Genomic DNA, 288,358 nt, shown 5'->3' on the forward strand with positions numbered 1-288,358 from the left:
ACAGAAAACTTTAGCTTGAAACTATAATAAAACGAGGTTGCAGTAGTAAATATCAAGATTCATACACCTTTTCCATCAATAAAAGAATACACAAATAAAATATAGGAATTTTGACTTACCTGTAAATTCCATATCTTTCAGTACAGGGCACAGGATTGGCAAGCATAGACCATGAGTTCAAGCCTAAGTGTAGCTAGATTTAAAAATAAATAGAATACAAATGAAAAATCTGCATATATGACATACAGTCAGTAGGATGTGTCCCTTGTATTGATTTCTCTATCATTGGAAAACTTTCTCCGTCCATGTCCCCACTTCTGCAATTTCCCAGTGCAGCAGGGGCTAATACAAACAATAAACTGTCACAGGCTCTCATCAGGAGATTCCAACTTTGCCCCAGCCCCCCTTCACCCATGTATAGAAGCCATACTACAGATTTTAAGAGATTCTAAGAATTGAGGATGATCGATATCTCCACCCCTTCCATTCAGAAATCCCATTTCACTATAAATCCTGCTTTCAACGCCGCTACCCAGTGTGCCCTCAAACTCACACTCCGTAAAACTCCAGTTTTGTAGAACAGAATAAGGAAAAAAAAGAACAGATTGGAGGGATGTGTCCAAGATATACAAATTTACAGGTAAAATAAAAAAGTTCTCATTATCCTAAATCATACAGTACAGGACAAAGGATCTGTAGTCAAACTATAGGATGTCCCTAAGCAATAATCCGAGAGGTGAGTAATATAGGAAAGTGAGGAAAACAGGGCCACAAAGAGCAAGGGTGTACACTAGACATGTGCATTCGTTTTCGTCCGAATGCATTTTCGTCTGAATTTCAGATATTTTCGTTATCGTTTTAACAAACGATAACAAAAGTGCAGAATCCGAAAAACTAAAGATCCGACATAAACAAATGCTTTATTTTCGTTGCTACAACAGTTCGATATAGATAGGAGATTTGACATGATGATGACAATAACAATCTGTGTCCATCAAACCTGTGATCGAATGTGCCTAACCTTAACTCTATTAGTCAAATTAGTCTATTAGTCCAAGATGATTCGACGTAGGGGAGAAAAGATTCGACGTAGGGGAGAAAAGATTCGACGTAGGGGAGAAAAGATTCGACGTAGGGGAGAAAAGATTCGACGTAGGGGAGAAAAGATTCGACGTAGGGGAGAAAAGATTCGACGTAGGGGAGAAAAGATTCGACGTAGGGGAGAAAAGATTCGACGTAGGGGAGAAAAGATTCGACGTAGGGGAGAAAAGATTCGACGTAGGGGAGAAAAGATTCGACGTAGGGGAGAAAAGATTCGACGTAGGGGAGAAAAGATTCGACGTAGGGGAGAAAAGATTCGACGTAGGGGAGAAAAGATTCGACGTAGGGGAGAAAAGATTCGACGTAGGGGAGAAAAGATTCGACGTAGGGGAGAAAAGATTCGACGTAGGGGAGAAAAGATAAATAAAAATAATGATGATGATGAATGTTATTGGCTGATTGTAACCAAAGAGGAGGAGGAGCAGTAAAATAGCTAGAACTAAGTACACACATACTTTTGCTTATGGTGTCTGTTGAAAGTTCTAAGAAGATTCGACGGAGCAGGTAAACTATACGGCGTCGTACAGTGTAGCTGCTCCGTCGAATCTTCTTTGAACATTCGACAGACACCATAAGCCTTCAATGACAGATTCGACCTTAATTTGGATTTTCGGATTAATGCAATTTTTAACGAAAAACAAAATAAATAAAAAATGAATTTCGGGAGTAACTAAATAAATTTATTTTTCGGACGAAAACGAAATTCCGAAACGAAATATTTCAGTGTGCACATGTCTAGTGTACACACTCAGATGACAGCTTGAAGCACATTGTGGCTTAAGCATACATCAGGCATGGAAGTCTAGACGGTAAAACTAAGAGAAGGTAAAAACAGAAGATCAGGTGGTGGCTTGGCATGCATGCTAAACAGATGCTTGATGTTGAAAGGCCCAAAATTCATCAAAAGAATTGGTGGAATGTGCCCATTACTTGACAGCATAAGTCCTGGAAATGAGCTGCCTGAGCCATTGAGCAATGGTGAAAGAGGAAGCAGGATGTCCCTTCTTGGAACCCTCAGGAGGAGATCCTTTTTTTTTTTTTTTTTTTTTTTAAATTAAATTTATTTTTTAATAAAGATGTGGGTAGCTAAGCAGACCCCAACTGCTCTGACCACATCCAGACAATAGAGTGTAATCTCCTTATCTTCATTGATAGTGATGGGTCAAACACCCCCTGGATCGGTTCGCACCAAAACTCCTGAACATGCAAAAAGTTTGGCCGCGAACCCCATTAACGTCGATAAGGCCCGAACTTGAAAACTCAAAAGTCCCCATTTTGAAGGCTTATTTGCAAGTTATTGGCCATAAAAAGGCTATGTGGGCCAGGAACTGCTCTGGGGGACATGCATCAATGCAATATATATATTTTTTTTAAAGGAGCAGTGATTTTAATCATGCTTAAAGTGAAATAATTTGTGAGACGATTTTGCATAACACAGCCATGAATAAGGAATGGTACAAAAACATCCTCAGCAACTTCTCCCAACCATCCAAGAACAGTTTGGTGACAAACAATGCCTTTTCCAGCATGATGGAGCACCTTTCCAAAAGGAAAAAGTGATAACCAAGTGGCTTGGGGAACAAAATATTGAAATTTTTGGTCCATGGCCAGGAAACTCCCCAGATCCTAATCCCATTGAGAATTTGTGGTCAATCCTCAAGAGGCGGGTGAACATAAACACAAATTCTGACAAACTCCAAGGATTGATTATGCAGGAATTGGCCGCAATCAGTCAGGATGTGGCCCAGAAGTTGATTAACAGCATGCCAGGGCAAATTGCAGGTCTTGAAAAATAAGGGTCAACACTGCAAATATTGACTCTTTGCATAAACTTAAAGTGGTTAAGCCACTCCAAACTGTACACACCATCAGCACTGCCTCCTATTGTAGTATCCCCCTCTGTGTGTGATTTACAAAAATCAATGCTGCAAATACCTAATTTCACTGCCGAGATTGCGATCACATGACTGGCCAGCTTTCTCCTTTCCTTCTCTGAGAGATGCAGCGGTCAGGGCTGAGATTCCCCTGCTGATATCAGTCTGAAGGGGAGGAGAGAGTTGGCTGGTCATGTGATCGCCATCTCTGCTCTTAAATGAGCTATTTTCAGCATTTATATATATAAATCATTCACAGAGGGGGTCAATGCAAAAGGAGGAAGTGTTGATGGTGTATACAGGTTAGCGTTATGAGAGCAGGAGGGGGAGGGGCGGCTCACACACAGAGGGGAGGGGGACACAGGAGCAGAGAGGAGAGCAGATAGCAGGCTGCTGTTGACTAAAGCACCTAAACTGACCATGGTGTCAGGGCTCAGCAGCCATGATACACCGTGGTCAGTTTACAGAGGGGTGGGGAGAAACTGGCAGGATCAACCAGGTTTTTTAGGTGTTACAGGGGGCCAAATGACACAAGACAAGCACTGTGTCATATAACTTATGCTTTAAAGGAGCAGGATCCATTTTTTTGGGGTTAATGCTTTATTGTAATTGTCAATAAAGGCCTTTGACACTTATAAAATGCTTGTAATTATACTTAACTAAACCGTATGAACATCTGACAAAAAGGTCTAACACTGAAGAGAAGCCGACTGTGAAAAATTAATATTTTTATCACTCAAAACTTTTGGCCAAACAGACACAAAAAAAAAAGGAGGAAGAAGAAAGAAGAATTAAACAGATTTTCCCAGCGGCAAGCCATTGCCGGCACCCCCATCGATACCAGGCCCTTTGGGTCTGGTATGGATTTTAATGGAGAACTCCATATCAAAATTAAAAAAAACAGCATGGGGTCCCCCCCGATATTCAACATGGGGACAAGGGCCTCTTCCCCACAACCCTGGGCGGTGGTTGTGGGGGTCTGTAGATCCAGATTGTAATCTGGAAGCTCCCTTTAACAAGGGGGTCCCCAGATCCTGCCTCCCCTATGTGTATAGGGTACTTTGTACCTTTAATCATTAAAAAAAAAAAGAAAAAAAAAAAAAGGTTACTTTTTATTTTTAATAAAGGAATTCTCAAAAAGAAAGAAAGAAAGAAAGAAAGAAAGAAAGAAAGAAAGAAAGAAAGAAAGAAAGAAAGAAAGAAAGAAAGAAAGAAAGAAAGAAAGAAAGAAAGAAAGAAAGAAAGAAAGAAAGAAAGAAAGAAAGAAAAGAATCCACCCACGCTGAAGGCTTTTTTTTTCCCCCCGGGTCCAGCGGTGCGGCAGGCGTCCACATCGGGGGGCATTTTTTATTTTTAACAAAGGCATTGTCAAAAACTATGTGCGTTTATTACTTTGACACGTTTTTGGTGAATGAATAGGTTCTTTGACAGAGCTCCCCCACCCCAGGTTCAGGGCATGTGGCCTGCTATGGTTCGGGGGGGGGGGGTTGCTCGCTCATCACCCCCCCCATCCTGGGCTGAAAGGCCGCTTACTGGGATTATGAATTGGGGGGAACCCCACGGCGTTTTTACAGCTGATGTCTCATCCGTTAAGGACACCGCGGCCCGCTTCTCAACTGGCCGCTATTCACAGTGCGCTCATTGGTGAGCTCATCGGGTGAATGTCTGAACCAATGCTTGGCCTGAACAGTTCGCTCATCTCTATTCCATGAGGTGGAAGGAAAAGTTTACCTTGAGATGGAAATAGAGTCTGGGTCTCAGGACCAATCAGGATCTAATCTTTGTAAGAAGGTGAAGGAGGAGGATAGTCCAGTGCAGCGTTTCTCAACCTTTTTTCTGTCTGGGCACCCTTTAAAATCATGCAGTCTAGAGGCACCCCATTCTAAAATGTTAAAAACAAATAGTTTTACACAAGGCAGCAACATCCACACATGTAGGGCACCCAACGTTAGAGGTGATTTATTCATTCTTTATTTATTCATTCTTCCAAAGCAAATACACTTTTGCCCTCTGGTACTGACTAGTGTCCAATGTTTCTCTTCTCCCTCACTCAGCTAATGTGATCTCAGTGCTGACAGAGGGGAAAACAAGAATGTTGTTCAGGTGCCCCAACTTCCCCCCTTAACTGATGACATCATTGGTTGTTAGGACACTGGTGGCTGGGAGATTGTAATGGTGCACAATGAAAACCTGTGGCTTTGTGTAACTAAAAAGGCAGACTTGATCCATCCACTGGCTTGTATACAAATGTTTGGCAAATTTTAGGCATTTTGCCAAGGCACCCCTGAAGAAATCTGAAGGCACCCTGCAGTGGCAGCTGGTGTTTTTTTTTTTTTTTCAAATGGAAGCTTCACTGGAGAGAATGTATACACCGGACTGAACAGGATCCAAGGAATCATAAGGACATCCACTGTGAAAGCCAAAGGTCCCCTGGGTCTGGTCATAAACTTGTCCAGTTTCTTGCTAAATCTGGAGGTCATGGTGTTCACACCCGGCGTACCAAATTTATAACATCAGGAAGATGGGTTGACGGGACCACTCGCGAGTACACCTTCCAATTTTTAATCCCTGGTATGTGGATATGCAAGAGTGTTGGAACACAGTTTCCGCTCCCCCCCCCCTTGAGAGAATCAGGCTTGCCTTCTTCAGAGCTGCCCGATATTCTGGTTCTCATTTGGTGGTTTATGAAAGCCGCATCTGTGGCTTGATACAATTGCATCCTAACTGGTTGACTCGTAAGGGGGGGGGGGGGGGGGGGGTGTAGGAGAGTCAGTCTTATGGCTCTCTATTTGCAGAATATTGATGGGGAGCACCAAACTCTGGGGATCAGGTGCCCTGGACAGTTGGGCAATTGTAGATCTTGTCCTACCGACAGGCTGGCATCTTTCATTACCACCTTCCCAGCCATTTCCCTGATTCTAGGCCAGAGTTGGAAATCAGGGAGATTTGTGTGTCTGGGAAGAAGTAGTGGGCGATCCAGAGAAGGGACTTGTTTGTGCCGTATCATGAGAATGTAGAGCTGCAAAGGTCTAGTGTGAACTGTTCAAAGAATTGTCTGGAAGGAGGTCACCATGGTGTCAAGATCCCTTATGCAGAAGAAAGTCAAGGAATGCCTGGCTGACCAGAGAGTCTGACAGATAAACCTCAGAAAAGCAATCTTTTCCTGGGAAAGTAAAATCTGTCTCAGATACTCTAGGCCAGCGTTTAACACCTGGGGTGCCACAGCAAAAGAGATTATAAAAAAAAAAACTGTCCTGACATTAAGCATTTTTTACTGCTGGCTCAGTTTTTTTTTTCTTTAACAGCAGTGTCAGTCTGGTGGTTTTTAAACTGGTTTGAGAGGGTAGGATGACTGTGTGCTGTGTGGGTCACTCACCCACATCCTAACAACCAATGTCATCGATTGCCAAGAACAAGTGGGGGTATGAATGGCTTCTTGGTTTGAAAACAGGATTAGTGACAGGGGAAGAGAGTCAGGAGGAGGTGTTGGGTGTGTTCTACTCCCTCCAGCTCCTCCATGCTGTGTGTTTACAGGACGTGACCCCGAAAGGCACTTCGATTGGAAACACGCAGACACGGAACATAGAGCACCAAGTGGTGAAAAGCCTTTGCACACAGTGCTAGCCACTTAAGCGGACTATGCTGCGGCAATGTAATAACTCTCCAGCTAGCAGTAAACATTCCGGGAGTCCGCCTCTTTCCCCCCGCACCAAAGTGTAAACACAGGTTGAAGGTTTCAGCAGCTGCCTGTGACCAGGTTTCCACAAAACCTCTGAGGCTTCACTGTCCTGCAGCAGCTTCCTACTTCCAGCTGTAAGCAAAGCCAGCCTGCTGCAGACCCTTGATCACATCGATCAGGGGGTGAGCATATGGCCCTGCAGAGACAGTCATCCTGCCCTACAGCTGGAAATAAGCGGATGTGCTGAAAAAAAATGTAAGCGGTAATATGAATGCAATTTAAAGTTCCACTTCATATATCCTTTTTATTGCATTGTTACATTGGTCCAGCTAGGACCAAAGAAAGTATGGATCTCTCAGAACTGCTGTTACTGACTATAGTAAATCAACCCTACTAGTACCATATGTTTTGGTGTGGCGCAGTTTTAAAAATGATGCTGGCACCTTTTGTTTTTTCATGAGCATAGAGCAGCCCATTAAAAATGAAACGTGCGAGAACTCACAAACAAGCACGCAAGCTCAGACACACCTCCTGGTGTGAACGAGTCCTCAGATTGATTTGCCCCAAGATTGTGCACAATTCTAAAGGGTAGCTTGACAAAAAAAAAAAAAAGTTAAGAAACACTGCTCTAGTCAATGGGAAGGCTAGAGGGCAAACGTCTTGAAGTTGATCAGTCATCTGAACTGAACGTTTGAAGGAACTCAATTGTCCTTTGACTGTTGGACTACAAGACAAAAGGTTGTGGAGTCCTTCAGCAGCAGGTCCACTAGATATCCCATGTGATGGATGCTCTGAGATCTCAGTACAGCGTGGAAGCAAAGCAACCAACCTTCTGAGAACTCTTGGTGTAAAACAGAGCCAAAAAAAAAAAGGAGGGGCAAATTGAAAGCGTTGGTCTCCCAAAGCAAAGCATAGAAATCAATAGAGTGTGAGAAAGATGGGAACGTGAACATAGGTTTCTGGGATGTTCACCGATGCCAGAAATTCCCCTGATCAAGGAGAAGAAAACTACAGAGCTTGCGGTGTCCATACAAAATTTGGGGACAAACATCTATTTCAGGGGTTTTAAGTCTAAAATTGGGTGAATGCCTCTGTTCGATTTTCAGACAGTAAAATAAAGGTTTGACTAAAATCCTCCTTGTACCTGAAGCAGATTCAAGACAGCTCATAACTCTGCCTGTCTGAGTTGAAGCAAGAAGATTGGTGGGTAGGAATCGAGGAGGGGCTAGGATAGAAACTCTAGTTTGCAGGCCTGGGAAAAAAAAGATTGGACCCAGAGGTCAGAGACATATCTGACCTAGAGGGGTGGGAGGACTAACAGACATCTCCCAACTCCAGAGAGTGGGGGCACCCCTTCATTGTGAAGAAAGCTTCTGGGTAGGCATGGAGGATTAGGGGTCCAAGGCTTGCGAAGAAAGCATGGACTCACCTTTTGAGTAGTAGTAGTAGTAGTAGACTTAAGCTGTTTTATGTGGGATAGAAATACTTTACCCCCCGTAACATCCCTGATAAATTCACTAAACAGGCAAGGTGTTAAAATGCCTTTTACAAGCAAACCAAGCCTTTAATCAAACCTTTATGCATGTGCACAGAAAGTATTTACTTGAATACTAGAAAATTCCTAAGGTTTGGCATTTTTTAAAACCTGCATCATACTACATCTATGCAGCCTACTAGTATCCAAACGTAACCACTATTACCTAAAAGCATCAAATATTTTATTTTAGCTTCAAGCTACTGTATTCAGAGCAGCAACTGTCTGAAGAATCCAGCCAGCCCAACAAACCCTGTTAGCCAAGGATATCTACTAAGGTTTGAGGTTATCCTCAATCATTCTAACAGTGGACACTCTGTTGTCTCCAACTATCATACAGATCATTTTTAACAGATGAGGTAAAATGTGCACAGAAACGGGTTTCATAAAAAAAAAAAAAAAAAAAAAAAAAAGAAAAAAAAGGACATGCCAAAAGGGCTCAAAACATCAAACAAAACTATGAAGCCTGATAGGTAAAATTTCTAATAAATACATGATTTGTGCCTAAAATATTACTTTATGCAAATTGCTCATTGCATAGATCTTATACCAAACGTTTTTCCAACTTATAAGGATGTGCCCGTTTTGCACTTTCAAAGGAACAGCCACTCCGACTTACCACCATATTGGACAGGAAGGCTTTTTTAGTGCAGCATTGCAGAATAAAATGTATACACATAATTGTACCTGGGTGTGCAATAGTAAAAAAGCAGAAAGGAAAAAAATAAACACAAACATATGCTTATAACATTTCCACTTTCACAGTCAAATTTGAGAAAACCCAGTTATGTGTTCCCAGTCGCACATCATGCTTTTTTTTTTTTTTTGAAAGGTTTCTTACCTTATTTAGGAGAAGGTGTCATGGCTGACTGCAGGGTTTTTTTTTTCTCCCATCAATGTCAGAGTGAGTTTGTCTTCATTAAACATACAATGCAATAATTCTAGCCTCAAAACTTTTGTTAGGACAGTGTCTAAATCTAGATGATGAAGATCTGTCTGCACGGTACAATAAGGCTTAATTAAAAGTACAGTTAGCCTTTAGGCCTCCTTCAGACCTATGCTTTGCATAAATTCCATTTTACTGCAACAGGCACTCTATGCCATGTATTGCCATTTAGAAAAAGGCACCCTATTACACAAGCATGGTGGGTGCCAACAGACTTGCACTGAAACCCATCACACATGTGGTGCATTTGTATTGGATGCCTTGCAAAGTGTTGGGTTGCATCATCATGCAATATACTAAAAACATATGTAATTACATTAGGATATGAACGTAAAAGAAAAAAACACATTTTTAAACATTTTCTCAACATTTCCCCCACCCTTAAACCCCCCCACTGTGCTGATCTAACCCACCCTTACCCCTCCTCCATTGTATCACACAATTCTGTAACCTCGTTCATCAGCATTCTGTAGCAATGTTTACCTGTGGCCAGTGGATCTTCTACTTCATGCGGTCTGCTTGTTTGTAGTAGAATAATAATTCTATTGGGTTCTCCTGCATATGGGTGGATAGCAGGACTTGGACCTAGCATTTAGTGAGATATTACTACTGATCTCTGAACCTTTAGCATAACCCTGCACATACAGCAAGCAGCTCCCAACTCAAAAAAAAGTCTCCCATCCCTGATAACTTACTTTCAATCGACATGTGGGGTGTAGGGGCCACAAAATAAGTTTAGCGATTGGAGACTTCCTGTGATGGGAGCCAGTATATGCAATGGTCACTGCAGATTAGACGAGATTAGCAACACTATCACTAAATACGAGGTCCATTCTGGGGGTAGTGTAAAGTCTTTGGGATAGGCCAAAAGAGTACCAATTTGCAGCAACAGGAGGCTTATAAGACTGTTAGTACTATGCATCATTTAAATGTAAACCATCCACAACAGCCACACCCAGCAGGAAGCACATTCACAGTAATCCCTGGAGCAGATGAGTGTGTTGCAAAAAAAAACATGACATTCTGGCCCCTTCAGATCACACCGTTAAAACAAATCTCTACTGCTGGCTGGGCGGACGACATCTGAAGTTATAGCTGACAGCTGATTGTAGGGGCACTATAGACCACTTCACCTCCACTGTGCTTGCATATTCCTTCTCACCACTATGACTGAAATCTTCCCATCACTGCCCCTTTATGTCCCCCTACGTTTCTGGCCACCACAGCTCTCTATCTCCTTATCCTCATCCCCCCCCCCCAAACCAACTACTATTCTGACCACTGCACCCAAAGCCTTCCTCTCTCCCTGCTCTTACAATTGCTCCAATGCCCCCTTCCTTGTGCACGCACTGCCACTGCATTAAGGTTCCCTTCCATATTCAGCCCGTCCAACAAACAGGCAAGTTTTTGCTTGTACACTTTAAAATAAAACCAATCACTAAGCTAAAATAGCTTCCGGAAGTTGCACCTTAGTGACACTGATGGTGAACATGAGCCCTGTCCTTGTGAGTCAGATAATGGTGGCATTCATCAGAAAAAGGTATTTAGCCTGTATACAGCAGTGGCAAGGGCAAAAAAAAAAAAAAAAAAAAATCTATATAGCCGGTATATAACATTGATTCTGCATAATCCAGTTTTAAATTTGAATGAAAAGCTGTAGAAAGGCAAAATGACTACATTTGCAGACCCAGTCTGTTAAGTCTGCAGGCCTAAAATGGTAACGGCTGAGGTTCCTGCCTTCTAAGAATGGATATTTTCGGTTATACCATAATTTTCTGCTCCGAAATGTCAGAGCTTTGCTTCCTAGACCGTTGCTCAACATGTTGTCATAGAGGAATGGTATACTGACCGACAGGTTCTAATCCAACAAATGTTTCCTACTCAATATGTCAGCCACCTGAGCTATTTATTTTCACCCTGATTAGGTGACTATTTTATGCCTTGTGTGGCCCCTGAGCCTTATAAAATTTGTCAGTGGTACTCTTTGCTGTGCTACCTTCCACTTCACCCTCCATAACAAATTTGCCAGCTTGTCATTTGAATAGTGCTGTGCATCACTAATATGGTTAGATCATACATGCATTCAGCTGGAGATAGCAAGTATTATCCAAACCTGTTAAAGCCACGTTTCAGATATCATGCAGACAGAATTATTCAGCCATATCAAGTCGCTGATCATACCAATGTCACCAGGTTCTTAAAAGCACTGATTCCATTTACAGTACTTAATCGTTTCAGGGTCGCTGACCTTGTTTATATGCATGTACATGAGAAGATTTGACATCGCTTGCAGCATTCCTGTTCCAGGTCTGGAATGACAGCCTCATATCTCTCTCAGTAGAGATCCTGCCTGCATGTTTATCTCATGTTACTAGATAGCTAAGCCATGATCAGAACAACCGCTCTAAAGCGTGCACCTTTAAGTCAGCAGCGCCAGCTCCCAAATTTTTATCCCCATGGGCTCACTTTAAAGTGGAGTCTGTCTGCACTCCTCTAGAGCAGTGGTCGCCAACCTTTCAGACCTCACAAACCACTAGACTTACAATTTCAAATCCCGCAGACCACGAACATGAATTTTACATGCCTTATGCACACACAATGCTGCGGCGCACACAGACTCTTTATTGAATCTCACCTCTCTATCCAGCCATGTGCTAAAGCTCCAGGCTCCCTCCCACAGTCTGATTAGCACTGCCATTGAACCCTCCCTCCACCTCCCACTCTCAGCACTACTCCCAGCACCTCCCTCTGAGTTCACAGGAGCCAGATTTGTGGCAGAACCCTAGGGATCACCAAAACTTTCTCGTGGACCATCAGTGGTCCACAGACTACTGGTTGGTGACCGCTGCTCGAGTGTACTTTTGGGAAAGTACATTTTAAAACATCTATATTTGCAGAACAAATGCTCTGCAATAATTCTGCAAATTATTTTTTTTAATGAAGGCAGAAGCGAGACAACTAATTTTTAATGAAACCTGGCAACTGTCATCGTATAATCTTACTTAACTGGACTAACAGGTAAAGTCAGTCATTCTGTTAAAAAAAGAAAAACATTTAAACAGAAAACACAATGCAGCATAAAATGAAATTCTAAATACAATTTATGGTTAGCGATTGGGAGACCTGATAGTTCTTCGCTTAATTATGGACACAGGAGTCACCGATAACAGTAGCTCTTTCCAGCCAAATACCTATACTTACCATTTTCTCTACTTACAGCATTTATTATTTCATAATAAAGGAAACCTTGGTCATGATCGCACAAATGATTTCATGTTCTCAAAACAAAGCCAACACTACAGTGAGGAGAGCTTTTCTACTTTATTACAAAGAGAAGAAGCCTTTATGTGGTCAGAAAATACAAGATTGATCTTTTTCTTCCTATGAAACGCTGCTGTTCAAACAGCCAGAGTGAATTGTCTCAGTTCACTTCTTTAAGTCCCATCATGTTCACTTGGGTATGGATGTCCTTGGCTGCTGAAAATCTGGCCCTTTAGTGCACAGGGCGACAATGGAGTCCCCTGACCAGCAGTTCCAGAATGTCCCATTTTCATATATTGCATCCATGCACACCTCCTAAAAATGAGGTACAGCAGGGCAAACATTTCCAAAATAGGTGTCATATATATAATATATACACATTCGTACATACATACCTTTATTCATGTGATGTCCAAAAATTTAAAAAAAATGTACACATTTATTACAAAATAGTAACAAAGACTGGACAGTGTTTTGCTCATTCTGGAAAGATGAAGCTCAGTAATACACAACTCTGGAAATTGTCCAAAGGTTGCGGCAATCTCTTTTTCTTCTAAATAGTGAGTTCTTGTTTGCCCATTCCCTGTCACAGGGGCCTGTAGATCTTTGCACTGCAATGAGATACAAACCCCATTGGCTGAGAAGGGGCTGAACAAGGCCTAAAATCGCCTTTCAAAACAGAATGGGAGTAAAATGAAGGAAGGTGACCTTGCCCATCTTTCCAAATGAAATACGAGAAGGATCTTCACATAAAAATGCACAAACATGTGTTTCTTTTATTACCAAAGGTGCTACAATGAACAATGCAAACTTTGCTGTCTATTTTGTTTTTTTCCCTCTCTCACTCTCTCTCGCTCTTCCTTTTTACATTTTGAAAAAGTGGTAAACTTTGTCAGTGTACTGTACTGGTATGTGGTGAACAGACCTAGGTCTGTCTGCTGGCATAAAATGGAAACCAAAACAAAAAGAGGAAAAAAATACAGACCCTGCTCAAACTAAAAAAAACAAATGACAATTCTAGTTGTTGGGCAGCACATAATTAGTAAGGCAGGACCTCAAGTGATGATCCCTTTGCATGAGACAATTGCCAGATCCTCAAGGAATTAAAACCAGGATGCCTGAGCCACATCAGTTCTGCAGTTGAGTATTGTGCTGAGACAGCCATACCCCATGAACAGGGAAGTCTTTAGAAGGCTTGCTGAGCAGGATTGTAATTGAAGGTGGATGGCAGATGAGGCCTTTCTTCTAGCTTGTCATATTCCAAATGGAACTCCTGAAAGGGGAAGAAAAATAAAAAGGGTAAATTTCAGTTAAAATGAAATACTTGAAATTATGGAAGTGTTACTTTGTTTTTTAAAAGACTAAAGGTCAGGACATCCAATGTCTTGTTCATGGTGGGCCAGATGCGTTTCTGTATCTATTGAAGGGCCAGAAGTTGTAACTAAACTTAGAGAAATTAAAAGGGACTTAAATCTGAACTCCAGGCAGATTCAAATACTTTAATAATTTAAGCAGGTATATGTTCAGGCTGTTTAATTATTTTTTTTTTAAGAAAAAGCAATTTGTGTTAAAGTGAGAATAACACAGTTTCATTTATAATGTCCCTACTATTTCTGTATGTGGATGGCACTGTAGATATTGTAAAAAGATTGAAGTACCGCTTTTCTAATTGATATACAGCTGTCACATGACCCAGATCTTTTCCAGCCTGTCTGCAGGGAAAAACATAAGCAGGAGGAGCTTCTAGTCCTCTGCTACTGGTCACATGTTCAAAATAAAAAAAACAGCCTTTGGAATACAGAGTAAAAATATCAATATACCGTTTTAAATAGTTATATAAAATATATTTGAAACGAAACCTATTTTGTGGAAAAAACATGGTGTGGGTGGATTTCTGCCACTCACAAGCTGTGTCGCACCCCTCCAGCCTGTGTCTTAGAATAAGAGGGAGGTGAAGCCTCCATTAAAGCGGACCTTCAGTCATTTTTTTCAACTTTTCATCAATTAAATCTTCTGCCGCTGTTTTAAATTTGGATCGTAAAAAAAAAAAATTTCTGCCATTAAATACCTTATACAGCCCCACTTCCTGTTTCTGGTCTGGTAGTTAGCCTAGGCTTATGACATCATGCACAGCTCACTCTCTAACTCTTGTGAGAGTTTGCAAGGAAGGGAGGGGGAGGAGTCATAAGAGGGCCAATGAGAGCTGCATAGCTGGTGGTGGTTGTGTGTGCGCGTCTGAATATCCAGGAAGTGAATAGGCAGCAGCTTCAGCTGCCCACAGTTAAAAAGGTTGCAGCCAGACTAAGTGGAGGGAGAGGAGGGAGGAGGGAGGAGGGAGGAGGGAGGAGGGAGGAGGGAGGAGGGAGGAGGGAGGAGAGAGGAGGGAGGGAGGAGAGAGGAGGGAGGGAGGGAGGGAGGGACTGTCATTTACTACTGTGTAAATGCCCACATGTGTGACCCTATAGTCACATGGGCTGCTCAGATGTGATAGGGAGGAAATGCTCAGCATAGAAACTGACTAAAAACTGAGCATGGGCAGACTTGCCACTAAAGCTGCAAAATCCCTAGCTGAATTGGGGACATAAACTGAAGGTGGAGATAGAGAGCAGCAGGCTCAACCAGTTTTTTTGCAGAATACAGAAAACAAATCTCGGTGACCGAGTATGAACAGCATGTAATACAGCATTTATTGATAGTTTTTTTATGATGTGGGTTTAGAAACACTTTAAGTACCTGAATTTGACTTGGTATCAGCCTCTTGTAATCCCCTGTACAGCAGAGCTCAGACTGGAGGAGAGGGAGAAGCAGGACAAGGAACCAGTCAGTTTTGCTGCATTGAGCATGTGCTAAGGTGGCACATGCTGATAGGAGGAGAGAACAGAACAAGAGGAGGATGAACTCTTCAATCTGTTGCTGCTCTAACTGTAAAGTCACAGGCTGGGGAAGGGACAAGGCCTAGTTGTATTACTTAACTGCAATAGAACAGTTCTCCAGGCTGGCTGTGCCGTTTGGGTAAGTCTCAGAACTTGGTGGACACACAAATCCTTTGACCGGTAAAACATTTCCCATATATCCAATTTGAGTATTTAGCAGTTTGCCTGGAGCTCAGCTTTAAATAGCAGTCAGTCATACCTGAATGCAATAATGCCTTAATCCTTAAAATTGTTAGACGCTACCTCACCCAATCAAGATAAGAACACACATGCAGGAATTATGTTCCCAAAGTAATATTAGTGTGCACCAATATTTAACTACCCAATGTCTGTTACATATGTAAGCTCAAACTGATATGCTGATTATTGGGAACCAAAAACTACACGATACCCTGTGTTGAGCACCAGGATGATTCCTAGTACCGAAAAAATATCAGAGGGACTTAAGGTAAGGAATTCAAAGTGGTAGCCAGGCCAAGTAACAATTTCAGGAGGATGTCAGCAATGGCAACCCTCGTATTTGTCAGTGCAGGTTTCCTTAATCCAGCTGCTCAGGACACCCCAGAGCAGCAGTCTGGGTACTACAGTCATTTCTTATTGCCAACTATTTTTCAGAATGAAAGTAAAAGTAAAATGTTTAGCTTATTAAATATTATATTTTCTATTTCTATTCAATTACACAGAATCAGGCTTCTTCATAATTAAGCTTATTTGATTTGTAGAACTAACTGAGGAAGCTGTAGCAAGGTAATTTGAATTACTGTATCTTTGAGTTAAAGCATTTGGGTATTTGCAGCATAAATGATTGCTTAAAACTAACAATTCAAAATAGTAAATAAAAGCAATAATCATTTCATTGGGCCAACATTGTCCTTCAAATAAATAACACATGTAACAGTAATGGTCTAACAACCTGGATAAAAAGCCCTCGAATTTCCAATAGAATAATTTTTTTTATAAAGCTTACTAACAAATGTGTATTACAGAGCACATTTCATCAATATGTTTAAAGTGTTTTTCCACCTTTAACCCTCAACTGGGCTCTTGTACCAAAAAAGGCTCAGTTGTGCAAAGTACTGCTCTAAAGCAGTTTCAACAGTGGGGGTGTCTCTGCTTTTCTTTTATGGAAGTACCATCCAGCATAATTGTACCTTATGTATACTTCCAAAAATACTAATTTACTGGCTATGTTTGGCCTCAACGCAATCAGATTTGCTATCCCTGAACATGCAGTTGGTGAACTGCTAATCACTTAGCAGCTAATTTCTGAAGTATTACAAATTATAAAACTATAATGCATTGCCTTCAAATAAGATGATACTAAATTTCACAATAAAAACATACTTATAAAAAGGGGTATCTATTTTGTGCTTTAGGCCAGTTTCACACGGGGCGGATTCTGTCCCAATGAGCAGGGGACTTGTGAGCCGATCCCCTGCTGATCGTAGTAGAGCAGGCAGATGCTGTGTCCGTTCGGTTTCTGCAGAGTGAACACGGACAGAGCCTACTCTGCTCTATAGGGGGCCAAAGAGGACAACGCCTAAAGAGAACGACATCCTCCCTTGTTTTTAGCAAACCCGGTTGAATGCAGGATGTAAACACAGACACCTATCCGGAGGACTAATAGGATTTTTTCATCATACTTACCTGTAAAATCCTTTTCTTTGAGTACATAATGGGACACAGAGTCAGGCTAATATTCATTACCTACTGGGTTATACTCCATCTCCAGGTGAATGGACATTGGTAGATCAAAGGTCTTCAGACAGGAAGTGATCCCCTATATAACCCTTTCCATACAAGAAGCACTTCAGTTTTGTAGCAAGTACCGAATCCTCAAAAAAAGAGGGGAGGGATCTCTGTGTCCCATGATGTACTCAAAAGAAAAGGATTTTAAAGGTAAGTCTTTTTCATACATCATGGGACACAGAGTCAGGCTAATATTCATTACCTACTGAGACCTCCCAGAGCAATGCCATTTTCTGGCTTCACACCAAGCAATACAAGTCTTCCAGACCTTATTATAAATTCTCCTAGTGACAGTTTTTCTAGCATTCACTAGGGTAGACACTACTGGTCCTGAGATGCCAAAAGTCCTTCAGCACCCTGGCTTCAATAGCCAGCACCCTGGCTTCAATGCCATCAAATTTAGAGACTGTAAATTGGGGTGGAATATAGGACCATGAGACAGTAGATCAGGGCGACGTGGAAGCGTCCATGGCCCGTCTATCGTCAGTCTCACAATCTCCGGGAGCCAGGGCCTTCTGGGCCAGGCTGTGCCACCAGAATGACTGAAACCCCCTCTTTCCGAATCCTGCGCAACAAATGTGGAAGGAGAGGGATCGGAGGGAAAGCATAAACCAGGGAGTACTGGCTCCATGGAACTATCAGAGCATTTGCTCCGATTGCCAGAGGATGCCTTGTTCGGGGACACAAATTGCTGTAGCTTGTTGTTGAACCTGGATGCCAATAGGTTGACCTCTGGCCATCCCCAACGCTGGCAAATTTCCTGGAACACCCCTGGGTGTAGGGACCATTCCCCCGGGCAGATCTGCCTTCCAGTTCTCTACTCCCAGGATATGGACTGCCGATATAAAATCAGCACATGTCCCTCTGCCCAGGCAACTATGTAGTTCACCTCCTTCAGAGTTGAACGACTCCTGGTACCGCCTTGGTGGTTTATATAGGCCACTGCAGTGGCACTGTCGGACTGAACCCCAATAAGGCAGTCCTGAAGCTCCACAGTCCATGACCGCAGGGCCAGACATACTGCCCATAATGCCAGGACGTTGATGGGCAGGATCTGTTCTGTCCCTGACCATTTTCCCTGAGCTATAAGCCCTTCTAGGGTCGCTACCCAGCCTGAGACTGGCATTTGTAGTCAGTACTCTCCAAGTTACTGGGAAAAAGGATTTTCCTCTTCGCAGGTTATGATCCTGCAACCACCAGTTTAGGCTTAAGCGTGCCCAAGGAGATAAGCACATTGGATAATCCAGGGCTTGCCCTCTTCTGTTCCAGGCCAACACGATGTCTTGTTGTAAAGGCCTGGAATGGAACTGGGCATAGGGCACTGCCTCGAAGGTGGGTACCATCGTCCCTAGAAGAGCCGAATGGAGTATTGTCTGGTGCCCTCAACCTTCAGGGCACAGATCCTTACAGGTGGCTAGAATATTCTTGCTTGAACCAAATCTAGGATCAGACCTAAATACTTTAGACTTTAGGCTGGTTTCAAGGCTGACGTTTCGGTATTTGTGATCCAGCCTAAGCTTTTCAAATACCATACTGTGCATATTATGCTCTGTTCTAGAGCCTGTAATGAGTGATCTGAACAGGGGGTCATCCAGATATCTGAGCACTAGGATCCCTTGGGCCCTTAAAAAGACACAGTACTGGTGCTAGGACCTTTGTGAACACCCAGGGAGCTGTACCACGCCCCGAAGGGTAGAGCTACAAACTGAAAATGTTGTTCCTCTACTGCAAAACATAGGAACCTCTGAGGAGGATGAAAGATAGGTATGTGTAAATACTCGTCTTTTATAAATCAATGGAGGCTAGAAAGTCTCCCCTCTGGATATTACTTTGGGAACATAATTCCTGAGTGAAACCTGCTGTATTGAATCCTTTAAAGGCGTCAATAGCAAAACACAGCGTTCGAGAAATATCTGTCTTACTTTCAGGCAGATCATCCTCCTGGTTAGGCCTATCAGGCCGTTTGACCTGATCCTTTATGGACTGGCAGATACCAATTGCTGCAACAGCTGGCTGAATAGCTGAACTGGCCAAAGGAAAGGAAGCATTTAATGAGTCCAATTTCTTTCAAGCCCTGTGCGTTATTAGACAAGTTCTTGTTTAACCACTTGCCGACCGGGCCATTGCCGAAAGACGGCAACAGCGCGGTCGGCTAGTTCTGGGTGGACGTCATTCCAGAATGTTGCTCCCGCGCGCCCCTGGGGCGCGCACTCGAGAACATCCGTGACCCCGGCGCATCACGGTAAATAGCCACTGATCGTGGCCGTTTACCATGTGATCGTTCCGTCAAATGACGGAGCGATCACATGTAAACAAACCGGCGTCACGTCATGACGCCGGTTCCTCCCTCCCCTCTCTGTACCGATCAGTACAGTGTGGAGGGAGAGGGGGAGAGATGGCAGCGCTGTGGGCTGGATGTTTAGTGCCCACAGCGCTGCTCAACATACATAATGGCCAACACTCTGCCAACACTCTGCCATAAATTAACAGAAACAAAGAATTTTTTTTTTATCGAATTTTCAGTCTTTGATTTATAGCGCAAAAAATAAAAAACCCAGCAGTGATTAAATACCACCAAAAGAAAGCTCTATTTGTGTGAAAAAAAGGACATAAATTTCATATAGGTACAGTGTCGCATGACTGAGTAATTGTCATTCAAAGTGTGAGCACAGAAAGCTGAAAATTAAATTGGTCTGGTTAGGAAGGGGGTTTAAGTGCCCAGTTGTCAAGTGGTTAAAGAAGAAACTGCTGCATATACTGCTGGCATGCTCCATTTTTTAACTTTTCACCCATAAGGTATAAGAGGGAAAACCTCTTAGGAGGAGCGAAAATCCTGTCAGGATGTTCCCAATCAGCATACACCGCCTGTTCCAACAGGGGGTGTAGGGGCAAAGCCTGTGCGGCCCGATGTGCCCTTCCCTATAGTGTTAGTCCTGCTCCTCTCTTTTTTTTTAAGACATTTACCAGCCACAAAAAGAGTAATTGGGTGTAGTATTAAAACACCTCAGAAGGGAGACCCTTTAATAGGGCTTGCCAAGCCCCTACGTAACAATCCTGCTAAGCACCTTTAGCCTGCCAAGCAACACTTGGTGACTCGCGTGACCTGGGTAAGAAAAATGAACCGCGGAAAGTGTCTGTTCAGAGCCTGCTCTGTGTTCCACATCTTGCCTTCTGAAAGCACTGCATGCTTGGCCTACACAGCTTAAATAAGCTGGGTGTGCGCCAGAACGTTCTGTGCATGGGCACGTGGTCCCGGCGAATGGGTGTGGCTGTATTCGCGTATGACGCAAATCCTCGTGCGCCCAGATAAAGGCTACTGCGCATGTGAGGTGAAGCCACATGCGCCATGGCCGCCAAACAAACTGCTAAGTCCATCGGCGCTTTTGCCAATGCACGTGGGCCCTGGCTGACAAAACTGCTGAGCACAGCGGCAGTCTTGCAAACGCACGTGTGCCATGGTGAACAAAGGCAAAATGGTGCACCGTCTTGCACCATTATACAGGTAAAGAACAGCCAGACAAGAAAAAAAAGATACACTTTGCAAACACTCACTGCTAGCCCAAAACTCCTCCGTCTGGTCACCGCACACAGGTGTCCAGCCTTTAGCTAGCTTGACTGATTGAAATATATAGGTAATAACAGCGCTAGCGGAATAGAGTGCTACCATATGGCACAATGTGCGAATATATTTATAAGGTGCTAGGTGCTTCCAATATGTAAATATAATATCAGCGCTAGCAGAACAAAGTGCTACTATATGACACAATGTAACACACTAAACAATGTGAGAAAATATTCAAAAAGTACTGGGTGCTTCCAATAGTAGTCAATATTACTGGATAAGTGCTTCCAATTAGATGATCTCTCCTCTCGTGACCCCACTCACCAGAGTTAGTGGACCTTCAGCTTTGCAGTCCAGGAGTCAAGCAGGCTTAGGGGTTTGAGGAGGTGTAACATAAATATCCAGGTTTCCAAAAGTGATAGATCTCAGAGGAATCCAGGGTACTGATATACAACGAGGTAAAAAAGAGAAACAAACATGTGAAGTACTGCCGGTAAAAAACACACTGCGCTGCACCGGCAGTACTTCACATGTAGGTTTCTCTTTTTTACCTCATTATATTTCAATACCCTGGATTCCTGTGAGACCTATCACCTTTGGAAACTTGGATATTTACATTACACCGCCTCAAACCTCTAAGCCTGTTTGACCCCTGGACTGCAAAGCTGAGGGTCCACTAACTCTGGTGAGTGGGGAGATCATCTAATTGGAAGCACTTATCCAGTAATATTGATCACTATTGGAAGCACCCAGCACTTTTTGAAGATTTTCTCACATTGTTTAGTGTTATATTGTGTCATATAGTAGCTAGCGCTGATATTATCTTTACATATTGGAAGCACCTAGCACCTTATGAATATTTTCTCACATTGTCCAGTGTGTTACATGGTAGCACTTTATTCCACTAGCGTTATCTATATATTTCATCCATTAAGGTTCTAGTACCTTTGCAACAGCAGCTGCGGTCTCTCGTCATTTTAATTTTTTACTTTACATTTTTCCACTAAACGCGAGTTATATAGTTTGTTTTTGATAGCTTGACTGATTGTTACAATCACTGGGACACTCCACAATAATAAGAAAAGGGGTTTCGCTTATCCGTCCTGGTGCAAGGCAGCTTAGAAACTAAGAGCCCAATCTTTACCCCTCACAGGGGGTTCCTGTCACTTGAGGACCTTCAAGGACTGGGTACCCTTTTCATGTTTAGGGTACACTCCCTTGGACCTGTACAGCACCCTGCAGGAATACCTTAGCGCTGTAGTGTCAAGGATTCCACTTCGCAGGGTCCAGCACCCAGAGGCCGCATTACAGGCAAAACCTTGCAGGATCTTGAGTCTTCTTTGCAAGGCTCGGGTACCATTTATCTAAGCATATAAAGCCAGTGTCAAATGGATCTGATCGGTCAATCCCTTGATTCATTTAAGAACCGTTTGTGGGACTAGAGACCTGGAGCTTAGAGAGCTTAAACAAACCGTGCCATCCACCTTGCAGACACTGGTAAAAAACTGAAGTGCTTCCTGTGTGGGAGGGGTTATATAGGGGATCACTTCTTGTCTGAAGACCTTTGGTCTACCAGTGTCCATTCACCTGGAGATGGAGTATAACCCAGTAAGTAATATTAGACTGTGTCCCATGGTGTACGAAAAAGAAACATGGACCGTCCGATCAGGTTCACATAAAAAAAAAAAAAAAAAAAAAAAAGAAGAAGGACAGGTGGACCTCATCGGAACTCAAAAGCAGGCACATCCCTCACATTAAAATTAAATATATATGTAAAGATAAATAAAGTTCTTCACCACAAAAATTGTTAAATCTTTTCAGGTGTGCTGTGAAATTTTTTTTTAGATCTTTTTGGTGCGCCGCAAGACAAAAAAAGCTTGAGAAACACTGAATTTAGGTGCTACTTCATTTCAATGTTAAGAATGATTTATTCTAGCCATTGAAATGCTAAAAGCGGCTAGTGTTAACACGCGCCAAGCAATATTTCTCTCAAAACGCTGCTGCTCCTGGACCTGCTGGCTGTGTACTTTTTTTTCTGCCTCTAAACTCGTGTGTGCACATGGAGGCCAACATGCAGTGGCGTTTAGAGGCAGGACAGCCAAGTTACTGGATTTACAGTTTTAGGAAAGTTGGATAAACTTAGTTTATTCCACAGAGAAGCGTGTGATGTGTGTATATAGCAGCTAGCAATAATAGCGCTGTTCTCCTGGCAGGGACGGCTCCCCGTTAAACATTCTCTCCCCCACCCCACGCCAAATCCCTCTGTGGGAGGGATTCCCCCATCAACACTGTTGGAGGAGTCAAGAAATTTTCTTTCCTGCACACCGTGGTTGCAGGAAAGAAAAATTGCATCATGTATGGCCTGCCTTAAAATTTTCTTTCTGCAGAGATCCAAAATGTCATGTTTGTGCAAGGACTCAGATCCTTCACATGACCGTCCTCTCCTCCTATATCACATCCCCCCCCCCCCTTACATCACAGTCCTCCTTCACACCATCCTCCAAAGTAGTGTCCATGCGAAACACGTACAGTAGTTAATGAGTAGTTGCTTGGTTGCCAGGATGATCTTTGCAACCAATCATCTGCTGGTTAACTTCATAAGTTAACTCCAGCAGCTCCTGTCCTCCCATCTCAAAGGGTTCTGCTTCCCGCTCTGCTGTAAGGATTACAGTAGTGGCAGAGGAAAAACTGGCTCCTAAATGGCGGTCTGGATCTGACCATGACTCAGTCTTTATCCAGACCATGGTCTGCCATTTAGTGATGCCTGCCTTAAATTATAGCTAAAATACAAATTTTTTTTTGTAGAATAGAAATGGATTAAATACAACTGTCAGGTTGTTATTACTGTCTGTACCCGTTACAGAAATTCAGCTTCTCTATTTGTTCTGTTTACCAGTAGCACTGAAAAGTAAAAAAAAAATCCCACAGTTTGAACTAGACACTTGATCTGAGGTTAATTGCCAACCCCGGCAGGTGCTTCTCAACGAGAACAATAAATCCTCCATCTTCGTGTACAGCAGGGGCATCAAGGTGCACGGGCTCAAATATGGGTGCACCCACCATGTACCCCCTTAGAGGATGTCCAAGTTATGATCCACGGATGACTCTTCTGTAGGGCTTTAAATTCAGGGTGAAAGCCCATTGTTGGATAAGGACCCTGAAGGATCGTGTCTGCATAGAAATAGTCGCGATAAGTTCCAGTTTATTTTGACAGGGACACAGAGTGAAGAAAGGTGTCAAAACTATGCAAAGTAAAGAAACATAACTTGCCCAAGACGCAAACCTGTCATTCACCACTGCAGGGGAACCAAAAGCGTTTTTGCAGCCATCATGTACAATTTTGAGCTTTATAGGATAAAGCATACTGTAAGGCATTTGACTTGTAAAGGATCTTTAGAGAAAATCAGGAAGGGGCACAATTGTATACAGGTGCATCTCAAAATTAGAATATCAAAAAATGAATTTCAGTAATTCAATTCAAAAACTGAAACACTCATTTTAAATAGATGTATCACACACATACAGTGATTTATTTCAAGCATTTCTTTCTTTTAAATTTAATGGTGAGGGCTGTGCTGACTTTGGACTTGAGAAAACACAGTGGACCAACACCAGCAGATGACATGGCTCCCCAAATCATCACGGACTGTGGAAACTTTACACTTGACCACATGCAACTTGGATTCTGTGCCTCGCCACACTTCCTCCAGACTCTGGGACCTCCATTACCAAATGAAATGCAAAATTTCCCAGTCAGTGATGATTTGGGGAGCCATGTCATCCACTGGTATTGGTCCACTGTGTTTTATCAAGTCCAAAATCAGCGCAGCAATCTATCAGGAAATTCTAGAGCACTTCATGCTTTCCTCTGCTGACCAGCTTTATGGAGATGCAGATTTCATTTTCCAGCAGGACTTGGCACCTGCCCAAACCGCCAAAAGCACCAATACCTGGTTTAATGATCATGGTATCACTGCTGGATTGGCCAGCAAACTTGCCTGACCTAAACCCCATAGAACATTTGTGGGGTATTTTATCAAGAGGAAGATCAGAGGCATTAGACCCAACAATGCATATGAGCTGAAAGCAATTATTCAAAGAAACCTGGACTTCCATAGCACCTCCTCAGCAGTGCCACAGTCTGATCGCCTCCATGTGACGCCGCACTGATGCAGTCATTCATGCAAAAGGAGCCCCGACCAAGTATTGAGTGCACACTATACTGTACATGGACATTTTTCTGTAAGCCATTCCGTATTAAAAATCTTTTTTCATTGGTCTTATGCAATATTCTAATTTTCTGAGATACTGAATTTTGAGTTTTCACTAGCTGTAAGCAATAATCATCAAAATTAAAAGAAAGAAATGCTTGAAATATATCACTGTATGTAACACATCTCTATGAAATATACGAGTTTCACTTTTTGAATTGAATTACTGAAATAAATTAACTTTTGATATTCAAAATTTTATGCGATGCATCTGTTTTTATATTTTAGCTACGGCATTTTCTGGGCTTTTTGTAGAACAAGGTCATGATCCTTATACAAAATACATGATTAGGAACCAAGCCAAGAAAGGTTTTTCCAGTGCTCTAAGTATTTGCCTGCTCACTATGCCCTCCCAAACCCATATGTGGAAGGTAGCAGGGTCAGCAACGCAAGCTCTCCATAAAGTCAGTGGTTCAGGGTCCTCTGAACCCTCTGGGGGCCCATGACATATTGTTTTGTTGGAGCCTATTATTCGCATCCTTGGCTCGATCTCAGAACAACTTCCTCCACCACGGATATCCTGCTCCATGTCTGTCAGCAGCCTCCCACCCTCCCCAAATTTTGTCAATATGCTGGCGTATGAGGGTACACTTGAGCACCAAGGAGTCTATATTGGTCATGACAATAGACTTACAGATTGCAATAACTTTAAGGATAATCTGTGCTCTGGGTTACATCTGCAGACACTGGTAAACTAGATCTTGGGCTCTGAAAGGATTCTGCCATAGCGTAGTAGGTCTGCGTAACACCAAAAGTTGTGTGGAGAGCTACAGGTAAGGTGGTGCCTTAGCAAGTGGACAGGCTACGAGGCCCGCTTTTTGGTCTCATTAAAGAGTTTCTGCTTTTTTCTGGGTGGCATATTTTGTGGTTAGGCAGACCTTCTATATGATTTTTAGATCAGCCTTCGCTAATTATCCAGGTGACCACGGTCAACTGAATAGACAAGTAGGGGTAATTTTCCAAGGGTTGTATTTATTCCATTAAAAAATGTGAAATGTGAAATATCCACTCACTTGAGATTTTCCTCACTTCCTGTCATATCTTAGAGACAGAAAGTAAAATAAAATGTTGTCACAGACCGTAATAACAAAAAAAAAATATCTTTGCACGGATTGTGTTGCACAGGTAAAGCAGAACTAACTTTTGTAATACTTCTCTCTGTTTCAACAGTTCGACGCCCATGAGCTCCCTCGCTGGCTTTTCCTCTGGGTGCTGGTCCTCAGACATCTTAATTGCAGGAGTGATGTCATCCCACGCTGCCCAAACAAGCTGAGTCATACTGGCACACAAGTACTGTGCCGGGATGTAACTGGAGCTCCACATGCACAGTTCAGTGCACAATCTACAGAAAGGTAGATTTTATTGCCTGCAATTAGGAGTCTGCTCGCTTTTTTTTTTTTTTACATTTTAGACTTTAGGTCTGCTTTAAGCATGTTCTTTTTGAAGGAAAGGAAACTGGAAGCGCAGTTCATCCAGGCACATATTTTCTCCTAAATGCAAAATGTTATCCATACTCTCGTAGATTTCAATGGGCAATAATATTTTTTGGTCCATCTTTATTGTTTTTATATAAATGAGCTCCTCTGGTTCTTTTCTCTACATTTGCCAGCAGCATAACAGGTTTTGAATCACAGAAAAGCACAGGGAAAGAATTGATGCGAGTGTGGGCTGTTCAGAGTACTAAACTGCATTGCAGCACAGTAAGAAGAAAAAAAAAGAAAAAAACACCCTTCCTGCACAATATTCTCTGCATTAGCACTCATTAAGGAAGGCCACAAGACTGGATGGTAGCAGATAACGCACATTACCTTGCGCAACTGTATGCCTTTACTTCATGGCATGTCTTTTTAAAGTCGATGCAACCTTTCGCAATTGTACAAAGAAAATGCAGGTTACCATGCTTTACATGGAAGAATCATGTGTAAGCATACGAAAATATGTGGGGTGGGGGGTTGACCTGTATAAAACTATATACCGTATTTATCGGCGTATAACACGCACCGGCGTATAACATGCACCTCAATTTAGGAGGGAAGTTGAAGGGAAAAAAACTTACATTTAAATGCCCATCAGTGCAGCCTTGCCCCAGTCCAGCCATGTCAGTGCAGCCTTGCTAGTCCAGCCTTGCCCCAGTCCAGCCTTGCCCCAGTCCAGCCTTGCCCCAGTCCAGCCTTGCCCCAGTCCAGCCTTGCCCCAGTCCAGCCTTGCTGAAGCCTGTGAGCTTCAAAATCGCCGACCGCGATTTGAAAATGGCGCCGCCGGGGCCGAAATACACAGAGCCGGTCCTCGGCTCTTCTCGGCGGCTCTCGTTTACTTTCGGTTCCACTCGGACGGTGAGCGGAGCTATCCGAAACTAGCCGAGTATACTCGGCTAGGTTCGGGCAGCGCTCGAGTGAAACCGAAAGCCGCCGAGAAGAGCCGAGGACCGGCACTGTGTATTTCGGCGCCGGCGGCGCCATTTTCAAATCGAGGTCAGCGATTTTTTCATTCTGACAGCTCCGGATCGCAGGGGATCGGCGTATAACACGCACCCGCGATTTTCCCCTGATTTTAAGGGGAAAAAAGTGCATGTTATACGCCGATAAATACGGTACTTTGAACCACTGCCCAAGTCCATTGTTAATTAGCTGTTTGGGTAGCTGTCTGTACTTCTACAGGCTCTATAAAGTATGTTATTTAAGTAGTAAGAATGAAAATTGCACAATGTAGCAAAATTTTTTTATATGTGGCAATAAAAAAAAAAAAAAAAAAAAACACACCCCACCACAAGCAAAAAACTGCGCTGTCATCCCCACCTGCCTTGGTGGACTGATATTGACCAGTTTCACCATTTCAATGCATGGGGTGGGGTAAAAAACAAAACAAAACAAAAAAAAAAACAAAAACACAGAAATACCTGATCACACACTTAATGACAGGAAGTAAAAAGGTCTAGATAATATTTTTTTTTATAAAACCGATATATAAATACTCTATGGACAGTAGCTTATTTTGTCATAATGTAGTTTTAGTATAGAAAAAATATAAAATTACATTTTTTTTTTTTTTTTTTTTTTTTTTTTTTTTTTTAGAAAATCTGCACTTACAAAAATATAGAGGCCACCATTTCTAACCTTCCAAAAATGTTAACTGAAGTTATCATGCTGATCCAATGCATTTAACACTTTTAGGCTGGGTTCACACTATAGCACGGAGCGGCTCACAGCAGGGGTCCGGTGCATCTCCATTCAGCGCTTCAGGTCCGATTTCAGACCGAATTTTTGGCCGAATTCGGACCTGAAATGGACCAAAAGACGAACAGGACTCCAGTGCAATTCGCACCGGAGCCGTTTCGGAGCGTGAACCGGCTCCATAGAGAGGCGGTCACAATCTCCTGCTATGCGAATTGGATGTGGGGAATCCGCATCCAATTCGCAATAATGTGAACCCAGCCTTAAAGTAATAAATCCATTAGATCAGTAAAGTCAATGATCTGCAACATATCAGGAGTTCAGACTTTACATGCTATATGCTTGTGCAGGGTCCTCGACTGCACTGAATTAATTGGATTGGCAAACAACCCGCAGTGAAATGCAGTCATTGTTTGGTAATGCTTTTATTGCAAATAAAAAAATAAAAAAGTCAAGCGAGGTCATTGGACATATGGTCTTATGTAGCTTATTCTATTTTTTTTTTTTCCTTAAGAGCCCTTGCACACTGGGGCGGTTTGCAGGCGCTATTGCGCTAACAATAGCACCTGCAAACCGCCCCGAAAGTGCCGCTGCTGTGTATCCAGTGTGCAAGCTCAGAGGGCTTGCACACTGGAGCGATGCGCTGGCAGGACGGTAAAAAAAGTCCTGCCAGCAGCATCTTCGGAGCGGTGAAGGAGCGGTGTGTATACCGCTCCTGCCCATTGAAATCAATGGGACGGCGCAGCTATACCGCCGGCAATGCGCCTCTGCAGAGGCGCTTTGCGGTGGTATTTAACCCTTTCTCGGCCGCTAGCGGGGGGTAAAACCGCCCCGCTAGCGGCCGCATACCGACGGTAAAACGCCGCTAATAATAGCGGCGTTTTACCGCCGACGCCGCCCCCCGCCCCAGTGTGCAAGAGCCCTTGCACACTGGGGCGGCGTCGGCGGTAAAACGCCGCTATTATTAGCGGCGTTTTACCGTCGGTATGCGGCCGCTAGCGGGGCGGTTTTACCCCCCGCTAGCGGCCGAGAAAGGGTTAAATACCACCGCAAAGCGCCTCTGCAGAGGCGCATTGCCGGCGGTATAGCCGCGCCGTCCCATTGATTTCAATGGGCAGGAGCGGTAAAGGAGCGGTATACACACCTCTCCTTCACCACTCCGAAGATGCTGCTGGCAGGACTTTTTTTACCGTCCTGCCAGCGCATCGCCCCAGTGTGCAAGCCCTTGGGGCTTTCACACTGGGATGACAGCAGCGGCACTTTCGGGGCGGTTTGCAGGCGCTATTATTAGCGCAATAGCGCCTGCAAACCGCCCCAGTGTGCAAGGGCTCTAACACTCAAAGCAAAGTTCCCACATGAATTGCTTGCCTTATCATGAACAACATAACAAAAATAGCGTTCAAGTAAACTTTGCAATTTAACAACACTCTGTCCCAGCCACAGGTCTTACTATATGCAGCGGACAGTAACTTTACATGAGTACTTCAGTTGTATCTTGCAACATCAGTGGGTGTTTATCAAAGAAGCACAGCCAAAACATTAACCACTTGACCACCGGAAGGTTTTACCCTTCATGACCAGGCCAATTTTTGCTATTCAGCATTGTGCTAATTTAACTGTACGCAAAATAAATTTATATATTTTTTCCATATAAATAGAGCTTTCTTTTGGAGGTATTTGACCACCAATTTCTTTTTTTTTTATTGTAAATGAAAAACACAAACATTTTGAAAAACATGATCTCTTCAGCATTCTGTTGTAAAACATAAAATAAAAGTAAATTTTTTCATAAATTTCACCCAAAACATATTCTTCTAAATGTCTTTGGTAAAAACCAAACTGCGTTTTTTGGGGACACTACTATTGGGGCCACTAGTCTAGTTCTGATCGCGATCAAGATACTGATCTGTACAGATACTATACTAGTAATGGTGGTGATCAGCGACTAATAGGGTGACTGATAGTGTAGAGGGCAATCTGGCCCTACTTGATACTGGCTGGTAGTGACAACACAGTGATTAGTGAAAATACTGTACACAGACACTGTACTAATGGCGTTGGCTGGGTGACCAAGATCAGGAGGGCAATCAAGGGGTTAACTGTGCCCAACAAGTGTATGGGTGCTGCTTTAACTTACAGATCTGGCTGGAGTCTCTTCTTGCTTTGGCCTCATGCACACTGGGCGTTCTTACAGCTGCTTTTTGTGGCTTCAGGCGGTTTTTTATGCAGCCAATAAACGCCCCAGCATGTTATCCTTTGTGGCCATGCACACATAGGCCGTTATCAGCATTTTTTGGCAGGGAAGTTTTCTGGCTGGAAAAACCCCCAGAACTATTGGGTTAAAGAGGAGCTTTAAAAGCTTAAATTGCAAAAAAATGCACCAATTCTGCTTTTATCAGCATTTTGAGCCATAAGCTTTTATAGGAGTAAAGTTTTGCTAAAAAAAAAAAACAAAACCAAAAAAAAAAAAAAAAAAACGCACCACTGAAAAACTAATTTTACAGCGACAGCTTTCTACAGCTAAAGCTACTGGCATTTTTATAATGTCCAGTGTGCATGAGGCCTTTCAGTGCTAAAAAGGTAACCAAGCTGGGAGAAATCCAGCCAGATATGTGTGCTGTGTTAATCAACACACAAATCTCTGTGCTGTGATTGGCCACAACCGTTCAGCAGGTATACAGCCAAAATGATTGGTTGTAACCTGCTGACAAACTCGTGTTGTGTACAATCACAGCACAGGACGCACACATACACTCCTGTAAACCAGTAGTGCACCGAGATGTACAGGTAAGTCTCGGTGCTGCCTGCAAGCAGTAAATGTACTGTTAGCGAATGGCAAGTGGTTAAGCATCGCATTAACGTCTTGACTCCTTTCCCACCTATGAATAGGCACTAAAAGGTGTGAAACGTGTCAAGGCATTTGTGCTTCTAGATATACTGACAGTTCACATGAGAAAAAGATAACATATACCGTACCTTTGCAACTTTCCTCCAGTTAAGACAGTCAAAGAAGTAATATGTTCCCCTCTCGTAGGTGTTTGTTTTCATTGTTGGTTCCATTCCAGGTGCCCTGGTTATCCATACCCGCTCTTCTTTATGATATCTCCAGTCTCTATTGAAACTAAAATGAGAAACACTTTCAGGGATATATTTTGCATCTCACTTTGTACCAATATCACCAGCGTAGTAAAAAAAAAAAAAAAAAAAGTGTTCCATTTCAGCAGTAATACATCATTATTTACAGAAGGACCAGAAAACCTTATAGGCATCCTAAAAATAGTGCACAACCTTCCAAGGCGGGGTTCGGGTATGTGCCATGTCACTGTTAGTGGCAGTGTCCCCAGGGAAATACAGGATTGTTACCTTTGATAGGTTTACTCTGTGATGATAGATTGTGTGCATTATTTAATATGCGCCAACAAATGCGAGTTTTTAGAGTTGGGTTAATAAAAAAAAAAAAAAAAAAAAAAAAAATCGGCATGTGCTTTTATTAACTAAAAAAGCACTATGAATGTCTATGTAAAAAATAAGAGAGATAGAGATGCATATACACACACACATATATATACACACACACATACATCTCAACTTCAATATGGGGTCAATATTGAGTATATGTTCAATTTGGAAAATGTATGAATTGTATGAATTTGCAGCCGCACTGGAGAAGTGTGCTCACTTTCCACACGTTTCATACTTTTTTATAAAAATGTTAGACGTTGAATGTGCATTTATATTTATGTTTTGCATGGCTATTTTGTTGTTGTTTATGCACTTGTGTACATAGACATAAGTGATCAGCAAATGCAGAAAAATAAAAGCATCATCCTTAAAAGTTTTCAGCATTTCAACAAGACATTCTTCAGTCATTATATTTCCACCTGCAATTAGCACGGAACATTCTTGCAAAAGGGGATTAAATCATAATCTATACATGTTAAAAGCATGCGCTAATGGGCAGAAGCACACACAAAATGCATGCAAGCATCAAATATGCAGGTTACCACATACTCATGGGGACAGAGGACTCTAAAATAACATTCCAATCTTGGAATGTTCACAGTACAGTAGAAATAAAGCTGTGGTTAACCTCTTTTGCCATGATAGGTAAATGTCAGTTTGTGGAATTAAACAGTATTGTAAGGCCTCATGAACACACATCGCATGTCTTTACATAGGATTTTGAAAGACTGAAATAGGGTCATTCTGTGCATACACCGGCGACACAAGAATGACTTATTCAGAGCTGACATGTAGACTCTAATACTGTGTAATCTGTGGTGGCACCCCTGGCTAAACATTTAACATATAGACTGAGCAGCAGTGACCAATAGAGCCCCATGTGCGCTGGATGTAAGTTAGCACAAACTATTATATGTGTACAGCGGCAAATATGGTCTTTATGTCAGAAATGTAATGCAGACTTTTCTAGCTTTGGTCTACGCAGGTATATGCTGTGGAGCAAAATAAACCTGTGTGCATGGGTCCATAGGATAGAATAGTGCTGCATTCAGTTCTGTATAAAATTACAGATCTGAGTGCAGATGCCTCAAGTTAAATGAGCTGAGATTTGAGGTTGTGGTGGCATCATTACAATTTTCTATGAATTCAATACTTTGATATCAAGCCCCTTACTAAATTCTTCCAGACTCTGGCCTCCCTCAGCTTCTTCCACATGGAAGCCATAAGAGGAGATTCTAGAAGAAAATTCTAATATATTTATATACACATACATGTTTTTTGCTGTGATCAAAATAAGGAAATGATGTAACAAACCAATATACATTTTCCTATTGTCTGTCTGAAAACTGCTTAATACTTATACATACAGCTCGACTGCGGCTAAAAGCTGTAAAACATCCCCTCCATTCATGTAATAGAGATAGAAAAGAAGATCTTCTCCGTATCGGCCAAGTTTTATTGCAGCCAACTACAAAAAAAGAGAAGTACATTATATTAGTACAATCGTAAGTATATGCTTTTTTTGCATTTACTCTAAAATATTTTTCTTGGAGTCTACTGAGGGGCACAGGAAGTCAATAACTATCGGATTGTACATTACTCAGGATTAACACTAACCAAGTAAAAAAAAAAAAAAAAAAAACCTAATAATTGTAATCAAACCAGGGATATATACACCCCCCCCCCGATCTTAAAACAGAGTGGTAGAACCCGAGTCCCTCAATAGACTCCAAGAAAAGAACAAAAATCCTATCTTCCTTTTTGTCCATTGAGGAATACAGGAAGCCTACCTGTTAGTAGTCCGAGGGGATAGGCAAACCAGCAAATAAACACCGTAAGGTTCACTATAAACAAAAGAAACTGGGGGCTACCTTAAAGGACCTTATATGCTCAAAGTTGGAATCAGATGAAGTCTGGACATCCACCTGGTAGAACTTGAAAAACATGTGACCAGAAGACCAGGTGACAGCCTTGCAAATCGTGGAAACATTAGCCGGATGCCAAAAAACCCAACATTCACCGAGTGAAAGCCCTTCTATGGGACCAGAAGATTGGTTAAATGCGGTAGTAAAGTCTGCTGTCTTTTCTCTTTTTTGGGGTGCCCCCAGGTGGGTTATACCATAATGTACTAGTATTCACAGACAAACTTGCCTGTCAAACCAAGCTCTGCGCTGTAAAGGAACCAGCGGGTCCTGGGCGCTTCCATCTTCATCCGGTCTTCCTTCAGGGTTCAATACCTATGGCTGCTAGATTGGCCGGGCTGTGATGAAGTCACTCCCACACATGTGCACGAGAGTCACATTGCAGTGCCACAGATTGGAGCTGTAAATGTTCACTGAGCAGTGACAGTCGACAGGCAGAAGGAAGCATTTATGACAGAAATGACCGATAAAGTCTCTTCTGTCAAAAATATCCTGTCTATAGGCAATTTTTTTTATTTTAACAAAGTTTTCTACCACTTTAATGGTCCGTCTAAGCCACAAAGCAATGGTGGAATGAGAAGCTAGTTCACCTTTATTGGGACCACCCAGAATGACAGTCATTCTTTCTAAAGAAAGCAGTGGCTGAGGGATAAACCCACACAGCCCAAACTACATCGAGGCAATGGAGAAAATCTCCTAACGAACTGGAGCCAGACAGAAGTATGCAAAAAAACAATGTCCTGGTAGAGGTTAAAGGTTAAAAATGACCTTATGCAAGAAGGAAGTTCTTGCCTCAACACCATCTTGTCCAAGAACAGAAAGGGTTCTTAAATTTTGCAGAGGTGATGGCTTCAGAAACAGTACCTCATCAGTAACAGTGGCAAGAGTTCTGGTTCTCTAATGATTAATGTATCCCTGCCAAGAAAAAAGTTAATCTGGAAGGGACTGGAGAGACTCAGATTGTGTGGAGTGATCAAATCTGTTTAAAGCCCATCTCCGACCAACATTTACACACCTCTCCAGAACCCTAACTCAATCCCCTGCCTCCCATGGCTACCAAAATACCTGGTGTCAGAGTTCAGTGACGTGTTACAGTGCTCTGGTTGCTAGGCCTAAGCACTGCATTATGGAAAGTTACATGCTCATCCATACCCAAAAGCTCCAGGTAGTTGCACTGCAAGCCACAGAAAAAGGAGTGATGGAGGAGTACTAATAGTGGTGAGTAAAAAAAGTGGTCTGAGGTGGACTTCACACAGGGACTGTCACTTTAACCTAAAGTGGAAAGCTGACAATGTTGCTTTAAACCAATCTTTGTCCAACTTTGCGTTAACGTGACAGCACTGGTGCTCAATTGGCCCGGCACTATCACAGAGGAGCAAGGAGGAATCCTCTCGGCTCTGCGTAAATTCTGTTTAGAGTGACTGCACGTTTAAACAAGGCTATCTTTTCCTTGCTTCCGTGACTGAACAAACCAGCAGGAGATCCAAGAAACTGATGTGCCGCTGCTGGGGGAGAGGGCATTAACGCAACTTTGACATCTCGTCTTGCATGAGCAACGCACAGCTTTGCTTTAAGATTCAAACCTAAAAATATCACTTGCTCCAGGCATTGTAGGGGCTTGCTAATACAATTTAACAATTAACTAACCCAACAATTTGTTTATTCATATAACACATTGCACAGGAATGGTTAGGTGCTGATGCAAGTGATCAACATTTTTTGGGGGGGGGGGGTTGGCAAAGTTTACAAAATGAAAAATCACTTCAGAAGGTCTGCCCTCAAATACATGCAAATCATTTTAAGATAAAGGAACATTTGTTTGCACTTACAATTTCCCAAATGACTGCCCACAGCATGCACAGAATTACTGCTTTGCAATAACTTATTAAATCCCACAGTTTGAAGAAACACTCACCTTATCCCTAATGTGTATGTTCGTTAAGTACTCAGAAGGGACGTGGAAATCTAGAGGAAAAGTAAAAAGAATAAAAACTGAACAAAAAAAAATCATTTAGCTCTGCCATCCGGGAGAAGTCTTGCTACATGTAAAAGTAAAAAAAACAAAAATGAAAATCCGAGACCATCAATAAAAAAATAAAAATAAAAGGATCTGGCTTTTTTAGAATAGAAAAATTTTCTTTTATCAAACCATCACACAAAGTAGCCAAGAAAAACATACCGATATCTTGTGGTCGACATGGTGAGGATGCCCATGGCGATGCAAACTTCGGATAAAGATTTCTAGGTTTAAAAACAAAACCAAGATATAAGCACAAAAAAAAACAAAAAACAAAAAAAAAAACAGAACTGCGTCAAATAAAATTTGTGTTATTAGAAGATGAAAAAAAAAAAAAAAAAAAATAGAAAAAGGAGTTGTTTTTGGTGCCAGCGTCTGGGAGCAGGCTGCATTTACCAAAAGGACCAGGGGTCTTAAGTGCCAATCTATGCTTAAGACATACGCAAAGCAAATGCAGATCTGATAGGCACTGACCCACATCAAGCTTGCAGCAAATTTAAATTGGAGAACTGTTGGAAATCCTCATCACTATAAATTGTGCTGGGGTTACTGACTGGGGAAAGATATAAGCCAAAGCATTCATAAGTGCCAGAAGGAGAGGTCAACAATAGCAGCCTACTTGTTTTATGACAGGTTTTCTTTAATCACTTGAGCTCCGGAAGGTTTTACCCCCTTCATAATCACAGCATTTATTGCTATTCAGGACTGCTCTACTTTAACCACTTGCCGTCCGACTTATGTACATATACGTCGACACTTTAAAGATAGATATCTCGGTAACGTCAGCAGCTGCTGCCACAACCAATGTATCCATCTCTCCAGGAGCCAGTAGTGTTTACGATAATGATGGTCTCTGCAGCGGATTCGCCGCAAGATAACCGTTATCGGCGGCGGGAGAGGTGCCACTCCCCTCCCGCCACTCACCGGAGCAGTCGGTGGAGGCGATCGGAACCTGTCCGTGGCCGGGTATTGAGACGAGTGAGGGGAAGATGGCCCCCACCCGTCTCCATATCATAGCAAGGCGGAAGCGACGTCATAACGTCACTTCCGCTCATATGTCTTAAAGGGACATTTTTTTCTATTGCATTTCAGTCCAAATATGAGATCTGAGGACTTTTTGACCCCTGATCTCATATTTAAGAGGACCCGTCATGCTTTTTTCTATTACAAGGGATGTTTACATTCCTTGTAATAGGAATAAAAGTGACCCAATTAAAAATAAATAAATTCAAGTAAAATAAGGAAAAAAAACTCTTTAAAGCGCCCCGTCCCGACGAGCTCGTGCACAGAAGCGAACGCATATGTGAGGAGTGCCCGCATATGAAAATGGTGGTCAAACCGCAATCGTTAGAGCGAGAGTAATAATTCTAGCCCTAGACCTCCTCTAACTCAAAACATGCAACCTGTAGAATTTTTTAAACGTCGCCTATGGAGATTTTTAAGGGTAAAAGTTGGACGCCATTCCACAAGCAAGCGCAATTTTGAAGCGTGACATGTTGGGTATCAATTTACTTGGCGTAACATTATCTTTCACAATATAAAAAAAAAAAAATGGGCTAACTTTACTGGTGTCTTATTTTTTTATTCAAAAAAGTGATTTTCTTCCAAAAAAAATTTGCTTGTAAGACTGCTGCGCAAATACGGTGGGAAAAAAAGTACTGCAATGACCTCCATTTTATTCTCTAGGGTGTTAGAAAAAAAAAATATATATAAGGTTTGGGGGTTCCAAGTAATTTTCTAGCAAAAAAAAAAAAAAAAAAACTGTTTTAAACTTGTAAACACCAAAATCTCAAAACGAGGCTAGTCCTTAAGTGGTTAACTGGCAATTGGACGGTCATGCAATGCTGTACGCAAATGAAATGTATATATCTTTTTCACATAGAGCTTTCTTTTGGTGGTATTTGAGGACCACTGGGTTTTTGACTTTTTTTACATACATGAAAATAGACAAAAAAAAAAAAAAAACCACCACACAAGATTTTCTACTTTCAGTTATAAAAAATCTCCAATAAAATCAACTTTTCTATGAAATTTAGGGCAAAATGCATTCTGCTACGTGTCTGATAAAAAAAAATAAATAAAAATAAATAAAAACCCCTGTCAGATTGGATGGAGAGCATCTGAATAGCAATTTTCAAGTCTTGCCACAGATTCTCAATTGGATTTAGGTCTGGACTTTGACTGGGCCATTCTAACATGTGAATATGCTTTGTCATGTGGACAGATTCTTCCACCTGAGCTGTGAATCTCTGCAGCTCCTTCAGAGTTACCATGGGGCTCTTGGCTGCTTCTCTGATCAATGCTCTCCTTGCCCAGCCTGTCAGTTTAAGTGGACGGCCAGGTCTTGGTAGGTTTGCAGGTGTGCAATACGCTTTCTATTTTCGGATGATAGATTGAACGGTGCTCTGAGAGATGTTCAAAGCTTAAGATTTTTTTTTTTTTTTTTTTTATATAACTGAACCCTGCTTTAAACTTCTCCACAACTTTATTCCTAACCTGTCTGGTGTGTTCCTTGGTCTTCATGATGCGGTATGTTCACCAAGGTTCTCTAACAAACCTCTGAGGGCTTCACAGAACAGCTGTATTTATACTGAGATAAAATTACACACAGGTGGACTATATTAATTAGGTCACTTCTGAAGGCAATTGGTTCCACTAGATTTTAGTTAGGGGTATCACAGTAAGACCCCATTCACACAGGGACGACTTGTCAGGCGACCTAGTCGCCTGACAAGTCGCCTCCCGTTCTGTACTATGGAGCCGTTCTAAGGGGAGCGACGCAAGTCGCTCCGACTTAGAAAAAGGTTCCTGTACGACTTCGGGGGCGACTTGGGGCGACTTGCATAGACTTCTATGCAGAAGTCGTTTTGCAAGTCGCCCGGCCATTCGTTTGCAGGTCGCCTCGCTGAGGCGACCGGCAAGTCGTGTTGCCCCTGTGTGAATGGGGTCTAAACGGGGCTGATAACAAATGCACACCACTAGGGCTGCAACGAACAATTCTTTTTTGAATGATTGATTAGTTGGCCGATTGTTTCGAATAATTGGATAATAACCTTAAAAAAAATGTGGTGTATAATTCAGGTAATATGTCAAATCTAACCATTTGCCGACCAGCCGCTGTCGTTATACGGCGGCAGGTTGGCTCTCTTGCGCGAATCACTGTAGCTGTGCGGAACTCGCACAGTTGCGGAGGGGCTCGCTTCTGCTGTGGGAGCGTGCCTATGTAAACAACAGACAGATCTATTGTTCCCAGTCAGTCATCGGGAACATGTCCCTGGCAGCCCATCTCCCCTACAGTTAGAACACACCTAGGGAACAATGTTAACCCCTTGATCACCCCATAGTGTTAACCCCTTCCCTGCCAGTATCCTTGTTACATTGATCAGTGAATTTTTATAGCACTGATGTAATAATGTCACTGGTCCCCAAAAAGTGTCATTTCGGGTCAGATTTGTCTGCCGCAATGTCGCACTCCCACTAAAAATCGCAGCTCGCCATTACTAGTAAATAAATAAAAAAAAAATTAAAAAAAAAAAAAAAAAAAGCCCTTAAATCTATCCCATATAGTTTGTAGACGCGATAACTTTTGCGCAAACTAATCAATATACGCCTATTGCAAGTTTTTTTTTTTACCAAAAATAATGAAGAAAATATATCGGCCTAAACTGATGAATAAATATGATTTTTTTTTGGGATATGTATTATAGCAAAAAAAATTCTCAAAATTGTTGCTCTTTGTTTATAGCTCAAAAATAAATAAATAAAAAATAGGTGATCAAATGCCACCAAAAGAAAGCTGTTTACGAAACGACACATCAATTTTGTTTGGGTACAGTGTGCAATTGTCAAAGCGAAAAAAATGGCCTGGTCATTAAGGGGGCAAATCCTTCCAGGACTGAAGTTGTTAAAAAAAAAGGCAATTTATTCTTGAATATCTATATGCAGTGGTAAAAATAACCAACTATATGGTTAGAGAGAAAAATCTCTAATCCACTCTGAGAATAACAGACAGAAGAGATATACTGTATGTACTATTAGAGGATGAATCTGGTAAAGATCGACATACTCAGAGATTAAATTTTTTATCTAAAGAAAAAAAAATTAAAGACTGATTTTCAGACAGAACTGTAATATTAAGTATGACAGACTCCCTTTTCATAGGCTGGTGATAAAAACTACCTGCGCCTGCTGTCACTTATGCTGGCCATACAAAAACAAGGTCTTCTGTCCCAAACATTTTTTTAATTTTAAGAACGTTTGTTTGATTTTCAAATCGTTAGTGGGGTCAAATCAACGTTAATTTGCGACCACAGTGACGGGAACATTGAAAGGAGCAGAATAGAAAACTTTCAGACAGTGTATGTGGTTTTCGTTCAGAAATTACATTCATTTTAAAACTGAACGTTAAAAGCAAGAGACATTCTTTCATTCAGCGAATCGATACGTGTATGGCCAGCATGAGGCTCAGTTCACACCTATGCAGTTTGCTTTTGATCTGTTTCTGCAGTGCATTTTGCTATGAGTGTTGCATTTTTTTGGCCAATTTGTTCTTTGGCAGATTAAAAATGCAAATCGCGGCAAAAAAAAAAAAAAAACACAAACATACTACATGCTTTTCTGTATCTCCTCAATTGGAATCTATTGAACCAAAAAAAAAAAAAGTCCTTGATCCTTTCCAAATACACAGCGGCTGAAAAAAAGAATAGATGTAAACGTGTCCCATAGGAAACCATGTAAAATTAACTGTAGTGCGCTTTTGCAAAAAGTACCAAAAAAAAAAAAAAAAACACATAGGTGTGAACCAGGTCTAAGACATTTAGTAGCAGCAGCATGCTTTTTTTTCTGTATCACCTGCCATAATGGGGTTAAAGAAAAAAAAAAAAAAAAAAAAAAAAAAACCTCAAAGTAGCCCTTTATAGTACAAAAAGAGCAGATAATCGCTACTATAAGGGGTTCACTTATACTGTGTATATATAGAGAGATATAGATATAGAGAGATATAGATATAGAGAGATATAGATATAGAGAGATATAGAGAGCTATAGAGAGATATAGAGAGATATAAAATAATAAATACACCCAGAAGTAGGATATATGGGCAGACAGACATGAAGCTATATGGAAGGGAGATATAAATCTTTTATATTAAAGTACTACTAAACATAGTTAGGTTGAAAAAAAATAAAAATAAAATAATAAAAAAAAAAGGTCAAAAAGCTAAAAAAAAGCTGAGACTTTTTCATGGATATGATAATTTTACACATAATGCACAATACTAGTAAACGTTTACTTTAAATGTAATGCTTCAGTCTATCAGCCTCCACCTTCTCTGGGTTCAGATGCTGATCCTGCCTGCACAGAGTCTTTTAAAGTGTTTTTTTTTTTTTTTTTTTCTTTAAGCAACAAACCAGTCATACTTACCTGCTCTATGTAATGGTTTTGCACAGAGCAGCCTTAATTCTCTTCTGGGGTCCCCCGCTGACACTTCTGGCTCCTCCTGCCTTCAGAGAGCCCCAATGGCAAGCTGTTAAGTATGGAGTATCCACCCCTATAGCACGGTAAAAAAAACTTCTGCCTTTAGAACCACTCACTACCTGCCCAGGACTACATGGTCCGATGAGGCATTGCTTCTCAAACATTTACAAGTTCTCAGGCTCTTACTGACATGTATGGACAGTGTACTGAGCTGTATGTGTGCTGCACCGAGTATATGGACATGTATGGAGGTTTACTGAGCTGTATGTGTGCTTCATTGTATTTCCTAATGTGTAAACAAAAAAGGCATTCTGTATGCAGGCCAACTAATCGGCTGACCAATTATGAAAAAAGTTGACAACATCGATTAAGCGATTAGTTGTCTCGGCCCTACACACTTTTCAGATATTTGTAAAAAAAAAAAAAAAAAATAAAACCATTTATCACTTTCCTTCCACTTCACAATTATGTGCCACTTTGTGTTTTTCTATCAATAACATCCCAATAAAATACATTTACGCTTCTGGCTGTAACATGACAAAATGTGGAAAATTTCAAGGGGTATGAATACTTTTTCAAGTGTGTTTTTCTATGTACCCCCTTCACATCACAACGGTGTGATGGTGCAGGGCTGAAAACGTAGCGTGTATCTTTCCACGGCAAACTGGATGTCACCACATGTTACTGCACAGCAGCGCAACGTACTGCCCTACTGTGTACAGGCCTTAAGAGAAGTGTCACAATGTAAGGCTTTGCAAAAAAAAAAAAAAAAAAAAAAAAAAAAATGTAAGCAGTGCAATGCACTAAAATGTGAATTGCACCGCTCGCTACCAAAGACACCAAATGCTGCATTTTACCATGCAGGCTAGGATGAACCTTACCTAAGGGTCATGCAAGTTTTCGGCTTTCTAGTTAAGGCATTTGATGGATGTTAACTGTATATTGTAGGGTTTTGCATAAGGAAAGCGTTAGTGGAGCTTAAGACTTGTTTTTTAAGTCCATAACGTTATAAACAGGGACATGTGCCCTGAGCTGAAACCAACGCACTGCAAAGAAATCAGGTTCTAAACTTGAAGTGAGAGCAACATTTTTGTCGAGCCGATACAGGTAAAGTATACCTATGTCTCTACATTTATGAAAGAGTCAGGAGTCCCAGTTTCCCTTTAAAGGTGACACCAACACAAAAAAAAGGGACAAGCAAGTAAACAAACATGGGCAACAAGAAATACAGGGGGTTTAAAGAACCCGAAAAATATTCTCCAACAGCAGCTTGAAGCATATTTCGACCAGAGCTCACATTAGCTAAGCCTGGAACATCCACCTGTTAGAACTTGGAAAATATGTGAACGGAGGGCCAGGACAACAGACTTGCAAAACTGGGTAACAGATGCTGGATGCTGAAAAGCCCAGGCAACATCTACATCCCTGGTGCAATGGGTTCTGATGGGAAAGGGAGAAACCTTAAATTAGTGCCTGACCAACCTGGAAAGGAAGGCTCTTCATAGGAAAGAGCTGCTTACTCAGAAACATGCCTAACCAATATGATGGAAACCAAGAAAGGAATTCTCTTATGAAAAAGAAGGTCTCTGAAGAGCATAGAGCACCAAGTTGAGATCCTAAAGTGACACAATAGGTCAAATTTGAGGAATTAATGGAGCAATTCCTTGGAGAAAAGCTTGGCTAAGGTATTGCAAGCAGTTTCTGGAAAAAAAAAAAAATAAGAGATAAAAACCATAAACCTGTCCCTTGAGGGTATTCAGGGCCAGACGCTGGTGAAGGCCAGGCTGAAGAATGGCCAAAACACAAATATCAGAGTATTCCCTTTTATTGAACCAGGCAAAGCAAGACTCCCAGGTGCAAAGGTAAATCTTGCAGGAGTTGGATTTTCTTGATCTGAGCAGGGTGAAAATAACTCAGACACCCTTATCGTTTATAACTTGGGATTCAAATGCCCATTAAATCATTGACTGAGAAGCAAGATGGAACAGGCCCTGCACAGCAAGTCTGGTCTGTCTGAAGAAGGCGAGACCGAATATGTCTGTATACCACAGCGCATTCTTTTGGACCAATTTGATTTGAGGAAAATCACCAGGACCCTTTCCTACCTCTATCCTGCAGAGCAGGTGAGGGAGAATCTTCATCGGAAAGAGGGCATAAACCAGCTCAAATGGCACGCAACGAACCACCAGAGCATTTACTGCGAAGGCTAGGGGATTTCTGGTTTTAGCCACAAAATTTGTCCAGCTTGAGAAGGGAGGTTCAATGAGCTTGTAGAAGGCAGGTTCAATGTTGTAGAGACAGTATGATGGCTCTCAGTTCTAGAATATTGATGGGTAGCTTTGTTTTCTGCAGGGATAATTTCCCTTGAACAGTCTGGGAGTTGTAAACTCTGCCCTGCTTTCACATTCCAAGACCTGTGGAGGAATGACATTTCCAGTTGGTCGATCCAATAATTATACTAGCTTGTTTCCATCTTGATGTTGGATTGAAGGGGGTCTGAAGTGAAATTGAGCAAAGGGATCTGCCTCGAAGGTTGCCACCATGAGGCCTAGAACCCTCATACAAAAGCAAATTAAGGGGTGTGCTCGTAATCTGAGTGTCTGAGAGCTGAACCTTGAGAAGGAAGATTCTGGCTTGCTTTTTGTACACTCGGGATATAGAGGAAAGTGAATAGTGCAGGTCTCCCTCAACAAAATGCAGAAAGCCATGATTGGAAATTAGGGAGAGACTTTTTGTATGTCTGGTACATGTGGTACATCTATCACAACTCCTTGAAGTTAGTGCAAGGTGGTCATCAAATCTGCCTTTGTTTGAAACTAGCAGATTGGAAGGCAAAAAGCGATCAATGTGCAGGGATAAAAACTATTTTTTAACCCTTTAAAGTGACAGACTAGACCCAAAGGTCTGGGATGTCCAAGATCAAAACTAGCACAAAGGCCAACATCCACCGCCCCCCCACTCCTAGGAGCAGGGGCTCCCCTTCATTGTCTGGAGTGCTTCTGGAAAGGTTTGGTAGGCCAAGGCTTGTATTGAAAGAAAGTATTAAAAGGGCATTCTATGCATCGAGGTGAAAAACCTCTTGTAGTGCGCTAGCCCCCCGGAGCCCCCCCCCCCTTTACTTACCTGAGCCCAATCGTTCCTGCCCCGGGCACAAGCACACGCGCTCCAGCTGGTGTCTCAGGTCCTGATTGGATAGATTGATAGCAGTGCAGCCATTGGAACGCGCTGCTGTCAATCAAATCCAATGATGTGGGAGCCGGGGCAGAGCATAGTCCTGCTGTTTGTGTCAATGGATGCAGCAGCAGGACACAGGAGCGCGCTTCTCCGAAGGGGCACACGAGAAGAGGAGGAGCCAAGAGCGCCACTGAGGGACCCCAGACGAGGCAGATCGGGGCCACTCTGTCCGAAACCAACTGCTTTAATAAAAAGGAACCTTTAGTTATACTTTAAGGATTGGTTTAGAGGTTGAAATCTATGGAGAACATAAGAATCCATTTCTTTGACTAGAGGTACAAGCCATAGGAGTGAGAGACTTTGTGGGGTAGCCCTCATCTTCCATTTCTCCTACATCCCTTGACCATCTGGTTTTAAGTTGATATGCCAACACGGTAGCAGAAGGGGTAAGGAGGTCGTTGTAAAATATGGAGGAGATCAACTTTTGCGGGTCTGGACCTAAAATCAAGTCTAGAATTAAATGTGAAGGGAGCTGGAATTTGTGGAAAAGAAAGTGAAGGGAGCTGGGAAAAAAAAAAAAATAAATAAAAAAAAGAGTCAGGAAATTGTGTGTGTAGGGCATGCCGCAATTGTAAATATCTGAAAAGCATAAAGTTGGTCAGGGAGAATTCGGTCTTAAGCTCTTAGGTTTTTAGTCCAAGTTCAGAAATAACACGGTGCAAATACACAATGCTCTAGAAATCCAGCATTGCATCAAATGCATGTGTGCATGGAAAGCAGGAGCCCCGATCTTACGAATCGCTAGATCCCAAATTCTCAAATGAGTGCTGGCCAAATTAGATCAATGCATCAATGCTGGGGGAGGGAGCACAAGAAAGGAGGGGGGGAATCCAGAAGCAAGTGGAGCAGTGAGGGGGAGAGGAAGATGCCGGGAGGTATCGGGCGGCAATTACAGGTGGCCAAGGGTGAATGACAAGACTGTCAGCTGAAAGAGGTGGAGGGGAGGGAGAGTAGAGTTTTTTTGACAGTGGCTGGGCAGATTGTATGTAGGACTCCACCCCCTTGGGTGGTACAGACTGGGGGGGGTCTGAGTCCTGTCCACTACAGCAAGCAGGGATGGAAGTACAAGTCCCTACTTGCTGAAGAGAACTACAAATGGGCTGTGCCAAGATGGCTGGGGGAATAGGAGGAATAGCAGTCACCGGTCTTACAAATAGGAAACTACTGGGGATTAATGGTTTAATTTCAAAATCAAGAGGCTATTGAGCAACTAGTGAGGTAACAAGAAGATAAAGGACATTCAGTAAAAGGTGGGCTCTCAGCTGACCCTGGTTGGAGGCAGTGAGGCCTAAAGTGGCAAGCGGGCTACAAAAATCAATATCCTCAATACTTTCCTCCAGATCTTCAAGTAGAGGAGTTTCTGCTGATTCCTGAACAGGGTCGGGGGAAACAGGGATGTGTATGGAAAGCGAAGATTCTAGAAGTTCTAAAAGTTTTCCAAAGCTTTCAAACAAAGTGGTAGAGAAATCCGCTTTTGTCAGACAAGCCGCATGGCTGAGTGGGAAGAGTGTCAATACAGAACATTGCTTTAGAGTAAGGAAACTGCTATCACCCGGAGCAGTGTTCTGGATTTCCTGTAGGACATCTGTGAAATTCATGCTATTAGGTCCTTTAGTCCCAGTTGCCTTGCGCTTGTGATCTGCCATTAAAAAGGGAGGGGATTCCCAAGTGGGGTACGCATGGTTCAAGAGTGCGGAATGGATGGGGTTTTACTTGTCTGGAGAAGGAGCAGCAATAACCCAGGAACTGACCCAATTTCCAGTGACTATGTCTCTGCAGAAGACTGCACCAACAAGCTGTTTGAGATCTCGTCAAAACAGGTGGATTGAAACATGTCATCTGGGAGGCATGAAGCAGTTACCTTATTATTCTGAGACCAAGTCCAAATAGGAAGGAAAAAACATTTTTAAAACTACTCTATGAAAACTTAGAGACAAAATTTGATTGACAGCAGTGGGAGCCAATGGCTGCGCTGCCATCAATCTAACCAATCAGGACCCGAAACAGAGGCTGGAACTGGTGTGCTTGTCCCTGTTGCTGGAAAGACCGGGTTCAGGCAAGTAATAGTGGGACTCTGGGGGGGGGGGGGGGATTGCTGCATCACAGGTGGTTTTGCACCTTAATGCATAGAATGCATTAAAGGTGAAAAAACGTGAGGGTTTACAACCCCTTGAACACAGGATCCAGTGCCCAAAGCAAACATTATGGGCCAGTGGGGTCTGAGTATAGTACCAGGAGGTACATAATCAAGGGCAAACAATCCAGAATCTGCTAGATAGCAAAAGGTAATAAGCAGTCAAATGTTGATAAAAAATGAAGATGAAAAAAACCCAATAGTTAAAAAAAACAAAAAAACAAAAAACAAACACACACACCTATCCGGGGGAAGAACAGATCTAACTAAACCAAAAGACACTAGTAAAAAATGCACTAGGGGTGGCCCTAACAAACATTTTTGCCACAGTTAAAATCATCCAAAAGTGAAAAAGTAACAAAATATAACCCTTGGTCCAGGAACACCAGTCCAGTACGATTAGGATATAAAAGCTTTTACAAAACAAACTTTATATTGGCCCCCACTTCTGACACTTCAGGGAAGGCACAACATCCCAGCAGTGCATTCTCCCTGTGTTTTGAGCACCCAGAATGGATGAGGCATGGGGACATCACCTATACCTCCTGGGCACGTCTGAAGTCGGAACTGGGTATTTCGCAATGGCCTTTTTGTTTTAAGGTGAACAGGATCCTGATATTCCAGTTTGCTGACAGCTATTCCTTACTAGAAAGCTTTCAGCAGATTTTAACACTAGCTTGTAGAAACTCCTAAAATACACACAAGAAGGTTTCAGATCATTTTAGTTCTATTAGAAACCATTATCGTGCTTTTGTATAAAGGCAAAGAAAAAAAAATCAACTAAAAAATACTTTTTACACTATAAATCTGAAGGTCTCTTGATTCAAAGTGATTTGGTGTCAAGTACAAATAGTATGTAGTCATTGTGCTTTTAAACAATCAAACTTCAAAGTATTGAAGTAAAATAAAAGGTCATCCGTTCATATAAAGCTATGCAACGAGTCGTGCCCAATGCCACACCAGCAAAAAAGATGTAATTTTAAAGAAACTAAGAGCTTTACTTCAAAGCTCCTTTATAACTAGAGGCAGTTCATACTAGTACTTAAAGAATACCGGTCTTGATATATCTTATATGTCTTGAAAATACAGGCTGCCATTGATGCCCTGTATCTGAAAATGCAATTTACCTGGGAGGCCAGAAATGATAGGTGTACTTTCAAATTTTTGGCAATGATAAAAGTTTCCAACTTATATACAATACATTACAAAGTCAGGCACTACTAAATGCAACCCATTCAGGGCAAAGTTACAACTAATACTTACCTCTCCTGCACTTCTCTGCGGGCACAGAGTAACACAGTCCGGTATAAGCTCAGTGCTAGAGCTCAAACAGGACTAAGGACAATCCCCTGCCCTGGTACACAGGCCTGATCATTGATTGCTTTAGTGCTGAGCACTGCATTGTGGGATGAATGGGAAAGGATAATTTGCTTCCCCACACCCAGAAGTACAGTGTATGTCACAATGTGCTGGAGAGTGTCGGAAAGGTAAGTATCTGTAAAGGGGAGGGTAGACTAGTTGGCCTTGACGAAGCAACATGGTAGATTTAACTTCAGGAAGAAAAGAAGAAAAAAAAATACTGAAACTCACAATTCATGAAAAAGCCTACTTTCTAAGCTTCTCCCTTCCAGTCTGTCATACGTCCTAGAAACCTGACATAGAGAACCAATAGGGTGCTAGGGGGCAACACAGATAGTTCTTTGAGAAACAGTCTATTTAAATTAGGAATAGCTATTTGTTTACAGCAAGAAGGGAGGAAAAAAAAAAAAACTGGGTGTTGAGCATCATGATCAATAAAAATACACTTTGATAAATTCTATTGCAATCAATCCAGTTAAAATATTCTCAAAAAGCATGTATACAGAAAACATTTATAAAAACTGCTAATTTCTTTTGGATTTTAAATATATACTTCAAAGAGAATGCCTATAAACACGGTTTAATGAACATTTTATTTTCCAGACTTGGCACAGACTGACAAACATTTTTTTTTTTTTTTTTATGCAAACCAAAATATATAGATACACAGACATCATTAGCAAAAAGCACAAAAACGAAAAGAAAAAAAAAAAAACAAAAAAAAAAAAAAAAAACTGACTTACTCTGGAGAGTTGAGATTGAGGCCTAGTGTTGTCAAGTCACTTCCTAACGCAAGATGTACCATCCCTGGGTCTGTTTCAGCTGCCCTGATGAATGTTAACAAGCCAATCATGCCAAACTGATCTGTCACCATACCTTGAGGAATGTTGGTAACGCGGCCTGGACAAGACATACCAGCAATCACAATTAGAAACATCTAACAAAATATTTTTCTCAAGAGCTTGAGGTCCTGGTAATTAAAACAGGACAATAAGACATGACTGTGTAGATAATTAAAGGGGTAATAAACTCCCAAATCAAAAATGTAATAATATTACAGCTTACCAATCATTGGAGCTGTTGGCTGCATTAGTTTTCTTTTTTAGGCTTCCCCCCCCCCCCCTCTGTTTTCACCGGCCAATAACACACCTTCTGTATTAGAGTGCCTACACTCTGGATGAAACAGACACCTCTGGACAGCAGCATTGTCAGTCTGGGGGAAGGGGAGGGTTAGATCTAGCAGGTTTTAAGTGCACTTACAATTTAAAAACTCCAGTTAACACTTTTTAGGCAGTTACAGCAACAATTTTTTCCTCCTTATGGGATAAAGGTTTTATATAAAAGTTGATAACCCCCATCAGTGGAAAATGTTCTGTCTCAGCCACAACTGCAGGACAGCTTGCTCTGTTGAAAAATAAAACAGACTTACTGGCTGGATGACCAGGTGAAAATAAATTAAAGCCTAAAAAAGAAAACAAATGCAGCCACCACATCTAGAAAGTGGTAATCTACAACATATTAAAAAGGTTTGCTTTGGGGTTCAATACAGTTTTAAATAATTTAACAAAAAGGAAAGCCTCAGTTTAAATGCTGGTACCAATGTGTTCTGTAAGGGCCTTTTAAACTATGTTCAGGGTGGTCTCAGTGTTCTGGCATTTAAAGAGAACCAGTCACCACTTTTTTTGCAAGACTATGAATATTCAGGTCTTAAAATTAAAATATCTATACAAGCTTTCTAATAAGAAATTTACATTGGTCACCTTATTCAGCTTTATGTATTTGGACTCTACCTCCAGAATCAAGAGTGAGAGGTCACCAGAAGCCTAACAGTTGCTATGCTCATCAACTGCTTGACCTTCCACACTTTTTCCAAGCTCCTGAAAATGAGTAATAGTGCCACATAACACGGCCCTAAACAGCATTTGTTACTGTCACAGTTCTACACATGCATGCTTTGGTTGGTTGATGTAGAAGATCAATGCAGCAACAGCACCTAAGACATTCATAAATCTGCCAAAAGTATTTAAAGAACAGCCCTATTGTAAGGCACCAAAGAATACACTAGCAAAAAAAAAAAAAATACATTTGATTTAATTGTGCTTTAAAGTAAAGGGTTACAAGACCCCTCATCAATGGATTTAAAGTATGCATCAACAAAAATAATTCCTTTCAGGAATTCTGAACTCTGGTACAAACCAGGAAGACACACACACACAGTAACTTAAAAACAAAATCACCACAGCGAGCACAGTGACTCACAGCAAAGAACTTTATTACATCCTCTGCATGTGACCAAAGTTTTCTTCTCTCCAAATGTGCTAGATTGGAAGAACAGATGCACACAATGTGCAAGTTTGAACGCTCTTCTGAAGAGTATGGTTACAGGTAGGATGAACAAATCCGCCTGGGTTCCATTTGCAGTTTACAGCTAACCCCATTGAAATCCCGTTAAATTGTGGCCATTTGTAGGGCTACTATACAAGCTAGTGACAGCAACAGGCATGAGAGACCAGACCCTGCCATGGGGAACATGTACCAATGCCAAAACTGAAAAAAAAAAAAAAAAAATACATAACTGCATGGCTGCTGTGAGAGCAACCCTATAGGGCTAGGTTATACATTTTTTCAGTTGATTGGCACCTGTGACAAAGCTAACCAGGGGCAAAGGTTATGCATTGCATACTGGGTAATTCTTTATTTCTGGTAAAGGTTTTTGGCCTAAAGCTCCTGGGGATTCGCTGTGATGCATCATAAGCCAACGAGTATGAACACAATGGTGGAATGTGGCATTCCAGGCAGAAAGCTGAATGTTTAAATACATAAACTGAATAATGTGAACCAATAATTCAGGGTACGGTCTATAATGGAAATACTTTAAAAAACAGAAAATCTCCAACTCTTTGCTGTGAACTTGTGAAACTGGATTTTTGATTTGCCTGTAAAATACTGCACAGTACAGGACGTAAGTCTTCGCATTCATAACAAACAGATGGCCTATTGTCTTTTATTCAACCTTACCAACTATGTAATTGGGTTATATGCCACACCTTCAGATGACTGGACACTGGCCAAGCCAATCAAAACGTTAACATTCACACAATGCAAGCCTCAGTTTTGTAATAAGCAATGTTAGGACCAAGTCACAAAGAAGAGGGTCCTGTATTCTATACTGTACTCCAGAAAAAGGATTTTACAAGCAAGTCAAAAACACAATTTTTTTTATCCTACAGCACAAGTCTTCATATTCATAAAAGATGGGTCACCCCAGAGCAGTAAAATAAGTGGACAGTAACATGGCAGCCAAGATCTTCAACATACAGACCAACAATGGCCTTAAAGTGAATGTAAACCTTTACGTATACCCACTGAAGTGAATGGCCTCAGGCGATACACAGATGAAACAAATCCTCCTACATAAGCTGTACATGCATCGGTAGGTTTCCCCTACATCCAAAGTGCAAAATTTACACGTGATCTCTCAGCTCTGAGAAGCAGGGGCTGGAGAGCTGAAGTTACATCAGTGAGGAGAGTTCTGACAGCTGATTGGAGAAAAGAGACACACCCCCTTCAAACAGCACACAGGAACAGAACTGAGACTGTCAATCACAGACTGTGCCCTCCTGGCACCATTTCTCTTAGCCTCAGGAAAATTCAGAAGTGGCTTAGGCTTATAACAGAGGAACAAGGTAGCAGAGAGAAATTACACTTAGTGCTCTGGATTGAGACAAGCACAAACTATAGAAGGATAGGTTAACAGATTCCAGAAGGCGCTAGAACAACTCTAGAAATTCAAAGCATGAAGTGTAAAAGTTCTGTAAAAAAAAAAAGTCAGTTCAAAAGTCCCACACATGATATAACTGCAAATAGCAGTGTTCCAATCATGCAGGAAAGAGGATGTGATTATCCAACTCCACAAACAATCACCTCAAGTGCTCACCCTATGTAAATCTCTCTCTACAAATGGTTATGCCTCACAGAAAAAATGCTTGGCATAAAGTGCTCAGAATGCACCATTCCTTCTGAAGAGTCTTCCCATACACTGATAGGAATGATAATTTGGTGGTTTCTCAGATACTGGGCAAAGAAAGAGGAACTTGCACAGTGTATTACCATAAAAACCATTACACTTTCATAAACATCCAATAACTACTCACAAACTAAACAAAATAAAGATGTCAAAAGAAATATCACATATCCCAGCTAATCACTTGGCATTGCAAAGGACTGTCCCACACATCTTCAGCAACCTTCCCTACAGGATAAGGAGTAGTGTCAATACAGATTGCCGTGCAGCTGCACCTCGACGCAGCGTTTCATCCACTGGGTCGGCCAAAGGGTTGCAGCCAAAACTGATCAGCAGGAGGCCTGAACATCTACCTGGTAGAAATTTGTAAATGTGCGAACCAATGACCAGGTAGCAGCCTTACACAGCTAAGCAACAAAAGCCTGATGCTGAAACACCCAGGATGTGCCTTAACTGGAAACAGAAGCACCTTACCATTCAGAAAATTCATTAAAAAAAAAAAAAAAAAAAAAGGAGGAGGAGATGATGCCCAGAGCTTGACTGAGACTCCATGTTTTACTCGTTTATGTGTACAACTTCTATGGTATTTTTGAGGTGATCTATACTGGAGATCACAAATTAGAGAACAATTTATGAACACTTGATTTTTTTCAGAAATAATGTAATCTTCATTGCTCAACATTTGATGGAATTTTTGTTGTGGCTATACCATGCTAATACAACAGTGGTTTTTCAAAATAACCAAGGCACTTCAACAAAAAATACTTTATTTTATAGAAAACAATGATCAAAATTAGGGAACAGCAATGACTGTAGCACGGAAAAAGATTACAACTAATTTAAACAAATTTCTAAATGTTACAACAATCAACAATTAGTAGGAAGTGTACAGGCCCTTGCTTTGAATGACTTAAGCACATCTGCGGCCACAGGACATCACTAGTCTTTCACACTGCTCTGGTGGGATTTTGTTCCACTCTTCTTCCAGTCTCTTCCACAGTTCAGTGACTTTAGTGGGTTTCTTTGCCATAACTTTTCCAGAGGTTTTCTATTGGGTTTAGATCAGGACTCAGGGCTGGCCACTTCATTATTTCAATGTTTTCAGCTTCAAGGAAGAGGTTTTCCAGTTTTGCTGTGCGACATGGGGCATTGCCGTGCATGAAAATTGCTGGCTGATTGGGTGATGAATGCAGGGAAGGAACAGCATGTTAAAAAGAAGGTTCTGATAAACATTTGCATTCACTCTGCCATGTAGCTGTAAGAGAGGCTGCACACCAACATCCCCCAAACCATGGCGCTTCCTCCCTCCACCTTTCAATGACTTCTTTACACACTTTGGGTTCAGTCTTCCCCCTGTTTGATGACGAACATAATGGTTTCCCATAGTACTCAAAGTAAACTTGCTTTCATCACTAGAGTGAACTTTGGACCAGTTCTCTGTCCACACAACATGCTTCTCAGCAAAAAGGTTAGTCTAGTCTTTTGATGCTTTCTGCTAATGAGAGGTTTGGTCACTGCAGAGTTTGATTTCAGTCCAAATTCTCTTAAACAGCGAGACACTTTATGACAAGGCAGATCTTTACTCTGATCAACACTGAACTGGCAAGCAATTGCAGCTGCAGCGTTGAACCAATTGCCCATTGAGATTCTCCACATTATCCTGTCCTCTCTTGCGCTTGTCTTTCATGGACGACCAGCCTTCTTGGGGGACTTGAATGAGTTTGTGACGTTGTAAAGATGCAATATTCTACAAATTACACATTTGGAATGACAAACTTCTTTTGCTATGGCTGAAAGGGTCATCCCTTTGGCCTTCATTTGGATAACCTGCTGCCAGAGGGCTTCAGTCACTTAACAGCTCACCATCTTGCAAAGTCAGTGAAAACTGGAAAGTTAGGCTGCCAGTTAAATAGGGTTTGTCAGATAATTAAAGAAATTAGCACAAGGTGCCAGATTAACACCAATAACTGAGAGGTATCTGAAAGTGTTCTCTAATTTTGATCAATGTTCTTTTTCAAATCTCATTACATTTTTTTATTCTGTGCTTCAAAATATATGCAACTCTTTTACTCCTGTTAGATAATTTCATATTTTCATTTTGGGACCAAGCAGTGACCTTGAAATTTAGGAAATTGTAGGTTCTCCAATTTTGATCTCCAGTGTAGATTTGTTAGAAGGAGAAGTACATCCAAAGCTTGTTTGGCTGTCCTCCTGTGGATCACTGGAGCGCAGTTTGTTCTGCATTCCTGTGACCTGTTTTCAGCAGACAGCAGACTGAAGCCCACTGTTGGCTTACGTCAAAGAGCTGATCCAGGCTTGGGAAAGATTGCGACCATATGGTCGGGATCCGCCCACATGCTTGGACTGGCAGCCGGCTCAGCCTCTCAGCGAGCCTGAGCTGGTTGCTCCCACCCTCTCCACAGCCCAGCTCTCCAGTCTCCAGTGCTCTCTGTATCAATGGCGTTTATTAAAAGAACAAATAAATTGCACTTCAACAGTGCTAACTATCATTGCGTAAAAAACACATTTCAATATGCTGCCATGCAGAGAGAGATGGCCGCAGGCGACGTCACGCTCCAGGCTCCCACGGTCATCTCTCTGCATTTCAGCATATCAACGTATGTGTGTTACATGATGACAGTTAGCACTGCTGAAGTGCCATCTACACCATTAATCAACACCATTGATACAGAGTGCACTAGATTGTGTGTTCTGTTCCCTTACATATTCTGACCATGAGTTTTCAGGCTGGTATGGTGATGTAGGAGATATTGAAGCTGATTCATCAAATCCACATCCCCATTTCCCTTAAAGGGGAACACAGCGTGTTTTGACCTGCTGGTGACACAGGGGTCAAAGCAGTAAGGTGAGCAGCTAGAGTGCAATATACGCTGGTGGCCCACACTACTTTACTGCAGGCCTTACGAGGTGGAGGAGCACAGATATATGTGGAGAACATTTGCAGATTTACATAATTTATATATGGACACTGATCCATTTGTAATTGTATACTGATTTTTTTATATCCATTTGATTGTTTTAACTTTACTATAGATGATATAGAGGAATTGTGCTACACTATGTTAGATATTTTGGCTTTATTATATACAGCAATACCTCGGATTTCGAGTAACATGGTTAATGAGCATTTTGCAATATGAGCCATTATTTTTTTTAAATCCTGACTCAGTTCGCGAGCATTGTCTCGCAAAACAAGCAGGATTCAAGCCTTTGCGGTGTGCAGTATCGCATTTGGCCAGAGGTGCGAGGGCGCCGGTAACACTCAGAGCCGCTTGGTTCCGCCTCTCCGAGCGGTTTCCAAGTGTCTCTGGCCACATGTGGTACTGCATACACTAAAAGTCACTGTGGAACAAATTATCTGAGTTTCCATCAACTTCTATTGGGAAACTCACTTTGATATACGAGTGCTTCGGATTACAAGCATTCTTCTGCAACGAATTATGCACATAATCCAAGGCACCGCTTGCATTTTATTAAATAAAAAAATCTCTCCCTTTCTTGTTCCTTGTTTTCCTGTGAGGATGTACTTCTATGTACTTTGTTTTTATTTTGGTATAATATATTATTATATTTTCTTTACTGCGGTTTTAAATGTTCAGTTTTCTACATGGCACTGTAATGATATGGGAATATTCAAGGGGTGTTTGAGGTCCTGAGGAAGCAAGGGTCCCTGTAAAATGAGTTGACCCCATTGCAGCTACTACCTTGACACTCCATCTGGGTTTTTCAGTGATTGGCTGCTGATGTGATTATGACCTCAAATATGATTTTAATATTTGTGAGAACGTTTTTAATGTATACAATAAAATTTTATGTTCTCTTTTAATTGAGTTACTATTGGAGGTATAGGTTAAGTCCCACCATTATGATTTTGTGGTTTCTGATTGGGGACAGTGAAAGGAAGACAACCTCCTCATTTAAGTTAAATCCAGATACCACTTTAGGCAAGAAAGAAGCGTTTGGTCACAGGTCCACCTTATATCTGTGCAATACCAAAAATGTCTCTTTACAAGATAAAGCAGCCAGTTCCAGAACCCATCTGACCGCAGTAACTGCTACTAGGAAAGCCACTTTACGTTTAAGATCCACCAAGGGAAGCTCCTAGATCAGTATAAAAAAGGCAGCCACTAGAGCCCAAAAGCACAAGAAGATCCAGTGTCTCACAGGAGACCGTTGAGGCGGAACAATGAGCAAACCCCTAAACGTAGGCATTCACCAAAGAGTGAGGCGAAGGATCTGTAGAACAAAATATCTAAGGCCCGATCGTTCAAAGTTCTCAATGCAAGTTTCTGGTCCAGGCCAGACTGCAGATCAGTGGTGGCCCGTCCATAGGGGGCGCATTGGCGCCGCCCCCCCAAGCTTTTCACAAAAATAAATAAAATTAAAAATAGTCACTTTAAGACTTCCCAAGCGCCGGACACACTGCGGTCTATGGGAAGCTTCCCAGCTTGCAATCAGCTGATTGGAAGCTGATTTGCCTGTGTTTAGGGCATGTTCGGGGAGCAAGCGATGCGCCCGCAAACATCCCCACTCTACACTGATTTGTCTCTGGCTCCTGTGCTTTTTTTAATTTATTGGTCGGGACCGGAGGTTGACTAGGCGGCGTTTTTTCGGCACTCCAGCGTCACATCCAGTTCACCAGCCGCCACTGCTGCAGATAAGCCAGAAGGCATTCCGCAGAATATTAGCAAGGGTGGAATTTTCTCTCACACCAATGAAAGTATACGTTCCAAATAGAAATCCTCTCTGCCAGGACCTGGGCTTCAACATCCACAACATTGAAGCCAGCGAACATGAAGCAGGATGGAAGAAGGGACCTCAAGACAGATGATCTGGTTGGTCCAGAAGTAGCCAAGAGGCTCCACTAGCAGGCAAATCATATCTGAGAACCAAGCTCTCCTTGACCAGTTTGGACCTACCAAAAATTACCAGCATCGTTTCCATCTCAAACCTGTAAAAAAAAGATGAAGTAGCAGCTACAGGAGGAAAGGCATAGATCAGCTGGGATCGATCTTACAGTCAGAGCAGCCACTGGGATCACTTGTGGATCCCGCATTCTGGTCACAAATCTGTCCAACTTCTTAGAGTATATGGATGCCAGACATCTGGTGTCCAAGTAGCTGCTCAATAGATAGCAGCCATTGGGCCTTTCCATTGAGGTGGGAAATGCCCAAATGGGGTGGTCCAGAGATTTTGGTACTATGAAGACATGGTAGGGGAACACAATGTTTAACGGGTCAGCAACCGACTCACTTCAGTCATAGGTCCAAAACTTTTCCCACTTCGGTTGGGCACCACGACCCCCTAAGGGACCACGGCCTTGAGCCTGTAGAGCATGCAGCAGTGATGCGCGCACACACACAATGCACCATATTCCTAGGTGTGTCATCCTCCTGCCAGGTCCAGTGTAGTTGCAGCACTACAGGTCATCCCCACTCCCATCTTTACGTGGGGTCAGGGTACAGTCCCTGCAGCACTAAACCAGGGGAAAACTATCAGGAATGGTTACATTGTTGCAATGGTTTGGTATAGTCAAGGTCTTTTGATAGAAAATTTCTAACATTAAAAACACCCTTGGATATATCTCTATGAGGGGAGAATGCACGCATCACCTAAGGACACTAGTAAAATAATTGCACGGTGGAAGCGTTCAAGCTCTGATTGGCTATGCCAGGGTCCAATCATCTGGTGTGGCAAAGAACCCATCCAATCCACTCATGAATATGAAGACCTTTACTGTCCTGTAGGATTAAGAAACACAAATCTAATATTTTTAAGGAACATAAATCAATGCTGACAGTGCACAGAGAAGCAATAAAAACGTACCAAACTTATACCTTCACAGCGAGTAAGACCCTCTAACCCTGAAAAGCCCAAACTTCCATAAATGAGTTATGGATCTACCCTCCCACAATACAATACCTGAAGCCACAGCAAATGTATTAGCATAGGTCCACTCCTCTACCTACTTTCCCACTAACAGTGCTTGTACCTGGAGAGGCGTCACTCTAGCACCAAGTAATGCATTATGGGAGGCAGAGGGAAGTGTACATCTGCACCAAATGCCAAGATTTTCATGGCTCCAGGGTATATGGAGGCAGAGAGTGTTATACACAATCAGTTTGCTTGACAAGAAATTACTGCCTCTCTTTAAACAAAAGTTCTAACTGGACACAAAAACTCCCAATATCATTCAATGTCTTTCACCAAGCTGCAAACAAATACAGAAAAGAAACCATGATTTCAAATACATTACCATCAGGTAAAACCTGAATCCCTTTTTTCTGCTGGTTATTATTTTGCGTCGTGGAGCTTTTATCTCCTGGAAATTTGGGTCCATCTGTAGTTGAAACAGTCTTTCCCGGTGTATTTAAATTCTGCATGCAAACAAACAACAGATTTGACTTTTGCAAAATGATATACAATATTGTGGAATCTATACACACACATATGGAAGAGACTTTGTGGTCTAGGAACCTTGGCTCAGTTCTCTTCAATCAACCAAGGGTTCATTAACCTCCCTGGCGGTATGATTATTTCGGATTTTAGGTGCTGAAAGCGGTACAATTATTTTGCATGGAAATTTGGCGTTTTATATTGTAGGTCTGTAATTCTTAACAATAACACACTTAAATCTGTCCAAACAAGAGTCTAGTAGATATCCCGGGTATGATAAAGTTTGAAACACAAAAACATAAAATTATAATAAATAAAAATAATTAAAAAAAAAAAAAAAAAATTAATAAAATAAATTTCCCCACGATTCACTATCGCTCAATTCTGCAAGTGTTCTAATTTACTATCGCTGTTTTCTAGCTGGTCTAAAGCCACTTTTGATGTAAAGGGACACTTTTTGGTTGCTATGGACAATCTCCAGTTTCCAAGCAGAAAGAACAGTATACATAACAAAAAACTGCATGCAGGGCATAGGACAAAGCACTGGGGACAAAAGGGATGTGAAATAATTTCATACAGTACTGTAATCTGTAAGATTACAGTACTGTATGTGTTATGATTTTACACTTTTTTGAATTTGCCGCCAGGCTCCGCCCCCGTGCGTCGCGCCGCTCGCAGGGAACGGAGCCTGGCACGGAGAGGCTTCGGAGGAGGACAGAGCCCGCAGACACAGCGGGGGACATCGCAGGATCCCGGGGACAAGGTAAGTAAAGCCCCACCAGGATCCTGCGATGTAATCCCGAGTGTGGCTCGGGATTACCGCTAATGGTCCTGAATTTTAACCCCGAGCCACACTCGGGAAAACCGCCAGGGAGGTTAACACAGGCGTGGAGACCAGTAGAGCTCGAAGAGCCATTTGTTTATCTTCTTGTTCTAACGTGTTGCTGCATGCAGGCAACCTATACAAAAGTGGATGGATATGCATTGGCTGTACGCATTCACACATAGCCCAGTTTTACAGGTATGCACAGATAGGTGCATGACTCCGGATGCACGGGCTCTGCGTACCTGTCAAACAAAACTGTGCATGTAAGTTTAAACAGGTGATGAGCATCCATTTACTTCTCAACAGATAAAGGACTCTTCACGTTGTATGGGGCTGTGCATTGTGTGAATGAATCCTTAGTAAACTTGTAATATGCCCTTCCTGCCAGTAAGCTTAAAGAATATGTAAACCCAACATGTCATATTCCTGATATGTGCCTGCTGTATCATGTACTTGCATGAAAAAGAATCCTGTACTTTTTGTATTGTTTCCTTTGTGTGAAATCCCTGGTGTTCCTACCCAATGTGGTTCCTCCGCTTTCCTATTAAAAACTGGCCACATTAGGCACCAGAGCACCGCATGATCAGTTCTCTAGCTATGCTGGGAAGTCCGGCTGCTCTCCTCCAATGATCAGACTTCTCCTGACACACCTCCCCTGCATAGCCTTTCAATTAGAAGATCAGTGTGCTGCTGTTTCTTCTCCCCCAGCTCTTATGCAGCTGAGAACAGAGGGAATGTCATCAGATATAGGTATAAATCTAGTGACAAGTGATGGTGCCAGAAAATATTAAATAACCATAAGTGCACCTGCCCCTTTTAAAAAGTGGAATACACCAATTTATAATCAAATATTAGTGCGAAAAAGGTGTGGCGCCAACTCCCATAACAGATAGTGACCATCAACATAAATCACAAAAGCATATTCATTAGCATAAATTTAAGTCCATAGGGTACAAATCCCATATTATAACAATTGTAAAAAAAAAATGATCCGGTCACCGTGATCAAAAGAAAAGTGCAGAAATAGGTTAATCCGTTAAACAGTGCTCCACCGCAAACCGCGTGTGAGAAATTCAAACTCACCAGAAATTCATAATGAATATACCTTGCAGAAATTGTAACCTATCAAACAGCAGCATGCATTGAGGCGATGACTCCAAACCACAGAAGTGTCTCCTTACAGTGATCATTAAGGCTCAGGAGAAGAATGTTGAGAATCATAGCGCAAAGTTTATTAAAAGTCGGTTGAAGCAGATGAGTAAATAATGTACACTTACATTTAGGGGTGCTATCAGCACCATGTTCAGCTTTAGTGAATGCACTCGCCGTCTCTCCAGGTCGTGGTGTGCGTTCCAAAGCACAGGAGGTATAAACCAGGAAGCCGGATGTGACGTCGATAGACGCGGTCTCGCAGCCTTAATGCATTTCGTGATCAATACGTCATCAGGAAGCTTACCCGCCACCATTTTCTTGAAGCCACAACTTATTGTCATTGGCTAAGGAGATATTACATGAAAACTATTCCAAAACTTCCGAGAGTCAGTGCGTTTTAGTTAAATGTATTAGACCCTTTTCACACTAAGGAGCTTTTTTTAGCGCTAAAAAATAGCGCCTGTAAAGCCCGAGTGCTTTCACATTGAGGCGGTGCACTTGCATGATGGGGAAAAAAAAGCCCTGCAAGCAGCATCTTTGGGGCGCACCGCCCCTGCCCACTGAAATTGGCAGCACTTCGGCAGCACTTCGGCAGCACAGGTGCCATTAACCCTTTCTTTGGCCGGTTAAAAGTGTCCCGCTGGTGGCCAAAAAGCACCGCTATAACTAGCAGGGTTTTACTGCCAACGCCCGCACTGCCCCAGAGTGAAAGGGGTCTTAGAGGGTCTGCTGTACATATTGTTGTGTTCCTTTCACACAAAAACTTACATAAAAACCATACTATAAATTAATATGCAATTAAAAAATATAGGAGATCAAATAAGGATCATGATCTATACGGCCTCATGGGCTAGTGACAATTATGCAAATAGCCCATATTTACTCCGTCAGTAAAGAGGAGTCAACCCAAAAAAGGACCATATTTTCACTATTTGATATGACATAATATTAATAACCCTTTATTACACAAAGTCTTACTCATAAGTATTACACCTAGTGCCATCTAGTGGCTCCATAAGCAAATTACAACCATAAATAATTCCAACCAACAGTATACTATTATCCGACAATATAATCTTAAAATTTAAAGGTTAAAAAACATTTTTCATCTTAAGAAGTCAACCATTATGCTATATCAGTGATTCGTAACTGGAGGAGGGTGGGGTTTTAACTTTTGGTTACCATTAAGGTTGAATAACCCTACAACACTGAATAAAATGGGCCAGAAAAACTAGTAATTGGAGATATAACAATTTAAATAGATATCTACATTGAGGCCTGATGGACACAAAGATCCAATGGGTCTCATTTTGATTTGTCTACGAAAATCACTACCTCTCCAATGTTTATAAACCCTATCAATACCAATAAATTTTAATCACAATGGGTCTCTATTGTGTGACAACAATGCTTAGAACATCCCTTCTATGTTACCAACATGTTCATTTAGCCTTTTAAATAAAAGGTCTAGTAATTCTCCCCACATTTCAATCCACAAGGGCAAGTAGGAAGATAAATTTATAACATGTCATACAAGATTTTGTAATGTATCGTATCTCTCTCCTATAACTTTATGGAAATTATCTACCTTTCTCCTTTTATCACTAGTGGTTCTGCAGGAGGTACACCTACCACATCTGTAGAACCCTTTTCTTTCCAGTAAAGTAGTAACTCTTTTTGGAGGATCTAACACGTTTTTGGCTATTGTATTTCTTATGCCAGGGGCTTTCTTCAATATAAAAATGGGCTTTTTATGGAGTATTTTATTCAGGCTATTATCTTTCAATAAAATTGGCCAAAATTTGTGCATAATCTTTTCGAAACACCTGTATTAGGTCTTGAACCATGTAATGAAGGCATCTCATTGGGGGTTGTTTTTTTGGTTTTTGTATCAAAATCTCATTTCGCTCTATCCTACAAACCCCTTCTCTAATTTTTAATAGATCTTTCCTTTTTAACCTTTTTCACCGAATCCGTCTATAAGCTTATCTGAAGTAGTCCGTATTTTCATACGTTTCTTTTTACTCTTATAAACTGTCCCTTAGGAATAGCCCCAGTCCACTTAGGGTGGTGGCAGCTCCTAGCGGAAACATAGCCATTTCTGTCCACGTCTTTGAAGTATGTGCATGTTCGTACTTGAATTCTCCTCTTGTATAACTCAAGAGCTGGAAACTGAATGGTGTCTAAATTCCAATTAATTGTCAATTTAATATATGCATTGTTGTTCAGTAAAGACAAAAAAAAATAAAAAAGCTATACTTAACCTTTCCTCAGATCCTTTCCGTGTCACCAAGATGTCATCTATATATCTTCAATAACATCTTAGCCCTGGCCAGGATCCTGGGAAAACCTCTTCCTCCCATTTATTAAAAAAAAAGTTTGCTATGCTGGGTGCTTATCTTGCCCACATAGCCACACCTTTAATCTAAATAAAATACTCCCCCTGATGCTAAAAATAATTGGACATGGCCATGTCTAATGCTTCTAGTAGTCAAATTTGTTCCTGTTTAATATCTGAATACTTATGAAAAAAAAAAAAAAAAGAGACCTGGTGGATACATGAAATTGGATCTGTATGTCCATCAGGCCCCAATATAGATATTAATTTAAATTGTTATATCTGCAATTAGTAGTTTTTCTGGCCCTTTTTATTCTGTGTTGTGGGGTTATTCAACCTTAATGGTAACCAAAAGTTAACCCCCCCACCCTTCCATTTAATGGGATTTTATTATTTTTTGCTAAATACATGGGGAAAAAAAAAAAAAAAAAGTCTTTATTTCTGTTTTTGCAAATAAGTAATTTTTCTGCAACACCAATGTGTAGCACTGATGGGACACTGGTAACAGGCTGCACTGGTTAGACACAGACGTGTGATGTGCAGACCTGACTCAGAGCCCGTCCAGGGGGGGTTGTTGGGTTGATGGGGAATCCTCTGCAAGGTGGTAAACTGCTCTCTGCTGAGTCCATTCAGAGCCGCCAATTCCTGCTGCGGGGAGTCTCCCCGGACAGCTCAATAGACCTGCACCCAGCGGGAGGGAGGAGAGAGCCGCACAGGGGACACTTCCTGCCAGCAGCTCCGCTCGTCCTATTACACTACAGACCCGTCCGTATCTGGCATAACCCACCATTCACAGCGCCACCCTCACAGTGCTGCAACTTCGCACCCCCCCATGCTAGCCACTGGAGCCAACAACCCAGGCGCCAGGCAGCACTTTCTAGTCACAATTATGACCTGGCGCCTGGGATTTGTCGACCCCTCAAATAGTGGAAATAAAATATGGTCCTTTTTGGGTTGACTCCCCTCTGCTGATGGAGTAATTATGGTCCATTTGCAGAATTGTCACCAGTCCATGAGGCCGTATAGATAGTCATCCTTATTTGATCCGAGCGGATTTTAAATTACATATTCATTTTATTTTATAGTATGTTTTTTATGTAAAAGTTTGTGAAAGTAAGACCCCAAATTGTACAGCAGCCCCTCTAATGCATTTAACTAAAATACACTGATTCCTGGAAGTTTTGGACTAGTTTTCATGCAATATCTTCTTAGCCAATGACAATAAGTCGTGCGGTATATAAGGCTTCAAGAAAATGGTTGCGGGTAAGCTTCCTGATAAAGTGTTGATCACGAAACGCATTAAGGCTGCGTGTCCGCCCCTATAGACGTCACATCCAGCTTCCTGGTTCCCACCTCCTGTGCTTTGGAACGCACACTGCATCTTGGAGAGACGGTGAGTGGATTCACTAAAGCTGTACATGTTGGTGCTGACCTACAGCACCCCTAAATATAGGTGCGCATTTTTTATTTATCAGCTTGAACCAATTTTTAATAAGCATTGTGCTACGATTATCAATATGCTTCTCCCAACCTTTTTTTTTTGAACTGTTACTGGGTTTACAATTACTTTAAAGTGGTTGTAAGGCCACTTGTAATGTTACTACAATCTACTCATAGGCAAATATATGTGCCCTACAGTATGTCATCGATTAAAAAAAAAAAAACACATATATCTACCTTATTTCAGAGCGTCTCCCAGCTCTCATGTGACCAGCTCTCCCCACTCAGTCTGACAGTTGCAGGGGCTGAAAACTCCCGCTGACGTCAGCCGGGAGGAGATAAGGAGAGAGAAAGAGGTGGCCGATCACATGAGCGCCGGGAGGCGCTCTGAAATAAAGGAGACTTTGGCTTTTTTTTTTTTTTTTTTTAATAAAAAGGACATACTGTGGGGCACATAATGTTACCTAACAGAGCTGATTGTAGTAGCATTAAATTGGTATGAAAGCAGTAAGAGGGGAGGTTCAGGGAGGAAACAGCCAACAGGCAGGGAGGGGGGAGAGGACAGAGGAAAGGACACAGTCTGAAATTTTTAAAAATGTGCACCCTTACATATAGTGACATTTACAGCTTTACTGAATAGGAGGATGGCTATAAAAAGCAAAAACAGTCAAAAGGTAATAGGCCTCCTGAAGTTTGACAAGTTGGTACAAATACCAGACTAAGGGGTCAATTCACCAAGAGTTAAATAATGGCAAATAAAAATGCGGTAAAATAGCTCTTGCATTAAATCCGTTTTGAAAGTACAATTCACTAAGAATTGTGCGATAAATAATTACTGCGGTAAAGTTTCGATAATGCAGCAATATTTTCATGTGGTAATTTATCGGATTGAAAAGGTTGCTAAGGAGCTGTCCGGGAAGCCGGACGCTGCGTCCTTAACAGACGGCTCCTCCACTGTCAGAGGGTTCACTGCTGACAACTGAATGTAAAGAATACATGCTGGCAATTAAAAGTGTGTGTGTGTGTGGGGTGGGGGACTTTGTTTTGCGTGCGATTCCCCTTAAGCTTCATACCAGAGTGCCCGATATGTATTGGGGGGACCCCACGCTGTTTTGTTTTTCTTTTTATTTAATTTTTCTTTTATTGCTGGCAGGTTCTCTTTACATTCAGCAGTCAGCTTCCAAGCCCACTCCTTAGCAACCAGCTATTGGTTTCCGACAAATACTGCATGCTATACCACCAGAAAAACCCTGGTCATAAATATCACACTTTTTTACTCTGTTCCGTTTGTGAATTTGACTTTGGTAAAAAGTTTACCACATGGTATTTGGTGAGATTTACCGGCACATTCTTCATTTTGCGGTAAACACCGAATAATTTTTTTTTTTTGTCAATTGACTTTACCGCATGCAATAATGTATGTAAATGGGTCACGTGACTTGTATCCGGTAAACGTTAGTGTATTGACCCCTAGGTATGAAGATTTTTGCATGAGCCCAATTACAACTGCTTCCAGTGGCAATTGTTTTTAGACCATGTTTCCCGGGGCAAGATTTTCCAAAAAGATAAGAGAAATGCTAAGCAAATTATTAATTCTCTCTCTAAAGCCAGCAGCTTCCTGCACCAACCAATGCACAGCCAAAACATCAAACACACACTCAACACACTCTGGAAACAGACAAAAAAAAAAAAGAGAGAGGAAAGTGCACCAAAAATGAGCCACGTCCATAAATCATTGAGGATACAAAATAATGTAGTACTGAGTATTACCAGGGAGGTGGACTTTTTAGGCTAAGAAACAGTGGAGAACATATAGCAGTATAACAAATATAAATTTATTGAAAAAATATAAAATATCTAAAACACAATGACAACTGTAACATATAGCATCTATGATTATTGTGCAGTGAGCCCTTGTATGTCTACGCGTTTCACCGTTAGGCTTCCTCAGGACACGGCCAAGGTTCACAGATGAGACAGAAGGGAATAAGTATCTCCATCTTAAATTGGAATGCAAAATCATGCAAGTCACGGTAGCATGAGAAAGTTCAATCAGCAGTAAGAAAGTATATTAGATATAGCTAAATATCTCAGCAGGGGCATGTAAACAATATTCCTAATTAAGGGAGCAGCCATTAGAGGGAGGAGGGCCAACACCGGATGCACCACTTAGATCCTGTATTTAGTATCAGCAATGCTGAAGGCTCAATACAATCCCATCGCTGCATATTCAGGATACAAATAATCCAGCGTGCCCCTGGGAGACAGCAATACACTGCACCATCCTGAATACGCAGAATATGCAGCGATGGGATTGTATTGAGGGATTGAGATTGAATGGTTATTCGGGAACATGTTACATGTCCCACCACTTGTTAAAAAAAAAAAAAAATGAAGGAGGAAAGAAAGACACTCCACAATATCCCCTGATGTAAATCCAATGCCGATCACGTTAACCAGCAATGTAGACCTAAATCAACCTGTCCAAGGGTCAACCACTGCTAGTCCATGTTACTTCTTTACAGTAAGGGTCTGGGCATGCTGGGTGATATTCCTTACGATATATGATCATGACCATATTTGGAAAAGGCCAGAAATAAAAATAAAAGGCATAGCTTTAACAGACTTCAAATTGAGTAAGGTGCTATGTTTGGGTTTAGGGAACTTTTCCTGGGTTAGCCGAACCTTCTGTGAACTGAACTTTGCTTGGTTTGCTCATCCTTATGGATTTATATCCTTTGCCCTCTAAGGATAAAGCCTCAGTATCTCCAAAGTCTAGCTTTAAGCTTCCCCTTTCTGTGCCAATCTGATTTTCTAAAATCCTAGGAAACAGGATTTCTGTTAGGCAACATGAATGTTCCAATTAGCCGATTCTGAAATTTTTCACAGCACAAGCGACCAAAGGCCTAAGGCTCCCGTTGACATAACCAGCACTGTAGGTAGCCTGCAGCAGCATTTCTCTCCAGGAAAGGTAGAAACTCAATTCTGTTATTCTTTATGTATGCATCTCAGCAAGATTTCAAAAGATTTTAACCTAACATGAGTGTGGGCTAACCTTAAACTTATAAGACATAGGTGGGTCCCTTGACACCTGTGCTTTCTGATGTGTCATTTGGATGGGCTGCCAATGCAGCACAAAAAGGACCTGGAATAGAACCTGTGCTATTTTTGTCAATGCAGCGAAACACAAACAGCAGTGTGTTACCAAGCATTGCACTGCAATAGCATCATGTGTGCACTGGTTTAGTGCTTTAGTGTGCCTTTCAAAAATTTAAAAAACACTGTAGGCTATCCCAAGAAAATAAAATATAAATATGAGGACCCCATCAAAAGGATACAACTAGAGTTCAAGTGGTCAATAACTCAAAAAATTCACGTGTCATTGTTAAAATCAAAATCACAAATAAAAATGTTCAGTGCAAAAAGAAGTGCGGAAACATTACAAAAATAAGGTTTGAAGAATCCGTGTATCAATATTAAGTATTAGAAACACCGATATGTTATTAAGCGATTGTGACATACATGTGGAAAATATAACATCCTAATAGACAAATTAACTCACTTAGCTGGAAATATGATTAAATACCCAATATGAATTATGCAATCCATCAAAAAAAGTTTGTGAAGAAGTCCAGACTGGTAATGAAGCAGAGACACAAAACACCTGTACGTTCTATTGATGAAAAACCCTGATCTGCTCTATGCAGTTTGCACAGAGCAGATCGGGATTTCCTATCAATAGAACGTACAGGTGTTTTTTTCTTTTTTCTGGATATATACACTGATCGAGTGTTATAGAGAAGTAGTTATCCATGCCTGAATCCGAAGTTGATGGTCCTGCATAGTCGCATCCTACAAGGCTGTTGGACAGTGGAAGTTGAGTGTCCCCCAAATCGTTTAAGGAGAGCGTTGGACCCCTGCCTGTTTAGACCCATTAGGCATATGCTGACTGGGTCCACGTTCCGGTAAAACTTATTGCTTGGTGTTGGTGGAACCCTTTACAGTGGTGACCCCTAGTTGTGGTTCAAGGATTAATATACCATCCTCGGATCACTATTCTGACAACTTGTTTCATTACACCAGTCTTGACTTCATCACAAACGATACCGATGAGGCAGGGGAGGGCGGGGTGCCATTTACTAGCCTATTTGCCCAAGCACCACCTGTGAAAATGCAGAGAACACAGGGGGGGGCCACCGACTGAGACCTCAGCCACCTTAGGCCCCACACAGGGGGCATCACCAAGGTCCCACATGGGGGACGTCAACCGAGGCCCCGCACAGGGCGGCGCTGACCCCAGCTCCTCACAAGGAGCACCGGCCGAGACCCCGCACAGGGGGCACCGGCTGGGCCCTTCACGAGGAGGAGGGTACAACAGCTGGGTACGTCACGGGGGGGTGGGGGGGAGGGGGGTGGTGTACAGTGGCTGGGGGGGGCGACAATGGCTGGGCCCTTCACGAGGAGGAGGGTACAACAGCTGGGTACGTCACAGGGAAGGAAAGGAGGGGGCCCCTTACATCCCGCTCCAGCGAGGGCATGGGTAATGCTCCCAGACAGGTCCTCAGATCCTCCTCGACACCGAAGTAGGGGGGCTGTCAGCCATGAGGAACGCTGCGACACAGTCCGAGATCCAGTAATATGCGACACACACACATACATTCACATTCTGTACTTTCCAAATATGCTGCAGAAATCTCCCTCCACCTGGCTGCAACCATTTTAACTGTGGGCATTTGAAGCTGCTGCCTTTTCACTTCCTGTATTTACAGACACACACCTCCAGCTCTGCAGCTCTCATTGGCCCTCTTATCACTCATTCTCCCTTCCCTGCAAACTCTCATGAGAAAGCGGTGCATGAGGTTATAAGCCTAGGCTGTTTACCAGACAAGAAACAGGAAGAGGGCTGTATAAAAATATATATAAAAATATATAACATAACATATTATATATATTTTACTATTCAAAAAAGTTGAAACCACAAGGGCAAAAGATTTATTAGATGGAAAGTTGAAAAAAAAATTACCGAAGGCCCGCTTTAAAAAAGGAAAAAAAAATAATCTTGTAGAGTAAAGAAAGAAAAAGTGCCAGAAAAAAAAAAAAAAAAAAAAAAAAATAGTTTAGTCTTTCACACAGGAGAGCTGAAGAGAGATCATCCATCCTCCTAGGACACCAGTAACAAAATGAGGCATGCTGATAGTGTAATGGATTATGCTCAGCTTGGTCTGCAGATTTTTTTTTTTGTTTTTTGTTTGCCAGTGTCCATTCCTCCTGTAGGTGTAATATAAACCTAAAAAAACATCATCTCTCAATAGATGAAAAATAGTGAATTAAAGAAGGCATATACATAAGAGGTCTTGTTAAAACTACTCACAGATTTGTTGTCATCATTGCTCGATGTAGGATCTTTATAGCTGGAGCCTGGTAATGCAGGGAAATCCTCGTTGTGTATTGAGAAGTCCTGGGACTGTTCATTTGCTGGTTTTGTTACCATGCCAACTACAGGAGGAGAGAATCCCAAAGTTAAAAAATATTCACTCCTAACATACTCCTATAAATTTATAATCTTCTCCAATTCTGTCGTTCAACTGTGAAAGCAAATGCATCTATGAATTCTGATTATTAAATAAATATGGTGAAGGGGACGGGGGGGGGGGGGGGGGGGATACTAATGGACCTCACAGCAACAATTTTTGGACCATGACCCAGTCACATCTGGCAACTGGGTGACAATGGCTACAGCATATCCTTTATGTCCAGACAAGCTATTACAAGACATGGCATCAGGCACAAGAGAAGGACCACATGAGGTTACTCTATGACAGGGTTTCTCAACTCCAGTCCACAAGGCACCCCAACAGGTCATGTTTTCAGGATATCCCTCAGAGGAAACAGCTGTGGTAATTACTGAGGCAGTGAAACTGATCAAATCACCTGTGCAAAATAATGGAAAGCCTGAAAATGTGACCTGTTGGGGCTCCTTGAGGACTGGAGTTGAGAACCACTGCTCTTTGACATTGGTCAAGAATATTAACCACTTGCCTACTAAGGCAATTCTGATGCTTCTCTCATATGTAAATATCAGTGTTTTTTGGCTAGAAAATGACTTCGAACCTCCAAACAAAATTTATATAATCTTTAAACAGAGGCTTTAGAGTAGGGGTCTCAAACTGGTGGCCCCCCCAGCTGATGCGCAACTACAAGTCCCATCATGCCTCTGCCTGAGGGAGTCATGCTTGTAACTGTCAGCCTTGCAATGCCTCATGGGACTTGTAGTTTTGCAACAACTGGAGGGCCAGTTTGAGACCCCTGCCCTAGAGCATAAAAGGGGAGATCATTGCAACATTTTATATCATTGCGTTTGCGCAGCAGGTTTTCAAATGCAATTTTTCTGGGGGGAAATATAAGTTAATACATTTAACCCTTCTTTGTAAAATATGAAAGATGTTGCGCCAAGTAAATAGATACCCAACATGTCATGCTTTAAAATTGCGCACACTCATGGCTGGCCGTCATAGGACGCCTTGGTCTTTAAGTGGTGAGATCTGAATGATGCCTGCAGCTGCAGGTATCTTTCAGATATTGTTTTTTCCCGCCGGCGATTCCCTTCACCGTAAGAACAATCATAGCGGCTGTTCAGGCGGTGGAAGGAGACACCCCCCCCACCCTGGCTGCCCTCCGGGCCACCCATACGGGCGACCTGGAGAAAGAATCCGCCATCAGCGGAAGTTAGCCATAGAGATTTCCGAGGAGCAAATGGTCCCCGGCAATCTCTATGGCTCTCAAAGGCCCGGGCGCAACGTTATGTCGTCACGTCCGGGCCGGCGCAAGTAAACAATGCTGAGGACACGGCAGGTAAGCATCAGATCGTTCATTTTTTTTTTGATCTGATGCCTTCCAACCTGGAGGTGAGATGAGGGGGTCTTATAGACCCCACATCTCTCCAGAAAGAGAACCATTCACGCACCAATCCTATCACAAGGGATGTTTACATTCCTTGTAATAGGAATAAAAGTGATCAAAAATAGTTTTTTTCAGGCGCTTTTGGGCTAAAAATAGCGCCTGAAAAACAACTCCACTGCAGTCCCAGTGTGAAAGCCCGAGGGTTTTCACTCTGAGACGATGCACTGGCAGAACGTAAAAAAAAAAAAAAAAAAAAAACACTCCTGCAAGCAGCATCTTTGGAGTGGTGAAGGAGCGGTATATATACACCACTCCTGCCCATTGAAATGAATGGGCGGCGCTTTGCGGGTCGTTTTAACCCTTTTTCGGCAGCTAGTGGGGGGTTAAAAGCATTCCACTAGCGGCCAAAAACCTCCGCAAAAACTACAGTTTGGCGGCGCTTTACCGTCAACGCCCCAGTGTGAAAGCAGCCTAATACATCACATGCATGGTTTGAACACAGTTTACATATCTGGGCGTGACCTACATATGTGTTCATCACTGCACTGCACGGGGGCGCTTTAAAAAATTGTTATTACTTTTTTTTATTTTTACACTGTCCCTATAAGCAGTAACCGACCAGGTTTTTTTCTGGCACTTGTTGAGTTTAAATCAGTATTTTTTGCTAGGAAATTACTTATAATCCCCAAACATTATACAATTGTTCTTTAGTAAAGACCATAGGGAATAAAATGGCGATCGTTGCAACTTTTTATGTCACACAGTATTTGTGCAGCGGTTTTTGCTATTTTGGGGGGGGGGGGGGGGGGGGTATAAATAAATATAAACACACACACAATTTACCTTAATTTTTTTGTATAATGTGAAAGATGACTTTACGCTGAGTAAATAGATACCCAACATGCCATGCTTGAAAATTGAGCACGCTTGTGGAATGGCGGCAAACTACGCTACATAAAAATCTCAATAGGCGACACTTTAAATGCCTTTACAAGTTACCAGTTTAGAGTTAGAGGTCTAGCACTAGAATTATTGCCCTCTAATGTTTGCAGCAATACCTCACGTGTGGTTCGAATACTGTTTACATATGCATGCGCGACTTGCGTCTGTTTGCTTCAGGACGCAAGCATGAAGGGCGCTTTACTTTTATCATTTTACTCTTTTTACATGCTTTTTAAAAATTACATTTTTCTTTTTATCATCACTTTTATTCCTATTACAAGGAACTTAAACATCACTTGTGATAGAAAGGATGACAGGTCCTCTTTATGGAGAGATCTGGGGTCAGTAAGACCTCACATCTCTCCTCTACAATGTAAAGCATTCGATAAAAAAAATAAAAATTTACATTGGGCCGGAAGTGGCGTTATGTTACTCCAGTCCTCCTAGACCATAGAGATGAGTGGAGGCAATGGCAGTAGAGAGTCCACATACTTTTTAAAATTTCAAACCTTCTAAATTCTATGGCATTCAAACAGTACAAGGCATATAATAAAAACGAGATATGGCTTACCATAGGGAGCCCTTCCAGCCAAAGGATTTATTAAAGGAGTTGGGTTACCACTTCCTTCCCTTCTATTTCTATCCGCTAATGCTGGAAAATCTGAAAGGTCCAAACCCGTCACATTTTCACTTCCATCTGAAAATCGTTAAATGCATGGTTAGCAAAGACAACTATGACATATACAAGGAGGACAAAAAAGTATGAAAGTAGTGAACTGACATTGCCAACTTGCTTTTGAAAATGGCAAGTTCTGTGGTTGTCATTATCCCTGCTAGACTATTTAGCTTTTCACTAACAAGCAACAAGTGTAAGCAGTGTCATTTAGAACTTAGGTTTCAATATTCCTGTCATTAAAGCTAGTGATTGAGAAGCAGAATGTAACACAGGGCCTTCTGACATGCGCGCTGGCCTATTTGAAAGAGGCTCATCCGCCAAGAGTCTGTGGGGGAGATTTACAAAAACTGGAGCACTCAGCAGCAAATTGGCTACCATACACAGTTGTTACAGAGTCTAACTTCAGCTTGTTCAATAAAGCTTTGACAAAGCCAATTGATATCTTTGCAGCGCTGCACCAGATTTTGCACTCTAGTTTTAGTAAATCTCCCCCTGCGTATATCTGTGTACCAAATTCCCCTGGGGCAATGAGGATCACCAGAATCTGAACTTCCTCTATCTTGAGTAGTAGTAAAGAATCCTCATGGGGGGGGGGTTATGCATCAGTCTAAACTGACTTAAGCCTCATACACACAATTGGATTTTCCGATGGGAAATGTGTGATGACAGGCTGTTAGTGGAAAATCCGACCGTGCGTATGCTCCATCAGACAACTGTTGGCCAACTTTCCGTGGACAAAATGTTGGATGGCAGGTTTATAAAATTTTCAGGACAAATGCCTTCTGTTGGATTTTCCGAGCGTGTGTACACAAGTCCATCGGACAAAAGTCCAAAATACAAACACGCATGCTCGAAAGCAAGGACGAGCTGGAATCGGTCAAGCTTGTAAATTAGCGTTCGTAATGGAGAATTAACATTCATCATCAAATGGCAAATTGTGAAATCTCAAAATGCAGCGCTCATTTTCTTCTTTAATGGAATAATAATGAAGCTGCTTTGCTGGTGATACTGATGGAGTTATTGCAAACAAATTTTCAAAAGTTTTTTTTTTTTTCTAGTGATATCAAGATTATTATTAGGATTTTTTTAAGCATCTTTTGCAGCTTTTTTTTTTTTACAAGCTTTCAAAGCGTTTTTGAAGTGCATTAGACCCCTTTCTCGCTAGGGCAGTTTTCAGGCTCTTTAGCTCTGAAAATGGCCTCTGCTAAGCGCCTGAAATCCACCTCCCATTCATTCCAGTGTGACTTTTTCCATTCAGGCGGTGCTCTTGCAGAACGTTGGGAGTGATGTATTTAGCACCCCCAAAATGCCCTGTCCATTGCAAAGAAATGGGCAGCGCTTTCAAATCGCCTGAAAACGCAGCAAAACGGGAGTTTTGTGGGGTTAAAAGCACCTCTGCTATCGGCCAAAAAGCGTTGCAAAAGTGCCGCTTAAACCGCGCTAAAACGAGCATGTGAAAGCAGTCTAACAAGTGTTTTGATAGCTTCAGCCATTTTTGTTTAGCCAATTTAAGCACTAGGGGGAGGAGAGTGAGAGTAAATTAGGGGTGGAGTGATGCTATTTGAGCGTTTTTCTGCTCAAGTCAGGCATTTCTATTGGAGTCTATGGGGCCAAAAAAGCTAGTAATTTGCCCAAAAAGAAGCTCATGTACTTCAGGCGACAAAATGCTCATATGTGAACAGATGCCATTGAAATGAATGGGGATTTTGCTTGTTGGACATTTTGGAACTTTTGAGATGAGCGTTTTACGAGCTGAAACTGCTCAGGTGTGAATGCAGCCTACAGAAAGAGGATGGTCCAAGTATACAAGCTTGTAAATATTTACACATACGGCTTGAGTACACCAGATGCAGTTGAATGAGCCTTTAGGGCTCCGTTCACATCTTGGGGTTCTGAATCGCAGCGATGCGAAATAGCGGCAAATCGCAGTGACGCCCATGCAATCTCCGTCACTTTCAATGGCAACCCGATTGTGGCATGATTTTGGCGCGATTCAGACAACCGCGGGACACCTGTCGCGCAAAAGAAGTACAAGAACCTTTTAGGCGACAGGCGTCCAGCGATTCTGTTTGCGCGACTTTAGCGCAATTGTCGCCCGTCAAATTGCGCCAAAATCGCCCCGCGGCCGGTTGCCATTGGAAGTGACGGGGATCACATTGGCATCCTGCGATTTGCTGCTATTTCAAATCACAGGGATTCCCCTGCGATTCGGAACACCAAGATGTGAACGGAGCCTAAATGCAGCACGAAAACATGTGCAAGAAAAATTGCAGGTATTTCAAGAGTCTAGTTTACACTGTTGCAGTGTTTTCACATGCGTTTAAAAAAAGTACAGCATGCTGTATTTTTTTTTGCACATGAATGCACTTTAGAAAAAAAACAAAACCAAAGACCATAACACAAATGCACCACATGCTCAAGTAAACTTGCATATAGAAAACGCACACTGAGAGGACAGCAGTATAAATGATTCCTAACCCTCCCTGGCACCACAAAACCTGTAGCATAACCCAAACAAGGACACATACTGCAATTCCAAAGCACACAGTGCTGTAATTGTTGAAATGCATGTTTAACAGCAACCTTAGTGTCTAGAGCAGGGGTCTCAAACTGGTGGCCCTCCAGCTGTTACAGAACTACAGGTCCCATCATTCCTCTGCCTGAGGAAGTCATGCTTGTACCTGTCAGCCTCATTCGACTTGTAGTTTCGCAACAGCTGGAGGGCCGCCAGTTTGATATCCCTGGTCTAGAGGTTACACTTTGTGCCTCCTCCACCCTACCATCAACCCTTAGGAACATTCCAAGAATATCAACTCTAGAACCACCCAGGGAGCTTTTCTCCAGCTCCTGGTGACGTTTTGTTTTCTGCACTGTGCAATGTAAAGCCAAAACTCTACACTTGGCATGCCAAGAATAGAGCCAAGTACCAGAGACAACTTATCTCCTGCACACGTGACCAAAAAGCCAAAGAGGAGCGTCGCAAATTCACACAGCCATGACAGGATCTTGGATCCATACAGTACACGTGGAGGCAAGTGTGTGCCATAAACTGCAAGTATGTTGTGCAGATTATAGCAAAATCTGGCATTATCTTCCTTGCTGCGTCCAAGATTACTAAATTAATGTTTTCTCGACAGCATGATGAACACTAAATCTTTGAAATAGTTGAATAGCAGGCTTGTTTGGACACAAATCGTGAAGCCCTTTAATAATCAATAATGCAATTATCACACAATCCCATAGAGATTGATTTTATTTAGCGTCTCATATTTTCAATTACAAACTTAGACAAAATTATGCCTATAATTAAATCATTTGCTACCAAAGATGGAAGATACATGTGAACTCATCAGAAATTATTTCTGGCTTAATCTACAGATGGGAACATTTCACGTTTCAATGATATATTTTAATCATCACTGTGTGCAACTGATATTCAGTTTGGACTTTCACAATGATCATAAGGAAAAAAAAAAAAAAAAAAGTCTAAAAAAGGAACAATCACAGATTTCAGCTAAATATACAAAACTCTTACCTGTTCCATTAAAAATGTTACTCGATAAAGAATTGTTCAGACCAAACGCCTGATTTCTGTTCATGCCAAACCCAGACATACTGTGTGATCAGAGAAAGAAGGGTCAGTGTTCAGTGCATAAGAACATCTTCAAAAGAAAAAACAAAAAGGATATTTACAATCACTTTAACAAAAATGTTATACTTGCCTGCTCTGTGTAATGGTGTTGCACAGAGCAGCCCCTGATCCGACTCTTCTTGGCCCCACCCCCCACCCCACCATGGCAAGCTGGGGGCACTCATGCATGCTCGTTACCAAGTTGGCTCTGTGTGTCTAAGGACTCCCACCGCAGTGTCTGAGCCAATGAGAAGGGAGATCCTCTGTTCCTGTGCACATCACTGTATCGAGATCGGGTATTTGGGGGGGAGGGAGCTGGACAAAAGGCTTTTTCACCTTAATGCAGATAATGCATTACATTACAAAAAAATACCTTAAGGCTGCGTTTACACTATTGCGAATTGGATGTGGGTTCTCCACATCCAATAGCAGGAGATTTTGACCAGCTCTCTATGGAGCCGGTTCACATATCTCCGCTGCGGCTACAGTGCAAATTTGCACAGGAGCCCTGTGCGTCTTTTGGTGCATTTCAGGCCCGAATTCAGCCAAAAATTCAGGCTGAAATTGGACCTAAAAGCAGTGAACCAGGATGCACCGGACCTCTGCTGTGAGCCAGATGCGAAGATAGCGTGAACCAAGCCTCAAGCTTTGGAACCACTTTAAAGCTGAACCGCAGGCATAAAAATAGGATTTTTATAACAGCTTACCCGTAAAATCCTTTTCATTTGAAGCACATTACAGAACACAGAGTCATAGTAATCACTATGTGGGTTATAGGCCACCTTCAGGTGCTGGACACTGACACACCCTAAACAGGAAGTTGCCTCCCTATATAACCCCTCCCATACCGGGAGTACCTCAGTTTTGTAGCAAAGCAATATACGTGTATACTAGAAAGAGGTGGGGGGCGGGACCTCTGTGTCCCGTGATGTACTTCAAAAGAAAAGGATTTTACAGGTAAGCTGTTATAAAAATCCTGTTTTCTTTAAATCGTACATCACGAGACACAGAGCCATAGTAAATCACTATGTGGGATGTCCCATAGCAATGCCAACCAAGGGGTGGGAGACAACAGAATTAGGGCAACATGAGACTAGAGGAGTTATACAGCTGCTTGCAGCACACTACGCCCAAAAGGCGAGCCTCATGCCTTTTTACATCCACCTGATAGAATCTGGTAAATGTATGGATTGAAGATCAAGTTGCGGCCTTGCAGATTTGAGCCATGGAGGCTTGGTGATGCACTGCCCACGGAGCACTAACAGCCCTACAGGAGTGCGTTTCGATTTGAGAGGGTGGAATCTACCTGCTTGAACGATTACTTGTCGAACCCATCTAGAAATGGTAGATTTCGATACTGCCCGTCCTGTTTTAGGACCTTCAGGCAATATGAACAAAACATCCGTTTTCCGAATCTGATCAGTCGCCTTTAAGTAGACTGACTGCTCTCACCACATCAAGAGAATGTGGTGATTTTTCTTCCATAGAACAGGGTTCTAGAAAAAAGGAAGGTAAAAAGTTAGGATGAGGATGCAATACTACCTTATCCTTGTGAACAATAATAATATGGCTCTTTACAAAAAAGAACAGCAAATTCTGATACCCTTTATGAAGCAGATATGGTTACCAGAAAAAATAGTTTCCCTGTCAAAAAGGACCAAGGGAATATGTCGTATCGGCTCAAAAAAAAAAAAAAAAGGCTGTTTTTTAATGCCGACAAAACTAAAGTCCCAAGGGTTCAGGGGTGACCTAACTGGAGATTAAGCCGCATTACCCCCTGAATAAAGTTACGAATCAAAGAATGCAAAGCAAGTGGTCGTTGAAATAATACCGAAAAGGCCGAGACCTGTCCTTAGAAAGTACTCAAGGCCAGCTTTATATCTCACCCCATCTGCAGAAAGTCAAGGATTCTACCTATGACCCATTTCCTGGGGTGCCAACCCCTGGTTTCACACCAGGAGACATATGCTTCTCAGACTCCACAATACATAAATTATGGAGGCCGGTTTCCTTGCATTAACCAAGGTAGACACCACTGAACCTGACAGCCCACGCTTCTTCAGAGTGTGGGCCTCAATAGCCAAACCGTAAAATTTAGTGTTTGTAAGGCAAGATGGAATACCGGACCTTTGCGAGAGAAGGACTGGATGTAGTGGTAGGAATAACATATAATAATATCAGCGCTTTACTCCTTATAACAATCAATAATAGTTACTTGGTATCAGAACAGTCTCTAAAAAGTCCATATTGGTGGATAGGTATATTGGCAGATAAAATCTTTTGTCTTTAATGATCACCAGCGCTGAGGGCAGCTATCATGGAGAGCGAAGCCAGCTCTTGAAACGACCATATAAAACAAAACGGAGAAAGCGCCTCTGAGTGCAAGCATTTAATTAGACATATTAATCGCATAAGTACACTTACAGTAAAGGTAGACAGGGTTGAGTTGCAGTAAAAAAAGTCATCTGGGATCAGTAGAACGTCCAAATAGCGTGTTCCTATGATGTAACTCCAGAGGGACGGCCGCGGACCTCCACTCGGGGTGACAGATAGTAAAGCGGCTTGATTAGGGCTTCCTTGTTCCGGCCGCTCGCTATGAGCGTGTGACGTCACCGAGAGACTGTAGTAGACGAGGGCACACAACGCGTTTCAGAGCATGCGCGAAGCTCACAGTGGGCATGCGCGCTCCTTTTTCAAGTGTGGAGAAGGCGGAAGGGATCGAATCTGAAATAATCCTATGTTGATGACCGCTAGCATGCTCATTGGTTAAAAAACGAGCTATGGGTGTGCTGGACAAAGGACTGGTATACAGATAATGTCTAAAAGGAACAAACTTATAATATATCTCATGGAACATTAAACAGATATATTAGATATAGAATAATAAATAAATTAAAAACTAGTTCATTAACAATCAATTAAAAAATAAAAAATAGATAATAGATTGAATTAAAATTAACAACCTCGGATAATAGTATTAATAAAATAATTTTGAAGGTAAAAAAAACTTTAAAAATGGAGAATGTAGAGTTAAGATAAAGATGGCTGCACAAATATTTTTCACATTGAGTTATAGTTACTTGGAAGATGTAAGCTGGTCTTCATTTCAGATCATCCCGCGTGTCAACGGCTGTCATATAGACGCTCAGTGACACGCCGAATGCTATAAAAAGAATTCCTAATAATAGTGGTTATTACTCGGATGCCATATATGGGGGGAGAGGAGAAGGGGAAAAAAAAAAAAAAAAAAAAAAAAAAAAAGGGGGGGGGGGGGGGGGGGGGGGGAGGGGGAGAGAAAAAAAAATAATATAATAAGAAACGGACAAATAAAACGTATGTGATTCCGGAAAACTATATAATAGTATTAATCTCTAATTCTTCATTTAACCCATTGGGTGCCAGGGTGTCTAAGGTATAAATCCAGAATGTTTCGCATTCGCATAACTTGGAGAAACGTTTGGCTTCAGATAATTTACGTGGTATAGACTATCACCCACACTTGTAAACCTACAGTTGATTGATTATGGTGCTCTAGAAAGTGACGAGGAACACTATGCTCATCAGCCTTTTTCTATGAATCGGCGATGTTTGCCAAAGCGTTGTCGCAAAGGGCAAATTGTACGGCCTACATATAGTAATTTGCATGGGCACATTAGACAATACACTACATAATCAGTGGAACAGTTCTAGAATCTCTCCAGCTGATATATCTTATTTCTATGTTGAAAATTGCGTTGGCCATGATTCACAAAAGGACATGTCTTACATAAAGCTTTATTACATCTATACATCCCTACAAGGGGAATAAGACACAAAGATTTTTCAACTTTGCTAGTCTTCAATTTACTGGGCGCTATCTTATTTTGCAGAGTTGGTGCTCTTCTGTATGTTACCTTGGGTTTATTTCCAAGACTATTCTGGAGGAGGGGATCCCGTTTCAAAATATTCCAATGTTTATGGAATACACGTTCCATTTTTTTTATGTTCGCTATGGTATCTCGTAATGAACCGTACAGTATCATTGTTGGATGGTTTTGTTGTTTTAGGTTTTTTACCCGGGAGAAAAGGGGCGTAGGCTTGATCTATTATTTTCTCTGGGAACCCTTTATCCAAGAATTTTTTCTTTAGATGAACACTTTGGGAAATGTAGTCGGAGTCTCTAGTACAATTTTGTCGTAGTCTGCAATACTGGCCTTTAGGGATATTATTAACCCACTGTGGGTGATGACAACTATTAAAATGTAAATAAGAATTCCCAGCAGTGGGTTTGGTGTAGTTGCGCGATAAAATTGCATTATGATCATGAAAGTGCTCAAGATCAAGAAAAGAGAGACTATCTGTATTATGTACGAATGTAAATGAAAGACCTAAATCGTTAGCATTACAGTGGGAAACGAAATCATCAACAGAAGAAGGCGGACCATCCCAGATGACAATAATGTCGTCTATATACCTGCCGAAGAAGACCAAATGTTGGGCACAGGGATTGTTGTTCCATATAAACCTATCTTCCCACAGACCCATGGTCAGGTTGGCATAGGAGGGGGCAAAGTTTGTTCCCATAGCTGTACCATGGGTCTGTAGGTAGGATTCCTCATCGAAATGAAAATAATTATGATGCAGACAGAATGAAGTAGCTTCTGAGATAAATACAGCTTGTTTTGCATTAATGAGAGGATCTAGAGACAAGAAATGTTGAACTGCCATTAAACCTATATGGTGGGGAATTGATGTATATAGAGAGTTATCGTCTAGGGACAGCCAAGAATAACTCTTGCCATCTGTAAGGTTCCAGGAGCTCCATCAGATGTATCGAGTCCCGTACATAAGAGGGGAGGTTCTGGGCAAGAGGCTGTAGAAAAAAGTCAACATATTGGGAAAAGCCACTAGATACACTATTCATGGAAGCCATGATAGGTCTACCAGGGGGATGGGATGAATTTTTGTGCACCTTAGGTAAATGGTAGAAATAAGGTGTACTATAAAATTTTTTACATAAAAACTGGGCTTCATTTTTGTTGATTATTTCATCTAAAAGGGCCTGACTGACTAGTGTCTCAGCCTCTAATCTAAATTGAGGCAAGGGATCTGAGGGCAATTTTCTATATGTTTGTGGATCTGATAATAATCTTAATGCTTCTGTGATGTAAGAGATACGATCTAATATGACGATCCCGCCACCCTTATCTGCCGGTTTAATGACAATATCAAGGTTGTTAGTGAGGGAGTGGAGTGCAGCCTTTTCTCTAGGGTTAAGATTGTGGGAACAATATTTTTGTGTTTCCCATATGGTCACACAATTGTTGAAGTTCAGCAAAAACCGCTCTAAAAAAAGTTTCTAAATAAGGGCCCTTTGATCTGGTAGGATAGAACACCGATTTAGGTTTAAGATTCGTGTGTTTAACTGGAGGTGAGCTCTGTAGATGTTGAGTTAATAGCTCAAGATTAGATTCAAGATCTAGGATGCCCAAATCTCCTTCTCGTTGCTCAGAAAAGCCTTTACCACAGAGATCTAACATGAGACACGTCAAGAAAAATATATCATTACCAGTGAGAGTAAAGGCCAGTATTGCAGACTACGACAAAATTGTACTAGAGACTCCGACTACATTTCTCAAAGTGTTCATCTAAAGAAAAAATTCTTGGATAAAGGGTTCCCAGAGAAAATAATAGATCAAGCCTACGCCACTTTTCTCCCGGGTAAAAAACCTAAAACAACAAAACCATCCAACAATGATACTGTACGGTTCAGTACGAGATACCATAGCGAACATAAAAAAAAAAAATGGAACGTATATTCCATAAACATTGGAATATTTTGAAACAGGATCCCCTCCTCCAGAATAGTCTTGGAAATAAACCCAAGGTAATATACAGAAGAGCACCAACTCTGAAAAATAAGATAGCGCCCAGTAAATTGAAGACTAGCAAAGTTGAAAAATCTTTGTGTCTTATTCCCCTTGTAGGGATGTATAGATGTAATAAAGCTTTATGTAAGACATGTCCTTTTGTGAATCATGGCCAACGCAATTTTCAACATAGAAATAAGATATCAGCTGGAGAGATTCTATAACTGTTCCACCGATTATGTAGTGTATTGTCTAATGTGCCCATGCAAATTACTATATGTAGGCCGTACAATTTGCCCTTTGCGACAACGCTTTGGCAAACATCGCCGATTCATAGAAAAAGGCTGTGATGAGCATAGTGTTCCTCGTCACTTTCTAGAGCACCATAATCAATCAACTGTAGGTTTACAGGTGTGGGTGATAGAGTCTATACCACGTAAATTATCTGAAGCCGAACGTTTCTCCAAGTTATGCGAACGCGAAACGTTCTGGATTCATGCCTTAGACACCCAGACACCCAATGGGTTAAATGAAGTATTAATCTCTAATTCTATTATATAGTTTTCCGGAATCATATACGTTTTATTTGTCCGTTTCTTCCCCCCCCCCCTTTCCCTCTCCCCCTTTTTTTTTTTCCCCCTTCTCCTCTCCCCCCATATATGGCATCCGAGTAATAACAACTATTATTAAGAATTCTTTTTATAGCATTCGGCGTGTCACTGAGCGTCTATATGACAGCCGTTGACACGCGGGATGATCTGAAATGAAGACCGGCTTACATCTTCCAAGTAACTATAACTAAATGTGAAAAATATATTTGTGCAGCTATCTTTACTCTACAGTCTCCATTTTTAAAAAGTTTTTTACCTTCAAAATAATTTTATTAATACTATTATCCGAGGTTAATTTTAATTCTATTTATTATTTTTTATTTTTTAATTGATTGTTAATGAACTAGTTTTTAATTTATTATTCTATATCTAATATATCTGTTTAATGTTCCATGAGATATATTATAAGTTTGTTCCTTTTAGACATTATCTGTATACCAGTCCTTTGTCCAGCACACCCATAGCTCGTTTTTTAACCAATGAGAATGCTAGCGGTCATCAACATAGGATTATTTAAGATTCGATCCCTTCCGCCTTCTCCACACTTGAAAAAGGAGCACGCATGCCCACTGTGAGCTTCGCGCATGCTCTGAAACGCGTTGTGTGCCCTCGTCTACTACAGTCTCTCAGTGATGTCACACGCTCATAGCGAGCGGCCGGAACATGGAAGCCCTAATCAAGCCGCTTTACTATCTGTCACCCCGAGTGGAGGTCTGCCGCCGTCCCTCTGGAGTTACATCAAAGGAACACGCTGTTTGGACGTTCTACTGATCCCAGATGACTTTTTTACTGCAACTCAACCCTGTCTACCTTTACTGTAAGTGTACTTATGTGATTAATATGTCTAATTAAATGCTTGCACTCAGAGGCGCTTTCTCCGTTTTGTTTTATATGGACATGGAGGTAGGGTCCATGGGACGCCTACCGCCATCCTTATGATCTCTGCATACCAAGATCTTCTGGACCACGTCGGGGCCACAAGAATCACCAACTTCCCTTCCTGCTTGATCCTGCGAAGAAGTCGTGGATGCACGCAGAAAAAGGAGGGAATGCATAAAATCAGTAAAACTGATACTATGGGAATGCCAAGGCACCTGTTTCCGCATGCTAGCGAATCCTTTGTTTTTAACATAAAGATGTCGATCTCTCTGTTGAACCTGGATTCAAACAGATCTACGTCTGCATTCCCCCATCTTTGACCGATTGTCAGAAAGATATCGGGGTGAAGGAACCATTCTCCCGGGAATAATTGCTGGCGACTCAAAATAGACTGCCTACCAAATTTCTATCCCTAGAATGAAAAACTGCCGATAGGCAAGGTACATTGTTTTCTGCCCAATATAGGAAATGATTCACCTTTCTCTGGGCCGCACAACTTCTTGTGCCCCCTTGGTGATTGATATAGGCCACTGCTGTGGCATTGTTGGATTGGATCCTGACAGGATAGCTCCGTAAATTAAACGTCCAGGCCGTCAGGACCAAGCGCTCTGCCCAAATCTGTAGAATGTTAAACGGGCAAGGTCATTTCTGATCTGGACCACTTCTCTTGGACAGTTGCCTCTTCCAGGACTGCTTCCCAACCTAAAAAAGGTTGGCGTATGTTGTTACCACTTCCCAGGTAACTGTAGGAAGGATTTTTACCCTTTGCAGATTTTTGGTTATTAACCATAAACTGAGGCTCCGGCGCACCTTTGAAGTCAGACACATTGGAAAATCTAGAGCTTGAACCCTATTGTTCCAAGCCAATAAAAGATACTGTTTTGCAGCAGTCTCAAATGAAACTGAGCATAAGGAATGGCCTCGAATGAAGCCATCTTTTCCTCATGCAAGCTGAATAGAAGAATTCATCTTGCTCCGACCACCTTAATCAGTTCCTTTATGGCGCTGATCTTTGCCTGGGGCAAGAATACACTTTTCTGGGTGTATCTATGAACAGACCCATTACCTCCTTAATGGTTTTAAGGAAGATTTCTCTAGGTTGAGAATCCAACCTAGGTATTCCAGGTAGTTGAATGTGGTGACCATACTTTGGTCTAAGCGGGCTACCGACTGGTCTATCAAGAGCCAATTGTCTAGGTAAACTATAATAGTTATACCTTGGACCCTTAATCAGGCTAGAGGAGGAGGGGCCAGAACCTCCGTAAACACTCAAGGTGCAGTAGCTAGACCAAAAAGCAGAGCTACAAACTGAAAATGAAGATTTTCTACCTTGAAGTAGATATTACTGGAGAGCAGGGAAATATGCCCATGGAGGTATGCACCCTTGACTTCGATTGACGTCAAAAGTTCTCCTTGTAGGATGGAGACAACTGATTGGATTGACTCCATGCGGAAAAGAACGGATATCCAGGAACCGGTTTAGATTCTTGAGATCCAGAATGGGTTTGACATCTTCATTACATGTTGCTGTGAAAAAAAGTTTGAATAAAACCTCAACCCCAGCTCTTTCATGGGGACCAGCATGACCACTCTTTACCAAAGGATGGTCCAATGCTAGAAAGAGACTTTTTTCTCTGGATCTTTAGGAACGTTTGATCTGAGAAAGCGAGGAGATGGGAACTCTTGAAACCCCAGATTTTACTCTAGAGCTATTGAAGAAGCCACCCATCGGTCTTGACATTCTTTCTGCCAGACCCTTGAGAACTGCAGAAGTCTTCTCCTCCCCCAGCGAGCGGGGGCACCCCCTCATAAGATTTTGTATCTTGTTTGTAGGTTTCTTTTGTCCCTGGGCTTGACCCCTGAGGATTACCTCTTGAACTTGATGACGGAAGCCATCGTGACTGCCTGGAGGCTGATGCCCCTGGCACTGGAGAAGGAGCTTGTTTAAAATGAAATACATTTACTCCTTTTCTTACATGGCAAAGACACTCAACCTGTCAAAAAAAAAAAAAATATATTGTTTTCCTAATAGGAATTCCAACTCTTTATCCATTGTATCCCTAAGTATTTGAGCATTGTCTGCCGAACAAGTCAAACTTTTAATCAGAAGATATAGCAGCGTCAATTGCTGGTGTCTTCCACCTTTAATACGTTTTTTCCTCCATAGGATAAAAAGTGTGAAAAACTTTTTTTAGGAGGGAAAAAATGCTTATATGGGTGATCCCAGATTGAATGGACAGGAAAGGCATGCATAGCTTTGAGAAGGCTTTAGCGAACCCAAAACAAAAAGTGGACACTCAGTTAAGGGTAGCATAAAATGTGGAGCGGACCAATTCAGTAAGAAATTGCACCCACCATGTGAAGCTGATCCTTCCGCATATGACCCCTCAGAAGGGGAGTCATCAGCCTGTTCACAAAGAGAAAACATCTTCTCCCGCCCCCAGATCCTCAGTTTGAGGGTCCTTGGGTAATGGAATTGAAACGGTCGCATTTTATCCCAATCTGGGACGCGATTAAAGCCACTAACCTTTTTCCCATCCTATCATGGCTGAGGAAAAAACCTTTTTAGAAATATAGGCAGGGGCTGCAGTGTTGTAAACAGTTGCAAACATTCTATGGCCCCTGAAGGCTCACTCTGACAAGCCACCCCCTCTCAGGGGAGGATGCCATTGTAGAGATGAGTTTTAGGCTTTCAGAGCTTGAGGGAGATCCCTTTAGCCCTCTTTTGGGGTGTTTCTACCTCCCCTTCCGACCATAGCCGGATGCATAAATGCAGAGGTACTACCAGAAGAAACACATCCACTGCTTTGAGCAATAGTCCAGCCACTGCCGCTGCAATTAATGCTCAGCCTAATGTGAATAGTTAATGTGTCAATAGGAATGCCTGTGTCACCAAACCTCTTAAAAGCCCCTCTTTGCTCTCGTGTCCCTCCGACAAATTGCAGCAGGAAAAAAATTGAGCTTTTTAAACACACTCCTGCGCCAGATGTTGGGAGGACGCCAACGCCGCACTAAGCCCCGCCCCTCCATTGCATCACGTGCTCCCTCTCTTTATAAAATAGTTTTCCCGCGTGAGCGCGGGCCTCCAATCCAATGGGATCGGCTTGTGTGGGAGGGATGGCGAGGAGGAGACCTAGACAAGCCATCGTGCAGGGGCGGTAGGAAAACGGAGCGGCATGCCGATTGTTTTTAGCTTTCCCCTTTCCAGGCAGAGGGGGAGAGCCTTGTCCAGGTGAGGGGTGTCTGGTGGAAGAAAAAAATCCCCTCAAACTTACCGGAGGTCTGCCTGTTGGCCGGAGGAAAAAGCCTGCTGCTTCCTGGCACAGCACGATCTCTCAGGAAAGCACGAGAAGGTACGTGCTCTATACAATCCCCAGTGGCGACTCTTAGGCATGATAACATTTACTTTTTTTTTTTTTTTTTTTTTTTTTAAAGGAGACATTTCATAAGAAAAATTTAAAATTCCTTAGAGAACTCCACTTACCTTTCCCGCCGCAGGGTTTTCTGTGGTAAAACAGACCCAATCTTCACCCTTCACGGTGGATTCCGTTAACAAATCTTCAGGAACCAAGGGACCCTCGGGGAACCCACACTCCTGGAACCGTAATAGCACCCCCGCCAGTAAAACTTTATGGCTGAAAATACCAAAGTACTCTCTAAAAAGAGAAGCATTACAGGCAACACCTCGTTTCTTCGGACACGAGGCCCAGGTACCATACCATTTGGCCTAAAAGACACTTTGAATGGATCAGACTGCATAGCTAGCCCCAGCAAGGATTGCTCCAGTGGAGCTCAGAACAGCACAGCACATCTTTACTCGTGACCAACACCTTAGACACTGGCGAAAAAAACTGGAGGTACTCCCGGTATGGGAGAGGTTATATAGGGAGGCATCTTCCGGTTTAGGGTGTGCCAGTGTCCAGCACCTGAAGGTGGCCTATAACCCACATAGTGATTACTATGGCTCTGTGTCCCGTGATGTACGATTAAAGAAAATACATTTAAACATTACTCAACAGCCATAAAAGGAAAAATCTATTTTGTGTGTACCACGTCTTTGAAAATCCAGTTATTACCCTGTAAAAATTAGAAGTTACATCACTGTGCTATGCACAGCACGTGAAAAGAGCAGAAGTGTGGGAAGAACCACCCACAATCAGCAGCCTGCAGAAAACTACAGGAGAGGTGGGTACAAGACTGGTCTGCAATTACTGTAAAATCTGATATAGAAGCAAAGTGCAGCCTTTGCTTTTCTCAGTCCCCCCCATAACGTAGTTTGTCTGGTGAACTAGCCAGTAAGTCTGCTGTCTTTCAACTTCCTTTACCAGAGCAAGATGTCCAGAAATACTTGCAGTTAGGGGGTTGAGACAAACCATTTATAGCTGAATTAAAGTCCCACTTTCAAAATATGCAGACAGGCAGGCTCTTTATTGCAGAAGAGACATAGAAGGTATTCAATAAAAGAAACCTATCTTGCCTGCTCAGTCTTCTTTAGAATGTAAACCTGAGTTGCGCAAGCACAGCTCAGTTTACATTCAGGTACAGATCCAGTGTGCCGGGATTACTTTGCATGTGCAGGAGTGATGTCATCGCGGGCCAGCCAATGAAGAAGGGAGCAGCCTAGCACTCAGAAGAAGCCAAGTTGAAGAGGACGGTTGCATCGTTGAAAGAAAGGCAAGTGTTTGGTTTCACTTTAACAGTGACAAGTGCTCTTATAGTGGTCCGCTTTTATTTATACATGCAATTCCTTTATCTAAAAAAAAAAAAAAAGGGAAAAAAAACCCACACTATTGCTGTAACTGCTTACAAAAGCTGACCATACATGGATAGAAAAGGATTTGAAAAGAAAAAAAACAAACTTTGGTTTTTGATAAAGATCTGTCCAACTACTGTGTTAACGCCATTATTGTATTGAATTGTTTTCCACACTTGTTGACATATCAATCGTTAACTACATAAATAGTAAATTTATTGTCAGACAATGCTCATTCGCTATACTTTTTTTCAAACTATACGATTATGCAACAAAATTCCAACAGGACAGATCTTTTTGGCATAAAACTTTAGAGAATCGAAATGCACTCACTAACGTTCCTATAGTCGAACGATCAGGCTTTTCGTACACTTTTCTATTCTTGAGGTATGGCCAGTGTTAAGTGTTACCTGGAGTTGGGCTTTAAATTGTTAGTCACTAATGTAAAGTCTATTTAGGGCTGGCCATACAGATTGGAGATTTCCCTGCTGTTAGAATACAATGATCACTGCTGTCAGCTATAGCCAGCTGATGGAATGGTACAAAAAAAAAATAAAGAAAAAAACACCACACCAAGGCTGGTTGTACTGAAGTCAAATCGACTGATTGAAATTTGCCCAGTTCCTGCTGAACCAGCCGACTTTCAATCTGTTTATTGCTCTTAGTCCATCCAACGCCAACCGCTCCACAGAATAAACAATGCTGCTATCCACTTATGTTGCTCCTCCAGAGAAACTGTGGAGAAGGAACCTGGCAACTCTAGGACAGATCCGTTTTACTGGCCAATTGCCACACGAAAAAAGGAATAAAAAGAGAGAAAAAAAATAAAATCTAAAAATTTAGCCACCATAACCAATGATTGTTCAGCTGCAATACAAAAAAAAAAAAAAAAAGTGTTTTTGGGTTTAAGAATGCTATACTTAAAAGTAGAACTATAGGCAAAACTTTTCTTTGCCCATTTTGGATCGAGCTAGGGTTATAACCAGTGTCAGATACATTTCACCATCTGTGTCCCTTTACTTCCTGTCCAAATTAAGGACATTCCTTGGGGACCCCCAGGTCACCAGAACTAGTATCCCCACTGGAAGATTTTCCCTCTATTACTTTACTGGGAACAGGCCAAAATCTGGGATTTTCTTTTACTTTCAATGATAATGGTAAATGTGAGCGAGAGCCTCCATATTGGGGGCACAGATGGCAAAAAAAAAAAAAAAAAAAAAACAACAACACACACACACACACACACTGACAGGGGTTTTAGTCCATCTCCGCTATCAAGTTTTGCCTTTAGTTATATTTTAATGCCCTGTACACACGGTCGGACATTGATCAGACATCCGACAACAAAATCCATGGATTTTTTTCCCGACGGATGTTGGCTCAAACTTGTCTTGCATACACACGATCACACAAAATTGTAGGAAAAGCCGATAGTTCTGAACACCGTGACGTAAAACACGTACGTCAGGACTATAAACGGGGCAGTAGCCAATAGCTTTTGTTTCTTAAATTTATTCTGAGCATGCATGGCACTTTGTGTGTCGGATTTGTGTACACACGATCGAAATTTTCGCCAACGGATTTTGTTGTCGGAAAATATTATAGCAAGCTCTCAAACTTTGTGTGTCAGAAATTCCTATAGAAAATGTGTGATGGAGCCTACACACGGTCGGAATTTCCGACAACAATGTCCTATCATACATTTTCCATCGGATAATGTGGATATAAAAAGTTTACACACCCCTGTTAAAGGAGTTGTAAACCCTGAGGCTGTAGTCACACCTGAGCCTTTTAAAGTCACATGTTTTTACCACAATTTTGTTCAGGTCACCAATGTAAAAAAGGCAGAAAAATGCCTGTAATCTGCCCCAAAGAAGCTCATGTTCTTTTTTGAGCGAGACAAAACACTCAGATGTGAACAGGTGCCATTGAAATGAATGGGATTTTGCTTGTTGGGCGTTTTATGAGCTGAAAACACTCAGGTGTGAATGCAGCCTCAAGGTTTACCTTAATGTATTGTATGCATTAAGGTGAAAAACCTCCTGTGCTGCAGTTGCCCGCCCCCCCCCCCCCCTTTCTTACCTGAGCCCGATGGTTCCAGCGACGGGATGAGCACAGCAGCTCCTAGGTGGATGCAGCATCAGAATGAGCATCAGCTGGCAGATCCAGACTTCCTAAGTCAGGATGACACGCTGCCTGGACTGATCCTGGTGACGTCAGCGGAGAGCTGACCTCGGACCGTTCTCCGCTGAAAATGGGACACAGGAGTGAAAAACTAACTGCACTCCTGTGACCCACTGGAGAAGCCCAGCCTAAAAAGCTCAGGCTGGACTTCTCTAATGTGACCTAAAAACTGTACAACTTAGTTGAACTGAAATCTTTTAGGTGGAGGGAAGTAAAAATAAAAAAATAAAATATGGTTGCATAAGTGTGCACACCCTTAAAACTAATACTTTGTTGAAGTGCCTTTTGATTTTATTACAGCACTCAGGCTTTTTGGGTATGAGTCTATCACCATGGCACATCTTGACTCGGCAATATTTGCCCATTCTTTGCAAAAACACTCCAAAACTGTCAGATTGTGAGGGCATCTCCTGTGCACAGCCCTCTTCAGATCACCCCACAGATTTTTAATCGGATCAAGGTCTGGGCCATTCCAAAAGTTCAATCCTCTGCTGAAGCCATTCCTTTGTTGATTTGGATGTATGCTTTGGGTCATTGTCATGCTGAAAAATGAAGTTCCTCTTCAGCGCTTCTAGCAGAAGCCTTAAGGTTGTGTGCCAATATTTACTGGTATTTGGAACTGTTCATAATTTCCTCTACCTTGTCTAAAGCCCCTGTTCCAGCTGAAGAAAAACAGCCCCAAAGCATAATGCTGTCCCCACCATGCTTCACTTGTGGGTATGGCTTTTTTTTTTGAGATGTGCAGTGTTTTTTGCGCCAAAAATCTTTTGGAATTTTGGACAAAAAGTTCAACCTTGGTTTCATCAGATAACAGTTTCCCACATGCTTTTGGGAGACTTCAGATGTGTTTTTGCAAAAAACTTAGCCGGGCTTGGATGTTTTTCTTTGTAAGAAAAGGCTTCCGTCACGCTACCCCATAGCTCAGACATGATGAATACGGTAGATTGTTGTCACATGTACCACACATCTGGCAAGTACTGGCTATTCCTGCAGCTCCTTTAATTTTGCTGTAATCCTTTGGCAGCCTCCCTCACCAGTTTTCTTCTCGTCTTTTCAGCAATTTTGGAGGGGGTCCAGTTGTTGGTAATGTCACTGTTGTGCAATATTTTTTCCACTTGATGACGGTCTTCACTGTGTTCCATGGTATATCTAATGCCTTGGTAATTCTTTTGTACCCTTCTCCTGACTTAAACCTTTAAACAATGAGATCCCTCTGATGCTTTGGAAGCTCTGTGGACCATGGCTTTTGCTGTAGGATGCGACTAAGAAAAATGTCAAGACCGACCTACTAGAACAGCACAACTAAAATGGAACCTGCCTGCTTCCGAGATCAGTAAGTAATTTTTAAAGAAAGTAAAAGCGCAAAAAATATGTTGTTAGAAAATGTTCATTTACAGGTTGAGACAGTTACAAAGCAGTCTGCGCTATAGCCGAATGACGGCCACAGCGCGGACCTGAATTTCCGCTCCCTGCAGAGCGCGCTGTGATCACCGTGTCACTGACACTCGGGTGATCACCGATCCGAGTAAGAGGCCGGTCCCAGCCCCTTACCATGTGATCAGCTGTCAGACAGCTGATCACATGATGTAAACAAAAGCGCGGTAATCATTTATTTTTCTCCTCACGCTGTGAAAAAAAAAAAAGCCGATCACTGGCTCATCTGCAAGGGACATCGGTCCCAAATAGGCAATTATGCCTCATCTGTGCACATCTTTACCCCCTGCCAATCCCCACAGTGCCACCTATCAATGCCCACCAGTGGTGCCAATCAGTGCCACCTAGCAGTGCTGCCTATCAGTGTAACCCAGGGGTCTTCAAACTGCGGCCCTCCAGGTGTTCAGGAACTACAATTCCCATCATGCCTAGTTATGTCTGTGAACGTCAGAGTTTTACAATGCCTCAGGGATGTGTAGTTCTGCAACAGCTGAAGGGCCGTAGTTTGAGGATCCCTGGTGTAACCGATCAGTGCCCATTATTGCCACCCATCAGTGTACATCAATGAAGGAGAAAAGAAAAAAAAAAAATTACCTGTTTTAAAATTTTAAAACAAAAATATAAAAAAAAATAAATAAAATTAAAAAAAATTTGGTCTTTTTACATTTTTTTTTAATCAAAAAAATAAAAACCACAGAGGTGATCAAATACCACCAAAAGAAAGCTTTTTATTATGTTCGGGGGACTGGAACTCCGCTTTAAAAACAAAAAAAGACGAAAAAAAATCTCATGTACACAAGTATTCACAGCCTTTGTTAAATACTTTGTTGAAGCACCTTTGGCACCAATTACAGCCTCAAGTCATTTTGAGTATGATGCTACTAGCTTGGCACACCTATTTTTGGGTACTTTCTCCCATTCTTCTTTGCAGGACCTCTCAAGCTCCATCGGGTCGGATAGGGAGCATCAGCACACAGCCATTTTCAGATCTCTCCAGAGATGTTCAATCAGGTTTAAGCCTGGGGTCTGGCTGGGCCACTCAAGGACATTCAGAGTTTTCCCGTAGCCACTCCTTTGTTATCTTGGCTGTGTGCTTAGGGTAGTCATCCTGTTGGAAGATGAACCTTCACCCCAGTCTGAGGTCCAGAGCCCTTTACAGCAGGTTTTCATCAAATATGTCTCTGTACCTTGCTGCATTCATATTTCCCTCGATCCTGACTAGTCTCCCAGTTCCTGCCACTGAAAAACATCCCCACAGCATGATGCTGCCACCACCATGCTTCACTGTAGGGATGGTATTGGCCAGGTGATGAGCGGTGCCTTGTTTCCTCTAGACATGACCTTGCCATTCAAGCAGAGTTCAACCTTTGTTTCATCAGACCAGAGAATTGCGTTTCTCATGGTCCGAGTCCTTCAAGTGCCTTTTGGCAAACTCCAGGCAGGCTGTCATATGCCTTTTACTGGAGGAGTGGCTTCAGACTGGCCACTCTACTATACAGGGCTGATTGGTGGAGTGCTGCAGAGATGGTTGTTCTTCTGGAAGGGTCTCCTCTCCACAGAGAAACGCTAAAACTCTGTCAGAGTGACCATTGGGTTTTTGGTCACCTCCCTGACTAAGGCCCTTCTCCCCCAATCGCTCAGTTTGGCTGGGCGACCTGCTCTAGCAAGAGTCCTGGTGGTTCCTAACTTCTGCCATTTATGGATGATGGAGACCACTGTAATCATTGGGAACTTCAATGCTGCAGACATCTTTCTGTAACCTTCCCCAGATCTGTGCCTCTATACAATCCTGTCTCGGAGGTCTACAGACAATTCTTTGGACTGCATGGCTTGGTTTGTGCTCTGACATGCACGGTTAACTGTGGGACCTTATATAAACAGTTGCGTGCCTTTCCAAATCATGTACAACCAACTGAATTTACCTAAGGTGGACTCCAATCAAGTTATACAAACATCTCAAGGATGATCAGTGGGAAAAAAAAGGATGCACCTGAGCCCAATTTTGAGTGTCATGGCAAAGGCTGTGAATACATAAGTACACATGTTTTTTTAATTTTCTTTATTTTTAATAAATGTGCAAAGATTTCAAATAAACTTCTTCCCTCCCTGAGACAACGAGCGATCTTCTCCCCACACCCATTCGCATTATTTGAAAACAGCATGGCCATGCAGGGCTCTCCTGTCAAAACGCTCCAGTGTGAACCAGGGCTTACTCTTAGTTTCTGTACATGTGACAAGTTTCCCAAACTGGAAAAAGAAAATCTTCAGCAGGGTTCTATGCTCTGGGACTGGTCATGAAGCTAGTACGTTAGAGCAGTGATGTAGCGTGGGTTGTCAGCACCCGGGGCAAGGCAAGTAATTTGCGCCCCCTAACCTGCAGACTTTTAGCACTACCCGAGTCCCTTCAAATAGTATTGATCTACCCGATTCCTATACTGACCACTACACTAACCTACTCGATTTCAACACTGACCAACCTGATTCCTTTACTGACCATTACACACTACACTGACCACTATACTATACTATACTGTCCACTACACTGAGAACAACACTGACCACTATACTGTGATTGGGTGTATGGGGGTCATGTGTGGAGGTGGGACTTCAGGAGCAACCATGATCGCAGATAGGCCAGCCACACATGACCCCCATACGCCCAATCACTGAACATGGCGGCCGGAGCGCGGGTGATACAGGAAAGTAAATTAGGAGGAGGCAGCCAGTAGTGACACTACTGGCATGAAATTGCGCCCCCCAAAATGTCACGTCTGGGGCCACGGTACCGCCCACGTTATGCCACTGCATTAGAGAGCCTCTCTTCAATTTTATTTTAAAGGTCAAGGGTCAGATTCATTAAATGCTTGTAATCAGACAGAAAATAAAGCCAGGAAGAGGAAGAGGAGGAAGAGGAAGAGGAGGAAGAGGAAGAGGAGGAAGAGGAAGAGGAGGAAGAGGAAGAGGAGGAAGAGGAAGAGGAGGAAGAGGAAGAGGAGGAAGAGGAAGAGGAAGAGGAGGAAGAGGAAGAGGAGGAAGAGGAAGAGGAGGAAGAGGAGGAAGAGGAAGAGGAAGAGGAGGAAGAGGAAGAGGAAGAGGAAGAAGAGGAAGAGGAAGAGGAGGAAGAGGAGGAGGAAAGACATTTAAGGAATTTATATATTCTTCCCAAGTGTATGCTTGCTCCATAGGCACAGTTAAAGAAATGCTTACCTGTTCACAGTAAAAGGTTGTCGGGATGGCGGTTGCTTTGGCATACATATTATGCTGGGTGAGCTTCTGTTTGGACTGCCTAACCCTGAACTGCTCATATTATTTGTCCTGCTTGGCATTCCAATGCCCTGTCCAACCTGGGAGTGGTTCATCATATTCCTGGGATTCATCGGTAAAATGCCCCTGAAAGAAAAAACAGTTTATGTTTACATATCCTGTTCTGAAATGCTGACATATATAACAGCATCTATTTTAAAGCCACATACTGTGTATAGAAGTTACCAGCTAAGTACAATATTCAGAAGCCAATGGAAATCCACTGATTTTATTACACATTTGCCAAGTATTAAAGTGAAATGTAGCTTCAACCTAAGCAAGGTTTCCTCCCCAGTGCTAACACCTATGCTGACTAACCTCTGTAAAAGTAGGATTTTTTTCGTCATACTTACCTGTAAAATCTTTGAGTACATCACAGGACACAGAGCAACCATAATAATGACTATATGGGTTATACGCCACCTACAGGTGAATGGACACTGGCAAATAGTCAAAAAGGAAGTCCTCCCCTATAAAACCCCTCCTACAAAAAGGAAGGACCTCAGGTTTTGTAGAAAAGCAATGATTATCCCAAAAAAGATGGTAGGAACCTGTGAGTCCTGTGATGTAATCAAAGAAAAAGGATTTTACAGGTAAGTATGACGAGATCAAAAAAAAAAAAAAAAAAAAAAAAAAAAAAAAAAAAAAAATCCTACTTTATCATGCAACACGGGACACAGAGCAACCATAATGACTATATGGGATGTCCTAAAACAATGCACTTCAGGGGAGGGAAACACATTTACAGAGACTGCCACCTGAGAAGGACTTCTTCTGCCGCCCAAAACATACTGTGGCCAAAGCAGTATCCTCCGTGGCTTGGATATACATCTGGTAAAATTCTGAGAATGCATGAACAAAAGACCATGTATTGGCCTTAAAATCCTGAGCCAGTGACACCTGATTGCAGATGGCCCAAGATGCCCCCACACACCTGGTAGTGAGCGCTTTTACAAAAAAATAAAAATATTAAAAAAAAGGGGGTGAGGGGCCTTGCCCTTTCAAGCCATAGGCTTGAATAATTAACTGAAAAATACAATGAAAATATATAGTTACCTTGGATGCCTCCTGCCCATCCTAGGCTCTTTCAGCAGCATAAACCAGGATTCCTAATCTGCGCTGACAATTCAAGTAATTCTGACTGCATGAAAAACATCCAGAGCATGCAGTGAATTTACTCCTGCCAACTAAGGATCAGAAAATAAGACAAGACAGTGTCTTGATTCAAGTGAAAACTAGACACCACTCTAGGCAAAAAATGGATGAGGAAGCAACATCACCCTATGATGCGAGACCAAGAACGTCTCCTTGCATGAAAGTCGCCAACTCTGACACTCCACCTAGTGAAGTGATAGCCACCAAAGAAGCAACCTTCCAAGATAAAGGACCAACAGAATCTCCCGATTGGTTCAAAAGTGGTCTCTGCAAGGACAGACCAGATCAAGTTCAAGTCCCAAGTCTACGTTACCTGCTGTATGAAGTATGAATAAAAGAAGTGAGAAACAATGGCCTCTGGAAAAAAAATTGATAGGCCTTAAGTACCATAAAAGGGTCAGAGTTCGTCCCCATCTCCTTTCCCCTACCGATTGGGGAAAAAAAAATTTAAAAAAAATCTCCCACTCACATATTTCTATGGGTGCCACTTCCTGGTTTCACCCCAGGCAAAACAATATTTCCAAGTTCTGTAACTGAGGTTCCCCGAAGCTGGCTTCCAGGGGCTCAACAGTGCTGAGTTACAGAACTCAAGACCATTAGGTCCCGCTGGATTGGGAGTGTCCAAGAAGCAACCCCTGCAAGACTTGCTATGTTAGTTAGTGTACCAAGCCCTCCTGGGCTAATTCGGCTAACATTATGATCCATTTTAGCCCCTTCCGGATTCTTCGCAAAAGATGTGGCAGAAGTCAAAATAGAGGGAAATCATCAAATAAGGGAGAATTGGTCCCCAAGGAGTTACCAGTGCATCTACCCCTATTGCCAGTGGGATCCTCATCCCGGACATAACCTGTTCCAACTTGATGTAGAACTTGGAATCTAGTAGATTCACCTGCAGGGGTCCCCCTGCCACTGTTGCACTGTTCTAAACCTGGAATATGCACAGATGATAGAGACAGCATGTGCTGTCCCCGACAGAATGTGGTTCACCTTCCTGAGCTGCACGACTCCTGGTTCCGTCCTGGTGGTTGATATATATGCCCCTGCAGAGGCTTTTCCGGGTAGAACCTACAACAGGTTTGTACCATAATCCAGAGCACGGAGTACTGTCCAAAAGCTCCAATATATTTATTGGCCGTATACTCTCCTGTGGAGACCAAGTCCACTGAACTGTAGCCACCCTCAAACCAAATGGAGAAACTGGCATTAGTGGTTATCTTCCAATAACCGAAAGGAAGAATTCAACCTTTCTAGATTCCAAACAATCAACCACCAATCAAATTTTTTTATTTTTATAATGCTTATTCCATACAAAAAAAATGTTAAAAAATATTTCTTATACAAACAAACAGCGTGAGGACCTTATTTCATATTATACACATTCACAAAGAGAAACAAACAGATTAAAAAAAAAAACTTCAAAAACTCATAAAACTAGCCACACATACCAACAGTAAACATACACCTCGCATTAATTTTCAATTGGTTTTGCTTTGTTCAACTCCCATCATCTTAATATGTTATAGATCAATCTCCTCCTTTAGATGTCAACCAAACTGGAGAATTATGTAGTAGGAATAGCAATTGGGGGAGCCACACCATTTTCACCAGATTTGCTCTCCCTATCATAGTTAATGGGAATTTGCTCCAATTTTTACTTTGTTGTCTGAATTTACCTAAGATGGAATACATTTTTATCGATATAATCCTTAACATTTGAAGTGATTATTACCCCCAAGTACTTAAATGATGCAACATACGTCATCTGGTGATTCTGGCGTGGAGACCCCGGGTCCCTTTGGCATTATTACCGATTTGTCCCAGTTAATATTGAATCCTGAGAGTGTACCAAAATGATCAATAAGTGAGATAACTTTAGACAGAGTAATGTGTATCCCCCAGAAAAACTAGAGCATCATTGGCAAAGAGTGCTATTTTTTTCTTCGCCCGCACCTCTCTGGAATCCCACAATGTCTGGATTTTCCCGAATAGCCTCCGCCAGGGGTTCCACAGCCAGTGCAAAGAGGAGAGGAGACAGGGGGCAACCCTGTCTTGTTCCTCGCTTTAAAAAAAAAAAAAAAGTAATGACGTTGATCCATTAATCTGTACTCTTGCACTCGGAGAATTATATAGCAATTGTATCCACTTAGTGAATTTTGGTCCTATTCCAAAATATTTTAGGGAAGCCCATAGATAATTCCACTCAATACTATCAAATGCCTTGGAGGCATCCAACGACACGATAGCTTTATTTCCAGTATTATCTATGGGTACCTGTAGGTTTAAAAATAAACGTCTAATATTATTGGCTACTGATCTATTTGAGATAAAACCTGATTGGTCACGGTGTATTAATTTATCAATATACTTTGAAAGTCTAGTTGCCATTATCTTTGCCAAAAGTTTAACGTCCGATGTTAACAGGGAGGTAGGGCGGTATGCATCAGGCTTTGTTTGATCTTTGCCTGGTTTCAGAATAGAGATGATCACAGCCTCTTTCATCGAGGTGGGCAAAGATCCCACCTCGTAGGCATGATTAAAGACCATTAGGAGATCAGGTAGTAATACCTCTCCATATGTTTTATAAAATTTCTCCTGGAAGGCCATCTGACCCAGGAGATTTATTATTGGCTAAATTGGTCGCTGCAACCCTCAAGTCATCTAGTGTTAATGGTTCCTCCAATATCTCCTATCATCTGTCAACCTTGGCAATTCAATGGACTCAAAGAACTTTCTCATATCCTCCTTGTGATCTCTTGTCCTACTTGTATATAGCTTCTGATAAAAAGTCCGGAACACTTCTAGGATCTCTAGGGTATTGCTGGTCTTCCCGTATTCAGAAGTATGAATTTCTGTAATAAGGGATGTTGGTCGCTGTGCCTTTACAATAGAGGCCAATATACGTCCTGTTCCTTCTCCCTCCTCATAGTAAGGTTGCTGCAAAAAAAAAAACCTTCTTTAGCTGTGCAACACCCTGGGAACAGAGCCCTCCGGAAATCCAACGCCTGGATCTTCAAATTCCAGACAGATAATGATCCTCTACCAAGACCTGGAGTAGGACTGTACATAAGGAATGTGCGTCAACCTAGATAAAGCTTCTTACTGCAAAAAGTATCGAAGGAAAATCTGGACCAACTGCTTCCTCAGCAAAGGTTATTGAGGTATACTTAGATTGACACCCCCCCCCCCCCCCCCGAGTCTTTAGCAAGTCCAGCACCGGAGCTAAGAGCTTTGTGAACCTCAAGCTATGGCCAGCCCGAAGGATGATCACAAAAAAAAACAAAACAAAAAAACTTTCCACTGCAATTACAGAAATCTTTGATGAGGCGGGAAACAACCTGGCACATGAAGCGGTGTGCTTACTGATTATTACGCAATCTACCTCTGGCAGAGAGGACACCACTGAACAGACTGTGCCTATCTGAAACAGAAGGATGCCCAGCGGACTGAGATCTTAAGACAGACCTCATGTTCCTATTCAGTTTTGAAGCTGCTACTAATTTAATTGTTTTACAATAATGAGCCCATAACTTCTGCTCCAAGACCCAACACAAGGCAAAGACTGACCCGACTAAGGAAGGAGTGAACCACCTCAGGAGACTGCACTAAAATCTTATGGTCTGAGATACTCTCAAAACACAGCAATCTCAGATGCCTCTCTCACTTAGGAGGGAAACCTAGGCAGTCTCCCATCCAAGTACTAACCAGGCTTGATCCGAGATCAGGAGCCAGTGGCTCAGATCGCTCTGATGCCATTGGTCCAACAGGAGACGTGAACATTGCCAGACCACTGAACCTGAGGGCGGTGTACCTGCCTCACCCTTCTAATAGGGCGTACACACGGTCTGACTTTGTTCGGACATTCCGACAACAAAATCCTAGGATTTTTTTCCGACGGATGTTGGCTCAAACTTGTCTTGCATACACACGGTCACACAAAGTTGTCAGAAAATCCGATCGTTCTGAACGCGGTGACGTAAAACACGTACGTCGGGACTATAAACGGGGCAGTGGCCAATAGCTTTCATCTCTTTATTTATTCTGAGCATGCGTGGCACTTTGTCCGTCGGATTTGTGTACACACGATCGGAATTTCCGACAACGGATTTTGTTGTCGGAAAATTTTATCTCCTGCTCTCCAACTTTGTGTGTCGGAAAATCCGATGGAAAATGTCCGATGGAGCCCACACACGGTTGGAATTTCCGACAACACGCTTCGATCGGACATTTTCCATCGGAAAATCCGACCGTGTGTACGGGCCATTAGTCATTTTGCTAGTCTAACAGATACATAGTAACGTGACTGTATTAGACAAACTAATATGTAGTTTCACAAGGATGCAGGCCTAGACAACCCTGTAGGTATGTAGGTATGCAGGTATACAAGTATTCTTGCCATTCATACATCTATGTATGCAGCTCAAGGCAAAAAGCACATACAGTTGTGCTCATAAGTTTACATACCAAGGCAGAATTTATGATTTCTTGGCCATTTTTCAGAGAATATGTATGAGAACACGAACACATTTCTTTCACTCATGGTTAGTGTTTGGCTGAAGCCATTTATTATCAACTGTGTTTACTCTTTAAATCATAATGGCAACGGAAACTAACCAAATGACCCTGATCGAAAGTTTACATACCCTGGTGATTTTGGTCGGATAACATGCACACAAGTTGACACACAGGGGTTTGAATGGCTATAAAAAAGGTAACCATCCTCATCCGTGATCAGTTTGCTTGTAAATTAGTGTGTGAGTGAAAAAGGTCAGTGAGTTTCTGGACTCCTGACAGACCCTTGCATCTTTCATCCAGTGCTGCACTGACAATTCTGGATCCCGAGTCATGGGGAAAGCAAAAGAATTGTCAAAGGATCTGTGGGAAAAGGTAGTTGAACTGTATAAAACATGAAAAGGGATATAAAAAGATATCCAAGGAATTGAGAATGCCAATCAGCAGTGTTCAAACCCCAATCAAGAAGTGGAAAATGAGGGGTTCTGTTGAAACCAAACCACGGCCAGGTAGACCAACTAAAATTTTAGCCACAACTGCCAGCAAAAATTGTTCGGGAGGCAAAGAAAAACCCACAAATAACTTCAGGCGAAATACAGGACCCTCTGAAAACATATGGTGTGGCTGTTTCAAGATGCACAATAAGGAGGCACTTGAATATTGGGCTGCATGGTCGAGTCGCCAGAAGAAAGCCATTACTACACACATGCCACAAAGTATCCCGCTTACAATATGCCAAACAGCACAGAAACAAGCCTCAAACCTTATGGCACAAAGTCATCTTGGAGTGATGAGACCAAAATTTAGCTTTTTGGCCACAACCATAAACGCTACATTTGGAGAGGAGTCAACAAGGCGTATGATGAAAGGTACACCATTCCTACTGTGAAACAGGGAGATGGATCGCTGATGTTTTGGGGATGTGTGAGCTACAAAAAGGCACAGGAAATTTGGTCAAAATTGATGGCAAGATAAATGCAGTATGTTATCATAAAATACTGGAGGAACATTTGCATTCATCAGCCAGGAAGCTGCGCATGAGACGTAATTGGACATTCCAACATGACAATGATCCAAAACACAAGGCCAAGTTGACCTGTCATTGGCTACAGCAGAATAAAGTGAAGGCTCTGGAGTGGCCATAATCAAGTCTCCTGACCTCAATATCATTGAGCCACTCTGGGGTCATCTCAAAAACGTGCAGTTCATGCAAGACAGCCCAACAATTTACAGGAACTGGAGGCTTTTTCCCAAGAGGATTGGGAAGCTTCACCATCTGGGAAGATAAAGAGCCGCATTCACAAATACCACAAGACTTCAAGCTGTCTGATGTTAAAAGGGGGCAATACACGGTATTAGGAACTGGGGTCATTTGGGTAGTTTCTGTTGCAATAAAAAAAAAAAAAAAAAAAAAAAAAAGTGTAAAACACAGTTTATTAAGAAATGGCTTCAGCCAAATACTAACTATGAGTGAAAGAAATGTTTGCGTTATTCATAGTCTCTGAAAAATGACCAAGAAATCATAAATTCTGCCAGGGTATGTAAACTTATGAGCACAACTGTATGTATCCCTAGACAAATAAGCACATATGTATCTAGTCCTAGGCAAATAAGCACGTATTTATGCAAACATGTGTCTATGCACCATGTGTTTATGCAAACACGTATATCTATGCAACATGCATACAAGCATGTATACTATGCTGCACCTTGCTGCACTTTGCCCCATACTAATATTTACTAGTTTAGCACATATGCATGTCATGCAGCCTTTTTCTGCTTCAGATCAGCCTAAAAGTAAGCTCCTGCAGACCAAATGCACATTATTCTGAAGTTTGCATGTATGCACCTGTTCAACTGCACCAGACTCCATACTATTTTTGTGCCAAATGCACAGTATTCTGGAGACACAACACTTTAAAATGCTAGGGGTGCATTGACTTACAGTTGTACAGGTCCCCCGAATTAAGCAGTAAGTATGCAGCATATAATCATGACTTGTCTGGCCACACATTTCTCCCATAGTAAGTACTCACACGTCATTAGTATCCATGGGCTGCTGTTATGTCTCAAGAGGCCCTGCCGTCCACATGACAAACATGGTCGCCCCTCCACTTCCTGCCTATATAGAAATAGGCCCCTGCACCCTCTAGTGGCTGGAGGGTTTTTTGTTTTAAAAGAAGAGAAACTGAAAAATAAAAAATGCAGACTTATCATTCCTGCTGCAAGACTCTGAGCATTAACAAGAGTCCAATCTTCACCCATCACAGTGGGCTGTCATAAAAAAGACCTTCAGGGACTGGGTCCCCCTTAATGTGGGGTCCACTCCCCTGGACCTGTATAGCACCCTGCAGGAAAGCACCTTGGTCAGAACAAACAATGCACAGGGTTCCATTACGCAGGGTCCAGCGCCGTAAGGCTGCATTACAGGCAAACCTCGAGGAATCTCAATCCATTTTGGCTGACAGCTTTTTCGAATAGATCTGGTTGAAGTCCTTGATTCTCATTAGAACCGTTCCAGACCTCCAAGAGCACATGTATCACATCAGTGACCACCACCTTACAAAAAAAAAAAAAAAAAAAAACACTGGAGATCCTTCCTGTGTGGGAGGAGTTACATAGGGGAGGACTTCTTGTTTGACTATCTGCCAGTGTCCATTCACCTATAGGTGGCGTATAACCCATATAGTCGTTATTATGGTTGCTCTGTGTCCCATGATGTATGAAGAAAAAAAAAATAGGATTTTTTTTACTTACCGTAAAATCTATTTCTCTGAGTTAATTGACAGACACAGCCTTCATAACGATACAGTTATATCGCCTCTATTAGGAGTAGGACTAGGCAGAACAAAAAAAAGCAAACGAGCACCTGGCTACGCCCATGGGCCGTCATTCAGTATATAACCCCCTCCCTGCTCTAGGTATTCAGTTTAGTAGCAAGCAGTAATAGAAATATCAAAAGAACTCCATAGAGGGATGGGTGCTGTGTGTCAACGAACACAGACCCGGGGGCCCCTCACAGGAGACACAGACCCGGGGGCCCCTCACAGGAGACACAGACCCGGGGGCCCCCCCCCCTCCACAGGAGACACAGACCCGGGGCCCCCCCCCTCCACAGGAGACACAGACCCGGGGGCCCCCCCCCCCCCTCACAGGAGACACAGACCCGGGGGCCCCCCCCCCCCCTCACAGGAGACAGACCCGGGGGCCCCCCCCCCCCCACAGGAGACACAGACCCGGGGGCCCCCCCCCTCACAGGAGACACAGACCCGGGGGCCCCCCCCTCACAGGAGACACAGACCCGGGGGCCCCCCCCTCACAGGAGACACAGACCCGGGGGCCCCCCCCCCTCACAGGAGACACAGACCCGGGGGCCCCCCCCCCTCACAGGAGACACAGACCCGGGGGCCCCCCCCCCTCACAGGAGACACAGACCCGGGGGCCCCCCCCCCCTCACAGGAGACACAGACCCGGGGGCCCCCCCCCTCACAGGAGACACAGACCCGGGGGCCCCCCCCCTCACAGGAGACACAGACCCGGGGGCCCCCCCTCTCACAGGAGACACAGACCCGGGGGCCCCCCCCTCTCACAGGAGACACAGACCCGGGGGCCCCCCCTCTCACAGGAGACACAGACCCGGGGGCCCCCTCACAGGAGGCATTGACCGGGCCCCTCACGCGGGGCACAGACCATCACAGCGCAACCCCTCAGCAAAGGGGGGCCGCCGCGAGGCCTAGCAGGCCGCGGCCTAAATTTTTGTCCGCCAACTGCTAGCACGCGGCCGGGAACCGCAGTAGGCTTTAAAAGCCGCGGACTAAATTTTTGGACGACCGCGGTAGGCCGAGAGAGAACCCCGGGAGGGACCGACCACCCCCCACCCCTCCAGGGAAGGTCGCTGCCAACCTAGCGCGTAGCTGAGGTCTGCATGCGCACGCTGGCCAGACTGCGGTGGACCCTCTGGATCTAAGTATACAGTCCGTCGCCCAGCCCGGCAGCTGGCACTTGATTGTAGATCTCGCTGGAAAAAAAATCCAGAAAAAAAAAAAAAAAAAAAAAAAACAAAAAAAAAAAATTCCCAGGACCAGCGATCCCAGCAGGATCCAGGTCCTTACTCCTGACTAGGCAGAAAAAAAACTGAATACCTAGAGCAGGGAGGGGGTTATATACTGACTAAGGACGGCGTAACCAGGTGCTCATTTGCTTTTTTGTTCTGCCTAGTCCTACTCCAAATAGAGGCGATATAACCCTATCGTTATGAAGGCTGTGTCTATCAATGAATGAATGAGAAATTATGTTTATACATACCTATCCTCAGCCTGCTCCAGTCTGGTTACATGATCCCCGTGTTAGTCAGCGGTGGCTGCAGGGGAGTGAATGCTTGACAACTGGCACCCATAGGCTCCCATGTCTCAGCCATTGTTGGCGCTCCCCCGGCAGCTGCTGCCGATTGGCACATGACTGGACCAGAGCAGGCTAAAAATAGGCAAGTATATACACAGGTTAGTCAGCAAAGGTGATAGGAAGGGCGATAGGACTGGTTAGCTTTAGGCTGGAATTCTACTATGGTATAATTTCCACATATAAAAATGGTGTGCAATCTTATGGTCATGTTTATGCAATTAAAGCATGAAGCGCTCCTCCTCCACTGCCACATTTGACACTTTTGAGGGGGGGGGGGGGGTTAGAGAGCAGGAACCAGATTTTGACAGGTATCCGCTCCCATGGCGATCTTCAACATTTCCAGCCCCTCCTTAATAACCCCCCCCCCCACCCCCCCCCGCTGCCTCCTGGGACACACAGAGGTCCCAGAAGACAGTGGGACCATTCAGAAAGCGCATCGTTAGAAACAGAGTTGTAGGAAAAATGTGTATCAGTATTGATTTTAGTAGATTTGAATGCGTCTTCAAAGAACACCACAGCCCCTACTCAGTTATCAGTCTGCATAGAAACTGAATAGGAGCAGCAGCAGGCAAGTTCACATTATAAAATTGAACTATTTTTCACAATACTATAACTATTTTTATTATGAACTATTACTAAGATTTATAAGCTTTTATCTTTGCTTTATAAATGCATTCCTTGACAGTTTACACCCTTTCCTAGTTGGATATTGTGGCATGACTGCTTTTTGCACCCACTATGATATATGAGAAGAAAAAAGGTGCAAAGCTTAATTGGAAAGTGCAACATTTGTGGAATTGAGACGTGTGCATAAAATTGTAAATTACAGTAACTCATATTTTCATCCAATTACTGCCTTTTTATTACATTTTAAATAAATATTTTGCATTTTCACACACCATGGAAGCTTTTTGAAAGCAATTGCTGGGCCCTGCTTTCACAAAAGGTTGAGTACCACTGCCTTAAAGCGGAGTTCCACCCTAAAGTGGAACTTCCGCTCATCGGATTCCTCCCCCCCTCCGGTGTCACAATTGGCACCTTTCGGGGGGAGGGGGGTGCAGATACCTGTATAATACAGGTATCTGCACCCACTTCCGTGTATAGCTAGCCGCAGACTCCCCGCCCACCCCTGTTGTGTTGTGGGAAATACACAGTTCCCACAACACAACGGGGACCAGTGTAGACGCGCAGCGCGGCTCGCGCATGCGCAGTAGGGAACCGGGCAGTGAAGCCGCAACGCTTCACGATTCCCTCAGTGAGAATGGCGGCGGCAGCACCCGAGGATCGAGGGACGGTTCGGCTTCGGGTGCCGACATCACTGGACCCCGGGACAGGCAAGTGTCCTTATTTTAAAAGTCAACAGCTGCAGTATTTGCAGCTGCTGACATCTAAAAAAAATTTTTTAGCAAAACTCCGCTTTAATTTACCAGAAATGACCGAATTTGGATTGCATGGTTCTATAATGCATTACTAACTTCATCAATGGAAATTTTAAATCTTTAAGTGGACAAACAGGAAGTGAAAAATAGGAATAAAAAAAAAAAAAAAAAAAAAAAAAAAACACACAACACTACAACAATTTAATCTGCAGTACCTGCTCGGAGATGGCGGCGTATGAAGTGACATTGTTGGTACCCCTGTGGTTGGCGTTACATGGTTTGGTAACTGAGTGCCTTGTGATAAGCTGCGATTTAGTTGAGGAGTATTGTTGCTCATCCCCCTCATTGGAAGGCCTAGTGCACCTGTAGAAACAAATAGAATTCAAATATATTATTTGGCAGCACACAAATACAACGGTCACATGGTTTCTGCAGTGTAAAGCTGATGCATACATGCATTCAGCTATTCATAAAGACGATCACATTCAGTAATATGGAAGATAAACAACAAGATGGTTGGAGGAATATGTATCCTTCACATCAACATATTCGTAGACCAAATAAAAAAAAAAAAAAAAAAAAAAAAAGTACCCTGGGGACTCTAACACAGGCCATACACATCGATGCAAGTGTTTGATGAAATAACCATGTTACTGTTATGACCGAATGTAGAGAATATCTCACTGGTATTACAACGTATTTTAAAAAGGACTGAACTGATGATAAATGCAGTCTGATGGATTGAAAAATTCTTATGATTTCCAAGGTGATTGCGAGACTTATTTGAGGCATTTTTTTCACTTTGTCAATTTTTTTTTTTTTTTTAAGAACTTAACTGGGCTGATGCAGGCAAGGTTTTTAATAAAACAAATGTACTGAAGAGTTGATCACTTGAGTGTTAGAAATTCTAATTACTGGTAACCAATAGAACAATGACCGATGCAGAGTGATGTTAAGCAGCTATATCGCACATTTTGCAGAGCTATCTAAAATCTATAAATTTATAAAGCACCCTTGGTAAATACAAAACTATAAAAAGAACACGGGGAAGGGGCTAGTACAGATAATAAAATACATTAGAGGTTCCAAAAAGAGCAGTACATAGGAGTTGTTTAGTACAATGTAACAGTAACAAGGCCCTACCTATAACAGCTTGAAAGAAAAGCGAGTACGCTGTATATGATGATCATTTGTGACTTGCCAGATGAGAAGTAAACCAATGAGAACAAAGAAACTCAGATTCTATGTGTGTCTAAAGAGGTGGGTTTGCAGAGTGAACCTAAAAACGCACTGTCGCTTTGTGCGTCTAAAAGTTTGAATGAGCGGAATGGCAAGTTGGCAGTGTCTCTCTAAAGGTTTCAAGAGTTGGAGACTTCTCAAATACATGTGGGAGAAGATCATCTCATGATCTAAACCAAGTTAGTCTTACCGGTAACTTGTTTTCCAGAAGTCTTTCAGGACAGCACCTGAGAGATAGTGACTCCTCCCACCGGACCATAGGAAACACCTTCTTCCTCCAGATTTTTAAAGGGAGGCACCTCCCTACCATACCTCAGTTGTAGAAGAGAACCTCTGGCCCCGGCTGGAACACATACGTTAGGTCACAGCATAGTAAATAAAATACAATAGGGCGGGATGTTGCTGTCCTGAAAGACTTCTGGAAAACTTACGAGTAAGTCTAACTTGGTTTTTCCCAAGGAGTCTTTCAGGACAGCACCTGAGAGGATAACAGAGACTTACCCCCTTAGGGCAGGACAACAGCTTGCAGGACCTTTCTGCCAAATGCCTGATCGTTAGCAGATGTGAGGTCCAGCCTGTAATATTCCACAAATGTGTGAAAACTTGACCATGTTGCCGCCTTGCAAATTTGTTCAGGGGTGGCACCAGCTCTCTCTGCCAAAGTGGCTGTCAGTGCTCTGGTTGAGTGTGCACAAATTCCTGCTGGTGGAGACAGACTTGCATGCGAATAAGCCTCTGAAATGGATAATTTCAGCCATCTTGCTAAAGAAACTTTAGAAGCCTGGCAACCTTTTCTGTTGCCCAAAAATAGCACAAATAGTGAATGTGAACGTCTAAAGAGCTTTGTCCTTGCCAAGTAACACAACAAAGTCCTCTTGACATCCAACATGTGGAAAAAAGTCTCCTTCTCCCCTGCTGGGTTAGGGCAGCAGGTTGGAAGTACAATGTCTTGAGCACGATTCTGCACTGAAGCTACCTCCGGTAAGAATTTTGGGTCTGTCCGAAGTATAACTATCTGGAAAAATAGACAAATAAAAGGTTCTTTAATTGATAGAGCGTTTAGCTCACTGATCCTGTGTGCAGAGACAATGGCAATCAGAAACACGGTCTTAAAAGTAAGATATCGGAGAGGCTCTTCTTCCAAAGGCTCAAAGGGACCCTTTGTTAGAGACTTCAGGACTACCGACAGATCCCATTTAGGGAAAGACTTAAGTGGTGCTGGTCTAGACCTCGTAATAGCCAAAAAAAAAAAAAAATTATATTATATATAATCCGATTACCATCGGATTCGAGACCACAGTTTTTTTTTTTAAGAACACTGCTAGAGCAGCAACCTGCACCTTCAGGGTACTAAACGCTAGCTTGTCAGCTCCATTTTGTAAAAATTCTAGAATGGAAACAAGACTCCCTGGGTCCTGGGCAGATGAATTACACCATGTATTGTAATCCTTCCAGACCTTGGAATAAATGTCCCTCGTCACCTTTTCCCTACTTGGCATTAGTGTTGTAATCAACCGGTCAGAAAACCCCTTGCTTCTTAGGAGCTGCTCCTTGGATACCAAGCTGTGAGCGCCAGATGCCAATAAGGTCTGACTGCCATTCTCAGAACTGTTGAAAACCATGCCCTTCTTGGCCAAAAGGGCACGATTAGGATGACTGGTATCATCTCCTTCTGAATGTTCCTTAATATTAAAACGGAATTAACTGGAATGGGGGGGGGAAGCGTAGCAAAGATGGAATTTCCATGGATACACCAAAGCATCTGTCCCCCAGTGATCCGACCTGATTGTTTAGGGAAAAGAATTGTGGAACCTGAGCATTCTCCTTTGGAGGCGAACAGGTCCACCTCTGGCTTCCCCCATTTTTCGGCAATCATAGTGAAAACATCTGGGTTCAGTGACCATTCTGCTTCTTGAATGGGGTTCCTGCTCAGGAAATCCGCTACCCTGTTCAGGGTCCCTTTTAGGTCGACTGCTGATAGAGACAGCAAGTGTCCCTCTGCCCACTGGCTAGTACTTGCAGTAACCTGTACCCCCCTACCTGTTTATATAAGCCACTGCCGTGGCAATGTCCGTTAGTATCTGAACATGCTGAGAGTGAAGATCCTGAGCAAATGCCTTTAGAGATAAGGTGAACGCTTTCAGCTCTCTCCAGTTTGAGGACCTTGTTGCCTCCTTCTTGGACCAGCTTCCCTGAGTGAAACCCTTTCCTAGGTGGGCCCCCTCCCCCAGCCCCAGGAACTGGCAGTTTTGTTGTCAGTCTTTTTTTCGACCGGAAAAGCTCAGACTAAACCCTCCAATAGGGTATCCTGCCTCTTCCACCACCATAGTGATCTCTTCACCTGAGTTGGAATTTTTACCTCTGTTTCTAGGGATTCCAATTTATAATCCATGATCTCAGGAGAAAAATTTGCAGACACCTAAAGTGTAGCCTTGCCCACTGAACGGCCGGCATTGATGAAGTCAGAACACCCAAAGTTGACATGACTTGTCTTATCGTCAGACGCTAGTTGGTCTGCAGTATCGACACTGTATTGTGAATTTTGTCCTCTAAAGGAAGAAAGATCTTTTGAAACACAGAATGGATTACATACCCTAGAAACCAAATCTCCTGAGATGGGTCTAAAGAAGACTTTTGGAAGTTTAGAATCCATCCCAGAGACTCCAAATGGCTGCGTGCTCTGACTAAAATGCTCTGCAATTCCTCCCTCGAGGGGGCGAAAAATAGCATTCCCTGAAGACGAAGCGGAGCTAAGGCTTCTGCCATCACTTTGGTGAAAATTCGGGGCGAGGATGACAGATCGAAGGGTAAGGCCCTGAACTGTAGATGATGAATCACACCTTCCATCCTTACCTCCAACCGGAGATACATCTGGGACTAGGGTGAGATCAGAATATGCAGATATGTATCCTTTAAATCTATAGACGCCATGAAGCAACATGGCGTCAGTAGGTTTCTGACTGAGAAAATTGAGTCCATCTTGAACTTTCTGTATATGATGGATTCGTTTAGAGGTTTTAGATTGAGAATCAAACGAAATTTTCCTGTCGGTTTCTTTACCAGGAAGACATAAGGAATAGAACCCCTCCTGCAGTTCTTTTAGTGGCACGTGGATTACTACACCCTGTTGCATCAGTTTCAAGGCCAGGGCCCTTACTGGATCTCGTGGGGGATTTGTTATCAAAAACTTTTGGGGGGGGGGGGGGGGGGGGAGTGTGTAGCCCTGCGAGAGAGTGGTCAGAATAAACTGATTTGAAGTTATGCCTGACCACTGCGGAAGAGACTCTTTTAGTCTTCTGCCCACCTGCAGGGACGAGTCATTGTGATTTCTCGGCCTGTGTAGGACGACTGAAGAGAATTCCACCTTCACCCTTCGATTTCTGTGCGAACCAATTTTTCCTTCTTCCCTGAAACTTGCAGTCTTGCTCCTGAGCTTTTTGAGGTTGAAAAATTTGTTTTGGGACCTGCTTTTTCTTTTTGACCGGGAAGGACCTCTTTTTAAAAAAAAAAAAAAAAAAAAAAAAAAAAAAAAAATCGGCAGTTCTGTTCAGATTATTATCTAGGTCAGGGCCAATGAGGTGGTCACCGAAAAGGGAATCCCACAAAGTTTGCTTTTTGACGCTGTATCACCTGGCCAGGTCTTTAGCCATAAAGTTCATCTTGCAGGATTTGTCAAAGCTGCGGATCTAGCTGACATTTTAATTGCTTCAGCCGAAGCATCTGCAATATAAGCAACTGCAGAGATCAGGGTAGGAAAAGAATCTAAAATCTCCTGCTTGGGGGAAGTCTGCCCCTATATGCGATTTTAGCTGGTTAATCCAGTGTTCTAGATTCCTGGCTACAAAATTGCTCATGACTAATTGTCACGATCTCTTGAGCAAAAAATCCATGCGTTTGTCAATTGGATCCTTCAGAACCCCCATGTCTTCAAAAGACAGGTCTGTGGATCTTGAGACCTGGGGAAAGGCAGCATCCAACTTGGGCACCTTATTCCACACTGCAGAAGGGTCCTCCTCAAAAGGAAAAAAAAAAAAAAAAAAAAAAAAAAAGGATTTTTAAAACAGCTTACCTGTAAAATTCTTTTCTTGGAGTACATCACAGGACACAGAGCACCATAATAATGACTGACTATCTGGGTTTATATATTACCTTCAGGTGATTGGACACTGGCAACCAATAGTAAGAAGGTTCCTCCCATATAACCCCTCCCACACGGGAAGTACCATAGTTTTGTAGCAAGCAATGAAGATCCCAGAAAAGAAGGGAGGGACCTCTGTGTCCCATGATGTACTCCAAGAAGAGGATTTTACAGGCAAGACGTTTTAAAAATCCAATTTTCTTTATCGTACATCATGGGACACAGAGCACCATAATAATGACTATCTGGGATGTCATAAAGCAATGCATTTGAGGGGAGGGAACATAGTATTCCTAGACCCCATCCAGGCCCAGGACTTATAAAGCTGCTTGCAGCACGCTACGCCCAAAAACCGTCTCCTTTTGAGATCTAACATCCACCTGGTAAAACCTGGTGAATGTATGAACTGAAGACCAAGCGACCGCTTTGCAAACCTGAGCCACAGACACCTGTTGGTGCACTGCCCATGATGCACCAACTACCCTAGTGGAGTGAGCTTTTAGATACCGAGGTGGAACCTTGTGTTTTAATCCATAAGCCTGGATAATGACCTGGCGAATTCACCTATAGACAGTAGAACTGGTCGCTGCCTGTCCCCTTTTAGGACCCTCCGGCAGGACAAAAAGGGAGTCAGTTTTCCGAAATGGAGCCGACATCTTTAAGTAAACCTTGATCGATCTCACCACATCCAGTGAATGAAGCGACCTTTCTTCCCTAGACTTAGGGTTTGGAAAAAAGTAAGGCAAAATGATATCTTGATTCAAATGAAAATTGGAAACCACCTTAGGCAAAAAATCCAGACTGGGGCACATGACCAGCTTATCCTGATGTATCAATAAAAAAGGTTCTTTACAAGAAAGGGCGGCCAACTCCGACGTCCTTCTAGCTGAGGTTATGGCCACCAAAAAGACCAATTTCCTAGTTAATAGGATAAAAGGAATATGCTCAATAGGCTCAAAAGGTTGACCCTGTAAGGCTGATAGCACCAAGTTCAGGTCCCAGGGACATAAGGGTGGTTTAACCGGTGGCCTCAAGTGCGTTACCACTTTGACAAAGGTTTGCACTAAAGAATGGAATGCAATCGGTCTTTGGAAGAAAACTGATAAGGCTGAGATTTGACCTTTAATGGTCCCTAAAGCTAGGTTAAACTCAACTCCTGCTTGAAGGAAGGCAAGGATCCTCCCAATCGTATACCTGTGAGGGTACCATCTTTTCCCCTTGCACCAGGAAATATAGGACTTCCAGATACTATAAGTAAATACCTCTAGAAACTGGTTTCCTAGCGTTTATCAGAGTAGACAAGACTGAACCTCTAATACCACGGTCTTTCAGTATTCTGGTCTCAATAGCTATGCTATCAAATTTAGCGACCGTAAAGACGGATGAATATGGGACCTTGGGATAACAGGTCTAGACTGCATGGGAGACACAATGGGTCTCCCACTGCCATCTTCACAATCTCTGTGTACCACGACCTCCTGGGCCAACCTGGGGCCACCGGTTTCTGTTCTTCCTGAATTCTGCGTAGCAGGTGCGACAAGATCTGGATTGGAGGGGAAGCATAGATTAGGGAATACTGATCCCAGGGAACCACCAATGCATGCGTCCCGACAGCAAGTGGGTCCTTGGTCCTGGACACAAACCTGTCCAGCTTGGCATTGAATCTGGATGCCAGAAGATCCACATCTGGGATCCCCCAGTGCTGGCAGATTTGAAGAAAAACTTTCGGTATGAAGGGGCCACTCTCCCGGCAACAATCGCTGGCGACTTAGATAGTCTGCCTGCCAATTGTGCACACCCGGTATAAAGACCGCTGAAAGAAACGGCACATGCCTCTCTGCCCAGGTTAATATATGATTCACCTCCTTTTGGGCTGCCTAGCTCTGGGTGCCTCCTTGGTGGTTGATATATACCACCACCGTGGAGTTGTTGGACTGGACTCGGACAGGAAGACCCTGCAATATGGATGTCCAGAATAGGAGAGCCAAGCGGGCTGCCCGAATCTCCAACAGATTGATGGGCAAGGTCTTTTCCGCTTGGGACCATATTCCCTGGATGGATGCCTCCTCCAGGACTGCTCCCCAGCCGAGACGACTGGCGTCCGTAGTTACCACCCTCCAGGCAGAAAGGATTTCCCGCTCCTCAAGTTGCTGGTTTTTGACCACCAAGAGAGGTCCCCCTAAATACATCGTAAAAAAAATTAATATATTTTTTCCTACTTAATAAATGCATATTTACTATGTGGGTGCATGTGTCGCTATCAGGCATATTGTTGCTAACAATATTATGCTTTACTACTATTCTTATTTATATTAGATCATGTGCTGCTATGTGTACATAATTTTTATTATGCCTATGCTATTTGTACATCTCCTATACATTTATACAATTAATGTTTTACTGCATATGAAATGAATACCCCTTTTATTGTCTGTCACTTTGTACAATCAATAAACATTTTATATTGCATTTCAAATATGGTTTATTTTACCTCCACTACCCAAATGCTTCATCTAAAGTCCCAACTTCCCTTCTCAATTGTACCAAATACCGGGATGGAGGCACTTAATTGTACCTCATATAAAGTCCCAATTCCCCCCCTATATTTTCTAAAGAGAGGTCCCGTTGTACCTGTGGGGATAGAGACATGGGACGATCCAAGATCTGAACAGTCTTGTCTCAGGCCTTCAGGATATTGTTCTGGAACGACCTGGAGTGAAAACTGCGCATAGGGCAGTGATGGCGAACATTGGCACCCCAGATGTTTTGGAACTACATTTCCCATGATGCTCAAATACACTGCAGAGTGCACGAGAATCATGGGAAATGTAGTTCCAAAACATCTGGGGTGCCAAGGCTCGCCATCACTGGCATAGGGGATTGTGTTTGAAAGATGACACCATCTTGTCCAGCAATCTCATGCACAGTCGAATTGAAGGTCTCTCTTCTCTTTATTTTTCGAACAAGTTCCACTATGAAGTTGACCTTTAAGGCAGGTAAAAACACCTTCTCTTGAGTGGTGTCCAGGATCAGTCCAGATGTAGCAAGACCTGAGCCGGACGGTGTGCCCGATTTGTCCACATTCAGAATCCAGCCTAGGAACCGCAGAAAACGTTGTTGTAACGTTTTTGACTAGGATGGGGCAAGATCAGTCCTTGAACAGAAGATCGTCCAGATATCCTACCACTGAGATCTTCTGGGACCTTAGAAATGCCAAAACCAGGGCTAAAATCTTTGTGAAAACCCAAGGGGCCATAGCTAGGCCAAATGGCAATGCCAAACTGGAAATGACGCCCGTCTACTGCAAAACGCAGAAATCTCTGATATGGACCGAAGATCGGTACATGTAGGTACGTGTCCTTGATGTCTATGGATGCTAAGTAATCCCCTTTTTTCAGGGAAGCGATTACTGAACGGGCATACTCCATACGGAAAGACCGGACGTTTAGAAAGCAGTTGAGGGATTTGAGGTCCAGAATGGGCCTTACCTCCCCGTTCGGCTTCGGCGCTGTGAAAAGGTTTCAGTAAAACCCCTTGAATCTCTCTCTGTGCGGAACCTTGACAATTACTCCCTGCTTTTCCAGTTACTCTAAAGCCAGGAACAGGCATTTCTTTTTCTCTGGATCTGACAGAATTCTGGACTCCAGAAACCAAGTTGGTGGAAATTCCCAGAACTCTATTTTGTAACCCTGTGTTACAGCAGAAATGACCCACCTGTCCTGAACCAGTTTTTTTCCCAAGCGCCTGAAAACGGCCAAAGTCTGCCCCCCCCCCCCCACTCGTAAGAGCGGGGGCGCCCCTTCACAAGGTAGACTTGGAATTGGACTTGGCTGGTTTTTGGGTCCATGGTCTTCTTTGACCCTGGAGGTTTTTTAAAACTAGGCGGCTGAGGCCGTCGATACCGCTTGGGAGAAGAAGCACTTGGCCCTGGAGCATTGGTAATTTTAAAGGAAAGCTGCTTATTCTTCCTTTTAACAGGAAGCAAGGAACTCTTTCCTCCTGAGATCTTTTGGATAGATCTATCCAGATCCACTCCAAATAGGCGTTACCCATGAAAAGGAAAGGCAGCGAGCAGCCTTTTGCATGGCGTCTCGGCAGACCAGTTCTTTAACCACAAGACTCTGCGCATATGTACTGAAAGTAGCGCAAAACGCGACATCTGCTAGATCGAGTCCTTCAATGAGTCTACTGAGAAACAAAGCGCAAGGAAGCTCCGACAATTCGTCAGTAGATTCCTCCTGAAAAGATAGGTTCCTAACCAACCTTTTAAAAACGGTTCTTCAGGGACTGGCAAATACCGATAGCCGCAACCACCGGCTGTACTGCTGAACCAGCTACTGCAAAGGCAGCTTTTAGCAAGGAATCCAGTTTTTGTAATCTGCCGGATCCTTAAATAACTGGGCATTATCCACTGGACAGGTTAGGCTTTTATTCACTGAAGAAATGGCAGCATCAACCAAAGGTGTATCCCACTTCTTCCAGAATTTTTTCTCCCTAGGATAGAAAAGGGAGAACCTTTTTGCAGGCAAGTATATCCGGTCAGGATGATCTCAGTCAGCGTAAATCACAAGCTCTAATAATGGATGCAAAGGGAATGCCTGGAAACCTTGCTGAGGTCGCAATGATCCCAAAGTAGAACAGAAGAGTCCAGGCTCCTGAACCGGGGGCAACTTAAACCCAGCTCTTACCATTCCAGACTGGATAAACAATTTTTTGGGATTGAGAGGCTGAAATTGGTTCTTTAGAACCTGAATCCTCAGCCAAGGAATCTTCAGCCTCTCCTTCCTCTTTATCCCTAATGGCCACATCCTCCAAATCCTCTGCCCACTCTGGTTCCAGATCACCTGGACACATCTGGCTAAGAGAGTCCTGGTGCTCAAGTGACTCTCCACTGGGGCCAGGCTCAGGAGAGGGAGACCTATGACGCTTCTTCCCTCCCTGTGTTACTGTGGCAATCATACCTGCTATTTTGCCCTCAAGGACAGCTAGGGCTGATGCCAAGTCATCCTTAGTAACATAAGCTGAGGCAGGAACATTAGTAGTGGCCACTACTCCTGACAGATGCAATGGCTCAGCCAGGCCAGATGCCGCAGCAACCTGAGGTTGGTCTCCTGTTTTCAAAGTAGGTACTTTAACCCCTGGACTAGCCCTGCTCCCCGTACCCCTTCTTCTGGAAGACATTGCTTACAAGAGATGGAGGGACAAAGTGTACTCCCTCTGAGCTATAGGCTGTAATCGAGCGTATAGCAGTTATCACAGCCCTATACAACAAATACCCGTTCAAACTTGTTGCAACTGTCCACTCATGTGCACCAGACCTCTGTGTCCCAACCACGCACTTCTAGGGGTCTCGGCCCCCTTTAGAGCCCGTTCAACGATGCTAAGAACCGGCACTGCCATGCGTCCCCCACGTGACCCGGCGGCCTGCACGCCACACGGTAACCCCCACGGTGCATGTGCACGCCCGCCCGCCGTGCCCATGCGGGACACATACAGCATACAGGTATACTGCCGGCCGTCATCTGTAACAGCAGCACAGTGGGACACAAGGCACGCACACATACATAGACATATGATATAGAGGGAAAACAGTTATTAGGCATCCCAGAGGGAGTACTCACCATCCACACTGCAGGGCCTGAGACAGGTCCAAGCTTCCCCCATCACGGCGGGAAGTGCCTCTGGAGGACCTTCAAGGACAGGGTCCCCCTTTTTTTTGGGGTCCACACCCTTGGACCTGTAGGGCACCCCTCTAGTTCCCTTGGGTAATAAATAGACCAGGGATACCATTTAACAAGGGTCCAGCGCCATATAGGACACAAAACCTTGTTCTTGTTTTTTGTTCTTTACGCAAGCCAAGCGTAACATGAATAGCTTTAAAGGAGCCCATCTACCTCTTCTAGGGATAGCTTAAATTTAGAGGGGGCCACCTCAGTCTCATCACCCTCCTCCTCTGAGTCTAACGGAAGGAGCAGGGGACTGCTCTTCCCTGCTTGAAGGGTCTTCAGGTAGAAACCGGGATAGAAAGGGAACCCTGGGAAGACTCTGAAGTAGATGGCTGACTAGCAGCTGGATTAACTAAAGAATCACGAAAAGTTTGAATCGTGGCATATAGTTCCTTATTTACAGAGGCAACCAGGTCATCACAAACAGAAGCCGATTCGTCCTTGACTAAAGTAGTGATGCAAGCCCTGCATAAGATGAATAAAGCAGTGCAGCGCTATACCCAGAAGTTCAAATATTACTAATAAAAAAGTCCCTTTAAATTTAAATCCAAAAGTTGATAGAGAAAAGGTCTCCTCTGTAGTGGTCTAAGTGCTCATGACAGTCCATGCAGTGCTATACATCCGTGATTCCACCACCAGCTAGCCAAACCGCTCACCTCAGCATATGGACCCCTGAGCTAACAGACGGGTCAAAACAGCATTTACCACTCTCAGTGGATAAAGATGGAGACTTGCATGGGCAGATCGTCACACGATATAAAGGCAGCACTCAGTAATTGATGATCATGTTCACATGCAATAAAATTAAGAGTACATAGCGCACACTGTGTGGCTAAGAATATCACATTTATTAAAAGTCAAGTACTCATATACACAGCACTACACCCTAGTGCTGGGATAAAGGTATAATGGCATCAAAGGATAACGTCAAGTAGTAATGGTGGCTGCAGTAATGTCCAAGGAACTCCCGCACGCGTATCGTCCACATCCGGACTTCATCAGCGGTCAGTGTATAGCACTGCATGGACTGTCATGAGCACTTAGACCACTACAGAGGAGACCTTTTCTCTATCAACTTTTGGATTTAAATTTAAAAGGGACTTTTATTAGTAATATTTGAACTTCTGGGTATAGCGCTGCACTGCTTTATTCATCCTATGTACTTTGAGGTTTTTTTATGTTTACCTTCAGTGTTCAGCTGCTTGTATTTTTAAATATTGGATTTTTTGCGCTGACTTTATTTTATTTATAATTAAGCCCTGCATAAGGCTTTTTTCCCCAATTCTGTCCCAATTTGGCCTTGCAAGAAGGACATTTCTTTTTGGGTCAGAGCTTTTAGCCTGAAAAGACAAAAAGGGGAAAAAAACCAGGGGACCTTTTAGTGAGACCCAGTCTCTGCTTTAAAAAGGACCAACATAGGTGCATGAAGAAGAAACCAGTCAGCCTCTAGTGCCCAGACAGGCCCATTGCCACTAGGGGGAAGAAAAAAAAAAAAAAAAAAAAAAAAAAAAAGGAAGAAGGAGAGAGAGACCAAAACCACAGGTAAAAAAGCAGACTTTGACCGCTGCCTCCTACTTGAGCCTTGCTGGTGCCTGTGACTGTCCCCACTGCTGCAGACGCCGACTCTTCCATAGCAGGTATGTAACTTTCCACTCGTGGCTTTACACGCCGCTTCCGGACTCCCATAATGCCTCTGCACCAGGCCGGAAGCAGACATAGGCGCCAGCTCCAGTCCCCCCTTCCACCCCTACGGCCACACCGGAAATTACGTTTTCGCCGACCCAGTGACCCACTCTGTCACTTCCGGCGCGACCACCGGAAAACATCGCAGTGACGCACGCACGCTGCCGCTTCCTGAGACTGTGCAGGCCACCGAATCTACAGCTCTCACCGAGCACCAGGAGGGGAAGAGAAGCCCAATTACTACCGCTGCAGATGCCTGGGTAGGATGGGAGGACAGTGGTGGGTCTCTAGTGGAGGAAAAAGAGGTTCCCTCAGGGCCGGAGGAAACACAAAAGCTGAGGTATGGTAGAGAGGTGCCTCCCTTTAAAGTTCTGGAGGAAGAAGGAGTTTCCTATGGCCTGGAGGGAGGAGTCACTATCTCAGGTGCTGTCCTGAAAGATGCCTTGGGAAATAAGGTTGTATTCAGAGCGGAGGCAGAGTTTGGTATGGTATCTGAAACTATCTAATAAAATATTTGGATGGGCAAGATGTAGAGATATTTGTAGGTTAGCTTTAGAAGTTTGAACAGAACTTTGAGAAGTTGGCAGGTAGTGCAGGTCCTTACTGAAAGGAGCAGCAAAGGAGGAGTAAGAAAGGCAAACGAGTCACAGAGAGTTGTGCTGCATCTTGTGTAAGGAAGGTATGGCTATGAAATATTCTTTTAAGATTTAGATGGCAGGAGATGTTTGTGAGCGATGTGAAGTTGACAAGACAGCCCAGAACCAATTAATACCCCAGGCAATAACTGAGGAAATGGAGTCATGAAGGAGTTATCAAGATTGTATCTTAATGTTGGAGTATAGCAGATTGCAACAAAATTGCAAACGTTTGGTTTTATCCATTTAGGGAAGTGAAACGAAATTAAAGCAGAAACAAATACACAAACAGAATACAGTAGAGAAGGGAGAGTGGAAGCAGAAAAAGATTTAAGTTTACTACATACTAAAAAAATTATATTGGAAGTGATAATTACTAATCAGCTAATTAAAAAGGAGGAAATAAACTTCCCTGGATTGTTTGTACCTATAGGTAAGGCCTCATGTACAATGCTGCTGCGGATGTTTAGGAGGAGTTGGGCATTTTTTTCAACTGCTCCTGAACTCTTCTCTATGTTATGTTATCAGTACATGTACACAGGTTCGTTTATAGTCGTTTCTAGGCAGTTGAGTTTGGAGGCTTTTTTTGGAACGCAAAAAAAAATGGGTTCAAAAGTTGAGCATTTCAAGCGCCAAACACAGCTAAAACGTTTACAGGAGTTTGTCATTTTTGGGTATTTTTTTTAAATGCTTCTAAAAACGCAAATGTGGCAAAACGCCACTAAACGCAGCATATAAACGCAGCAAAACGGACGTTGTAAATGTGGGTTACTATCTGTCAAGTTAAATCGCTCAGGAGAGGTTGTAAAAATGTCCAGTGTACATGAAGCCTAATAAATCTTCTGCCCTTGTTTTAACTTTGGATAGTAAAACATTTTTTTTCTGACAGTAAATACCTTATACAGCCCACTTTCTGTTTGTCTGGTAAAAAGCCTAGGCTTATGACATCATGCACAGCTCTCTCTCACTCTGTTAGAGTTTGCCGGGGGCCTGCATGAGTCATACGATGGCCAATGAAAGCTGCAGAGCTGGAGGAGTGCCTCTGGGTAAATCCAGGAAGCGAACAGGCAGCAGCTTCAGCTGCCCACAGTTAAAATGAATGCACTTAGTGGAGGGAGATTTCTGCAGCATATTTGGAAAGTACAGAATCACAGTATATACTAGAGCTGCATGCCAATTTGTTAAAAAAAAAAATAATTGTTATCTCGATTCAACCAACCCCCCCCCCCCCCCCTCACGATCTCTATGCAGAATTTCCCGATTCATTCATGTAACAAGCGTATAGAGTTCTCTGCTCACTCAGCTGTCAAAAGGGAAAAAAAAAACTGCCAAGTTTTCCACAACATTGTCTGCACTGTTAGATAACTATAAACATTGGAACCTTTTGTTCTTAGTGCAAAAGGAATGAACTTTGGTCTGTAAATGAAGCAAGTTTAACAACTTTAAGCAGAGTTCCACCCATTTAAAAGTCAGCAGCTACAAAAAAAAAAAAAAAAAAAAAAAAAAAAAAAAAGCGTAGCTGCTGACTTTTAACAGACACTCACCTGTCCCACAGTCCAGTGGTGCAAACACACCAAGCCCCGCTCCTCTCCACATCACTGGCATTGTAACTGTGGGCGTCCAGCTGTGGCTTCACAGCCAGGCGCGAGCTGTACACTGAATGGCCAGGCAATCTTTTGGGACCTGTGACATGTCCCAGAAGATTGCAGGGAGGGGGGAGGTGAACTTCCTTCCGGCACCAGGAGAGGAAGTGGGAGCTGGGTGCCAGTCAAAACTGGGTTGGTCGGGAGTAGCTGCGAACCTTTCCTCTTTACAGACAATAGTGCACACAGTACAACAATGCCCCGGCACTGGTGATGTCACCGACATGTTCTAATTGGAAGCCTTTCTATGAGAAAGATTATGGCAAGAACATGTCGGTATAGGCGGGAGGCGATGCCACCATCACAGGGGCACCGTTTTACACTGTGCACGGTCATCTGTTTAGTGACTTTTTTTCCCCTACTATCAGACACAGACTGGATGTCAGCGGCCAGGACCCAGACTCGATTGTTGCACCTATTCCTTGTGCCCTGCTGCTACTGAACCCGTTATTAGGCACACACATGCTTGCACTGCATTAGCAACATTGAAGCAACAGTTACAACTCAGAAACATGCAGCCAGCATTATAGAGTGAGCGCCTGGTCTTATTGTCACAAATGTTATTTATTCCTCCTTAGATTTTCTTTGCACTAAGGATTTGTGAGTGCTGCAGGAATTGTTTATAGATTTTAGGAATTTAGCATCAATAGGTGTACTGTAAGGCATACACCAATTAGAAGAAATTATCCAGTCAGTCAATGAATGCAGAGAAAACGGGCATTAATAAACTAAATAAAAGAAAAACTTACTTTGTTGCCCGTATAAACTAGCCCCAAATTGGGACAGCTGACCCGACGCGGATGGTGATGGAGATGCCAGCATCTAAACAGAGGGGGAGAAAAAAATAAATAATGAGGGATAGAATGAGAACACAAAATCACTTGTCAGTATTTTTTATAAAACGCGCAATAGGAAAAAGTTTGAAATACTATTAACTTAATATATTTTATAAAAAAAAAAAAAAAAAAAAAAAAAAATGCACAAAACGTACATCTTTTTCCGACCGATGCGGAAACATCGATGACTGGCTATAATACATATTCTCGTCATGGTAGTCACTTTCGACTCCTTCTACAAACTTCTTTCTTGAAGCACCAAACATGCTGTATGTCACCTAAAAAATAAAAAAAAATAAAAAGACATTGAAGTGTTAAACCTTCAAAAAAAGCTTACATAATGAAGAACACAAAACATAATTAAAAGAAAACACTGCAAGGTGACAAGAGGAAGCACATGAAAATTTTACTGTAAAAATGCAATGGGTACTATACAGAATGGAATTTAGGTGCAGTGCAATTTCAGCCCATTCATTTGAATGGGCTGAAGTCGCCCCAGACTGCAGCAAAAGCAATGCATACCCTACTTTACAAAACAGAGCAACTGGATAGCATGGTACTTCTGTACCTGCATTGCATTTGTGGTGTCCAAGTCCAATAGTGTCTGCTACCCCTCTCTGCCAATCCCTCCATTGGCTGCCACTCGCCCAACGAATTAAATTCAAAATACTAACAATAAGTTACAAAGCCATCCACAACTCTGCCCCCAGCTACATCACTAGCCTAGTCTCAAAATACCAACCTAATCGCCCTCTCCGTTCCTCCAAAGACCTCCTGCTCTCTAGCTCCCTCATCACCTCCTCCCATATCCGCCTCCAGGACTTCTCTCAAGCCTCACCCATCCTCTGGAATTCCCTACCCCAATCTGTCAGACTGTCTCCAAATTTATCCACTTTTAGGCGATCCCTGAAAACTTTCCTCTTCAGAGAAGCCTATCCTGCCTCCATCTAATAACTGCACTATTTTCTCCATTAGCTCATCACCCACAGCTACTACCCTTTTGTAGAACTTGACCCTCCCTCCTAGACTAAGCTCCAACGAGCAGGGCCCTCCGATTCCTCCTGTATTGAATTGTATTGTACTTGTACTGTCTGCCCTAATGTTGCAAAGCGCTGCGTAAACTGTATAAATCCTGTATAATAATAATAATAATAATAATAATAAATAGAAAGATACCGCTGCTCACAGGTGAATCACACAGGCCATAATCCACAAAGCATGATGCAAACGATGGGGTGCATGCCCTGCCACTGCTAGCAGAGATCAAGCGGAAACAAAAAGGACGAATGGCTGCACACCCATAAGGCGCAATGTCGACTTTGACATCAAAAATAGATCAAGTTTGGGGCTTGTTTCCTTAAGAATCCCTGAATATGGATATGTCTCCAGACAGACATACGTATGCATGAGATGTTTTGAGGATATGAATTTCCACAATGAGGTGCAGCTGTGTCTCTCGTGTTTTTAATTCTGTAGTGTATTGTGTGGTATTCTCACAGTTTTTTTAATTTTTATACAAATTTTTCCTTTTCTGCTAAACTTTTTATCATGTTTATATTATGTGTATTGGTTTAGTGTTGCTATGAAAAAATACTAGGAATGAATTTGACAGGACTTGAAACAAGAAATGTAATTATGATTGAATCGTTGCGTATATATTGATTCTGGAGATCGCATTTCCATACGGTTTTAACAAAGCAAGAAATTCTTGTGAAACGCGTCAACCTTACCATCCCCTGCCTGTTTGTGTCTGGGATGTTTTTATCCATTTTTGATAGCAATAAAGTCGACATTGCACTGTATGGGTGTGCAGCCATTTGTCCTGTTTCCGCTGCATTTGGGGTGTCATTAGCATTGTACTGACACCCGCTGCAGATTGCAAGTGCAGTGCATATTGAACATGGTGTGGGAAACGCACATGGAATGTGGGTTTCTCTCACCCCTTTCTGGTGTGAACCAACCCTAAGGGAAGTCACATTAAAAACCATATAGGTAAATCTTCCTGGTGATGGGCAGCATAATAACCTAAGCGTATCATAACCCAAGAACAGTAATTGAATACACTGTAGCTTACCAGTCCTTTGATGAGGTGCCTGCAATGGTTTTCTTTTTCCCCCTCCTTTATGCTCATTTTTTGATTCTGCTAATAACAGTTTCTGTCCTTGGAGGATAACCCTCCCTCACTGTCCTGCATCTACAGAGAAACCGAGTGGTCACTCTAGGAGAGAACTACAGAAACCTCCTCCCATCCTCTTCTCCCTAACACATGGAAGGGTTGTGAAGTCCTCAGAGATAGGTGGGAACAATGTAATTTATAAGACAGGCAGAGAGCACAGAAAAGTATTAGCCAACATTGGTGGCAAGTGTTTTCACTTATTTAATAGATATAAGAAAATTATTTTAAATGGTATTTTTAACAAACCAAAAGGCACCAAACAAGTTCAGTTTCAGAGTTTAATAAATCTTCTCGGATGCCCTGAAATAGTAATGAAATTAAAAAAAAAAAAAAAAAAAAAAAAAACGCCCCCACACACACACACACACACACACACGTCAGTGTCCCCAATCACTGCCACACCTGTTATATGATAACCCTATACTGCCCTAGCGATCTGGGAAAAAATAAAACCCCACCACCACAACTTGCCTACCTTGCACTCTCCAATAAGGGTCTTTTGGGGGATATTTGTACTGTCCTGGTGTTTTTAGGCCTCAAGAAATAGGCCGCCAGTACATCAGGATTGATTAATTTTCATTAAAAAAAAAAAAAATTAAGATAGAGATTATATAAATATATATATTTATTCCCAGAGATCTATCAAAATTAAAAAAACACAGACTGTCCTACAGGCTAAATAAACATTGATTTTGGGCAAATTACATTTTGGCCTAAATTTATGAAGGTTTATCTGCTAAATTTTATAACAGAAACTATGAAAAGTTTGTTTTCAAAATTTTAATTAAAAAAAAAAAAAAAAACCCAGTGGTGATTAAATACCACCAAAATAAAAGTTCTGTGTGAACAAAATGCTAAAAATGTCATAGTATAGTGCAGCACAACCGCGCAATTGTTATTCAAAGTGCGACAACACCAAAAGATGAAAATGGGCTTGGGCAGGGAGGGGTGAAAGTTCCCTATACTGAAGTGGTTAAGGCTAACCATACACATTGGATTTCTAATAAATCCTTCAACCATGTTAAATAGTGTGAATGCAGGAATCTCCCCTGCCATTGTCTTCTGACAGCTGGCACCTGCAGTCATCAGAATTTCCAAGCTTTGACAGCATCTGAATGGAAATGGAAAATTGTCAGACAATTACTACCTGGACTAGGTGGTTGTGCTGAAGGATCACTCATGGCTTGAGCTGTGCCTGATTCAGCAGCATTTGAAAAAAAAGGTATCAAGTTTTTTTGATGTGTTGCCGTCTCACAATTTTTAATTTTTTAAACACTTCTAGCTGCTAAACGCAGCACGTAAACGCAGCAAAATGGATGTTTTAAACGTGGGTTACTATCTGTCAAGTTAAATCGTTCAGGAGAGGTTGTAAAAACATCCCGTGTACATGAAGCCTTAAGCCTCGTACACACGATCGGATTTTCCACAGACAAAACCTCGGACTTTTGTCCGAAGGCATGTGCCTGGATTTTATGGCAAGGAATTGTCAGCCAACAAACACGAACGTAGGGACGTACTACATGGTTTTTCAGCTCTTTAGCGCCACCTTTTGGGCTCCTTCTGCTAGTTTTGTTTTAGTAGAAGTGTGGTGAGTGTTGATTCGTGCTTTTCAGTTCGTTTAACGGCTGTTCGTCAACCAGACATGTTGTGGAATCGGAGGAGATAACATGTTATTCATTATTGGCCTTGGAGTTATTGCTTTGACCCAAGTCCAGTCCAGGAACAGGAGGAGGAGGATTTCTTGGACCAAAAATTGGTTGCTTTGTTAATCGAGACCAATTATGTCATATGCTTTTGCTGCGGGAGCTCGAGGAGAACAATGAGGATGATTTTCTGAATCATCTCCGGATGACGGACCCCTGCTTTCACCAACTCTTGGCATTGTTGACCCCCTATATTAAGAAGCAGGACACATGCATGAGGCTTTTATTTTATTTTTTGGGTGATTAATGATTTGATATGGTATATTTTCTATATTTTTGGATGCATAGAATGCACTTTTTGGTTAAGTTCTATTGGCAGATAGCATGTCTAAATTTTGTTTTCTTTTTTTAATGCACAATAAAAAAAAAAAATATATATATATTTGTGTAGAATAATACTTGGCTGTGTTTTACTTCAAATGACAGTTTGGGAGTAGGCAGTTACATTTGAAAAAATACAATGTAAAATTGACAAGAAACAGAAACATAGTTCTATCTTTGATCTTAAAACTACGGGATAATGGTGCTGTGGTAACTTGCCCAAAAAAATAAAAAAATAAAAAAAACAAGCAAAAAATATTATTCTTGATATCACTAGAAAATAAAAGCCTTTTAAAATACGTTTGCCATAACTCCATAAGTATCAAGAGCAAAGCAGCTTCATTATTATCCCATTAAATAAAGGAGAATGTGCGCTGCATTTCGAGATTTCATAATTTGCCAAGTCACGAATGTTAATTCTTCTCCATTACGAACACTAGTTTACAAGACTGACCGCTTCCAGCTCGTCCTGGCTTCCGAGCATGCGCGTTGTACTTTGGACTTTTGTCTGACGGACTTGTGTACACACGCTCAGAAAATCCGACAGACATTTGTCCGAAAATTTTAAAGCCTGCCATCCAACATTCGTCCGCGAAAAATCCGACAATTGTTCGATGGAGCGTACAAACAATCCGATTTTCCGCCAACAGCCTATCATCACACATTTCCCGTCGGAAAATCCGATCGTGTGTACGAGGCTTTAGAGAGTGAAAGCAGATTTTGAAATAACACCCCGTTAAAAGACTGAGATTGTATTGATTGTTTTTAGATCCACTTTAATGCAAGCCCGAAGCAAGCGGTATTTAGTGATAATCAGTAATCTTTATAGCCTTTGCATGTAAAATTACACCAAAAGAGTATAAAAAAAAAAACAAAAAAAAAAAACAAACGACAAATATGCCATCGACACGCATTTAAAGTTAAAGCTGTAGTAAACTATTTACAATGTGTACCCACAGGCAAGCTTTTAGGAAGTCCTAACTGTAGATATGGTGAATATTTTCTACACTTTGGGAGAGATTTACATCAGCACTAGCTGATGCCATGGCACATGTGCAGTGACGCTCTGCATCCAGGGCACATGGAGTGAGCCAAACATTGACGATGATGACTCCCGTGCAGGAAGTGATGTATTCACATCCTGGCCATTCAAGCAGTTGGAGAGCATGAACTCGAAAGGAAGACTTAGTGAAGATGGAAGCGCCCGCAGCAGTGACAGTGTAGCACTGGAGGGCTAGGTTTAAAAAAAAAAAATATTTAAAAATAAAGTAGGTCTGCAACAATGTGCAATGCTAGCACGACACTACAGGAGCCGCCCCTCCCTCCTCAAAAATAAATATATAAAATTGTTTACTATGCTTTAAAGCCCAAACTACATTTAATATCTGTTTAAATAAATAGTTGGTTAGGGCCAAGCTGGCCCAAGTTAGAACACAAAGCTTCCGGTTAGCTTTGCACTATGAATGAATACAAAGCTTCCTCTGATTGGCCAAGGCCGAGCGGATAACGTTAGCTCAACCAATCAGAGGAAGCTTTGTATTTATTTAAAGAGGGATGAGTGTCGCTCAGTCCAGCTCTATTTTGTTCCAGGAATAAGAGGGGGAAGTTCCCATCCCACTGGCTGAAAACAGCGCTGTACTGTACAATGTATGTAACTGAGGTTACATACAGTTGATACAGCATGCCCAGCAAGCACACCTGTTCCTGCAGGTAATGTAGTGAAGATGAACAAAGGCAGACATGTTTGAAGTCCAGACAATGTAACAACTATGGCTTCTTCCATAGATACAGTGTAAGTGATTGTAGTTTCCAAGGGACAGGAAGTGCATTATTTGCAGAATTACGAGTAGGATAAATGCAGGCACCTCATCTAAGGATTGGTAAGCTACAGCATATTACATTTGTGCATTTAGATACTCTACAAGAAAATGGCTTTGCCCTGCATAATCAAGACAACTTGTTTCCAGAGCCAGCAATGCTGCAATTTTAAGTCCAATTAAAGATAAAACATATCTGAACGAGTGAAACCCAAAAACGCTTCAGGTTCGATATGCTAAGAGACAACCAGAATGGATACAATGTGAACCCAGCAGGCACATCTACACAAAGTTAGTAAAATACACAACCAGATGCATAAAATGCTCAAAAACAATACCTCAATTAAGCTCATATTCTATACAAAAACAGCAGATATAAGTGCCCTTTGTGAGCAGAGTTATGTTCCATCTGTGAATTAACCCTTTCATAAAACACAACTTTGGGGTTGATTTACTAAAACTGGAGTGCAAAATCTGGTGCAGCTCTGCATAGAAACCAATTGGCTTCCAGGTTTATGTTAGCAAAGCTTAATTGAACAAGCTGAAGTTAGAAGCCGATTGGCTACTGTGCAGGGCGGCACCAGATTTTGCACTCTCCAATTTTATTAAATCAACCCCTTTGCGTAGCAGGTCTCAATCACACTTTATGTTTTTTAAATTAAAAGCAAACATTCCAGATGTCTAAGAACGCATTAACTTTAATATGGCCGATAATACTGTAATCAGCACTCTGCCCAAAGATTAATTTTTTTTTTTTTTTAAATCCTGCAAGTAGTTTTCTTGCAATGACATGCGTTTTGGCATACATGTCATTTGAGTGGAGTCTTTAACAACCCATTCAAAATGTGTATGCGATTGGGATCTAATAAATGTACATGCCTGGGTAAAAAAAACACAGCAGAATTGTTTGCAAGAAAAAAAGAAAATGTAAATGAACAGATAAAGAACATTGATGATGGCATTTACAACACAGCAAGACAAACTATTGGTCACTGTCTGATTCCTATTACAGCCCAGCTGTGTGGTCCGTTGGCTGGCACCTTCTAAATTGTTTAGTGGTCTCCAACCAGACACAATTATCACACCTTCAACAGTCCAGGCTGAGAAGAGATGGAACATCCAAAACAAGAGGACCGGGAAATCACTGGGTAGAAGATTTTGTCAACATGGAAAATTCTGCTGACTATTACATACAAGCAACCATGTTATAGCCAGGAACTGTGCATATTTCCATGAATACTTCTGAAATAAAACCTTGCCCAGCAGATATTTATCATATGGCTACACTGAGGGCCAGATTTATCAAAAATGATGGAATGTAAAGTGCCTGTGCATTGCACAGCAACAACACTACATTTAAGCTAGGCCTAAAAAGAAGAAAACAAAAAAAAGGGTTGAAACACTGACTGCATTCACACTTGAGCATCAAGACAATGTTTTTTTCTTTGTGTGTTAGACAGATGCTTTCATTGAAGTCTATAGTGGGCAAATACACAGCTTACTAGGACACAGATGGTGGATTTAGGCTAGCTATATATATATATATATATATATATATATATATATATATATATATATATATATATATATATATATATATATATATATATATATATATATATATATATATATATATATATATATATATATATATATTTATTTCACACACACTTTAGCAGGTTAAAAAAAAAAAAAAAAAATGCTGAATGGGTGAAAAGGAGATTGGGAGGTGGTTTAAGTTTTACCCAGAGATGGGCTTGTAAAAAATAAATTTAAAAAAAGATTTTGGCTGGAGTTGCACTTTAAAGGCGCCTGCACACTGCAGCTCAAAGCTGCTGCTCCTACAGGCGTTTGAGTTGTTTTGAGCTTTTACTTTTCTCTGCCTGTTAATGCCCCTGCACTATAGGTATTTTTTAGGGTTTGTTTTTTTTTCTACATTTAGGCTCACATAGGCCAACATGGAGGGGAGTTAAGAAGTATGGGTATGTGTATGGGTTCCCCCCCACCCCCCAATCATACTTACCTAGGTGGATGCAGCATTGGTCCGATGCTGCCTCAGTCTCTCAGCATCTCTGCACTGAGAACCGAGCGATCAAACACCGCAAATAGCTCAGTTCTCACAGTTCCAAGCAGAGAGCTGCTGACTGTCAATCAGCATCTCTCTGCTCCTCCACTCACTGGAGCACCGAGCAGCAGAAGGGCAGGGAATGGCCAGCTCGCTGAGAGGCCGAGACGGGTGTCAGTCCAGGCACCTGGCGGATCCAGACTTCCATTGTCAGGATGATGCTTTGCCTGGACTGATTCCTGTGACGTCAGCAGAGAGCGGACTTCAGTTTGCTCTCTGCTAAAAAACGGGTCACAGGAGTGCAAAATTAATTGCACTCCTGTGACCCATAGGAGAAGCCCAGCCAAACAAGCACAGGCTTCCAATTGGGACACCAATTCTGGTGACAACCAGGGATTGCCTCACTTTGGAGGAATTTCCTCGCACTTCCTGTTTGGCTATGGGAAAGCAAAAAGGAAATCTCCTCAATAGGAGACATATAGCAAACAACTGACAGGGGTTAAAACACTATTTTACTCTATCCAAAAATGAAAAAATAAAATGTTTTGGCTTTAAAGGTTGAAATTAAGGTAGAGTTACTTTGAGGTCAACTTTTCCACTATAAATCTGCAGGAGGCAGACTGCAAATCCATCCTTGCAAAATGAACCATTTCCCAAACTGTCCCCTTTACTACTCCCAAGAACCCATTTTCTAGCTCCCTCATCATCCCCTCGATTTCTCCAGAGCCTCCGACATCCCTAATCTATCAGGCCATCTCCTACTCTGCCTGCCTTTAGGCGCTCCTTGGGGAAAAAAAAAAAAAAAATAAGGAAGAAAAATTGCAATTTGATTTACTACAACCACGGGTTGATAAGAAAAATCACTTCATTACCCCCATCAACACAGTGCATGTTGAGGGAATCCCTCCCGCGGAGGGATTGTGTTCTCCGGGGGAATCGACTTAGATACAATCGGCCTGCCTATAGATAGTAAAAAAAAAAAAAAAAAAAAAACTAGCCATGATGGTTTTTTCAAACTTTCTCCATCAATCCCTACAGTTATTACCCTTTTGTATCACTTGTTCCTACCCTTTAGATTGTAAGCACTCATAAACAAGCTCTCCTAACCCTCTTGTCTTGAATTATTTCATAACTATTGTGCCTCCTGTTACTTGGTAAAGCATAGTGTAACATCATTAATGGTAGCGATTCAAGCACTAGTCTGCATTACATTTTGTTCTATCCCCCCACCCCTCCTCAAGCTTATTTAGAATATATTGCCAAAAAGACAGGTTAAAAAGGCACATTCTGTGCACCCATAGCTTAATTTTTCCCCCCCTTTTCCTCTCACCTGTACTAATACCATAGACCACAACACCCCCCCCCCCCCCAAAAAAAAAAAAAAAAACCACCACACACACACACTGAGAGCTTTCAAAAAGTAATGAAGTAATACAAGACCTTATAGCTAGAATGCTATGGCACAATATTTCTGCACAAAATTCCTCAACAGTATGGAGGCCTCACCAAATACACCATAAGTCTATCCAGAAAAATGCAACCTGAAACCACCACTGCTGGTCACAATTAACATACCTTGGAAACATATTAGAGGGAGGTAAATATATCCGGCTGTAAATACGGAAAAAAGCAGGGGAAATATCAAAGATGCTTTTTCATTAGGCAAGAACAGGCGGGAGATCAGTTACACAGTGGCCTACTTTATTCCAGCCCTTTGGTAAGCTGCTTGTGCCTAAAACTACAAAACCAGAGACGGCAAGGAATTTATGGCCACAATACTCTTACGTCCATACACAAGGAACCTAGGCCTAACCTCTTTACTTTCCGAGTACAAAACTAAAAAAAAAAAAAAAAAATGGAAAATATATATATATATATAATATAATATTATATATATATATATATATATATATATATATATATATATATATATATATACTAGTGACAAACTAAAAAACGGCGGAGACACAAAAATTGAAAATTGTGCAGCAGAAAGTGAAGGAGATTCCTAAACCAGAATTCCTGCACTTTTAAAGCAACCATTAAAAATTTAACTGATTCCTGAAAGGTTGACAATAAAGTCAACACATCTGGGCCCTAGCCTCAATCTTTCCACAAGTTAAAGAATTTATGACCCATATATTTACAGAATGTAGGGATAATATAAAATCATGGGGGGGGGGGAGAGAAGCCAGAAGGGCAAGGGACTGTTTGGTTCGGGGGGGGGGGGGGGAATAAAATAAAAATACTAAAACACTGTACAAAAAACACAGGATCTGGCTAAACAGAATGTTGGCTTTGTTCAACAAACATGGCCATACGGATTTTACAGAACAGGGTTCCTTTTACACAAAGGTAAACCAATGCTCCATGACTTAACCCAGATACATGTTTTGACATTCACATTTTGGCTAGTCTGATTTACCTGAACATTTCAAGTAGAAATAAATCCAAAACGGTTTTCCTGTTTCCAATGCAGTGCACAAGGACAGAAACTTCTGTTATCATTGCTATCAATATTTATATGCCCCCCTGGAAAGATCTCAGCCATCATTTTACCAGAACAAGATGCGATAGAAAAACCTCTCAAAAAAGTTAAGAGTGATATTAAACTTCTTCAGCAATATTCAATCGCAAAAGGTGAAGTTCACACCGGATGAATTGCAGCGAGTTTCTTTTTATTCGGCATCAAGCATGGACAGCGTTTACCATGTATTCCAATTGCCCTAGTTCACACCAGCGCAGTCAACAAAAGTAGCATTTTTTCTATATGTAACACACCTGGAACGTAGCAAAGCGCATCATACTCAAATGTTCGCAACTTTCCTGAAGTCACAAAAACGTTGTCCAAGGGAGGTTAGACTAGTACAAATACTAAAATTTGTGTGTGTGTGTGGTGTGTGTGTGTGTGTGTGTGTGTGTGTGTGTGTGTGTGTGTGTGTGTGTGTGTGTGTGTGTGTGTAAAATGCACCAAACATTCTTGCAGTTTTCTATTCAATAGAGTAGACACTTCCTTCTTCAAAACTGATAAGGTTTGTGTAACAAACATACAAAAAGATAAGAAACAAATCTCAAGGCATTTTATGAAACACTGTTCACTTCATCAGGAGTTTGAGGTTTCTGACAGAGTGTAGATAATAGCCAAAAATTTACCAATCAGGATTCATAAACATCAAGAGATCAGCCAGCAGATGAGTCTGTCCTGAGGCTTGAGGAGACAAAGCAGGCTGAGAATCCCCCAAGGGGTGCAGATCAATGGGCAAGTGTGGCCAACGCACCCGATCAAACCCAACTCAGAAATTCATGGTAGTCATCAATGCTAAACCAAAAATCACGTGAACCCTCTGATAGAATGGTGCAAAATAGATTTACTCTGTAAGTATGTGGGATGGAGGTATTCAAGCCCCTGTACTAGACCTAGCCGTTTCTCGGTCCTCAATTGGAAATAAATGAGGGAAATAAATAAAAAAAAAACCATACACGCACTGAACACAAACCATGCAACGCATCAAAAACGCCCATGCAGAAATGCATCCAGAACTCAGAAATTGTGCTGTGAACCATCCAATAGTTTCTTCTAATTCCTGATGTACTGCAGCTGTTCTATCCTCTGGATTCAGCTGGTCCACTCAGTGCTAGTGAACATTTCTAGGGGGCAGTTCCTTTTTCTTCTTACAGAGCCCTATGGAGCTAACCGTGAATGCAAGTTCCCTGCTAGGGCTGTGTACATTAAAACACAAACCTACACCCTTCAAGGCATTCTAACCCAACTAAAGTTCCGCTGTCACAAACTGAGCGGGCAGGCTCTTTATTGCAGGGGAGACATGCAAGGTTTCTTCTGTAATAAAATACACCTACCTGCATGCTCACTGTCTTCTCCGGCATATAAACTGAGCATACACAGCTCAATTTAAATTGCCGCCATGGTCCCTGTGTGCTGGGATCAAGCAAGCCACTCCCCAGCTCTTACCTCCTCCCTTTTGACAGCTGCTCTCCCCTATTGCTTGGTCCACAGGGGGGCAGGACGCATCCAGGGAAGTGGTGTTGAGGGATCTAGAGACATAACAAATGAGGACTTCGACCCTTTTCACACAGGGCATGTCCGTTTTGATGGATTCCGCTTGCTCAGCAGGGATCGATCCGTTGATGTCCGCTGAGCAGGCGGATGACAGGTCCGTCTCCACTCACTGTGCAGAGACGGACTTGCCAGAGCCCTGCTCTACTCTATGGGAGATCGGATGAAAACGGATCCGCCTGTCCGTTTTCATCCAATCACGGATGCAAAATAGGGTCTCCATTCATTTGGAATTGGCAGGCCGGATCGGATAGCGGCGAATATCAGAGGACATGTCACAGCTGAGATCTGTAGCTCCATAGAGGTGAATGGAGCATCCGATCAGGTCCGCCTGAAAAACAGACAGTCAGATCTGATCGGACAGCATGTGTGACAGGCCTTTAAAAAATTACTTGGGCACACACATGAATAAAATAATGTACTGGGGAGTGTTTGCCTGACCAATGTGAATAAATCAGTTAGAAATATAAAAAAAAAAAAAAAAAAAAAAAAAAAAAAACACCCCACCCCACACTTTGAGCACAGGTATCCCTGTAAAAGCTGGAAATCACTGTAGTCATTTCTGCTACTACAGCGATCACTGCTGTCTTCCATGTCCCATGCTGAGCAGCTTCCCTGCTGTATAAATGAGCACAGAAGGGAAGGGGGAGGGTGTCGCACACTGGGCACTTTGCAGAAGGGATTGAATTTTTTTAAAACATATGCATGGGTAAAACCAGTACAGGGGCGTACAGCCGTTCACCTCCATGACAAGCTATAAACCCACATGGAATTAGCAAGGGGTATTTGTTTGAGTATTGAGCGCAGATCTCAGTAGATATACATGAAAGAAAAAAAAAAAAAAAACGTATAGGTTTAAAACGAATATAATTGCTGATATTCATAGCAATGTAATATGCCGTTTATGAATCCAGAGCTCTTCATTAATCTTATGTGACTAAATAAAATGTCTAGAGAAAGAAAGGTGCACACACGCTAATCTATCACAACAAGGTTGTTTAAAGCGGGGTTCCACCCAAATTTTGAACATTATCTCTATGCATTCTCTTCCTTGCCTAGATGCTGACATGCTGTGTAAAAAAAAATTTAAATCGCCGTAATTACCTTTTTTTTTTCTAATTTTCTTAGCACTTCCTGGTTTTCCTCCCATGGGAGTAGGCATGTTTCTAGCCTCTCCCAGACCTCCCACAGTCCCCTGGGAGCTAGTCTCAGGCTTCCCAGCATGCATTGTGCAACAGCGTCATCACATCTCGGTGAATGCTGGGAGCACAGCATTCACCGCATCCAGGAAATACATGCTTGTGGGCTTCAAATGCCCACAATGAAGATGGAAACTGCCTTCAGTGAATTTTATAAGTTATTCTTTACAACAAAATCGGACACAGGCGGACTTATTACACAGAACATGTGAGTAGATAATCATGAGAAGAAAAGTTTGTGAATGAACTCCAAAAAAAAAAAAAAAAAAAAAACCACACACGATAGGTGGACCCCCACTTTAAGAGCCTTTAGATTACCCAGAGTGAATTCACTTATGACACATCCATATACAAAGCCTGTGTGCCTCTGTACCAAGATATTTACAAATCAGGAGCAATGCACATGTACTATAAAAAGATTCCAAACTGCAATAAAAAAAACAGCCCTAATGTACAGTACAGATAGAAACATATCAGAAAATAACATTTCAAAGTGCCTGAAATTCCCAGGATGTAAACACTGTCTTCCATATCAACACCGAGTAATGCTGCTTAGCTTATGACAAAGATAAAATGATGGCGTGAACACAAATCACTTGGGTTTCTTACAAAGAACTTTTCAGGATAAAAACATGGGAGCTGGCAGGCTCCACAATGTCACTTAGGCTGGGTTTCTCTGCATCCAATTTGCATTACAGGAGAGTGTGACCGGCTCTCAATGGAGCCTGTTCACACACCTCTGGGGTGGCCACTGTCCGCACTGGAAAAAAAAAAAAAAAAAGAAGAAGAAGGGGTCCTGTGCGCCTTTGGCTCTGTTTCAGGTCCGAATTCAGGCAACAATTTGCCCCTAAAAATGGAACACAGACGCAGAGGAACCCGTTGTGAGTCACAGCTAGTGTGAACCCAGCCTTAGCCTTCCTTTGCTACTTATCAAGTCACTGACCTGGAACAAGCATGTACATAACAGGTGTCATTACATGTCATGTCATATGCATAAGCTTTTTCCAGGTCAGCGACTTATTAACTATGTAAAGATGAGTAGCACCTTCAAACAAGTTAACAGAGGCATCTACCATGTGTCTAACCGGACAAGTTCACCTTAGAAAGCAGTGCTAACCACTGTCTGCATCCAAAATGTCCACATAACCAACTGAGGGCCCAGACAGGATTACCATAAGGCCCCTTGCACACTTGTACAACTTGTCCTGCGACTTGGGACTGCAAAGTCGCACGACAAGTCATTCCCCGTGTTTTCCAATGAGTATTATTCATATCTGTGCAACTTCAAAGTAGTCCCTGCACTACTTTGGTCCAACTTTGATGCAATTTGAGGTCCACAGACCTCATGTTTACACAGGCATTGTTTAAAAATCGCATCAAAATCACAGAAAAAAAAAAAAATAAATAATAATATCACACGACTTTCAGGTCGCACAAGTGTGAAAGGGGCGTAAGGCTGGGTTCACACTGATGCGGCCACAACTCACAGCAGGAGGTCTGGTGGGACCCTGCACACCAATTCAGGTACCAATTTTTTTTTTCCAGGCAAAAAACAGAGCCAAAGATGCACAGGACCCATCTCCAATGCAGACCGCGGATGCCTCGAGAGGTGTGTGAACCGGGTTCAATGAGAGCCAGTCACAGTCTCCTGTCATTCGAATTGGATGCGGGGCAAACCAGCATCCAATTCACAAAAGCGTAAACCCAGCCTAAAAGGCACTCAAATATGAAACAATTTACATTAAGTCCATCACATGTGTGGCAGCCACAATTAAAAAAAAAAAAAAAAAAAAATTCTTCAGCTAAAGCACCCCTATTTTTTTTAGACCTAATTCACAGGGGTGTTGACTTGTAGACCATGAATGGGCCCATGTGTTTATGCAGCTTGAATCACAAGGTGCTGCACGCTTGTCCCAGCTTGACAGCCGGCGAGCACCTCCTGGCGGCTTAAGCCACTTAACCCCTTCCGGCTGTTGGTACGCATATATGTGGCCTCACTGGACTGGGTTCTTTCCTCTGGGGCCACATTTATGCGTACCTCTCTTTGTGCCGAGAGAGCGCTACACAGCGCTCCCAGCACAGAGCCCTGGGTCTCATACTAACGATCGGGACCTGGGATTCCCAGTTTTGGTTCACCTAACCAATGTGATAGCCAAATTGCAGGCTATCACAGTGATCAGCCACTGTGTGCCTGCCCCTGCAATTACTTCCTCTGGAAGGTATGCTGTATATTCTTCCTGGAGGGAGATTAATTAAATTAAAAAAAAAAAAAAAAAAAAAAAAAAAGGGAATGGAGATGGATCAAGGTTAGAGCTAAGGAAGTGCCAGGGTCAAATGTCAAGGCAAGGGTTAAAAGGTCAAGGTATGTATATACAGGATTTTTTTGTAAATTGGTATCAATGTCAGTTAGTGTCAGTGTGTTTCAGGTAGAATGAAAAAAAAAAAAAAAAAAATTTACACCATTGCTTTGGGGTCCCATGGGTACAAACAACAAATAAAACACAAAAGAACCATAACCACTAATTAAAAGGACTTTGACGGTACTATTGAAATTAAATATCAAGAATTTTAATTGTACAATGGTTAAAATCATCTCAATGATATGTAAATACATAACACAAAATTGTAGGAAAAATTTCCCAGGGGATAAAGTGGAACATTTATCATCACCCTACTGCAGATGGGTGGGAATTGGCTTGCTGTGACTTCACTTCAACGCAGGTGCCTGCTTCTTTAGGAAAATAGGGCTACACTGAAAGTTCTGAGAAATTGTAAATAGAAATAACAATGGTCATTTTACAATCAGCTGTCACCAACTCACCCAGTCTATGGAGTAGTCAACATGGGTATACTCCGAGTTCGCCATAACCAAATATAGTCACAGTAAGTGTTCAAATGAACAATAATCTCATGTCTCTTGAATGCTTGTATAGTAAAGGTTGTTCACTGAGTAAATAAGGTGGTTGAGCAGTGAGGAGTGGTGGAAGGAAGAGACCCTCATGTCACTGCCTCCATCTTGCAGTGGGGATAGCCCTATTTTCCTGAAGAAGCGGTCTTTTTGTACCCGTGAAATGTACCTGCGTTAAAGTGAAGTTACCACGAGCCAATCACCAGCCAGCAGCAGTAGGGTGATGATAAATGTACAACATCACAGGGAAATTTTTCCTACAATTGTGTTATGTATTTACAATGGCATGCAATGCCAAGCTGCTGCTAACAAAGCAAACAGAATATTGCCATGCAATAAAAAGGGGATCAACGATAATTCTCCCACTCTATAAGACTCTGGTCCGGCTGCACCTGGAGTATGCTGTCCAGTTCTGGGCACCAGTCCTCAGGAAGGTACTAGAAATGGAGCGAGTACAAAGAAGGGCAACAAAGCTAATAAAGGGTCTGGAGGATATTCGTTATGAGGAAAGGTTGCGAGCACTGAACTTATTCTCTCTGGAGAAGAGACGCTTGAGAGGGGATATGATTTCAATATACAAATACTGTACTGGTGACCCCACAATAGAAATAAAAAACGTTTCCGTGGAAGGGAGTTTAACAAGACTTGTGGCCACTTATTAAAATTAGAAGAAAAGAGGTTTAACCTTAAAACTACATAGAGGGTTCTTTACTATAAGAGCGGAAGGATGTGTAATTCCCTTCCACAGGCGGTGGTCTCAGCGGGGGCATCGATAGTTTCAAGAAACTATTAGATAAGCACCTGAACGACCACAACATACAAGGATATACAATGTAATACTGACATATAATCACACACATAGGTTGGACTTGATGGACTTGTGTCTTTTTTCAACCTCACCTACTTTGTAACATGGTTTTTCTATGTTATGGAGATGATTTTAACCTTTGTACAATTAAAATTCTTGATATTTTATTTCAATAATACCGTCAAAGTCCTTTAATTAGTGGTTAGTGTTCTTTTTGTGTATGATATACCGGTAATTAGGATGTGGTACTGGACAAATACTATGTCCATTTAGAGGGATCTCCCTAGTGGCCCCCTTCCCTAATCTTTGGTTTCAGTAACAAAATAACATATTTGTTCTCCCTGCGATATTCAGGCAGAGAATTTATTTTGGTGGTTAATTATGGTAATAGCAGGAAATATACAAAATTGTTTGTAAAAAATGTTTAGTTTTTTTTGTTTGCTTTTTTGTGCAACGTTTCAAACAAACACAACAACCCCACACGATATCCGTTACCATTTACCACCAAAAGTAAGGCCTAGCACACACTAGTAGTTTTTTTTGTTCCATTAAACCCAGCAGGGCCGAAAAAAAAAAAAAAAAAAAAAAAACCTGACAGGAGGAGCCGCTGTACTAACTAGTTAGTACAGCAATCTCCCCTGCTGTTCTATTGTGTTCTGACAGGAGGGACGGCCCCCACCAGAACATGCCAGTCAGCATTCTAAGTCATTGGCTGAGAGCACCGATCAGGAGACGATCGGCAGACCTTTTTCAATCATGCCCCTTCAATGGACAAAGGCCAGTACACAAGGGCTGAGCGTCGGCCAGTTTCTATTGAACTGGCCGATGCCCCCCAACAGTCGGCCCATGTGTACCAGGCTTAGGTCCAATTTGTCCTGAAAAAAAAGGCTATAAATTTAACTGGATACAAAAAGTAGTTGTGATATGTACAGATTTGCTAACATGTCAAAGTTGCAAAATTGTGTTCAGACGTTCACTTTACCCTCAGGCACTGAGGGGGTTAAACACAGCCCATTCACAGATTACTGATCTCATCTCCCAAATGAATTAGGCCTCTAGGCAGCAGCATGTGCCTTTTATACAGCAAACAACATTTACTTAGGGCTGGAACGTCAGGTGAGGGGGACAGATATGGCATTTTAAGTAAAGGGCCCTTTAACGCAGGTCCGCCTGTCAGTCCAATTAGTCGGACCCAATCTGACCCTCTAGTCTCCTCTATGGAGTGACAGGTATCAATGGACATGTCTGTTGACACTCGACATCAAATCCACTAAACAAAAACGGATGGGGATCTGTTCCCCATCCGTCTGGTGGATCGGATCAGATGGCAGTCGGGTGTAAAACAGACCGTTTACATCCAACCACCCAAAGAGGACAGCAGGCTATGTCTGTCTGCTCTGGATAAGCAGAGTGGAGTGGACACAGACCTGTCATCCGCTTGCTCAGCGGACAGATTCCCTGCCGAGCAGGTGGACTCCAACGAAGCCTGCCCTGTGTGGAAGGAGCCGAATGGCCCATACACGATGGAGAAGAAAATAAATAAATAAACCTGACGACAGATCGTCAGTTTTTTTTTTAATGCTAGTCACATATCAAAAATGGAGTTTACTAAAATTCTCATACGACAGAAAGAAAGGAAAAAAAAAAAAATTAAAAAAATTGGAAGTAATGTGTTTCAGTGTATTTGTATTGTGTTTTCGGACGACAACTGTACTGATTAAACGAAAATCCCATCGGATAAACTGTCTTGATCAGCTCTCGAAAGCTCTGTACTAAAGATCCAATTATCACGTCGTAAGCGGCATTTTTCAGATCGTGTGTACGGGCCATAACTGTGCGATTTCCTGAAAAATCGACTTTGTAAACATATTTGAAGAGGCACACATTAGGTCTCGGGTTCTCATTGGATCCAATGACATGGTAGCTGGGGGTGGGGGGGGTGGGGTCGGACAGAGTCCTCCTGTTTGTGTCAGTGAACGCAGCAGCACGACTCGGGAGCGTGCCCGCATGGAAAGCGGCTCTCCGTGGGGGCACGCGATAAAGAGGAGGAGCCAGGAGCGCCACGGGGGGACTGGGGCTGCTTTGTGCAAAACCCTTGCAGAGAGCAGGGAAGCTTGCTGGTTCCAGGCGTTTAGCATCATTATACCAAAATCGAGAACTCTAGGAGGATCTCAGAAACAAGGCTGTGGATGCTTCCGAGTCAGGTAATGCAGAAAAAAAAAAAAAAAAAACCACAACATTTGAAATCATTCAAATGTAAAGAAATAACACAGAAGTAGTGGAGATGTTAAATGACTCCTAATTATCCCAGGACTGGCCAGCCCATCAATCCAGCCCAAGAGCTGACTTCTTGATGCTAAAAAGTAGTCTTCAAAAACATCCAAATTTCATTGCAGGATCAGTAACATTTGCAACAGTTGGTGTCAATGTTTACACATGCGCATCTATAGTCAGAAAAAAACAGCACCAATTTACCCTGCATGGGACATGTGCCAAAAAAAAAAGCCTCTGCCGTTTCAAAGATTAGTGGAAAATGTCAGTTTGCCATTGAACATATAAAAAGGCAAAGAAAAGGCCTTCTGGAACAATGTGGTGAAAACTGATGAAAAATAGAATTATTTGGTCAGTAACAGTTGACACGTTTGGTGCAAAAAAACAGCATATGAAAAGAATAATTCTCAAACCAACTGTAAAGCATGGTGATAGAAATATTATGGTTTGGGGTTGCTTTACGGCTTTTGGGCCTGGGCTGCTTGTTTTCATTAGAGTCAACTATGAATTCTGCATCATATCAAAGTGACTTGAGGAGAACGGAGCCCACAATTGGAACCACAACTAGATCTTTCAACAGGATAATAATTCAAACTATACTAGCAAAGCTACAAGCATTGTCTCAAAACAAATGGATTATAGAATGGCACAGAAAAAGCTCTGAAAATCAACCCTATTCAAAAGGGTCAATGGCACATGTGGACAGTATGCAAAACGCCTACAAGAAATCAATTTTGCTAAAGAGGGTGTTCAGTCAGAATCGGTGACCTGTCCGATTAGTAAATGACAGTTCCGTCAGCTGCGCATGTGTTTCACCACTACCAGAACACCTGCACACAGAAGACGGCAGTGGACAATCTTTCTACACCCAGCTATGTCTGAACTTCAGAGTCATTTTAGCAATAAAGAGAGCGTATATAAATATATTATGGTGACATCAGTGATGCTGTTTTGATGTTACATTTCGAAAGAAGCTGGACACCAGCAGTAGGAAGGTGGCGGAGGCCATGCTGGTACACCCCACACTGCTCAGTGCTAAACTTTTAGGCTTTCAATATTAAACAAAACAGCATCACAGATGTCAACTCACTTTATTGCTAAAATTACTGTGAAATTCAAGACCTAGCTGGGTGTACTAGGATGTCCGCTGTCTTCTGACTGCAGGTGTTCTGTCAGATGAGCAAACCTTGTAGTGGTGAAACGCAATGCGCAGCCGACGGATGGTCACTTCTGTTACCCAATCCGACGGGTCGCCAATTAGGAACAGGGGCAATACCAGCCACTGAGGCCAAATGATTTCTTTTCCTTCAGTATATCATTACATCTATAGCTATTTTTTGTTGATTAATTTTTTTATTTTTTATTTTTTTTAAAAAAGAGGCTGCGTGTTTTTATTCAATAAACCATCAATAGGCACGGTTAGAATAAATATCTGCTTTCCTGTTCAAATATGTTCTATGGGGTGTGCTTACTTTTTCACTTGACTGCATTTATTTACATTGTTCTTCATAGCACCTCTTTAGCAAAAAAGTAAACATTTCAACTTGTTAGCTGTTTAAGAAGCAACACAATCAAAGTAATCGTATTGGGAGCAATAATCCCAGTAGGAAACCTCCAATTTTTAAATCTCCTTTCAGACTTGCTTGCATATCGTATATAAAGAACCATTATAAAACTTGATTAATGAGTCCATATCCTGCAGATAGTTGTTGGAAACAGTTTATGCAGCAGCCCAACACAGACAGCACAGAGGTGGATTCCTGCAAAACACATAATGAAGCGCCTTTAGTCGGGCAGATTTTAGAGCAGTTTCTCTTCTAAAATAAAAAAACCCCTTGATTTGCACCTTTATTTCAACTGGCAGGTCAACGAGTATCTGAAGTGCACTGTGCTGCAAAATGGTCACACCAAACAGCCCAGCAGCATAAGCTCCACTTTATTTTCTGTCACAGAAGAAACACGAAGGCTGCCACTGCCAACAATGCAAATTGCCTGGCTAACCCACTGATGTGTTTACTTTGATAGATCTAAACCACTGACCCTGAACAAATAGAGATGAGCCATGATAAATCATGATCTTCCACCAACTTTCTACTGCTTTGTGCATGTTCCACATCTCTGACTGAAGAAGTACCGTTCCATAGGCATGACTTGGCCAGGTAAACGGCACTTTCAAGTGGTGGTCAGCAAAGGCAGCCCTACCATTTCTTACATACTTTACATGCAACCAACAGAAGATTGGTGCTGAATACAAGTGGAGAGTGGCTTTTTTGGTAATCATAAATAGGAGCAAGCGAAGAGGTTCCCACTTACTGTAAGTCATGGGTGCTCAACCTGTGGCCCTCCAGCTGTTGCAGAACTACAAGTCCCATAACGCCTCTGACTTTAAGAGTCATGCTTGTAACCATCAGCCCTGCAATGCTTCATGGAACTTGTAGTTCTGCAACAGCTGGAGGGCCACACCCATGCTGTAAGTAAAGAGCACCTTTTCATGCAGAAAAAGTATCTACTTCAGTATAACCGCAACATAGAGAAACGTTACATATGAAGAAAATAGTGCACATGCCATTCAGCATTTAGCCAGAAGACTTTAAGGGGTTGCATCTTACTGCCTTCATATCAACTTAAAAACATAATTTTAATCCTTGTCTACATGCAATGCAAGAACCTACAGTACAGCCCTTTTCAACCTCATTAACATCATGGGGAACCTTTACAAAATTGCTATATCTACAGCTCACTGCACACTAGTGGGAACAGCAAGTTGAAATCGAAGAATAAAAAGCATAAGGAACGTGGCGTACTTTTTGACACCTAAATAGCCCATAGATTACTTGATTTTCTTTCCTTCCACCACAGGTGCCTTCTCAGCTTGCAGAACACATTGATTACTGCTACTGGCAGTAAATCAAATGTAAAAAAAAAAAAATATAAAATTATATCCTTCCCTGCTGAGCTGGCAAAACTTCAATCCAAGTATGGCCGGCCTTATGCCTGGTAAACACTACAAGATCCCCCCGCCTTCAACCCAGTGGGATGAAGGGGAAAAAACAAAAGAAACATGACAGCTCCGGTCGAGGACGCTGTACTAACCATCTGAAGTTAGTACAGCGATCTCCCCTGCTGAGCTGTTGTGTTCTGACAGGACGCTGCCGCCCCCACCAGAACACTCCGATCAGTGCTCTCTGCCATTGGCTAAAAGTGCTAATAGGGAGGTGGTTGGCTATTGGTTTTCCAGCATGCTCAGCCTGCTTCTGTCAGAGACTGACCGACATACACACGGGCCAAACATCGGCCAGCTTTTATAGAATCGGCCAATGTCTCCCGACATTCGGTTCATATGTACGGGGATTTACTCTGTATGAAAATGATTTTAAGTAATAGTAATGAAGTTAAATAAAGGGCTAGAAAAGAAGCAGACAGTGAAAACTGTAATGTTCCCTTATATAAGTGGTCATTTGAGTGCCCCCTTATGCTGATCATCAGTGAAATGCGCTTTTAAAAAAATAAATTGGCGGTCATTGGGACAAGTGCCCCTCGGTGTGACGTCACAGACTTTCACAACCTCTAACACTTATCGGTCTTGCTATATTTCAACACTTCGCTATTTGCAATGACTACCATAGATCTCAACCATCCAAAAAGATGAAATGATCCCAAACAGAAAAAAAAAAACCCTGCAGGACAATAGAATAAGGAGCTAGTATGCACATTATGAAATACTTACCTTAGAACGAAACCCCCTCAGCGGCGCCCGGTTACTGCTGATGGGGCCGACATGTTCCCTCAGCATTTCTTCCAGGTTCATGGGCTCAGTCGCGAGTGGCCGGAGCCGTGATAAGGTCACTCCTGCACCTGCATGTAGGAGCCCTCCATTCCGGCACGCTACACTGGACCTTCAACGTGTATGCGCCGCTGACGTCAGCAGCTGCATGCAGGGTGAAGACCTCTTAAACCGTGCAGGTTTAGGAGATATTACATTTTACCAACAGGTAAGCCTTATTATAGGCTTACCTGTAGGTAACAAAAAAATAAATAAAATCACCAAGCAGACAATACAACCGCTTTAACGTGTGGCAAAAAGGAGACGATTTTCAGGAAGCATAACAATCAGGTTCAATTCACAAAATTATCTAACAAATTTTATCAATTCACTGGATTAGAAAGTTTCTTGTGCCATACCTACAGAGAAAGATATGGCCACATGTACACTAGGCGTTTAGCCTGTATGCGGCCACACCAAGAGTAGTGTGCCTGGCAGGCACAGCTGCAGCATATAGCCCTGTTGTCTGCAGTCTGTCAAAATCTAGGCTGAATAATATATTCAAGTGGTACTAGCATTTAAGGCCCTATGCATTCAGGGACGAATTTGGCCATACCATAAAAGCTACATTTGGAAAGGAGTCAACAAGGCCTATGATGAAAAGGTACACCATTCCTACTGTGAAACACGGAGGTGGATAGCTGATGTTTTGGGGGATGTGTGAGCTAAAAAGGCACAGGACATTTGGTCAAAATTGATGGCAATATGAATGCAGTATGTTATCAAAAAATACTGGAGGAGCATAAGAAGCTACGTATGGGACGTACTTGGACATTCCAACATGACAATGATCCAAAACACAAGGCCAAGTCGACCTGTCATTGGCTACAGCAGAATACAGTGAAGGTTCTGGAGTGGCCATCTCAGTCTCCTGACCTCAGTATCATTGAGCCACCCTGGGGAGATCTCAAACGTGCAGCTCATGCAAGACAGCCCAAGAATTTACAGAAACTGGAGGCTTTTTGCACAGAGGAATGGGCAGCTTTATGGGCTCTACAGAGCCTGATCCACAAATACCACAAAAGACTTCAAGCTGTCACTGATGTTAAAGGGGACAATACACAGTATTAAAGTGATTGTAAACCCTCTTTTTTTTTTTTTTTTATAACAAACACATGTCACACTTACCTCCACTGTGCAGTTCGTTTTGCAGTGCGGCCCTAACCCTCCTCGCCTGGGATCCCTCAATGGTGCCCGTGGCTCCTCCTCGCATCGGTAAACACCCCTAGGAGAAGTGCTCTCCCAAGGGGTTACCTTGCAGGCGCACTCCCGAGTCCAGCATTTGCGTGCATAGACACAGAATGCTGGACTCGGCCGCGTGTCATTGGATTTGATTGACATTGACAGCAGCGGGAGCCAATGGCTGTGCTGCTATCAACCTATCCAATCAAGAGCCGAGAACCCCAGGGAAAGAGGTAGAGAGCGTACGGGCTCAGGTGAGAAAAAAAAAAAAAAAAAAAAATATATATAGGATGCATGAAGGTGGAAAAAAAAAAAAAAAAAAAAAAAAAAAAAAGGACTTTAAGAACTGGGGTATGTAAACTTTTGATCAGAGTCATTTGGATAGTTTCTGTTGCGATTATGATTTAAAAAGAGCAAACACAGTTGTTTAATAAATGGCTTCAGCCAAACACTAACCATGAGTGAAAGAAATGTTTTTGTGTTATCATTCATATTCTCTGAAAGATGGCCAAGAAATCATAAATTCTGCCAGGGTATGTAAACTTATGAGCACAACCGTAGCCTTAGCTACATACAGGTTATACCGCACATTCGGCGGCCTCACGTTAGTGCGGGATATCATTTGTTTGGGCCAGCGTGGCCCAAACGAACTATGTCAAAAGTGTATGAAAAGCTTTAAGTCACATAGAGACAGACTTGCACAATGGGAGAAATATTGCTGGGAATTTAAATTTTGTATGAAGGAAACAAATAAAAAAGGGGGTGGGCGGGGGAAGAAGGATTTCAAAGGGTTGGCTTATGATTAGACAAACTAAATGATCCCCTTCTATAGTCCTCTGCTGGTGCCAGGTATCACTGCTTATGGAATAGGGTCATCAAACCTACACAACTATCATCAATATCTCCAGCAACTGATGTTGTAGATATTTGTTACTTGATGAAATAACACATCATAAGGGCCAAAAGGTTTAAAAAAATTAAATAAAAAAAAAAAAAAAAGGGGACAAAAATTTGTTTTAGTAAGCAACAAACTTTGGCCCACAAATATCTTAAAATTGGATGTAAAATTAAAAGCAGCAGCTCAAATAAGCGGGATAATAAAAAAAAAAAAAAACAAACGACAACAGCATATATTCTGGGGACACAAGTAACACCAGGATGACGGGTAAAAGAAGTATGGGTTTTTTTTTTGTTTTTTTTTTTTTTATTAAAGATTTATACTTACCTAGGTGGATGCAGCATCAGATCGATGCTGCATCTGTCCCCCACCGTCCCTGCACTGAGAACCGAACATCGTCGATGGCTTGGTTTTCACAGATCCCTGAACGGAGAGCTGCTGACCGTCCGTGTCTCTCCTCTCTGCTTCTCCACGCTCATTGGAGCGCTGGAGCTGTGGAGGGGCGGGGAGCGGCCATCTCAGAGGCTCGCTGAGACTGCCATCAATCAAGGCAGCTGGCGGATCCAGACCTGGGAAGCCGGGATGACGTGGTGCCTCGACTGATAGCAGTGATGTCAGCGGAGAGCGGACTTGAGACCGATCTCTGCTGAAAACGGGTCACAGGAGTGCAAAACGAATTGCCCTCATGTGACCCAGAGGAGAAGCCCAGCCTAAAAACCTCAGGCTGGACCTCTCCTTTAAGCCCTTGGATTGTAACTTTGACCTATAGGTAAGCCAAGAATAAGGTTTACGTATAGGTAGTGGAATTATCTCCTAAATGTGCACCGTTTAGGAGATATTTGCTGTATACTGCGCCAATGATGTCAGCGGCGCATGTGCTGTGAAGGAACGGCCCTCTGTGCCGTTTCTTCACTCGCTAGTGTCGTGATTGATGGCTCCCGCACGCAAGCAAGGGAGTGACATCACACGGCTCCGGCCAGTCACAGAGCCAGAGTCCACAGCCCCGGAAGGAAGAGCAGGGAGCAGCAGCAGGGACAGCGTGGGCTTCCTTTGCAGGCAAGTGGCACATGGTACATAATGGGCTAGTATGCGATGCATACTAACCCATTATGCTTTTACTTTGCAGGGGAACAAAGAAAGCAAAACTAATTAGGGTTTATTTCCTCTTTAAATGATATAATCCAATATGACACAATGACAGCAGGATCATTTATGAAACAATTCATGCAACACAACTTAGATGCAGATAAAAGATAGTTTGGTCTGCTGCAGAGGAATTAAAAAAAAGGAATTCCAAGCCAATATAATGTAGTGGTAGGCAAAATTCTCCCTTGTATCTAAATTAGAGAAAAACAGCAGATGCCATGTACACAAGAGATACAATGATAAAATAATAGATTTCTTCTAAAAGTAAATTTGACAAAATGTATAACCAATCACCATTAGATTAAAGCAGAGCTCCACCGAAAAGGGAACGTTCCACTCGTCCACGCTCCTCTTGAAGAATTGGCACTTTTGAGGAGGAGGGAGAGTGGGTACCCGATTATGACAGGTACCCACTCCGACTGCTTAGGCGACCAAAGCTTCCACCCAAAGGGCTGGAGGAGGGAAGACCTGGCACAGCATCATTGGGAGCGGGGCTGCAAGAACCTGGAAAAGACAGCCAGCTCCCAATAATACTAGAAGAGGAGATGTAGACCTGATGAGTGGCAGATTACACCAGAGCAGTGCTGGATTCCCCGGGCAGAGAAGTATGTTCATTGAAGAAAGAAAGCTGAGAAAGACTGGGGGAAAAAATAAAACAGAAAAACAAAAAACACACACAGGAGAGAGTGAAGTGCTTCCTAACATGTCATTTCACAAAACAAAAAAAACAAAAAAACCTGCTCTATATAATCATACTGCACAGAGCAGTACCTTACCTCCCCCCCTTCTTCCGGGTGCCCCCTTAACAAGCCATGTGTTAAGAGGGCATTTGTGCATGGATGCTCCAGAGACGGGCTGCGTGCATCCATAGACATACGCATAGTCAGTAAGCCATGCTCTCTTATTTACAGGAATTTGTTTGACAGCAGGGGAAGCCTATGGCTCCCACTGGCCTTAGAATCTCCTATGAGACCTGGAAGTGGAGCAGCGGTGTAACAGTCAGTACAGCAGTGACAGGTGTCAGGTAAGTGTTTAGGGATGGGTAGAATAAGCAAGGAAAGTTCTTTACTTTAAAGCGGTTGAAAACCTCAGATACGAAAAATGACGACAGCATATCCCTCTATAGCAGTGATGGCGAACCTTGGCACCCCACGTTTTGGAACTACATTTCCCATGATGCTCAGCTACACTGCAGAGTGCATGAGAATAATGAATAACCTCTGACAAGTTTTGTGACATGGGAGGGTGCTCCAGCTGATTGACAGCCTCAGCACTGTTCCGGTGTGAAAGGGGGTGGGATCCCTTCCCTCCAGTCAGCTTTCTGAGCTCTGCAGAGTAACTTAGTGTCTCTTCCCCCTTTTTTCTGAACGCTTGTAACAGCTTTGTAAAGTTAGCACTTTGAACAGATTTATAAAAAGACTGCAGATAAACAGGTACAACTTACACAGAGATGAAACGCATCCTCCTACATATCTCCTGAGACCAGTCACTTCACTGGGTCTATGGAAATACTTAAACTGCTTTAAAACACAAAATGCGTTAAAGTGATTGTAAAGCCTTAAAGCGGAGTTCCTCCTAAAAGTGGAACTTCCGCTATTCTGCTCCCCCCCCTCTGGTGACACGTTTGGCACCTTTTGGGAGGAGCGGTTACCTGTGTTTGACAGATACCTTGTCCCCACTTCCGTCTGACCTCGCCGCGGACCCCCCTCCTTTCCCTGCTGGGAGCTCCTTTCCCAGTAAGGGAGCACTTTGTGCATGCGCAGTAGAGACCTGGCTGTGAAGCCGCAAGGCTTCACTGCCGGGTTTGCTTACCGGCAATGGCAGCACATGACAGCCAGTGGAAACATAGGCTGGGGTGCTGACATCACTGGACGCCAGGACAGGCAAGTGTCCTAATATTGAAAGTCAGCAGCTACAGTATGTGTAGCCGCCAATTTAATTTTTGGAGGGGTGAGAGGAACACCGCTTTAAAGTTTTTCACCTTAATGCATTCTATGTATTAAGGTGAAAAACCTTTTGTGCTGCACAGCTGTCCCCCCAGACCCCCCCCCCCCCCCCACACACACACACACACACACACACACACACACACACACACACACCTTTCCTTACCCGAGTCCATTCAATCCAGCGATGTGCATGAGTGCAGCGGCTCCTGCTGCTGTCAATCAAATTCGGTGACGTGGGAGTAGAGGGGGTGGGACCAAGTCTCACTGTCATTGGACGCAGAAGCGGGACTCAGAAGCGAGAATGCACGGGTGCCCCCAAGGCTTTTCCTTCGGGCACCCAATGAAGAGAAGGGGCCTGGAGCACTGGCTGGGGATCCCATAAGAAAAGGATCGGGGCTGCTCTGTGCAAAACCACTGCACAGAGCAGGTAAGTCTAACATTTTTTTTTTTTAATAAAAATAACACAAGAAAAAAAGCTTTTCAACCACTTTAAAAGATAAAAAACATTTTGAATTTAAAACCACTTGAGTTGTATGGATGCAGAGGGGAGGTGGCTGCAAAGAATCTGTGGGAAATCAGCAATACAAGAGAAAAAAAAAAAAAAAAAAGTATAATGAAAAAAGTTTTCCCAATAATTCTACTTTAGGGTGGATATAGATGACTTTTTTTTCACCCACTGTCTGATCAAAAAAAAAAAAAAAATTATTGAATTTCTCCACCCATACAAGGGTGGAGGAATCCTCCGTACTGAGACATTGCATTCTGACAGCGGAACTCCTTCGCAATTAAGGATGAGCTCCGGCGTGTTCACACAGCCCACATGCAGAGCCGACCAGGAAGTCGGCGCTGCGCTAATCACAGGCTGCGAGACATTGTCCCAATGTGCGGCTGCAGAGAGCGGTTAATGTCTCACTGCCTGTGATCAGGAAATCTGCGCTGCGCTAATCACAGGCAGTGAGACATTTCCCGATCTCTGCAGCCGCACATTGGGACAATGTCTCACGGCCTGTGATTAGAGCAGCGCCGACTTCCTGGCGGGCTCTGCACATGGGCTGTGTGAACATGCCGGAGCTCATACTTATGCGCAATCATAATACAGTGGTCAGCGCCTGCAGCTGCCAATCAGGAAACATTTTCCAAATTTCCCATTCAACAAAAGTTGATCTATCGACTTTCGTCAAACAGGACTGGCCATAGATAGATCGGCCGGTTCAGCAGAGACCGACCAAACTTTGATCCACCTATGGCCAGCTTGGGTTCAGACCAGTCCAACATTCCCATTCAACAAAAGTTGATCTAACGATCAACTTCTGTCAAACAGGACTGGCCATAGATAGAAATTTGGTAGGTCTCTGCTGAACCGTCCGAACCTTGATCCATCTATAGGTCCCATCAAATCAACACCCAATCAGCAAACTATCAGTTAAGGTACATTAACAAAAGCAACCCGATTATACATATGTCCTAAAATCAGCGGAATAGTGGCCAGGCCATGTTGCGGTCGCTCTCAGACAATAACATAAGAAATCACAGAAGAGCCCTGACATTACACAGCATTGTCTATCCATACAGCCCCTGTGATCATCATATAAAGGAGCTGCTACCTGGAGAAGTACCATCAGCTCAGCACTGACAGTCCTGCAGGCCATTGCCATTCATCCTGCAGAGCAGTGTGCTTCCACAGATGGCCTACACAATGCTTTGTGCCAATAGCAATGCCAGCAGAAGCTGCCTGGCCACTGAGGTGGTGACAGCTGAGCCTCCTCCCAGGAAAGGCCGGTGTCTGGTCGTGGCCTGTCACTCCAAGGCCTGCACCGAGCCTGCGCCCTGGCCTGACGGCTCTCCCCCCGGCTCCTCACACCTCAGGCCAGCATCTCCCCTACACCTCCCCGCCGCTCTCCTCTCCTCCTCCATCCCCTTCTCCATTCCCCGGCTAAAAGCAGACAAAAGCGGTATCGGCGGCCGCCCCGGGCCCTCCTCTCTTCCCCCCGGCCGCCCAGACTCCGTTCTCGCCGCCGCAGGCCTTGCCCTGCAGAGGAGAGAGTCAGGGCGACCGGGGACGGGGATTCCGGGGGACGGGTCACCCCAATAAAAACACTCACCGCATGAATTTTCTTGTCTCGCAGAAGCAAGATGGCTGTGTTTCCAACCCGGAGGATGCTGGGTGGGTGACCTTTCCCCTCTGACCCACCGCCGTGACCCCCCCCTCTGCTTTCCCTCTCCTCCCTCCCTGACAACGGCAGCTGGTAACCAGGAAGCGGCTAGGGGGGCCTAGAGGCCTGCTTGTCCGGGTACGGCGCTCTCCGGTGTTCCCCTGTGTGTGTGAGCGCGCCGGGGGGGAAGAGGAGGAGGAAGAGGGGGGAGGAAGCTGCTGCGGCTGTTTTGGCGGCTTCATTCACATCCCAGGCCGGAGGGAGGAAGCTCGATGTCTGTGAAAAGATGTCCTGTACAAGCAGCTATGTTCTCTCCCTGTGCCCATACATACCTTCTCATTCCGGGACCTTCACCCTGGACTGCCACTGCTTCACAAATAACACATCTCCATACCTTGGCAAAACTTACACTAGGTGCCAGGCAGGCTCTGCTTCCATTTCCATCCCCAGCTTCCTGAGTAATCTGCAATGCAGGAAACAGCATGTGCAAGTTCAAATGGCTTCCCCCATAGACTACCAACAACTTCCATACTCAATGCCAAGTGGATCTTCAGCTGCTTCAGTGACTTTCCAAAAGGTTTCTATTCTTGTTAATGCCCCTTTCACACTGAGGTGGTTTTTAGGCATTTTAGCGCTAGAAATAGCCTTTAAATAGCAGCTGAAAACCGCCTCCCATTCATTTCAGTGCGTTTATTCACACTGGGGCGGTGCACTTGCGGGACGTTAGGAAAAGTCCTGCAAACAGCATGTTTGGGAGCGCTGTATTTAACACTCCTCAAACACCCTGCCCAGTGAAATGAATGGGAAGCACCGCAACACGTGCACTTTAGACCCCTTTTTTGTGGTTAAAAACGAGCAAACGTGTTTGGGAGCGCTGTATTTAGCACTCCCAAAACACCTTGCACAGTGAAATGAATGGGAAGCACCGCAACACGGGCACTTTAGACCCCTTTTTTGTGGTTAAAAACGAGCAAACATGTTGGGGAGCGCTGTATTTAGCACTCCCAAAACACCTTGCACAGTGAAATGAATGGGAAGCACCGCAACACGGGCACTTTAGACCCCTTTTTTGTGGTTAAAAACGAGCAAACATGTTGGGGAGCGCTGTATTTAGCACTCCCAAAACACCTTGCACAGTGAAATGAATGGGAAGCACCGCAACACGTGCACTTTAGACCCCTTTTTTGTGGTTAAAAACGAGCAAACATGTTGGGGAGCGCTGTATTTAGCACTCCCAAAACACCTTGCACAGTGAAATGAATGGGAAGCACCGCAACACGTGCACTTTAGACCCCTTTTTTGTGGTTAAAAACGAGCAAACATGTTGGGGAGCGCTGTATTTAGCACTCCCAAAACACCTTGCACAGTGAAATGAATGGGAAGCACCGCAACACGGGCACTTTAGACCCCTTTTTTGGGGTTAAAAGCACCGCAAAAACAAGCAACACTTTAGTGCTAACAGCCAAGCGCTGCAGTGTAAAAGTAGTTCTTTTTTTTTTTTTTTTTTTTTTTTTTTAAAGGGGGGTTTACATTTGTAAAATACCTTTCTGCCACGCGACCCCATGCTTGCAGCTTTCACATCTAGGTAAGAACTACGTCTCCCCCTTCCCGAAGCCATCCGATATCTCAAAGTCTAGGGATGAGCACAGGTTTGATTCAGCCCAAACCCAGCAGCACGCTGACTCTCCCACCAAATTGGGTGGCCAATCAGCTGCAGCCATATTAGATCAATGATGTTGCAAGCATCCCCCACCCCTTTGTTATGTGGGGGTGGGGAATGCCCTGGCCATGGCTGATTGGGTGTTGATTTGATGGGAGTGAAGGTTTGCTGCTGGGTTTGGTCTGAACCTAGAGCTGGCCATAGATAGATCAAGGATCGGATGGTTCGGCAGTGACCGAGCAAATTTCGATCCATCTATGGCCATTCCTGTTTAACAGAAGTTGATCATTAGGTCAGCTTTTGTTGAATGGTAATGTTGGAAAACCTTTCTTGATTGGCAGTTGCTGATCACTGTATTCTGACAGTGTAGGAGTTCCACTGTCAGAATACAATGTCTCAGTACAGAGCACAGGTTTGGTTCAGATCAAACCCAAAAGCACACTGACTCTCCCACCAAATTGGGCGTCCAATCAGCTGCAGCCATTTTAGATCAATGATGTTGCAAGCATCCACACCCCTTTGTTATGTGGGGGCGGGGAATGCCCTGGCCATGGCTGATTGGGTGTTGATTTGATGGGCGTGAAGGTTTGCTGCTGGGTTTGGTCTGAATCTAGAGCTGGCCATAGATGAATCAAGGTTCCAACGGTTCAGCAGTGACCGACCAAATTTCAATCTATCTATGGCCATCCCTGTTGGACAGAAGTTGATCATTAGATCAACTTTTGTTGAATGGGAATGTTGGACTGGTCTGACCCAAAGCTGGCCATATGTGGATCAAAGTTCGGCCGGTTCAGCAGTGACCAGATGAATCTCTGTCCATCTATGGCCATCCCTGTTTTACAGAAGATGATCGATAGATCAATTTTTGTTGAATGGGAATGTTGGAAAATCTTTCATGATTGGCACCACTGTATTCTGACTGCGAAGGAGTTCTGCTGTCAGAATGCAATGTCTCAATACAGAGGATTTCTCCACCCTTGTATGGATGGAGGAATCCATTGATTTTTTTTTGATCAGCCAGCGGGTAAAAAATGGCAACCTTAAAGTAGAACTGTTGGGTTGGGAAAACTTTTTTCATTTTGGATAGAGGAAGGGAGGATTATAACCCCCGTCAGATTTTTTTTTTTTTTTTTTTTTTTGCCATCTCAGTCCCATTGGGGAGATTTCCCTTCACTTCCTGACGCATAGCCAAATCAGGAAGTGAGAGGAAGTCCTTGCAAATAACTGAATCCCTTGGGGTCCACAGGTCATCCGAACTAATGCCCCTATTGGAAGATTTCCCCTCTTACACTTTTCTGGGAACAACCCTAAATTGAAATTTTACTTTCACTTTCAACGATAACAGTAAACAGGACAAATAGAGAGGTTGAATCTCCCTAATGGGGACACAGACACTTAAAAAAAAAAAAAAAACAGACAGGGGGTTCTAATCCCTCTCAACACCATCCAAAACAAAAAAAAAAAAAAAAAAGTTTTTCCCTTAGTTATTCTTTATGCTCATTGCAACTTATGTCACACATCCCAAGACATGTCACACTTCCAACATGGTGCATGCACCAAAGTGCATCATCAGGGGGCGCAGCTTCAAGAACCAGGAACAGATAGCTGGCCTCTGATGATGTAAGCATAGAATATGGTGGTGCAGGATACAGTGTACTGCAGCGGATTACACCAAACAATGCTGGAGTCACTGGGTATGTGAGTTTTTTTTTTACAAAAACCCAGCAAGAGGGAAATACCTTTCTGGCACCTGGCCCCATTCTTGCAGCTTTCTCATCTAGGTAAGAATTACGTCTCCCCCTTCCCGAAGCCATCCGATATCTCAAAGTCTAGGGATGAGCACAGGTTTGATTCAGCCCAAACCCAGCAGCACACTGACTCTCCCACCAAATTGGGCATCCAATCAGCTGCAGCCATATTAGATCAATGATGTTGCAAGCATCCCCCACCCCTTTGTTATGTGGGGGTGGGAAATGACCTGGCCATGGCTGATTGGGTGTTGATTTGATGGGAGTGAAGGTTTGCTGCTGGGTTTGGTCTGAACCTAGAGCTGGCCATAGATAGATCAAGGATCGGATGGTTCGGCAGTGACCGAGCAAATTTCGATCCATCTATGGCCATCCCTGTTTAACAGAAGTTGATCATTAGGTCAGCTTTTGTTGAATGGTAATGTTGGAAAACTTTTCCTGATTGGCAGTTGCTGATCACTGAATTCTGACAGTGGAGAAGTTCCACTGTCAGAATACAATGTCTCAGTACAGAGCATAGGTTTGGTTCAGACCAAACCCAAAAGCACACTGACTCTCCCCCTGAATTGGGTGCTCAATCAGCTGCAGTCATATTCAATCGGTGATGTCACAAGCATCCCTGTCCCTTTGTTATTGTCAGAGGAATAACAGAAATCTGACCTGTTAGCGTCGGTGCTTTCCTGTGCGCCTGCGCAGTAGAGTTGCGCTTCAGCGCACACGGGTGCGCGATTCGGCGGGTTCGCGCATACAAGTGCACGATACTTCGGGCCGGCGCACGCGGGTGCGTGATGCGGCGCAATTGCGTGGGCACGTGTGCGCCGTGGTGCGCACAGCGGGAGTCCCCCTGGCGGGCCTATAAAAGACAGCCTGTGTATTGTCTGGTTTGTCTTCTCAGCTTCCTGTAACCTGTTCCTGAACCTGTGTACCTGTGCCTACCTGTTGTGACCCGGATTGACCTGACCTCTCCTGAACCTCTCCAGCACCTGACCTCTGGCTTGCCTTACGGACTTCTCTACCTGCTTGATTCCTGTGTTTGACCCTCGGCCTCCTCCTGGACTCTGTCTCTGCCTGATCCCAGTGATTGATCATCCGCCTGCTCCACTACTGCCTGACTACCCGTGTTTGACCCCCGGCTTGTTTCTGGACTCTGTCTCTGTGTTTGACCCTCAGCTTCTTCACTGAACCGGCTCCAGTCTTCTCCTCCAGACTCCGCTGTTTTGGGCTACAGCCAAGCCAGTTCTAGTCCAGTGTCAAGTCCACCCTGCACGGATCTTCTCTCTGCCAGAGGACCTTCCTGCTACCTCTTCTACCTGCTGGTGACCCGTGCTTCTTCGTGCCCAATACCCACTGTGCCACTTCCAGGGGTATCGTGCGCCCAGCTGCAAGGGAAGCCTCTCTCAGCAACTCGGCCTTGGTGAGTACCTGACAGTTATGTTGGGCGGGGAATGCCATGGCTAATTGGGTGTTGTTTTGATGGAACCTAGAGCTGGCCATAGATGGATCACGGTTCTGACGGTTCAGCAGTGACCGACCAAATTTTGATCTATGTATGGCCATACTTTGTTTAGCAGAAGTTGATCATTAGGTCAACTTTTGTTGAATGGGAATGTTGGAAAACTTTTCCTGATTGGCAGTTGCTGATGACTGTATTCTGACAGTGGAGGAGTTCCGCTGTCAGAATACAATGTTTCAGTATGGAGCACAGGTTTGGTTCAGACCAAACCTAGAAGGACACTGACTCTCCCACCAAATAGGGCGCCCAATTAGCTGCAGTCATATTCAATCTGTGATGTCGCAAGCACCCCCCCTCTTTGTTATGTTGGGTGGGGAATGCCATTGTTGAATGAGTGTTGATTTGATGGGACCTAGAGCTGGCTATAGATGGATCAAGGTTCGGACGGTTCAGCAGAGACCGACCAAATTTCAATCTATCTATGGCCATCCCTGTTTGACAGAAGTTGATCGTTAGATCAACTTTTTTTGAATGGGAATGTTGGACTGGTCTGACCCCAAGCTGGCCATATGTGGATCAAAGTTCAGCCGGTTCAGCAGTGACCAGATGAATCTCTATCCATCTATGGCCATCCCTGTTTGACAGAAGTTGATCGATAGATCAATTTTTGTTGAATGGGAATGTTGGAAAATCTTTCATGATTGGCACCACTGTATTCTGACTGCGAAGGAGTTCCGCTGTCAGAATGCAATGTCTTAGTACAGAGGATTTCTCCGCCCTTGTATGGATGGAGAAATCCATTAATTTTTTTTTGATCAGCCAGCGGGTGAAAAAAAGCGAGTCATCTATGGCCACCTTAAAGTAGAACTGTTGGGTTAAGAATACTTTTTTCATTTTGGATAGAGGAAGGGAGGATTATAACCCCTGTCAGATTTTTTATTTTTTTTGCCATCTCAGACCCATTGGGGAGATTTCCATTCACTTCCTGTCCCATAGCCAAAACAGGAAGTGAGAGGAAATCCCTGCAAATAACGGAATCCCTTGGGGTCCACAGGTCACCCGAACTAATGCCCCAATTGGAAGATTTCCCCGCTTACACTTTTCTGGGGACAACCCAAAATTGAGATTTTACTTTCACTTTCAACAATAACAGTAAACAGGACAAATAGAGAGGTTGAATCTCCCTAATGGGGACACAGACACTTAAAAAAAACCTGACGGGTTCTAATCCCTCTCAACACTATCCAAAACAAAAAAAAAAGTTTTGCCCTTAGTTATTCTTTACGCTCATTGCAACTCATGTCACACATCCCAAGAGGTTTGTGGGCAATCTCCACCACACTTTGCATGCGCCAGGCAATCTTCACAACATGGTGCATGCACCAAAGTGCATCATCAGGGGGCGCAGCTTCAAGAACCAGGAAGAAATAGCTGGCCTCTGATGATGTAAGCATAGAATATGGTGGTGCAGGATACAGTGTACTGCAGCAGATTACACCAAACAATGCTGGAGTCACTAGGTATGCGAGTGTTTTTTGACAAAAACCCAGCAAGAGGGAAAGAAAGAGAAAAATGTACCAGGGAAGTGAAGTTTCTCTTTAACCACTTAAGGACCAGCCTCGTTTTGAGATTTTGGTGTTTACAAGTTTAAAACAGGTTTTTTTTTGCTAGAAAATTACTTAGAACCCCCAAATATTATATATTGTTTTTTTTCTAATACCCTAGAGAATAAAATGGCGGTCATTGCAATACTTTTTTTCACACTGTATTTGCGCAGCGGTCTTACAAGCGCACTTTTTTTGGAAAAAATTAACTTTTTTGAATAAAAAAATAAGACAACAGTTAAGTTAGCCCAATTTTTTTTTATATTGTGAAAGATAATGTTACGCCATGTAAATTGATACCCAACACGTCACGCTTCAAAATTGCGCCCGCTTGTGGAATGGCGTTAAACTTTTACCCTTAAAAATCTCCATAGGCGACGTTTAAAAAATTCTACAGGTTGCATGTTTTGAGTTACAGAGGAGGTCTAGAATTATTGCTCTCACTCTAACGATTGTGGCGATGCCTCATGTGTGGTTTGACCACCGTTTTCATATGCGGGCGCTACTCACGTATGCATTCGCTTCTGCGGGCGAGCTCGTCGGGACGGGGCGCTTTAAAAAAAAAAAAAAAAAAATCCTTTTTTTTTTACTTGATTTTATTTTTCACAGTTTTTTTAAAATAAAAAATTTGGGTCACTTTTATTCCTATTACAAGGAATATAAATATCCCTTGTAATAGAAAAAAGCATGACAGGTCCTCTTAAATATGAGATTTGGGGTCAAAAAGTCCTCAGATCTCTTATTTACACTAAAATGCAATAAATAAAAAAAAAATGTCATTTGAAAAAATGACATTGAAAAAATGTGCCTTTAAAGGGGTTGTAAAGGCAATTTTCTTTTTTAAAAAAAAATAACAAACATGTTATACTTACCTCCACTGTGCAGCTTGTTTTGCACAGAGTGGCCCCGAACCTGGTCTTCTGGGGTCCCTCGGCGGCTGTCTCAGCTCCTCCTCGCAAGAACTAACCACCTTCATGCGAGCTCTCTGGCATGGTGGTTAGTTCTTGCGGGCGCGCTCCCATGATACAGCCGGCGGCTATAGCCGATCACTGCATCACTCGGCCCCGCCCCCCGGCGCGCCGCATCATTGGATGTGATCGACAGCAGCACGAGCCAATGGCTGCACTGCTTTCAATCCATCCACTCTAGCCAATCAACAGCCAGGCTGAGCGGCGAAGAGGACATCGGGGGCGAGCGCGGCAGGTGGCTCAGGTAAGTAAAACGGGGGGCTGGGGGGTGCCGGTATTGTCAGATGTTTTTTCACCTTAATGCATAGGATGCATTAAGGTGAAAAAACGCGAACCTTTACAACCCCTTTAAGACGTATGGGTGGAAGTGACGTTATGACGTCGCTTCCACCCTGCTATGGTATGGAGATGGGTGGGGGTCATCTTAGCCTCACTCGTCTTCATACCCAGCCACGACAAGGACCCGATCGACGCTGCCGACGGCTCCGGTAAGCGGCGGAGGGTGCAGGAGGGGGGCCCCTCTCCCGCCGCCGATAACGGTGATCCACCGCAGAGACCACCATTATCGTAAACACGACTGGCTCCTGAAGAGATGGATACCTCGGTTGTGGCAGCAGCTGCTGCCATTACCGAGATATCCATCTTCAAAGTGCCGACGTATATGTACAGGAGCCGGTCGGCAAGTGGGTTAATTCACTTTTTTCAGAAAAAAAAAGGTGAACTAACACTCTTCCCACCCCCCTGGTCCCCACTGTACCTACATCCATTAGGATGAGGACAGTGCCCACACAGCCCGTGTTGTGGTCTAGGGATTTTAAATACAGCCGGTGTTGTGGTCTGGGGATTTTAAATACAGCAGGTGTAGCGGTCTAGGCATTTGAAATACAGCCGGTGTAGCAGTCTGAGGATTTGAAATACAGCCGGCGTAGTGGTCTGGGGTTTTAAAATACAGCTGGTGTAGCGGTCTGGGGATTTGAAATATAGCCAGTGTAGCTGTCTGGGGATTTGAAATACAGCCGGTGTAGAGATCTGGGAATTTGAAATACAGCCGGTGTAGCGATCTGGGGATTTGAATTACAGCCAGTGTAGCAGTCTGAGGATTTGGAAAACAGCCGGTGTAGCGGTCTTGGGATTTGAAATACAGCCGGTGTAGCGGTCTGAGGATTTGAAATACAGCCGATGTAGCAGTCTGGGGTTTTAAAATAGAGCCGATGCAGCAGTCTGGGGATTTGAAATACAGCCGGTGTAGCAGTCTGGGGGTTTGAAATACAGTCGGTGTAGCGGTCTGGGGATTGGAAATACAGCCGGTGTAGCGGTCTGGGGATTGGAAATACAGCTGGTGTAGCGGTCTGAGGTTTTGAAATACAGCCGGTGTAGCGGTCTGAGGATTTGAAATACAGTCGGTGTAGCAGTCTATGGGATTTAAAATACAGCCGGTGTAGCGTTCTGTAGAACATACATCCAATGTCGTGCACATTTATTATTTGTATCTAAATGGTAAGCTTAATAGTATTATACTGTAAGCTTCCCTGTAGGTACAGGTGACCAAGCTAAGTTTGTTAATGCTTTAATTCCCTCCATTGGTGGCCATGCCAGTAAAAGCTTAAAGTGGATGTAAACCCGAAATTTTTTTTTCTCTTAGTCATCTTCCAGGACGGCACACCTGAGAGATGAGAGGCTCCTCCCTACAGGAAACACAATCAATCGACAGCTGTTTTAAGTCCCCACCCTTCCCCTTGATCCTCAGTTTTTGATTGTGTTTCTCCCTACACAGCGAAACCGTTTGTTTTTTTCCAAATGACCCGAAGCCTGGGGCTGGTGGTCTCCCCCTGGGAGCCGGACCAAATGCCTACGGCCACATCACCCTGAAAGCGAAAGAGGGCGCCGCCTGCCCGATCTCGGAGGCTAAGCAGGGTCGGGCCTGGTTAGTACCTGATGGGCCTCTGGGTCTGGCCGGATATATTTATCCTTCCTGGGGGGTTCCCCTATCCTTTCCTCAGGGGGGGCAGCAGAAACTGGAAGAGCCCCCCTGAGAGCTGAAGGCCCCTGGGTACAGTGGTGTCCCCAGAACTTCAGGGGCCTCTTTTTCCTGTCTCCCCCCCCCCCCTTACCTGTCTGGGTGTCCGTTCAGACAGGGGTGCTGGCTGTCGGTTCTTTCCAGGGCCCCTGGTAGCTCGCGTGGGCTGCTGGGGAGGGCGCCGCCTGAACTACCCACGTTCTTACCCAGGAGGGAAGGCTGAGAGTCAGCAGAAGCAGGCGCCCACATCCTCCTTTCGAGGAGGCACCAATTCACTACGGTGGATGTCTGCCTAAACCACCTCAGAATGAAATGAGGAACGTTCGGCATTGCCCCCCCAGGTGTATATACTGACTGGCAGGACACAGCCTAACCTTGCAGCTCCCTACGGGGACAGCAGTTGGGGGGGCACTTTGGCGGCTGTCCTCCTTGCGTGTGGACCATAAGGATGGAAAAGCAAGCCCGGTGGCTGTGGCAAAAGGGGAAGACGACAACGGTGAGTACTTTCCTTTACCTTGGGAATTTAGCTGCAAAATCCCCAATCCCAGCCAGATGGTTTCTGGGCATTTGAGATAATATCCCCTGGGGTCTGGATTCAAATAGCCCAGAAGCTTCTGCTAAAAACACCAGCTACAGCTCCCTCTTACATCAGAGATGCTGTATGGTGGACAAGTGGTGCACAGGAGCGAGTGTGCCTAAACCACCTCAGATGGGAAAGAGGTAGGTAAGGCATTTCTTCCCCTTCCCCCTGTATTTACTGAGTGGTGCAGTGCAGGACCTGGGGTCTGCATAACAAAATAGCCCAGAAGCTACTGCTAAAACCACCAGCCACAGCACCCTCTTACAGCAGAGACACTGTGGTTATCACAACAGTAGGTTGCCAGCCTCCCCCTACATGTCCGGTTGTGGGACATTAGTAGGGATGAACAGAGCGAAGGGGGGGACCTGGTAGGTACAAAGAGTTCCTTACAGGCCAGGTATACCACTGAACAATTTATGGATTGTGCAATGTTTGAAGGATTCAGGAGTAAGCTTTCCTGGTCAGCAGGTGCACTAGGTTATATGACCCTATTAGCCCAGCTGCTAGGAATCTGAAGTCATAAGCTCCAACCTCCCACTCCACCTTTACATTGTGGTTATATTATAGTGCAGGAGGTAAGAAAAACCTTTGTTGGTTTTGGCTACAGTCAACTTAGTGACAGATCTAAAGGCGATTTACCATAAATCGCTTCCTATATCCTTTAATTAAGAAATTTCTGTGCAAACATATGCAAGAGCTGGATAGATACATGATTGCTTGTTTAAAGCCTGCAGGTGGCTATTTTCCTCCAGGCTAAATTGGTGACCACCTTTTCTAGAGGCTGTCCTAAATTGGTCTCTAGGGCTGGGCTCATTGAGACTTTAAAGCGTTTGTAAAGGTGTTTTTTTTTTTTTTTTAAAATAACAAACATATCATACTTACCTTCACTGTGCAGCTCGTTCTGCACAGAGTGGCCCCGAACCTCGTCTTCTGGGGTCCCTCGGCGGCTGTTTCAGCTCCTCCCCGCAAGCATTCACCACCTTAATGCGAGCTCCCTCGCACGGTGGTGAGTGCTTGCGGGCGCGCTCCCGTGATACAGCCGGCGGCTATAGCCGCTCGCTGTATCACTCGGCCCCGCCCCCCGGCGCGCCGCGTCATCGGATGTGATTGACAGCAGCGCGAGCCAATGGCTGCGCTGCTTTCAATCCATCCACTGCAGCCAATCAGCGGCCAGGGTGAGCGGAGGAACAGATGTCGGGAACGCGAAGCTGACTTTCGAGGCGTCAGGTAAGTAAAACGGGGGGGCTGGGGGCGGCGGTTCTGTCAGAAGTTTTTTCACCTTAATGCATAGAATGCATTAAGGTGAAAAAATTTTTACCTTTACAACCCCTTTAATGTCTGATCAGCCCCACGTGTGTGTGAGCTGGCCAGCGTTTGCTCAGTCTACGAGGGTAACAGCTACTATAGTAAGGTGTCTAACCATTTTAGGATTTGTTCCTTCACTGGGGGTGAAGTGTTAGCATCTACAGCCCAGGCTATGCCTAGGGATCAAATTGCTTTGTTTGGTTATTTCATAAAGGGATACACCATGACTCCTCCTTGGTTGCACACCAGTAGACCTCAGTAGTGAAGGTTTGTCCTTGCTGGGATGTTTTGTGGCATAGCAGAAATACACATTGAGATTTGTGACATTTCTGCTCATAAGGGGTATATTTCTGTACATCAGAAATGCACTGCACTGAAGCTTGGTTGTTGTCTGTTATATCCTAAAGGTACTGCCTTATTTGGCTACAGATCAGAAAAATACAACAGGGAAGGTGGTCTGTACTTTCTGGTCTTGTGACGCATGGCGGAAATGCACATCATTGAGTCTTGTGACATCTCTGCTCATATTTGTTATATTGCTGCACATCAGACATACTCAAAATTGAGTTCTGTCTGGGGTTTTTTGTGTCCTGTATTACTGCCTTATTGGTTGCTTATTAGAAAGGCAGTAGTGAAGATTGATGGTCCTGAATTGTTGGGAAATACAAATTGAACCTGTGCCAGGGGTAGTACTGGTACTGCCTTTGGTAATCGGTGCAGCCCCGCAAAGTGGCGTCGGGCTGACAGTGTTATTAATGGCAAAGGCTGACGATTTTAGGCATGCGATTTGACATGTTGAGTCGCATGCCAAATCCCTTCAATATGGATGTGCTATCTCTATTCAGATTGTTATATTGTTGCACATCAGATATATACAAGATTGAAGGTTGTCTGTCCTTTTATGTCTTACATAGACTGCCTTATTGGCTGCATGTCAGAAGGGACATAGCAGTGAGGTTGCTTGTCCTTTTCTGATTGGTTTTTGCTGCCTCAGCAGGGAGACACATTGAAGGTGGTGGCGTCTCTGCTCAGTATTGGTATATTACTACACATCAGACATACACAAAGATTGAAGATTGTTTGTGTCCTGTATGTTCTATATTTACTGCCTTATCGGCTGCATATCAGAAAGGCACAGCAGTGAGGGGTGTTTTTTCTGTTTCTCATTGTACTACCTGGCTGCTTCTTAAGGATACACAGCAGGGGGTTGTTGGCTGCACGCCTCCAGGGAGATACAGCATTGGGGACCCCTCGCTTGTTCAACCTGAAAATTGCAAGTTACCTGCGACCTGTGTAATCTTGAGGTCTGTGGATCCAGAAAGCAGGGTCTGCTTGGTGGCGCTGCGACCTGGAGTTGCACAGACAGGAATGGTTCCCATTGGAAGCCATAGTGTATGACTTTTCTCTTGCGTTTTTGCTTTTGCAGGTTGGGTCGCACAGGTGTGGGAGCCCTAAGTTTTATCTGTCCCTTCTGGTTGAGGTTTTGCTACACAACAAGAATAGACATCATGGAGTTATTGCCTTACTTTGCAATACACCAGAAAGATCGCAGCTAGGAAGGCTGTCTGTTTTTATGTGGCTGCACAGCAGAAATACTCAACATTGAAGCTTGTTGGTGCTTTGTTTCATATTACCTTACCTTACTGCACTTCAGAAAAACACAATGCTGCAGGTTGCTTGGGTCCTTTCTGTGTTGGTTCTATGTGACTGCACTACAGAACTGCATAACAGAAAAGATATTGTCTTGTGTGCCATATTGATCTTATAACTGTATTTGGTGGTTCGTCAGAAATACGCAACATAGAAGTTTGGGTCTTTCTGTCTTATATTTATGGCCCTGTTTTCCTGTACATCAGTAAAACTCCACCGTAAAGAGGGCTCCTGTCCTTTATGTATATATATCAGTTATGACCTAGCTAGCTGCACTTCAGAAACACGCAGCATTTAGGGTCGGTTCACACTGAGGCAGCACGACTTACAGCGCGACTGCCTCAGGCGACCCAGGACACAACTCAGCGGCAACTTGCGAAACGACTTCTGTATAGAAGTCAATGCAAGTCGCCCCCAAAGTCATACAGGAACCTTTTTCTAAGTCGGAGCGACTTGCATCGCTCCGATTAGAATGGTTCCATTGCACAGAACAGGACACTACTTGTCAGGTGACTAGATCGCCTGACAAGTCGTCCCAGTGTGAACCGAGGCTGAGGGTTTGCGTGTGTCTTAATGTTTTTACATATTGGCTGCACATCAGAAAACCAGACTGTGAGGACTGTTTGTCTACATTGAAGTTCAGATTTGGGTCTCTCCCATATTTGATATGTTGGTTTAGCTAGCCACACTCAGATACACATTATTGTCTATGCTTGTGTCCTTTCTGTCTAAATCTATTGTGCTGTGTCCACAATCTATGATCTTTTTTAATTTGTGATATTAATAATGCATGTATCACCTTTTGTATTTCAGCCCTCTTTTCCGTGGAGGGGCCAGGAGTTCTGGCTGCAGACGTCACATGTCAGAAAGCCTCAGCCCCTTACATTCAGGAATGCTGGAACCATTTCCTAGGGTTGAAGCCCAGTAGGGTTATAGGACACTGGAGGAAGGCGATAAAGAATCACCCTGCTTAGTAAGAACTTGGGAAGTTCTGTTCAGAGGAGTATTATGACCTGAAGATGAAGTATAAAGATGTATACCCGACCGAATAGGTTACGGCTCGGTGCATGGCCTTCATCTCACCCTTCTAGCAGAACTAGATGTAGCAGTATAAGTGTTATACTCCTGCTATGAACTTTATTCTCCTGAAGTAGGCACTCAGGCGTAAGTAAAGCCACAGAGTGGGCATGCCTTAAACCCAGGGATCAAGCCTCGGTTAATCTATTACCCTTAAGTAGGCTTCCCTTTAGTCTTTGCTGATGTAAAGATAAAAATGAACAAAAAATGTTGTCTGTTAGGGGCCCACCTTTTTTTGCAGTTTTAATTCCCTGAACAGGGTAGTGTTAAGACAGGCCCTCTTAGTGATCAATGTAGTGTCCTTGTCTTACAACACAGGTCTATGATTAATCTTTAGGGGTTCTAAGTAGCACCTACAGGCACAATAGGCCATGGTTGTTAGATGTGTGAGACAGGCAACATTGCTAACCTACAAGTTTAACATGTTTTCTGATTCCATCTTTAAGAGCCCACTCCACCTAGATCCTGCATCCGAAGCGGAGAAGGCAGGGACATCAGTGGAGTAGACCTGCAGACCAGCCGCATGATCCAGCTATAATACCTTCATCAATGCAGCATATGGAGTGGAGGTAAAACTCACTGCAGAACCAAGGTCCGCCAAGAGGCTCTTGCAGTGGTCCCACCCTAAGGTAGGCCTGAGGTACTTGATTATCCTCTCAGGTGTGCCGTCCTGGAAGATGACTAAGAGAAAAATGACAGTTACTTACCGGTAACTGTTTTTCTAGGATATCTTCCAGGACGGCAGGCCTACTTCCCGCCCGTTGGAGGAGGGAAAATGGTAGAATACTAGAAGGTGAGTACCTATGAGGAATGATTTCCCTTGTGAACCAGGTTCAGGAGTTACTTCTCTACAAACTGAGGATCAAGGGGAAGGGTGGGGACTTAAAACAGCTGTCGATTGATTGTGTTTCCTGTAGGGAGCAGCCTCTCATCTCTCAGGTGTGCCGTCCTGGTAGATATCCTAGAAAAACAGTTACCGGTAAGTAACTGTCAATTTTTTTTAGATCATACTGTAGAGTATAAGATTTTCTATCATTTGAGCCCAGTCTTGTCACACAGAGTTAATCCATCTCTGAGCAATCAGAGAAAATGCATATTGACAAGGGGAGTGTAGAGGTGGGCGGGGAGTCTACTGACATCACGACTCCACCCACCGAGCTCCAGACAACAGACCCACCCACAGAATCTGCAGTTTTTCAGCTCTCATAACAGACAGAGGGGAGACATTTGACAGGTAAAGATACATGCAGGAGGCATGTATATCATTATAGATAACCCCTATGGCAGTAGTTTAGAAAGGATGACATTGGGTTTACATCCACTTTAAACACTCTCTCCTATCCTGCTTACCTGATCACAGGCTTCCGTGCCGCCCTGTCTTCTCCAGGCTGGGACTTTACTTGTACTGTAGGAGAGAACTCCACCCACAGTACATTCTCTCTTTCAGTTCCCGATGCTGGAACACAGAGCACATTCCAGTGCCCAACAACTTTTACACCACTCTGTTTCATACAGCGCCCAACAGCCTGCGGGCTGCGCGCAGAGGGCCAGCAGGCCGAGTGTTGGGGACCAAGGGTCTAAGCCTACCTAAAAGAACTTCATTGAAATACTTGAGCAACCGTTAAAAAATAAATATTTTATTCAGAAGTAGGTAACATACACAGCATACAGTGCAGTGGTTAAGATTACGTAACCGTGCCCCTTACATTGCTGGTCAGTGGAAGAAAAAAATACCCCAGTGTTGATGGCACATGGGAGAAAAAATGTCTGGTGTTATTGGTCAGTGGGAACTAAAGCCTCGTACACACGATCAGGTTTTCCACAGACAAAACGTCAGACTTTTGTCCGAAGGGCGTTGGCCAGGAACTTGTCTTGCATACAAACGGCAAGGAATTGGCCAACAAACACAAACGTAGTGATGTATTAGACTTACTATGAGACTACAAAGAGGAAGTTCAATTGTCAAGCGCCACCCTTTGGGCTCCTTCTGCTTATTCGTGTTAGTAAAATTTTGGTGAGTGTTGATTCATGCTTTTCATTCCGTGCTTTTCATTCCGTGCTTTTCATTTTGCGCTTTTCAGTTAGTTTCTGAACGGCCATTCGTCAACCAGCCATGTTGCAGAATCGGAGGAGATAACGTGTTATTTATTATTGGCCTTGGAGTTATTGCTTTGACCCAAGTCCAGTCCAGGAACAGGAGGAGGAGGATTTCTTGGACCAAAAATTGGTTGCTTTATTCATTGTGACCAATTATTTTATATGCCTTTGCTGGAGCTCCAGGAGAATAATTCAGATGCTTTTCGGAATAATCTCCGGATGACGGACCCCTGCTTTCACCAACTCTTGGCATTGTTGACCCCCTATATAAAGAAGCAGGACACATGCATGAGGCTTTTTTTTTATTTTTTGACTGAATATTGATTTGATTTGGTATATCTTCTATATTTTTGGATGCATAGGATGGTTAAGTTCTATTGGCAGATAGCATGTCTAAATTTATTTGTTTTCTTTTTTTTTATTGCACAATAAAAAAAATTGTGCAGAATAATACTTGGCTATGTGTTTTACTTCAAATGACAGTTTGGGAGTAGGCAGTAACATTTTAAAAAATACAATGTAAAATTAAAAAGGGACACCAACATAGTTGTATCTTTGATCTTAAAAACTACGGGATAATGGTGTTGTGCTAACTTGCCCCCCCCAAAAAAAAAAAAACATAGTAATAATATTCTTGATATCACTAGCCATCAGTATCACCAGCAAAGCAGCTTTATTATTATCCCATTGAAGAAGAGAATTGTGCGCTGCATTTCGAGATTTCATAACTTACCATGTCACGAATGTTAATTCTCCATTACGAACACTAGTTTAAAAGACCAACCGCTTATGGCTCGTCCTTGCTTCCGAGCATGCATGGTTTGTATTTTGGACTTTTGTCCGGACTTGTGTACACACGCTGGAAAAATCCGACAACAGACATTTGTCCATGGAAAATTTATAAACCTGCTATCCAACATTTGTCCACGGAAAGTTGGCCAACAATTGTCTGATGGAGTGGGCCGTTGGAGTGGGCTGATCGCGGCCATTTACCATGTGATCGTGCCGTCAAATGACGGCGCGATCACATGTAAACAAACCATCCATTACTCCGTGCTCAGCCATCCTCCCCATGCTCTGCAATTCCCTGTGCAATATCCCACAATACTCTGCAATGCCCCGCAATACTCTGTGCAATACTCTGCAATGCCCCGCAATACTCTGCAATACTCTGCAATGCCCCGCAATACTCTGCAATACTCTGCAATGCCCCGCAATACTCTGCAATGCCCCGCAATACTCTGCAATGCCCCGCAATACTCTGCAATGCCCTGCAATACTCTGCAATGCCCTGCAATACTCTGCAATGCCCTGCAATACTCAGCCATGCTCAGCCATACTCTGCCATACCCAGCCATGCTCAGCCATACTCGGCTGTACTCGGCCTCTGTATGTGGCCAGGCTGTGGAAGTCTCACACGTGGTATCGCCGTACTCAGGAGAAGTAGGATAATCTATTTTGGGGTGTCATTTTTGGTATGTACATGCTATGTGTTAGAAATATTGTATAAATGGACAATTTTGTGTTAAAAAAATGTGTTTTAACCACTTCCTGCCCGCCGGCCGTCATACGACGTCCTTGACTTTGTGCGGGGATATCTGAATGATGGGTGCAGCTACAGGCATCATTCAGATGTCAGCTTTTTCAGCCGGCGATTCCCTACACCATAAGAATGACCATAGCGGCTGTTCCACTGCTTGATCGTTCTTACGGGAGGCGAGAGGGGACGCCCCCCCCTCTCGCCGCCCTCAGGTGCTTCTACCGACTCACCGCTAAGATCGAAGCCAGGATCTTTTTTTTTTTTTTTTTATTTCAGGCTTCTCAGCCTAGAGGTGAGATGTGGGGTCTTATTGACCCCATATCTCACTGTAAAGAGGACCTGTCATGCCATATTCCTATTACAGGGGATGTTTACATTCCTTGTAATAGAAATAAAAGTGATCAAAAAATTTATTTTTGGGGAAAAAAGCCTCAAACTAAAATAAAGTAAAATGAACAATTAAAAAAAAAAAAAAAAATTTTTGTCCCCGTGTGCTCGCATGCAGAAGCGAACGCATACGTAAGTTGCGTCCACATATGAAAATGGTGTTCAAACCACATATGTGAGGTATCGCTGCGATCGGTAGAGCGAGAGCAATAATTTTGGCCCTAGACCTCCTCTGTAACTCACATCATGTAACCAGTAAAAAATTTTAAAGCGTCTCCTATGGGGATTTTTAAGTAGCGAAGTTTGGCGCCATTCCACGAGCGTGTGCAATATTGAAGGGTGACATGTTAGGTATCTATTTACTCGGCATAACTTCATCTTTCACATTATGCAAAAATATTGGGCTAACTTTACTATTTTGTTTTTTTTTTTTAAAGCACAAAACTGTTTTTTTTTTTTTTTTTTTTAAGCGTTAGAAAAATTGCTGCGCAAATACCGTGCGAGATAAAAAGTTGCAACGACCGCCATTGTATTCTCTAGGGTCTTTGCTAAAAAAATATATATAATGTTTTGGGGTTCTATGTAATTTTCTAGCAAATAAATTATGATTTTTACATGTAGGAGAGAAATGTCAGAATTGGCCTGGGTGCTCCTAGAATGCCTGATGGTGCTCCCTGCATGTTGGTCCTCTGTATGTGGCCACGCTGTGTAAAAATCTCACACATGTGGTATTGCCGTACTCGGGAGTAATAGCAGAATGTGTTTTGGGGTGTAATTTGTGGTATGCATATGCTGTGTGTGAGAAATAACCTGCTAATATGACAATTTTGTGAAAAAAATAAAAAAAAAATCTTGATTTTTGCAAAGAATTGTGGGAAAAAATGACAACTTCAAAAAACTCATCATGCATCTTTCTAAATACCTTGGAATGTCTTCTTTCCAAAAAGGGGTCATTTGGGGGGTATTTGTACTTTTCTGGCATGTTAGGGTCTCAAGAAATGAGGCCGTCAGTAATTCAGGTGTGATCAATTTTCAGAGATTGGCACCATAGCTTGTGGACTCTATAACTTTCACAAAGACCAAATAATATACACCGATTTGGGTTATTTTTACCAAAGATATGTAGCGGTATAAATTTTGGCCAAAATATATGAAGAAAAAATTACTAATTTGCAAAATTTTATAACAGAAACGAAGAAAAATGCATTTTTTTACAGAATTTTCACTCTTTTTTCTTTTATAGCGCAAAAAATAAAGAACCCAGCGGTGATTAAATACCACCAAAAGAAAGCTCTATTTGTGTGAAAAAAGGACAAAAATTTCATTTGGGTACAGTGTTGCATGACTGAGTAATTGTCTGTCATTCAAAGTGTGAGAGCACCGAAAGCTGAAAATTGGTCTGGTTATTAAGGGGGTTTAAGTGCCCAGTGGTCAAGTGGTTAAATGCCACTTTAGACCTTGGATCAACCACACTTGAACTCCCCTTCAGACCTCAGGTCAGTCTGCCCTTTAAACTACCCTTCAGACCCCAGATCAGCACCCCCTTTACACTCCCCTTCAGACCCAGATCAGCACCCTCCCTTCCCCCTCCACAACCCCTTCAGATTAGCATGGCAGCTTAGAGGTTTTACTGCCCCCTCACAACTCACTTAAACAAAGACATGTAAACATGATAAAGCTGCAATGCTTATTAAACTAATATTCCTGTCACATTTGGTGGGCAGTCCTGATGTCACACGCAACCCATTAAAGTTGCACACAATTGCAGTAGGGCAGTTTTGCCTTTTTCTATGGTTAAAACAGGCAGTGAGTAGGTGACATAGAACCTCCCATTTGCCTGTCAACCACCCTTTGAAAAGCAACCCATGTGGTTGACAGGCGGATGAGAAGCCCTATGTCACCTCCTGCTGCAAGGGCTACCACGTGTTAGATTTAGCCCTACAGTAAGTGTAAAAAACACCATAAAAACAATAAACAAAAAAATTCAAGAGCACTTGTAAAACTCTCTCAACTCTTTCAAACAACATATCTATAATTATTCCACTGATAAAAGGTAGAGTAATGAATGTGCACAAATAAAGTCCAAAGAAATCGTTTTATGACCAAAAAACACAGTTTCTTCAGTAAAATTAAAGACAGTATCTTCAAAAGATGTAATACAATGTACAGTATCTTCTTTGTACCTAAGTTGCGGCAATATATCTTCAGAAGCAACTCTGTGTAAAATCACTCCAAAAAGCAGTGCTATAGTGCACAGAGATACACTCACCATAGGTTAATGACCCTTTTATAAGATTTGAGGTCAAAAAGTGCTTAGGGCTCAGTCACATGTGCAGCATTGATCAATGAAAATTGATTTGCCACGGATCGCTTTTCAGAAGCATTTGACACATAATGGCATATCGCCTCGTAATTGCCTAATTTTAACATGTAAATGGCACACCTTTCTGCCAAAGTCACAGGACTGTTGCAGTACTGCCCCATAGACAAACATAGGTTTCCTTTGTTTGCGGTAACGCCTATCAAATGCGGCATGCTGTTTGATTTTTGCAGGCAAATTACACTCACAATTGATGGTGCTCAGAACTGCACCAGTTACAAGTATAAAAAAATTCAAGTTAGACTTACCGGTAACTTGTTTTCCTTGAGTCTTTCAGGACAGCACTTGAGAGAGTGACTCCTCCCCTTGCAAACAGGAAACACCTCTTCCACCAAACTTTAAAAGGAGGCTCCTTTCCACACATTGTCAGTAGTAGTAGAGAACCTCCGGCCCCAAACTGGAACACATAATCGAGATATGATTAGTCACAGTATATGTATATGTATGTATATATATATATATATATATATATATATATATATTATAACAATAGGGCGGGATGCTGCTGTCCTGAAAGACTCAAGGAAAACAAGTTACCGGTAAGTCTAACTTGAATTTTCCCTTATCGTCTTTCAGGACAGCACTTGAGAGGATAATAGAGACTTACCCCCCTAGGGAGGGACCACAGCCTGCAGAACCTTTCTGCCAAAAGCCTGATCCCCTGCTGATAGGAGATCCAGTCTGTAATGACGGACAAACGTTAAGTAGCTTGACCACGTAGCCGCCTTACAAATCTGATCTGGGGTGGCACCAGCTCTTTCTGCCCATGTAGTGGCCTGGGCTCTCGTTGAATGAGCCCTAATTCCCAGCGGGGAAGATAAACCCATTTGAGAATAGGCTACAGAAATAGCTGTCTTAAGCCATCTAGCCAATGATGCTTTTGATGCTTGTTGGCCTTTCTTGTTTCCAGAAAAAAGAACAAATAATGAATCTGAAACTCTAAATCCTCCTGTTACATTATTTGGAAGTAACAGGATACGTCTTACATCTAAATTGTGAAACTGCTCTTCCTTTGCACCCGAAGAGTTAGCAGAAAAGGTTGGTAGAGTAATCTCCTGAGACCTTTTACTAAAGCTTGCCACTTTTGGCAAAAACCCCGGATCTACTCTAAGGACAACTCTATCAGGAAAAACTGACAAAAAAGGCTCTTTTACTGATAGGGCGTGCAGTTCACTAATCCTTCTTGCTGAAGTAATTGCAACCAGAAAAATAGTCTTCAAAGTTAAATTCTTCAGGGATATGGCCTGTAAAGGCTCAAATGGTTCTTTTGCCAGAGCTTGCAGAACCACCGAGAGATCCCAATTTGGGAAATGCCTCACCGGGACCGGTCTAGACCTGGAAAGTGCTTTGAAAAATCTCATGATCAGAGTTTCTGAAGATAAAGATCTCTCCAGATAAACTCCCAAGGCGGCCACCTGCACCTTAAGCACCTTTTTGCAAAAATTCCAGCACTGAATCTAGGTCTTTAACCCCCCTATGTTCTGAATGACAGAAAGAAACATAGACTTTCCACACTTTGGCATAAATATCCCTGGTTACCTTTTTCCTACTGGAAAGCAACGTAGTAGTTAAACGTTCTGAAAAGCCTTTGCTTCTCATTAACTGCTCCTCAGATACCAGGCAGTGAGCTTTAACCTGCCTACCTCTGGATGAAGCACTGGCCCCTGAATCAACAGATCCTGACTGAGCGGGAGATGCCAACATGGTTTGATTGCCAACTGCAGAATCGTGGAAAACCAAGCTCTCTTTGGCCAATATGTAGTAATCAAAATTATTGATACTCACTCTCTCTTTCAGTATTTTCCTCAACACTAGAGGGATTAACTGGAATGGAGGAAAAGCATACCCTAGGTGAAAATCCCACGGATGTGCCAGAGCATCTATCCCCTGAGAGCAAATGTCTCTCTGAAGGGAGAAAAAATTCTGGAGCTGCGTGTTTTGCTTTGAAGCAAACAGGTCTACCTGCGGAAGACCCCAAACACTGGTGATTAATGCAAACACCTTCCTGTTCAGACTCCACTCTGATTCCTGAACTTTCTGTTGGCTCAGATAATCCGCTACTTCGTTCAATGTGCCTTTTAGATGGACTGCTGATAGAGATAGTAAGTGGTTCTCCGCCCACTCCAGAATCTCTACTGACAGTAAGTGAAGAGCCCTGCTTCCTGTGCCTCCCTGTTTGTTCAGGTAGGCTATGGCCGTGGCATTGTCTGACAAAATCTGGACATGGCAACCTATGAGGTTTTGAGAGAAGAAAGCTAATGCTAGGGCAACTGCCTTCAGCTCTCTCCAATTTGAGGATTTTTGGGCCTCGAACTGGGACCATGTTCCCTGCGCTAAGGCCTGACCCATGTGGGCCCCCCATCCCTGCAAACTGGCGTCTGTTATGACCACTTTCCCGGTCGGAAAAGACCAAAGAAGACCTCTTTGCAGTACCACCTGACTCTTCCACCACCAAAGTGAACGTTTGACTCTGGTGGGAATCTTTACTTTTGTATCCAAACTCTCCGTCCTGTGGTTCCATGTCCTTAGAAGGAACCTCTGGAGAGTCCTGAAATGCAGCCTTGCCCATTGGATGGCTGGCATTGAAGAGGTTAATGTCCCCAGAGCCGACATAACCTTTCGGACTGAAATCAGTTGATTTGTTTGTAGTGCCATTATTACCCTTTGGACCTTGATCTTTTTCTCTTCTGGGAGAAAAATCTTTTGCTCCACTGAATCTATCAAATAACCCAGAAACAGTACTTGCTGAGATGGGATGAAATTTGATTTTTGAACATTCACTATCCACCCTAGTGACTCCAAGTGACTGCGGGATTTGTTCAAATCCTCCTGCAACTTTTCCCTGGATGGGGCAAAAAAGAGGAGGTCGTCCAGATATGGAATTACCGCAATCCCCTGGAGTCGAAGAGGGGCGAGAGCTTCCGCCATTATCTTCGTAAAAATACGAGGAGCTGACGACAGGCCGAAGGGAAGGGCCCTGAACTGAAGATGTATAATCTCCTTTCCCATATTCACCGCAAATTTCAGGAACTTCTGGGACTGAGGTGCTACAGGAATATGAAGATAAGCATCCCTCAGATCGATTGATGCCATAAAACAATCTTTTGTCAGAATGTTTCTGACCGTGAAAATGGAGTCCATACAAAACTTTTTGTATAGGACTGACTTGTTCAGGGGTTTTAGGTTGAGGATAAGACGGAAGTTTCCGGATGGTTTTCTTATCAAAAAGATGTGTGAATAGAAACCCTGACCCTGTTCTTCTGGGGATACTGGTATCACTACCCTCTGGTACCTCAGATCCTTTAAAAGGTTCTTCATGGCCAGAGCCTTTGTTAGATCCCTTAGTAGGTTTGTTACAAAGAATCTTTCTGGCGGGCGATCCGAAAACTCTATCCTGTAACCTTGGGACAGCATGTCCAAAATATATAGACTTTCTGTCATGCTGGTCCAAAGGGGAAGGAAACTTTGACGCCTTCCCCCCACTGGTATGCACAAGTCATTGTGCTTTACCGGAGGCTGCAGGAGGATGGAAAAGGACATTTCCTTTGCCTTTACCCTTCTGCAATGCCCAATTTTTTCTTTTCTCCTGGGGTTTGGTTTGTTCTTGAGCCCTTTGGGAACGAAAAAACCGTTTAACTGGCTGCTTTTTCTTTTTGATGGGGAAAGACTTCTTTTTATCAGCAGTTCTATCTAGAACCGCATCTAAATCAGGTCCAAAAAGCAAGTCACCCATGAACGGTATCCCACACAGCTTGTTTTTGGATGCCGCGTCCCCCGGCCAAGTTTTCAACCACAGAGCCCTTCTGGCTGAGTTGGCTAGGGCAGCAGATCTAGCTGTCATTTTAATTGATTCCGCTGATGCACCAGATATAAATGCGACAGCGGCAGACAGAGTTGAAAATGAATCCAAAATTTCTTGTTTTGGTGAGTCTGCTGAGATATGGGCCTTAAGTTGCTCTAACCAGAACTCCATATTTCTGGATACCACTGTAGTTGCCATAGTAGGTTTAAGATTTCCCATGATGGATTGCCAGGCCCTCTTTAGTAGCTGGTCCATCCTTTTATCCATGGGATCTCTCAACACCCCCATGTCCTCGAATGCCAAATCTGTAGACCTCGAGACTTGGGAAAATGCGGCATCTAGTTTGGGATTTTTGTTCCAAACCGCCGCTGGATCTTCATCAAAAGGAAAATGCCTTTTTAAGGCTTTGGGAAAGAAAGGCTTTCTCTCTGGCTCTGTCCACTCTTTTTTTTAATAGTTACAGAGATAACAGAGTGTACTGGGAAATTGCGATTTTTGTGTTCGCTAAGCCCTGCATACATTTTGTCATGCAGAGATAACTCCTTTCTTTCCTCCTCCAGACCCAGTGTGGTATAGATTGCTTTTAACAGGCCATCTACCTGTTCTAAAGACAATTTAAATTTTGAAGGTAAATTTTCTCCTTCCTCCCCCTCATCAGAATCCTCAGATTGAGAGGGGGAATGTCCCTCTGGGGTAGGAGATGCCTCAGTCTCCACCGCCGGGACTATAAGTGAGCCTTGAGAGGACTGTGAGGTAGTAGGCTGACTCAGGGATGGGTTTGCTAGCGAAGAGCGAAATGATTGGATAGTCGCATCAAGTTCTTTTTTAACAGATGCAATCAAATCGCTGCAAGCGGAAGAAGCTTCTTCTTTGACTAGCAAATCAATACAAGCTTGACATAACGTCTTCCATCCTTCAGGTAGCTTGGATTTACATGAAGGGCATTTTCTTTTTGCCACTGGATCAGAGCTTTTGGCCTGCCATGAGACAAAAGAAGAAACCATCCCAGTGAGACAACCTGTCCTATTCCCAAGGATGCTCACCACAGGTGCACAGTAAGAACTGAACTGCCTTATGTGCCCAGACAGGCCCCTGCCACCGGGGGGGGGGGGAGAGAGAGAGAGACCCCACAGTACAAGGAGGACAGTATACAACTGCCCCTTACCTGGGACTTGCTGGTGCCTGTGCCTGTCCCACTTGCTGCCGCCATCGATTCCATCGAGGAGCGCTTGCTGTGTTTGTTGGTAAAAACGCCGGTTCCGGACTCCAATAGCGTCAGTGCACCGGACCGGAACCGATAAATAAGCACCAGCCCCATTCCTCCCTTTCCCTCTGCGATTTCCGGCGGAAATGACGCCGCACGCCTGTTCCGTGGGCGCCGCCCCCTTTCTGGATGCCTCACTTCCGGCGGATGGAGCCCCGCTGCCATCCCCAAGATGGCGACGGTGTTGTAAGCAATTTAACCTGCCTACCTCTGTCCTGCCGCCGCCCAGGAGTGATGCCCACGACAGTCAGGCTCACCCTGAGCCCAGTGAAGAGGGAGAGGGAGCCCAGCCAGCAGCACCTTCTCAGCTGTGGAATGGGAGGAACAGCTCTCCTGAGGTAAAAGAAGTATTTGGTGAAAAACATAGGAAACCTGAGCTCCCAGGACAGCACCTGAGAGCCCTGACTTCCCCACGAAGTGTTTCCTCCGGAGGAAACACAAAAACTGACTGTGTGGAAAGGAGCTTCCTTTTAAAGTTTGGTGGAAGAGGTGTTTCCTGTTTGCAAGGGGAGGAGTCACTCTCTCAAGTGCTGTCCTGAAAGACGATAAGGGAAAAAGGTCAGAATGCTCTGCTGCTCTGTACTCAAAGCCATTCTGCGTCTCTCACCTCTCCTGAGCAAGATGTATAAATCAACAGTGTGTTCTGTAGCCCATAAAGATTCCTGCAAATGGGTGCTGAGACCTCTCCTCCCTGATGCACGTTTTTTCACTTTGTGACTTCTTCAAAGAATAGAATTCAGGTCCATCATCAAAAAGTCAATCAGAATGAACCAGGCTGTAGCCACTGTTGACACAGCAGTGGCCCACCAGGGACAAAAAAAGTGTCTGTTTACATCACAACTTAGAAGACATCCTATTGATCCAAAAATAAATTTTATTCAGTCACATTGGCTCAAGACTCTCACATATGGTAGTTGGATGGATAGTGAACATGGAGAAAATACTCCTCAACCCCACTCAAAATCTCGTAGTTTTAGGGGTCCCCTGAATGCCACACACACCTTTTTATCTTCTCACAACAAAATACCAGTGATCAGAGGATGCATTTCCCAGGACCTAAGTGTGGCTTCCCCCACAATGTCTCAATGCCATGATAATAGCCATGATTTCAATGATCATGTGGGCTCAATGAAGAATGCATATTGTCAGATAGGATTTCTTGGTGGTAAGAAGATCTGCACCAAACAATTCATGTCACTCCCCACCCCCCCACCCCCCGGCCTTAGCAGGGATAAGACGGCAGCTCTCCGGGAATATTTGCCAGTGGCGTGAGGGTCAGAAACTGAGGCATTCTCCTTCCCCTTTTCCTTCGGGAAGGGGGAAAAAGTAGGGAGGTTCCCTCTTCTATGGACTATGTACATCATAGTACAAAGGAGGATTGGTTGTCCATTTGAGCAAGCTTAGAGAATAACCTCACTGAAATGTTCGCCTCTGTGGGGTGAGATGGTAAAAAGTGCAGTCATTTCCCTTTTTCTATCCTCTCTTTTTAGTTAGAGTAGGAACGGGAGGACAGTGAGGAACAAGTTGATGCAGGATCAAGGGCTTGCTCAGGCCCAAAAGGTTTAGTGAATTCACTGTTCAATATGGTCCGCACTTGCCACTTCCTGAGTCTGCATTTCTGAAAATTTCACCCTTGGGTGCATGGCAGCTGCCAAAAAATTCCCAGTCATTCCTTTTTACATCCTCATCTACAGAAGGTGGTATGTAAAATGGGCTCACCCTGACAAGATGTTTGTTCCTCCAAAGAGGTTTGCTCAGTTATATCCTATTCAGTCTTTAAGGTTCCAGCTGATTAACATTTTGAAATATTACTGCATCCTTTGCTGTAGCTGGGTCTGCTGCACAGCTGGCGGTAGCAGCCATTGATGTCTGCCAAAGTCTTAAGAACAGAATTAAGTGGTTGTCAAAAGGTGGACCCCACTAACAGTAAGGCCGACTTGAATGAAGGTTTAGCAGATTCCCTTGGGATTTCTGTCTTAATGTGAATGCTTAAAGAATCCATTCAAAAAATTTTGCACCTAGGATTTTGCCCTTCCACAAGCGTAGGATTTTTTGACTGAAATGCTGAATGCTAAGTCTCCCTAGCTATGGAGGGGTGCCCCCACTCCTGTGGGTGGGGGGACATTTGTAAGCAATTGCAGACGCATGGCAGTCACTATTATCCGACGAATGGGTCCGTTGTATGATTGACCTTGGTTGCAAGTTGGATTTCCAGAAATGTCCCTTCACATTTTTCATGCTTTCAAGTGTTTTATGGAGGTGCAAAAAAAGGATTGTTGCTGTTGCAGGCTCTCGATCACCTTGGATTTTTCAGGAAGTTATCGTCTTCTAGAGGACGAGGGGTTTTGAGGTTCTGCTCAAACCTTGTTACAATTCCAAAGCCAGATGATGAAGTTCATCCAATACTGGATTGATCTTAAGTGTCTCAACAGTTTTCTCCATGTAAAAGAATATCAAATGAAGTAAATGCGTGCAGTATAGGCATTACTCTAGCTAGCATTGTTTTTTTATGGCATAAGGGGACATAAAGATAGTTTCAGAACTTTACAACAGCATGTCTAGTGGGAACGGGGCAAGAGGAAGCTCCAATGTCTTTACATTCCAGTGCTTACGGTATAAACTTGTGGATGTTTCCCCTAAGGGTAAATCTGTGCTCACTTTGCTTGGAAGGTGCTGATGATGGAAACCAGCTTAACAGGATGGGGAGAAGTTCTGAATCGCCTTTCAGTGCAAAGAACATGGCCTCCTCAGGGGATGTTGATGCCTATCAATATGCTGGAATTGCAAGCAATTCACCTAGTTTGGAACAGTTGCAGAGCCCTCTGGTATGGGGTCAGTCAGACAAAGCCAAGGCTGTGGAAAAAGTTTTATCTTCAGGGGGGCAGCAATAACCAGGCAGCCCAAAGTAGTGTGGCCCTCATTCTGTTTTAAATGTTGCTTCATATCCCTGTGCTGTCCACGGTTCACTTGGGCAGTGTGCCATCTCTATGTTCTGTTCTGCTCACCTCCTGGAGACATTCAAGTGTCTCTGTTGGCATTGGAGCATGCCGGACATGGACTGTTGACATCCAGTTCTTTGAGAGACTGGATAGATGCGTTGCCAGATCCAGATATCCTTAGGCGTTTGCAGTGGATGCCTTGACATGCTGTAGGTCTTTTTTCTCCTTTACAGTTCTTCCATGTCTGCATTCACAGGATCTGGGTGAAGGAATGCTTGGTTTTGTCATCACACCTGCTTGCCCCAGGAGAACATTATCTTTCACTCTTCCTTATGTTCACTGGCTTGGATGGCAGGGCTGCTGAAACCACAAAATTTAGCAATGGTGGAGTGTCTGATACAAAGAGCAAACAGGCTGCTTCAGTAAAGATTTACCACAGGTCCAGGAAATCCTATGTGGAATGGTGTGAGGCTAGGAAGTTCATTCTCACAAATTTGTTGGGGGCCAGAATTTTGGTTTTCTCCAGTTGGAGTGGATGCGAATCTGTTCTTGAGTATGATCAAGGGACGGTTAAGACCAATTGTTTTTTATGCTTTAGCGCATGCTTTTTGTTCAAGGGATCATGCACATGGTCCCCCCCGAGCAGGACACCTTATTTCCATCGACCCCAATTTGGTGGCTATTACTATGGCAAGAAGAATATCAGAATTGGCAGCTTTTCCTTGCAGAAAGTTGTTTCTGATACTCCACAGGGTCTTTGACCTCAGCCATTAGTCTTGCTGAAGGTGGCTTTTCTTTCCATCTGAACCACGGCGTTGTTTTATTTTCTGTTTTCTCCCCAGTCCTCCATCACTGGGACACCAGGCCTTAACTCATTATAGGTGATTTGGGCTGTCAAAATATATTTGAGTTTGACTGCTGTAGTCAGGCAGACAGATTCGCTTTTTTGTCCTTCCTATGGAAAAGGGAAGGGTCAGATGGTTACCAAGTCGATCATTTCCTGTTGGTTTCATCAGCTTTTTTTCTCAAGCCTATGGTGTGAAAAGAGACTCCACTGTTTTCAATGATGACACATTCTAGTGTTAGTTCCTCCTGGTTTGGCTGTCACCAGGCTTGAGGAGCCTAGGCCTGTAAGCTGCAACTTGGCCTTTTTATAATCGCACCTTTTGTCACATCTTCTATGTGTGCAGCTGTTGTAATGTCTAGAAAAAATAAATAATGGAAAATCTATTCTGCCCGTTATTTGGTGGAACAGATACCCATTATTCATATTACTCATAATAGTAAAACAGTAAAAGGTGAACCAAATGACCACTTTCCAGTTCACTATGGAGCTGAGGGGCAACAGCCAGGGCTGGTGCAAGGATTTTTGACACCCTAGGCAAAACCCCATTTTGCCGCCCCCTCTTTGCTCTGCCCCTGACTGCACTCCTTTGCCCTGCCCATGTAACACATGTGACCTACCTGACCATTACTCTGACCTACCTGACTCCCACACTGATCTACCTGACCACTACGCTGGCCTACCTACACTGACCTACCTGACCGCTACACTAACTTACATGACCACTACACTGACCTATATAAAAGAAAAAAACGCGCTGAAAAATATATCATTGAATACACCAATAAGAGAGCAGCAGCATGCAGTGCGATGACACAAAAAGTCCAATATATAACTAGAAAAGCTACAATTTCTGGGGAAATTGTGTGACGTGTTCTTGCCTCCCAGTAGTCTACAAGCATTATCAAGCCTAGCAGATGAAGGTATGACCACATGCATTTGTGGGGTCTCAGCATCTTGACGTAGAATGGAGGTGAAGGTGTGCTATCTGATAATCAGTGTTTACAGCCACTGTTTCCTGGCAACGCTCATGCCGTGTTTATGCTTCGCAACCACTGCACAATACACAATACACAGGATCATGATAGCTGTAATAACTGTGCAGTACTTCAAACGGTCGTATTTTAAAAACTATAAATCCTACAGCGAAGAGCTTTATATTGTGAGAATCACAAGACCCAGACCTAGATTTTGATGCATAGTATGTCTCTGAAATATTAAAAATGAAGGCACAGTCGCAGTTTAGATATTGCCCTTCAAATTTGAAGTGGCTGGAGTTGAGTTTCATTGAATGTCTATGGACGGCGTGAGTTGCAAACAAATGGTCATATTGTGAAAACTATCAGGACTATGGCTTAGCCGTGGACATGTTTAGTGGCAGAAGGGATAGCTGAACGTTTTGATATAAGATTTGTGTAGGTGAGCTTGAAAATGTGGGAGTGGTGGCAGTTTAGAAATCCTGTCCTGATTTTTCAGCTTTTGTCACCTCCCACTCTAGTTTTGAACATTTCCCCATTCATTCCTATGGGACCAATTTCGCCGCAAAAACGACAATATTTCGTGAACCATTTGGCAAAACGTTCCACAGAGTAATAGCACACCAATCAGGAACAATCCGCACGTTTCGGTATATTACTTGTCTATGTAGTGTAAAAGCTGTGGGAGGAGTTAGGGTGGTGAATTTGGCTATAATAATAACTAGAAAATGCATTTCCTGGGGAAAATGCGTGTTAATGCTGAATAGCTGAATTGCTAAAATGGCCCCTATCAAAACTGCCCCATCAAAATTGTCCCCATGAAAACTGCCCCATCATATTGCCACCATCAAAACTGCCCCATCATATTGCCCCGTCAAAACTGCCCCATCATATTACCACCATCAAAACTGCCCCATCAGAATTGCCCCATCAAAACTGCCCCATCATATTGCCACCATCAAAACTGCCCCATCATATTCCTCTATTATAAATCAGTACATGGTGTGTCTGTCCCTCCCCCGGGCTCTGTAATCAGAGCTGAGATGCTCCAGCCACCTCCCCCCCGTGTATAACAGAAGCTTTGGTAACCATGGCAACAAAAGCAACACAGTACACTCTGTTTAGTGGCAAAATTTCCTGAAATGACCTACTAAACAAAAGGCTTTTTCACAAAAAGTTTAAAGTTTGTTTGGTGTCTGTAGGTGAAAGTATGAAGGAGCTGAAACTTTTGGGAGCGGAAGAAGATTTTAAGGATCTGAAGCATGCTTCCATTGACTTCAATGTTAAAAAAAAGTGTTCAAAAAGCTTAATATTTTAAAAAGTATAAATGGTAGAAAAAAAGTTGAAAAAGTCCCATCAGCTGAAAGAGACGAACATTTTAACAGTTGAATGGTTTTAATAGCTAAAAGTATGCAGAAGTTACGCAGAGCCAAAAAACGTACGGAATAAAATTAAATAGTAATAAAAACTAGAAAATGCATTTCCTGGGGAAAATGAGTGGGAATGCTGAATTGCTAAAACGGCCCCATCAAAACTGCCCCCATCATACTACCATCAAAACTGCCCCATCAGAATTGCCCCATCAAAATTGTCCCCATCATTTTGTCATCAAAACTGCCCCCATCATTTTGTCATCAAAACTGCCCCCATCATTTTGTCATCAAAACTGCCCCATCATATTGACACCATGAAAACTGCCCCATCAGAATTGCCCCATCAAAACTGCCCCGTCATATTGCCACCATCAAAACTGCCCCATCATATTGCCACCTTTAAAACTGCTCCATAAAAATTGTCCCCATCAAAACTGCCCCATCATATTGCCACCATCAAAACTGCCCCATCAGAATTGCCCCATCATATTGCCACCATCAAAACTGCCCCATCAGAATTACCCCATCAAAACTGCCCCATCATATTCCTCTATTATAAATCAGTACATGGTGTGTCTGTCCCCTCCCCCGGGCTCTGTAATCAGAGCTGAGATACTCCTGCCACCTCCCCCCTTGTGTATAACAGAAGCTTTGGTAACCATGGCAACAAAACCAACACAGTACACTGTGTTTAATGGCTAAAATTTCCTGAAATGACCACTAAACAAACAGCTGTTTCACAAAAACTGTAAAAGATATCAAACTGAAAAGATATAGCCAGATAGCTGAATATTTTGTGAACATTTTAAAGTTTGTTTGGCGTCTGTAGGTGAAAGTATGAAGGAGCTGAAACTTTTGGGAGCGGAAGAAGATTTTAAGGATCTGAAGCATGCTCCCATTGACTTCACTGTTAAAAAAAAAGTGTCAAAAAGCTTAATATTTTAAAAAGTATAAATAGTAGAAAAAAAGTTGAAAAAGTCCCATCATCAGCTGAAAGAGACGAACATTTTAATACTTGAATGGTTTTAATAGCTAAAAGTATGCAGAAGTTACGCAGAGCCAAAAAACGTACGGAATAATAAATAGAATTAAAAATAAAGATAAATAAAATCGAATAACAATAGTGGGACTGCTAAAGCAGTCCCACTAATAAATAAAATCGAATAGCAATAGTGGGACTGCTAAAGCATTCCCACTAATAATATATATGTGAGATAACAGTAAGTGGTCTTGCTATGCAAGAACACTTAATAAGAAAGCTGCGCTAAAAAAAGAGAAGTATGTCCAAAAGGTTATGACAATCCAATGGAAGCACTTAAAATCTTGCAAACACCCTGGTGTGCACACATAAACAAGGTGAAGTGCCTGACAACCGTAGCTGTAGATTAGGCTTACCAGGCAGCAAGCAACAAAAGCCGATGGCTTACAACCCAGCCAGGGCCTTTAAAATTTGCAGATGATCAAAAATGGGGACGCTGGTTTAGATGGTTGACCTTTCTCACTCGCTCCGGCTAAGGTATCCATTCTCTAGGCTTTTGTTTGAAGTTTTAGCTTGTTTTGCCTCAGAAAAACCAGAATCTCCAGAAAAAGATCCTTTCTTTTGACAGTCACCAGAAGAAGCAGTGTGTATCCTTGGCAAATACGAAGGGGTCAGGAAGCGTCGCAACTCCTAAACTATCGCACATCTGGCCCAGTGATCAACATATGTCAAATCTGGCCCAGTGATCTGCGCACACCTTTTCATCCCTTACTGCCTCCATAACCACTCGAGTCTCGTAGCCTGGTCACGTGCTTGCCATAATGTGTCCAGGTAGTTGCCAAACTTGCTTCACGGTTACTACCACGCCCTGCACTGACCCCTACCTGGCCCCCCTACACTAACCTACCTGAACCCTACACTGACCTACCTGACACATACACTGACCTACCTGACCCCTACACTGACCTTCCTGGCCATTACACTGGCCTACCTGACCACTACACTGGCCTACCTGACCACTACACTAACCTACCTGACCCCTACACTGACCTACCTAACCAATACACTGACTTACTTGACCACTACACTGACCTATCTGACAATAATACTGACCTACCTGCCTCCTACTCTGACCTACCTGACCACTACACTGACCTACCTGACCTAGCTAAAAAGTCAGCTAGCTGCTGACTTTTAATTTTCTTTGCCCCAGGCGCAACTCCTCTTTAAGGTGTCCTCTATTGTGGAGGGGACCCTCCACCATGCATTTCAGATCTTAATGGAACAATTCCCTGCCCCCAGTAGAGGAAGCTTAATGTTGACAAAGTTAAATGTCCTGCCCAGCTTTGTTAACACTAAAAAGAGAGAAAAGTTAATTCCCCATTATCACCAAGTTTTTTTTGTGAGTGTTACTGGATTTAGGACTCAGGGCCTGCAGAGCTATTCCATTCTTTTTCAGAAAATGGACATCTTTGTCAATGTATTGAATAACTCTAACAGCAGGACAACACTGTTGTGCGGGGCATGTATATAAGTTATAGATAATTTGTAGGGTAGATAGTATGTGTCTTTATGCTCATTTTCAGGGATCTAAAAGAAACAAACGTGTCAAGATTTGGTCACTAGAGAGTGTGAATATTTAGAAATAAAGCTCATGGACTGTTGAAACATTACCTTTGGGTATAAACTAAGTAGATGTGGGTGGAGGATCAACTCTTTTGAGATGATGCTCCAACTCAGATGTATTGATGGATGAATTTATTGACCCTGTTTGCTTTGCAGGTAAACCACCAGGGAGCTGTGCATTAAGTTGTGATTTCTTTGCATTAATGATTTACCCAGTTAGTGGTACCCCTAAGTAACTGAGGGTAATACAAATGTTAATTCCAAAGCGCAATTTTGCAACTTTGACATGTAATAGTAAAACTGTACATTACATCGAAATTACTTTATCCAGGTAGATTATACCTTGTTTTTTTTCAGGACAAATTGGGCTTTTGTTTGGTGGTAAATGGTAACAGATATCTCTGGATTTTTTTTTTTATATTAACAAACATTTTTTTCTAATTTAGGTTTTATATTTCTTGCTGTTACCACAATTTACCACCAAAGAACACCTTGAAATAAATTCTCCTGCTCCTGACGATCGCAGTGATACCACATATGTGTATGTTAGTTGTTGTTTGTACCTGTAGTAGGGCCCCGAAACAATGGTGCGCATTTTGAATTTTTTATGCTGCCTAAAACACACTGACATGGGTACTAATTTAAAAAAAAAAAAAATGTAATTCTACCCAAAATATACTGACTGTGACCTTTGATCCTGAACTTTGAACCCAACCTTGACGCTTGACCCTTACCTTGACCCTAACACTAACCCTGGCAAACCTTGATCTAGTTATATTTTCTTTATTTTTAATTTATTTTATTTTTTACACATTTTTGTTTGTTTTTATCCTCCTCTCCTGCAAGAAGAGAAAGATGCAATGGGGTTGATTTACTAAAGGCAAATAGATTTTGCACTTTGCAAAGTGCAGTTGCTCCAGAGCTTAGTAAATGAGCAGAAGCCCTGCTGACTTCCATCATCCAATCATGTGCAAGCAAAAATGCTTTTTTTTTTTTTTTTTTTTTCCTTGCATGTGATTGGGTGCTCTTTGCAAAGTGAAGCTTTACCTCATTTACTAAGCTCTGGAGCAACTGCACTTGCAGATTGTTACTGCACTAAATCAACCCCAATGCATCTTTTACTTTATTCAGAAGAGGAAGAAAACACAAGGGAGTGACTAATCACTGTGATAGCCAATTGGAGGCTATCACATCGTTTTGGTGACCCAGAAATGGGAGTCCCCAGTCCCGATTGGTAATACGTGACTTGAGGCTCTCGGTGGGAGTGTGCAGCATGCTCAGAGCACAAAGAGAGATATGCATATATGTGGCCTGACGGAAAAAAGACCCACTTCCATGAGGCCGCATACATGCATACAGTCGATGGGAAGAAGTTCACTTTTTTATGTCTCTACTGTTACTGTGGTCAATAAGTTCTGGTGAGTGCCGTGTGTACAGTGTGAGTGCGAAGGAGGAGCACTCAGCTTTTGTGTCACTTCATATCATCAGTGGTATAGCTAGCACATCTGGTATCCGGGGCTGGACATTTTTTTGCAACCCCCCCCCCCCAAGAAAAATAGGAAAATAGTATGTGGCAATATAGCGGCACCAAGCCAAAACCGTGGATGAGGTCAGATTGCATCAAAAGTGGGAGGGGCTTAAAGGGCCATATGCTTAAATGACTTTGCCACAAGCGAGTAGGTAGCAGACAGTACAAACCTCAGTATACTCATTTTAAATAAAAAAAAAACTGTTCTATTGCATATCCTTTACTACATACAGCTACCCTTAAAGTGATATTGAAGTCTTGTTTTTTGTTTGTTTTTTTCTAAACAATAAACATGTTATCCAAAATTGTGTATAAGGCCCCTGTCAGTTTTGACGGCGGACCTGAACGGGCGCTCCATGTTAGCCTATGGAGCGACGGATGTCAGTGGAGACATGTCCACTGACATCCGACCCGGTCCGATCCGCTAAAAGCAGATGGATGGCCCTACGTTCAGATCCGTCGCTGGCGGATCGGATCGGGTGAGATCTGATGAAAACGGACATGCTGTCTGTTTTCGTCCGATCTCTCCATAGGCAGCAGCGGCGCTCGACAAGCCCCTCCCCGCTCACTGAGCAGAGAGGGACCTGTCATCCACCGGCTCGTGTGAAAGGGGCCTAATGCGGGCCTAATGCGGATATATGCTCCATGCAAACGAGGCCTAATTGTCATGTGGGCCAGATAGCAGGAAAGAGGAGATGTCGGGTAATTAAAAGAGAAGTAAGGGAATTTTATGAATAATAATTACCTAGGTGGATGCTGCTTCTGACCCCCGCCAGCTTTAAGGCTGAGAACCAAGTAATCAAACACCACGATCACTCATTGTAAGAATTAGAAAAACACTCCTGAAGCCACATCCGTATTAAGAGGTAAATTTAGAAAAAAGGAAGGGCCAAAAATGGCCCTAAATCGGACAAGGTGGAAGATAGTATAATAAAAATATATTTTATTGGTAACAATCGCAAACAGAGCAAGTATCGAAAAAATAAAAAAAGAAGAAACAGTTGACACACAATAGACATAAGTGTATGGTGTGAACAAAATGTTAACACCATATAGACAGCAGTGAGCCCCTGTGCGTCAATGCGTTTTGCTGTTTTGCTTCATCAGGACACACTCAGGGGTTGTTGGAAGGAACAGGTCTCACTATCTAAAATAAGCAAATGAATCAGACATTGTGTAATAGTAACATATATAGATAAAAACATAAGCCGCTGTCATATTCGAGTGACATATATACAACATGCATAACTACCTTGTCAGCATAAAAGTATCCGCAGATGGAAATCTCCCCAATAAGCATCAAACATCACCGTGTAGATAAGGTATCCTAATTTTCAAATACTAGTGACTATATGGTTAGCTAAAACAATTAACATGATAATACATATTACCATCAAAGCCGAGCCATGCTCAATACTTAAATAGAGAAGAAAGAGTATAGTGTTCACACCATACACTATTGTGTGTCAACTGTTTGTTCTTTTTTAATTCTTTCAATACTTGCTCTGTTTGCGATTAATTGTTACCAATAAAATATATTTTTATTATATTATCATCTATTTTGCCTCTAAAGCCAATTTATGGCCAATTTTGGCCCTTCCTTTTTTCAAAATTTACCTCAATACGGATGTGGCTTCAGGAGTGTTTTTCTAATTCTTACGATTTATAGGGTGGCAAACACCAATTTTTTCTTTTCACTCCGAATGAATGCGCCCTGCTATTTAACCTGGACACATTTACTAATATTTTGTATGAAGACATATGCTTGTCTTACCTTTTTCAGTATTTTACTGGACTATACATAATGGCGGACTTTACAGGCAACAATTGGGAGGGTTTCATGTTGGAAATGAAACAAGCAAGGTCTCTATCTAAAGGGTCCGATGTGGGAATGGAGATTGTGTATCGGAAGCTCCTGCAGGTATTTGAGCAGAAGGCCAGCCTTTTTTGGCACGTTAGATACTTTGAGCAATACATAGCAGCCTGAGCAAACGGCCTGAGGGTGCAGTTATTTCCTAATATCTAGGCTCTTGATTTGGATCTCAAAGACCGTTGGAAGTCGAACCTCCAGGATTGTTCAAAGAAGATGATGCGAATACTATACGAAAGAACTTAAATTAGTTGATCAGGAGATTAAACAACCATACATTGATAAAACTACAACACTCAATAATCCTGATTTTGGAGCCTTTGATGCACGTCTGAAAGAGCACATTCAGACCTTCACCACAGATCTTCTCCTTAAAAAGAAGAAAAGTTATCAAGAGATAAATTGGCCTTTGCAGACAAATATGCTTATTCTTGGCCCCAAACAAACGGTCCACGCGGTGGCCGAAGGCAAGCCGGCTCACGCAGGAATATACCATATAAAAGCAATGATAAAGCTAATGTTTCTGATTCATCTAACACTTCTCATATCTCTCAGAATTCATGAGTTTTGGATTGTGGTCGTCAGAGAAAACGTTCATCTAGGAAAAGCCAACAAACTGGTGGTGGGTACCAAACTGGCACGGATAAGAGATGGTTAATAGACGATTCCTTTATTGAATGAGGGATGTTCGATGTTCTCGGGCAGTAAAACACTGACTGGGTGATTCTTCTAGCGCTCTCGCGTCAGTTCCGGTCATTGGTACAAATACCGAGTCGAATACACTATTACAAATTATTAGTTACGCACAAACCATTGCCCAGTCACGTCCCCAAAGTACAGCTGCGGCTGGAGTAGTAATTAAAAACAAAGACAAAAAGCAATGATGCATTGATCAATTCTTCAAGAGTACCAAGGAGGCTCTATCTAGTACTGGCTCTGCACTGAGTATAATTAACCCTACACCTGCACCAATGATCGAACCAACCAATGTTGATCACCAGAAAATGGCGATTATTAATTTATCTCCTTATACCTTAAGACAGACAGAGAAGGAACTATTATAGCTGGGGTTAAGTTTCTACTAAATTTAATATTATTAAAGATTTACATTTATTTGCTCCTAAACTCGCGTACAAATATACGTTTGATAGGGAGAGATAGGACAAACAAACTGACACTGTGAATCAGGAAATATGGAAGAATTTTACTGTTCCAGAGTTCAGAGCGTTGAGAGATGTGGTCCTCCGCCTGCAAGAAAATGATGGATCAGATGAGGAGGACCATGATCCACTCAATGAGATCTCTGTTCTGCAATCTCAGGCAGCTCAACATCAGGATGAAGTTAGATCACTGGGCAATACAATAAAAAAGAAATCTACTAAGTTCCCACCCCTACATACCAATTTCAACATTTGGGCCTTTTTAACCCAAACTAGTCAAGAGATTGAAAAGACCACTCTGCTGAGATCTACATGTGCTAATCTGAGCTATGCTCAGAGGGCTGCACTGGACAATCTTAGCAATCACTCTGAGATAGTGATTAAGCCATCGGACAAGGGTGAAAATGTAGTAATCATAGGTGAATTACAATACAGGTGCAAAACTGAGAGGCTGAGCTGGGTGCCGGTCCAGGCATGTGAGCAGATCCCAACCATATGGGTGCGATCAAATCCCCAGCCTGGACCGACTCTGTGACATCAGCCGATAGCTGGAAATGGGTCACAGGAGTGTAAAACAATCTGCACTGATGTGATCAACAGGAGAAGTACAACCAAACAGGCTCCTTAAATAAATCTATCACACAACCTGTCTCTCTGCTCCTGTTTGGCATTGCTTGCAACAATTGATAAATGCCCCCCTTTATGTTGTGAACTTACCCTCCAGGGCCTAGGCAGGCTCTTCCTCAGTCCAGGCTTTAAATCCAGGCTCTTTCTCCCTGAAGCTGGAAGGTCCTTTAGGCACCCTCTTTCCTAGTCCAGAGGGCCTCCACGACCCACCTCTCAAAGTCCAGGGCCTCCAGACACCTGCTGCCCTAGTCCAGGGCCTCCAGACACCCCCTCTCCCAATCTGGGACCTCCAGGCCCCCCCTCACCTAGTCCAGTATCTCCCTTGTACCCCACCATCCAGGGGCCTTTGCCACACTAACCACCATTTCCTAGTCAATGGCCTCCTCTGCACACTTCTCCCAGTCCAAGGCCTCCTTTACAGCCCACTCTAACTTAAGAGCCTCCTCTGCACCCTGCTCTCTGAATCCAGGTCCTTTATCAACCCCACTTTTCAAGTCCAGGGCCTTCCCTGTACCCCCTCCAGTCAAGGGCCTACTGTGTATTCCCCTCCTAGTCCAGGGCCTCCTCTGCACCCCCCCACTCCAACCCATCCCCAGTCCAGGGCCTCCTCTCAGCACCCCCCCCAGCCCAGGACCTCCTTTGCATCCCCCAAGTCCAGGGCCTCCTCTGCACCCGCCCCAGCCGGGAACCCCCTCTGCATCCCCCAAGTCCAGGGTCTCCTCTGTGCCCCCCCAGCCCAGGGCCTCCTCTGCATCCCCAGCCCAGGGCCTCTTCCACACTCCCAAGCCCAAAGCCTCCTCTGCATCCCCCATTTACACAGCCTTTAATTTATGACTGCCTATGTAATTTCTTGAGGTGCTAAAATGGCAGGGCAGTACAAAACCCCCACAAATTACCCCATTTTGGAAAGTGGACAGCCCAAGGAAATTGCTGAGAGGCATGTTGAGCCCATTGAATATTAATTTTTTTTTTGTCCCAAGTGATTGAATAATGACAAAAAAAAATACAAAAAGTTGTCACTAAATGATATATTACTCACACAGGCCATGGGCATATGTGGAATTGCACCCCAAAATATATTCAGCTGCTTCTCCTGAGTACGGGGATACCACATGTGTGGGACTTTTTGGGAGCCTAGCCGCGTACGGGGCCCCGAAAACCAATCACCGCCTTCAGGATTTCTAAGGGTGTACATTTTTGATTTTACTCTTCACTGCCTATCACAGTTTCGGAGGCCATGGAATGCCCAGGTGGCACAACCCCCCCCCCCCAAATGACCCCATTTTGGAAAGTAGACACCCCAAGCTATTTGCTGAGCGGCATGGTGAGTATTTTGCAGCTCTCATTTGTTTTTGAAAATGAAGAAAGACAAAAAAAATAAAAAATTTTTTTTTCTTTTTTCAATTTTCAAAACTTTGTGACAAAAAGTGAGGTCTGCAAAATACTCACTATACCTCTCAGCAAATAGCTTGGAGTGTCTACTTTCCAAAATGGGGTAATTTGGGGGGGTTTTGTGCCACCTGGGCATTCCATGGCCTCCGAAACTGTGATAGGCAGTGAAGAGTGAAATCAAAAATTTATGCCCTTAGAAAGCCTGAAGGCGGTGCTTGGTTTTTGGGGTCCCGTACGAGACTAGGCTCCAAAAAAGTCTCACACATGTGTTATCACCATACTCGGGAGAAGCAACAAAATGTATTTTGGGGTGTAATTTCACATATTCCCATGGCATGTTTGAGCAATATATCATTTAGTGACAACTTTGTGCAAAAAAAAAAAAAAATTTGTCTCTTTCCCGCAACTTGTGTCATAATATAAAATATTCCATGGACTCGACATGCCTCTCAGCAAATAGCTTGGGGTGTCTACTTTCCAAAATGGGGTCATTTGGGGGGGGTTTGAACTGTCCTGGCATTTTATGCACAACATTTAGAAGCTTATGTCACACATCACCCACTCTTCTAACCACTTGAAGACGAAGCCCTTTCTGACACTTTTTGTTTACATGAAAAAATTATTTTTTTTGCAAGAAAATTACTATGAACCCCCAAACATTATATATTTTTTTAAAGCAAATGCCCTACAGATTAAAATGGTGGGTGCTTCATTTTTTTTTTTCACACAGTATTTGCGCAGCGATTTTTCAAACACATTTTTTGGGGAAAAAACACACTTTTTTAAATTTTAATGCACTAACACACTATATTGCCCAAAAGTTTGATGAAATAAAAAAGATGATCTTAGGCCGAGTACATGGATACCAAACATGACATGCTTTAAAATTGCGCACAAACATGCAGTGGCAACAAAATAAATACATTTTTAAAAGCCTTTACAGGTTACCACTTTAGATTTACAGAGGAGGTCTACTGCTAAAATTACTGCCCTCGATCTGACCTTCGCGGTGATACCTCACATGCATGGTGCAATTGCTGTTTACATTTGACCCCAGACCGACGCTTGCGTTCACCTTAGCGCGAGAACGGGGGGGGACAGGGGTGCTTTTTTTTTTTTCTTTATTATTTTTTTGCTTTTTTATCTTATTTTTAAACTGTTCCTTTCATTTTTTTTTTTTTAAATCATTTTTATTGTTATCTCAGGGAATGTAAATATTCCCTATGATAGCAATATGTAATGACAGGTACTCTTTTTTGAAAAAATTGGGGTCTATTAGACCCTAGATTTCTCCTCTGCCCTCAAAGCATCTGACCACACCAAGATCGGTGTGATAAAATGCTTCCCCAATTTCCCAATGGCGCTGTTTACATCCGGTGAAATCTAAGTCATAAAATGCTTGTAGCTTCCGGTTTCTTAGGCCATAGAGATGTTTGGAGCCACTCTGGTCTCTGATCAGCTCTATGGTCAGCTGGCTGAATCACCGGCTGCATTCTCAGGTTCCCTGTTGAGACAGGAGAGCCAGAGAAAAACACGGAAGACGGTAGGGGAGGGGGGGCATTCCCTCCCACTGCTTGTAAAAGCAGTCTAGAGGCTAATTAGCCGACAGGATTGCTTTTACATGAAAGACGACCGCTGGCTGAAAAGAATGATACCAAGATTATACCTAAACCTGCAGGCATCATTCTGGTATAACCACTCAAAGTCGTGAATGGCGTACCTGAAGACAAAAAAATGGTTAACAATAAAGCACAGTAAACGGTAAAGTATAAAAAATTGCATACCTGAAAAGCAAACATGATAAAACATAATAACAATAAAACATTGCAGAATAGAATACAGTAAAAAAGTGCAGAACAATAGAGAGAGAATAGAGAGAGAGAGAACAATAAAACGACAACTATTTTTTTTTTATTTTATATTTTTGTTTGTGTGTTTTTTTGTTTTTTTGTTTTTTTTTTACACTTTATTTGTAACTAACTTTTATAACTGTAACCGGTTCCAGGTTCGGATCTGTCAAAATGCGATGGCATCTTGGGAGACCCTGTGAAAGTGTGCCTAGTCTGTGCAGTGCTGTACCCTATGCTAATACTCAACTAGTGAATGGTAGCGTTCAAAACATTCACCAATGCAAAGACCAGGATTGTCAGGACAGGAGGGACAATAATAGCGAGTGTCACGCCTATATCCGCGCTTGCTGCTGACACGACATCTTTTTTGGGGGGGGGGGTTCGTTGGGTAGGGGTACTCGGGAGGACATAAAAATGCCTCTCATGCAGCAGACTGCATTTGGTTGGGGATGTGAATGGGGGAAGTACGGGTGCTGCAGAAGCGGTGGGTTCCCAATTAAGATTGGCAAATGCAGCAGGAAGGGCATTATGGGCACGACGGGCCTGTTTGTCTTCTTCTTGGTGGCAGCGGGACACTACTTGTGCTTGCCACCTCACCAGCTTGAACTGCACTTATGGGACTCGCCAAGTCACCAAGTGTTACTGCAGTGCTGGTTTGACTACGACCGGGGTGTACTAGGCCGCTGGTGCTTGCCAGTTCACCAAAACGCTACCAAAAAAAACTGTTAGCGATCGCAGGGATCAGGCCTGACTCTGCGAATGCTGCAGTTATGCGTTTAGTGTTTTGTAAGTGTCAGTGATCGATCGATACTGCACTTAGGTTGGCTGGGCTGGGCCGGGTGGAGGGGCAAAACGCTGGTGCTAGCAGGTATCTGGGCTGATCCCGCTAACGCTGCATTTTTGGGAACCCTAAACTGCTGGGGATGCTAGTATAGATCTGATCGGATCAGATATTGATCCGTTCAGATACTATACCACTAAGGGAGGTGTACGTTGCGTGTGTGGGTGTTAGCGGTACTGGCGCTAACCTGACGCTGCTTGGGGCTAGTGTTTGCCAGTTCACCAAAACGCTACCAAAAAAACTGTTAGCGATCGCAGGGATCAGGCCTGACTCTGCGAACGCTGCAGTTATGTGTTTAGTGTTTTGTAAGTGACAGTGACCGATCGATACTGCACTTGGGTGGGCTGGGCTGGGCCGGGCGGAGGGGCAAAACGCAGGTGCTAGCGGGTATCTGGGCTGATCCCGCTATCACTGCGTTTTTGGGATCCCTAAACTGCTGGGGACGCTAGTATAGATCTGATTGGATCAGATATTGATCCGTTCAGATACTATACCACTAAGGGAGGCGTATGTTGCATGCATGGGTGTTAGCGGTACTGGCGCTAATCTGACGCTGCCTGGGGCGACGCATATCACCGCCGGGCGATCAGGGGGCTAAACCTTTATTCGGTAATAAACGACGGGTGCCCTGACACTATGAAAAATAGACAAACTAACCAGCGTCACCCGTAACAGTTATACGGTGATCAGTGGTGAAAGGGTTAACTAGGGGGCAATCAAGGGGTTAAAACATTTATTAGGTAGTATATGGGGGTCCCTGTCGCTATAAAACGCTGAAGGGCGAACCTAAATATTTAGCTCCCTAACTAGCGTCACCAGTGACACTAATACAGCGATCAGAAAAATGATCGCTTAGCGACACTGGCAACGGTGGGTGATCAGGGGGTTAAAACTTTATTAGGGGGGGTTAGGGGGTATCCTAGACCTACAGGGGGCTAACCCTAACTGCCCTAACACAGTAACTGTCACAAACTGACACCATGCAGTAATCAGAAAAAAAAAACTGCTTGGTGACGGGGGGGGGAGGAGGGGAGATCAGGGGGCGATCGGGGGTGTAGTGTGCCTGGCATGTTCTACTGAGTGTGTTTGTGTTTTACACTCACAGTGATGTCTTCTCTCCTCGGCGCTGGAACGGAAAATACCGAGCCGAGGAGAGATGACATAATTTCCTTTGCTGCTGTTTAGCATATAGCAGCAAAGGAAGATTCTCATTGGCTGGGAGCGATCGCGGGGGGGGGCCACGAACGGATGGTCTCCCCCTCACCTCTCATCGCTCCCAGTCACAAGCCGACCGTCTCGGGCACCGGGGGGGTCCGATCGGACCCCCCGCCCGCGGAAGGCAGATCACGTACGGGTACGTGATTCTGCCTGCCCGTGCCATTCTACCAACGTATATCGGCGTGAGGTGGTCGGCAAGTGGTTAAGTGCTTTATGTTTCACGTGATTTGATTGCACATTTAAGGACATTATTATATATATTATATACCAATTACGATACCTATTTTTACATTTTTTTAAATTGTATTTACATTTTTATAACTTTAACTTTTTTTGGTGGAGAGTTGGGGATGGGTGTTATTGTTTAGGGTTGAGAGGGGGGAGGTGTGTTATTGTTTAGGGTGGAGAGGGGGTTATTGTTTAGGGTGGTGGGGTGGGAATGGGTGTTATTGTTTAGGGTGGAGAGTTGGGGAGGGGGGTTATTGTTTAGGGTGGAGGGGTGTTATTGTTTAGGGTGGAGGGGGGTGGGGAGGGGGGTTATTGTTTAGGGTGCAGAGGTGGGGAGGGGGGTTATTTAGGGTGGAGAGGTGGGGTTATTTTTTTGGGCAGGGAGGGGGGTTATTGTTTAGGGTGGAGAGGCTTATTTTTTAGGGTGGAGAGGTGGGGTTATTTTTTTGGGCAGGGAGGGGGGTTATTGTTTAGGGTGGAGAGGCTGTTATTTTTTAGGGTGGAGAGGTGGGGTTATTGTTTTGGGCGGAGGTGGGGTTATTGTTTAGGGTGGAGAGGTGGGGTTATTGTTTTGGGCGGAGAAGGGGGAGGGCTATTATTGTTTTAGGGTGGGGAGGGGGTTATTGATTTGGGTGAAGAGGTGGGGAGGGCTCTTATTGTTTAGGGTGGAGAGGGGGTTATTGTTTAGGGTGGGGATGGCGGCGGCCCCGCTCCTTAATGACTGCCTGCATTCGCGCTGACAGATGAAAGAGCTGAACCTGAATGGGACTTGAATGAGGTGACCATTAGAAGAATCTCAGGCCAGACAGGCAACCCATGCAAGGCACGTGGTAACAATGGAAACTTGAAAGTATCAGACCCATCAGCAGACTGGAGCTTAACCTTCGTCCAGCTGTGCAACAGGGAATCAGCAGAGTCTGGCTGGGCAACAAGCAGGGAATCAGCAGAGTCTGGCTGGGCAACAAGCAGGGAATCAGCAGAGTCTGGCTGGGCAACAAGCAGGGAATCAGCAGAGTCTGGCTGGGCAACAAGCAGGGAATCAGCAGAGTCAAGCTGGGCAGCAGGCACAGGATCAGTAGAATCAAACTGGGCAGCAGGCACATGATCAGCATTGTCAAGCTGGGCAGCAGGCACATGATCAGCAGAATCAAGCTGGGCAGCAGGCACAAAATCAGCAGCATGGGACTGGTTAGCAGGTAAAGGATTAGTGACATTTGACGAGGCAGCAGGTGAAGTATCAGTGGAGTCAGGCTGGATAGCATGTAAAAATAAGAGTCAGGACTAAAACATGGATATAGTGCATAGTGGCTTTAAGCAAAGCTTGAGGACCCTACTTGATGTAGTGTATCAGTCTGTACCAAGAATGGATAGAACTTATTAGAATAGGTCCCTGTCAGTGATTGTGCTGAGAGGGCACAGGATAAACACAGAAAACTGTTTACAGCCCACCCACCGAGAGACCGCATATATGCGCCATGTCGGCAGGAAGTGGCTAATATTTGGCAGCTGCAACCATGATCCTGGTATCACCACATGTTCCTGGGGACATACGGTAAGTCAAGGTATGTGACATGTATTCACTATGCCCTGTGAGTAGGCACTGCTGTGTTATAGAATTTACAGAACCTGCCGTCTGAATTTCAGAGGTGCTGAGAGGAGGAGTTTCAGGATGAGGAGTCAGTACAAGAATCACTGCTTGCAGGCAGCAAGGTACCATGGGATATAGTCCTTAGACATTGACAGTAAACAGCAGAGGAGAAGCTGGAAAGCATGCAGAGAATCCAGTAAGTTGTGGAAAGAGACGACCAGCAGAAAAACAGGTCTACAGTGGCTTTGGACTTACCAAAGATGGGCACACAGCAAACATCTATTGATCCATCCCAGTACATATTTAGCAAAATCTTCATACCACAGTACACCTGAGCATTCTTTTTCACCATAAACTTGAGCACTTAATATTGTACATGTGAGGTTGCCACTGTAAGTGTATATACCCATGGTAAAGTCAAAGTTCTCGTGCATCTGCACTGCCCTGCTTTGTTACTCTAATGGAGCGGGGCGACCTGGTATGGGAGAGCATGTGACTTTGCTGATTTGATAGTGCTCAGGCCTGAGTGGCCAATAGCCTAGCCCAAATACTACCCCATGAGGTAAGGGGTGGGAACAGTGATTTCATCCTTCTGGGTAAGTTTCAAGAACAAAATGTATTCAGGATAGACTCCTGCAGCTAGGAGGTAATAAGGGAGCATTGATCTGTGAGTTTACCATGCTGGGGTAGGTTGGCTATCAGAAATGGGCAGGTGAATGTCTCTTTGGTGTTGAGCACATTTGTAGTGTAAGAAAATATGTTTTCAGTAGAATCTGTTTATAGAAATGTGCTGTGCTACAGCACTTTGGGAAAAAATCTTGCAGAGTGCATTTTTAAAATTTGCACTTTTCCATTCAAGCTAATTAGAATGACATACCTTAAATCCACAACTGAGTGCATCTAATACATGTGTCAACTCAACACACATTATCACATCCATTTTTGCCATGAATACAAATTTACTTCTAACCTACCCACTATTAGAAATGCCCTCATTCACCAAAAACTTCATGTGACTGGATGCAACATATCTCACAGTGGCATGATATGCATGCCTAATGCAGAAAATGACTGCCTGCAAACTGATATTACTTCTTTTTTTTCGATTTAGTAAAATGGAAAGGGCCCGCCACTGCTCTATATATTTACCTTCACAGTCGTCAAGAATACCTGGCACGTCTGGGTATAAGGAGCATGGGACCTGCTCTCCTGTACCGGGCCTGGGCCTAGCAGCCAATCAATAGACTTGAGCATTGTCACATGACTAGGAAAGTGATGTCACCAAGAGTATATGAGGGTAGGGGGATATGGGATTGTTCTTTTTTTAGCAGCAAAGTAATTTAGTCAAAAATAGTGTTTTTTTTTTATAAAAAAATCTTTTTATTGTATCAAAATGAAATTAAATTTGTTTAAAATATGAGCTCTGGTTAAATATTGAAGGACATATTTCATCACACATAGCAATATTCACACAATGGATCAAAACATTACATTACAGAATGCCATCCACATTGATACCCCGGGGTATCAATGTGGTATACAGGAGTATCAATGTGGATGGCATTCTGTAATGTAATGTTTTGATCCATTGTGTGAATATCACTATGTATGATGAAATATGTCTTTCAATATGTAACCTGAGCTCATATTGTAAACAAATTAATGAATCTGAATTTAATTTTGATGCAATAAAAAGAGTTTTACAAAAAAACACTATTTTTGACTAAATTACTTTGCTGCTAAAAAACCCATTGGCGGAACAATCCCATATTGCATTTTTTCAGGGTGTGCAGCCCCACCATTTCTCATATGTGTTTTTCCATTTCCATGAGGGTAGGGGGATGCCCCGATATGTTTTCTGTTTGTTTTTGTGGTAATTACAACAAACATACTTCAATCTTTTACAAAATTTGAAATATAATTTTTAAAATGTCTTTTATTACTTTTTCTTATCAACTAAAAACAAAAAAGATGCTTCTAACCATTACTGGTTTATTAGTTGTGTATGGTCAACAATTAATTAAATATTCTGTTGACTACTCATAGTTTTCTCAGGCTCCCTAGGTAAGATTTACCCACACTTTGACATATACTTATTAAAGTTTTCACACAGGATTTACACATTTTTAAAACTGAGTCTAATAAGAAAAATGTGAGTCCTTGATGAAAGATGTGTGAATCCTGTGTGAAAACATCTATGTGTCCCTGCCTCCTGAACAATGTCATTACAAATAAGCCTAACTCTCCTCTATCAGGGAAGAGTGACACCATCAATTGGCTTTTCAGAAGATAACTGGGTGGAACTTAGAATTCAGGTAGGAATATCTCACCACTGGCATAAGATACAGCATGAAAGGACAGCATTTTAAACAACTTGCCTTAGCCATGTAAAAACTAAAATGTCAACACAAATTATGGTCTCATCAACTATTTTATTAGCGACACGTGGATGCTCTGTGCAAAGGACACAAAATGCAATATGCCAGTTTGCTAATCTATAGTGTATTACAGAATATGTATACAATTATCTATTTGTGTGTAAGAGATTTCAAAATACATTTCAGTAACTTTATTTTTTTTGTTATTGTGATCTAGCTCCAGTCATCTCTTTTTCTTTTTCTTCTGTAGCTGTGGTCTGTTACCTAGAGGCAGGCAATAAATACGCAGTGGAATATGTTTAAAGTAGCTTGAAACCCAGGGCCTAGAAAAAGAATACAATGCAGGCAATTACCAATCATTCTGTTTAATACAAAACATAAGACTTTGTTCTACACACTAATGAAACAGACTGATAAAAAATATCTGATGAAGGAGCACGGCAGCATCTTAGTGCCACATTTTTTATAAAAGCACTGTTCACAGTGCATTGCAGGTATGCATTCCATTGTGGTGGTGAAAGATTCAGTAGTTATGCAGTCCTTTGCTTTATAGCAAACACATATTACTAATGTTATTATCTGGATTTGTGTTATGACTTCAGATGTTTTATTTTAGCTGTTTGGCAGTAGAATACGAATTTAAATTGCTAGTAAGTAGTAGCTGCTACTAGCTAATATTCTTCAACATGGTAGAATTTTATTTGCTGCATTTTAAAGACTGTCAGCCAACATACTGAACATAACTGACATTATTAGCTAGTTGTTATGCGGATAGATTCTTAGTTAAAGAATCAGCCCACCCAAAATGACAGTTTAGTCATGGATATATGTTGGAAGGTGGAACCTCTTACTGGCTTCTTTTTTTTTGTCAATGTATCCATCTTTGAGAGTTCCCAGCCGTGTGTACCTGCTGCGTATCTCAATTTTTTATTTGTTTTACAAAAAAGGGAGAACGTCAGAGGAATATTGAAGTTTCTCTTTCTACAACAGAGACAGTCAGACTCTATGGTATACAACAACAAGGTGTCTTCAGTCTGGTGGAGTGACTGAAAGAAGCCAGTGATGGATTTAGTCCTCATAACTAAAATATGGCTACAGTTTGAGGAATGAGTTAAAATCCCTAGTAAGAAATTATAAGGGATAACAAATTCTGTGGGGATGACCTCTTTGGAGTACCTCTACAACACTGTGGTAAATGCAGCCAGGGTAAAAATAGACATTTCATTGGTATCCTGAACCCAGCTTTTGGAGCTACTGGTGGTCCTTGTCCTGATGACCAATCAAATTGAGCGTAGCTGCCCTCTCTTTCAGAGAAGAAAGTGTGTCTGAAGCCATCTGTGGCACACACCTAATAACAACCATGTATATGAAGTATACCAAGTATATAAAGCTCTGGTACGTAGTGAGAGCAAGTGTTCATTTTATTCCTGTTGTATTCTACTGAACCTGTTCCTTTTATGCAGGTTTGCTTGATTCATCTGTTTGTGTGATCTGAGACTCTGTAAGCACTGCTCTTGTAAAGATGTTTCTACCTATTTGGCTCTCTTCAACATGAACATAAAAAAACTGTACTTTTCATTGTCAGTGCTAAGCTTTCATGCCCAAACTGTTTCCTAAACCATAAGTTACTGTTCTGTAACATTGTCTAGAACTGCAACTTAAAGTTGAACTAAACCCATTAATTTAACCGTTTCCCAAAACAGATACATTTGAGGCATGCCCTGTATGATAATTGTCACAGGTGGTGTTTGTACTCTTAACTGAAGCCGTCAAATGGCTGTTATCATAACTGATCACATGTGCAGCACCATGGCAGCTGCAGATCAAACAGAGGTTAAAATGGCAGCTTCCTTGGCTGCAAGGCCCTGTTCTCACCTGTGCATTTTATTTATGCTTTAGATGAGGTGTAATAAAAAAAAATCCTTTCAATAAATGTTACAGTATATAGAGTTCCACGGTAACGCACCTAAAGCACATGTAAAATGCACCCAAAGTGCTCTGCACAGATGTGAGCCCAACCTAAAGGACAGAAGAGTTTAGTTCTGTTTGAAAGTCTACTTCTGTTCTTGCACACACCCTTCTCTGATGCTCCCATCATCCAACAATGTTAAAAAAAAGTGCTTCAGGTGGTTTATATTTCACCATCACGTTTCCATCACAGACACCTCTTCTGGGACCAGAGACCGTATGGTACTGCATTCGGTGTCCACCACTGACAGATCCCATTGTCATGAGATAATCAAGCCGTTACAGTTGTCAAGAACTGAGAAGCCTTCGCTGCTAAATTGCCAAGAAGTGTCAATGTCACTCAGTCAGACCCTCCCACTCTCCACTAAAGCCTAGTACACAGGGGCCGAATGGCAGGCAACATTCGGACATGCATGCTGGAAAACTAACAGCCGATTGGCCAATGGCTGAGATCGCTAACTGGAATGTTCTGATAGTGTGTACTAGGCTTAAGAGAGAAGACTTGGGACATGGCATGTCCCGTGATCACTCATTAGGTAAATTTTAGATCAGCTTTTTTATTGTTTGAGTAATTAGAGGGTGGTATGGGTATTGTTTGTGTGTGTGTCTGTTCTCTAGCTGAAGCCCATACAAAGTGTAAATTATAAAGTGTATATATAGTATTTATTTGTGTATTATATTATGGACTATATACAGTGGGTATATAAAAGAATCACCCCCTTTAAAAAATTTTAAGTGAAAATTATAACACCAACATATAAGAAAAAAAATAAAATAACTGAGTTGGAAAAAGGATCATCCCCTTGTGTCAGTATTTTGTTGAACCACCTTTTGCTTTAATTCCAGCCTTTAGTCTGTTGGGATATGTCTCTACTAAATTTACACATCTAGAATTTGCAATATTTGCCCACTCTTCTTTTCAGAACTGCTCAAATTCAATTACATTTGAAGGTGACAGTTTGTGGACTACAGTCTTCAAGTCATTCCACAGATTTTCAGTGGGGTTTAGGTCTGGGCTCTGACTAGGCCAGGCAAGGAAGGACATTCACCTTTTTTGCCTTCAAACACTGTGTGGTCATTTTTGCTGTGTGCTTCGGGTCATTGTCATGTTGGAAGGTAAACCTTCTTCCCATTGACAACTTTCTGGCAGAGCGCAGCAGATTTTTCTCAAGAATTTGATGGTATTTTGAACTTTCCATTTTTCCTTCTATCCGACAAGTGCTCCAGTCCCTGCTGCAGAGAAACCCCCCATAACATGATATTAACACCTCCATGTTAAACAGTAGGAATGGTGTTATTTGGATGGTGAGCTGTATTGGATTTCCTCCAAACATATTGTTTGGCACTGAGGCCAAATAATTCAATTTTAGTCTCATGTGACCATAACACCTTTTTCCATGTGGCCTCAGAATCTTAACCAGTTGCCGACCGCCGCACGACGATGTACGTCGACAGAGCGGCACGGGCAGGCAAAAGGACTTACATGTACGTCCTTGCCTGCCCGCAGGTGGGGGGTCCGATCGGACCCCCCCCGGTGCCTGCGGCGGTCGGCAAATCTCCCCCGGCGATCGGTGGTGAGGGGGAGGCCATCCATTCGTGCCCCCCCCCTCGCGATCGCTCTCAGCCAATGGGATCATGAGGAAATTATGTCATCTCTCCTCGGCTCGGTATTTTCCGTTCCGGGCCGAGGAGAGAAGACTGTAATGTGAGTGCACCAAACACACACACACAGTAGAACATGCCAGGCACACAAAACACCCCGATCCCCCCCCCGATCGCCCCCCGACCCCCCCCAATCACCCCCCCCTGTCACAAACTGACACCAAGCAGGTTTTTTTTTTTTTTTCTGATTACTGTATTGGTGTCAGTTTGTGACAGTTACAGTGTTAGGGCAGTGAGTGTTAGGCCCCCTTTAGGTCTAGGATACCCCCCTAACCCCCCCTAATAAAGTTTTAACCCCTTGATCACCCCCCCCGTCACCAGTGTCGCTAAGCGATCATTTTTCTGATCGCTGTATTAGTGTCGCTGGTGGCGCTAGTTAGGGACGTAAATATTTAGGTTCGCCGTCAGCGTTTTATAGCGACAGGGACCCCCATATACTATCTAATAAATGTTTTAACCCCTTGATTGCCCCCTAGTTAACCCTTTCACCACTGATCACCGTATAACCGTTACGGGTGACGCTGGTTAGTTTGTTTATTTTTTATAGTGTCAGGGCACCCGCCGTTTATTACCAAATAAAGGTTTAGCCCCCTGATCGCCCGGCGGTGATATGCGTCGCCCCAGGCAGCGTCAGATTAGCGCCAGTACCGCTAACACCCACGCACGCAGCATACGCCTCCCTTAGTGGTATAGTATCTGAACGGATCAATATCTGATCCGATCAGATCTATACTAGCGTCCCCAGCAGTTTAGGGTTCCCAAAAACGCAGTGTTAGCGGGATCAGCCCAGATACCTGCTAGCACCTGCGTTTTGCCCCTCCGCCCGGCCCAGCCCAGCCCACCCAAGTGCAGTATCGATCGATCACTGTCACTTACAAAACACTAAACACATAACTGCAGCGTTTGCAGAGTCAGGCCTGATCCCTGCGATCGCTAACAGTTTTTTTTGGTAGCGTTTTGGTGAACTGGCAAGCACCAGCCCCAGGCAGCGTCAGGTTAGTGCCAGTAGCGCTAACACCCACGCACGCACCGTACACCTCCCTTAGTGGTATAGTATCTGAACTGATCAATATCTGATCTGATCCGATCAGATCTATACTGGCGTCCCCAGCAGTTTAGGGTTCCCAAAAAAGCAGTGTTAGTGGGATCAGCCCAGATACCTGCTAGCACCTGCGTTTTGTCCCTCCACCCGGCCCGGCCCAGCCCACCCAAGTGCAGTATCGATCGATCACTGTCACTTACAAAACACTAAACGCATAACTGCAGCGTTCGCAGAGTCAGGCCTGATCCCTGCGATCGTTAACAGTTTTTTTGGTAGCATTTTGGTGAACTGGCAAGCGCCAGCGGCCTAGTACACCCCGGTCGTAGTCAAACCAGCACTGCAGTAACACTTGGTGACGTGGCGAGTCCCATAAGTGCAGTTCAAGCTGGTGAGGTGGCAAGCACAAATAGTGTCCCGCTGCCACCAAAAAGGAAGACAAACACAGGCCCGTCGTGCCCATAATGCCCTTCCTGCTGCATTCGCCAATCCTAATTGGGAACCCACCACTTCTGCAGCGCCCGTACTTCCCCCATTCACATCCCCAACCAAATGCAGTCGGCTGCATGAGAGGCATTTTTATGTCCTCCCGAGTACCCCTACTCAACGAACCCCCCCAAAAAAGATGTTGTGTCTGCAGCAAGCGTGGATATAGGCGTGACACCCGCTATTATTGTCCCTCCTGTCCTGACAATCCTGGTCTTTGCATTGGTGAATGTTTTGAACGCTACCATTCACTAGTTGAGTATTAGCGTAGGGTACAGCATTGCACAGACTAGGCACACTTTCACAGGGTCTCCCAAGATGCCATCGCATTTTGAGAGACCCGAACCTGGAACCGGTTACAGTTATAAAAGTTACAGTTAAAAAAAAAGTGTAAAAAAAAAAAAAACACAAACAAAAATATAAAATAAAAAATAATAGTTGTCGTTTTATTGTTCTCTCTCTATTCTCTCTCTCTATTGTTCTGCTCTTTTTTACTGTATTCTATTCTGCAATGTTTTATTGTTATTATGTTTTATCATGTTTGCTTTTCAGGTATGCAATTTTTTATACTTTACCGTTTACTGTGCTTTATTGTTAACCATTTTTTTGTCTTCAGGTACACCATTCACGACTTTGAGTGGTTATACCAGAATGATGCTTGCAGGTTTAGGTATCATCTTGGTATCATTCTTTTCAGCCAGCGGTCGGCTTTCATGTAAAAGCAATCCTAGCGGATAATTAGCCTCTAGACTGCTTTTACAAGCAGTGGGAGAGAATGCCCCCCCCACCGTCTTCCGTGTTTTTCTCTGGCTCTCCTGTCTCAACAGGGAACCTGAGAATGCAGCCGGTGATTCAGCCAGCTGACCATAGAGCTGATCAGAGACCAGAGTGGCTCCAAACATCTCTATGGCCTAAGAAACCGGAAGCTACAAGCATTTTATGACTTAGATTTCGCCGGATGTAAATAGCGCCATTGGGAAATTGGGGAAGCATTTTATCACACCGATCTTGGTGTGGTCAGATGCTTTGAGGGCAGAGGAGAAATCTAGGGTCTAATAGACCCCAATTTTTTCAAAAAAGAGTACCTGTCACTACCTATTGCTATCATAGGGGATATTTACATTCCCTGAGATAACAATAAAAATGATTAAAAAAAAAAAAATGAAAGGGACAGTTTTAAAATAAGATAAAAAAGCAAAAAAATAATAAAGAGAAAAAAAAAAAAAAAAAAAAAAAAAAAAAAAAAAAGCACCCCTGTCCCCCCTGCTCTCGCGCTAAGGCGAAAGCAAGCGTCGGTCTGGCGTCAAATGTAAACAGCAATTGCACCATGCATGTGAGGTATCACCGTGACGGTCAGATCGAGGGCAGTAATTTTAGCAGTAGACCTCCTCTGTAAATCTAAAGTGGTAACCTGTAAAGGCTTTTAAAGGCTTTTAAAAATGTATTTATTTTGTTGCCACTGCACGTTTGTGCGCAATTGTAAAGCATGTCATGTTTGGTATCCATGTACTCGGCCTAAGATCATCTTTTTTATTTCATCAAACATTTGGGCAATATAGTGTGTTTTAGTGCATTAAAATGTAAAAAAGTGTGTTTTTTCCCCAAAAAATGCGTTTGAAAAATCGCTGCGCAAATACTGTGTGAAAAAAAAAAATGAAACACCCACCATTTTAATCTGTAGGGCATTTGCTTTAAAAAAATATATAATGTGTGGGGGTTCAAAGTAATTTTCTTGCAAAAAAAAATAATTTTTTCATGTAATCAAAAAGTGTCAGAAAGGGCTTTGTCTTCAAGTGGTTAGAAGAGTGGGTGATGTGTGACATAAGCTTCTAAATGTTGTGCATAAAATGCCAGGACAGTTCAAACCCCCCCCAAATGACCCCATTTTGGAAAGTAGACACCCCAAGCTATTTGCTGAGAGGCATGTCGAGTCCATGGAATATTTTATATTGTGACACAAGTTGCGGGAAAGAGACAATTTTTTTTTTTTTTTGCACAAAGTTGTCACTAAATGATATATTGCTCAAACATGCCATGGGAATATGTAAAATTACACCCCAAAATACATTCTGTATGCAGACCTCACTTTTTGTCACAAAGTTTTGAAAATTAAAAAAAGAAAAAAACATTTTCAAAAACAAATGAGAGCTGCAAAATACTCACCATGCCTCTCAGCAAATAGCTTGGGGTGTCTACTTTCCAAAATAGGGTCATTTGGGGGGGGTTTGTGCCACCTGGGCATTCCATGACCTCCGAAACTGTGATAGGCAGTGAAGAGTGAAATCAAAAATGTACACCCTTAGAAATCCTGAAGGCGGTGATTGGTTTTCGGGGCCCCGTACGCGGCTAGGCTCCTAAAAAGTCCCACACATGTGGTATCCCCGTACTCAAGAGAAGCAGCAGAATGTATTTTGGGGTGCAATTCCACATATGCCCATGACCTGTGTGAGCAATATATCATTTAGTGACAACTTTGTGCAAAAAAAAAAATAAATAAATAAATAAATTGTCACTTTCCCGCAACTTGTGTCAAAATATAAAATATTCCATGAACTCAACATGCCTCTCAGCAAATAGCTTGGGGTGTCTACTTTCCAAAATGGGGTCATTTGGGGGGGGGTTTGTGCCATCTGGGCATTTTATGGCCTTCAAAACTGTGATAGGTAGTGAGGAGTAAAATCAAAAATGTACGCCCTTAGAAATCCTGAAGGCAGTGATTGGTTTTCGGGGCCCCGTATGCGGCTAGGCTCCCAAAAAGTCCCACACATGTGGTATCCCCATACTCAGGAGAAGCAGCTAAATGTATTTTGGGGTGCAATTCCACATATGCCCATGGCCTGTGTGAGCAATATATCATTTAGTGACAACTTTTTGTAATTTTTTTTTTTTTTTTGTTATTATTCAATCACTTGGGACAAAAAAAATGAATATTCAATGGGCTCAACATGCCTCTCAGCAATTTCCTTGGGGTGTCTACTTTCCAAAATGGGGTAATTTGTGGGGGTTTTGTACTGCCCTGCCATTTTAGCACCTCAAGAAACGACATAGGCAGTCATAAATTAAAGGCTGTGTAAATTCCAGAAAATGTACCCTAGTTTGTAGGCGCTATAACTTTTGCGCAAACCAATAAATATACGCTTATTGACATTTTTTTTACCAAAGACATGTGGCCAAATACATTTTGGCCTAAATGTATGACTAAAATTGAGTTTATTGGATTTTTTTTTAGAACAAAAAGTAGAAAATATCATTTTTTTTCAAAATTTTTGGTCTTTTTCCGTGTATAGCGCAAAAAATAAAAACGGCAGAGGTGATCAAATACCATTAAAAGAAAGCTCTATTTGTGGGAAGAAAAGGACGCAAATTTAGTTTGGGTACAGCATTGCATGACCGCGCAATTAGCAGTTAAAGCGACGCAGTGCCAAATTGGAAAAAGTGCTCTGGTCAGGAAGGGGGTAAATCCTTCCGGGGCTGAAGTGGTTAAAGGTGTGCTTTAGTAAAGCTCAGTTCTTGACTGCATGTGGCCTTTCTTCAGGCATGGCTGTATGATAATTGTCACAGGTGGTGTTTGTACTCTTAATTGAACTGTCAAGCCATGAAATGGCTGGTGTCATAACTGATCACATGTGCAGCACCATAGTAACTGCAGATCAAACAGAGGTTAAGATGGCAGCTTCCTTGTAAGGCCCTGTTCACACCTGTGCATTTTACAGTGCTGGGCTTTCTTGTTGGAAGCCCCAGGACACTCTGTACAATCTTTAGCATGAGAGCACCCTATAATAAATGTTTATTATTAAATGATAAATTTAAATATGTAATAAAAATGTATATTGAATCTATATAGCTCTCTTTCAGCAGTTTACAAGCTGCTCACAGGCCTCTGTCTCCAGCTTTGTTGTTTGAAGTGAAGTAGTCCTCCCCAAAAGTCTTTGGAGCATCTACTAATGTTCAAACAATGCAGAGCAACAGGAGAGGGGAAGGTCATGTCTGCTTACCATTTTAAAAAAAAAGAGGGGTGAATGAGGGGCATGCGCGGCAGCGTCCAAGAGCTCCACGCCACTCCGGTCTAACGAGCGCCACAGCAGCCGTCTGAGCCCTCGTTCCGGCCCGGCACGCACACCGACCGGAGACACACTCCACATCAGCCCGATGTCCTCAGGCTCTGTCCGGAGGAGCCTCACCCCCGCTCTAGACTCAGCAGCGACACGGACCGCCATCCCAAAATGGCGGCCGTCTCCTCACGAGGCCTGCCCTGCCTGACAATCTATCGCTGACCAGGACCATGAAGCCCTCCTGCCCTCCCAAACATCGGATGCTGCAGTGAGTACCTCCCTACCTGGGGCCCCCTCACCTGCCTCAACCGAATCCCTCATAGGGAGAACACTAGGAGGGGGAACCCTCACCCCACAGCAGGAACTGCTCCACAGCCCAGATCTGTGGGACACAGATGCCAGAGATCCATCTCTCTCCCCCACAGATTTTCCCTCTATGATGGCCGCCTTCTCCCAAATGCTGTCCAGAGGCCTATCTCACACTGCAGCACAGATCAGCCTTCATACATGCAGATTTACAGCAGATAGGGGCCAGAATTGAGGTGATTGAGCAAAAATCAGACCAAGTAATTCTGCGAATAAATCAAAACACTGCTAGGATTCAGGAGCTCCAGGACCAACTAGAGACTGCCACCTCCAAAATTGATGACCTCGAGAATAGGTCGAGACGTTACAATTTACGAATCAGGGGTCTCCCAGAATCCGTTAAGGACACCCACCTGGCAGTTCAGGACTTCATCAAAAATTTAATCCCTAACATTCCAGCACACCGCATGGAGCTTGACAGAGCGCACAGGGCATTACAATCTCCTCGCCTTGACGGGCTTCCGAGGGACATCATAGTGAAACCGCATTTTTATGCAGTTAAAGAACAAGTGATGAAGCTATCCCGAACGGCAGAAAAGCTGACAATCATGGGACACCAGATTCAAATTTTTGCGAATCTTTCCCCATACACGGTGCAAAAGTGACGGGCACTGAAGCTGCTACTCCAAGTCCTGGCGGGCAAAGATATTGCCTATAGATGGGCCTTCCCGCTTCGCTTAAACTTCTCATACCACAACAAACCATACAGCTTCTCTTCCTTCCATGATGGGGAACATCTCCTACTACAACTCAGATTGATCTCTCAGGAATTACCACCGATGTCCACTACTAGAGGAGCACCTTCTACCAAAAGACCATCGCCTACGAGCCCCATAACTCAAGTGTGGCAGAAACAACTTCCTAAAAGATCAAGAGAATCCTTTCCACCATGAGCAAAAATTTGAATTTTCCATGCCTCATCATTTTACTGATTTCCTTTTGGACTGAGATTGTGGCCTAACTGACACCATAGTAGTGGCGACTTGCTTATCCTGAGTAAACCTCAGGAATGGCCCACGGATCCGTAAGGAACTTTGCTTCCAATTGCTGCCCAGTGCAGCACTACCACAATTTTATGGGTTTCTCAGTTTTTGTTCCTGTTTTTATCTTTTTTTTTTTTCTCATACCATTGGCTTTTATAAACAGCCAGGAATGGCAGGATTTCATACTTTTTCCAAGTTTACCCTAGTATTCTTATTTGTTCTGGGGGTTCAACCACAAATTTATTTGACCAAGTGCACTGCTCCACGCAGTAGTTATTTTCTGTTTATAGAATAGTGGGGCCCAGGGTTTAGCAGACGTGACTCCAACACCCCATTCGATCACTCCTCAGACAAATCTAACCCCCTGAAGCCAAAAACCAAAAGACCTCCCAAACGCAGCCTTCGGGTAGATCAGACCATACAATCGTTTGGCCTGATCGACATCTGAAGGGAGATGAATCCCCGAACTAGAGACTATACGCACTACTCTGTTCCTCATAATACTTTGTCTAGGATAGACCACATCTTTGTCCCATCACACTTAATCCCAAGGGTGGAAACCTCCAAAATAAATGACACGTCCCTATCTGATCATTCCATAATGACACTGACTCTCAGGGGAGGGTCAGGTGAGAGAGGACCCTTTAGATGGCGTCTCAACGAAATGCTCTTGAGCAATCCAGCCCACTGCAAATTATTAGAAACAGCCTTAACTGAATAATTTTTCGAAAACGACACTGAGTCGATTTCACCAGGCTCTCTTTGGGCAGCACACAAGGCAGTGATGAGGAGTAGACTCATACAGCTCTCATCTCAACTTAAAAGGGAAAGCATGGCAGAAGTCTTACAGCTCACGGAGGAATTTCGTCAGCTGATTAAGCACCATAAGCGAAACCCTACCCCGGACAGCCTGGCCAAGCTCGACTCGGCACGAGTTAAACTAAATCTCTCACTCACCACCTTGGCAGAAAAGCAACTGCGATGGACAGGGGCACGCTTTTACTATCAGAAAGACAAAATAGGCTCCAAGCTTGCAGCTAAACTAAGCCCGTGGACTCGCAACTTTAGTCTTCCCCAAAATTCGAACCACGAACCACTTTAACACAGAACCCAGAGGGAATTATAGACTCGTTTCATGACTTTTACTTGCGCATATATGAAAAATTTCCCCACACACATTCCAAAGCCAGAGAAAAGTTTCTTCAGGACCTTAATCTGCCCCACCTACAGCAAATGCACCAACTACTTGACAAACCCTTCTCATCAGATGAAATACTGGAAGTTTTTAAATCCTTGAAGTTAGCCTCTGCTCCTGGGCCTGACGGCTTCGCGGTGTGCTATTATAAGGAATTCGGCCCACAACTGGCACCTTACATGGCTCGGTTCTTCAACTCCCTCCGGGATGGAGCCCCCCTTTCTAGCGATTCAAACTCAGCTTTTATATCAGTCATACCCAAACCTGGTAAAGACTCAAGCGAGGTCGGTAACTACCGTCCTATCTCGTTAATTAATAACGACCTCAAAATTATGACAAAAATCCTAGCAACCAGGATGTCAAGCTTCATATCCAGTTACATACACAGAGATCAGGTGGGCTTCATCCCGGGGAGACAGGGACCGGACAAGGTTCGAAGTGCAATTGATCTGATTTCCCTTCTGCAGTCCCAGTGGGACGGGGGCCCTGTTCAGGAAGGCTTCCTGTTGTCATTGGACCTGCAGAAGGCCTTTGATTCTGTGTCGTGGCCCTATCTTTTTGATATTCTAGAACGCTGGGGGTTTGGAGCCGGATTTCTTAAAATAATACACACCCTTTACTCAACTCCTAATGCTCAGGTGCTCCTAATGGGTCACTATTATACATCCTTCAACATTCACAGAGGAACCAGACAGGGCTGCCCCCTATCGCCCTTGATTTTCGCAATCGCGATCGAGACACTGGCCATAGCCATAAGAGCAAATATGAACATTAAAGGGGTCCAATGCCACCAAGAGAAACATAAGTGCGCCCTCTTCGCCGATGACATGTTATTATTCCTGACCTCTCCACCCCCAATGTGTTCCGTCTTCTCCAGGAATTCGGAACCATTTCGGGTCTCCAGGTCAATGTTTCTAAATCAGTGGCCCTTAACATTTCAGTTCATACGACATTAATCAACCAACTTAAACAACACTTTCCCTTGACTTGGGCAGGAGACGCAATCCCCTATCTGGGCATCAAACTGACTAAATGCATTGGCAACCTATACACTGCCAACTATCCTCCCATGTTCCGCTCATTAGAAGCGGACCTAAATAAATGGTCAAAGGAGGGCCTGTCCTGGCTAGGTAGACTGAACGCAGTCAAAATTAATCTATTGCTTCGTCTTTTATATTTGTTCCGCTCCCTACCCATCCCTATTAAAAAATCTGTCCTGTCTAAATTTCAATCCAGGGTTGTTGGATTTGTCTGGGGGGACCGAGGTCATCATTTCGCACGGGACATCCTACTCCACCTTAAGACTCAGGGCGGACTAGGACTGCCGAACTTATGGCTCTATTACCAGGCAGCACAGCTGGCCCAGTTTTCCGCTATATACGTCAAGAGTCTCAGACCTGACTGGGTCTCCCTTGAGAGGCAGGCAGTACCTCATTATACACTCGACTTTTTAGTATGGAGACCAGCGAAACACAGACCTGTCATATTAGCTCCTACATTATCTCACTCCCTAGCGCTTTGTGATCAGCTACATAAAAACGCGCACCTGATATCTCCCCTAAAGCCCCTCACACACCTATTTCATAACCCCGACTTCCCTCCAGTGATGAATATACATGCGTTTCACTGGTGGCTGAACAAAGGTCTTTTCAGAATAGGCCATTTCTTCACACCTAATGGCCCCATTTCACTGGGTCATTGCCTAAGTAAACTAGAAATGCCAGCCTCGGAAAAGAAAAAAAATTCCTCCACACACTTTGGACTGACAAACTGAACATCCCCAAAGCCACTATGTACGAAAAATGGTGCTCTAATATAGGACCTCAAAAGGGCGGGATCTCCACTATTTACGCTTCCCTGGCAGATAGGACGAACACACCGGCATACGCTGGATCTTGGGAGTCCGATCTGGACATCCAGCTGGACCCTGATATGTGGTTTCAAGCCTTCAGCAGATCATCTAAAAGTATCTTAAACATCGCTTTGATAGAGACTAACATTAAAGTTTTCACAAAGTGGTACTATGTTCCTGCCAGGCTCTCCAAGATATTTCCTGATGCCTCCTCCCCTCTGCTATAGAGGCTGCGGACATATAGGCACGATGCTTCATATATGGTGGACGTGCCCCCGCATACGAAGCTACTTGAATAAGTTTCTTCACCTTCTACAAAAGGTCCCTGAGATCGACATTCCTCAAGACCCCACAGATATCCTACTAAACCGCAGATTGCACAACACTCCTAAGACCACACAACTCATTTTCTTTATGTGTTTGGGAGCCAAGATCACATTAGCGAAAGCCTGGAAAACTCCAACTGTGTCAATCTTGGCTGCCAAACGAAATATTTTGTGGATCATGACACAGGAACAAACAGTGGCTAAACTGCGGGACACGGTACAGCGCTTTGAGGGGATCTGGGAACCATGGGCCACATATATCAAGATCCTGCTTTACCCTGGTCACCTACAAACATAAAGAATTTCCCAGCGAGACCACACTCCTTTATCCTGCATCCTATCCCACTCCCCTCTCCTCCTTCCCCAACTACTTCTCTTCTCCTTTCTTCTCCTCTCTCTCTTTCTTGATATCTATCAGCAGATACTAGCCTGACAGGGTGTAAACTATACAGTGAGCACCTCACGGATTGACCTCATATATACGCTAGATAACCCAGGGAACTGATAATCATATTTGGTCAAACTCTCACAGTAACTGACCCGTCGGCCCAACCCCGGGGGATGCAATATCGGTTTATCTCCCGGGAGGGGCGAAAGGCGGGTGGCTCCGCCGGGCAAGGTCCTGGAGCTCTCTCAATCCACAGTGAGCACCCATAGGGGTGGGGTGATGATCTCGGGGACTGGCTTAAGGAGTCATCCCTGCTGAATTTTTCTCATGCAGACCAATGCCTGCAGTGATATACTTGGGGGACACTTCAATCTAAGCAATGGACGTGAGGGGACAGAATTCATTGTCTTCCCCAGTCAGAATAACCATAGACACCAGAAGGAGTCCAATTTATGTTACTCAACACACACATGCCTAATGTTGCCCCTCTTTGGAGGACCATCATATCCTGCAATATAATGTTCTCTTTTGTTCTTGTTACGTTTTCACACTGGTTGTAGTCCCCCCTTGCAAGTTATTATTCCTAAGTTACACAATGGGCAGGTAATAAATGTGACTATAGATCAACATATGGAAACATGTAAGTGCCTTAAATAATGTCAATGCTTGAGACCTCTCTTTTGTTTCAATGTTTTTTTCTTTCCTGGCTAGTTTTGCCAGCGAGGGGATTTTACTGTATGGATTGTCATTGTCATTATTGTATTGTAAAACTTCAATAACAATATTGAAAAGAAAAAGAGGGGTGAATTCTGCTTCTGCCCCTATCTTTTGAATATGTATAATAAAATCTGGACAGATGGGAGATACTGTGTGATAGCGTGCCAATAAAGAAAAAAATGTTTGTCATATAGGTAAAGTTTTATGTCTTTTAATCAAAAAGATGTGTTAATTAACCACTAAGCCACCGCCCACCGTCATATGACGGCTGGACGAGGCTTCTGTTATTCTGGGAGGACGTCATATGACGTCCTCGCCTTCCCGAGCCACTAGGGGGCGCGCGCCGGCGGCGGCGCGAGCGCGCCCGCCGTGTCACTCGGGACCCGGTGCGCGTGCCCGGCGGCCGCGATGTCCGCCGGGCACCCGCGATTGCCGGGTAACACAGCAGGAGCGTGGATCTGTGCATGTAAACACAGATCCATGTCCTGTCAGAGAGGAGAGGAGACCGATGGCGTGTCCCTTGTACATAGGGACAGCGATCGGTCACCTCCCCCAGTCAGTCCCCTCCCCCCACAGTTAGAATCACCTCCTTAGGTAATACATTAACCCCTCGAGCGCCCCCTAGTGTTAACCCCTTCCCTGCCAGTCACATTTACACAGTAATCAATGCAATTTTATAGCATTGATCGCTGTATAAATGTGAATGGTCCCAAAAATGTGTCAAAAGTGTCCGATGTGTCCGCCGCAATATCGCAGTCACAATAAAAATTGCAGATCGCCGCCATTACTAGTAAAAAATAAATAAATAATAAAAATGCTATAAATCTATCCCGTATTTTGTAGACGCTATAACTTTTGCGCAAACCAATCAATATACGCTTATCGCAAATTTTTTTTTACCAAAAATATGTAGAAGAATACGTATCGGCCTAAACTGAGGAAAAAATTTGTTAAAAAAAAAAAAAAAATTGGATATTTATTATAGCAAAAAGTAAAAAATATTGTGTTTTTTCAAAATTGTCCCTCTTCTTTTGTTTATAGCGCAAGAAATAAAAACCGCAGAGGTGATCAAATACCACCAAAAGAAAGCTCTATTTGTGGGAAAAAAATGATAAAAATTTAATTAAGGTGCAGTGTAACACGACCGCGCAATTGTCATTCAAAGTGCGACAGCGCTGAAAACTGAAAAATGGCTTGGGCAGGAAGGGGGTGTACGTGCCCTGTATTGAGGTGGTTAAATATAGTTTGGATGAAATTCTAAATCTAATTATTATTCAATAAGCAATGCTAAATACATTATAATTTGACTTACATGGCTATAAGTGCCTTTTACTTACTTGCTTAGACATTGGTTAATGGTTATATAATGCAGATTCCTCCACCGCTGTCTGTTTTCCTCCTGCTCCAGATATTCTTCTTTAAGGTCTTTTTTCTCCCTCTCTTTTCTTTGTTCTACAAAAAGAGTAAGCTGAATGGAGCACAGATATGTCAGAATTGTCTGGAATAAAGGTCTGTCTATTCAGTCCCCAACATAGCACTTTCATCGGGATCAAAGGGAAACTGCTTAATTTGTTAATCACGGTACTCAGCTGCTCTCATTAGGCATCTCTATTGTAGGTAGCTCTTATAAACTGCCTTATCTATATGCCATGCCCAATTATCAACAAAAGAATTAATAGAGAGACTAATAACACAATTTTATGGCTTTGAGGTAGATGAAGTGTATAGATTCATTTAATTATGCACTTGTCATTGCATTCATTCTAAGATACTCACCTAAATGATTGAAAATGGGCAATGGTAATAATGAAGAAAGCAACCTACGCTAGGCTAATTCATGCACAGTTGCCTTTATACCATTTTCTTATATCCTTCTTTTGTATGCTTTTTAATCAAAATAGAATATCAGTAAGCCAAAATAACTTCATGTTTTGTCTCTGCAGCTAGGAAAAGAATGGGGCTTCTCATTGAGCTCTAATTATGAGCAGCCACCATTGAATCTCACACTCTATTATTGAAAAGCTAGCAGTGATGTGTACTCTGGATATGCCAAAGCTAACTGCAAGTTCGTAACTATTATCATAACAGAACATGCAAATATTATGGGGCCCTGGAGCACAGGGAGCTCTAAACTCTTTGGCTATGCAACGATTTATGTAGCAAAAGCATTTGGAAAATTTGAATAAATATCTGTATAGTTTGTTAACCTCTATATGATTGCCATGAAATCAACTAGCATCTATATCCTTAGAGGATTTGTCCTTGATATAATAATTAAAAGAACAGGGAGACTCTTTATGGTTGCTAGGGGGATGCATCACTCGGAGTTACAGGTCCGCACTAGAGCTGTGCTTTTCCACCTCGAGCTCCATATGACATAACAAATTATGTTGCATCATATGATTGTTGTGAGCTCTCTTCACTATTATAAGGTACATTATCCCTTAACAAGAGAACCCCATAAGGTCTATAGCAATGATGGCGAACCTTGGCAACCCAGATCTTTTGGAACGACATTTCCCATGATACTCATGCATTCTACAGTATAGTTGAGCATCATTGGAAATGTAGTTCCGACATCTGGGGTGCCAAGGTTCACCATCACTGGTACTGGTAGGTAATGGGCAATTAGTACTGTATGTTAGAGATTGTTTGATGTTTTGACTGCTTTCATTGTGATCCAGTGTTATTACCTCTGGACAGCAGTAGTAGAAGGCTTCTAAGTTATAGTACTGTGGTTTTAATAGAAGTTCCCTATAATAGTGGGGACTATGAATTTCTCTTTCTCCTGTCTCCCTAGCAAAGCCACATCATCCACAAGGCAACATAGACAGGAGCCTAATGCGCAATGGTTGTCCAGTAGTCAATTTACAACCTTTATGTTCCTATATGCAGTAGAGCTCAGGGACAGCACAATTGGTCAAAGCTGTGTACAGTACCTGTCTTTCACATTACAAGGCAATATTCAGCAGTAGAATGTTGGGGCCATTCCAGTATAGGCAATGCAAATGGTACAGAATATTTGTGTCTATTGCAATGCTTCTCAATATCAGTCAAAATGATATGGTTGCTACCTTGCCCCATTCCGGCTGAATTAATCTCTGCACCTAGCAAGTACTTATTGGCAAACAGAAACACCAGAGACTATGCTGTCATTAAATGATGTTTCTGTAATGGTAATCTTTATTCCATTTGCTTCTGTTTTCTTACTTTATACCAGTTTCTATTGTGTGTTTTACTAACTCATGAAATATGAGCTAAACATTTTTTCAAATATAGTAAAGGTAATGTTAATGTAAAGGTTTGATAAAACTGGACTGGTATTGCTTTATGTGAACAATATGTTGTGTTTATCTAAAACATTATTATATTGGGTATTAACTTTCTAAATGTATTCTTGCCCTCACCTCTTCTAGGAAGCTGCTGGATTCTTCAGTCTTTATGACCTCTTTTGACTTTAAAACATACTCAGACCTAGAAAAGAAAAATCATAAAATATTATTTTTGGCTGTGGGAAAGTTTTGTAATTTAGGTGTGAGTAGTTTAGAGCAGATAACTCTGTGTACACCAAGCACAGTGTTCTTTGTATATGTATGCAGCTCTTCCCTTCATTTATCAGAAGGAGGGACCTATGTATAAAAATTTTGCTTTACGAATGTCTCAGCATTCATGCAAATGTCATATGAACAATATCCGTAATGTTTGTATTATGTGCGTAATGTCAGTTTCTATTTGTTGCCTTTTGCAGGGTGAATGTAACATACCCTAACATTCAATGCTAAGAGAAAATAGCCTTAAGAACCTTTGACCAGAAGAGTTTAGGAATATTCCACCAATAGAGAAATTAGCCTAAAACTATAGAGTAAGAACATTCAATCAAACGAGGAAATAATACGAGATGGACATCTGTCTGCACTGTGTACAAAGTGTATAGAGATTTCTGTGCTAAGGACAAGCTGCAAGTTTTTTCAGTTGTTCAGGAGTTTTCGGTAAATGGACAAACTACTGGGTGTAAGACCAAGTGAACCTCTAGCTGCTCAATGTGGACAACCAGTGACCCATCCCCAGCCGCACATTTAGCTGTCAGCTGGGGATTCCCGTCTGACAGGTAAATGTAAATGATGGGGCAGGATAGTGTAAAATAAATGGCATGGAGTCCCCCATCATTTTTTTTTTCATTGTGGGATCTCCTTTAAAAAGTCCCACCAAACTGTGGGGCTGGTATGGATTTTAAGGGAAACCTTTTGAAAAAAAAAAAAAAAAAAAGGCGTGGGGTCCCTCCCATATTCCATACCAGACTGTTCAGATCCGGTGTGTATTTTAAGAGGGAACCCCATGTGAAATGCGAGAGAAAAAACATGGGGTTCCCCCCACAATCCATCCCAGACCCTTATCCAATCATGTAGCCTGACTGGTCAGGAAAGAGAGGGTAAGTGCATGCCAAGCAGGCCACATTCCCTCAACATGGTGGGGGGTTTTACCTAGCCAGGGAGGAAAACCCTGCCAAACACCACCTTGTCCCAATATTGATGAAGACAAGGGCTCAGTGGTTGTGGGTGTCTGTGGGTGGTGGGCTTATACCTCTCTATGTTGAGGCATGTGGCCTAGAATGGTTTGGGAGGGGCACTCTATTTTTTTTTTTTCTTTTTTTGTTCAATTCCCACTTCATACCAGACCAAAAGCATCTAGTATGGAATTTGGGAAGAACTCCACGCCAATTTCTTTTTGTTTTCTTGGGGTCCTCCTTAACCACTTCAATATTGGGCACTTTAACCCCATTTCTGCCTGGGCCAGTTTTCAGCTTTTATCGCTGTCCCACTTTGAATGACAATTGTGCGGTCATGCAACACTATACCCATATGACATTTTTATCATTTTTTGAGAAAGATAAAGCTTTCTTTTGGTGGTATTTAATCACCACTGGGTTTTTTATTTTTTGCTAAACAAACAAAAAAAGACAGTACATTTTGAAAAAAAGGTTTTTCTTTGTTTCTGTTATAAAATTTTTCTCCTTCACTGATGTGCGCTAATGAGGCTGCACTGATAGGCTGCCCTGTTGGGCACTGATGAGGCTGCTGCACTGATATGCAGCACTGATGGGCGCTGATGATGGCAGCACTGATAGGCACTGAGATGCCCTGTGAAAGGCAACTAATAGAAACTGACATTATGCACATATTATAAGCATTACGGGTATTATTCATGACTCCCTTGGAACTGTATTGTCAATTCTACAGTGAACACCAGCACTGTTTTTTTAACTTCATCTGCCTGCAGATCAGTCTGCTTAGGAGTACTTTTGAGTCTATTTAACATTCTGCCATTTCACCTAGCCCTGATGGAGAAGCATTGTGTGGCACCCGAAATGCAATGGCTGTCTTTTACCCTGCTTGTTGTAAGTAGATGAACAATAAAGGCTTTGGGCCTCTAATGATTTTTCATATGGTGCTCTCCTTTCACGCCATTTATTGGGGGATCATTCTAAAATCCTTTTAGTAAATTTTGCCTCACTGTGTTTAAAAGGGATCAACTACTATAAACTAGCTCCTTTATCATGGATGTCCTCAAAAGTTTAGACCCCATTCCTGAAGGAAGAATATTCTGACTGTTTGAATTGCCCCAGTGCAACCAATTTGATTCTGCAGCTGTCACTTTCTAGTTCAGGGGAATTTCTTTTCGCCCAATAAATTACTAGAGAATTTGTCAAATCCTCTGGTTTTCAGTCCACAGCGCTCTGAGAAGCATGCAATCCCCAAACCATAGCCTCAAGTTTCCATCCATTTCTTTTTCGAAGGGGCTTGCCATTGTTCATTACAGCCTCTTGGGGTAAAGAACAATGGGGACTGCTATAAATAGGTGAACTTGGGTTATCTGATAAATAATTTTCTTGAGCAAGTCTGAATGCAAATCCATGAACACGTTCATCTCTGAATGTTTGAAAACGTTTTTTTTTATTTCAACACATTAACAAATAAGGTCAGATGTGTTTTACGTTAGTTATGCTGATCAAAAGCGCTGCAGTTCTCATTACTTAGAACTAAGTATAACAGCGGCCTGCTTTTGGACTGTGATCACTGTTCTTTTGCAATTACTGTCTGGATGTTATTGCTTTCTATATACTTCTATAGCAGGATGATGATCTATGGCTTGATTGATTGTTAATGTTAACTGAACACGGGATTAAGCAACTACAAAGAAAAAAAGACTGTGAAAAGTATTCAAAATCAGGCAGACCTTCACAATACTTATAGTCCAAACTTAAATAATTAACAAAAGATGGTTGTTGGTGTTTGGCCTTTAGGCTTGGTTGTCACTTATGCTAGAAAAGCATTATAATTATTTGACAGAGATCGAACTATCCCAGACTTAAAGTGTTACTAAACCCACAACAGTAAAATCAGTCTGTATGTGCAGTAAAGCATGCTTGTTATACTCACTGTGGAACCTAAGGGGTTAATCATCTGCACTGTGTAAAAAGGCTGTTTAATCCTGTCTTCTCCTGTCTCCTTCCACAGTCCCCAAACCATCCCCTGATAGTACAGAGCCTTGGGGACAAGCTGCACATGCTCAGTTTGGTGTGTATTGCTAGAAAGTTGTTTTTTTCTTGGCAGTGTGCATGTGATAAGCACAGTGCCAGCACTGTCCGGGTAGAGGGTCAGGGGTTCTGCAGCCTCATAGGACAGTCAGAGTAGAATGAAAACTCCTCCTACCAGCTTTAACCAGACACTGATAGAAGTCACAGGACTGCTCTAACCGCTGATGAAAAGGGTATTTAGCAGTTTATATTTACTAAAACTACTGCGTTTCCATGTTCTGTGTACGACCAGATATAGTGAATGCAGGGTCCTGGGTTTAGTAACAATTTAAGGTGGCCATAAACTAATAGAATTTCGTTTTAACATTTTAAATTTTCAAAACATTCATCCTGTTTTCCAGTCATTAGTGGGGTCAAATTGACATTCATTTTCAACCACAGTGCAGAAAAAAATTCGAAGGTGCAGGATGAAAAAAAATTTCTTGAACAAACAAATTTCTAATAGGGTATGGGGCTTTCGTTAAGAAAAATCCATTCACTAGAAAATCAAATGTTAAAAGCAAACTTTCACTACTTTACATCAAGTTCGTCATGTCATGGAAAGTACTGATAAGAATTTTAATTTGAGAATTTACTAGTGTATGGCCAGATTAACTTCCACTCCAATTGCTTAGCTGGCTATACACAGGTTTTTGTTTGAATGTTTGTGTGGAAATTCTGTAAAAATATTTGTTGGAGCATTCAATCTTGTCATCATTGAATCAACAAATTTCATTTGGTCATGAATCTCCCTATTATCCAGGCCACAAAGGAGAGAGAGCGGAGTGGGAATTTAACATTCCCATACATGATAGCTTCTTTCCCCTCAGGGATAAGAACAGACGTGAGAGTGAATACCACTATGGTGGTTCCCAATATTACCAACGAATAGATGGTGTTAACCCTGCCCCATCGTACCAACATGGTAATGGTAATACACCCAACTGAGGACACCCTGCTGCTAGTGGGCAGGGCAGTTGGGGTTTTTTCAAACCAAATCAGGGCATCAAAAGGCCAGTAGAAAAAGGTGAGGAGTCGGAGGGAGGGGTCTACGAAAAAAAAAAAATTTAGTAGGATTGGGGATATTTAATCTTAGCAATAAAATATTAACAGACCCTGAAAAAGTGGTTTTGGATAAAGGCCTTAAATTTGCGTCACCCAGGAGTTTGGATAAATTCCAAACGTATATGGATATGCACAAGTTTGTAAGAAAATTAACCATTAAAAGACATGTGACCAGTAACCCCATTAAAGATAATAGATCGGCGACCACCAAGTTTCTTCATTCTGGGTTGTCCAATGCTTCCTTGTTCAACCCCCCTGGTGCTTTGGCACCATCATTAAAAGGTTTCAGGGATGTCATACTTAGAGATCTAGAACATCTAGATATCAAAATGGCTAGGAACAATAAGTTACTACAAGGAGGCCTTGACTCCTTGTGCAATAATAAGGATCTTGTTGTGAGGCCTGCTGATAAAGGGGGTGGGATCGTGATCTTGGATAGAGAGGATTACATGACCAAAATGTATAGGATAGTGGAAGATTCTTATACTTATACACCACTCCCCTCCGATCCCAAACTTAAATATCTGAGGGACTGAGAGAGGATTGTGGCTAGGGGCCTTCAAACCAGGATCCTAAATAAAAAAGAGAGTTTGTTTTGGTGCTCAAGGCGCTGCGGACACCAACCATCTATTACCTACCAAAGATTCATAAGAATCCCATCTGCCCCCGGGACGCCCAATTGTTAGTGGCATTGATTCAATCACATCCCCAGTGGGCAGATATATTGATTTTTATTTGCAGCCTTTGGTTCATAAAATGCCCTCATTTGTTATCAACTTGCTTTCTGAGGTGACTTTAAAACAAGGTGTGTGGTTGGTGACCGCTGATGTCGCCTCCCTGTACACTGTTATTCCACATGACTTGGGGTTTGAAGCAGTCAAAGGCTTTTTGTATCGAGACTCTGGACTTCCTCGGTGCCAGGTGTCTTATATAATGGAATTATTAGAATATGCTGCCTCCCACAACTACTTCTGGTTTGACAACCAATTTTTTCGTAAAGACAGAGGGGGTGCAGTGAGGGATAAATATGGCCAAGTGGGAGGAGGATGTCATCTATACCCAGGACAGACCTCAATTAGTCCTGTGGCCAGGTATATTGTTGACATCCTCCTCCTATGGGATGGTGATTGCCTAGAATTGTAGGAATTTATTACATCTTTGAATGTTAACCATAGGGGAATATATTTGAGTTACGAGATGAGCCAATCAGAGATCAATTTTCTAGATCTGAAGATCACTGTTGAAGGTGATAGATTGGCTACGTCAACTTTCTTCAAATCTACAGACAGGAATTCTTATGCCGCGTACACACGATCGGATTTTCCGACGGGAAATGTTGGATGTGAGCTTGTTGGTGGAAAGTCCGACCGTGTGTATGCTCCATCGGACAATTGTTGTCGGACTTTCCGCCAACAAATGTTGGCTAGCATGTTCTCAAATTTTCCGCCAACAAATGTGTGTTGTCGGACTTTCCGATCGTGTGTACACAAGTCCGTCGGACAAAAGTCCAAAGTACAAACACGCATGCTCAGAATCAAGGACGAGCCGGAAGCGCTCGGTCTTGTAAAACTAGCGTTCATAATGGGGATATCACATGACTATTGAACTTCCTTTTTTTAGGAAATTTAGGAACCATTTGGCGTCCAAGCAGGTTTTTCTTAAGATGGTGGTGCACTTCTTGATGTGAATCACTGTGGTGCCATTGGGATAAGGATTTACCCTACTATATATGCAAAGATACTGTTATGATATTCAATGAAGGATCCTTTTGCAACAATTGGGATTAATTTAGCGCGGCTTCTCTTATTATACCCATTTGCTGTGTATCTCACTTTAAGCTGCTGCTTTCCGTTTTATCTCTGCCTACACATTAGCACGTTTTTTTACTTTATTAACTAATTTAATTTGAAAAGCCTTAAAATTTCAACCAGATCTGCCTTTGGAATGTAATCTCAGACATATTAAACAGGTTTCTTTTGAGCCTAGGACATGTGCATTACAACATGCATGATTTTTCAAACGAAAACCACATTCACAGATAGAATTTTGTTGAAAATGAACATTATAGATATGAGCCCACTTACCATGAAAAAATGGATAAACGTTCTAAAAATGTACATTTTCGAATAAAATTCTTCTAGTATATGACCACCAACAGTAGATGTAACCTTAGCATGGTTTGGAGGTCCACAGCTTTTGATTAACGGAACAGTTCTTACTAATTGAAAAGAAAATAGTATATTGTGTTTGCAATATCTAATCTCACCCTTAATGCGGAAATTATAATTTAAAACCATTAATACTCCAAGTTTATATTCCAGTTACAGCTGTGTGGACACCAAGACACCACAATTACTTTAGAGCTAATTTAGATCTAATGATATATTTGGTTAATGTTAATGATTCATTTTAGTATGGGGCGCCTAATTGGCGTAATATCCACATAATTCACATGTTTTTGATCCATATTTGGGTATAATTATGTTTTTTAATTTAATATTAGTCACTTATCTATTCATCATAGTCCGTGAAGGGGTTAATAAGATGTATTGGCTATGTGTTTTTTAGATGGTTTAAGTTTAAGGTAGGCTTTTGGTGGATAGTCTATCACCTTGCACTCATGTTTTATTTTTACGTTCATTTATTCATACTCCTAATTACGCTTTGGGTCACCTTTCTTGGTAATGGGGAAGGGCTGCCCATATCTAATATGGTGTTTGTGGCCTAACACTTGAGACTCAGAACGAGGTTTGGCTTTGTTTATAAGGTGGTGAGTCAATACGCTGCCCGTTCTCCATTGACACTGTCACGTATGACGAAACGTGTCTGAAGGAGGGTACGTGTTGACGTCACCACGCTGTCTTACTAGGAGGACGGTTGCTTGTTGCGAGCCAGCCTGCTCTGTTTTTTATATACTCGATTTTAATACCTACGAAATGTAAGTGCATTACCTTTTTTACAAATAAAATATCAGACAATATTACACTATGGCCAGTCTTTCTTTTTGGGTTCTCTGCTGAAAGAGATGGTCACGGACTTCACAGTGTGCCAGTGTATGGGAGACATTACAGCCAATTATCCCGTGGCAATCGTTCCTAATGATCTTCCATGCAAGTTAAAGGCCTTGGCTGGGCTTTAGCCAAATGCCTAATTTGCTTGCTATCTGGTAAGCAAGTTTTTCTTAAGGTGGTGGTACACTTCTTGATGTGAATCACTGTGGTGCCATTGGGATAAGAATTTACCCTACTATATATGCAAAGATACTGTTATGTTATTAAATTAAGGATCCTTTTGCAACAATTGGGACTAATTTAGCGCGGCTTCTCATATTATATCTATTTGCTGTGTATCTGACTTCAAGCTGCTGCTTTCTATTTTATCTTTGCCTACACATTAGAGCGTTTTTTTACTTTATTAACTAATTTATTTTAAAGGCCTTAAAATTTCAACCAGATCTGCCTTTGGAATGTAATCTCAGACATAATAAACAGGTTTCTTTTGAGCCTAAGACATGTGCATTACAACATGCATGATTTTTCCTACAAAAGCCACATTCACAGATAGAATTTTGTTGAAAATGAACATTATAGATATGAGCCCACTTACCATGAAAAAATGGATAAACGTTCTAAAAATGTACATTTTCGAATAAAATTCTTCTAGTATATGACCACCCGTTGGAAGTAGATCTAACCTTAGCGTGGTTTGGAGGTCCACAGCTTTTGATTAACAGAACAGTTCTTATTAATTGAAAAGAAAATAGTAGATTGTGTTTGCAATACCTAATCTCACCCTTAATGCGGAAATTATATTTAAAACCATAAATACTACAAGTTTATATTCCAGTTACAGCTGTGTGGACACCAAGACACCACAATTACTTTGGCCTTGTTTGTGCTTCTCCTGGCTCCTCTTTCATCTCCTTGTGTGGGATGCTTGTATGCAAAGCAAATTGCTTTCTTCTCTGATCCTGCAAGTGACAGCACTGCAAAACAAAGAGATGGTAAAGACAGCCAGCTGCATCTGTCATCTGTATCTGTATCTGTCATCTCTGCCCTATGAACATCACAAAATATTTCTTAGACTTTTCTTGTACAGATGAAACACATGCTTAGAGAGTGTTTAGGTAAGATTAGCTTTTTAATTGTTTAGTAATAAAATTTGCTAAAATAAATGTTTTTCTTGCTATCTCTTTAAGTCCTTTGACCTTTTTTCACCAGGAGGGGAAAATTTCCTAAATGGTGAGACAAAAAGCAATAAAATAATGAATAACGTTCTATCCCTTCCACATGTGATAGAACAAAGGAGCACTAACGATGAGCAAATAAAGAGACACACTCTCAGTTTAAGTTTAATTGTAAACATTTTTTGGCCACAGTGTTTTTTAAAGTGGTTTTAAAGCCTAAACATTTTTACCTTAATGCATTCCTTGCGTTAAAGTAAAAAATGTTAAGGCATTGACTTTGCCCCCCCCCCCCCCCCCATACTTACCTGAGCCCTCATTCAGTGCTGTGCACGTCTGCATCTCTTCTCTCCCCACCTTTCCGGGTCCCGCTGGCTTTGCTGGGGCAACGAGAGCCATCAGCTCCCAGTGATGTCAATTAAGGCCAGTGACGAGGGAGCAGAGGGCGGGGCCGAGTTGCAATGTCTGTGTAAATGTACGCAGCATGGGAGCTCAGAAGCGAGCATGCATTAGTGCTCCTATTGGAAGCGGCTTCCCGTGGGGGCACTGGACAGAAAGGAGGACCCGAGAAGAGGAGGTTCGGGGGCCGCACTGTGCAATTCCATTGCACAGAGCAGGTAAGTATAGAGATGTTTGTTATTTAAAAAAAAGTCCTACCGGAGGACTGGTTCCCTATCACCCGATCACTGTGATAGCCTGTGATTGACTATCACAATGACCAGTCACTGTACAGCCCATCCCTGTGGGTTTTTTTTCTCCTCTTGAATGGAGAAAAATATACTTTGTACCTTTTTTTCCTTGCTAGAGAAGAAAATTGTAAACACTAGAAGTATGTATGTAAAAAAATAATAATAATAAAAAAATAAAGATAGCAGATTAGGATTTGATCTAGGTCAGTGTAGGGGTAGAAATTAGGGTCAAAGGTCAAAGGGCGCTGCCCCCCCTCCAGGCAGTCTAAAAAAAAAAAACATTTTTTTAAAGCTGGCCCTTTAAAAAAAAAATACACAAAAAGGTCCTTAAGTGCACTGTTCGGACGCTGGATACAGTGCGACGCCAGACACAGTGCACTTATGGGGAGCGCCATGTCTATGCACTCACGAGATTGCATACGTGGCGCTTCATTTGCGGGAGTTTAGCCCGCCTTGCGGCGCTTTCTGAAGCACCGAGTAGCTTCTGCCCGGCCCTAGTATCTATTACTAGGGCCGGGCGGTTTGATTGACATCTGAGTATGATGTCACTTCCTGTTTCTCTCCCATTGCGCCCAGGAGAGAGAAGCAGGAAGTATGAGAACAATGGAGCTCTCCAGGAGACACCGCTGGAGAGGACACACAGCAAGGTAAGTAACCGGGGTAGGGGGGTTTGATGGTGACACATGCTGCAATCTGGTGACACATGCTGCAATCTGGTGACACACGCTGCAATCTGGTGACACATGCTGTAATCTAGTGACACACGGTGAAATCTGGTGAGACATGCTGTAATTTGGTGACACGCTGCAATTTGGTGGCACACGCTGCAATTTGGTGACACATGCTGCTGCAATTTGGTGACACACACTGCAACCTGGTAATGCTGCAATCTGGTGACACGCTGCAATCTGGTGACATGCGCTGCAATCTGGTGACACGCGGTGCAATCTGGTGACACACGCTGGAATCTGGTGACCCACGCTGTAATTTGGTGACACGCTTCTATCTGGTGACACACGCTTCCATCTGGTGACACACACTTCCATCTGGTGACACACGCTTCCATCTGGTGACACACGCTGCAATCTGGTGATACACGCTGCAGTCTGGTGACACACGCTGCAATCTGGTGACACACGCTGTAATTTGGTGATACGCTGCAATCTGGTGACACACGCTGCAATCTGCTGACACACGCTGCAATCTGGTGACACGCTGCAATCTGGTGACACGCTGCAATCTGGTGACACATGCTGTAATTTGGTGACATGCTGTAATTTGGTGACACACGCTGCAATTTGGTGACACGCTGTAATTTGGTGACACATGCTGTAATCTGGTGACACAAGCTGAAATTTGGTGACACACGCTGCAGTTTGGTGGCACACGTTGTAATTTGGTGACACATGCTGCAATTTGGTGACACGCTGCTGCAATTTGGTGACACATGCTGCAATTTGGTGACACGCTGCTGCAATTTGGTGACACATGCTGCAATTTGGTGACACACGCTGCAATTTGGTGACACATGCTGCTGCAATTTGGTGGTGACACATGCTGCTGCAATTTGGTGGTGACACATGCTGCTGCAATTTGGTGGTGACACATGCTGCTACAATTTGGTGGTGACACATGCTGCTGCAATTTGGTGGTGACACATGCTGCTGCATTTGGTGGGACACAGGCTGCATTTTATATGACACAGGCTGCATGTAAGGAGGGACTCCGCTGGGGGCACCTGATGTAAGGAGGGACTCCGCTGGAGACACCTGATGGCATCTGGTGGCAGGCGACGTGGCTAGTGACATGCTCAGGGCTCCCACTGATTCTGCATTATGGTGAGTTGAATGATTTCATTTTATATTACAATGTAATAATAGAAATAATGCGCTTCAATCATCCTGACACCATAACAACCATGGTGTCGGGATGATTGAAGCGCTAACACCAGGTGTTTGGAGTATCTTTATCTGCTGATTGTTAAACTTTCTAGAATAAACATATTTCTATTGTTGTGTAGGATCTGGACTTGTTGTTTCTCCATCCCTCTCTCCCTCAATCCCTTGTTCATCTCAGACACTAACCACACCACCTTAGAGCCACGCCCACTATTTCGCTGAAACCACGCCCATTTTCACCATGTGGGAGGAGTGAAAAAGGTAGGGCGGAGCCTGGCGCCCCCTCATCCAAAAACTTCACCAGCCGCCACTGGTCAAAGGTCATGCTCAGACTCAAAGTCAGGGTCAAAGGTCAGGGTCAGTGTATCGTAGGTAGGATTAACCCCTTCAGCCCCGGAAGAATTTACCCCCTTCCTGACCAGGCCATTTTTTGCCATACTGCACTGCGTCGCTTTAACTGACAATTGCTCGGTCGTACAACGCTGTACCCAAACAAAATTTACGTCCTTTTTTTCCCACAAATAGAGCTTTCTTTTGGTAGTATTTGATTACCTCTGCAGTTTTTATTTTTTGCGCTATATAAACAAAAGAAGAGCAACAATTTTGAAAAAAAACACAATATCTTTTACTTTTTGCTATAATAAATATCCCAAATGTAAAAAAAAAAAAACACTATTTTTTTCCTCAGTTTAGGCCGATATGTATTCTTCTACATATTTTTGGTAAAAGAAAAATCGCAATAAGCATATATTGATTGGTTTGCGCAAAAGTTATAGTGTCTACAAAATAGGGGATAGATTTATGGCATTTTTATTTATTTATTTATTTTTTACTAGTAATGGCGTCGATCAACATTTTTTATCGGGGCTGCGATATTGCAGCGGACAAATCGGACACTTTTGACACATTTTTGGGACCAGTGGCATTTATATAGAGATCGGTGCTATAAAAATGCACTGATTACTGTATAAATGCCACTGACAGGGAAGGGGTTAACACTAGGGGGTGATCAAGGGGTTAACTGTGTTCTCTAGGTATGTTCTAACTGTGGGGGGGATGGGACTGACTAGGGGAGGAGAGAGATTGTTGTTCCTACTTAGTAGGAACACATGATCTGTCTCCTCTCCCCTGACAGAAGCGGGATTTGTGTGTTTACACACACAGATCCCAGTTCTCGCTCTGTCACGAGCAATCGCGGGTACCCGCATCTGCTCCAGGGACACGCTGAGGGTGCCTCCTACAGCATCTTAAAGAGCCGACGTACAGCTATGACGGCTCACCCAGGGGAGCCATCCTGCCGCAGTATAACTGCAGCGGCTGGTCGGGAACCAGTTAAACTTTTTTGTAATTTAATATCAGTGTTAGTGTCAGTGTGTCTTAAGTAGGATAAAAATAAATAAATGTGCACTATTGTTTCTGGGCCCTACTATAGGTAAAGACAACAAATAACATAGACATACACTATATTGTCAAAAGTATTGGGAAACCTGCCTTTACACGCACATGAACTTTAATGGCATCCCAGTCTTAGTCCATAGGGTTAAATATTGAGTTGGCCCACCCTTTGCAGCTATAACAAATTCAACTTTTCTGGGACGGCTGTCCACAAGATATGGAGTGTATCTATGGGAATGTTTGACCATTCTTCCAGAAGCGCATTTGTGAGGTTAGGTACTGAAGTTGGATGAGAAAGCCTGGCTCGCAGTCTCTGCTATAATTCCTCCCAAAGGTGTTCTGTCGGGTTGAGGTCAGAACTCTGTGCAGGCCAGTCAAGTTCCACCACCCCAAACTCGCTCATCCATGTCTTTATGGACCTTGCTTTGTGCACTGGTGCGCAGTCATGTTGGAACAGGAAGGGGCCATCCCCAAACTGTTCCCACAAAGTTGGGAGCATGAATTTGTCCAAAATGTCTTGGTATGCTGATGCCTTAAGAGTTCCCTTCACTGGAACAAAGGGGCCAAGCCCAACCCCTGAAAAATAACCCAACACCATAATCTCCCCTCCACCAAATTATTTGGACCAATGCACAAAGCAAGATCCATAAAGACATGGATGAGCGAGTTTGGGGTGGAGGAACTTGACTGGCCTGCACAGAGTCCTGACCTCAACCCGATAGAACACCTTTGGGATGAATTAGAATGGACAGTGCCTGATATCACAAATGTGCTTCTGGATGGTCAAACATTCTCATAGACACACACCTTGTGGACAGCCTTCCCGGAAGAGTTGAAGCTGTTATAGCTGCAAAGGGTGGGCCAACTCAATAATGAACCCTACGGACCAAGACTGGTCATGTTCATGTGCGTGTAGAGGCAGGAGTCCCAGTACTTTTGTCAATATATAGTGTATGTAGTATCGCTGCCATTGTCATAAGTAAGAGAATTTGTTTTGGGTTGTTTGTTTTGTTTTGTAAAATATTTTCAAAAATGCGAGGGGTGTACTCACTTTTGTGAGATACTGTAATTCACCTAGATACACTAAGTAGTTGTGATAATATGTATCGTTTTACTAACATATGTCAAAGTTAGAAAACTGTGTTCAGGTGTTAAGATTTGTTTTACATTTGTCATGAAGGGGTTAATGGGTAACCACAATTTTAACAACACAAAGTAACCTATACAATAAAAAGTGGTGTTACCACTTCTAAGGACAGCTACTACATCCGCATCCTGAACTGTAAAATGTGTGCTGAAATAAACAGATGGATGGACAATGTCTAAACTCTAATGCCCCGTACACACGGTCAGATTTTCCAACAGAAAATGTTCAATGGGAGCTTGTTCCGACCGTGTGTAGGCTCCATCGGACATTTTCCATCGGGATTTCCGTCACACAAAATTTGAGATCTGGATCTCAAATTTTCCGACAACAAAATCCGTTGTCGTAAATTCCGATGGTGTGTACACATATCCGACGCACAAAGTTCCACGCATGCTCAGAATCAAGAAGAAGAGCCGCACTGGCTATTGAACTTCATTTTTCTCGGCTCGTCGTACGTGTTGTATGTCACCGCGTTCTTGACGTTCTGAATTTCCGACAAGATTTGGGTGACCGTGTGTATGCAAGACAAGTTTGAGCCAACATCTGTCGGAAAAAAAAAACATGGATTTTGATGTCGGAATGTCCGATCATGTATACGGGGCATAAGACATGAAAGTCATCACAGCTCTGAATTGTTCCTGCTATTGACTTCCCCATGATACAGTGTACCTTGCAAGGCTGAAAATTGAAGATTACTAAAAAAAAAACAAAGTGGGGAGATTTCTTTCTTTTCGTTTTGTTTCTTCAAACATTGGGGTTAATTTACTAAAACTGGAGAGTTCACAATCTGGTGCAGCTCTGCATAGAAACCAATCAGCTTGTAGGTTTTATTGTCAAAGCTTGAGGCTGTGCTCACACCATTGCTAATTGGATGCGGGTTCCCTGCATCCAATTCGCAACAGCAGGGGTTTTTGACCGGCTCTGTATGGAGTCGGTTCACATATCTCCGCTGCGGCTCCGATGCAAATTTGCACAGGAGCCCTGTGCATCTTTTGGTCCATTTCAGGTCTGAATTCAGCCAAAAATTTAGGTTGAAATCGGACCTGAAACGGTGAACCAGGATGCACTGGACCCCTGCGGCAATAGTGTGAACCCAACCTACACCAATAACACAGTTTATTAAATTTTTAATATTCAAACGCTCCCATCCATGTCTCCATACTTTATTTTGTTGAAAAATCACTTTGAAAAACATCCCTTAAGTATTTCTGGCTGTGGCCATCTTGAGTAAGGGCAAATGATTCATGTAGCATTTACTTCCTGAAACCCATCTGCTCTTAGCTCAGGCATGCAGGCAGGAAAGTGTGCTTAGCTGAGAAAACCCCTCCTTCTCTCCTGAATAGTCCTGGGATGTATGCTATCATTTGCCCAAGCAGGAAACCAGGAAGTAACTGAAGAAATGTAAAAAAACATTTTTAAAAACAAGTAAATATGATATGAAAGTATATCTATTTACTAATGCTAGCAGCATGAGGATTACAAATAATCAGTGTTGATTGGGAGAGTGAAGTTACACTTCAAAGTGATTATAAACCTTATAACAAACATAAACAATTGGAGAATGGGGACGGGACTTTGTATGAGGCATGTTGGTGAATGTGTCCGCATTAAAAGACTAATATGGTAGGATGTCTAAAGTTAATCCTGTGTCAAGTGATGATACCCACAAGATCTATTGCAAGAAAATGATGCATAGTTTATTACAGAAAGATTATAAAATCAAATACATGATAAAAGGAATACATTTGGGCTACAATGGAGCATGTTGACATGCATAGGTTTACAGACATGGTTCAAACATGGTTCAAATAATGGTTATATATGTACAGAACATGGTAGAGTGGTGTAGCACATGGTACAGTAGATAAAAGTATGCATCAATAGATGTTAACTCTACACGTTTCTTGGCTTGAAACCAATCGTCAGGAGTCTGATGCAGTGTGGCTGCATTGAAAAAATAAATAACTATGTATCAATAGAAATGTGGGGAAAAAATGGGCGCATACAAGTGCACATTTATTTAAATATACTCACAAAGGATGCATGGGTGAATGGTACCCCATGCATTATGGTGCAATGTTGGTCCGGGTACACGGAATCTCACCCGGGGTTGAGGCAGAGAGCACGCTCCAAAGAGACCATCGGCCCGACCGACAGAGTGGCCGGAGCACCTGTAGGGGCCACCAAGCGGGGACAGGTGACGAGGCCCAGGTGGGACAAACACTGGGAATGAAAAGATGAGATGAGATAGTGAGTGAGTGAAGTGAAAGGTAGAGAGTGAAGGTAGAAAAGGAGACAAGAGGTGGGACCAGGAGTGTGCATAAGGAGGAATGGTTGAAATAGCCCATCAGGAAGGAAAAGGTGTGTGAACCGAGGAGTGGATGTGCAAAAACCAGGAAGCCACTGCAAGTGTCAGTGGAGAAGTGTGAAGGTGTGCAAGGAAGTTACCTGTGGTGAGATAGCCGGGCCAGGTGACGTGCCCCGAAAGGGCATGGTGAGCGCCCGAGGTGCCCGGTCAGTGACGGCCGTAATATAGCCGAGGGCCGGGGGCGTGCTCCCGCCAACGTCATTGGCGGACGTGATGACGCGGCGGGGGGCGGGCAGCCAGGCGCGTCAAGCGGCCACCCCTCAACCCCGCAGCGCCAAGGTCCTGGTTAGTGAATCACCAGTAAACTCCGCCTATGGCAGCCAAAGGCGTCAGAGGCGGGACATGGGAGTAATGACGCCGATGAGTCGAGGCCAGGGCCCGCCCCCGTCATAGGTGAGGCGGGCGGCGGGTCACGGACTGGGCACATCGCAACCCCGGGAAAAGACCAGATTGGTCCCGGCAACAACAGCATCATGAGAGTAATAGACAGATATTGTGAAGGTCAAAAAGAATAGGATGTAAAGACTGTGGAAACGGAAAAAGGAAAATCATGGGAAGAGGCAAAGTACACAGAATAAACAGACCATGTGAAGGCTGATAGTCTCTGCCCTGATAGAAAACAGTGGTTGGCAGAGAATATGATAACCACAGAGTCTTGCAATGAATAGAATCATTAAGCAAGAAAGTGTGGATAAAATTAATTATAGTCCTAGAAAAATATATGGTATGACTAAGGGGAAACCAGGAAATGAAGAGGTAGAGGTTGGGAAACACATAAGGCAGGTAAAAGGATGAATATAAACAAAAACAAAGAACAGCTTTAGCCCTGAATTAAATCAGTTTGTATTGTCTGACTAAAGAGAAAACAAATAAACCCAATAAAAAAAGGGAAAAAGAGAGACAAAGGACAAAAAGCAAAAGACAAAAAGCAAAAATCAAAAAGGGGACAACTTTAGCCCTGAATTAAATCAGTGTTTGCCTGACTAAAGGGAGAACAATAACGACACAAATTTTAGCCCTGAATTGAATCAGTATTATTTTAGCTAAAAAGGGAAATGACAAAATCAAAAGAAACAGATAGGAGTTGCTAACGGTATCAAATAGCTATGTTAATGTAACTCTTGCACTGAAGTAAGTCAGTAAGCAAGAGGCGGACCATAGGTCTCTATAACAAGGAAGATACCAAAGGAAAAAGGGAGACAACAAAGCAAAAGAGGAATGAGGGATGAGTAAAAAACAACAGTGTGGGGAATGGATAGGATGGGGAATAGGTAGGTATGGCATAGGAGAGTGGATGGGGTTGAAAGGTTTCAGCTAGATAGGTGGATTATCAGGTCACAGGGAACAGGTGTCTGCCACCCTGGTAATTATATATCAAAATTGGGGTTGTGACCTGTCCACTTGTATTGTGTGCAAGCACCGACATGCCTCCATCCTATAAGATACAAAAACAATTGGAGAATGGGGACGGGACTTTGTATGAGGCATGTTGGTGAATGTGTCCGCATTAAAAGACTAATATGGTAGGATGTCTAAAGTTAATCCTGTGTCAAGTGATGATACCCACAAGATCTATTGCAAGAAAATGATGCATAGTTTATTACAGAAAGATTATAAAATCAAATACATGATAAAAGGAATACATTTGGGCTACAATGGAGCATGTTGACATGCATAGGTTTACAGACATGGTTCAAACATGGTTCAAATAATGGTTATATATGTACAGAACATGGTAGAGTGGTGTAGCACATGGTACAGTAGATAAAAGTATGCATCAATAGATGTTAACTCTACGCGTTTCTTGGCTTGAAACCAATCGTCAGGAGTCTGATGCAGTGTGGCTGCATTGAAAAAATAAATAACTATGTATCAATAGAAATGTGGGGAAAAAAATGGGCGCATACAAGTGCACATTTATTTAAATATACTCACAAAGGATGCATGGGTGAATGGTACCCCATGCATTATGGTGCAATGTTGGTCCGGGTACACTGAATCTCACCCGGGGTTGAGGCAGAGAGCACGCTCCAAAGAGACCATCGGCCCGACCGACAGAGTGGCCGGAGCACCTGTAGGGGCCACCAAGCGGGGACAGGTGACGAGGCCCAGGTGGGACAAACACTGGGAATGAAAAGATGAGATGAGATAGTGAGTGAGTGAAGTGAAAGGTAGAGAGTGAAGGTAGAAAAGGAGACAAGAGGTGGGACCAGGACTGTCAGACCCCCCTCTCTGTCAGACCCCCCCTCCTCTGTCTGACCCCCCTCTTTTTTGTCTGACCCGTACAGCCTAACAGCAGCTCTGTGAGTGAGTGCACCAGACCCCCCCTCCTCTCTGTCAGACCCCCCTCCTCTCTGTCAGACCCCCCTCTTTCACCTCTCTCCCTTTCTCTCACCCCCTCACTACTGCCCCTCTCTCATCTCCATCTTTCCCTCCTCAGGCTGTACGGGCCCCGATAATTTCTAACAGCAGCCCTGTGAGTGAGTGCACCAGTGTCATAGAGGGACCCCTACACTCCACACTGACCTACCCCCTGTCATAGAGGGACCCCTACACTCCGCACTGACCTACCCCCTGTCATAGAGGGACCCCTACACTCCGCACTGACCTACCCTCTGTCATAGAGGGACCCCTACACTCCGCACTGACCTACCCTCTGTCATAGAGGGACCCCTACACTCTGCACTGACCTACCCTCTGTCATAGAGGGACCCCTACACTCTGCACTGACCTACCCTCTGTCATAGAGGGACCCCTACACTCTGCACTGACCTACCCTCTGTCATAGAGGGACCCCTACACTCTGCACTGACCTACCCTCTGTCATAGAGGGACCCCTACACTCCACACTGACCTACCCCCTGTCATAGAGGGACCCCTACACTCTGCACTGACCTACCCTCTGTCATAGAGGGACCCCTACACTCCACACTGACCTACCCCCTGTCATAGAGGGACCCCTACACTCCACACTGACCTACCCTCTGTCATAGAGGGACCCCTACACTCCACACTGACCTACCCCCTGTCATAGAGGGACCCCTACACTCCACACTGACCTACCCCCTGTCATAGAGGGACCCCTACACTCCACACTGACCTACCCTCTGTCATAGAGGGACCCCTACACTCCACACTGACCTACCCTCTGTCATAGAGGGACCCCTACACTCCACACTGACCTACCCCCTGTCAGAGGGACCCCCACACTCACCTACCCCCTATCATAGAGGGATCCCTACACTGCAACACTGCATGCATACTGACCAACCTGAGATGTAAAGAAGCACTCCGCTGGGGACTCTATTGGGGACACCTGGTGGCAGGCGACATGACAAGTGACACACTCGGGGCTCCCACTGGTTCTGCATTATGGTGAGTTGAACTATTTAATTTTATATTACAATGTAATAATAATGCGCTTCAATCACCCTGACACCATAACAACCATGGTGCCGGGATGATTGAAGCACTAACACCAGGTGTTTGGAGTATCTTTATTTGCTGATTGTTAAACTTTCTGAAATATACATATTTCTATTGTGGTGTCGGATCTGGGCCCTCTATCCCTTTCTTTCTCCCTTTGTTTCTCCCTCCATCCCTTGTTTATCTCAGACTCTAACCACAACCCCATTGAGTCACGCCCCTTTAAGCCACGCCTACCATTTCACACAAGCCACACCCATTTTTCGGTGCGACGCATTTTTCTCTTTCCCTGTGCCACACCTACTAATGCATGCCCCGCCCCCTAATTATAAGGTTACTCTGCCTACAGCCAAAAAAAGTCCTGAATTTTTTTTTTTACAATGTTGGCAACTATGGCCACCCAGTCTGCGTCTATTGACACAGACCGGGAGACTTAGCCCTGCATCCCACATCATGGCATTTGATTGACAGCAGTGGCAGCCGATGGCTGCCGCTATCAATCTGCCCCATAAGGAGGGAGACAGCAGTGAGAACCACTCGTGCATGTCGCTGAATCGGATTTGGCTCAGAATTCTTGGCTAAGAATAAGAGAGATATAATAAGAGAAGGTAAAAAACCTTGAGGCTATACAACCACTTTAATTAAAGAAGCTGAAGTTAGAAGCTGATTGGCAACCATGCAGAGCTGCACTAGATTTTGCACTCTCCAGTTTTAGTAAATCAACCCCAATATATTTATTTGAGAGGGGCACTTGACACATATACTGTATATCTCAGTAATAAAAGTGTAGTGGTGCCCCCGTAGAAGCTGCTGGTAGTCTGGCTCTGCACCCATCCCAGACTGCTTGCACGGCGTGGGGGTCCCCCCAAAATCCATACCAGACCCTTATCCGAGCACAGCAGCCCGGCAGGTCAGGAAAGGGGGTGGGGACGAGCGAGCGCCCCCCTCCTGAACCGTACCAGGCCGCATGCCCTCAACATGGGGGTGGGTGCTTTGGGGGAGGGGGGCACCCTGCGGGCCCCCCCACCCCAAAGCACCTTGTCCCCATGTTGATGAGGACAAGGGCCTCTTCCCGACAACCCTGGCCGTTGGTTGTCTGTGTCTGCGGGCGGAGGGCTTATCGGAATCTGGGAGCCCCCTTTAATAAGGGGGCCCCCAGATCCCGGCCCCCCACCCCATGTGAATGAGTATGGGGTACATCGTACCCCTACCCATTCACCTAGGGAAAAAGTGTCAAAAAACCTATGTAGTGTGTTTTTTTTATTAAGTAATCTATTAGACAGCTCCAGGGGTCTTCTTCCGACTTCGGGGGTCTTCTTCCGACTTCACCGCTGTCTCCGGCCTCTTCTCCCGGTGTTCGGTTCTTCTCCCGCTCTCCGGCCTCTTCTCCTGGTGTCTGGTTCTTCTGCCGGCTCCTCTGCTATCTTCTGCCGCTCTTTTGCTAGCGGTGGCCCGGACTTCTGCGCCGTCTTCTTCCCTCTTCTCTGCTTCCGATGTTGACACGACGCTCCTTCCCACTGTAATGGTGTGTGAGCGCTCCGCAATGACTTATATACGTGGTGACCCCGCCCCCTTATGACATCACAGTCCCGGGGCATGCTGGGACTGTGACATCATAGGGGGCGTGGTCACCGGGCAATGTTGACCACGTCCCCTTATGACGTCAGTCCCAGCATGCCCAGGGACTGTGACGTTATAAGGGGGCGGGGTCACGCCTATACAAGTCATTGCGGAGCGCTCACACACTATTACAGCAGGAGAGGGCGTCGTGTCAACATCGAGGGAGGGAAGAAGACGATGCAGAAGTCCGGGCCACCGCTAGCAAAAAGATAGCGGAGGAGCCGGCAGAAGAACCGGACACTGGGAGAAGAGGTCGAACACCGGGAGAAGAGGCCGGAGACAGCGGCGAAGTCGGAAGAAGACCCCCGAAGTCGGAAGAAGACCCCCGGAGCTGTCTAATAAATTACTTTAAAAACCTGTGTAGTGTGTTTTTTTTATTGACACTTTTTCCCTAGGTGAATGGGCAGGGGTACGATGTACCCCATACTCATTCACATAGGGTGCCGGGCTGGGATCTGGGGGCCCCCTTATTAAAGGGGGCTCCCGGATTCCGATAAGCCCCCCCGCCCGCAGACCCTGACAACCAACGGCCAGGGTTGTCGAGAAGAGGCCCTTGTCCTCATCAACATGGGGACAAGGTGCTTTGGGGGAGGGGGGGCCCGCAGGTCGCCCCCCCTCCCCCAAAGCACCCATCCACCCATGTTGAGGGCATGCGGCCTGGAACGATTCAGGAGGGGGCGCTCGCTCGCTCCCACCCCCTTTCCTGTCCGGCCGGGCTGCATGCTCGGATAGGGGTCTGGTATGGATTTTGGGGGGACCCCACGCCGTTTTTTTTGTGTAGGGGGTTCCCCTTAAAATCCACACCAGACCTAAGGGACATCGTCGCCTCCCCCTCGTGCTCGCCTCAATAGGAAAATTTGTTTTTCCTATTGCAGCGAGCACGAGATATAGTACCCTGCCCTTCCTTCGTATCTGGTCCGTCGGACCAGCATACAGACGAACGGGCTTTCTGTTAGGAACTGAGTCCGGCGGAGTTACGACGTAAAGATTTGAAGCAGGTTTCAAATCTAAAGTCCTTCGGATTTCCAACCGAAACGGTCCGTCGGAAGTCCGATGCAGCCCACACACGGCCGGATTCAGTCCGTCGGACCAGTCCGGTCGGAAAGTCCGCCTGTGTGTACGCTGCATAAGACACAGGCTGGAGGAATGTGATACACCCATGCCATGTTATTTGCACAAAATAATAAAGATTTGATTTCAAATTGATATTTGTATGACAATTTAAACAGTTTATTGGTTGTATTCATTTATTTTAACTCTGCATTCTAAAGGCAGTTTTTTTTGGGGGGGGGGGGGGGTTTGAACATGTGACCAGCAGCAGAGGACTCAAAGCTCCTCCTGCTTATGTTTACCTGCGGACAGGCTTGTCAACTTTTATTTTCATTTTGGATAGAGCAAAGGAGGATTATAACCCGTCAGATTTTTTTCTCTCCAACTGTGTCCCATTGCAGAGATTTTCCTTCACTTCCTGTCCCATAGCCAAACAGGAAGTGAAAGTAAATCCCTGCAAATTAAGGGAATTTCTTGGGGACCCCTGGGTCACCAGAACTAGTGTCCCCATTGGAAGATTTCCCTCTATTACTTTTCTAAGAACAATCCAAAATTTGGGATTTTCTTTTACTTTTAATGATAATGGTAAACAAGACAAATAGAGAGTGTGAGCCTCCTTAACGGGGGCACAGACAGCTATAAAAACTGACAGAAGTTCTAATCCCTCTCCACTCTATCCAAAACTAAAAAAAAAGTTTTGCTTTTAGTTACATGGTAGGTAAGGCTGTAAAAAGATAATAGTCCATCCAGTTCAACCTGCGTGTATCAGTGTCTATAATGCTTTCTCATATCCCTGTATGTTGTGTCCTTTAAGATGTACATCTAAAAGTCTTTTAAAAATATTTATACTTCCCGCAGCCACCATCAATTGTTGGAGAGAGTTCCATATCCTTATTGCCTTAACAGTGAAGAACCCCCTACGTAGTTTAAGGTTAAACCGCTTCTTCTCCAGTCTCATTGTGTGGTCCCGTGTACTTTTACACTCCCTATGACTGAAGAGCTTATTTCCTATGCTAGGCCCCCCATTGTGATATTTGTAGATCATTATCATATCTCCTTTCAAGCGTCTTTTCTCCAGTGAGAATAAATTTAGTGTTTGCAGCAGTTCCTCGTAATTGAAGTCCTCCAGTCCCCTTATTAGTTTTGTTGCCCTTCTTTGGACTCTCTTGAGCACATCCCTTCGGAGGACTGATGACCAGAACTGGACTGAAAACTCCAGATGAGGCCTAACCAGAGTTTTATAAAGTGGCAGAATTATGGTTTTGACCATGGAGTATATCTCCTTTTTTATGCATGCTAATATTCTGCCAGCTTTGGCAGCTGCAGCTTGGCACTGCATGCTGTTGCACAACCTGTCATCTACTAGTACCCCTAGATCCTTCTCCTTCCTTGACTCCCCCAGCTGTACTCCACCTAGTGAATATTTTACATTTATGTTTTTTGACCCCAAGTGCATTACTTTACATTTCTCCACATTAAACCTCATTTGCCATTTGTCTGCCTACTCCTTTATTTTATTCACGTCATTCTGCAAAATTTCCATGTCCTGATGAGAGTTTATTACTTTGCTTAACTTTGTGTCATCTTCAAAAACTGAGACTGAACTATTTATCCCATCCTCTATGTCGTTTATGAATATGTTGAATAGAATTGGTCCCAAGACAGAACCTTGGGGTACCCCACTCACTACTCCAGACCAGTCTGAGTACATGTTATTTATCACTACCCTTTGGACCCGTCCCTGTAACCTGTTTTTTACCCAAGCACAAACCCTATGATCTAAGCCTGCAGACCTTAGCTTGGAAATTAAGCGTTTATGGGGGACTGTATCAAATGCTTTTGCAAAGTCCAGATACACCACATCCACAGCCCTACCCATATCTAGATGGCTGCTCACTTCCTCGTAGAATGTTAGCAGATTGACCTGGCAGGAACGCCCCCTCATAAACCCATGCTGATTACCACTAATGATATTCTTCTCCTCAAAACTTTGGATGTAGTCCCTAATCATCCCCTCCAATAATTTACCCAGTACTCATGTTAGGCTGAGTGGCCTATAATTCCCAGGAATATGTCTCTGTCCTTTTTTGAATATTGGTACCACATTTGCTTTTCTCCAATCAGCTGGTACCAATCCTGTCATTATGCTGTCCACAAAGATCAGGAACAATGGTCTGGCTATAACTCGACTGAGTTCTCTGAGGACTCGCAGGTATAAGCCATCTGGTCCCAGCGATTTATCTGTGTTGAGCTTACCAAGTCTATCTTTGACTCCGACCTCTGTTAGCCACATGGGTATGTCTAAACCCTTCTTTGACAGACTCCATGGCAGCATACATGTGGATTAACCCCACCTCCACTCCTCCCCTATAGGACCACTCTCCCATAAATCTTTGCTCCAAGCCAGTGTCTGTGTTTTCCTTCTAAGGACCAGTTTGGTCATTCGTCTAGCTGAAGTTTTTTCTCTCTGCGATCAAGACCAGCCGGCGGCGAGCACTGGAAAGACAGGTCGCGATACTGCGATAAGCCCTGGCTATTAGCAAGGTATGGAGCGAGATAAAGGGAAGATACTCCGATAAGCCTTGGCTCTTAGCAGGGTATGAAGTGGGCAAGCGAAGGAGGCGCTGGAAGAGCTAAAGCCTGGCCATTAGCAGGCAAGCGGCGCAATGGCCAGATAGCCCAGCTTTTAGCGGGTGACCCTATCTGCCCCAAGCCCGGTGTGATCAACCTACCAGGCCAGGTCTGTTCGTGAAAGCAGGATTGAAGTTGTCGTGTGTGGTGATGTATACTTTTATATTACATATTCCATGGCAGCAGTTTGTGTGTTTCTGTTTGTCTGTTTCTCCTCTGGCTCTAGTGTCTTCCAGTCTATGGCAGCTGGAGCGCATTTGCGTTCCAAGCTGCTGCTTTCTCTTCCGACCGGCCGTCCATGGGTTGCTCTTGCCCAAGGGACCAGTGCATTGGCGCTGCGGGTGGTGGTATAATTTCAGTGGAGAAATGAAATGGGCGGTCAGTACTGTCGATGTAGAGATTTCTCTGTAGGCAGCTTGCAGAAGTTTCCCAAAGTGCTATTTGCAATCATCACAGGCTCTGCAATAGTACTCTGGTATGCTGCCTGTGTGTTTCTGCTTTTTTTCTGTCTGTGCAGTTCACACTGTGGATGTATCACTGCCCCCTCCCCCGTGTGGCCAGCCCTGGTGTAGCAGGTATGAGAGGGTGGGTTTACCCTTTCCTTGCTGACCTGGATACTCTTTTTGAGTTCTTTAACTATTTCCTTTCTATCCTATTTTGCTTTTGTGAGTCTTTCTAGCTCAGGTTGACAATACATGGCACGAGATGATAAAGACATCATTAGGTCACAACATTTTTCTTCAGATGTATTTTTCATAGGTCACTGTCAAGGTCCAACCTTCATAGCAGAAGCTCTGAATCCTCCTTTACGCACCCAGCGCTATGTTAGCTTCGGGACTCCGGTCCCAGAGGGCAAGTCTCTGTTTGAGCCATGCTAAGCCCAGGCGGTGGTGTTTTACAGCAAATGAAACCCCCAGTGAGGCACGTGGTGCAAGAATCTCTCAAAGAGTGGGATACAAGCCACACACAAAGTCCAACAGCCATTGCAGCATGTTCTCCCACTAGGATGACCAGGAAGAACTGGAACTGTCCCAACCAAGGTAGAGTTTCCACTAGTGCGACTTGTCATGCGACTTTGGACACATGGGGTCGCATGGCGGGTCATAGCCTATTAAGTTCAATGGCACCCATTCCAATCTGTGCAGTTTAGAGTTTCAGTGACTTTGAGGGGTTCCCGCGCTACTTTGATGCGACTTTTGATGGAACTTTGATCCAGAGACTGTAAAGTCAGATCAGGGTCGCACTCTTAATCGCAAGACTTGGAGACATAGCTGTAGAAAGAGTGTTCTATATTCTCATTCTTAACAGAACTAGGTGACATCATTTTTTATAAGTGGAGCAAGGTCCTGAGACATCCCTCCCTTCTGAGCAAGATGGCCAAGCTCTATCCATTTAGAGATAAGGATGTGAAGCATCTAAAGGCTGCCTCTCTAAATGGCTGAGGCCTTGATGAGGCGAGCAAGCATGTCGCTCTTCCTTGGAAGATGCAGTGAATAGCCCGAACATCTGCCTGGGCTCTTGTGGCCATATCAAAAAGAATGGAAATGTGGATGAAGAATGTGGACGCAGTATTCAGGAGCATTTTCAGAAACTCTGTAGTTCAGGAGTCAGAGTTGGTGTCGGTTTCCATGATATGGCTCCAAATGACATCAGCCGAAGAGTGGCACGGGTTATGCTCTTATCAGTTATGGCAAAGTGAGTGCTATGGCTGGGGCCTGGGCTTGCTGCTCCCACCTCTAATAGGCGTAGTGTAGCATTCCCTTTTAGGGAGCTTCATCTGTTGGCAAGCTGGATAGCACCGTAACACAGGCCACAGTTGACAAGTTGAGGTTCTACCTCAGGACCAGCACTGGCTAGGCCAGAAGAGGACAGTGTAGAGAACAAAGTTCTGAGCGTGCGAGGGTCACACATTTTTACAGACCAGGTTGGGATTTTAGGAAGAGCTAGTGAGGGGACCTAATATCCCCTCAGAAGTATGCTAAAGCTTGAACTCGGAATCCAAGAAGCTACTGAGTTCGCCTTTAGACTATTGGGACGTCAAAGTGGTTCTTTCGGGACATGCATGGTCTATCAGAAGTCCTCCATCTTCTCTGATTCATTTCCATGGATTTTGCCTCAGAAGAAAGCATATACTAATGCTCTACGTAAGTTGCTGGTGTCGCAAAATGCTCCTGTGCCAGTCTCTAAATGCGAGAGATTTCAGGGCAGGTGCTCGTCCCTCTTAGGCTACTTTCACACTGAGGCGCTTTACAGGCGCTACAGCGCTAAAAATAGCGCCTGTATAGCGCATGTAAGGGCCTCTCCTGTGTCTCCAGTGTGAAAGCCCGGGGGCTTTCACACTGGAGCAGTGCGCTTGCAGGACGGTCAAAAAAGTCCTGCAAGCCGCATCTTTGCAGCGCTATAGGGGCGGTGTATTCACCGCTCCTAAAGCGATCCTTCCCATTGAAAGCAATGGGGCAGCGCTGCAAACCCACCGGCAAATCGCCGCTGCAGCGGCACTTTGCGGGCGATGTTAACCCTTTTTCGACCGCTAACGGGGGTTAAAACCGCCCCGCTAGTGGCTGAATATCGCCGCTAAAACGGCAGTAAATATCGTCGCTTTACCGCCGATGCCCACCCGCCCCAGTCTGAAAGTAGCCTAATGGTCATGAAAAGGAACAGCTTGCGGAGGCCGGTTTAGACCTTGCACACCTGAGACAATTTTCAGCAAAGGAGAAGTTCAAGGTGGAAACATCGTCCCTGATTCATAGGGCGTCCAGCCAGGTGACTGGCTTGTTTCCAACAGACTTAAAATACTTACATTCAAGTGCTCATTGTAGAAGACTTCTGCAAGTTTCTTTGGTTCACTGTAGATTAAGACCATCTCTAGCTCCAGCCATTTGGGCTTTCAACATCACCCTGTGTGTTTTCAGGGTCTTATTGGTTGTTATAGTCTTTATCAAAACAAGGAGCATACGCCTGCCTAGTTACGTGGATGTCCTTATTCTACTGCCCCGAAGACAGAGGGCAGCTGCTGGAGCCCAGAGCTCAGGTCTTTTCTATGCTCCTCAAATTCGGCTGGCTGGTGAATCTGGCAAGGAGACACCTGGAGCTCACTCAGTCTCTTGTGGGCCTCGGGGCTCAGTTCAATATAATCTTGGATCATTGCCTTGGCTCTGGATCCTGATGTTTTGGATCTGAATACTCCTGGCCCAGTGTTCTTTCCACCTGCATGCCTTTCAGTGTATAAAATGGTTGGCACTATGGTGTCTACGGCTCCGAGGATCAAGTGGAAGCTGGAGAAGGCGGCCTTTCTGGAAGGGGTTTCTCCAGCAGTGGGAGCCAAGAAGCAAATTTCAGGCCTTTCATCATATAACAAAGGTTTGCTCTTAGGTTAGTCAACACTACGACGGTCTCCTACATTAAAAGACAGCCTGGGGATTCACAGCCTGTTCTCTATTACAGGAAGTGGAGCCAATTATGTCTTGGGCTCAGAAGAATCGAGCATACAACTCAGCGGCGTATGTTCCCAGAGTCCAAAATGTTCTAACAGATTTTCTTTCCAGAGTCCACAACAAATGGTCTCTACATGTGGAGGTTTTCAGGTGCAGATGCCCTGATGGATCATTGGAAATGCAGTAGGACCTATGCATTTTTTCCAGTTCTGGTCAACCTTGGGTTTTCTACGAAGACTCCGAACAGAGGTTGTGGTGTTAGTGGCAGTGATGCCTTATCGGCCAATTAGGTCATGGTTCCCCTTGCTAGCACAGTTGCGCTTCTGCAACCCAGTTCACCTTCTCCTCAGGCCAGGCCTTCTGTCACTGAGTATAATTCTACATCCATTTCTAGCACAGTTGTTTCTGACGGTCTGGTTCTCGTGATTGGAGGTCCTCGGCTGCTCTTCCAGAGTCATCTCCGCTCTCTTGAATACTAGAAGAATGAGCGCAGACAAAGTTGATGGGAGTATCTGGTCAAAGTTGTTCAATACATGTCTGCTGCTGACAGATCATGTGGTGATCTAGAAGTTTTAGATATTCTAGGCTTCCTCCAGTCAGATTTAGTTCTGGCTCTATCAGTCAGCTTCCTCGGAGTTCAAGTTTCAGCTTTATCGGCCTTCACAGGTGTTTTCCGGTCTAGGCATCTTTCCTGTCCAACAATTCTTCAAGGAAGCAGCTAGGCTCAGACCTCGGAGTGAGCAGAGGTTTTCCAATGGAGTCTCCCTCTTGTTCTCAACTCCCCCTTGGGAATTGGAGCAGAGTGTTCTAGGGCTGTCTCCGTTAGAGGCCTCTCTGTCAAGTTTGCCTTTTCCCGGTTATCACATTGGCATAAAAAGCCTTAGAGATTGGCTCACTGGTCATGAACAACTTTCTTACGTAATTTCCAGTTGAGCGGTGCTGTTACCTATGCTTGACTCAATTCCCAAGGGTGCATCAGTCTTCATGGGAGCCAAGAAATTGTTCTGCCAACCTTAGAGTTCTAACTTACATGGGAGAAAGCACTGTGGCTTAGTTGGTTAAAGTGCATTTCTAGTAAACAGGGAATCCTGATTTGACTTCCAGTGGTGCCTTCCTTCAATTTTAGGAATCCCTCAGATATTGATATCTACAAGCTACAGCTTCCTTCAGGCTACAGAATGCCTATTCATTCATTTGCCAGAAAGGACAGAGAAACGTGCCTCATCTAAGGCGATTGTGGCACGGATTGTGATGGATGTTGTGTTTCTTTAAATGCAACTCTATGGTGCATCTCTGTTGTACTTGCTTCCTGTGTGGTGTTTCCTGTTCCTGCTGGTTATTATTCAATGAACATGGCTTCTGTACAGTAATGGCTTGTGCTGAACATGGCCTCTGTACAGTAATGGCTTGTGCTGTCTTTACTTCACATCAAACACGGGTTGCCTAGGTAATCCAACAGGCTCACAGAGCCAAGGGCTTGGCTCCTTTGGAGGTAGTGTCTGCTCACTCGACCAGGAGTGGGTCTACATCTTGGGCAGCTTTGCGTCATGTACCTCCTGAAGTAATTTGCAGGGTGGTTTCCTGGTCGTCTATGAACACGTTTGTGTCCCATTACTGTGTTGAACCAGCTGCCCTATCTTCAGTTAATTTTGGTTTACAAGTACTGTCGGTTGACGGTGTTAAACTTTCTTTGCTCAACATTTTTCCCACCCGGGTGTGTATGGCGAGTTATTTCCCACAGGTATGCTGCCATAGAGTCTGTCAGGAAAACTGAAAATTTCCTCTCAAATACTTACCGTAATTTTCCTTTCCTGATAGACTCCATGGCAGCAGGAGTTCCCTCCCAAATGTCTGGAGTAGGCTAGTTACAGAACATGGCTGCTGGCTTGGAGCAAAGATTTATGGGAGAGGGGTCCTATAGGGGAGAAGTGGAGGCGGGGTTAACCCACACGTATGCTGCCATAGAGTCTATCAGGAAAGGAAATTTACAGTAAGGATTTGATAGGAAATGTTCAGTTTTTCCTTGCGTAAAAACTGTGGAGAAGAAGGCATTTAGTACAGTTGCCTTCTTTGTGTCATCTGTAACCATCCTCCCATCCTCATCTTTTAAATGTGCAGTGAGCTCCATTTTTGTCTTTTTACTGTTAATATATCTAAAAAACTTTTTTGGGTTATTTTTACTTTCTTCCACTATGTGTCTCTCGTAATCTTTTTTAGCCACCTTGATTGCGATTTTACATTTCTTGTTGCATTCCTTGTAGTGCAGGAATGCTGGTGTTGACCAATTCCCTTTATATTTTTTAAAGGCCATATTTTTTTCCTTGATGAGGCTACTCACATTACGGTTTAACCACCCAGGTTTAATTTTTGCTCTTCTATAATTATTGCCCATTGGAATGCACTGCTCGATACCTTTATTTAATATGCCCCTAAAGCATTCCCATTTCTTTTCTGTGTTCAATGACCCCAGAATTTGGTCCCAATTAATGTCATGTAGCAATGACCGTAGTTCAGGAAAATTTGCTAGTTTGAAATCTAGTGTTTTTGTACCACCCATGACTCCTTTTCCTGTGATTTTTGGTAAACACGATCATCCTATGATAGCTACATCCCAAGCTGTCGCGTATCTCCACAACTGAGATCAGACTTGGATTGTTTGTAATTAATAGATCTAACAGGGCATTCTTTCTAGTTAGTGAATCCACCATTTGGGACATGAAGTTGTCCTGTAAAACATTCATGAAATGACGGGCCTTTAGTGAGTGAGCTGTTCCCTCTGCCCAGTCGATATCAGGATAATTGAAGTCCCCCAATATGATTACATTACCCTGTTTCCCTGCCATTTTTAACTGAGATAGTAATTCCAGCTCCTCCTCCTCCTTCATGTTGGGTGGCCTATAGCATACCCCCACTATTAATTTCCCACTCACCTCTCCTCTTTGAAGTTCTACCATACTGATTCCACCTCCCCCTAGTCCCATACATAATGTCGCTCCTCTCTACCACCCTTACGTCACTTTTGATATATAAACACAGCCCTCCCCCTCTTTTACCTTCCCTGTCCTTTCGATACAAGGAATACCCCTGTATATTGGCCAGCCAATCGTGGGAGCTGTCAAACCAAGTTTCAGTTATTCCCACAAGTCTAATGCCCGTACACATGGTCGGATTTTCCGACGGAAAATGTGTGATAGGACCTTGCTGTCGGAAATTCCGACCGTGTGTAGGCTCCATCACACATTTTCCATCGGATTTTCCGACACACAAAGTTTGAGAGCAGGATATAAAATTTTCCGACAACAAAATCCGTTGTCGGAAATTTCGATCGTGTGTACACAAATCCGATGGACAAAGTGCCACGTATGCTCAGAATAAATAAAGAGATGAAAGCTATTTGCCACTGCCCCGTTTATAGTCCCGACATACGTGTTTTACGTCACCGCGTTCAGAACGATCGGATTTTCCGACAACTTTGTGTGACCGTGTGTATGCAAGGCAAGTTTGAGCCAACATCCGTCGGAAAAAAATCCTAGGATTTTGTTGTCGGAATGTCTGAACAAAGTCCGACCGTGTGTACGGGGCATAAGTCCTCCTCGTGTAATAGCAGCTCCAGATCCACTATTTTGTTAGCTAGACTCCTGGTATTTGTATATACTCCTCTTAGTGCTGTATGAGTACATATTGTTTTCACTCCTTGTTTCCCTGGGCTTTGTATTTGAACTTCCCAATCACTTACCCGGTGATTAGTTGTTATGGTTATATTTTCACTGCTATTACTATTGCTGACTCTATCACCCTTTGTTACCCACTCCCTATCGGCTATCACTTTTTCTGATCCATCCTCCCAACACCTAGTTTAAAAGCCCCATCCAGCTTTGTGGCCATCTCACTTCCCAATAGAGCTGTACCATCCCCGTTAAGGTGCAGCCCGTCCTTACTAAAGAGGCGGTAACCAACTGAGAAGCCCAGTTCTCCAGGAACCCAAACCCCTCTTTCCTGCAGCAGTTCCTCAGCCACTTGTTCAGTTACCTGAGCTCCTGCTGCCTCTCCGGTGTGGCTCGAGGTTCAGGTAGTATTTCAGAGAAAACCAGGAGTCACTTGCCGAGGCGGCGAACAAACAAGAGGCGGAACCGGCCGGATGGCTGCCAATAGAATTTAAGCTACCGCCAATCCCCTGCCCCGCGGCCTTAACCACAACAGGTCACAGACTGGCAGCAGGCCGTAAGGCGGGGGGTCGGCGGCAGCTCAAATTCTGTTGGCAACCTCCCGGCCGGCTGCACCTCTTGTTTGTTCCCCTCGGCGAGTGACCTGTTACTTCTGGTCATCTTTAAAATCACGGCCGGCGGAGACAAATAATGCCGGCCGTGGAGCTCTAGTGGCGGTGGCAAAAAAACAGGAAAACACGGATTTCCCGGGACATTTCCTAGGAAGCGCTAAAAGCGGGACAAAGGTCTAAATTCTGGGAATGTCCCGGGAAATTCAGGACAGTTAGCAAGTATGGCAAACACAACCCTTACACAGGTGTATGCTGTAGTAAGTCCTGTGTGACCGAGGCCTTGTGAATGAGGCCTAAAGCTCCCCATAGGGATGTAGATGCTGTGGTTTTTCTCAGCATAACACTGATATTTGCTCAGGTGGTTATAGGGAAGGTTTACCCTCTCATTAAAAATTCCATCTGAGAAAGCAATATTAAAAGAAAGAGCAATTCGACAGAACACAGAAAGGTATAAATCTGTAAAAAAAAACTTGCTAAAATCATAATAATGTATTTAATTTACCTAGGACATTGTTCTTTTTTTTTATCAACAAAACTGGCGTCATACTTTTACCTTTAACAGTAATTGTAAAACAATTGTAATCAATATAATCTTACCTGTATAAACTTATAACTGCATGTACAACCTGAGTCAAGAATATGTTGCATAAATAATAATCTTTCTTGTAGCTAGTAATTTACCTACTGCACTAGGGTTGTGCAGCATCTCTGATTACCCATGTAGAAAAGGAAATTAGCTTGACAAATCTTCATTTATTTGTGATGCTGGATAGCTATGCAAGCTAGTAGTGCCACCACCATAAATCTGACAGCAGAAGTACAGCAATTTTTAATGAGGATGCAGTAGAATAGGTGATGCAGGCACTAGGTGATAAAAAAAAATCCAGATTTGTCAGCTTTTCTCTCGAAGGAGAGATAAAAATAAATTATCTGTGATATTTAATGCCCACTGAATACTTGCTGACTTGTGTGTGTTTATAATGATTCCTGAGAAGTAATGCATCATGCATTATACAGGCATCACTCTCAGGCAGCAGTTCAGGTTGCCACTTCGGCTACAGTCGTATGTCATACAATCTGTTCTCATTTGCTATTCTGTGTTATGTAATAGAACCTTTGAATTTCTAGCTCAGTGCTTGAAGTTACTTACATCAGTGTTGTCAGTGAAGTGTGAGACACACTATACTTAATACTGAAACAAACACATTTAGACCAATAATGCCAATCAGTTTTATGAATTGCATGAATGTTCTACTTATCTGTACAGAAAAAGTTATCTGCAAAGGAGAAATCTTAAAGCAAACCTTCACCACTCAAAACAAATGATTTAAACCTGACTCCAGCCCCTCCCTCTCCCACAATTGGATAACATTTTTCTTTTTTTTGGGGGTGGGGGTTCTACTTTGTTTGCTGCAGGGCAACACTTCCTCTTTTCTCGCCTAGGCAAGAATGATGTGGGCTCAATTCCATGTGTGCGCAGATGCACCAAAAGGCTTTGCCTAGCCCTTGGAACCTGGCATTTGCACATGCACCAAAAAAATTTAAGAGGTCAGTCCCCCTTAATTCTGGGCCTGCCCCCCCATTGGTGTTGCCATCTTTGAAGGTCTTGTGCATCAGGCTTCTGTCTTTTTGTGCTGCAGGGGAGCACCTTCTACTTTCTTGCCTAGGCAAGAATGATGCATGCTCAATTTCATGCATGAGTAGATGCGCCAAAGGGTCTGCGAACCTTTCAGGCCCTGCCGAGTGTCCCCCTCGTGCATGCACAAAGACGACAAAAACCTCAGGATGTTCCAGACCTCGGCTTTTCCGCAAATGCCTAAGCAGACATGTGCTAATGCAAAATCCTGAAGGCTGGGCAGAGCCCCTTGGCACACACGCGTCAGGCCTTCAAAGATGGCAGCACAAGTAGAGGGAGCAGGGTCAGAATTAGGGGACTTAAGTTTCTAAAAGTTTTGAGCACCTGAGCAATTTGAAGTGCTTTTCCAGAAGCACTTCAACCTCAACACTCAGATTTGTATGTTATTTTATTGTGCCTGTTCACATCTGATTGATATGCTGTTGATCAACGCTCTGAAAAAGTACAAAAGCTTTTTTGGGGCATGATAGTGATATTTTGTATTGTGCAGAGTATTGCAATACGTGCTGGAAGCTTCTTGGATGCAGTAATATGGCTTTACTTTCATGGGCAAATATATTACATGTCTTACAGCATGGATAAACATAAACAGGAAGCAGGAATATACAAGTACATGCACTGAAATAGACAATTCATCCTGTTATATCATAGAAAACATGAACTATACACTTTAATACTACAGTGCCACCTGCTGCATAGATAGGTATAATGCATACAGTATTGTCATTTTTTGAACAACTTTACATTACATGCTGTTCTTTTCCAACACCCCTTCTCAACAGCATGAGCTTTGTCAAAATATATTCAGCTTCTTCTGGAAATAACTATGGCGTTCCATCAAATAAAGGCTTGGTGAGTGCATCAGCAGTCATCTCCTCTGACGGGCAATATTGAATGTCAATAACACCTTGTTCTTGATTATCCCTCAGTAGGTGATACTTGACATCGATGTGTTTGGTCCTAGGATTAACTCTTTCTGATTGCGTAAGCTTTGTACAACCCTAGTTGTCTTCAAAAATGGGAATTGGTTTTGACATGTCTATCCCAATGTCCACAAAAAGTTGACAAATCCATATCACTTCTTGACATGCGTGTGCTGTGCAATGTACTCTGCTACAGTTGAAGATAGAGCGACCGTTGCTTGCTTTAGACGAGACCAACTTATGATTCCTTCCCCATACTGGAAGATGAATCCACTTGTGGATTTGCGGTCTGTGCATTCCCCGGCCCAATCAGCATCCACATATCCGACCAGTTTTGGATGTGATGTTGCTGATAACCGTAACCTCATCTGAATTGTTCCTTTGAGGTATTGCAGCACTCTTTTTACTGCGTTCCAGTCACACTGACAGGGAGCTGAGACTTTCCTGCATAGTATGCCCACTGCTGTGGGTATCTCTGGTCTTGTCACAGTGGCAATATATATAGCAGCTTAGCGATTGCTCTGTGATACGTGTCATTGTTGGGTAGCAGGTTTTCTGCTTCATTGCTCTTTTGATAGCCTGGTTCCATAGGAGCTTTCACTTCCTTTGCATCTTGCATATGGAATTGTTCCAAGATTTCTGAGATTTTCTGAGATTGGTTGAGAAGATAACTTCCATCTTCTCTCTCCATTTAGATTCCCAGATAGTAGCTAATGTTCCCAAGTTCTTTGATTTCAAAATCTTCTTTCAGTTTGTGAACTGATTGTAATCCCCTTCTTGTTCAAAACATCTCCATCTGTCTTCTTGATTCTTGGAGCAGAGACAGGGGTTTGCTTTACTTCTTGAGAATCCCTCTCTAGTAAGTACTTAATTCACTTTCTCATTCTACATCCTTGTGGATTGTTTAAGACCGTAGATGCTCTTCTGAAGTTTACACACAAGGTTGTCTCCTTGCTCAAACCCTGGTGGTTGCTCCATGTAGAGATCTTCCTTAATGTCTCCATATAGGAAAGCAGTTTTAACATCTAGGTGTTTTACTTGCATGCCCTTCCCGGCTGCAGTGTTAAGAAGCGCTCTGATGGTGAAGTGTTTTACGACAGGAGCAAATGTTTCATCGTAATTTTCACCAAATTTCTGAGAGTAACCCTTGGCAACTAGTCTGGCTTTGAATTTGTGGATATTCCCTTCTGCGTCTGACTTTACTTTGAACTACTTCCTATAGTTTTGTGGTTAGGAGGGAGCTCTGTGAGTGTCCAGGTTTTGTTTTCTTGAAATTACTTTAATTCTTCTTCTGCTGCCTTTCTCCATTTATTGGCTTCACATTTTGGCAGTTTTTCTATGTCCTCCTAGGATGTTGGTTCCAGTATGCTGTGTGTTTTGACAGTGTATGACAGCTTGAGGGGTGATACCCCCTTTGTAGACAGAGTGGATGTTTTGACTTCAGATAGTTCAGCAGTATCTGGTGGGGAACTTGGTTTAGGCATTGTGAGTTCCACCTCTTGTTCTGACCCCTTTACAGGTTCGCTTTGATCGACCCCTTCTTCTGGTTTACTGGGTATATTCACTTTACAGCTTTCAGGGATCAGTGATTCTGGTGATGGGCTCTCATCAAAATAAACACTATGGCTTATTGTCACTTTGTCAGTCTTTGGGTGTAGGATTATCTAACCCTTTGTCTGCTCGCTGTAGCCTACTAGAATGCCCTCTATGGTTCTGTTCTCCAGCTTGGATCACTTTTCACTTGGAATATAGGTATATGCTTTACATCCAAACACTCTGATGTGCCCTATGCTAGGCTTTGATCCATGCCACATTTCGAATGGAGTACTTCTAATGGCTCTTGAGGGTAGTCTGTTCTGTAGGTAGGTTGCAGTCATGACTGCTTCTCCCCAGTACTTGTGAGGTAGGTTGGCATCCAACAACATGCACCTGGCCATTTCTATAAGAGTATGATTTTTACTTTCTGCTACACCGTTTTTTTCAGGAGTGTATGGTGCGGTTGTCTGGTGTACTATTCCTTGTCTCTTCAGGTATGAGGACATTTCTTTGCTTATCTATTCTCCCCCATTGTCGGTGCATATTATTCCTGGTTTGCGTTGGAATTTGTTGTTTCTCTGATGTTTTATTCTTGTGTTTCTGATACAATGTTTTTATTGACATAAAGGAAAAAAAAGGAAACCAAATAAATTCCCACGCAGGGGATATAGGCATGGAGCATAAGACAGAAGATCATGCAAAGATACTAAATAAAACATGTTATAAAGGTATAAATTATAGACTAACACTGACCCTCAGGCCGAGGCCGGGGGTCTGCAAGTTATGCCCGAGCCTATAGACCCAGGGGCAAAGTTAGGTAAGGGGGAGCGGAGTGTTCCGCAATAATGGGAAAAAAAATGGGGGACACACACACACAACAATGGGGGCGGGGGCGTGGTGAGTGGAGAGCAGAGCGGTGGGCAAGAGGCCCAGAAATGTAACGAGTAAGAGGTGGGGCAAAGGGGAAGAGGGAAGGAAAAAGAACGGTCCCTCAGGCTGGGGATGGGGTCAAATTAGTTTGAGAGTCCTAGACTGGTTGGGTGCAAAGTGGGGCATGCATAGGAACACCATAGGGCCCACACCTTAAGAAATTTGACATGGGAGTCGTGGAGGATACTGGACATTTTTTCATGAATCATGAGGGTCATCAAGGTATTTTTAACCTCCAGAAATGAAACAGTCAGCTTTTTCCAGGCCCTTGCTATTGTGCATTTACCTGCGATAAATAGGTATGTTGCTAGTTTCTGCTAGAGAGAAGAAAAGAGGCCTGGGATCGGGCAAAGGAGCAGTGCAAATTTGGGGTCCTTGCAAAAGGGTACGTGAAAGAGAGATGATAGGAGATTGAAGACCCTTGACCAGAATCCCACAAGACGGGGGGTAAGACAACCATATATGTATTGCATCTCCTCCCTGACCACACCACCGGAAGCAACCATCACCGCAGGATGGGTTTGACTTGGCAATGCGGGCTGGGACCCAGTACCAGCGTAGGAGAACCTTATAGGCTGCCTCCAACGTGGCTGTGTTAAAAGAGCATTTTGCTATGCTGGACCAGGCCTTACTTCAGTCTGCAAGGTCTATGGGGGACAGATCACGTTCCCATTTAAGCACATAGGAGAGGGTAGTGGAGGTGTAGGAGTAGATCATGGAGATAGTGCCGCGAGCGCCTGGGCTATGCTGGCAGGTGTGTTCACAGGCAGTCATTTGATATGGGAAGGAGTCAAGACATCGGAGGGATGTTATCCAGTGTCGCAGCTCAATGTACCAAAAGGATTCGGCTGGCGGAGCTTCGTGGGTCTTTTGGATCGAGGACCATGTTGGGAAAGCGCGGGAACCAAGAAACGACTAAGCTGTGAAAACCCATGGGCAGGCCACCACGAGAAGATGTGAGGTTGTTCCGAGCCAGGTGGGAACATAGGGTTATCCAGGAGAGTGAGTAGCAGCAGGAATGGAGACATGAGTTTGCCAGTGTATTGTATTGAGTCCCATAGTTTCAAACTATGTGTCATGAGGGGGCTGACAGAAGGAGGTCGCATTTTAGGGGGTAGCCACAGTAAGGCCGAGACAGGGAGCGGCACGCAGTTAGGCACCTCCAGGAGAACAAGACAAGGAATTGGTCGCACGCTGGAACTCCAAATTATCTTGATGTCATCTTTATTGTCAAAAAAGGGTCAGACAGATACAGGTAATGGTAGATGTTTCACAAGCGATAGCTTGCTTGTTCACAACCCATGTCTTTCCTTGTCTTGTTCGTCTTACACGGTGGTGAGCCGAGGTCTGCACCTGTGATCCATCCTGCACCTGAGTTTGCCTGGAGCGGTGTGTTTCTCTCTGTTCTTTGCTGCGATACCTCCAGGAGAACCCAGAGGGGGATGTCAGACGTCACATGGAGCATGGAGAGTTGGGAAATTTGGGCTGCCTGATAGTATTTTGCAATGTCTGGAACGCCCAGCTGCCCCGTAACCTATGAGTATATAAAGTAGATCGGGAGACCCTGGGACGTTTATGTGCCCAGATGAAGATGAGAAGTCTGTTCTGGAGCAGCCACAAATAGAAAGCAGGGACTCGGACAGGAAGAACCCGAAAATAATAAAGACTCTTTGGGAGGATGGTCATCTTGAATACGGCCAATCCAGGATAAAGTGGGAAATCGCCATGATGCCATTAGAGCTCTGATAGTGCGTAAAATAGGATAGAAGTTGGCGGAGAAAAGGAAAGCGCAGGAAGGGGTCAATTTGGTTCCCAAGTAGAGCGATATGGGAAGGAAGATTGGAGATGTGAGGCTAAAGATTCCGGGAGAATAATGTTCAGGGCAGTTGTTTTGTGTGGGTTAATTTCGAGACCGGAAATGGCAGCAAAGCGGGCAAGAAGGGCCTGGAGGTTGGGTAGGGTGACAATGGGGTTGGTGAGAGTCAGAAGGGCATCGTCCGCAAACATGTTCAGTTTATAGCATTCTTCTGCATAGGGAACGCCAGTAATGTTAGGATCTGCCCTAAGAGTGATCGCCAATGGTTCGAGGGCAAGAATAAAAAGAACCGGGGACAGAGGGCATCCTTGCCTCGTTCCCCTGGAGATCGGGAAGGATGGTGAGCTAGCATAGCAGACTGAGGCAGAGGGGGTTGAGCAGAGGGCCATCAACCACGAAAGGGTCAAGTCTCCAAAACCCCAGCGCTGTAGCACATATTGCAAATAGTCCCATGAGAGGGTGTCAAAGGCTTTATATATGTCAAGCAAAAGGAGGAAACCGGGGATTTTGCATTGTTGGACAAGTGGACAACCTTCCGGACATTGTCCCCTGCCTGATGGCCAGGTAAGAAACCGACCTGGTCTCTATGAACCAAGGAGCGCAGGTACTTATTAATGCGGGAACACAAGACCTTCCCTAAAAGTTTCACATATTCCTTCAATAAAGAGATTGGGTGAAAGGCCTGGGGTTCATAGGCCTCCTCAGTAATCTTGGGAATCATGGAGATGTGAGCCCGTAGAGTCTGGGAAAGGCAGCACACCTTGTTTCATGCAGTTAAAGTAGGCCATCAGGTGAGGAGGCAAAATGGGAGATGACTTGCGATAGTATAGGCCGGTGAAGCCATCTAGACCTGGAGTCTTCGATACTTGAATACCCTTGATTGCCTGGGCTACCTCCAATTCTGTGCTATCAGCATTGAGAGCCGAACAGGCTGCTGAGTTAAGAGGAGGAAGATGAAGATCGCGGAAAAAGTTGTCTGCGGGATCAAGGGGAAGGGGGAAGGTTTGCTATAAAGTAAGGCCAGGAAGTTTGCCAGGGCCGCAAAGACTTTGCTCGGATGCGAAGTAAGGTCCCCAATGGAGTTGCTGCGTTTAGTTTCCTGGCAATCATTGCGCCCGGTTTATTTGCACAGGAGTAAAATTTGTGCTTTTTCCACCGCAGGGCCTTCTCAGCTTGGTCAGAGGCCAATAAGTCTAATAAAGCTGCAAAAGTGTCTCGAGCCTTCTTTTTTACCGGAGTGGGGCGGGACTTCCACTCCGCATCAGCGGAAGCCAGAAGGTCTGTGAGTTCCCGGGTCCGCTTTTCTCTCTTACACTTTCGGGAGGACGCTATTTGAATGCAATGGCCTCGCATTGTGACCTTGTGGGCCTCCCATCCAGAGATGGGCGATGACACGGAGCCCACGTTTTCCCCAAATAAAGTTTGGAGGCGTGTGTGGATTTCAAGGAGGGCATCTTGAGATGTAAGATGTGAGTCTTTTAGACGCCATTGAAAAGTAGGGCGGGATAGGCCTGAGAGGGTGAGCAGAAAGACAATAGGGTCATGATCCGACCACGCGGAAGAGGGGATCGTAATTTTGTGTATGCTGGAAATGAAGCGTAGGGGAATGAAGACGTGGTCGATCCTACAGAAGCTATCATGTGGACTGGAATAGAAGGTGAAGTCGCGGTCGCGGGGATGGAGCTCCCTCCAGGCATCCACCAGGCCATGTGATTGCAGAAGGGATCTCATCTGCTCCTCCACATCTGGGTAGTGGGAGGGGGAGGATCCGGATGCATACTTCCTATCCATCGAGGAGTCCAGAGCTACGTTTGTTTCACCCATCAGGAAGGGGGTTCCGGAGCTATGTTGGGCAACTACTTTCAGAAGGTGGGAAAAAAACTTGTGTTGAAAGCGGTTGGGGGTATAGTAGCCAACCAGGGTTACATTCTGGCCATTTAAAGTGCCCTGGAGTAATAAGTATCTACCGGTTGGGTCTGCTATCTCCTTGGAGCACGAGAACAGGAGGTTGCGTCTAAAGGCAATTAGAACTCCCCTCTGTTTCTCGGGGGCAGAAGCAAGATAGAAGGTGGGAAAGTGAGGGGAGATGAATTTTGGAGCAGAAGAGGAGGAAAACCTAGTCTCTTGCAAGCATACCACACCACAATGTGGCTAGATTTTAGGTGGTGAAATACCTTAGACCACTTCACCGGTGAATTAAATCCATGGAAATTGTGAGAGTAAAGCTTCAATGGAGATTGGGCCATAGCGAGGAGATGAAGGGTAGCTTACGTGGTGAAGTCAAGTAATGGTAGCCAAGTTCAGTAGGGACCCCAGTCAGCAACCTATGTAGATTTCCAGCCTGAGGGAATGAGAGAAGATAAGGATAGGGGGGAGTACAAGAAGAGAGACAAGAGGCAGGGCAGGGAAGTGCAAAAAAAGGACAAAAAACAGAAAACATTGGATTCGTACTGAGTACACCACGCTGAGCGCGGGCCACAGCTTAAGTAAGATGTGTAAGGCGGGGGGTGGGGCTCGACCACCGGACACATGGCCATTTAGGCCATGATAGCTTAAAAAACAGCAAAAAGAGGGGGTTCCAGGCGGGGGGAAGGGGGAAAAAAAGAGGGGGGATCAACTGATAACTATAACATGTGCTCAGACCAGAGAGACCGGGCAAACCTGTTAGTCGGACATTGACAAACAATCAACCTGCAAATGAGCTGCAGTGAAAAAAGTGCCACTTGAACTTAGAACACAAAATCGACTTATAACAGTAATAAACATATAGGATAAACAATCCCTGAGATTCAGATCATATAGTTAGACTAATCTCCAGCTGGCTGGCCACCGGGGTCAGTCAAAGTCCATCGAGGAGTCTCCTGTAGCCAGCCACCGGTCATGGGCGCCATTGAGAGGCGGGCCCCCAGGGAGTCCGAGCAAAAGATTTAAAAAAAAGGGGGGGAGGGGTCAATTGACAACTATGACAACTATAACAAGTGCCCAGACCAAAGGGGCCGGGCAAGCCCGTCAGTGGGACGTTAAGAATCAACCTGAAAATGAGTTGCAGTGAAAAAGTGCCACTAGAACTTAGAACCCAAAATTGTCTTATAACGGTAATAAACATATAGGATAAACAATCCCTGAGATTCAGATCATATAGTTAGACTAACCTCCAGCCGGCCGGCCAAGGGGGCCAGTCACAAAGTTCATTGAGGAGTCTCCAGGAGCCAGCCACTGGCCACGGGTGCCATTGAGAAGCAGGCCCCCGGAGAGTCCGAGCAAAAAATAAGAAAAAAAGGGGGGGTGGGGGGGGGGTAGCTGATTTTACTAAAAAAAGTGCCCAGGCCAAAAGGACGGGGGAAAGCCCGTTAGTCAGGTGTTAATTATCAGCCTGAAAATTAGTTACAGCAAGAAAATGCAACATAGACTTTCAACTTACAATTGCCCTACAACAGTAACATACCGGATAAACAAGCCCTAAGATTCATATCATATAGTTAGACTAACCCCCAGCCATCTGGCCAAGGGGGTCGGTTATGGGCCCCGTCTGGAAGTTCCCAGGAGCCAGCCATCAGCCTCAAATGCCAGCAAAAATCGGGCTCCACAAAGAGTCCAAATGAAATAAAAGGGCATAAACATGGCAGGCAGTCGCCCAGGCAGAAGCAAACAGAAAGGAGGGGAGGGAAAGCATGGGGAAAGGAAAGTGGGGGAAGGGGGAATTGGAGGGGAAGGGGAAGGGAAAAGGGAAGGGGGGAGGGGAAGGGAAAGGGGTATGGCGAGCTCCTGGGCCCCGCAATTCAGACCAGAGGGGTATTTATTTCTGAGCATCGGTTTAACCCTTTCAACGTCAGGTCCATATGTCGTACGGATCTAACGGCGGGGGGGTATTGCTCACAGTCCCCGTGCAATACGGGGATTGTGTGTGAAACTGACAGGCAGACTCCTGTCAGGAGAAAGCATTCGGGCAGTGCAGCTGCCGCCCGATCGCTCTCGCGCCCCCCGGTACCGGCGCCCCCCCCGCTCAGACTCTCCTGCCACGCTTACCGGGCTCCGCTTGCCCATCGGCAGGCCCGGGGACAGTCATGGCGGGTGCCGCTGAGAAGAGGGGAAGGAGAAGAGCGGATACACTTCCTCTCTCCTCCACTTCTTGCAGTGACCCGGAAAGCGACGTCTCTGACATCACTTCCGGGTCACGTTCTCAGTGTCCCCGGCTCGATTTGCCGATGTAGGATGCGATCTGGATTGCAAAGTAGAGTACAGGGGAGACATGCAGGGTCTTTTAGACCCTGCATATCTCAATAAAGAGAACCTGTCACCAAAAAATTATCACATAGGGGACTGTTTGTCCCCTATGTGATGGAAAAAAAAAGTTACACCCAAGCACATAAAATCCCCCCCCTAAAAAATTTGAGGCCTCCCCCACCCCCACATATACACACGCACAAATGTAAACGCATGCGTCAGGGTGCCTACACGTGAAAACGTTGATTGCGATGCACGTTACATATCGCTGCATATGCCGGAGTGAGAGCAATAATTCTAGCACTAGACCTCCTCCGTAACACTAAACTGATACCTATAGGGAGCCTTTGAAACGTTGCCTATAGAAAATATAGGGTACTGAAGTTTGACGCCATTTCTCAAGCGCAATAAAAATTCAAGGTTTGGCATGTTGGGTATCTATTTACTCAGCGCAACCTTGTCTTTTATATTTTACCAAGAATTTGGGTCATTTATGGCATTTGTTTGCCCTAAAATTCACATTAGTGTGTTTTTTACTGAAATATTACCTAGGCCCTTGCAGTAATATCATGTGACATAAAAAATTTGGAACTACCGCTATTTTATTCTGTAGGGTGTCCGCTTTCAGAAAATGTATAATGTTTGGGGTTTTGTATAATCTTCAGGCCTAAAATAATTTTTTAAACGTGTGCAAAAAAAACGCAAAAACGGCTCTGGCAGCGAAAGAGTTAAGGAATCGTTGGTGTTCACTCAATATAAATAAATCCAGGGTAGGGATTATGAGGGGGTAGCCTGGATGGTGAATGGCTACGAGGGTCGGACACCATATGTATGGGGGTAGACTTATGAGTTTGGAACTCCTGTTGCAATAAGGTGGAGTCTGACAGAATACGAAAAAAAAGGAAAAAAGGGGGTGAAGGACACAGAGTTAGTCATTCAGCATGTCTGTCGCTTCAGGGAGTAGGTGGTTAGATGTAGCAGAGGACAGGATTGAGCATCAGCAGGGAGCTGTAGGCATGTATTGAAGCTTGCAAGGCCAGTATTGGACTTGTGTAAGTAGAGAAAAGTCAAGTGCCATAATCATTAGCAGTGGAAGGAGGGTATAAAAGGGAAAGAGTCCATTCCAACCATCACTCACGGGGGGGTGGCGGGCAAAAAAACGGAAGGTCTGGGGGACCAGGAAAAAGGGAAGAAAGCACAACTCATGGTTTTAGAGGTCCTCCTGCGTCAGAACGTGGTGAGTGTGCCACAGATGAGCTGTGAGGGGGGGCGTCTGTGCCCCTTAGCTGTTTCCCATGTGCGACTTGGGAGGCTTGCGGAGGGTTGAGAGGAAGCTGATCTAGCTGGGCTCCGGGCGCCTCTACCAGTCGGTAGCATTTGGAGGGAGTCCAGGACAGACTGTGCTTCATCTGGTGAGGTCAACATGTGGCTGCAGCCATTGTAAGAAAAGGAGAGCTTGAAGGGGGAACCCCAACGGTACCGTATTTAATGCGGCTGAAGGGCTGAGGTGTAGGGCTTCATCTGTCTCCTCTTCACAATTGTGGTCTGGGAAGATCCACAAAGAATTGGTAGCGGTGTCCCTGGAACACTAGGTTGGATTTGTCCCAAGCCACACGCAGGAGAGTTTCCTTGGTTGTTTGACAAAAGAAGAGGAAAAATATTTGGGACTTTAAATGAGGTAACGGGGGGCCGTTCAAATCCCCTCCTCCATACCGGTTCAATAATAAGAATTAGAAAGGAGAGCAAAGGGTGGGACTTTACATGAGGCACACGGACGCAATGGAAGAATTTAAGTAAAAAGAGGGGCTTTAAAAGATTCAATTAGTCATGTAATAACATATAGATTGATAATGCATATTGCTATATATCAATTACGGTATATTTCACTAGAACCTAATATTGCACAATGATATACATTCCAACAAGGAATAATTTACAATTACATAGAACATTGAATGCATATGATACACATATAGTACAAGGTATCTATACAGAGTGACACGCTAAAGTGTCACTTGATGGGGATAATAGAAAACAAACAAAAGGAGAATAGATCTAGATGATACATCGTTAATGGTAGTATATACATGTTGGTAGTTGTAAGCTCTACGCGTTTCAGGACCTTCTAGCCCCTCGTCAGGAGAAAAACCAAAATAGTTTCCTAAGAATGGGGAAAACAACCATGTAAGATTAATTTAAAGGGGCAAGTGGGCAAATGTGAAATATGAAAGACCCACACATATACACATTATGCCCACAGACTTACGTGTACATCTGCGCAGTGGTGGTGCAGCCATGTGAGTCACAGACCAGCTAACTATGCCACATCCCGGAGCTGAGGGGGCGCTACGAGGCGGACACAACCCACACAAACAAAACCCCGGGTTGGTCAGACTATATGAAGTGACAAACGTGTGAACCAAAATTAGCTCCAAATTGGAAACCTCTGTAAAAAATGTAAAAAAGAGAGGTGTGTAAGTGAGCAAAAAATGTGTATGTGTAAGAGTAAAGCAAACAAGGATAGGTAAGTATAAAGGAATGAAAAAAATGTGTGCCTCATGTAAATTCCTGACCTTTGCTCTCCTTTCTAAGAGTTTCCTTGGTGCAGTAATAGGCAAGTTTGATGATGGTGTCCCGGGGTGGTACCTCAGGTTTCTTGGGGCTGAGCACCCAGTGGATGCAGTCGAATTCCAGTCTGTCAATGGGAATAGCTGGGGCGAGTTTCATCAGGTAAATAGTTGTGTACCTGGAATAATCATCAATGAAGGTCAGTAGATATCTGTTTTTGCCTGGCGTGGAAGTTTTCATTGGACCGCATACGTTGCTGTATATGAGCTACAGGGGGTGGGTAGTTGTGGAAGGGGAGCATGTGTGGTTTTTTTTCATGAGCACTTTGCAAGGCGCTATTGTCAAATCTTCTGATAAATCTCTTTATATAATGTCCTGTATAGCTTCTGGACTTCTGTGTCCCAGCCGCCTGTGCCATAAGTGAATACATTTGCTGTGTAGGTCATTAGAGACTATATTGGCTTGCTGGTCTGTGGTGATGAGCCTGTATAGGTGATCATCCAGTTTTCCTTTTGCAAGAAATCACTTATTGTATATTTTGCATTCATCACCCTGGAACTTAACTGTGAGACCCTTATTTGCAAGACTTTTCTCTGATAGAAGGCTGCCTTCTAGTTCTTGAACATACCGCACTGTCTTTACAAGGATACTGTGCTTACCTCCTTGTGGTGTAATGCAGTAAAGGAAGCCCTGGCCTTTGCCGCCTGATGTGATGCTTTTCCCGTTTGCTAGTTAAACTTTGTCTTTTGCACTGTAATCAATGTTTCTGATGAAGGTCTCATCGCTAGTCATGTGGCTTCTCGCTCCTGAGTCTATGCACCAGCCACGTGGCTTGCCTCTGTGTTACTTTAAAGGTGCCACTCCATGATGTGTCTGCAGTTTCCTTTGTGGCTGCTTTGACTCTTTCTTTAGTGGTTAGCTCTAGCTTTTGCTGCTCTGCTTTCCAGATAGAACAGTCCTTTTTTAAGTGGCCGGTCTTCTTACAGCGAAAACAGGCTCTGCTTTCTTTGTGCTTTATGGTATTGTACATCTTAAGAGCTTTGTCATCATGGTGCATTGTTTCTTTCCTTCTGTCATATTCATCGATTAATTTCCCTTTGACATATTCAAGTGTCAGCTCCTGCTCGGGTTTGGTTTCCAAAGCATTAATGAGAGCAGTATGTGTCTCTGGAAGGCTGCAGAGAAGCCGGGCAACAATATGATTATCTTTGATGTCCTCTCCGATGGCAGGCAGCTGCTCTATGATCTCTAGCATAGCATTCACGTGGTCACACATTTGCTGGCCTTCTTGTAGTCTCATCTTGTACAATTTTCTTAGCAAAAACAGTTTGCTGTTTAGACTTGAACGCTCATGCAGTATCTGTAATGAAGTCCACATACCTTTGGCCTTTTCTCTGTTCTTATGTGGATAAGCTGGTCATCTTCCACTAGTAAGCTCGCTTTTTCTTGTCTGTCCTTCCTATCCCAGTCCTCTGTCTCTCCGTCTGTGGGTCTGTCTGTATTCAGCACTTGCCACAAGTCATCCTTGGTGAGAAATACTTCCAGTTTAAACTTCCACAGTTGGTAATTGGCATTGTTCAGCTTTGCAATCGCAAACTTCACATCTGAACCGCTTGCCATGTTTCAGTAGCTTGTATACAGTATTCACTGACTTCTCTGTACTCACTGAGTATTCTTTCCAGTGCCTCTGGGTGCTGCTGGGTGCCTGGGCTACATAACCTATTGTGCAGAGTATTGCAATAAGCACTGGAAGCTTCTTGGATGCAGTAATATGGCTTTACTTTTGTGGAGAAACATATTACATGTCTTACAGCATGGAGAAACATCAACCGAAAGCATGAATATACAAGTACATGCACGGAGATAGACAATACATATTGTTATATCATAGAAAACATGAACTATGCACTATAATACTACAGCGCCACCTGCTGCATAGATAGGTATAATGCATACAGTATTGTCAGTTTTTTAACAACTTTTCATTACATGCTGTTCTTTTCCAACATTTTGGACCCAATAGACTTTAATGGGAGAAACTAAAAAATGCATATACCATGCATTTTTTTGTGTGATTTCATGCCATAGAACTGTCTTTTTCTTGTAACTAGCTTTTCATGGAGCAAAACAAAAATGCTCAAGTCTAAAACTGTGCAAAAAAATGTACTAACATAAAAAACACGCAAAAGATGACTTAAGACACAGATGCTTAAATGTGAATGTAGCCTGAAGCAGTTATACTTACCATACATCACTGCTTCCCTGGGTTGCTGGCACAGCAGATCTCAGTGCAGGCTGCAAGGAAGCAAGAAGCTGAAGGAGGAGCACAGTTATAGTCGCTCAACTGCAGGAGGGATGATTGCTTGATCCGTTCCCCAGCTTGGTTGAACTGCTGCCCCGTTTCGTCCCTCATAGAGACAATTTTCTATGAGAAATTACATATATACAATACATATTTTTCTCCTCCCCTCTTTAGGATTTTGCTTGTTGAATTTTTTGAGCAAACAAGTTTATACAGCAGGAAGAATTACCACTGCTGTATGCTCTATTTTTGGGCCTCCCTGGTCGTCAGGAAATACCATCTGCCAGTCTCTCCTTCTAAATCCCAGCCGCTAATTACTCTTTTTAAGGAAATGAGGAACCAATTGGTTATACTTTGATATCTATTTGAATAAGGTAACCTTCTTTACCTATGGTTAACCTGAATCATCTTCTGACAAATATTGACGTATTTAAATGTACAAATACCTTTTTGTTCCATTATTTTAGAATCCTTTTTTCTCCCTATGGTTGCATCTTGCCCTTTTGACCTAGGCTTTCGAGGAATTGTCATCAATTGATTCAATATTTGATTTTAAAGCATCTGGTAGACCTTCTTTCTTAGCTTGATATTTAATGATCATATGTAATTTTGTGAAATTCAAATGCAATATGTGTCTATTGTGACGCTATTGTCTCAATATAATTTAATGCCAATATTTGTTAATATTTACAATTATCTGTTTCTTTCTTAATATCAACTCTATGCAGCACTTTTAAATCTCCTGAGAAAGCTTTGGGCGAAACATGTAGAGCAGAAGTGGCTGCAATGTTGTATGAAATGTATGTATTTGACTATTTGTCATTTTAAAGAAATTTATATTTAATACAATTTATATTTTTATAAACAAGTTGTTTCATTTTCTGCCACCTTTAAAGTCCTGACTTCTGTATACCTAAACCTATCACTAATGGTATGTGGTGCCTATTTCAGTTCTTCATCACCCATACCTTCTTTTCATTGTTTCTTTTTAGTGATCACTGAACATTGGGAGCATTTTCCACATGGAAATGTTCCCATTTGTTTACATGGATCCTTCCTCATCTCTCCTTTATATTCACTTATAGGTTCATCCTACACCTGCAGTCTCTTTTTTTGATGCATGGAATAATGAAATGCTTGTTGGGTTATTTACTCTTTGACTATATTCAAAATTGCATTTTCTTTTGGAATGTAAATGTGATATGATGTAAGTTTATCACTATAAATGTAATGGCTGAAGTATCTTTCTGCACAGGGCATGGTTACTGCAGTGCTGATTTTCATGGCAATTACACCTGACATGGAAAGGCCCCATGTGATCTCCACAGGGGCTTTTTGTTTTGGCACATTTGGAACATGCATGGTACCGGCGCATTGTATCCACTCCATTTTCAGACCACAGGAACTTCTGCACCTGGTGGAGCATGCATAGCAATGCGCATCGCTCCTGGTGTGAAATGGGGAGGTGTCTATCTTCCGCGTCAGCAGTTTATCCAGTATGTGATTCTCACCGGCTTCCAAGTTGGCATCTGCGGAAGCCGGAAGTGATGCGCACGCATGTGACACCAATACAACTCACATGCGTGGTATATCGGGATGCCGGGGAATGCCATGGATGACGTTCCTCCCTGTCTCTGGGGGATAGTGGATGGAAGTCCACGGAGGTCTCCGGCGGAAGACAACAACCACACAAAGGGGTGATGGCTTTTTCCTTAGGTAGTCTGAGTGACAAACTTAGCCTGAGTGATAACCAATAATCTTTTTTGATGTAAGTATGGAGGATAAGGGGGGATTTTTGTTTAATCCTCTCCAGTCATTTCCCTTGTGTATAACCCTGGGGTGACCATATACAGTATCTCACAAAAGTGAGTACACCCCCTCACATTTTTGTAAATATTTTATTATATCTTTTCATGTGACAACACTGAAGAAATTACACTTTGCTACATTGTAAAATAGTGAGTGTACAGCTTGTATAACAGTGTAAATTTGCTGTCCCCTCAAAATAACTCAACACACAGCCATTAATGTCTGAACCGCTGGCAACAAAAGTGAGTACACCCCTAAGTGAAAATGTCCAAATTGGGCCCAATTAGCCATTTTCCCTCCCCGGTGTCATGTGACTCGTTAGTGTTACAAGGTCTCAGGTGTGAATGGGGAGCAGTTGTGTTAAATTTGGTGTTATTGCTCTCACTTTCTCATATTGCTCACTGGCAGTTCGACATGGCACCTCATGGCAAAGAACTCTCTGAGGATCTGAAAAAAAGAAATGTTGCTCTACATAAAGATGGCCTAGGCTATAAGAAGATTGCCAAACTGAGCTGCAGCATGGTGGCCAAGACAATACAGCGGTTTAACAGGACAGGTTCCACTCAAAACAGTGAAAAGGTGTACAAGAAAACACTGCGCTAACTAGTGAAAAAAGGGGGGAGCAGCTACATACAGTGTGACAAAAACAATAAATGGATGATAGAAAAAAATGTAGCGCATAATATGCAAACCAAAATATAAAATAATATTACTCAATTATATTTCAGTCCAAATAAAAAATAATGGTGAATCCTTTAACCAAATAACCATATAATAAACACAAAGTCAATAGGCTAATAAGCAAATGGGTGAGGGGTGTAATGTTCCGCTGCATAAGAACATGAATGTAATCCCCGAGGAAGATGGTGTTCCAACAGTTGGCAGAAAGCTGTATAGATCCGTGGGGAGAAAACACATCAACCAGAAAAGGGCATCATGGAAAAGATGATAAGTACAGACTCTTACCAAATCCTATGGACTCCCTTGTCAGCGACAGGGAGTCTGGAAAGCAGTGTGCCACCCAGGGCATAAGGAAGGATATCCCGGCAGTCAAACCCTCAAGATTGGACTCTGCGAAGATTCCAGGGATCACCAGGTGGGTCCTCGCAGTAGATAGCCAAGATATGGATCCGGAGGATGGAATATCCCTCATGGAGCTGGAGTAAACACTCACTCCTATTCAGATGGTATGTGAAAAGAAAAAATGTGCTTCCACATAGTGCATGTCGTCTGTCGTTCTCTTCGCTCCTCCCAAGACCTCCTGCTCTCAAACTCCCTTGTCACCTCATCCCATGCTCGCCTTCAGGACTTCTCCAGAGCCACCCCCATCCTCTGGAATGCTCTACCCCAATCCGTCCGATTTTCTCCTACTTTATCCACTTTCAGACGATCCCTGAAAACTCATCTCTTCAGAGAAGCCTATCTGGCCCCCACCTAACAACTGTAAATTTATCTTCTCAATCAGCACATCACCCACAGTTATTACCTCTTGTATCTTTTGACCTTCCCTCTTAGATTGTAAGCTCTAAGGAGCAGGGCCCTCTGATTCCTACTGTATCAAAGTGTATTGTATTTGTACTGTCTACCCTCAAGTTGTAAAGCGCTACGTAAACTGTTGGCGCTATATAAATCCTGTATAATAATAATAATGTCCCAGTAGAAGACCCCTAGGTCAAAATGCGTCGGGCCACTTTACCATTCTCCATGTTGCCTACTTTTTTTATCTTGTTGTGATCACGTTTTTATTGTACTTTTTTTAGCAATAAAAAAACACCCCTTTTATCTGCACTATGTGGAAGCACATTTTTTCTTTTCACATACCATCTGAATGGGAGTGAGTGTTTACTCCAGCTCCATGAGGGATATTCCATCCTCCGGATCCATATCTTGGCTATCTACTGCGAGGACCCACCTGGGATCTCTGGAATCTACGCAGAGATTGCACTGGGGAGCGACAGTTCATTGAGGGAACCATGAATACCAACATGTGCTGTGACATACTGAAGCAGAGCATGATTCCCCTCCCTTCGGAGACTAGGCCGCAGGGCAGTATTCCAACATGATAACGACCCCAAACACACCTCCAAGATGACCACTGCCTTGCTAAAGAACCTGAGGGTAAAGGTGATGGACTAGCCAAGCATGCTTCCAGACCTAAACCCTATTGAGCATCTGTGGGGCATCCTCCAACAAAAGGTGGAGGAGCGCAAGGTCTCTAACACCCACCAGCTCCGTGATGTCGTCATGGAAGAGTGGAAGAGGACTCCAGTGGCAACCTTTGAAGCTCTGGTGAACTCCATGCCCAGGAGGGTTAAGGCAGTGCTGGAAAATAATAGTGGCCACACAAAATATTGACACTTTGGGCCCAATTTGGACATTTTTACTTAGGGGTGTACTCTCTTTTGTTGGCATTGGTTTTATATATATATATATATATATATATATATATATATATATATATATATATATATATATATATGTGTGTGTGTGTATATATATATATATATTATAGCAGGGCTTTTTTTTCTCAAACAATAGGTGCTGGAACTCAACCAGGACCCCCCAAAACCCCTCCCCCCACACACACCCTCCAAATCACATCAAATAATGGGTGTGGTCATATTTCACAAAAAGTAGAAGGGTCTTAAAGGGGCATTAAATATCAGAGTTGCATTATATACAGAGTGCAGAGTTCATGGGGGTTACACACAGAGTCCAGAGCTGTCACTTGTAAACACAGAAACCAGACTTCTGTGTTTACAAGTGATTGTGGTGAGCAGGCACCAAAGGGTCTGAGCCAGAGGTGGTGGAACTGAGCTCCACCAAGTTCCCCCTGAAAAAAAGCCCTGTATTATAGTATAGGCCAGATGTATAGTCACAGTTGCATATACATTTTATTGTAAAGTGAGCTTTATTACATTTTCATAGCTGAAGTCTCTTCCTACAGATGGCATGAGAAAACAGTTTCAACCCATCAACTGTGTTATGCTCCCGTGGACACAGTTAACTGCAAGGTGTTAATTAAATAAATCCTTATGGGTTGAGTAGAAACCTATGGAAATTACAATTTTGTACAGTTTAAAGAAAGAAATTATATAATTGGCTTTGCAGTTCATGTTTTCTAACAGTTACAACCATGTCCTTTTATATAAATGAAATAATAGCATTCTGAGGAAAGTTAAAAAAATCGATTCAAGACAAGTTAACACAATTTGAAATTACATTTATATCTGACACCATGCACTTTCTCCACCTTTGTGGCCTATTTCCTATAAGCAACATGCTCAGCAGGGATTGCCATTAGTGTTTGTTGAATCCATTGAAAAATACCTAACAGTGCTCAAAAGTGTTTTCGATGCAGCAGCAAATTGGACTTAACGCAATTATCTCACTCAGTGGCATCCTACCTTTTTTTTCACAGTTTCCCTCTTATTATCCATGCTGTCTCCTGCTCTTCTCACCTGGATCCTTTGGAAGGTCTAACTGTGTTTCTCAGTGTTCATGCATCTTATATGCTAGGGTACCAATCAATAATGCATGCATGAAGACTCTACAGTTTCTTTTCTTTTGCAATTGACATCCTAAATAAACAAACTTGGGAGCTATATCATCCAATTCCTGATACTTGCTGAGTGGTATCTGTGATATTTGCACAGCTATTTCTTTAGGATTTCTGAGGGATGTTTAATGTGCTTGTGCACATCTATAGTGAAAATAACAAGCATGTTTGAATATATGAATTGCGACTAAATTAAAACTGTAGTATTTATTAGTCATTTTTTTTTTCCTTTTTAAGTTTTTTAAAAACATTTTAAACATTATACATTCTTTATGTTAAAAATGTATATTTAATACATGGTTCAGTATGCACAGTGCATGTTGCGCTGCTTAATCCGAAAGCCCAGCAATAACTCCTGTTTGTTGATTGCTCCTGAAGAATAAAAATCCAAGCAAAACTGTCTCTAGGAGGGGTGCTCTGAGTCATTTCAGTGTGGTGTATATGAGTAACTTGATATCCAGTACAGCACAGCAGTAAACCAACTATCTGAAACCCCGCAACACAAGACTCCTATTCACCATCTGCTGACTGCAAAAGGGGAATGGGAAATAAGCATTTTTTAAATTTATCTGAATAAAAATAGGAATACAAAAATTTAAACATTTCTAAAAATAAACTTTGGGAGAATTTACTAAAACTGGAGCAGACAGAACAACAATGTTCAGTTGAGCTTTGAAAATGAAAGCCAGAAGCTGATTGGTTGACATGGACGACTGATCCAGATTTTGGCTGTTCCAGTCTTCATAAATTCCTTTTTATGAATTAATTTTAAAAAAAGTTGGAGATTTAAATGGTAGGTACAGCTTTATGTAAACCCATAGTTCACTGTTTTTATCAAAATATTAAATGAAGATGCAGATAAACAATGGTGTCTCTGCCTTTGATTGTGCAGGGATTGACAGTGTTTACATTCTGTGAGCATTATGTCTGTGCTATGACTGTCCCAGCCTCAGCAAGTGGGGTATTGAAGATAAATAAACCTCCTCCAGCCAGCAATGCTTGAACATTTATCCATAATGCAAATTGCAAGTGTAAAAAAACATGAATCCCCAACTCAACAAAAAAATACAACTAGTATATTTAGCTCAAATCTAATCTTAAATTAATGTTGCATTATCCTTTAACCACTTGACAACTGGGCACTTAAACCCCCTTCCTAACCAGACCAATTTTCAGCTTTTGGTGCTCTCACATTTTGAATGACAATTACTCAGTCATGCAACACTATATCTATATGAAATTGTTGTCCTTTTTTTCACACAAATGGAGCTTTCTTTTGGTGGTATTTAATCACCGCTGGGTTCTTTATTTTTTGCGCCGTAAAAGAAAAAAGACCGAAAAATCTGTAAAAAAATACATTTTTCTTTATTTCTGTTATAATATTTTGCAAATTAGTAATTTTTCTTCATATATTTTGGCCAAAATTTATACCGCTACATATCTTTGGTAAAATTAACCCAAATCGGTGGATATTATTTGGTCTTTGTGAAAGTTATAGAGTCCAAAAGCTATGGTGCGAATATCTGAAAATTGATCACACCTGAAGTACTGACGGCCTATCTAATTTCTTCAGACCCTAACATTCCAGAAAAGAACAAATACCCCCCAAATGACCCCTTTTTGGAAAGAAGACATTCCAAGGTATTTAGAAAGATGCATGGTGAGTTTTTTGAAGTTGTCATTTTTTCCCACAATTCTTTGCAAAATCAAGGTTTTTTTTTTTACTTTTTTTTTTTCCCACAAAATTGTCATATTAGCAGGTTATTTCTCACACACCGCATATGCATAGCACAAATTACACCCCAAAACACATTTTGCTATTACTCCCGAGTACGGCGATACCACATGTGTGAGACTTTTACACAGCGTGGCCACATACAGAGGCCCAACATGCAGGGGAGCACCTTCAGGCGTTCTGGAGCACCCAGGCCAATTCTGACATTTCTCTCCTACATGTAAAAATCATCATTTATTAGCTAGAAAATTACATAGAACCCCAAAACATTATATATGTTTTTTTAGCAAAGACCCTAGAGAATACAATGGCGGTCGTTGCAACTTTTTATCTCACACGGTATTTGCGCAGCAATTTTTTAAACGCGTTTTTTTTGGAAAAAAAACTGTTTTGTGCTTTACAAAAACCAAAACAGTAAAGTTAGCCTAATGTTTTTGCATAATGTGAAAGATGAAGTTACGCCGAGTAAATAGATACCCAACATGTCACTTTTCAAAATTGCACGCGCTTGTGGAATGGCGCCAAACTTTGCTACTCAAAAATCCCCATAGGCGACGCTTTAAAATTTTTTACTGGTTACATGTTTTGAGTTACAGAGGAGGTCTAGGGCCAAAATTATTGCTCTCGCTCTACCGATCGCAGCGATACCTCACATGTGTGGTTTGAACACCGTTTTCATATGTGGGCTGGACTTACGTATGCGTTCGCTTCTGCATGCGAGCACACAGGGACAGGGGCGCTTTAAAAAATTTTTTTTTTTTTTTATTGTTCATTTTACTTTATTTATTTTAGTTTGATGCTTTTTTCCAAAAAAAAATTTTTTGACCACTTTTATTCCTATTACAAGGAATATAAACATCCTTGTAATAGGAATATGGCATGACAGGTCCTCTTTACAGTGAGATATGGGGTCAATAAGACCCCACATCTCACCTCTAGGCTGGGAAGCCTGAAATAAAAAAAAAAATAAAACGATCCTGGCTTCGATCGTAGCGGTGAGTCGGTAGAAGCGTGGGAGGGGGGGGAAAAAGCTGATATCTGAATGATGCCTGTAGCTGCACCCATCATTCAGATATCCCCGCACAAAGTCAAGGACATTGTATGACGGCCGGCGGGCGGGAAGTGGTTAAAACGCTTTTTTTTTTTTTTAACACAAAGTTGTCCATTTATACAATATTTCTACCACATAACATGTACATACCAAAAATGACACCCCAAAATAGATTCTCCTGCTCCTCCTGAGTACGGCGATACCACATGTGTGAGACTTCCACAGCCTGGCCACATACAGAGGGCGAGTACAGCTGAGCATGGCTCAGCATGGCAGGGTATGGCGGGGTATTGCGGAGTATGGCGGGGTATGGCGGAGTATGGCGGGGGCATGGCAGAGTATGGCGGGGGGGCATGGCAGAGTATGGCGGGGGGCATGGCAGAGTATGGCGGGGGCATGGCAGAGTATGGCGGGGGCATGGCAGAGTATGGCGGGGGCATTGCAGAGTATTGCACAGCATTGGAGAGTATTGTGGGGGTATTGCAGAGTATTGCACAGCATTGCAGAGTATTGTGGGGGCATTGCAGAGTATTGTGGGGGCATTGCAGAGTATTGCACAGCATTGCAGAGTATTGTGGGGGCATTGCAGAGTATTGCACAGCATTGCAGAGTATTGTGGGGGCATTGCAGAGTATTGCACAGCATTGCAGAGTATTGTGGGGGTATTGCAGAGTATTGCACAGCATTGCAGAGTATTGTGGGGGTATTGCAGAGTATTGCACAGCATTGCAGAGTATTGTGGGGGTATTGCAGAGTATTGCACAGCATTGCAGAGTAGTGAGGGATGGCTGAGCATGGATGGATGGATGGCTGGATGTCTCTGTGCAGCGCTGTGGGCACTACACATCCAGCCCACAGCGCTGCAGACATCCATCCATCCCCCTCCCCGCTCACTGTGTACCGATCGGTACACAGGAGGGGAGGAGAGGAACCGGCGTCATCAGATGACGCCGGTCTGTTTACATGTGATCGCGCCGTCATTTGACGGCGCGATCACATGGTAAACGGCCGCGATCAGCGGCCATTTACCGGGATCCGTGATGCGCCGGGTCCTCTGGACCCGGCGGTCACGGATGTGTTCGGGTGCGCGCCCCAGGGGGCGCGCGAGAGGGGAATTCCGGGAGGACATCATATGACGTCCTCCCAGAGTTATCCAACCGCCCTGCAGCCGTCATTCGGCTATGGGCCGGTTGGTAAGTGGTCAAAGTGGTTGTAAACCCTTTACAAGCATTTTTACCTACAGGTAAGCCTACAAATAAGATTTACCTGTAGGTACCATGAATTTCTCCTAAACTTGCAGTTTAGGTGATATTCACTGTATATGCATGTGCCGACGTCATCTGCACATGCGCACTGAAGAAACGGTTAGTATGTGACGTTTCTTCAGCTGGTGTGCAGTGACAGGCGTCTACCGCGCTCGTGCGTGGGAGTGCCGCCATCGCGGCTCCAGCCAGTCACAGAGCCGGAGCCCGCGAACCCAGAAGTGACATTCCGGAGACATGCCGTCTGTCACTGTCACTGTGTACAGGCACCGCTGCAACAGCATCGTTCTAAGGTAAGTACCGTATTTATCGGCGTATAACATGCACCCTAATTTTAAGAGGGAAGTTTCAGAAAAAAAATCATTTTTAAAATAAACAACTTTGAAGCAAATTAAGGTTCAGTGCCCATCAATGTCCATCTGCAGCCTGACTAATGTCCTCGATGCAGCCTAAATAAAGTCCTCAATGCAGCCTGATCAATGCATCAATTAAGCCCAAATAAAGTCCTCGATGCAGGCTGATCAATGCATCAATGCAGCCCAAATAAAGTCCTCAATGCAGCCTGATCAATGCATCAATGCAGCCCAAATAAAGTCCTCAATGCATCAATGCAGCCCAAATAAAGTCCTCAATGCAGGCTGATCAATGCATCAATGCAGCCTGATTATTGTCCTCAATGCAGCCTGATTAATGCCTTTTTTAAACTACCGTCATTTGCAGCCTCACCATCTCCCTCACCAGTAGCCTGAATCAGGAAATCACCGAGCCGTCATCTCCTCCCCACTTGGCTCTCACATTACACACACACAGTCCCGCCTCATCGGCATAATAGGCAGAACACTGGTCCAATGCCGGTGGCGGAAGCAGGACTGTGTGTGTGTGACGTGAGAGCCGAGTGAAAGTCGAGTGGAGAGGAGATGACGGCTCAATGAGGTACGCTGCCGGCGTATAACACACAACCATGCTTTGCCCCGATTTTCAGCATTTTTCAAGTGCATGTTATACGCCAATAAATACTGTATTTTATAATGAGCTAGTATGTGATGCATACTAGCTCATTATGCCTTTGTCTTGCAGGTGTTTTGTTTTTTTTTGCAGAGACTGCAACCAATTTAAGGTACTCCGTTGTACAATATGGGCAATTATGTTCCAGGCACTAGGAACTGGATAAACTGTTTTTTCAAATCAATAGAAAGAACCTAGTTGCCTGGCTGTATCACATGCATGATCAGTCTGATAGGAAAGGGCATTCAATTTTCTAGTGTTGAGGGAAACTCCCTGAAACAAAAACAGGGAACAAATATTGTCAACAAAAGACACAGAACAAAATTTTGCTGCATTACTACCCTTTGTCTGTTATGTCCCATCGTATGCTAACATAGAGCTGTCAGGAAATCAGAAAATTGTCTTCCATACTTACCAGAATTTTCCTTTACTGTGATCCCTAACATTGGTATCAACACCACCCGTTTCAGAAGAAAGTTTTGAAGGGTTCCTTGCCACTATCTCTGAGACTCTTCGGCTGAAATGACCGCTACTAAATAAGACATTTTTAAGGTGAGGTGTCAGAGAGAGATATACCCTTTTGAAGAGATCAGTGGCCAGAAAGTACATTACTATTAGTAGATCTCATTTAGGAAAGAGTCAGTTTATTGGTGGTCTCAGTCTTACGATGGTCCTAAAGAACAGACTCATTAGGTCATTAGCTGCCCACTGCACTTTAGTAAGGCTAAAATAGCTAAAAATATGTTCTCTTAAGTGCATAAGCTGAGACACATGTCCAGGCCTGGCTGAAGAAAGTCTAAGATATTGTGGACTTGAGGATTGGCAAGTAAGAAATTCTGAAATGGAGCAAACTCTTGACACTTTTGCTAGACTTGGGTCAGATCTCCACTAAGATAACCTGACTGTGGGGATTGTAGACATCATCGTAGGCATTGGGAGGCCGTCAGACACTGGATGAGGCTAGAGTTATCTTATCGAGAGTGACCAGAATTTTCTCTGTGGGAAAAGAGACGAAATTCTGCATAGTAATATTCACTCCCCCCCAAAATAGGGGGCAGGGGTGAGCTGGCTTTGGCAGTGTTCTTTCAAATCAATAGAAAGAACCTAGTTGCCTGGCTGTATCACATGCATGATCATTTGTAGTGACTTCATCTTGAAACGCTCTTTTAAAATGAACTTTTTAAGGTACTTTAAGTTTATGATTGGTCTCCAGTTTCCCACCCCGTATAAACCAGGAAGAGAGGTGAGTACACCCCCACAAAGCACTCTTGACAGGGCACCACCTTTATCACAGCTTTTTCTAGAAAGGTCCTCACATAGCAGAAAAGTACATCCCTCTTGACTCTGAGTGCAGAGATTTTTGTCAGAAAGACTTGGAGACGAGTCACTTTGACACTTCCATGTATAAAGGATTTTGGGGAATCTTGACCCCAGGAAATTTTATTTTTGAAAACTTCTAGAAGGAGTTGGATATAATCTTCTAGGATCTGTAGAATCCTTTGCCAGGCCTATAACACCTTGTCTTTATATTTAAAGGGTTTTCTAAATTAGGATTTTTACATTTTAGGAGCCTTCTATGTTGGGGGAAGAACCCAGACCTACCCCGTCACTTTAGCGATGGCTGCATCTTGTTTATTTCCAAACAAACTGGCTTTGCAAAAGGAATCTTACATCATCCTTGCTTTGAACTAGTGCGACCCATAACTTAAGGCAACATAACTCCAACTAAGGTTTTGATAATGGCAAGCGATGCTTTGGCCGTGAAAGCAGAAAATATTTTAATCTCTTTGAGAGAGGCAGGGGTGTGAGATTTAATGAGATTTAATGAGTTCAACACCACTGTGTTCTGGACCCAGACCTTTAGGGTCATCAACACCAAGGCAAGGGCCAAAGGCCCACTGCAAGTTTGCATGCTCCCCCATCCCCCCCATCAGATAGATTTTCCTTAAATCTAAATCAATACATTTGTCAAGCACATCCTTTATAATGCTAGCCTTATGGAGAAGCATCTACAATGACAGATCCCTTCTTTACATCTTTCCTGAAAAACTGTATTTTAAATTTGTGTAAAATAATTGCTGAATGCGGATTTCTTCTCTGCCTTTGACCTCTCATCTGAAAAAAAAACTTTACTTCTTTAAAAAAAAAAAAAGAGAGTTGAAAAGTTCCTTCTTCATATGCCTGAAACACTTATTATTCTTTTGTGGCTCCAATGGTGGCTATTACCAAAGTAGGGCTTATCTGACAGACTAAATGAATCTTTGGACTAGAGAAAAGGCAAGCTCACCTGACTCCTCTTCTTCTTTAACTGAAGAAGAAGCTGCAGAACTACCCAAAATGGGCAGATCTTAAAGTGGAACTTTAGTAAAATAAACTCCTGCTAGATCACTTCATGCTGGCCTCTTTTGCAGCTATAGCTATAGAAAACATTAAAAAGACGTACCTATACTGTTTAAAATCCAATAACCCACGGTCTCACCCTGCTCTGCACATGTTCAGTTGATCTCAAATTTTCAGCACTGTCACAAAAATGTAGAGGCCGATCTGCCGACAGCCTAAAGATTTACTGCTGCTCAGGCGCTCTGGATTTAAGCAAAATGGCAGCCTCCAGCAAGAAGAAACAGAAACAATGCTTGAGGCAATTTACAGCACACACTAATTTTGATAATTACTGTATTAATGTGGAATGTATGCTCCTTACTAAGGAACATTATTTTTTATCAAGTTGTTACTGGGAAAGTTCCGCTTTAATCTTGAGCTTTGTGGCCACCGGATTCCTGTGTCAAGAATCTGCTGAGCGTTCCTGTCTGCTTCTGGTGGTATGCAGTGATTTGTGTTCTAATCTGGATAGGCTGGGGAACAGGGAAAATGAACTAAGCCGAATAATCTAAGTTGGAAAATAGAAACACAATGGAGGTCTGCCATCTAGTTTCTCTCACAGGACTCTTCTTGGGGAGAGGGTTAGCTTTTCTCATTGCATGCTGTAAAAATATCAAGGAAGTAAACATGCACCTCCATAAAAAGGCAACCAAACAAGTCACAGGTAACCTGGTTGTGAACAAGCAATTTACACTCTTGTGAAACGCGTCAACTGCAATCCCTGTAACTAGTCTGGATTTTGACAATAAAGATTATCATCAAGCAATTTTGCAGCTCCGGTGTGCGACCATTTTGTTTCTTATCTAACCTGTGGTAAGGTGTGACCAATACCTCAACACAAGATGCAGGGAGAAGTAGGGCCAAGGTGACAGGCAGCAATATAATCGGCTGATCCACATTAGATTAATGCACATATTCGCCAGTATACCATGGATCGTAAGATGTCATCCAAAACATTTATTGCAGAAATGGTCCACAATAGAACACTGCCATCCAGTTTAAATCTGTCACCAGGCACTGAACTCATCCCGCCCATGCCATGATAGTCTGTGCATGTGCAAAGACTCCAAGAACGCGGCTGGAACACAACCGTGCTGCAAGAGCAGAGCGGAAATGTTTTAATGACCACAATAGCACAGAGTGCGGAGCACATGGTATGTGTTCTAGTACATATGTGGCCAGAATGCTGACTACAGCAAGGCGAAGTGCAACAAGCCACCCCTCAGATTGCTGATCATTGTAAAGCACAAAAGAGAATATGTCCTGTGGAGCACCAGTGAGACTTTCTCTCCTGCTCCATTTAGGATTAACCACAGAAGAACTGTACCTGTAACCCAGGTAGATGGCTTAGGCTTTACTCCAGCTAGGTATGTAGCACTGCATAGTATCCTACCTGTAAAAGAAGAAAAAGGATTGAATGTATGGCTGAGCGGTGTTTTAAATTTATGAGTGAATGGTCCTATCAGGGAAGAGGGTACAGAACCTAATCCATTCGTGCGCTAACATGAGGCTTGATTTTTCTATGTGATCGTTATTACTAAATTCATTTCCACAGACAATACTTTTAACAGGCTAAAAAGAAGTTGTTCAGGATAGTATTAACACAATTTAAATGCAGCAACAATGGATCTAAATGTATATGTTCAGAAATAATAAGCGTGAATAAAGCTCTTTAATAGGATGGGTTACAATGATGAATGTTGAAAAAGTTGAGCTCAGTGGTACTTGTATTTAAAAATGATCAAGGGAAGATATTTGAGGGATTATTTGACAGAGAAAATTGAGTACTGTCCGTGATACTTTTTTTATTTGCACTAACATACAATTTTTCAGGACAAGCTTTAGGGGTATGTCCCCTTCAAGGTCCAAACAGTACTGCTTGAGACTTGTGAAGGGAGCCGGAGCGTACACGGAACATGGAGCATAGAGTCCAAATCTGACATTGGGAGAGCGATTGCAATCATTTACAACACTCCCCTCTATACATCTGAGGGAATCATCCCCTGGGACTAGGACCGTGAGGCTAGTGCTTGCATCTATAGGAGGACACCCCTAAAGGTTTTGGTCTAATGCGTTTGCCCTATTACCCTAAGGTATGGGGCCATTACCTACCTGTGTGTCTAAACACGAAGATGTGCACCCTGTGATTGATTTTGAGCACTGCACTGCAACTGATGCATGTCAGGACGTTGCTGTCACATTATAAAAGAAGGATTGTTTGTTGAAGCACTTTGTATTTTTGCAACTGATGAATGTCAGGACATTGCAGTCACATTATATAAGAAGGAATTTACGTTGAAGCACCTGATATTTTTTGGACAATTTACTGTTGATAATTTAGCTGCACTGCTGCACATTGTCACTTTATGTGTTGCATGCCTGTTACACATTATGATTCACTTTATATTGCATTATGCACTTTACTAATAATTGACACTTTCACATTATTGTTATTTATTTTATGTATATGGTGAGATATACTGTATTTATTGTTGCCACTACAGTTGATTACTTTTTCACTACTTAGATTTGTTGTTATATGAGTGTAGAGGTCCACACGGTTGATGCCATTACCCCAAATTGGAACCTACACTCCCGGATGCACACTCCTATGCATATCACACCGATTTAAGTCAGTTTTAGCTAATTTACTCAAGATTAGCGCAGCACCACTTAGTTATACTACTTAGTACTTTTAATTGAGACAAATACACACTATAGAGGGATATGCTTTGTTCATAGTTCATGTCTGAGGTTTACAACCATTTTAAGGCCTGAGGACTGGTGGTGCCAATCACATGGATCAGGAACCATTCCATCCATCCCATCGTTTAACTGGGGAGGGAATCCTGGAGTACCAGAGCTTAGCTATAGGAAAGGCAAAACTCAGTATAGTAAAACATTTAACTTGTGCTCTTTCTCTGTAATAAAATGCCTCTGTATAATGAAAGAACATTAGGTACGTTTTAAAGATACATTTCCATTAGCATACATTTCCTCCCACGCATAGCCTTTCTAATAAAACGAATCAAGTTTTATAATAAAATTGGACAGTGATTATAGCTTTGCATTTTATCAGGTAATAAAATACTGTTAATCTTATGCAATAAACAGTTTCAATAAGCTTATAAGAAAACAATGGCTTTTTAGACCAGTGAAAATGTGAGGTTTATTAAAGTATGTCTAAAGCCAATTCTTTTGTTTAAAGTTTATTTCGTTTTGAATAGAGTATGGAATGGCTAAAACCCACGTCAACTGTTTGTTTTTTTGTGGCACTTGTATTCCTTATCCAGAGTTTACTCTAATTTCAGTCCTAGGGACATGGGTCCCCAGGACAAATACGGAAAGGTTCTAACCCTTGTCTATTCTGTCCAAAACAGAAAAAAATGGCTTTAGGTACACTGTCACAAAGTACTAGAGTAAAATATATTTAATACAACTTCCTACATCTTTCAAAGGGAAATTTGTATTGGTCAAGGTGCAGAACAAAGAGTTCAGTTACATCTGTAGTTTAAAACCAAACTCCAGCTTGGGCATCCCTCCCCCTTTATCATAGTAAATATTTAAAAAATCTTGGAATACAACATTCCTGGTGTCTTCTGGCCAGTCATGTAGCAAATGGGACTCTACCTTCTCTCCAGGATCAGCACTGGCAGTCCTCAGTGCTGCGGAGAATAGCGTTCATGTACTGAGGTGTAAGCATGGTTCTCTGAAACATTCCCCTGTGAGCCCAAATTGAGTTATGAAAACCCAGGATGACCTTGACTCACAGGTATTTGAATAACAAGGGGCATCATTCCATGGAAAAAAGGTCTTGCTGCCAGTGGTGGGGAAGGGAGGGCGGTTCAAAGGACTGGTGGACTTAAGCCCATAGAAAGGTGTTGGGTTTTATGAATGAAAGAAACTCTAATGTAGAACTGTGATCAGGCTATATTTACTTATTCTTAACTCACTGTACATAAGCTTTAAAAAAAAACCCACGCTGACCTCATTAGAGCAATTCATCCTCAAAGTTCAATACAAAAGCAGTGAAGTAACCGCTCCTGCTCAGTAGAGTCCTGTAGAAATCTATGGCTTCTGTCTCTAGACGAGTCCCATAAGGTTCTACATTGTAACGGTATGGTGAGAAAGAAAGCACTTTCAGTGCTGGATGTTAATAAACACCGGCGGCTGCGGGCATAGGATCTTGGTAAGTATGCATCTGGGGAGGGGGAGGGTGGGATCTGTTAGGTCAGCTGAAGGCAAAAAGTGTGTCCAAACTTTTTTTTTGTATGAAAGTGCACTTAGTCTTTAAAATATTGCCACTTATCAGTCCTTAGATGTAGTGGCTGCATTACTTTTCTTTTTTTTTCAGGCTTGTTTTCCTTTTTTTTGTTACCTGGTAATCCTTTAAACAACACACTGCCGGTTTCAGGGTGTCTATACTCTCTCCCCCACTGTATCTATAAAGGGAACAATGGTTGCCACCTAGACTGGACTACAAACACATCTGCCTTTGTTCATTTCCATTACATAATGATGGGATTGCTAGTTTACAGATAACACTGTTTTACTTTCTGTTCAATAAACAGGAAATTATAAGGCCACTGTGTTTTTGGCAAGATCGACATGTGTTTTTTGTACTTGCTGAAAATGTTCTTAGCGATTGATAAAAAAAAACGAATGCAGGCAGCACATCTAAGGACTGGTAAAAAGCAATTTATATTATATTTTTATTTTGGGGTTTAGATAAGCTTTAAGCCAGAGTAGAGAGAAGGAGAGACAGAGGTACTAAAACCTTGCTTGCATTGAAAGTAATGATATGCATGAAATGCAATGAAACGTATATGAGAGCATATGCCTGGTAAGTACATAATACAGCATGTTGTATGAATATGTTTTCGAAGATATTCTCTTTGGTATTGTTCAGCATATTAATAAGCTTAATGTATTTCATGGCTCCCCAGCTAGGATTTATGCTGGCAAATCATTTTTTTTTCTTATGTCGGTTTTTAATTATTTAGACACAGTTAACATGTAGACTTTTTAATGTGGTGCATTTAAAAAAATCCTGCTTACTGATTTTTTTCATGTGGTTTCTAGAAAGATAGTTGGTCTTACCAGAAATTTTCCAAAACACTGACCTAAGAGACAACTGGTTCCTCCTTGGACAGGAAGCGCAAGCCAGAGATGTAAAACAATCACCACTACCCTTAACCCTTAGTGCATAGAAAATGAAATGCTGACTACCACAGTAAGTAAAGGAGAAAGTGAAATTAAAAGACACTGGGTGAAAACAAAATGTTCTGTCCTGTTTCCAATAAGACTAACTGTATATTTCCCCAAGAATCTTCCAGCATAGGCTATAGGCATTCCCTGGGGAGCAGGGCACAAATTGTAAGACTGTCCTGTCAAAGTCCAGATCCGACTTGGAGAGAATTTTCATGCTGTAGTGCATGATATAGGTGTGATGGCTCAATAAAAGAAGTTGTAAATCGCTGAAGAATTAAAAAATAAAACCTGTAAGACAATGGCATAATCTGCTAGTATACATCGCATACTAGCACATTATGAAATACTTACCTTAGAACAAACCCTTTCCAGCAGCACCCGCTCACCACTGAGACAGCTGACATCTCCCCCCTCCGGTGTTTCTTCTGGGTTTGTGGGCTCCGGCACCGTAAGTGGCCGAAGCCACCAATCCCACGCATGTGCACGGGAGCCGCCATTTCAGGCATGGCCTCTGAAGGTCCGGCACTGTAAGCCGGCCCTTCAGAGCGCATGCGCCGATGTTGTCATTCACAGTACCTACAGGTAAGCTTTATTATAGGCTTACCTGTAGGTACAAGTGGTGTAACAGAGTTTACAACCACTTTAGGTTGCTCCGCTGTTGACGCTACTGCCCTCTTTAAGCCTTTGAGGGGGGCAGATATTTGATAAAAGAGTTTTAATGCAAGTAGGTAACTCTGCATTAATACTCCTGTAGACTTGTACATTGGCCTTCCTTTAACCAGCATGCTCAGGAATATCTAGCAGCTCAGAGACCTTTACTGGGCCCACAGAAGAGCATAAACAAATGACTGCATCTTCTTAACTATAGATACAGAAGTAAACAACTTTCATTTGAGTACAATGAAGCTCCTGTTCCCTAGGGATACATAGATTATAACAAAAGCAAGGGAGGAACATGTCCTTGGTTCTATAAACTCTGGAAGCAGCCTTAAGAAAAGCTATATGCCGCATTTTGCCGGTCTAAACACATTTCTTTCAGGCAAGACTGACAAAAAGGATTAATTTACTGCAAAATCTTTAAATCTCTCTCTTCAAACTAAGCTAATGGCCAGTGGAAAGATAATTTTCAAAGTAAAAAATGTAAGGGAACAGACCAACAGAGGTAAAAACAGAGATTTGTACAGCACGTACCCTTGTCAAATAAAACCAAAGGTCCCCACACACCTAAGAAACGAAATAAACAAGAAAGTAATTTGCAAAGTACTAAGGCTGGATTCACACCTATGCAGTTTTAGTGCTTTTTGTATTTTGCAGATTTTCACTACAGTCCATTTAACATGGTTTCCTATGGAACACGTTCTGTAGTTCAAATCTACAAAATGCAAAATGCACTAAAAATGCATAGGTGTGAATCCAGCCTAAGGGACCAGTTCTGAATATAGTACAACCATTTGAGATATCCCAAGGACAATGATAATTTTGAATGCACCAGGAAAACAATTACTTTCCAGATCTTAAGTTAAAGTGTTGAGGTAACCAGATCTAAAGGTAAAGTGTTGAGGCTTTTGAGAAGAGTAGCAATCACTTTGCTGGAAAAATAAAACTTTGTTTTAGAAGATTTGCTGCTCAGGGTCCAGGCTGTCAGATGCAGAAATTAAATAGATGGGCAAAGGAACCTTTTACCAAAGGAAGACAACCACCCCCAATAATTCTAAAGAATTCACAGAGAATGACAAACAGCAGGGAAGCACTGAGAGCTGGCAAGTTTACAGCCCAGGAAGAGGGTATATCA

General features: G+C 43.2%; 1 protein-coding gene across 4 annotated transcripts; it reads right to left on the reverse strand.

The window, feature by feature from the left end:
- Positions 1–12,436: 12,436 nt before the first annotated feature.
- On the reverse strand, positions 12,437–153,440 carry CNOT2 (CCR4-NOT transcription complex subunit 2). 4 transcript variants are annotated; one of them, XM_073620052.1, is made up of 15 exons: positions 153,290–153,439; positions 122,542–122,664; positions 122,300–122,372; positions 106,702–106,849; positions 94,947–95,129; positions 75,934–76,013; positions 72,294–72,419; positions 69,252–69,376; positions 57,985–58,105; positions 48,427–48,583; positions 35,644–35,705; positions 35,380–35,429; positions 32,910–33,010; positions 31,057–31,201; positions 12,437–13,668 (listed from the first exon to the last, which is right to left on the reverse strand). In XM_073620052.1, exons 1-15 carry the CDS (start codon positions 153,362–153,364, stop codon positions 13,582–13,584), a joined length of 1,656 nt encoding a protein of 551 aa, XP_073476153.1. In that variant the 5' UTR covers positions 153,365–153,439; the 3' UTR covers positions 12,437–13,581. The 4 variants fall into 4 exon arrangements, with proteins under 4 accessions (XP_073476153.1, XP_073476150.1, XP_073476152.1 ...); XM_073620049.1 differs by lacking the exon at positions 12,437–13,668 and adding an exon at positions 14,928–15,182 and having other exon boundaries at positions 153,290–153,440; XM_073620051.1 differs by lacking the exon at positions 12,437–13,668 and adding an exon at positions 14,928–15,182 and having other exon boundaries at positions 153,213–153,347.
- Positions 153,441–288,358: the final 134,918 nt, after the last annotated feature.

The sequence above is a fragment of the Aquarana catesbeiana genome, linkage group LG03, assembly GCF_042186555.1.
Source record: "Aquarana catesbeiana isolate 2022-GZ linkage group LG03, ASM4218655v1, whole genome shotgun sequence".
NCBI lineage: Eukaryota > Metazoa > Chordata > Amphibia > Anura > Ranidae > Aquarana > Aquarana catesbeiana.

Bases quoted from the DNA above. Each gene is read 5' to 3' on its own strand.
- CNOT2 (XM_073620049.1), bottom strand. From the start codon at position 153,364: ATGCTGTTTCCTGCATTGCAGATTACTCAGGAAGCTGGGGATGGAAAT. The intron at 106,850-122,299 runs GTAAGTTTTTCT...TTGTTTCTACAG, and splicing joins TAGTTTATACGGGCAACAAA to GTGCACTAGGCCTTCCAATG. The intron at 76,014-94,946 runs GTAAGCATTTCT...CTGATCACACAG, and splicing joins CAACCTTTTACTGTGAACAG to TATGTCTGGGTTTGGCATGA.